General features: G+C 50.9%; 19 protein-coding genes and 9 long non-coding RNA genes across 57 annotated transcripts in view; 17 read left to right on the forward strand and 11 right to left on the reverse strand.

The window, feature by feature from the left end:
- The window catches only part of LOC139999535 (natural killer cell receptor 2B4-like), a 5438-nt gene extending 2787 nt beyond the window's left edge, over positions 1-2651 (forward strand). For all 3 annotated transcript variants that reach the window (XM_072028020.1, XM_072028021.1, XM_072028022.1), the window contains exons 3-9: positions 1-57; positions 352-462; positions 858-931; positions 1073-1138; positions 1250-1315; positions 1489-1548; positions 1777-2651. The exon at positions 1-57 is cut by the window's left edge and continues 207 nt beyond it. In XM_072028020.1, coding sequence (XP_071884121.1) covers positions 1-57; positions 352-462; positions 858-931; positions 1073-1138; positions 1250-1315; positions 1489-1548; positions 1777-1854 — 512 coding nt within the window. In that variant the 3' untranslated portion in view covers positions 1855-2651. The remainder of the gene's footprint in view (positions 58-351; positions 463-857; positions 932-1072; positions 1139-1249; positions 1316-1488; positions 1549-1776) is intronic.
- Positions 2652-3185: 534 nt separating this feature from the next.
- LOC139998560 (CD48 antigen-like) lies at positions 3186-6490 on the forward strand. The gene is made up of 4 exons (XM_038167823.2): positions 3186-3520; positions 4942-5262; positions 5344-5613; positions 5804-6490. Exons 1-4 carry the CDS (start codon positions 3469-3471, stop codon positions 5890-5892), a joined length of 732 nt encoding a protein of 243 aa, XP_038023751.2. The 5' UTR covers positions 3186-3468; the 3' UTR covers positions 5893-6490.
- A 2311-nt stretch (positions 6491-8801) lies between these two features.
- Positions 8802-16071, forward strand: LOC119713786 (CD48 antigen-like). Of its 3 annotated transcripts, none has more exons than XM_072028039.1 (4): positions 8802-8956; positions 10252-10569; positions 10645-10914; positions 11114-11567. In XM_072028039.1, the coding sequence occupies exons 1-4, from the start codon at positions 8905-8907 to the stop codon at positions 11200-11202; spliced, it is 729 nt and encodes a 242-aa protein (XP_071884140.1). In that variant the 5' UTR covers positions 8802-8904; the 3' UTR covers positions 11203-11567. The 3 variants fall into 3 exon arrangements, with proteins under 3 accessions (XP_071884140.1, XP_071884139.1, XP_038023753.2); XM_072028038.1 differs by lacking the exons at positions 10252-10569; positions 10645-10914; positions 11114-11567 and adding exons at positions 14631-14948; positions 15025-15294; positions 15494-16071 and having other exon boundaries at positions 8871-8956; XM_038167825.2 differs by lacking the exons at positions 8802-8956; positions 10252-10569; positions 10645-10914; positions 11114-11567 and adding exons at positions 12546-12793; positions 14631-14948; positions 15025-15294; positions 15494-16071.
- Positions 16072-17427: 1356 nt separating this feature from the next.
- Positions 17428-20255, reverse strand: LOC139999540 (uncharacterized). The gene is made up of 2 exons (XR_011805004.1): positions 19583-20255; positions 17428-18601 (listed from the first exon to the last, which is right to left on the reverse strand). It is a non-coding gene; the product is annotated as an uncharacterized lncRNA (long non-coding RNA).
- On the forward strand, positions 18448-27869 carry LOC119713782 (signaling lymphocytic activation molecule). Of its 2 annotated transcripts, none has more exons than XM_038167815.2 (7): positions 18448-18582; positions 21213-21539; positions 21867-22148; positions 23130-23222; positions 24875-24951; positions 25423-25590; positions 25668-27869. In XM_038167815.2, exons 1-7 carry the CDS (start codon positions 18531-18533, stop codon positions 25722-25724), a joined length of 1056 nt encoding a protein of 351 aa, XP_038023743.2. In that variant the 5' UTR covers positions 18448-18530; the 3' UTR covers positions 25725-27869. The 2 variants fall into 2 exon arrangements, with proteins under 2 accessions (XP_038023743.2, XP_038023744.2); XM_038167816.2 differs by having other exon boundaries at positions 18491-18640; positions 25668-27867.
- A 604-nt stretch (positions 27870-28473) lies between these two features.
- On the forward strand, positions 28474-35291 carry LOC119713733 (T-lymphocyte surface antigen Ly-9-like). Of its 5 annotated transcripts, XR_011805014.1 has the most exons (10): positions 28474-28691; positions 30372-30656; positions 30738-31004; positions 31200-31226; positions 31758-31847; positions 31937-31981; positions 33297-33349; positions 33681-33779; positions 34044-34246; positions 34361-35291. XR_011805014.1 is itself a non-coding variant. In XM_072028100.1 (9 exons), exons 1-9 carry the CDS (start codon positions 28643-28645, stop codon positions 34077-34079), a joined length of 951 nt encoding a protein of 316 aa, XP_071884201.1. In that variant the 5' UTR covers positions 28474-28642; the 3' UTR covers positions 34080-35291. The 5 variants fall into 5 exon arrangements, 4 of the variants coding, with proteins under 4 accessions (XP_071884201.1, XP_071884204.1, XP_071884202.1 ...); XM_072028100.1 differs by having other exon boundaries at positions 34044-35291; XM_072028103.1 differs by having other exon boundaries at positions 30533-30656; positions 34044-35291.
- A 433-nt stretch (positions 35292-35724) lies between these two features.
- Positions 35725-38163, forward strand: LOC119713784 (uncharacterized). 2 transcript variants are annotated; one of them, XM_038167821.2, is made up of 7 exons: positions 35725-35876; positions 36394-36600; positions 36733-36834; positions 37202-37240; positions 37338-37387; positions 37517-37615; positions 37809-38163. In XM_038167821.2, the coding sequence occupies exons 1-7, from the start codon at positions 35816-35818 to the stop codon at positions 37866-37868; spliced, it is 618 nt and encodes a 205-aa protein (XP_038023749.2). In that variant the 5' UTR covers positions 35725-35815; the 3' UTR covers positions 37869-38163. The 2 variants fall into 2 exon arrangements, with proteins under 2 accessions (XP_038023749.2, XP_038023748.2); XM_038167820.2 differs by having other exon boundaries at positions 37806-38162.
- A 1350-nt stretch (positions 38164-39513) lies between these two features.
- Positions 39514-55305, reverse strand: VANGL2 (VANGL planar cell polarity protein 2). 3 transcript variants are annotated; one of them, XM_038167814.2, is made up of 9 exons: positions 55172-55305; positions 48457-48615; positions 46632-46899; positions 46425-46545; positions 43795-44402; positions 43242-43378; positions 42777-42912; positions 42093-42324; positions 39514-41770 (listed from the first exon to the last, which is right to left on the reverse strand). In XM_038167814.2, the coding sequence occupies exons 3-9, from the start codon at positions 46700-46702 to the stop codon at positions 41510-41512; spliced, it is 1566 nt and encodes a 521-aa protein (XP_038023742.1). In that variant the 5' UTR covers positions 46703-46899; positions 48457-48615; positions 55172-55305; the 3' UTR covers positions 39514-41509. The 3 variants fall into 3 exon arrangements, with proteins under 3 accessions (XP_038023742.1, XP_071883918.1, XP_071883917.1); XM_072027817.1 differs by lacking the exons at positions 46425-46545; positions 46632-46899; positions 48457-48615; positions 55172-55305 and adding an exon at positions 44511-44983; XM_072027816.1 differs by lacking the exons at positions 46425-46545; positions 46632-46899; positions 48457-48615; positions 55172-55305 and adding an exon at positions 44490-44983.
- LOC139999446 (uncharacterized) lies at positions 54366-60582 on the forward strand. The gene is made up of 2 exons (XR_011804965.1): positions 54366-54586; positions 59248-60582. It is a non-coding gene; the product is annotated as an uncharacterized lncRNA (long non-coding RNA).
- A 2010-nt stretch (positions 60583-62592) lies between these two features.
- Positions 62593-69129, reverse strand: NHLH1 (nescient helix-loop-helix 1). Of its 2 annotated transcripts, none has more exons than XM_038167827.2 (2): positions 66359-69120; positions 62593-63402 (listed from the first exon to the last, which is right to left on the reverse strand). In XM_038167827.2, the coding sequence occupies exon 2, from the start codon at positions 62996-62998 to the stop codon at positions 62600-62602; it is 399 nt and encodes a 132-aa protein (XP_038023755.1). In that variant the 5' UTR covers positions 62999-63402; positions 66359-69120; the 3' UTR covers positions 62593-62599. The 2 variants fall into 2 exon arrangements, 1 of the variants encoding a protein (XP_038023755.1); XR_011804964.1 differs by having other exon boundaries at positions 63022-63402; positions 66359-69129.
- An 8570-nt stretch (positions 69130-77699) lies between these two features.
- On the reverse strand, positions 77700-91133 carry NCSTN (nicastrin). The gene is made up of 17 exons (XM_038167843.2): positions 90976-91133; positions 90284-90388; positions 88774-88897; positions 88149-88267; positions 86955-87100; positions 86618-86768; positions 86040-86149; positions 85064-85216; positions 83575-83679; positions 83311-83388; positions 82992-83161; positions 81648-81750; positions 81279-81374; positions 80700-80787; positions 80414-80565; positions 79885-80097; positions 77700-78397 (listed from the first exon to the last, which is right to left on the reverse strand). Exons 1-17 carry the CDS (start codon positions 91097-91099, stop codon positions 78275-78277), a joined length of 2160 nt encoding a protein of 719 aa, XP_038023771.2. The 5' UTR covers positions 91100-91133; the 3' UTR covers positions 77700-78274.
- A 33-nt stretch (positions 91134-91166) lies between these two features.
- On the forward strand, positions 91167-111629 carry COPA (COPI coat complex subunit alpha). The gene is made up of 33 exons (XM_038167842.2): positions 91167-91324; positions 91608-91721; positions 92135-92208; positions 92485-92565; positions 92848-92924; positions 93491-93600; positions 97637-97746; positions 98266-98365; positions 98929-99064; positions 99501-99583; positions 99697-99847; positions 100194-100260; positions 100367-100442; positions 102530-102612; positions 103587-103726; positions 104633-104718; positions 105153-105291; positions 105612-105774; positions 105880-106026; positions 106319-106508; positions 106622-106717; positions 107080-107168; positions 107402-107525; positions 107819-107908; positions 107993-108102; positions 108307-108384; positions 108584-108652; positions 108873-109009; positions 109578-109764; positions 109852-109962; positions 110183-110344; positions 110445-110639; positions 110949-111629. The coding sequence occupies exons 1-33, from the start codon at positions 91285-91287 to the stop codon at positions 111006-111008; spliced, it is 3675 nt and encodes a 1224-aa protein (XP_038023770.2). The 5' UTR covers positions 91167-91284; the 3' UTR covers positions 111009-111629.
- Positions 111630-112108: 479 nt separating this feature from the next.
- On the reverse strand, positions 112109-114169 carry S100A11 (S100 calcium binding protein A11). The gene is made up of 3 exons (XM_038167844.2): positions 113997-114169; positions 112717-112866; positions 112109-112464 (listed from the first exon to the last, which is right to left on the reverse strand). Exons 1-3 carry the CDS (start codon positions 113997-113999, stop codon positions 112312-112314), a joined length of 306 nt encoding a protein of 101 aa, XP_038023772.1. The 5' UTR covers positions 114000-114169; the 3' UTR covers positions 112109-112311.
- Positions 114170-116265: 2096 nt separating this feature from the next.
- LOC139999474 (uncharacterized) lies at positions 116266-132059 on the reverse strand. Its single transcript, XM_072027851.1, has 3 exons — positions 131901-132059; positions 130558-130716; positions 116266-130084 (listed from the first exon to the last, which is right to left on the reverse strand). The coding sequence occupies exons 2-3, from the start codon at positions 130693-130695 to the stop codon at positions 116975-116977; spliced, it is 13248 nt and encodes a 4415-aa protein (XP_071883952.1). The 5' UTR covers positions 130696-130716; positions 131901-132059; the 3' UTR covers positions 116266-116974.
- A 3363-nt stretch (positions 132060-135422) lies between these two features.
- Positions 135423-136595, reverse strand: LOC139999475 (uncharacterized; the record flags this gene model as incomplete). The annotated part of the gene is made up of 1 exon (XM_072027852.1): positions 135423-136595. A coding segment is annotated over one exon (825 nt), but the record flags the coding sequence as incomplete, so codon positions are not given.
- Positions 136397-148841, reverse strand: LOC119713878 (uncharacterized). Of its 8 annotated transcripts, XM_072027918.1 has the most exons (4): positions 148302-148841; positions 146873-147781; positions 137259-137418; positions 136397-137126 (listed from the first exon to the last, which is right to left on the reverse strand). In XM_072027918.1, exons 3-4 carry the CDS (start codon positions 137394-137396, stop codon positions 136596-136598), a joined length of 669 nt encoding a protein of 222 aa, XP_071884019.1. In that variant the 5' UTR covers positions 137397-137418; positions 146873-147781; positions 148302-148841; the 3' UTR covers positions 136397-136595. The 8 variants fall into 8 exon arrangements, 2 of the variants coding, with proteins under 2 accessions (XP_071884019.1, XP_038024016.2); XM_038168088.2 differs by lacking the exons at positions 146873-147781; positions 148302-148841 and adding an exon at positions 137901-138404; XR_011804982.1 differs by lacking the exons at positions 136397-137126; positions 137259-137418 and adding an exon at positions 143649-143765 and having other exon boundaries at positions 148302-148830.
- Positions 137338-143772, forward strand: LOC139999502 (uncharacterized). The gene is made up of 2 exons (XR_011804987.1): positions 137338-137472; positions 137828-143772. It is a non-coding gene; the product is annotated as an uncharacterized lncRNA (long non-coding RNA).
- Positions 148842-151054: 2213 nt separating the features above from the next.
- LOC119713841 (uncharacterized) lies at positions 151055-154741 on the forward strand. The gene is made up of 2 exons (XM_038168024.2): positions 151055-151202; positions 152137-154741. The coding sequence occupies exons 1-2, from the start codon at positions 151178-151180 to the stop codon at positions 154314-154316; spliced, it is 2205 nt and encodes a 734-aa protein (XP_038023952.2). The 5' UTR covers positions 151055-151177; the 3' UTR covers positions 154317-154741.
- Positions 154742-159633: 4892 nt separating this feature from the next.
- LOC119713867 (uncharacterized) lies at positions 159634-161786 on the forward strand. 3 transcript variants are annotated; one of them, XM_038168074.2, is made up of 2 exons: positions 159634-159790; positions 160789-161786. In XM_038168074.2, the coding sequence occupies exons 1-2, from the start codon at positions 159698-159700 to the stop codon at positions 161359-161361; spliced, it is 666 nt and encodes a 221-aa protein (XP_038024002.2). In that variant the 5' UTR covers positions 159634-159697; the 3' UTR covers positions 161362-161786. The 3 variants fall into 3 exon arrangements, with proteins under 3 accessions (XP_038024002.2, XP_071884142.1, XP_071884141.1); XM_072028041.1 differs by lacking the exon at positions 159634-159790 and adding an exon at positions 159921-159965; XM_072028040.1 differs by lacking the exon at positions 159634-159790 and adding an exon at positions 160616-160699.
- Positions 161787-167317: 5531 nt separating this feature from the next.
- Positions 167318-171321, reverse strand: LOC119713895 (uncharacterized). The gene is made up of 2 exons (XM_038168145.2): positions 171169-171321; positions 167318-169325 (listed from the first exon to the last, which is right to left on the reverse strand). Exon 2 carries the CDS (start codon positions 169302-169304, stop codon positions 168360-168362), a length of 945 nt encoding a protein of 314 aa, XP_038024073.2. The 5' UTR covers positions 169305-169325; positions 171169-171321; the 3' UTR covers positions 167318-168359.
- Positions 171322-181280: 9959 nt separating this feature from the next.
- Positions 181281-184545, forward strand: LOC119713858 (uncharacterized). 2 transcript variants are annotated; one of them, XM_072028010.1, is made up of 2 exons: positions 181281-181439; positions 182332-184545. In XM_072028010.1, exon 2 carries the CDS (start codon positions 182353-182355, stop codon positions 183625-183627), a length of 1275 nt encoding a protein of 424 aa, XP_071884111.1. In that variant the 5' UTR covers positions 181281-181439; positions 182332-182352; the 3' UTR covers positions 183628-184545. The 2 variants fall into 2 exon arrangements, with proteins under 2 accessions (XP_071884111.1, XP_038023991.2); XM_038168063.2 differs by having other exon boundaries at positions 181290-181439; positions 182216-184545.
- A 2099-nt stretch (positions 184546-186644) lies between these two features.
- LOC119713860 (uncharacterized) lies at positions 186645-198299 on the forward strand. 6 transcript variants are annotated; one of them, XM_072028012.1, is made up of 4 exons: positions 186645-186978; positions 188281-188735; positions 189260-195288; positions 197115-198299. In XM_072028012.1, exon 3 carries the CDS (start codon positions 189281-189283, stop codon positions 190247-190249), a length of 969 nt encoding a protein of 322 aa, XP_071884113.1. In that variant the 5' UTR covers positions 186645-186978; positions 188281-188735; positions 189260-189280; the 3' UTR covers positions 190250-195288; positions 197115-198299. The 6 variants fall into 6 exon arrangements, with proteins under 6 accessions (XP_071884113.1, XP_071884116.1, XP_071884117.1 ...); XM_072028015.1 differs by having other exon boundaries at positions 188281-188416; XM_072028016.1 differs by having other exon boundaries at positions 188281-188412.
- Positions 198300-203945: 5646 nt separating this feature from the next.
- On the forward strand, positions 203946-207819 carry LOC119713823 (uncharacterized). Of its 2 annotated transcripts, none has more exons than XR_005260999.2 (3): positions 203946-204036; positions 205770-205837; positions 206788-207819. It is a non-coding gene; the product is annotated as an uncharacterized lncRNA (long non-coding RNA). The 2 variants fall into 2 exon arrangements; XR_011805029.1 differs by lacking the exon at positions 203946-204036 and adding an exon at positions 204068-204086.
- A 6627-nt stretch (positions 207820-214446) lies between these two features.
- On the reverse strand, positions 214447-216074 carry LOC139999521 (uncharacterized). Its single transcript, XR_011804996.1, has 2 exons — positions 215937-216074; positions 214447-215415 (listed from the first exon to the last, which is right to left on the reverse strand). It is a non-coding gene; the product is annotated as an uncharacterized lncRNA (long non-coding RNA).
- Positions 216075-217732: 1658 nt separating this feature from the next.
- On the forward strand, positions 217733-219430 carry LOC139999518 (uncharacterized). Its single transcript, XR_011804993.1, has 2 exons — positions 217733-217858; positions 218564-219430. It is a non-coding gene; the product is annotated as an uncharacterized lncRNA (long non-coding RNA).
- Positions 219431-229497: 10067 nt separating this feature from the next.
- Positions 229498-235873, forward strand: LOC139999551 (uncharacterized). Its single transcript, XR_011805012.1, has 2 exons — positions 229498-233188; positions 234395-235873. It is a non-coding gene; the product is annotated as an uncharacterized lncRNA (long non-coding RNA).
- Positions 234923-240252, reverse strand: LOC139999552 (uncharacterized). Its single transcript, XR_011805013.1, has 2 exons — positions 237983-240252; positions 234923-237478 (listed from the first exon to the last, which is right to left on the reverse strand). It is a non-coding gene; the product is annotated as an uncharacterized lncRNA (long non-coding RNA).
- Positions 240253-240299: 47 nt separating this feature from the next.
- LOC139999532 (uncharacterized) lies at positions 240300-242816 on the forward strand. The gene is made up of 2 exons (XR_011805000.1): positions 240300-241831; positions 242134-242816. It is a non-coding gene; the product is annotated as an uncharacterized lncRNA (long non-coding RNA).
- Positions 242817-246411: the final 3595 nt, after the last annotated feature.

Raw genomic sequence — 246411 nt, forward strand, 5'->3', positions numbered from 1 at the left:
TCAGCTGGAACACGTCCAGCATCAACACCACGACGCTCTGCTTCCCTTCGGCCACAGGTAATTTGCTCTCGGTTCCATCCAAGCTGGCTTTGGGGGTGCACAACTTGCGCTGCTCCGGTCTCTGGGACCTACATTTCCCCAGTGAAACTCCAGAGGGTGCCATGCTGCTGCTGGGCTAAAATGTGCCCAGCTTCCCCTCTTGGGAACGGAACGGTGACTGCTGGGCGCGGGAGATGTACTTCGGGGCTGAGGTTTCCTGGGCAGGTGCTGAGCTGTGGCACTGATGGGGACCGTGCTTCAGAAACGTCCAGGCTCTGCCCCACGTCAGCCTTCTGCCCTCATTCTTCTCAGGGTCTGCCGTCCCGTGGTGGGCAGTGGCCGTGCTGCTGGTGCTGGCTGTCTCCATCGTCACCTTTGTCGCCTGCTGGTGCTGGAGGAAGCGACGGAAGGACGGCTCGGCAGGTTTGACCCCGGGGCTGCCGCGGGGATTTGGCTCTGCAGCTTCTGCGCTCCTGCTAACAATCTCGGTGCTGGCCCTTGGCCACCTGTCCCTGACGTGGGACCGGCCACCAAGCCCCTGGCTCTGCAGGGAGGTCCCCGGGGACGGGCTGAGTCCTGTCCCAGCACCGTGCCCAAAGCCGGTGGCAGCACCGGAGGCTTCACCCCATGGGGTCTCGGGGACTATTTGGGTTGTGGTCAATGTTAGCTCTATTCAGAGGAGGATCAAAACCCAAAAACTCCAGACTGCCAAGGGATGCCTTTCTCCCTCTGCTTTGCTTGCCTTGAGTGCTTCCCAGGGGCTGAATCCCCCCAGCATGGGGGCTGCAAATGCTCATCCCTTGCTCTGACCCTTCAAGCTCCCCCAGGACACGTCGAGCCATCGATGACTGTCTACGAGGAAGTGGGCAAAGTCCAAGCTGGCCAAGACCTTGTGAGTGTTGGGGGCATCCCTGGGTGCCCCCTCACCATGCTGTGCCCCCGGGCAGCATGTGGCCCCCGGGGTATCGGTTTGGAAGTGTCTGTCACCCTGGGCTGTGTTCTTTAACCATCCTGGGGCTGCTTTCTCCTGCAGAACAGGAACAGGGAGGCCAATGTGGTAGGAAACACTATCTACGCCGTGGTCTCCACCAAAGCACAGGTGGGGCTCCAACCCAGGGGAGGGAATCTGGGTGGCCCTCTGGGCAGAGGGCTGCCCCTTTTGCCCATAACTTGCTTTTCATCGCACGTTTTCACTGTTTCACCCTGGCAGGGGCCCAGACACTTCCAGGAGCCCCAAAGCTGCACCATCTACTCCACTATCCAACCTACCAAGAAGGTGAGCTTTCCCTGCCGTGACTCCAGCCCATTTGCAATGGCAGAGAAACCCAAATCCTCCCCACAAGCTGAAGGCATTGGTGCTCGGTGGGACCCTGAAACGCCCTCAGGGACCTTTGGTGGGGCAGCAGCCACCCACTGCCCCTAACGGCAGGTCCTTTCTCTGCTCCGCAGTCCCCTTCCATCAGGAGGAAGAAGCTGGATCCAGCTCTGGTCTGCACTGCCTACACAGAGGTAAAACGGACCCCAGCCCCGCGGGGAGAGGAGCCCCACGCGTCTCCTCTCCAAGTTCCACTCTGCAGCTTCTGCTGCTGGAATTTGGGTGGCTTTGGGGGTGTTTTTTGGTGACTAATGAAAGCTCCAAATCACCCTCCTCGTGCGGGGCTGTAAATGCCATTGTGGGGGACCCGAAGCAACACCCGCCAGTCCCTGCTGGGCTGAAACTCCCCCCTTTCCTTGCAGCCTACGGTGCCTTTAAAACACCGGAGTCTCCCACCGCGGACCTTGTCCCTGTCTCCTGTGGACAACCACCACTCCTAGCCCCTGGCCGTTTCGGCAAGACCTCCTCTTCTTCTGGAGCCAGCACCCAAGGGGCAGCACCCGTGGGGAGCTGGGGACTTGCTCAAGATGAGAACATCCAGACGTGGGGTTTTACAAGGACTGCAAACCCAAACTGCGCCTTGGAGGCTTTGCTGCGAGGGAAAGGGGGACAGGCTGGGTGGTTGAAGCTTGTCTGTGGAGGAGACGGCTTTGAAATCTGGACTGTGCGTCGGTGGGAGCTGAGGATGCAGGGTGTGTGTTAGTGCCAGTGTATGAGCTTGTTTTTTGTTTGTTTGTTTGTTGTTTTTTTTTTTTTTTTTTTTTTTTAATTTTTTGACAGATCCAATACACCTTGCAAATTCATTTTAAGTGTGAATAGAAGCCGAACTGCAAGAGGCAATTGTGGGGCTGGTTTAATTAGCTTAATTGACTATTTATAGCCTCAAATGTAACTTGGAGGGGGAAGAAGCGGGGGGTGGATCACCTTGCTCTGGGATTGGGAGCCTCTGAAGTCAATGCTGAGGAACTTGGAAAAGTTTCTGCTGTGTGAACTGGGGTGGCCCTGGGGATGGTTTCAGGGCAGGAGCGCAATGCTGGGCATGGCCTCGAGCACCTGGAGCCATCCCGTGTCCAGCAATGCCCCCATGTCCCTTCCCCCTGAAGTTATCCCATGGCATGAGTGGCTCTGGGAGAAGGGAGGGGAGGAGGAAGAGGAGCTCTGGCTTCAAACATCTCACCAAAGGCAAGATCAAGGGATTTTATTCGGGATTAAAATTAAATGTGCCACTTTGATGGAAGCTCTCTCCTGATGGTGCTGCCTGCTCCCCTCTCGTCTGATTCCCTGCATCAAAATATCTTTGTGTCTGCTCCCTGTGAAGGGAGCACTAATGGGGATCGTTAATGGGGAGCTGTGCTGGGAGGGTGCTGGGGGGGAGCTGGCTGTCCTAGCAAGGAAACCTGGGGGGCAGGCGCTGCCCATAGGGGCTCGGGCACTGCTGTGCTGCTGCCGATCGGAGCCAGCCCACACCCTGTCTTCTGCTCTTCAAGGCATGCAAGTGTGAGCAGAATACTTCTCACACTAAATACGGGTGAATGCAAAATGCAAATGAGCATAAAGAGACTTTTCTTATTTCTTTTTGGTGAATAATATCCCTTCCAATAGCATAAGTCCCTACCTCGCTGCTCTCTGCCCCCAAAAGAACCATAGAATATTGCGATTTGGAAGGGACCCACCCATAAGGATCATCGAGTCCAACTCCTAGCACCGCACAGGTCTATCCAAAAGTTTCGACCATGTGACTAAGTGCACAGTCCAAACGCTTCTTAAATTCAGACAGGCTCGGTGCAGGGACTACTTCTCTGGAGATCCTGTTCCTTTGTGCGACCACCCTCAGAGAAGAACCTCTTCCTGATGTGTAGCCGAAACCTCCCCTTCCTCAGCTTGACTGCCGCCCTCCGGCTCTCTCAGGCTGGAGGACACAAAAGAGGAAGAAACGGTGCACTCTTTAGTCTTTGAATGTACTTTTTTGACCGGAGAGCTGGGGGTTTGGTGTGTTTCTGTGCTGGAGCCATGTGAGTTCCAGAGATAATATCGCGTGCCAAACCGCAGTGAAAATGGCGATTGGGCTTGCAGCGGAGCTCCTCTTCATCTTCTTTATTCTGCAAGGTAACATCAGGGTGTGTGTGGGGGGTGTCCTCCAGGGCAAAGGTGCCGGGTGGGCTGTGATGCCGGGCTGGAGGCGGATGGTGCTGGGGAGGGCAGTGGTGGTGGTGGTGGTGGAGGTGGGCACTGGGGAGGTGCCTGTGGGTCGCCCGTCCTACCTGAGCCTTCCCCATCCTCACTCTTTTCCCCAGCAATTCCCACCCCCAAGCTGTGACCTGCAGAGAAACCCCGGTGTCCATCTTGCTCCCCATGGGGCACCCCAGTGTCCCAGCAAGCAGGGGGGCAAGGGGCTGCCGAGTGAGCTGGGGAGGGGGGAGAAAAGGAAGCAATAGTGGAAGCAAAAATGTCAGTGACAGAGCTCGGCATGAAGCTGTGCCTCTCAAGGTGCTCCGAGCATTGAGAAAAGGGAAGGCACGGATGTGTACGGACACAGGGGCAGGCAGCTGGAGCGTGGCCCTGAAGGGGGGGACGGGGCGTTTGGGGCTGAGGCAGACAAAATGGCCGCCCAAAGCCTGGGGTGCGGAAGAAATGGCTTCCTGCTGTCACCAGCATCAGCACGACCTTGCCCCACGTTCCTTGTGCAGTTCTGGGCTCAGAACCATATGAAGGACATGAAAATATCAGATTGGGCCCAAAGGAGGGCAACGGGGGCATGGCAAGGACCAGAGGGCACGATGTGCGAGATTTGCGTAGCCCTGAAAGGAGCAGGCCTCATGGCACCCAGCAGCTTCCTCATGAGGGCAGCACCGACGCAGGCCCTGGTCTCTTCTCCCTAGTGACAGGATGTGAGGAAATGGTGCCGGGGTTGGCCTGACAGGATGTTAGGCAAAACTTTGCTTTGGTCAGGCCCTGGAAGGAGTTTGCGGGGTCATGGCCATGTCCCCAAGACAGTCAATGCTCAAGCAAGTGGACAGCACTCTTGGATATATGCCCTGACTCTAACTTCTGTGGAGGCAGGAGTCGGGACGATGAGCCTCTGCCTGTTCCCACTATGGGGCATTGCATGGAAACATTTATTTTGGAAAAAATGTCACAAAATCATTAACTTTGGACAAGCCCTCCAAGTTCATTGAGGTCCAACCACCCCCTACCACCCAAGTCACCCACTAACCCATGTCCCCAAGCACCATGTCCAACCTTTCCTTGACCACCCCCAGGGGCCGTGACCCCACCACCTCCCTGGGCAAAGAGCACCGTGGCCACCAGGTCCAACCATTACCCTAGCGCTGCCAGCTCTGCCACGAGACCATGTCCCTGAGCACCACAGCAGATCTGTCCAGGAATGGTGGCCCAGCCCCTTCCCTGGGCAGCCTTTTCTGATGCCTCACAGCCCCAGGGGGCTACAAAGGCGGGTGGCTGAGGCCAGGGGCTGCCCCATCCCCCCGAGCCATGCCTGGTAGCACAACTCTCTGCTCTCCCCACAGCACGGGTGCAGGCGGATAACTTGCAGGCAGTAGGGGTGGTGGGAGGCGTAGTATACTTCAGGCCCCCACTGCCGAACCTGACAACCGCCTACCACCAAAGCCACTGGTACTGTGGCAGCTCCCTGAAGATTGCCATCCATGAGTACGGGAAGGGAGTCCGGTACCTCGATGGCCCTTTCAAGGACCGCCTTGAGCTCTTCCCCAACAATACGCTGAAGATCAGCAGCTTGCAGAAAAACGACAGCAACAACTTCTGGATGTACCTGCAGGATGTGGCGGGCAAGGAGTACGATGACTACAGTGTCTACCTGAAGGTGTATGGTGAGCCTGGGCGGGGAGGGTGGTGGTCCCGACACCCCTCTTGGGACAGTGTGGGCTGTGACATCCCAGTGCCTCTTGCAGATGTGGTCCCCAAACCTACCGTGCGTGCCATAGTGAACGGGGACAACCCGGAGCACTGCGATGTCACCCTGGAGTGCTGGGTGCAGCTGGAAGACGTGACCTATGAGTGGATGCCCCCCATCAGGGTCATGCCAGTGGGCTCTAACAGCACCAACAGCACCCTGCCCCTCTCCTTCAACCCCTCCCTGGAAACCTACACGTGCAGGGCCAGCAACCCCGTGTCCTCCAGCAGCGCCCGGCTGATCCGCAGGCACCCCTGCTCGTGGACAGGTACCGGCTGTACCAGGTGGCAGAACCTGGGTGAGATGGGCGGGAGGTGGCTGCCGGGTGTCCCAGGGGTCAGGTCCCTTTTCCCATGGGCACGAGCCCCCCGTGGAGGGGACCATGGGGCTGGGTGTTCCAGCCCTGTGGTGGTCCCACTGGGGCTGCTCTCATGTCTTTGTTTTCCCTCTGCCTCCAGCTGAGTCCTCTGCTGTCTCCACCGCCACCAAGACCAGCATGCTGATGTTGCTGGGACACCTCCTCCTCCTCTTCTTTGCTCTGCATTAATGACATGTTGTGGCTGATGTTGTCTGCTGTGGGGGTAGAACCTGGATGAAGCCCCCAGATGGCAAGTCTCTTGCAACGGCACTTTGAGAATCCCAGCAATGCGAATCACCAAATGGACATTTAGCAGCTCAAAAATGCACCCAGCCCTAGCTCTGAGACCTGAGCCGAGCCTTTCCTGCAGGTTCCCCATGGCAGTGGGCATCCTCAGCTCTCTTGGTGTCTGCCAGCCACTGGGGGGGAATGCCCTTCGGGGACTGCTGTGTGGTGTGGTTATGAGGGCTGGTACACAGCACGTTTAGCCTGGAACCTGTGACACCTTCAGGGGAAGTGCACCCCTGGGTGGTTGAAGCTTGTCTTTGGAGAAGATGACTTTGAAACTTGGACTGTGCGTCGGTGGGAGCTGAGGATGCAGGATGTGTGTGTTGTGGTTTAACCCAGCTGGCAACTAAACACTATACAGCCCTTTCCACCCCTTCCCAGGATGGGGGAAAGAAACAAGAAACTTAAGCTTGTGAGTAGAGATAGACACAGTTTATTAGGACAGAAAATAATAATAACAACAACAATAACAATAATAAAAAAGATGTGTACAAAACAAGTGATGAATGATGTGATTGCTCACCACCCGCTGACCGATGCCCAGTCTAACCCCTAGCAGTCTGGCACCCCCTCCCCGGCTAGTCCCCCCTTATATACCGTCCAGCATGACCCCAGGTGGCACGGAATACCCCTTTGGCCTATTTGGGTTAGCTGTCCTGGGTCTGTCCCTTCCCAGCTCTTGCTGCACCCCCAGCCTGCCCGCTGGCAGGACAGAGCGAGAAGCTGTAAAGTCACCTATACACCGAGAGAAATCTTTTCTCACATCTCATAGCTCACGCTCGTATAGGTTTCGGCTAGGTACTGCTGTTTTTGCGAAGTCTTCCTCTTCATCCTCCTGCTCCTCTGAAGGCCCGGCCTCGTCTTCTCTATACCTAGGCCTAGCAGAAGGCTCTCTGCGTTCTAAACGACCTGACTCTCTATACAATTTTTTCACCTTGGTTACGGGTGGAACCGATGCTGGTTCAGTTTGTTTCCCTGGCTCAGCCCTGGGGCCCATTTTAGGGCTTGGAGCGGCCGCTGGGCCTGTCTCAGAGGTTGAAGTGACCACCGGTCTGTCACTGGGGTTATATTGGCATTGAGTGCAGCTCAGTAAGCACAGGCCAAACCCCAGCACGTTGCAGTGATTTCTGCATGTGTGGTACTGCCAGGGTGATGACACACCTTTTTCTAGCACTCGACCACTTTTTTAGGATTTTTCAGTTATTTGGGGCTAAGTTTGCAAAGCACTGGAGGTGCCCACTGCTCTAGATGCCTGCCCATATTCTCCCACTCTCCCTTCCTCTCATAGCTATCCTGCCTCAGGACAGACCTCTGGATGACACTCTTAAATATTTGTTTAACCTTAGACAAAACCTGAAGTGCATTCAGGAGACATAACAATGAGAACATGCTGGTCTGAACATCCCAAGGATGTTCATCACCGGGACGGGGAAGAGAAACGAGAAACTGAAGCTTGTGGGTTCATAGAGACAGTTTATTAAGACAGAAAATTAATAAAATAAAATAAAATAAAATAAAATAAAATAAAATAAAATAAAATAAAATAAAATAAAATAAAATAAAAACAAAATAGTAAATGTGTACAAAACAAGTGATGCACAATACTGTTGCACACTACCTGATGACTGATGCCCATCCTATCCCCAAGCAGACGACCCCCACCCCAGCCAGCCCCCCCTATATATTGTCCAGTATGATGCCAGATGACATGGAATACCCCTTTGGCCAGTCTGGGTCAGCTGTCCTGAGTCTGTCCCCTCCCAGCACTTGTTACACCCCCAGCCTGCCCTCTGGCAGGACAGAGCAAGAAGCTGAAAAGTCCTTGGCTTGGTGCAAGCACTGCTCTGCAACAATTAAAACATCAGCATGTTATCAGAACTCTTATCCTAAATCCAAAATATAGCACCCTACCAGCTACTAGGAGGAAAACTAACTCTATCCTAGCTAAAACCAGGACAGTGTGTTAGTACCTGTGTATGAGCTTTCTTTTTTTTTTTTTTTTTTTTTTGACAGATCCAATACAGCTTGTGAATTCACTTTTAAGTGTTTTTAAGTGTGAATAGAAGCTGAACTTGTTCTAGTCCAGTTCTAGCATTTCTGGCACTGCAGCACTCAGTGGTGGCGTGACTTCGTTCAGGCCACGATAGTCCACTGTTAGTCTCCACTCACCATTAGACTTTTGCACTGGCCATATGGGACTATTAAATGGTGAATGAGTCTTGCTGATCACTCCTTGTCTCTCCAATTGATGAATTAGCTTATGGATGGGAATCAGGGAGTTTCTGTTGGCGCGATATTGCTGCTGGTGCACAGTTGTGGTAGCGATTGGCACTTGCCGTTCTTTGACCCTCAGCAGCCCCACAACAGAAGGGTCCTGTGAGAGACCAGGCAAGGTAGACAATTGCGTAATGCTCTCTGTCTCTAAGGCAGCTATTGCAAAAGTCCAGTGGAACCCTTTTGGGTCTTTGAAGAATCCTCTCCTGAGATAGTCTGTGCCAAGGATTCACGGGGCATCCCGGCCAGTCACAATACGATGCAGTGACTACTTCTCCGGAGAGCCTGTTTCAGTGTTGGACCAGCGTTGGTAAATGTCTAGCTGAAACCTCCCCTTCCTAAGCTTGACTGCCGTCCTCCAGACCTCTCAGGTAAGTTTGGTGGACACAAAAACCGAAAAAACGAAGTCTTTATTCTTTGTCTGAACGAACTTCATTGACCGGGGTGCTGGGGTCTCGACTGCCGCCCTCCGGCTTTGCCAAGGAAGGCTTTTTGTCTCGAGAGGAAGTGAGTAAGGATGCATTTTTCCTACTTCATCTGAACGAACTGTCTTGACCGGAGATCTGGGAGCTTGGTGGGTTTCTGTGCTGGAGCCACGTGAGTTTCAGTGATAGTTTTGCTAGCCAAAACGCAGTGAAGATGGCGGTAGGACTTGCAGCGGAGCTCCTCTTCATCTTCTCTATTGTGCAAGGTAACAGCAGGGTGTGTGTGGGGGGAGTCCTATGGGACAAGGGTGCCAGGTGGGCTGTGATGCGGGGCTGGGTGTGGATGGTGCTGGGAAGGGCAGTACTGGTGGTGGTGGTGGTGGGCACTGGGGCAGTGCCCATGGATCGCCCGTCCTACATGAGCCTTTCCCATCCTCAGTCTTTTCCCCAGCAATTCCCACCCCCAAGCTGTGACCTGCAGGGACACCCCAGGGTCCCACTGAGCTGGGGGCCAGGGGCTGCCGAGTGAGCTGGGGAGGGGGGAGGAAAGGAAGCAAAAGTGGAAGCAAAAATGTCAGTGATAGAGCTTGGCATGAAGCCGAGCCTCACAAGATGCTCGCAGGGTTGAGAAAAGGGAAGGCATGGATGTGTACGGACACAGGGGCAGGCAGCTGGAGCTTGTCCCTGAAGGGGGGGACGGGGCGTTTCAGGCTGAGGCAGTAAAAATGACCCCCTGAATTCTGGGGCACAGAGGAAATGGCTGTCCTGCTGTCACCAGCATCAGCACAGTCTTGTCCCAAGCTCCCTGTGCAGTTCTGGGCTCAGCACCATATGAAGGACATGAAAATATCAGAATGGGCCCAAAGGCGGGTAACGGGGGCATGGCAAGGACCAGAGGGCGCGATGTGTGAGGTTTGCGTAGCCCTGAGAGGAGCAGGCTAAGGGGAGGTGTCATGGCACCCAGCAGCTTCCTCATGAGGGCAGCACCGACACAGGCCCTGGTCTCTTGTCCCTGGTGACAGGATGTGGGGAAATGGAGCTGGGGTTGGCCTGACTGGCTGTTAGGCAAAACTTCACTGCCTCTGTGGAGGCAGGAGGTGAACTGATGAGACTCAGCTTGTTCCCACTATGGGGCATTGCACAGAAATGTTTATTTTGGTAAAGAATCACAAAATCATTAAGGTTGGAGAAGCCCTCCAAGCTCATGGAGGTCCAACCACCCCCCTACCACCCAAGTCACCCACTAACCCATGTCCCCAAGCACCATGTCCAACCTTTCCTTGAACACCTCCAGGGGCCGTGACCCCACCACCTCCCTGGGCAAAGAGCACCGTGGCCACCAGGTCCAACCGTTACCCTAGCGCTGCCAGGTCTGCCACAAGACCGTGTCCCTGAGCACCACAGCAGATCTGTCCAGGAATGGTGCCCCAGCCCCTTCCCTGGGCAGCCTTTTCTGATGCCTCACAGCCCCAGGGGGCTACAAAGGCGGGTGGCTGAGGCAAGGGGCTGCCCCATCCCCCCGAGCCATGCCTGGTAGCACAACTCTCTGCTCTTTACACAGCACGGGTGCAGGAAGCCTCCTCGCAGGCAGTAGGGGTAGTGGGAGGAGTGGTGTACCTCAGCCCCCCGCTGCAGACCCAGAAGACCACCTACCACCAAAACCACTGGCGCTATGGCAGCTCCCTGAAGGTTGCCATCCATGAGAACGGGAGGGTAGTCCGGTACCCCAATGGCCCTTTTAAGGACCGCCTTAAGCTCTTCCCCAACAATACGCTGAAGATCAGCAGCTTGCAGAAAAATGACAGCAACACCTACACAGTGTACCTGGAGGACGTGGCGGGCAAGGAGGACACCTACAGCGTCTCCCTGAAGGTGTATGGTGAGCCTGGGGGGTGGTGGTCCCAGCACCCCTCTTGGGACAGTGCGGGCTGTGACATCCCAGTGCCTCTTGCAGATGTGGTCCCCAAACCTACCATGAATGTGATAGTGCATGGGAACAAACCGGAGCACTGCGATGTCACCCTGGAGTGCTGGGTGCAGCTGGAAGACGTGACCTATGAGTGGATGCCCCCCAGCAGGGTCATGCCAGTGGGCTCTAACAGCACCAACGGCACCCTGCCCCTCTCCTTCAACCCCTCCCTGGAAACCTACACGTGCAGGGCCAGCAACCCCGTGTCCTCCAGCAGCGCCCGGCTGACCCGCAGGCACCCCTGCTCGTGGACAGGTACCGGTTGTACCAGGTGGCAGAACCTGGGTGAGATGGGCGGGAGGTGGCTGCCGGGTGTCCCAGGGGTCAGGTCCCTTTTCCCATGGGCTGGGTGTGGCAGGAGCCCCCTGGGAAGGGACCGTGGGGCTGCGTGTTCCAGCCCTGTGTTGGTCCCACTGGGGCTGCTCTCACATCTGGGTTTGTCCTCTGCCTCCAGCTGAGTCCTCTGCTGTCCCCACCGCCACCAAGACCAGCATGCTGATGCTGCTGGGACACCTCCTCCTCCTCTTCTTCGCTCTCCATTAATGACATGTTGTGGCTGATGTTGTCCGCTTTGGGGGTAGAACCTGGATGAAGCCCCCAGATGGCAAGTCTCTTGCAACGGTACTTTGAGAACCCCAGCAATGCAAGTCTGCAAATGGACATTTAGCAGCTCAAAAATGCACCCAGCCCTAGCTCTGAGAGCTGAGCCGAGCCTTTCCTGCAGGTTCCCCATGGCAGTGGGCATCCTCAGCTCTCTTGGTGTCTGCCAGCCACTGGGGGGCAATGCCCTTAGGGAACTGGTGTGTGGAGTGTTTATGAGGGCTGGTACACAGCACGTTTAGCCTGGAACCTGTGACACCTTCCGGGCAAGTGCACCCCTGGGTGGTTGAAGCATGTCCTTGGAGGAGATGGCTTTGAAATTTGGACTGTGTATTGCTGGGAGCAAAGGATGCAGCATGCGCGTGTTGTGTTATAAGCTAGCTGGCAACTAAACACTATACAGCACTTTCCCCCTCCCCTCCCCAGGATGGGGGAAAGAAACGAGAAACTGAAGTTTGTGAGTTGAGATACTGACATTTTATTAGGACAGAAACTACTACTACTACTACTACTACTACTACTACTACTACTACGAATAAAAATGTGTACAGAACAAGTGATGCATGATGTGATTGCTCACCTCCCGCTGACTGATGCCCAGTCTGACCCCTAGCAGTCTGGCTCCCTCTCCCAAGCTAGCCCCCCTATATACTGTCCAGCATGACCCCAGATGGCATGGAATACCCCTTTGGCCAGTCTGGGTCAGCTGTCCTGGGTCTAAAAGGTGAATGAGTCTTGCTGATCACTCCTTGGCTCTCCAATTGGTGAATTAGCTTATGGATGGGAATCAGGGAGTCTCGGTTGGCGCGATATTGCTGCCAGTGCACAGTTGTGGTAGCGATTGGCACTTGCTGTTCTTTGACCCTCAGCAGCCCCACAACAGAAGGGTCCTGTGAGAGACCAGGCAAGGTAGACAATTGCGTAATGCCCTAGCTGTCTAGCGTAATGCCCTATTGCGTAATGCCCTATTGCGTAATGCAATAGCTGTCTCTAAGGCAGCTATTGCAAAAGTCCAGCGGAACCCTTTTGGGTCTTTGAAGAATCCTCTCCTGAGATAGTCTGTGCCAATGATTCACGGGACATCCGGGCCAGTCACAATACGATGCAGTGACTACTTCTCTGAAGAGCCTGTTTCAGTGTTGGACCAGCATTGGTAAATGTCTAGCTGAAACCTCCCCTTCCTAAGCTTGACTGCCGCCTTCCAGACCTCTCAGGTAAGTCTGGTGGACACAAACCCGAAAAAACGAAGTCTTTATTCTTTGTCTGTATATACTTCCTTGATCAGGGTGCTGGGGTCTCGACTGCCGCCCTCCGGCTTTGCCAAGGAAGGCTTTTGGTCTTGAAGAGGAAGTAAGTAAGGGTGCAGTCTTCCTACTTCGTCTGAACGAACTGTCTTGACCGGAGATCTGGGGGCTTGGTGGGTTTCTGTGCTGGAGCCACGTGAGTTTCAGTGATAATTTTGCGCGCCAAACCGCAGTGAAGATGGCGGTAGGACTTGCAGCGGAGCTCCTCTTCATCTTCTCAGTTGTGCGAGGTAACATCAGGGTGTGTGTGGGGGGTGTCCTCCGGGAGAAGGGTGCCAGGTGGGCTGTGATGCGGGGCTGGGGGCGGATGCTGCTGGGGATGGCGGTGGTAGTGGTGCTGGTGGTTGTGGGCACTGGGGCAGTGCCCGTGAGTTGCCTGTCCTACAAGAGCCTTCCCCATCCTCAATCTTTTCCCCAGCAATTCCCATCCCCAAGCTGTGACCTGCAGGGACACCCCAGGGTCCCACCGCGCTGGGGGCCAGGGTCTGCCGACTGAGCTGGGGAGGGGGGAGAAAAGGAAGCGAAAGTGGAAGCAAAAATGTCAGTGATAGAGCTTGGCATGAAGCCGAGCCTCAAAAGATGCCCCCAGGGTTGAGAAAAGGGAAGGCACGGATGTGTACGGATACAGGGGCAGGCAGCTGGAGCTTGTCCCTGAAGGGGGGGATGGGGCGCTTGGGGCTGAGGCAGCCAAAACGGCCGCCATGATGCCTGGGGTGTGGAAGAAATGGCTGTCCTGCTGTCACCAGCATCAGCACGGTCTCGCCCTGAGCTCCTTGTGCAGTTCTGGGCTCAGAACCATACAAAGGACATGAAAATATCAGAATGGGCCCAAAGGAGGGCAACAGGGGCATGGCAAGGACCAGAGGGCGCGATGTGTGAGGTTTGCGTAGCCCTGAGAGGAGCAGGCTGAGGGGAGGTGTCATGGCGGCCAGCAGCATCCTCATGAGGGCAGCACCGACGCAGGCCCTGGTCTCTTGTCCCTGGTGACAGGATGTGAGGAAATGGAGCTGGGGTTGGCCTGACTGGCTGTTAGGCAAAACTTCACTGCCTGTGCGGAGGCAGGAGACAGGCTGATGAGCCTCAGGTTGTTCCCACTATGGGGCATTGCATGGAAACGTTTATTTTGGTAAAAATCACAAAATCATTAAGGTTGAGAAGCCCTGCAAGCTCATGGCGGTCCAACCCTCCCCCTACCACCACAGTCACTCACTAACCCATGTCCCCAAGCACCACAGAATCACAGAATTTCTAGGATGGAAGATACCTCAAGATCACGGAGTCCAACCTCTGTCCTAACACTAACCAGTCCTCTACTAAACCATATTGCTAAATTCAACATCTAAACGTCTTTTAAAGACCTCCAGGGATGGTGACTCCACCACTTCCCTGGGAAGCCCGTTCCAATGCCTCACAACCCTCTCGGTAAAGAAGTTCTTCCTAACATCCAACTTAAACCTCCCCTGGCACAACTTTAGCCCGTTCCCCCTTGTCCTGTACCCAGGCACGTGGGAGAATAGACCAACCCCCACCTCACTACAGCCTCCTTTAAGGTACCTGTAGAGAGCAATAAGGTCGCCCCTGAGCCTCCTCTTCTCCAGGCTGAACAAGCCCAGCTCCTTCAGCCGCTTCTCGTAGGACTTGTTCTCCAGGCCCCTCACCAGCTTTGTCGATCTTCTCTGGGCCCGCTCAAGCACCTCGATGTCCTTCCTGTAGCGAGGGCCCCAAAACTGAACACAGTACTCGAGGTGCAGCCCTACCAGAGCCGAGTCCAGGGGGACAATCTCTTCCCTAGCCCTGCTGGCCATACCACGTCCAACCTTTCCTTGAAGGCCCCCAGGGGCAGTGGCCCCACCACCTCCCTGGGCAAAGAGCACCGTGGCCACCAGGTCCAACCGTTACCCTAGCGCTGCCAGGTCTGCCAGGAGACCGTGTCCCTGAATGGTGGCCCAGCCCCTTCCCTGGGCAGCCTTTTCCGATGCCTCACAGCCCCAGGGGGCTACAAAGGCAGCTGGCTGAGGCAAGGGGCTGCCCCATCCCCCCAAGCTCAACTCTCTGCTCTCCCCACAGCACAGGTGCAGGAAGCCTCCTCGCAGGTTGTAGGGGTAGTGGGAGGCGTGGTGTACCTCAGCCCCCCGCCGCAGACCCAGACGACCACCTACCACCAAAGCCACTGGCGCTATGGCAGCTCCCTGAAGATCGCCATCAACGAGAACGGGAAGGGGGTCCAGTACCCCAATGGCCCTTTCAAGGACCGCCTTAAGCTCTTCCCCAACAATACGCTGAAGATCAGCAGCTTGCTGAAAAACGACAGCAACACCTACCGGGTGTACCTGGAGGACGTGGCGGGCAAGGAGGACACCTACAGGATCTCCCTGAAGGTGTATGGTGAGCCTGGGGGATTGGTGGTCCCGGCACCCCTCTTGGGACAGTGTGAGCTGTGACATCCCAGTGCCTCTTGCAGATGTGGTCCCCAAACCTACCGTGAAAGCCATAGTGCATGGGAACAATCCGGAGCACTGCAATGTCACCCTGAAGTGCTGGGTACAGATGGAAGACGTGACCTATGAGTGGATGCCCCCCAGCAGGGTCATGCCAGTGGGCTCTAACAGCACCAACGGCACCCTGCCCCTCTCCTTCAACCCCTCCCTGGAAACCTACACGTGCAGGGCCAGCAACCCCGTGTCCTCCAGCAGCGCCCGGCTGACCCGCAGGCACCCCTGCTCGTGGACAGGTACCGGCTGTACCAGGTGGCAGAACCTGGGTGAGATGGGCGGGAGGTGGCTGCCGGGTGTCCCAGGGGTCAGGTTCCTTTTCCCATGGGCTGGGGTCGGCAGGAGCCCCCTGGGAAGGGACCGTGGGGCTGGGTGTTCCAGCCCTGTGGTGGTCCCACTGGGGCTGCTCTCATGTCTTTGTTTTCCCTCTGCCTCCAGCTGAGTCCTCTGCTGTCTCCACCGCCACCAAGACCAGCATGCTGATGCTGCTGGGACATCTCCTCCTCCTCTTCTTCGCTCTGCATTAATGACACTCTGTGGCTGCTGTCTGTTGGCGTCTCCGTCTCGTCACCCCTCTGCTGTGAGGGTAGAACCTGGATGAAGCCCCCAGATGGCAAGTCTCTTTCAACGGCACTTTGAGAGTCCGAGCAATGCGAATCACCAAATGGTCATTTAGCAGCTCAAAAATGCACCCAGCCCTAGCTCTGAGACCTGAGCCGAGCCTTTCCTGCAGGTTCCCCATGGCAGTGGGCATCCTCAGCTCTCTTGGTGTCTGCCAGCCACTGGGGGGGAATGCTCTTAGGGGACTGCTGTGTGGTGTGGTTATGAGGGCTGGTACACAGCACGTGACACTTTCAGGGAAAGTATGTGATATGGCCAGTGCAACCCCATATCCAGTAGTGGAGCACTGGAGCAGGACCTTGAGACATTTAAGATTGACTTTTCTCAGCCCAGGGTGACTCAATAGTGGAATCATGTTGTATGCATACAGTAAATTTTTTTCTTTCCACACCAGACCTCATGTTTTTGGGTGCATTTGCTTCATTCCTCCTGGCTTGGTGCCCCCTTTCCTCTGGTCTGGGGTTTGGTGTCGGTGGCAGCGGGTGCCTGGGGACCGGGGGTGACTGGGGAGCTGTGTTTGTTCCCACTGCCCTTGCTGGGGAGAGGAGCCCTTCTACAGCTGTCCCCTGTGGGAGCAGTCGGAGGCACGCAGGGCAGGGGGACGTGCCTTGTGAGTGATGGTGACATCCCTGAGACTGCAAGGGGGGATGGGGACATCGCACAGGGCCACAGCTGCCCGGGGTGCTGCTGCTCCTGTCAACTCCAGCAAATCAGATGGAGAAAATGAAGAATCGGGCTCTCTTCTCCCTACAACCCAAGAGCAAACTTCCCAGATCCATCACTAAATAAAGGCTCCCAGGGCCAGATTCACCAAAGGGGTGGCATGGACCTCGGTGGCTCGTTTGAGAATCAGGAACAAGCACGAGTTGTTCCAGCTCCCGGGTTTAATAAGAGGCCCAGGGTAATTCCTCGTGTGTGGCAGTCTGAGATTTCAGTACCAATGTGGGTTTCTACAGAAAGCCCCCTCCAAAGCATTAGCTGGTGCCTCGCTCACCTTTCCAGCCAGGAGACTTCAGCCTGAGCTGCCTGGCTTCTGATGGGGAAACCAGCAGAGTGTAGGATCCTTCTTTCCAGGTAAAGGGAGTTTTTCTGTGAGCTCCCACCACCGTTTTTCCTCTCCTCACCCCTTCATACTTCCTGGATGAGTATTTGTGCTGTCTGAATGATTTCTCTTGGTGGCTGGGGGCATTCAAACCCTGACAGAACCAGGGTCCCCCTTGGGGACCGTCACAACACCCTGCCCACATGACCGAGCCAGTGTGGGAACACTGGAGAGCACATCCATGGGAAAGACCCTTCCTGAGCACCGGCTCTTGGTGGGATTTCTGCTGGGGCAGCCGGGTGCTCTGCTAAATGCCCCCAGGTGATGCCCCAAATCCCTCCATCATGAGACCAAGGAGATACCCAAGCCCCCTCTCATCCGGCTGCTTCAGCATCCTCCAAGCCGGCTGCCAAATTTCGGCCGAGCCCACACTCCTTGCACGCTGTGAGAAAGGAGCAGAGTCCCCTCCGTACTGCTCTTACTCATTCTTTCTATTTTACACCTCTGCTGAGCTCTCCCCTTTCCTGGGAAAGGCCTTGCTTTCTCAGACAGATGCTTTCTGAGTGGGAAGGAACAGCCCGGCAGGACGCCAGGGAGCACCGGCTGGTTTGGTGTGGTTTTAGGCATAACTTTGCTTTTTAGTGTTAGAAATAATTTATTGGTGACAAAAGTCGTGGAGCGCTCAGAGCTCTGCTCCGCTGAAAAATGGTGAAGCGCATAAATTCAGCTTTTATTTCATCCTGACACTTAAATTTGGTCTGTTTTAAGCCAGCGGAGGAATTTGTGCTTTATGCTGTTGCCTCTGCTCTCTTCTGCAAACCAGGAGAGAAAAAGTAAGAAAAACGTGAAAAGAGCAATAGGAAAAAAAAACAAAACAAAGCAAACAACCTTCTCCCATTGTAAAGCAGCAACGCTTTGCAGGCCAAGCAACGGCGGAGATGAATAATTCATTCCACTAAAAATACAAAAACAACCAAGCTCTTCTCACCCCTTCCCAGCAATGGAACGTGCGGGCGGTATTTTCCCCACGCTCCCCATCTCCGATGCTCACTGAGCGTGGTCCCTGCTCCATCCATGTCCCCTCCCTGCTCCTTCAACATGGGGGGCACCCACAGGAGCGGGGACTGTCCCCATCCCCAAGTCCTGGCTGAGCTGGGCCCGTGGGGATGGGGTCAAGTGGTGCAGGAGCAAACTGGGGCCAAAAGATGCTCAGCCTGAGAACAAGGATCGGGCTTCTCCTCAATGGGTGTTAAAGGCCACCTCTGCTCCTGCTTGCAGCGAGGCCATGGAGCTGAAGCTGCAGGCTGGAACCACCAAGGGTCCCGTGTGTCCAGAGTGGGCTAAGCCCAAAATATCCAGTGTTTTTCCTGCAGCGAGGGGCCCTGCTGAGCTTTGTGGCTACTGTGGTGTGGGATCCGCTCGTTTCACCTCCTTTTTCCCCTCCACCGCATTCACAGGCGCCGGGCAGCCCCAGGAAGCTGTTACCGTACATGAAATAATTTTCTTACTGGCCGTTTCCTCTTCTTTTGGGTTTGGGTTAAGGACCTGTGGCTGGATGATGTAGTTCTGGTGAAAACGATAAATCAATGGTCTGGGTCCTTCTTGCAAGTCTCTCTGGTGCTCTCCAGTGAAGCATTCAGCAGTGACTCTACGCTTTGAATAGTTTCCACTCAAGAAAAACAGTCATTCTGCTGAAAAAAACAGGAAACACATGGCCCACAGCAGTGCCTCTGATTTGAGTACACCTGTTCTTATAATGAGCCCGGCAGCAGATATTAGCTTCATTCCGGCAGCAGCTCCGTGAAGCGAGGCATGGGCTGCAGCGTGTGTCTCTGGCTGGTCGTCTCCTTCTGCCGTGTCTGGGGTACATAACGCCTTCCTACCTGCAAAATACGTGGTTCGGATGGTTTGGGGATCGTCAGGTATTGGGGCTTTTAGAAATTGGGAGCCATGCGCTGGGTGGGCAGGCAGATAAATATAAATATTCATCTGGAAGACAAATGACTCACAACTCCAGGCTGGATGTGCCGTGCATCCCTAATACGCTCCTACCAGGCAGACCGAGGGAGGAGTGAATATGAGAGGCTGGAGGGGCAAAGATGGTGATGGGGAAAGTGTATTTGCAGCAATGAAGTACTCTGTGTGTGTTTTAACGAGGTATTAACAGCACCGAGCAAATCATTCGCTACCAGATGTGGGCTTGGGTACGGGAGGTGTGTAGTAGATTTGGCAGATTTTGGCAGATTTTATCTTGGGTTACCTCAGCTTGAGGTGCCGGTGGGCTGGGAGATTGTACCGCAGCAATAAAACATGTAGGATTGGGAGCGGGTGATGTCTGGGGACGTTGTCGCTTTCTGTTTAAAAATGAAGGATTCAAACCCCTCTGGATCGGCTGTGCTGGGCGCTGAGACCCCTCCAGGTCCAGCACCCGCAGTCCCCGTGGTGCAGAGGGTCGGGGGACACCCAGAAAACCCAGGAGGGGTCGGGGCAGTGCCAGGGCGCGGGGTCCTCCTTTCCAGGGGCTGCAGCGTGTAGCGGGAGGGTGCTGAGAAAAGTTCAGTGTTAAACCTGTTTGGGGGGAGCCGGGGCCCCCGAGCCGAGCAGAGGGAGATCAGTGATAAATCCCGACCCCCTTTTTGGTGCCAGCCCAGCGTCCCCATCCCCGGGGGACACTGTGTCCCCCTGCAGCCCTCTGCGTCCTCGCTGGGCACAAACCGAAAGCTTCGTCCAGGAAACTGGCAGCTTCGTGGAGCTGGGGTTTCTGCTCAACTCTGCTGGCTCACTGTTACTAGAACACCTGCCCTTGAAATCTCCCTGGGGTTTTCTGTCCGGCCAGTGTGCCGAAAGTCCCACGAACACAATACCTGATGCAGGGGCTGCTTTGGACCCTTCACGTCGCTTGTGTTCCTCCAGCCCCTCCAGCTGGGTTTGTGCGGATGCTTTTGGCCCTCTTCGCATCCCCCCCACAGCATCCCTGCTCCAGCCGAGCCGCCTTCCCCATGGGGAAACGTCTCCTCTCCCCGGGAGCTGCTTCTTGCCGGGGCAGAGGGTTTTTCTAACGTGATGCAAAAAGGGCTTTTCCATTCGGTAATTAATCAGGAGCTTAACTGCCGCGCTCCAGGCCGCCGAGAAAAGACAACATCCAGCTCCGTGCTGGGCTTTACAGTAAACGTGGCAGCTGCTGGGTCAGCCGGGGCTCGGCATTTCTGCAGGATAACGGCCGTGTCTGCATGGCTGGGTCGGCGCCGTGGAGACGTAATTCACAGGGACAGCTCTGAAGCTGCTGTGTTTTGTGCCACAGAGGGGGAAAAAATAAGTGATGGCATGTACTCGGGATGGTGGGTGAGGAAAACGGTCGCTCTGAGCTCTCTTGTGGTTTTTACTGGAAATGTGTATGCAGCAGGAGAGGCGGATACTGGGCTTATCTGGGCCCCACCAGGCTTGCTCTTGTGCAGCGAGTCCCACACTTTCCTTTTCCCTTCTGGGACAAGCCTCAATGGAAAGAAGTGGATAGGAAACATGGGGGTGACATGGTCGGGTCCCCTCTGTGCTCCAGCAGCAAGCGGCGCTGAGCTGGCATTGCTCTCCGCACTATTTCCTACAAAAACAAGCTCAGGGTTCACGGAGGCTGTGGGCAAATGTGAATCATGGGGTCACAGACTGAAGCAGGAAAGGGTTGGGTAGAAGGGTAGAAGCCCTGAGCTGCGCCTCTGCCAGGACAGATGGGCGGGCGGGATGCTTTTGGGTACGTTGGGGTGCATGCGCCAACCATCATTGGAGCTGCTCTTGGTGAGAGACAAGAGACACCCAAGAGACACCGTGGGACCACCTCGTCTCCTCACTGCCTACTAGCTCCTGGGTGAGAGGAGAAGGGAGAGCCAGCCTGTGGGGCTGCGTTTCCTGCAATTCCTCAAAGAAAACTCCCCAGGGAGGTTTCTGTAGCTGCAGCACTTCAGGGGGGCGCATGCCCTGATGCACACCCAGCCACAGGCTTTGGCCGAGGGCCACCAAGCATCACTTCCATCCAAGTGACCCTGGTGTCACCAAGGCTGCTCCAGGGTGCTCCGGCCACCCCATGGGCATCACCTCCCCATGGGACCAGGGCCACAATCGCCTTCCCCTGCTCGAGGTGGCCCTGCTCCAGTGGGTGCTGAAGGGGTCCCTGTGAGCTGGGAGCACGCAGGGACGTTGGGGCAGGGAGCCACTTGCGTTCCCTCTTACCCTGAGAGCCATGGCAGTCGCTGATGCAGGATGTGGTGCACGAGCAAGGGTTCAGGCGGGCTGAAAATGCAGTTCAGTAAAGCAGCTGAGCAGATTGTTGAGCAGATGCCATCTCCAGATTACCAGGGTGGGTCCAACACCGTTCCCTGCTCGTGCAGCTCGGGTGGCATCTGTTCTCCAGCAGCACCAGGGAGGGCGCAGCTTCTGTGAGCCCTCTGGGGTGTCCTCATGCATCTCTGCCTGCGTCAGCCCTTCTCCTTGCTCTCCTCCCAGGCATGGGCCGCGGGACGAGGGAGACTGTGCTGGGCACGCTGGGGAAGGCGACGGTCCTGTGGATCCCCCAGGAGTTCCAGAACCTCACCCAGAGCTTTGGGGTGGCCACGTGGAAGCGGGACACATCGGACCCGCATAGCAAAGAAGTCCTGCTCAAGTACATGAATGGAAACTACACCAACTACGCTCCGAGCCAGAACCACTTCCACTCCTCCAACTTCTCGCTGGAGATCCTCAGCACCCAGCGGCAGGACCAGAGGCTCTACGAGTACATCATCAGCAAGGACGCGAAGGAGAAGGTCTGGCAGATACAGCTGGAAGTGTATGGTGAGAGGCACTGGTTTTGGAGGGCCGTGATGGCCTCTTGTGGTGCTGGGAGCGGGTCTGGGAGGTGGGCAGCAATGGGGTGGGGTGTGGGGCTGGTGAGAGATGCCCCCCATAATGTCCAGGACCCTCTCTGGTATCCCCAGGAGTATTTGGGTACATGAAGACCTCGTCCCCGTTTGGAGAGGCCGCAGCAGGCCTGGGGCCAGATCGATTTCTCCCCACCTCCCTAGGAGCTAGGGGAGGTCGGTGGGATTTCCCAAGCCAGGGGACGAGGCGGCGTTTCCATCCTTCCCCAGAAACGAGCCTCTGTCCCCTCTCCCCACCCAGAGCCGGTGTCCGATCCCGACATCCAGGTCCTCAGCTGGGCTCTGGCCAACGACAGCTGCACCGTCACCCTCAACTGCACGGCGGCCAGAGGGGACAACGTGTCCTACAGCTGGACCGGCCTGGAGGCCAGCTCCTCGTCGCCCTGCGCCCACAACGGCAGCCTCCTGCACCTCTCCTACCACCTCAACGCCACCAGCCTGGCCTGCGCCTGCACCGCCAGCAACCCCGTCAGCAGCAGCACCGTCACCTTCAACTCCTCCGCCTGCAGCTTCGAGCAGTGGGGTGAGTCCCCAGGGATGCTACAGCCGCCGACCCGGCTCTTTCCCACCTCCAGCCCCGCTCTGGCTCTGCAGGGGATTTTTTTTCACGTTGCTTTCGGCAGCCTCAGAGGAGCCTTTTGCAGGAAAAGCGGCCGCAGCGTTGCCTGCTCAGGGCTGCCCGGTCCTTCCCGTAAACGCCGAGCCGTGGGTCTCGTCCCCGCACTCGCTGCGCCCTGGTGCCCAAGGCTCATTTTCAATGCATGCGATTTGCACGCTGGGAGGGCCGGGGAGGATTGAAAAAAAAACCTCGGTGACAACTTCCCCTTCGGAGGTTCTCGGGGCAAAAGCCGTGTTCTCTCTCGCTGGGGTTTTCTTGCCCTTCCTCGTGATGTTGGGACTTTTGCTGGGGCTGGGGGAAGCAGCGGCTGCCCCTTTCCCTGGGGACACGGTGTGAAGTCACCTCCCTGTGGTGCTGACCCGCTCCGGGGCTCTCACAGCACCCTGTGCCCAGCAAACGTCCCCGTGGCATCTCTGGGCCTTGACTAGGAAAAGAAGATGCCAAAAGGAGATGATGCCAGGGTTTCGGGCGTGTTTGTCCCCCCTCATCCTCCCAGCCCCTTGCACATGGGGACACCCCTGTGCCACATGCGTTAACGGTGGTGGCAGCCCGGTGCCACCCTCAGAGCTCTGTCCCTGGGCCCCCTTCCCATGCACCTGCAGCACCCAGAGGCTGTCTCCCTGCTGATCCCTGCGAAGCCACCAGAGCGGTATTTTGGGCCTTATCTGGCCCCGATCTAGCCCCCAGCAGCTTTTTCGCTGACGGCTGCAGTTTGGAGGTGCTTATTGAAAGCCGAGTTCAAAAGAAAGCATTTCCTGCCCCTCGTTTCCTGTTCTACCGAAAAATCAGCCGCAGATGTAGATGACAAGACCCAGGATGGTTTTAAATGGGGAGGTTTTTCTGCTGGGGGGCTGGTGTTGACCATTTCCCCTCTCTGCACTACAGGGAGTGCCAGTCCGGGGCTGAACCTGGTGCTGGTGGTGGTGCCCATAGTGGTCGCGCTGGTCCTCTTCGGGGTCTTCACTGCCTTACACGTGGGTGAGTGTCAGGGAGTGCAGCTGGGGGCACGGGAGGTTTTTGGGGAGGACAGGAGGGGATCACAGCCCCCACCCAGCTAGGCTGATCCCTGCAGTACCTCGTCTTGGGGTCTGTGGTGCTGGGGAGGGAGCGAAACCTGCTTCTTTCGAAGCACGGGATGAAAGGCAGGAAGGAAACCAGCTTAAAAAAGAAATATGTATTTATATATATGTATATACCTGCTTCACCTAGCACATCTCGAGTGCTTTACCCGGATGCTATGCTTCTGTGATCACATCACGTGGTTTCAAGGGGAAATGCATGATCCCAGCCCAAATTTGTGACAGCATCATCTCCCCAGACACCTCGACGAGGGCGCCGGCTGCCCTGCTCCCCTGTCCCCTGTGCAGGGACAAATTCACAAAGGGAGACAAAATTCACAAAGGGGGACAAAATTCACAAAGGGACAAATTCACCGTGCTGGGAACGTGCAGTGCTGAGCCCACCGCCCTGCAGTGCTGGGGAAACACCGAGGCTGTCCCTTGTGATACTTTTGGGTCAGGACCAGGGTGTGAGGGGGGTCCCCAGCAGCTGTCCTATGGTGCTGTGGTGACTTTGTCTGGCCCAAAGAGTCGTGGTGAATGGAGTCAAATCCAGTTGGAGGCCAGTCACTAGTGGAGTCCCCCAGGGCTCAGTACTGGGGCCAGTTCTCTTTAATATCTTTATCGATGATCTGGATGAGGGGATTGAGTGCACCCTCAGTAAGTTTGCAGATGACACCAAGCTAGGTGCGTGTGTCGATCTGCTCGAGGGTAGGAAGGCTCTGCAGGAGGATCTGGATAGGCTGCACCGATGGGCTGAGGTCAACTGCATGAAGTTTAACAAGGCCAAGTGCCGGGTCCTGCACCTGGGGCACAATAACCCCAAGCAGAACTACAGGCTGGGAGAGGAATGGTTGGAGAGCTGCCAGGCAGAGAAGGACCTGGGAGTATTGGTTGATAGTTGGCTGAATATGAGCCAGCAGTGTGCTCAGGTGGCCAAGAAGGCCAACGGCATCCTGGCTTGTATCAGAAGCAGTGTGGCCAGCAGGGCTAGGGAAGTGATTGTCCCCCTGTACTCGGCTCTGGTGAGGCCGCACCTCGAGTACTGTGTTCAGTTTGGGGCCCCTCGCTACAAGAAGGACATCGAGGTGCTTGAGTGAGTCCAGAGAAGGGCGACGAAGCTGGTGAGGGGTCTGGAGAACAAGTCCTACGAGGAGCGGCTGGGGGAGCTGGGCTTGTTCAGCCTGGAGAAGAGGAGGCTCAGGGGTGACCTTATTGCTCTCTATGGGTACCTTAAAGGAGGCTGTAGTGAGGTGGGGGTTGGTCTGTTCTCCCACGTGCCTGGTGACAGGACGAGGGGGAACGGGCTAAAGTCGTGCCAGGGGAGGTTTAGGTTGGATATTAGGAAGAACTTCTTTACCGAGAGGGTTGTGAGGCATTGGAATGGGCTGCCCAGGGAAGTGGTGGAGTCCCCATCCCTGGAGGTCTTTAAAAGACGTTTAGATGTTGAACTTAGCAATATGGTTTAGTGGAGGACTGGTTAGTGTTAGGTCAGAGGTTGGACTCGGTGATCTTGAGGTCTCTTCCAACCTAGACAATTCTGTGATTCTGTGATTCTGTCTCCCCTGGCAGGCCGGCTGCGGAAGCACACGCCGCTCCCCGAGGACAACGAGGTGCGCACCATCTACTCCCAAGTGCAGCGGGTGGAGGTGAGAGAGCCCAGCTCAGGCACAGGGGGAGATGCTTGGGGGGCTGCAGCCTGGGTGCGGGCAGCAGGGAAGGAAGCAGCACCCCAAAGCTGTGCTGGGTGTGCGCTCGTGGCTCTGCCACGAGTGGGCTTTGGTCACTGGGTGTCGATGCATTTGATGGGGGCTGAGCCAGGGAGGTGGTGAGATCATGCCCATGGTGGGACTGGGGGGGTCGTGGGCCCATGGGTGTCACCTCCCAGCATGGTGAGGTCCCAAGAACCATCCCGGTCACCTTAGTTTGGGATTTTCTGGGAGTAAGGTTGGGTGCTGCAGCTTCCCCAGCCCCTAACATCCCGAGGGTGGCTCTGGGGGAAAGTTTTCCCTTCCCAAATCCTGCTCCGGGATGAGATTTGGGGTCCTGCAGGGCTGAAGGGAGGGAAGAGCCCCCGCAGCGACCTGTCTGGCACCGCTCACCCCTTGCTCCCTGCACAGAAGCAGAAAATCCCCTGCAGCCCCCCCGGCACGGAGCACCCCTCCTGCACCACCATCTACGCCGCAGCCACCGGTTTGCCCCCGGACACAGCCCAGGCCCCCGGCCGGATCCAGCACAGCCCCCGGGCAGAGCCGCCCACCCCACGGGGCTGCTTGCCCCTCTCGCAGGTAAGGGAACGTGGGTTCCCCACTTTGGGCACCCCAATTTGGGCACCTCGCTCACCTCCTTCTTTCCTTGTGAGCAGAGCCCCGACGCGGAGCCCATGACGGTTTACGCCAGCGTGACGCTGCCCAAGATCTGAGCCCCCCTGCGTGGCAGCAGCCTGGCCCCGAGACCCCCGGCATCCACACCCCGCGACCAGCACCCACATCCTGGGCTGGGGGGATCCCGCTCAGCCCTGCCAAATAGGGCAGGACCCTCCAGCACCCAAAAAAGCTGCTCCCGGCCCTGAAAAATCTGGCGTCGAGGAACAGCAGAGCCCAGCGCAGGACTGGAGCGTGGAAAGGAATCGCTGTGGGCTGGGGGTGAGGGACAGCGATGAGATGCTGAGCACCGGGTGAGGAGCTGGATGCGACCCCACAGCCCGCAGCCCCCCGGGGACGAGGCAGGACGTGGCCAGGGGAGGCTGTGGGACCCCACGGCTGCAACCCACGGCCCCGGCTTCGCTAGAGGGAGCCCACGGCCGGCGACACAGGGAAAAAAAAAAAAAAAAGACAAATCACCAAAAGAAAAAAAACAAATTGCAAGCAGGGTTTCAATCTCTGCTCCGTGGCAGCTTGCACAAGGCACGGGGTTGGGTCTGACTGCTGCAGAAATTTGGGTTACACAACGCTGGGCAGGGCACCCGGCGCTGCTCGCCCATGGCCACTTCCAAGAGCTGGACTTCTGGCTGAGCCAGCATCCAGCAGCGGGGTGCTGGGGGTGGCCGGGAGCCCCCCCCCAAGGACCACCAACAGTCCCAGCCCGAGCTGATCTCGAGCCCAGCAGCCCGTTGGATCTCATGTGCAGCTGCAGGGAAAAAAAAAAAAAAGTTCCAGTTCCTTTCAGAAAGGTTTGGGGGAGGCACGTGCCAGGCTGCAGCTGGATCAGGTGCTGGCAGCGAGAAGATGATTTGGTGTTTTGCACGTCCCGAGCTTCCTCCTTGTCTTACATCAGCCGATCAGCTGAGCTGCTTCCTTGGAAAAGACTGCTCGCAAAGCTGTCACTCCCACCGGGAGTCTAGGTCCAGAGAAGGGCAAAGTTAATCTTCACTTTGCGCCCCTAAAATGGTGCCAGATCCCCGATTTCTGTGCCTGGCAGGGTGCAGCCTGCTGCTCTCTCGTTCGTCCTTGCAGAAATACAGCTCTGACCCTGCGACGTGCAACCACTGCCCACCTGTGGAGCGTGAGAGGACTCAAAATGCTCAGAATGGTGAAAAAAAAAAAAAAAAAAAAAAAGGTGATGAAGGTGATGTTGCCCCAGAACCCAGGCAGTGTAACTGCAGGGGGGGCGGTGCTGGTGCTGCAGACCCACGTGGCTGCTGGTGACAGTGGGATGACCCAAGGGGGCTGTGAGTGGCTTTTCCTGTTTGGTTGTTTTTAACAGATTGCTCATGATTTTCTTCCTCTGGTACTGAGCACCAGTGCTGGTCCAAGAGCACTTCTTCAGCTGTACTGCAGTTCAGGGACTAATTACCCTGCAGGACTGATTTATCTCATTACCCTGCTCTTGCCTCCTCTCCCAGCCTCATGCAGCACCGCATCGGGGCAGGATTGTGGCAGCCCCTGCGAGCAGCTGAAACCCCTTCCCTTGCCAAGGTGGAGGAACCAGCACTATTTTAAAGCCAGACATCGCCAGCTCACTTCCTTCGCCCGAATTTCAGTATGACACCAGGGTCATGCTGCACCCTGGAAGTCCTGGTGGTGGACGTGTTCCTTGGAGAGTTTTTGGGGGTGGAGAGTTTGGATCTCGTCGTCCCTTACAAAGGATGATGTGGGTCCATCAGTGCCGACCCGCGATGCCCCCTGCTCCCTCGGGGCTGGTTTCTGGGACACTTGTCACCACCATGCACTTTGTCACGCTGCCACACTGCCTGGAAATTGTGTTTCTCTGTTTTGGTTTCCATTGTGCATATTCCGTGGGATTTTCTTGCACCTTACTCCTCCTCGTGACGGGCTGGACACTGCTGTGTGGTGTCAGGCAGTGGGATCCCCTTGGCTGGCTGCAGGGAGCCCACCCAGCTGCTCTCTCACACCCTTTCCTCAACAGAACGGGGGCAGAAAATACTTGGAAAATTATCCTGGGCTGAGACAAGGACAGGGGGGCACTCACCAGTCACTGTCGTGGGCAAAACAGACTCGACTGGGGGAAAATTAATTTATTACCACTTGGTAACAGAGTAGGATAGTGAGGAACAATTAAATAAAAAAAATTCCCTCACCCTCCTCTTCATCCCAGTTCACTCCCAGCCTTTCCATGTCTCTGCTGCCCCTTGCTCCTCCCTGCCCCAGGGGGTAGGGAAATATCCCGTGGGGTAAAATCCTGCCCCGGCTGCCTGGCTCCTTCCCCTGGGCTGTGCTTCTTCCAGAACTGCCCCAGGGTGGGGTACTTGGCAGGGTGCAGTCCTTCAGGAGGGGGCTGCGGTGGCAGGGGGGCTTCTGGGGGCTGCAGTGGTGGTGTCAGCACCATTGGGGACCCCCCTGGGCCCCCTCTGAGGAACAGCGGGGGTGATGTTACGGATGGGCATCCCAAAACTGACCAAATGGGGCTTAAAGCAGGGCCACCTCCAGCAGGTAAGCCAGGAAGTGCCTGCGAGGTCCCGTTATGGAGAAATCCCCCAAACCCTCCCTCCTCATGTCTTTTCCCATCTTTCCCGGGAGGGCATCTCCCTGGGTGTTTAGGGAACACGAGGAGTCAGAGATAAGCGTGTGGCCACGGGGCTGTCACAGCCTTCAGTGTCATGGGGATGCAGGGGGGGCAGAGGGTGGGGAGAGTTGTCCTCATGTGGGAGAGCATCCGGAGCCCCAGAAGGCAGCTTGGGCACCCTCAAACCGCACAGCCATGACCCTGGGGACGCTGCTTGAGGCTGGAAAAATCTACAAAAGTTCCAGTCCCCACTGAATCAGTCCAGGGGTCTTAAAAGAACTGATTGGAGGAAGTGAGAAAGGCGTAGCGCCTTCTTCCTTTAGTCACCACAAAAAAACACGAGAGCGCTGAGGGCAGCGAGCGCGCCGTGCTCCGATGGAGGTGTTCGTGTGCCTGCTCCTCGCCTGCTTCCTGTGCCCAGCAGGTAAGGGACGGATGCTCCTTCCCCCGGGTGCCACGAAGGGAGGGAAGAAGCCCACGGGTGGAGGCAGTTTGGGGATGCCCACGAGAGCGGAGAGCCCGGGACGAGCTGGTGTGTGGGTGCAAGTGCCCTACGTGGGGACGGGGCTCGTTTTTTGACCCCATTACCAGGGCTCGGCTCCGCTGTCCCACAAGGGGTGGGCGAATCACGCCCAGCACATCCCAGACCTGGTCCTTGTCCCCGTCCTCGTGTGGTCCCCACTAACGGGTGAACGTGCCGGACCTCAGCCCCTGCCTGGCCTCCGTCCAGCTGCTGCCAGATGTGCCCCAGATGTGCACTTTTGCCCTTCTGCTCCGTGGCCGGTGGCGACCGTGGGGTCTGCTGCCCGCGTGCTGTTTCTGAGCCTGCTGCGTGTCCAGGGTTTCGTTACGGGTCTGTTTTTGGACCGAGGAGCTTTCTCTGGTTGTTTACAGGCTGCTGCAGATGTTGGGACGTTGGTCGCCACGAGTCTCATGAACTCATGGGCACAGAAGTAATATCGAGGGGGGCCTGGAAGGGAAAATGGTGTGAATTCCCAGCTGGCTCTTGCAGCCGGCTGTCTCCAAGCCTTGGTGGGGTGGCTCAGGATTTATCCAGGCGCTGGTGCAGGACGGGCTTTGCTCCCACGTCGGCTGGAGATGCTGCTTTTCTCTTCCTCTCTTCCCAACCAAGACTTCTGGGCAGGGTCTGCAGGTGGCTATGGCCAAAAGAGAAACTCTCAGGTGCAGGGGGAAAGCAGCAAGGATACCACAGGAGCCCCTGCGGCCCCCAGGGTGTGCGCGCCCAGCCTGCAGCATTTCCTTCCTGAGCACTATCTCTTCTGCCAACTTTTTCCCCTCCCTGCAGCGGGGGAAGCGAGTCCCCGGAGGGGTCCCCGGGGCAGGGGGGGTTGGGGTGCCTTTGCTTGGCCTCGAAGAAGGGCACCTTTGGGAAGAGAGCAGCGTCTCGGGGCCACGATCCACCCTTTCCAGGCTCTGGTGGGGAAACCTCCCCCCTCCCAGCCCAGCCCAGCTGGGGCAGCACAGAGTTGGACTGGGGAGTATCCAAAACAACAGCAACGTGTCTTCTTCCTCAGAAGAGGGAAGAAGTCACAAAATCAGAGAAGCAGCCACCTGCTTTCTTGCTGATTTAGACGAGCTCGGCTGTCTGTCTTGCGAGAAAAGGGAACCTGCTTGATTTTTTATTTTTTTTTGGAACCGTCACAGATTCCTCCTTGTGGCTTTTGCTTTGCACCTTGGAGCTTTGTCCCTTGCATGCTCCTGGGACTTGCGAAGCAGCGCGGGTCTTGCAGCTGAGAGCAGCCACAACCACGTGCCGCTCGCTTGCGGGACCCGAAATCACCGGTCCTGCTGCGGGACCTCATCCCGGTGTGAAACACGTGGGACCCCCCCGGCTCCCACGACCGCCCCATGATGGGGCTGGTTCTCAGCACCCTGACATCCAGAGCCACGGTGATGCACCGGCCGTCCTCGTGCCACGCATGCTGCGCTGGCTGGAGGGCAAATCAGGGTCTGGACCCCAAAGAACCCCAAAGGCCTAAGGTTGGGGGGGCTCCACACGTGGGACTGAACCTGCTCCTTGAGCACGGCACCCCCAAACCCCCTTCATTTTGTGCTCGGGGCTCAGCCTGGTTTCTCTCCCCAGTGTGTGCATTAGAAGTGGATGGAGCCGAGGGTGGTTCCATCACGTTTCACCTTCAGGACCTGAAAGGAGAAAAATTGGGCTGGAGTTTCAATGGAGACCTCATGCTTACCATCAAACTGGGAGAGCCTCCCGATCCCTCATTTTATGACAACTCCTACAAGTCACGCGTGACCGTCCCCGACGACGGCAGCTCGCTCACCATCTCCCAGCTGGGGAAGAAAGATGCCGGTACCTACACAGCAAAAAATTCCATGTATAGAACCAACTTCACCCTGCGGGTGCACAGTGAGTGTCTTTTCATGTTTCGCCCTCGTGCCAGGAGTGAAGGGTGGGAGATGTGCTGAGAGCCCTCCCCGTTTCCCACAGGCGTGCTGCAGGAGCCGAAGGTGACCTGCGTGTCGCGGAACTGCTCGGCCGACGGCTGCCGCTACGTCCTGCGCTGCGCCGTGCACACCCCCGAGATCACATCCTTCTCTTGGAGCCATGGAGAGCAGCTGGATGCCGAGGAGCCCGAGCTGGTGGTGGAGGAGGAGCAGCGTCCTGGAGAGCTGGATGTGCTGTCCTACACCTGCACGGTGCAAAACCCCGTCAGCAGCCGCAATGTCACCGTCTCGCCCGCCGCCGTCTGCACAGGTGAGAGCCCTCAAAGGATGCAGGGATGGGGGCCGGGGGATGCTGGCGGGGATGGGATGCATCCTGATCCCAGCCGGGTGCCCCTCAGGCTCTCAGAAAGCAGAGGGATTGCGGCCCCCCCTGGGGTGGGGGGCTTTGCCGAAGCGCTCACCTCTCTCCCTTGTCCCTGTTCTCTTCCTCACGCTGCGCTGCCAGAAAACGCAACCCAATCTGCTGCCACCGGTGAGCTGCCGTGCTGCCCCGTCCACGTCCTGTCCCCAAGTGTCACAGGGTGCCCGAGCTGGCACCAGGCTGCCCCGACCCTGCGCTGGAGGCCGGGGAGCCTGAGGCCGGAGCGGTTCATCTCTTCCTGCAGCTTGTTGGGGGGGTGGGGAGAACATCCAGGCTTTCTGGGCATCCTCAGCATCCGTGCACTGTCTCTGCTACCTGAGGAAATTTGGAAGGGGAGGTCAGGGTCAGTGCCCAAATGTCCCAGCTTGGGATCGGAGCAGGGAACTGTTAATGCAATGGGGAGGCAGAGCCGGGGAGGTGCAAGAGCAGAGTCGCTTGTCCCTGTGCAATGCATCACCTCCTGCCAGCCTTGCACCACGTCCTCATGAAATAAGAGCTCCTGCTGAGCAGGGGAGGGCTGAGGGGGGGTCAGAGGAAAGCTGCGCTCCTTTCCCCCGGGTCTGACGCTGGGAAGAGGCCGATGAGCTTCAGGATGTGCCCAAACGACTCCTCCGTGATTGCTGGACCCTCTTCTCTCTCCAGACAGCAGAAGCTTTACCGGCGTCATAGCCGTGATGGTGATCATAGCGCTGATAATCCTGGCTGGCCTCTTGGCCTTCTTGATATTCCGAGGTAAGGCCCTGCCTGCAGGTCGCAGGCTCTGCAGCGCAGCCCCGCGCGTGGGCTGCTGGTGACAGAGCCCGGTGTCATTTCTCCCCCAGGCAGGAAGATCTTCAACCCCCCCACGCCCGAAGCTCCCGCTACAGGTAGGATTTGCAGGCACCCCCCACCACCCCCCGAGGAGTTTCCTTCCCTCCTCAATTTTCTTGGGGAGGTCACCAAGATCAGGAGGGAATCCAGCCACCTCCAGGGCTTGGCACCGCAGCGTAGCCGCTCTCACAGCCCCCCCAAAGCTTTAACCCCCATGAGATGTGCTGGAGGTCATCGTCCATCCTCCCTTGAGCCCAGGTAGTGCTCGAGGCTGGGGCTGGCGAGCCCCCAGCACCTTTCTGTGCCCCCATCCTGCACGCATGGTGACAGGGACAGGCGGCCCCGAACACCCCCCCCCCCAGGTGATGCTGTGGCCGCTGGAGCCGTCCTGTGCCCCAGTCCCTCACTGGAGACCTTTGTGCCCTCCCCAAGGAAAGAAAGCGGAGCCGTGAGGACAGCGCCAAAGCACGAGAGGGACTTTGGGGACAATCTGAAGGCAGCAGCAGAGGGGGTGCAGAGAAGTGAAACAGCCCCGCTGCAGCACCGTGCCCAGCCTGAGCGACTCCTGCCTGCCTGCGCCGCCCCTAAGAGCTGCTGCCTGGATTCCTTGGGGCTGGGGGGCTTTGGGGGCAGAGCTTGAAGGTTTCCCCAAGAGCTTGGCATCGCTTTCGGGTCTGTGCCCAGGACTCAGGACACAATTGCAGCGGAGAGGCCGGGTGCAGCGAGAGGCTGCAGCACCTGCTGGTGTCTCCTCTCCCGGCATCGGCAGTGGGACGTGCCCGTGCCTTCCCAGAAGAGCTTTCCCTCGCCTTTTTTATGTGTTCATCTTGTTGTTTCGCTAAGCTGAGCTAAAGCTGGCGTGAACGGGGCAGTTCCTGCCCTTTGTTTCGTGTTTCTGTGCGCCCGGGCTGGGTGTGCAGGCGCACCCAGCAGCAGGACCGAGGCTTTCTCCAGAAGCAGGACCCAGCTCTCCCACCAGGAACAGCAAAACCTTCCCCTAAAAATTCCTCTCTGTGCAGGCCCAGGTCCCCGTGGCCATTTCAAATGACAGGCACTGAAATGATGACCCCAAACCAGGGTTATGAAGGACTTAAAAAATCCCCCCATCCTCTGTCTGACCTGACAAAGACTGACAACGCTTCTTGCTGCAATGGCTGCGGCTTAACACGGAGCGGCTAAGGCATGAAAACATCTTCTATTTAAATAAAAAAGCTTTTTTTTTCACTAGCTACTTGCTTTGACTGTCTTTGGCTGCCAGCGCACAGCAGGGTTGATGCCGGGATGTCCCCCAGCCCTCGGCGAGGAGCTGGGTGCGCACCGGGGATGCCGCAGCCGGCTCCGGTGCTGACCTGCCCCTTTTTCTCCTTGCAGAGGTGGCAGCAGAATACATGACGGTGTACGCTGAGGTCGGCATTGCCCAGCAGGTGAGTCCCTGTGGGCTCACCCCTGGCAACTCCCTTGGGGTCCCTGCGTGGGACGGGGACAGGGCGGGGGACGCGTGGTGGGGATATGGGGGGAGGACGGCAGCCGGACGGCCCCGCTTCTGTCTGCTGGTTCCTCCTGGGGACAGCGAAGGGGACAGCCCAGGGAAGCTGTCAAAGCCACAGCCACCTGCCTGTGCTTCCCCACGTGTCACCAGCACCTTGGTCCCCAGCCCCACCAAATTCAGGTGGCCTCGGCTCCCCGAGTCATTACTTCTGTGCCCTGGAAACATTAAAAAAAAAAAAGCAAACAAAATTTTTTCTGCAAATGCAGGATTTCCCTCGCTCACAGCAAAATGACCGAAAGAAGACGCCGGCCCCTGAGGTAGAGACCTCCAAAACCATTTATTCCACCGTCCAGAACATGGCCCAGGTGGGTTGGTGCTCGTGGCCATCTCCCTCGGGGAGGGGAGGCGAAACCCTGGGGGCAGAAACGGGACCTGAGCATGGCGGGGAGGCAGCAGGAAGGGGCAGCTCGTCCCTTGAGCGCATCGCAACGCCCTGGTGCTGGGGTCAGGGGTTTGGGGCAAGGGCAGAGGGGTCACCACTGCTTTTTCTCAGGGCCCAGCACTTCTGAGCAAGTCCTCTGATGTTACCAGAGGGAGTTTGGTACATCTGTGCCCGTTTGTGACTGCAGGTGGATGAGCTGGGCGGCAGCACGCTGGGGTGCTAGGAGCGGATCAGCCTCTACTGACCGGTCAGCGAGCTGGGTGCCACGGCGCAGACAGAGTCCAGCACAGCCGTGAGCCTGCCCTGCTCATGGTGCCAGCACGCTGGGCTGTGGCATCCCCTCCCGGCTCAGCACCACCGCCTCGGTGACCCCGGCCTCGGCACGAGGACGTAAGCGCCTGGGGGATGCGGTGCAGGCGGAGACGCTCGTCTGGCACAGGAGCTCTGCCCGTGTTTTGGCATCTCGGTGAGACTCGGGATCCTCTTTCTGCACTTTCTGGCCAGAGAAACGTGGAACAAAACTGTGGCTGCCAACCCAGCCCTGCCACGCAGAGACCTTGCTCCTGGGAGGCTCCTGCAGCGAGCGGCATCGAGGAGGCTGCGCGAGGGGATGGGAAGACCTGAGAAGAGTCCTAAAGCCACGTTTTTTACTACACTCTTTAACTGTGCAAATACTTTGACTTATTCGGTTATGGGACAAAGAGAAAGTAAAAATAACACTTTTAAAAACACAGTAAAGGGATAAGATAAGGGCGCACTGTGGTTTCGGCACTTGTGCTTGCTCTTTTGGTGCTTGTGAGGAGCTGGTGGAGACCTCGCAGCTCCCTCACTGCTCATGGGGTTTTCTTAGTGCCACGAGCGAGCTGTTTGCAGCCCTGCATGAGGTTCTGCGAGGTGGGAAGTGGTCTGAGGTCTTTGGCAGGCAGGAGGTGGTCTTGGGGGAAAATGGAACGAGAAGCGTGGCTGCTGCTGCTGTGCTCACCTCCTTTGGTGTGTTTATACACCAGGTTTTATTCTTGCATGATGCGCTCGCGTGTGAGGTGCTGGAGCTGCAGCATTAGGCAGCTTCCAGGCAGAGCTGTGCCGAGCAGAGCAGCTCTCCGAGATGCTTCACGGGGTGGTGGCGGCTGCACAGCCCGGGCTCGTCCCCACAGGGACCGGGTGAGGTCGGGATGCTCGGGGAGGACGCGGTGCCCAGGTCTGCATCGTCCCCAGCAGAGCTGGTGCTGAGCAGGACGTGCACCTTGCCGTCAGTTTTCCAGACAGACGCCGCACCCGTGGAAGCCTCTTCCTGTGCGTGCTGCTTCCCCCTGCTCTTTGTCTTGTCTGTGCGGATAGTAAATTATTCAGGGATGAAACCGGAGATTTCTTTGAAGTGCCTGGCACAGGAGAGCCCTCTAGGAGCTGCTGGAATAAAAATGCGAGACACATCTGAGCTCAATTTCTGTCTGCATATTTTTTTTCTTTTTTGGAGGGGGGGGGAACAGTCTTATTAGTGACTAACCCGTGGTGTTACTTTGTTCTCCACGTTTTCACGGTGCAGCCAGATAAGACTTGTTTTTGTGTTTTCTTGAATTTCTGCCGATCCATTAAAAGATAAAAAAACCTCAGTGGGCCACACGCTTTGCCAAGGGATTTGCCCCTTTGGCAGCCCACCAGGGCAACATCCAGGGCTCGAAGCAGCACCAGTGACACCGGGAAGGGGCCCAAAGGGAGCCGGGGCAGTGCTGGAGCATTGCCGCCTCCTTCGCCCACGCTGGTGATGGCCGGGGCGCCATCCCTTACCCCATCGCAGCCCCGGCGGTGCCCCCCGGGATGCTTTCTGCCCATTAATCATCGTTTTATGTCGGCAGCACCTTTGTGTTCACAGGAAGCCGTTGGCTGGGCAGAAAGGGGAAGGAAGGCATTGCAAATTCGGCTGCGAGGAGCCGCGGTGGAGGGCTTGGAGGGGCAGAGGGGATGGAGGCGAGCGGAGCCGGCTGGAGGTGGCTCTGTGTGGCCGTGCTCGGTGCTGGGGCTGGTGAGTGGGGCTGGGGGGGCAACACGGGGCCTTGGGGTGTCCCCACCTGCAGGGCTGGGAGGGAAGAAAGAAGAAAAGGAAGAGGAAGAGGGGGCGGCGTGAAGGCAAGGCCGCGATGGCTGCATTAGGGCAGGGTGCTGGCCCTGATATTTTATGGGGAGCACGGCTCTGGCCTCCTGCTTTATGGCTTGGCTTGCGCACAGGGGGAGGCTTTGGGCACCCCGAGCTCGCCCAGCACCCAGGGCCCCTTGCCTGGCCCTGGCACCAGTTGGGTGTCCCCGAGCCGTGGCCCCGTTGTGCCACCATGGCACAGCCATGGCACCGCTGGAGAGCTGCTCAGCCTCCTGCCGTGGTGCAGGATCCCGGTGGGGCTCGTGCAGCCCCGATGCCACGTGCTGCTTGGTGTGAGGTTTCAATGTCTGACCTCGAGTTCCTAATATTTGGATGTGTGAATATTTGGGGTTGGTGTCGCTGGGGCTGCTCAGCCCTAGTGTGAATTAATGAGCCTTGCGCCCAGCACTCACCCTCAAAGGAGAGGAGCTGTGGGACCAGGACGTCATCCAGCACGATGACAACCCAGAGGCTACGGGAGACCCCACAGCGGACACCAGGGACGTGGATGGGATGAAGACGTGGCCTGTGGCCTCTCCGACCCCCACTTCAACCAGGGACCCCCCCAACATCACCGCGCCGACGCAAGCAGGCAGCCTGGGGAACCAAACCCGTGAGTGCCATGGGGCAAGGACGAGATGTGGCTCGGGGATGTGCCACCAAATGCCACCACCCTGGAGGGTCCCCAGTGCCCCTGACCCCCTTTTGCTGGCAGCAAGCCCCCATCTCTGGTCTCTCCCCATAGGAAATGGGTCGGGAGTTCCCGTCAAGTACTGGTCCCCTGTCATCTTTGTGCTCCTTGCTCTGCTCGTGCTCTTCTTCACCTACCGGAGGACCAAGGGCGAAGGTGAGCTCCTCGCCGGGGCACCCGTGGTTGGGGCAGCCCCGCGATGGGTTCAGCAGCAAAGGGTGGTGGCAAACCCTGCCAGCCTCAAAGCACCACGAAAAGCAGCAAAATGCCACCCATGCTGGCATGGCTTGATGAGGGTTCGTGCTGGATGAGGCTTCTGTTTAATTTTGCACCTTTTGGGCTCCCCTGTGCCACAAAGCTTCGGCCTCTCCCCGTTTTGACACAAACCCGAGCTCGTGGCCTCGCCAAGCAAAACCCAAACCTGCCCACTCCTCATCCCAGCGGGAATTCGCTGTTTGTTGTTGTTTTATTAATGGCTTTTCACCCTCTCTAATGTCATGCGTGTGTCTGCCCTGCCCTGCAGGGACGCGGGAGCCAACCACCTCCATCAGCGACTTCTCAGGTGAGCCGCGAGCGGGTTCCTCGTTAGGGCAACGCTCGTTAGCGCAGCCTCTGCCCGCTCCTAGTGCCTTGACTCGGCCCCGTGTGTTGCGTTTCAGATGCGCTTGTCCAAGAGCACGACACCGCCCTCATCATCCCCGCTGCCCAGGTGAGCCGGGCACGTGGGGGCTGCTCCAGCACTTCCCCCCCTCCCCAGCCCGTGCCTCAGTTTCCCCACCTGCCGCAGTCGTGGTGAGGACGCCCGGCACCTCCTTGTGCTGCTGCTCCTCTCTTGCAGGAGGACAGGAAAGGGGCAGAGAACCCCCACGCCCAGGAGCTGACCGAGACCACCTTCTGCCAGCCGGACCCCCCCCCAGGACAGCCGCTGCCTTCCCAGGTATTCCCCCCCCCCTCCTGGCAGCTGCCAGCCCAGGGCACAATTCTGGGCACGGTGTGCACCCAAAACACTGTGTGGGGAGGTTTTTAGGATGCTCCTGATGTGCCCTGGACACCCAGGGAGGGTTTGGGACCCCCAGGGAGGGTTTGTGCCCCCCTCAGCTCCTCCTTTTGCCTCTCCCTGACCTCAGCAGCCCGCTGTCCCTGCGGCCACCGGCGATCCCTGCAGCTCCGGGGAGCCTGGTGCCGACTGAGGGCCGGCCGGGGGAGCCAGCGGCTTTTGGACAAGCTGATGGAGCACGAGGCCATCCCAGGAGGACAAATTCTAACCAGACACCCAGCGGGGGGACACGTGGATGCTGGGGGATGTGAACACCATGCACCACCTTGCTCCGAGGGATGCTCCGGCACATCGCCAAAACCCAGCGGAATGGGGACCCGCTTGGGACAGGGCTGGGCGCATTGTTCACGGCCCCCAAGGACAGGGCTTGTGGGGGGGGCACGGCCGAGCCAATAAAGCCGGGTTTCACCCCAGAAATCCTGGATTTTCTGCACCCCACGCAGCCGAGCTGTCAGTTTTTCCTGGCCCTAGGAAGGAGCGGAGGCGGCCGCGGGCCCACGCAGAGGGAAAAAGCGGGGGCTGCGGGGGCAGGAGGTTTTTTTGGCTGATTAATTAGTCACAGGAAAGGGGAAGGGGGGGGGGGGAAACCACGCAGCTACCGTGCCGGCAGCTCATTTGCTGAGCGTTTGAAGTCATCACGGGGCAAAGGCGGGGTGAGAGAAAAGGGAAGGTGGCGAGGGCTGGAAATAACCATGGGGGCACCCTGGGGGTGGCAGCCCGGGAAGGGCAAAGAAGCCAAAAAATCCATCGCAGGGAAGCGAGCAGCTCCCGATGCGTGCAGCTGGATGGATGCTGTCCCCACGGCTGGTGACACCGAGACATCCCTGGGTTAAGCTGGTCCCTGCCTTGGCGTCTCCTTTTCCTGCTCCCCCCGGTGCCAGCGCACAGCCCCACGTAAGGTGCAGGGAGGGAGGTGGGCAGGTGATGCTCGGGGAGGCTGATAGTGGGGGAAAAAAGGTGCTAAAGCCAAAGGAAACGCTGACGCCCGGTGCTGGTGAATCAGCGGGGGGCCAGGGGGGGTGTTTTGGGGGCGCAGGTGCTGGCACATCCGCTGCCTCTGTGCTCAGGGTGCGCATCCTGTAAGGGGGGCGAGGTGGGGGCTGCGCCCCGAAGGGTTTGGGAGTTTCTCCTGTTGCACCCCAGGGCCTTCGTCGTGCAAACCCCGAATCCCTGTCCCCATTAGCTCCAAATCCTGGGCCCCATAAACCCCAGGCACGTGGCTCTATGAACCCCAAACCTGTGTCCCCCCAAAACCCTAAGCCTGTGACTCCATAAACCCCAAACTGCTGGCCAAGTAAACCCCAAATCCTTTTATCCACAATCCCCAAATCTTTGGTCCCATAAATCCCCTGTCCTTAGCCCCATAAAACCCAAACCCTTGGCTCCAGAAACCCCAAAACGAGGGCTCCATAACCCCCCAAATCTTTCCTCTGTTAACCCCAAACCAAAGGTTCCATAACCCCCCAGATCTTTCCTCAAACCCTTGGCTCCAGAAAACCCCAAACCCTTGGCTCCATAAAACCCCTAAAACCCCAAACCCTTGGCTCCGTTAACCCCAAACCTTGGCCCCCCAAGCCCCAAACCTTCACCCCAAGAGCCCTGAGCACCCTCCTAGGGCAGGGACCAGTTTCCCCGAGCGCTCTCTGGAGGTCGCCTCCTGCTGCTGCAGGGCACGGATCCGGATCCGGCCCTGACCCCACACCGAGCAGGGTTTGGAGTGGGTGCTGCAAAGCGCCGGGGGGGGTCATGGGGGGGAAGATAAAGCCAAAAAAAAAAAAAAATGTCCAACGGGTTTATTTTATTAAAAAAAAAAAAAAAAATTAGATCCTCTATGAAAAAAAAAAAAAAGACAAAAAACCAACTTCCTAACACTGCCATAATGCTTCGATCCACTGCAAACTGTAAAAACAAGCTTTTTATATATTAAAAAACAATTTTACATTTTACAATTTTCTACACGCATGCACAAGGGCTCGGCTCTGCGGAAACAAAAAAAAAAAAAAAAAAAAAAAAAAAAGAACGAAAAAAGGTGAATTCTTCTTAAACTCCAAGTGGAAAATCCCCCTCCCACCCCCCCCCAAGGCCTACAACATCCACTCTCACTCACTGAAGTCTTTTTGCAGTAAAACACCCCCAAACCGGGCTCCCGGCGGCACCAGCCCCCCCCGAGGGGCTCCGGCACCCGGGGGGGCTCCGGCGCGGCGGTGCTGGTGTAAACGGGACTGGAAGCTGGCACGGGACGGACGCTGGCACGGCGGGGACCTGGCGGGGCCATAAAAACACAGAAACTCCAGAAAAATGGAGATTTCCTAGGAATTCGGAAAGGTGGCGCCCCCCACCCCACCGCCGCTGCGTCCCCCCACAAGCTTGTGCTGGGCGAGCCCTTGAAATCCACTGGGGAGCCTCTCTCTGGTACTGGTATTTACTGGGGAAGCCCCCAGCCCCCCTGGGGTGCGTCACAGCGAGGGAATTTGGCAGGTCTCGCCGCCGAGCGACCCCAAATGGCTCGGGGTGCCGCGGTCACCCCCCGTGAGCCTCCCCCAGCACAAAAGCCAGATGAAAAAAATAAAATAAAATAAAAACAACAGGAAAAAAAAAAAAAAAAAAACCATGAGGTATTTGCAACCTTAACAAAACCAAGGGAAGGCAAAAGCTTCTGTGGGCACGGGGGCCCTGCGGGCGCTCGGTGCCCCACGGCGATGGCACCGTGGGTCTGAGCGCTGCGGGGTCCCCTCGCTCAGCCCCCCCCGGGGGCCACCACGTCCCCATCTCCACCGCAGGACGCAGATTTTGGACCTTGGTGACCCAAGACCCCTTTGCAAAGAAGCCACCCAGGGCCAGCAGCGGAGCCCGAGGGGAGCTTAGGGTCGTTCTGCAGCAAACCAAAGGGTGCTGTGCCCCCCCCAAATCCTGCAACCCCTCGCCCTCACCGGCCAGCCCGGTGCCACGGATGAGGCTGGGATGATTTTTGCCCCATTCCAGCACAATTTGGGCTCTTGCCACGCTGCAGGAACGGTGCAAAGCCCCCCCGTGCTCGGAGCTGGCAGGGTGGGTTGCAGGGACGCTGATCTCCTCGGGGGCACACGCACCGCCGCCGAAAAGCCGCTTTTTGCCTTAAAACCCCAACTTTCTCTTGCTTTTGTTAAGAGGCGAGCGTGGAAAACGGTGGGGAGGCGAGGACCTGCCCGCGGCAGCGTCGCCGCTTCGGGTCCTTCCCCGGCGGCCGGGGAGGGGTTCATAGCAGCCACAGATCGCAGAGGTGTTTGCAAAATACTCCAAAAGTCTCGATTTTTTAAAAACCAGCCCCGGACGCCGGGCGGTGCTTTAAGGCCAGAGGCAGGACAGTCGCCAGGTAGAAAACGGGAAAGCGCGGGGAGGGCGGGGGGGGGTCCGCCAGACCCGGCCGCGCTGCAAAGACGCTGGTGAAGGAAATTCAACGGATGAGGGTTAGCCCTTGAGTTATGGCACCGAGGGACGCCGTCGCCTTCCCGGCTGCGCCACCGTCCTGCGCTGGATGCGCCTCCTGGGGGATTGCTACAAGGACCTGGGTTTCGGGGAGCGCGGGGACGAGGAGGAAGGGGCTCGGCTCGCCCGACGGGGACCCGAGCCGGAGGGCGAGCGGTGGCCACAGGTTGGTGGCGGGGCCAGGCGCGGGCACTGCTTCCAGGTGCCTGCCGCAGTCCTGCCCTCCGGCCACGGCCTCGCTGAGCCTCGGCAGAGGTGGGGAGGACGAGGCGGGGTGGCCCCCCCGGCCCCTCTCCACCCCTCGTCAGCTCACACGGAGGTCTCCGACTGCAGCCTCATGACGAACTTGTGCGACTTGGGGTCCACGAACTCCTCCGAGAGCTTGAAGAACGGGATCTTCTTGGTGCTCACCACCAGGCTGAAGTCCTGGCGCTTCAGCACGAAGACCACCCCGTCCTTCAGGCCGTTCGTCACCGGCTCCTCGCTGACCAGCGTCCACTGCTTGGCCAGCCAGCGGTCCTTGTGGTACTGGATGGTGGGCCCGGCGCTCAGGTACCGCTCCAGGAACGCCTGCAGTAAGGAACGGACGTGTGAACGTCTGCTTTTTTTTATTTTTTTTTAATATATATATATTTTTTTTGCAGCTTCAAGCTGCTCGGCAGGTCCTGCAGGAAAAGCATCCCCGCGCGGCAGGTCCAGCAGCTGGGAACCTGCCCCCATCCATCGCCGCCTGGCACGCCCGCCTCTCCGGCTGCGCCGCGCCACAAAAAGCCTCCCCCCCACCCCTCGTCCTGCCGGGGGGTGCTCTCACGCCGTGGGCAAAACCCTCCCCGAGCCAAGGGTGGGGGGACCCCTTGGTGGCTGGGTCCCGTCCCGTTGCGCCCCCGCGCACCTTGGGCGTCATGTCGTGGGTGATGCAGAACTCGAGGTGCTGCAGGATGCTCTCCATGGTGTGGTAGGGCTGCTGCTTGGTGGTGCGCAGGTATTTCTGCATGGCCCGGGCCATGGAGGCGAAAATGGCCTGGGCTGCCTCCCGCGGGTCCATGATCTCCCGCGGGTTCTTCTGGTCCTCCTCCTGCAGCCGCTTGATGTGGGTGAAGGCCTCTTCCACCGCCACCACGAGCCTGCCGGGAGAAAAATCCTTTGGTGCTTCCTCCTCGGAGCTCTTGGAAAGCTTCTGGACGTGGTGCTGAGCCCCCCTGCTCTGGGCGGCCCCGATGGGGCACAGCTTGGACCCGAGGGACCCCACGGTGCCTCCAGCCGCAGCCACTTGGGGTCTCCATGAAGACCACAGCCCACGGGTGCAGCGGGGCAGTCGGTTCTGAGGTCCCCAGGGGCCCTGGGGGTCAAGGGAGCCGCTCGCCACCCCCCTGCCCCACAGCTCCGCCCCGTGCACTGTACCCCAAAAACAATTTTGCGGGGACACCGCCCAGCACCCTGCGATGTGCTGCTCCAAAAGCAGCTCCAGCTCTTGGAGGTGGCCCCGGGGCTGCTCCCTCCCTCCTGGCACCCCAGGGGGGTCCTGGGATGGTTTTTGGGGGTCCCCAGAGCCCTGTCCCCGCTGACGGCCCCGTACCTGGCGCGGCGTTTCCGCACCCTGCGCTCGTGCTCTGCCTCCTCGTAGTAGTACTCGTTATGGCTGTTGTCGCGCCTGCGGGCAGCCGCGGCAATGACGGCCCGGGACTGCCCCGTGGAGTTATTCGTGCTGTTTTCTGCAGGAAAAGGGGCAAGCTCAGAGCTGGGGGAGCGGGCACCCCGGGTGTCCCGTCCCCCCCCCCCTCCTCACACCTCCCAGCGCTGCCGGCACAGCCCCGTCCCGCGGCCGCGCTCGACTTGCTGCTGCTTGCAGCAGGGCGTTACTGGTGTGGGCTGGGAACCGGCACCCGACTCGCCCGCGCCGGCCGGGACAAACGCACGCAAATCCAGAGGGACCGGCTCGGCGCCCGGAGCCCGGCCCGGGAAGCTGCCTTCGGAGGGGAAAACACCGGGATGGGAGGAGGGAGAACGAGAGGAGAAGCCAAGGGAACGGGGGGGAGCTCACCCTCGCCAAGGGAATAGACTTTAAACCCGGACATTTTCTTGGACAGGACGGATTTTGGCAGGTTGAGGAGGGCAGGATTGTAGACTGGGAAATCGTGGTAATAGTTCTCCAGGATCCAGACGGCCGCTCGCTGGATGCTGCAGGGGCACGGGGGCACAAAAAGCAGGTTAGCATCCATCGGGGGCACGCACACGGCCGGGACAGGACGGGGAGGGGGGAGCACGGGGGTCTCGCTGCGGGCACACGCACGGCTCCTCCGGTGCCGGGATGCAGCGGGACGCAGCGTGTGCACACCCGGGTGCAAATGCAGAAGCACGAATACACACGTACGAATGCAGATGCACACATGGAAACACAAAAATGTGTGTGTGCACATAAACACCTGCATGCAGACACACACGTGTGCAAACACACAAAACACACATGGGAACGCACAAGCACCACGACTGCACCGCGGTCCTGCAAGCACCGGAGCCCGCACCAACACTGGAGCTCACCCAGACCCGCAGGAGTCCCCCCCAACCCATCCCTGTCCCTCTCGCCCCTCTTTTACCTGAGGTGCCCGACGTTGTAGAAGCGGCTGGCCCCGTCGGTGGAGCGCACGGCCTTGAGCGTGAACTGGGGCTGGAGCTGGCGCAGCTCCAGCAGCACCACGGCCAGGTAGTGCACGAAGAGCAGCGCGTCCACCAAGGAGACGGCGTACTGCACGATGCCCTGGTAGTTGCGGTCCCGCGAGTCCAGGATGCGCACGCCGTAGAAGAGCCAGTAGGAGACGACGAGGAGGAAGACGAGCACCATGAGCAACGCCCGGAAGACGAAGACGCGCGGGAAGAAAGCCTTGGGGCGGCGGAAAAAGAGCGCCCAGCTGCCCAGCAGGAGGATGAGGAGTTTGAAGGCCACCGAGATGAAGAGCCCCTCGCAGGGCGTCCCGCAGGGCTCCAGCTCCTCCCGCCACAGCAGCTGGGGCAGGAGCATGAAGGCGAGGGGCGTGAGGAAGGCGAGCAGCGCCAGCGCCCCGGCCAGCGCGACGCCCAGGTGCCGGGAGCAGTCCAGGTGGGCGCTGTCCTCCATGTCCTTGGTGATGCGCGTAATGTCATCGTGCGAGATGCTGTGCTCCGACGTCCCCGTCACCACCGTGGTGGTCTCGCCCCAGTTGTCATCCTGGGGAAGGGGAGAGGGTCACGTGGAGGAGGGCCCTGCCACCCCGAGATCCCAACCCAACCCGGTATCCCCCTCCAGCCCCCAAACCTCCAAGCCCGGCGTGCTGACCGGTGCCATCACCCCCATTTAGCAGCCGGGGATTGGTTGGGGGGGGGACGGCGAATCGGCCGGGACCCTCCAGGAAATCCCCGTCGGAGGCTCTGCGCCGCGCTCCACCTCTCCGCCCCGCCGCGCACGACGCGGGCGAGAGCGGCTTTGCAAGTGGAAGGCATCCTGTTTCCAGGCAAATCCCCTCATTAGCGGGGCCAGAGCCAACATGCCCGGCCGCCGTCCCAACACACCCTCGCTGCCGCCTCCTCCGCGCCGGCTGCCGCTGCCTGCTCCAGCGCCGGGGCAGGGCGAGATCGACGGTGATCGGGGCTCGTGGCCGCGTGCTGGCTCGCCAGCAGCCCCTTTTTGGGTACGCATCTCTGCCAGGGGGACGGGGCAGTTTCTTAAAGCTTAGTCTGCTTTTTTTTTTGTTTTTTTTTTTTGGCTTTTTTTTGCTGTTTTTTGTTTGTTTTCTGTTTTCAGACGTATTCCCTGCTTGCAAAACCTCTCCATGCAACCTCCAGCTTCACCAGCACAATCCCAGGCAGGCACCAGACCCCAGCAGCTCCCCAGCAGCCAGCGCAGCCCATCCCATACAAAAACAGGACCGGGAGCAGACACAATCCCAGAGTGTGGCCAACCTGGCCCCGTTTGTTTCTTTTTTTCACCAAAGCCACGCAGGTGTGGAAGTGAGACGTCCCTTTTTGATCCCTTCCCAGTTAAAACATGGTTTCAGCAAAGGGAGGCGGCGGAGCCCCTCCGCACCCAGGGCCTGTCCGTCCGTCCATCCGTCCGTCCTTGTGTCCTGCTCTGCAGCACCTCGGCGTTCCTGAAGCCGGGGGTTTCCTTCTATGTGACGAAGCTGGGATTTTTCCTCCCAGAATTTCTGCAGGCTGGCGACTTCATCCCAAACCGGAGCAGCGAAATAACCCCCAAGCTGGGGGCTTGCTGGAGGCAGGGGGAGCGGAGAGGTGCTGGCCGCCCCCGCAGGACGGGTCCGTATTTCCAGGCTGTCTTTCAAGTGCTTTGCTTGGACACTGCAGGAGCGTGCGGGCGGCCTCGAGCGGCTCAGGCAGCACCGGCGGCACCGGCTCCGTACTGGGGGAAGATGAAAGAGCTGGAGGTGCCCGTGTAGGTGGCTGGGAGATGATTAAAGCCAGGGTCTGTGCTCTGCGGTGGCTGGAGGAGCTGGTGCCCAGCCCGGTCCCCATCGTCGCTGCAGTGCCCTGTCCAGAGCAGCTCTCATCCCAGAGGGGGATTTTGCTGAAATTTGGGCTCCAGGAACCCTCCTGGGGGCTGCAGGTCCCGCACCAGCAGCAGGGAGCTCGACCGGCTGCACAAACCCGCTCATCCGTTTGATCCTCCCAGGGACGGGGCTGGGGTTATTAAACCTTGGCAGGGCCGAGCTGGCGTCGCCCCGCAGGCGCTGAGCAAGGAGCAGGAGCGGATCCGGAGGGAGCAGATCCCGAGGGAGCCGATCCCAAAGGCGGTTTCCACCCTGGGCAGCGGGCAGGGAGCTGCGGGCACCCCGCGCCCACCCCAGCTGCATGCCCACACCACGACAGCCCCGTCCCCTTCCCCGTCCTCTTTCGTCTGGCCCCCCCGCCCTCGCCGCGGGCACACGGAGGCAGCGCCCGGAGGTGCTGTCAGCCTGCCCAGGGCCAGCCCGACCGGCTCCACTGCTCCCCGGGGGCGGGCAAGGCACGCCGGGACCCCCCCGCAGCTCCCACCCTCGGCAGCACCCTCCGGGGCTCTTGGAGTCGTCCCCTTCCCCAATTCCCAGCCCCGATGTGGGCTGGGTCCGCGCCACCGAGGTTGGCTCTGATTTGGGGCTGCTCTACATGCAGGGCCAGCTCCTGCCCCTTTCCGGAGCAGGGATGGAGGCGATGTAAAGCCCAGCAGGCCCCACGGCAGCCCCCTGCCCATCCTCACCCTCTCGTCCCCCCTCGTCGACTCGTTGTCCAGCAAGGGCTCGCCCGGCGCTTGGATGGTCACCGACTTGTCCCCGCGGCTCCCGTCCCGGCTCTTGGAGCGGTGCCGGTCCCGCCGGTCCCTGGAGAGGGGCAGAGAGGGGAGCAGGGTGGGTGCGCGCCCACGCTGGGGACAGGGGACCCCCGGGGACACGCCAGCCCCTCTCACCTGTGCTTGCGGGAGCTGCGGGAGTGCCCGGATTTGTAGGAGTAGCCCGAGTACTGCGACTCATTGTCCATGGTGTCGGCGCGCCGGGGCTTGTGCCGCTCCACGCCGAGGGGCTTGGGTCTCCCCGGCCCCGGGATGGCCGCCAAGGCCTCCTTCAAAGGGGGCTTCTTCAGGCCGAGGGGCACCTTCAGGAAGTCGACCGTCACCTTGAGGGACTCTATTTTGAACACTGGGCTGGGCTCGGCTCAGGAGAAATCGGTGCGCCCACCTGCGGAGGGGACGGGGAAGGGTCGGTGGCACCGCCGCGGCCCCCGGAACCGTGCCCGGGGACCCCAGGATGCCCCCACTGCCACCACCAGGACGTCACCACTGCCCGCCCCGTCCCTGTGGATCCAGGTTTAAAGCGGGGACAGGACTTCAGAGGGGAAAGGATGAAGGAATTTGGGTCATTTTGGGACATTTTCTATTTTAAACCCCAGCTGGGTGCAGGGCCACCACCTCTCCCTTTATTAGCGCTCAGCTTCTAACTGCGCTGTTTCGGGTGATTTACCCTTTTAATGAACATCACCATCGTTATTTTAATTGCCAGGAGAGTGCCTGGGGTGGGGGCCAAACTTAAAACCCAAAAACAACAACAAAACAAAAAAAAAGAATGAATAACTTGGCGCAGGCAACCTTGCAGGCCCGGCTCGCAGTCTGGGGCTCTGCCCGAACAAGTCTCCCGGCACGGATTCGGCATCTCACACCCGGATCAATGCGGGCCCCGCAGCCCCCGTGGGCACAGCAGGGCCGGGGGGGGCTCCAGGCCGGGGGGGCAGCTTCGAGGATGGGGTCAGGAGCCCCAGGATGAGCCCCCAGCCCGGTGCAGCAGCGCCCGACATCTCCCTGCGCGCCGCTGCTGCGTAAATCCGCCCGGACGCGCGCCTTACGCCCACCTCCGCTTGCTTATAGGGCCGTGTCTCTGCTGGATTGGGAGAATGATGTGGGATTTATGGCTGAGTTATACCCTCAGCCCATCGGCAGCGCGGGAGCTGCTCGCAGCCCCCCTGGAGCATTCCCACCAGGAAGGAACCCTGATGGCAGCCACCACGGTGTCCCCCCAACGGGTGACACCTCTGCGGGGCCATCCCAAACCCCACTGAGGGGCTCGCAGCCCCCTGTCAGCACCCAGATGATGTCTGGAGGGTGGGGTTGGGGGGGGTTTAAGGGACCCCCAGCACCCTGAGTGAGCACCCGGCCACCCCGCTGCGTGCCGGGGGGGTGCCGGCGGTGGGGGCCGAGCCGGCTGTGCGCGGGGTGGGCGCGTTCCCAGGGCGATGCCATTTTGCCCAAAGAAAACCCAAATGTCTTCTGGTCTCTTTTCCGAGGCCTCGGGGAGGGGGGGGTCGAGGAGGGGAAAAAGAAGCAAGGCTGGGGGGGGGGGGACACACGGACAGAGGGGGGGGGGACACCCTTTTGTCCCAGATGCTGGATGCTCGCACATTTATCACTATGGAGACAAAAGCCCCCCCACGCCGGTTGTCTAGGAGATGGCAACGGGGCCGGGAGCTCGTCCCGGCGTCCCCAGCGAGCGATGGGGGAAGGGGCAGGGAGAAAGGGACCCCCCCGGCCCCCCTGCCAGCCCCCCCCCCCCTTCCCCTTCTTCTGGGCTTTGTTGGGAGGCCGGCATCGGGTTTCTGGCAGGAACAATGCGAGGGCCGGCGGCTCGGCGCAGGGGGGCCACGGCTGGGCTGTTCCCCCGACCCTATTCATTAGAGCCACGGAGGGGCTCGAGGAGGGGACAGCTCGGTCCCCAAGGATCTCAGGGGACAGCTCGGGGACTCACCGGAGGGGCGCTGGGGCTGGAGCCGGGCGCTGTCCCCCGTGCGTGCGCTCACCGGGGCGCTCGGGGCATCCTCAGCGGGCGGCGGGGACGGCATCCAGCTGGCGGCCGCCGCGGCATGGGGGCCGCTCACGGGTCGGGCGTCCGCGCCGAGGCTCCGAGCTGGGGGGGAAAAAAAAAGGGAAGGGGATGAGCAGAGAAGAATCTCTTGTCCCCAGCAGCGGCCGGGAGGAGCGGTGTCCCCTCCCCTGGGGACGCATCGCCCCCCGGATTGTCACGGCGCAGAGGACCGCGAGCGTCCTGCGCCCCAGCACGTGTCCACCACGAGTTGATGTCCTTGTCCCCATGTCACTGCCCAGCCACCAGCGAGGGATGGGGCTCACTGAGGGTGTCCCCGGTTCCGAGAGCCCCCGCAGAGCCGTGGTGGCATCAGGCAGCTCTGGTGGCATCGCGCTGCAGAACGCCCCAGCAGAGGGAACAGTGCGGCACCCTCGCCCCCTGTGCCCCCGTTGTGCCCCCAGCCCCACTCTCCGGCATCATGCAGCCGGCTGCCACCTCCCTGCTGCCCCTCACCATGACCCTACAGAAGGGACACAGCCCCCTCCAGCATCCCCTCGGGGTCCTGGCCCCATCCAGACTCAGTCTCTCAAAACTCAGCCAAAATCAGGAGGGGATTTCGGCGCATCCCCGCGACCTGAGGGACCGCAGCCCTCCAACGGCCCTGCGGGTTCAGCAATGCCCAAAAACCCCTCACAGGACCACCCCTCAACGAACCAGGACAAAAACCACGCAGGCATTTCTAACGGGAGCGGGCAATTAGCCACGGGAACAGCCCAGGCCCTTCGATCACAAGCAGAGGCTACGGGCTCACTGCGGAGCTCCTCTTCCTCCTGCCCCAAGCAGCGGCTTCCCCAGGGGCGCAGCACCAAGCCCGGCACCCCCAGCACCTCCACGGCCCCCGGGCAGCCCGAGCACCCCGGGGGCTCTTCCAGCTTTCCCTGGTGCCTCGCGATGTCCCTGGAGAAGGCGGAGGCAGCTGCCGTGGTGCCCGGCTCCAAGTACAAAGCAGCGCGGCGTTTCTCACGGCAGCTGGAGGAGCGAGGGGCTTGGCCGCTCCGGCGGGGAAGAAAGGGATTTTTTTTTTTTTTTTTTTTTTATTGTTGGTGGTGTTCAAAAAGAAGAGTTTGCCTGGCAGAGCGAGGAGCCGGTTCGGCAGCACGGGGGCTCAGGTGGAGCTGGAAATGGTTGCCTTGTCTGCGGGAGGAGAAGCGGCTTCGCCTTACCCAGCCTCTGCGAGCCAGCAGAGCAACCGCCGAGGGCTGGGAGCAAAAGCCAGACACAGGCAAATGAGGAGGAAAACTCACATTTTTAATAGTGAGGTGATTAACCATTAGAACAAACTCCCCAGGGGAGGAGAGGATTTGCCATCTCTTGACATCTTCAAGTCCAGACTGGATGGCTTCTCGGGATGCTGCTGAAGCACAGCTCGGGCTTCAAAGCAGAGAGAGCTCGGCTGGGGCTCTGGGGCGCACATCCTGCGGGCGGTCAGAAAGAAGCTGCCGCCATCTCCCCTGCCTTTGAGTCCACAAATCTCCAACCTCAACTATTGCTTGCCTCCAAATTTCCCCCAAAAAGACCCAAGAGCTCCTCCACGAGAAACCTTTCTCGCTTTAAACAGCTCCAGAGAGGCAAACCCACTCCTCTTCCCAGTCAAAACCATGCGCCGGGGCACTGACCTTTGCCTCATCCACTCCATCCCCGAGACCACGAGCTTCCAAGAGCCAAGAGAGGACATTTGCTGGCAGCAGGCAGCTCTTCCCGAGGGACACAGCCTGGCAGCTCCACTCCCCTCATCCCTGCCAAGGAGGATTTGAACCAGCCCGGGGCTGCTTTGCCCTGGGGCAGGTTGGAGGGCACCCACCGAGACCCAGAACCCAAACCCCATGGGGTCACCGGGAGCAGCCCGGCCAGCTCCTGAACTGCTCTGCCTGGTTGCTAAATGCCCGTACGGCCGTGCCTTTACACCACGGGCCGTGCCTTTACACCACTGCACCGTGCTCTTTCCACCACTGGTGCAAAGCATCTGCGAATCCAGATCGATCACCGAGATAGCGGCGCGAGACGATGATGCTCTCATGTGGTTCCAAAAGGGGTGTGGATGCAACCCTCTGCACGCCGACCCGAGCTGGCTTCCCACCGGCGAAGCCGAGCAGGAATAGCGGCAGGGAATACCGGCACGTTGAGGAGAGCATCTTCCTCCCAGAAGAAGGGGAACTGAGTCGGGCGGTGGGTGGCCTTGTGCTGGGCAGCATGGGGAGGACACCGGGGTCCTGGATCCTGGTGCATGGCTCCAACGCTGTTCGTGCTCTCAAGGGGCCCCGAGGGCTGGCAGCACACCTCTGCCTGCCACAGAGATGGGGAAACTGAGGCAAGCCGCAAGCTGGTGTCTGTAAACACTTAAGGACAGGCAGAAAACCTCACGTGAGCCTCAGCTCTGCTGCACACTGTGACTTTTGGGCTGTTGGAGCTGACACCAAGGAGCTTGGTGCAGGGAGCAGCGCAGCGAGCATCCCTCTGTGGAAGAACCAGCAGGGCACAGCCTGTCCAGCCCCGTCACACCTCCAAAACCAGCCCCAGCTCTGCCACAGCCTGGGACCAGAGGCAGCTCCTGGTCCTGGTGCTGGGGTCTGCCAAGCCCAGCGCCCCGCACGTCTGCTCGCTTGGCTGCACAACCACGCCTTGCTGGCTCTGCACAATGGGCACCATCCCCGGCCAGCCACCGCCTCGGTCCCCTGCTGGGCCAGCTGCCACCATCCCGGTGGAGCCCCAAGGCCATCGGGGAAGCCAGAGGTGATGGGGACAGGGAGGGGACGTGGTTGAGTCCTGGAGAAGGCTCCTGGCACCATGGCGCTGGGTGTCCGCGGGTGATGCGCAAGGTGCAGGAAGCTTTGTGGGTGCTGCCTGAAGTCCTCTGCGTGGAAAGGGCAGACGGGCTCCAGCTTTCCCCAGGCAGGAGCTGGGGGACCGGTCGGCGAAGCATCCCCCCTGCTACGGCACAGCCACGTTTAGCCAAGCCTGCCGAGGGGCTGGGGGGAATTCGCCCGGCTCCCTCCATCTGCACGCTCCCTCCAGGAGCTCAAACACAAACCCTCTTCTCCCCGAGCCCTCTGGGCCACATCCAGCCTGGCACCTCCTCGCTGAGTTGCGTCCACGCCGCGTCTCTCCTGCTGCCTCTGGGGAGCCTCGTGCTGGGGAAGAAGCCAGGGGCTGCTCGGCTCCGTCAGATGCTGAAGTCCCCAGAGATGGGCTTGCAGGAGCAGCCCCAACCCTTCTCATGTGCTTTGGAGATGTTTCAGGGAAGCTGGTCCAGTCCCGGCCCCACGAGGCTCTGGAGATGCCACCACCACGCTCCCAAGGAGGAATCTGCAAAACTTCCACGCTGGAAGAGGTCCCCGGTCCGTCGGCACAAGCAGGCGCTTCAGAGGGACGCGCAAAAGGCCCATGGGAAGCCCGAGCAGCTTAATCCCATTCCCCCATGGGGTCCCATTCTGATCTCAAATTGCTCAGCGTCAGCTTGGATGCAGAACGTTTAATATCCCTTCCCAACTGTCAGCTTTAATTACGCTCACGCGGGATTGTTACAATATCCACAGGAACGTCCAGTCCCTCCGAGCGCTCGGGGGATTCCCACTGCGCAGCTCCGGGACAAAGCCCAGCCTCTCCCGGGCACGGGGTCTGCTTTATGGGGCGAAGGCGGTGGTGGCCGTGCCGGGATGCACAGGTAAAAAATAAATGGCTGCGGCAGGTCTGGAACCGGAGGGAGAAAATGTACCAAACCCAGGGGATTTGCATGAGAAGGGCTGGCTGCAAAGAGAAAGCCATTTGCATTGCAAAACGCCGCAGCACCAAGGGAGCCTAACTGCGGCGCCCTGCGCACCCCACGGCCCCTCACCTGCTCCTGCTCTGCCCTCCCGGGCTCAGATCCCCACGCGGGGGGCTCAGCCCTGCACCCACGGCCTCGAAGCATCTCCCTCGGCGGTGCCTCCTGTGGGGTCACAGGCATGGGGTGACAACCCTGTGGCCACCCCAAGGTCCTGGTGCGCAGGAGGACCCGAACGCCGTGGTCCTGGGCTGCTTCGCTGGTGGGCACGGGGGCCGAGCGGGGCTGCAGGGTGCACGGATAGGGTGAGGGCTCTCCCACAGCACGCATGGTTCGGGATGGCACTTTTACCTTAGTGGCCTCTCCGGCAGCCTCACGGGAAGCCCTGTCCCCCAGCGATGTCCTAAAGGACCAGCCCCGACCCGAAGTGACGCTGGCGGGGTAAACAACCCCACTGGTGGATGTTTCCCAGCTCCGCTTAATCCGCTCGAGTGCCTGGCGCTAAATCCTGCAAGGCTGCGGCGGGCAGACGGTGTGATCCGCATCTCGGAGCCCCGAGAAACAGAGCAGAGACCGGGTCTGTCTGGGGCCAGGGACGTTGGCAGCTGGCCCTGTGGGGACTCTGGCACCGTGCCGTCACCCCGTGCCCGCTGGTGAGCCACGACACCGCGGCTCTGACCCCGGGGACAGCCAGGCAAGGACGGCGGTGCCCTCGCCGCACGCTTCTCCCAGGCCCCCTGCCCAGCATCCCGGCCGGACAATAAAGCCATAAAGCATCTGCCAGGCACGCCGGCCCTGGGGAAGCAGCCCTGAAATCTCAAATCAGCTCAGCCCAAAGACCTGGGGCTGCTTCAGCCGTGCCTGAAGCCGGCGAGATGGGCTCCCTGCCTTCCCCCGTGTCCCCTCCGGCCCCATTGTCTGCGATCTGATCCAAACAAGAAACGTTTGATCAGTCAAATGGCTGAAACCAGCCTGGAAGAGCCCACAAACACCAGGCAAACCGTGCCAGAAGCCCCCCTTCTCCGGGTCACCCTTTCCAGCAGGGAATGACCCGGGATGGAGCAGCTTTCCTCCGGCACGGCCAGCACCGGGTCCCTGCTCAGCATCCAAACCTCGGTGCACGCTGCCAGCCATGGGGAAGCGTTCCTGGAGCACACCACATCCCAGGAAAGTTCCTGGGAGCCCCGCTGGGCTGATAACGGGAACCTGCAGCTGCCACCGAGACCCCAAGTCCCTGTAGGAACGATGAGTGCTGTTAAAGGAGCAGTGGGGATGGCAGCCAGCTGCACCCGTCTGTGGGGCTGTGCCGCCCCGTTAGCTCCTTGCACCCTCTGCCCCATGGGATGGGGTTCCTGGGGGCGAGCAGGACGCTCCATCCCCCCACATTATGGTGTGGGGCTCAGCACGGGCAGCCCTGGCTGCTGAATGTCCCCCACTGCCACCAAGAGACCCCCACTTTCCCCCTCTCCTGGCTGCGCCGAGGTGGCCAAATTCCCCAGGAACCCATGGCAGAACCGGGACCAGCAGCACAAAGCACCCCAAGCTGCGGGAAGGGACCCCCTCCGGGCTCTCCAAGGAACCAAATTCACCCCAAATCCTGCGTCTGACGTTCTGGGAAGCACTCAGAGGTCGGGCAGAGCCGTGGTGGGGCCGATGGCTGGATCTGTGCCTCTGCCTCGCTGCGGAGGAGAGCAGAAAGGCCAAAAACCCACCCGTGGCGATGGGCACCCCTGGGTTTACCAACCAAGCTCGGAGCTACCTCTGCCTCCGACGGAGTCATCTGCTAATTAAATCATCCGCTCGGGTCCCGCGCTCGCCCCCAGCACAAAGGCAGCCCCAAATCCCCAGGAGAAGCCCGGAGATCGCATCTGACTCAGGCTGCCTCGGAGCCCAGCTCAGCCCTAGCACGATCCCGAATTGCTGTGATTAAGCAAGAGCCGTCCCCAGAGGCTCCGTGCAGATAATATTTAATTCTCCTCTCTTTTTTTTTTTTTTTTTTTTTTTTAAAACCTCCGCCTCACTTATTACACCGCGGCCCGCGGGCTTTGGTGGCGGGTGGTGGTTGGAGGGGGGGGGGAACAGGCTCTACTCCCTCTCCCAAGGGAAATGAAGCCTCTCGCCCCAGCCGGGGCAGCAGGGCCGGTGTCTGCGCTCGCCGATCGCAGGGAACTCCCAGGCGGCTCAGGGCGCTGCGCCAGGACCAGGACCAAGATAAACCGGCTCAGGATCCGGCCGGGGCTCCGCCGGGAGCAGGTGAGCGTGGCTGGAGGGGGGTGAGCAGCTCAGCACCTTGCTGCCCCCCCCCACCCACCCACCCACCCCCCCAGCCACGCACCCAAGCACCGCAGGGTGGGGAGGGGACAGAGCGAGCTGCAGACCCCTCGCCCACCACCCGGGCACCCTCCTGCACCCCACGCAGGGGTCTCAAGGGAGGGGGGGGGGGGTGCGGGGGTGCCGGCTGCGTTCGCTGCCCACCGAGGGGCTCCGAGCCCCCCCATGCAGCCCCTCGGTGCTGGGGAGCTGGGGGGGGGCATTGGGGGCACGCAGCTGGGTGGGGGGCTCCGGGGCGAAGCCAGCTGGGAGCTGGGGGGCTGCCGCTGCCCACGCCCCCCCCGGGGGCTCCCAGCAGCCGCCCACCCCTTGCCCCCCACTCGCCCCCCGCTCGCCCCCCACTCGCCCAGCGGCGCCTTCCCAAGCCCGGCCGCGGCCCCAGGAAAGTCCCCGGCTTCCCAGGCCCTCGGGCAGGCCCGGCCCTAAGGAAGCTCCCCCCGCCCCGTTTACCCCCCCCCCCCCCCTCCAGCCCGGGACCCCCCCCCCCCAAATCCCCCCCCCACTCACCATTTGTGCACCTTTGTGCGCGCCCCCCCCGCCCGCGCCCAGCGCCACGAAAATCCCGGGGCTGCTGCGGCGGCGGCGGCCGAGGAGGAGGAGGAGGAGGCGGAGGAAGAGGAGGAGGAGGAGGAGGAGGAGGAGGAGGAGGAGGCGGAGGAAGCCCCGGCTCCCAACGGAGCGGCCCCCAAGGCCCCGCCGCTCCCTGGCCCCCCCCCGACCCCCCCCGGCCTCTGTTCCCGGCCCCCCCCCCCCCCCTTCCCATTGTCTCCCATCCGCGCTCCCCGGGCTTGGGGACCCCATTGTCCGCCCCATTGTGTCCCCCCCCCCAGGCACCGCTTGCTGTGGTGATGGGGACAGCGAGGGGGGGGTCCTGGCGTTGCCCCCAAACCCCCCCCCCATCCCCAGCTGGGGGCTCTGTGCCCCTCCGGAGCCCCTCCTGGATTTGGGGTGCAGGAGCTTGGGGAGGGGGTGTGCGTGTCCCCAAGTGTCCCCCCTTTTAGGGTGGGATGAACCCAGGGGAGGTTCAGGTTGGGAATTTGGGGAAATTCCTTCTCAGGACATTGGGACGGGTTGCCCAGGGAGGTGGTGGCATCGCCGTCCCTTGGGGTGGGGGGTTAAGGAGAGGTTGGACGTGGTGCTCATTGGGGACATGGGGCAGTGGGTGATGTTATTTATTGGGGTCTTATTTAGTGGGTAGGGGGACGGCTGGGCCGGATGAGCTTGGAGCTCTTTGCTGACCCTAATAAATTTAGGATTCCCCCGAGGAGAGGTGACCCCGCATGGGCACCGTCCCATTGGGGCCGTGCTCCTGCTCCCACCCCTTAGTGCCAGGCCTGGGCGTTTTGGGGTGAGGACGTGTGGACGAACATCTCCCCCCAACCTCGAACGTGTCCCCCCCCCGTGAAAGCTGGGTCTGTCACCCACCTCCAGCACGGACCCCGAGATGCCTGGGTCTGGCCGTGCCCATCGCAGCCAGGGCATCCCAGCCATGGGTTGTGGTGTTGGGGTGCCAGACCTAAACTGGGGGGGAGCACCTGGGAGCCCCCCAACCCCGCTCCTGGCAGCCCCAGGGATGAGGGGTGCACACGGATGGATGGGGGGGGACACCAAGAGGGAAGAAGGGGGGCAGAGGGAGGGGTAGGGCGGGGTGGCACACACCTGATTTGGGAGAAGGAACCTGGGGGACCCACAGGGATGGAGCCAGGCCCCCTGGGAGCCCCCCCAGTGCTGGGGGGGGGGGGGGGCACAGCAGGGACAAAGCCGAGCCCTACAGGAGCCCCAGTGCCGGGAGCGGGGGTCCCCAGTGGGGTAACTGGGGACAAGCATTCAGGAGCAGCCCCCCCAAATTCTCCCACCGCCTCTTTGCACCCCAGGGTGCTGGGGGGGGGTAAGGGGGGGGGCACCCCCTCCCCATGGACAACAGAGGACCCCCACGCGGTGCCCCCTCCGCTCCCCATCCCGTGGCCGAACTCTACTCCCCAACCCCCCCCCAAAATCCCCTAGGCCTGGGGGGGGTGGGGGGGGGGGGCCACCCCCATAGCGGGTACCGGGGCTGGGCTGGGAGGGGGGGGGGGGCGCAGTGGGCGGAACAGCGCCGGGCGCTTTTCTCATCAATGAGCGGGGGTGGGAAAAAAACAGGCCCCGCCCCCTCCGGGCTGACCAATGGCGTGCCGAGCTCCCCTCCCGCCGCCTCCCCATTGGTGGGATTTAAATGGCTTGTTTGCGGGGGGGGGGGGGCTCGGGGATTTGGGAGGCTGCGGAGCCTCCACCCGGTGCGGCTTCGTACCCCAGGATTTCCCCCCCCAGCATCACCCCCCAGCCCCACAGGGTCCCCCTCAAACATCCTCCCCAAGATCCCCCCGACCCCCCAGCCCCACCCCCCCAGCCCCACAGGGTCCCCCCTCAAACATCCTCCCCAAGATCCCCCCGACCCCCCAGGGACCCCCCAGGATCCCCCCCAGCATCACCCCCCCAGCCCCACAGGGTCCCCCCCCAGCATCCTCCCCAAGGTCCCCCCGACCCCCCCAGCATCACCCCCCAGCATCACCCCCCAGCATCACCCCCCCAGCCCCACAGGGTCCCCCCCAGCATCCTCCCCAAGATCCCCCCGACCCCCCAGCGTCCCCCCCAGCCCCACCCCCCCAGCCCCACAGGGTGCCCCCGAGCATCCTCCCCAAGATCCCCCCGACCCCCCAGGGACCCCCCAGGGTCCCCCCCAGCATCACCCCCCCAGCCCCACAGGGTGCTCCCCAAGATCCCCCCGACCCCCCCCAGGGCCCCCCCCAGCCTCCTCAGGTAGAGGCACAGCCCCACAGCCTCCCCACTGCTTTCGGAGGCTTGAGGCTTCCCCTAGCCGGCCGTGGGGCAAAGGAGACCCACAAGGCTGTGGGGTTGAGCTGGGGGCACCTCGGGGACCCCCCCACCCTCCCTCACCCAGGCCCTCCCGGCTCCTTTCCTCCTTTCTGGCTCTGGTGGAGGCCGAGCAGGGCCTGATCCTGCGGGAGCCCAGCCTCAACCGTGGCCCCTGGGGCTGCTCCGGGTCGCTCTCGGCCTCCACCTGCAAAGAGGTGCTCCCCTGGCTCCAGGCCCGGAGCTAGGGGGGGGATCACTGCCCCCCCCCCCCTATTTTCATGCAGTGAAACAGGCCCCGCGAGCCCCTGAGGCTGGCCTCAAGGTGCAGCCCTGGGGGGGTGCAGGAACCCCGCCTGGGTTTGGGCCCTCGCGGCCCCGCAGGGCTTTGGGGATCGCTGCTGGGTGGGGGCCCCTCTGCTCCCCCCCCCCTTCCCCCTGCAGCCAGCTGCCCCGGGCTGTCCTCTCGCTCCAGCTCCGGCTCCGGGAGTGATTAATGGGCCCTGGGAGCTCATTCCTGGCCAGCTGGGGCTGCCGGAGCCTCCCCGCCATCTGGGAAGGGCCGCATTGTTCCACCTTGTGATTTACAGGGACGGTCCCCTCCCTCCCTCCGCACCCTGCTCAGGGCAGCAGGCAAAAAGCCTCAGCCTGCAAAGCTGCCCAGCACCGGGGCTCAGCATAATGGGGGTGCCAGGCACCGTGCACCCACCTCCTAGGGATAAAAGCGTCCCCAGCACCAGCTCCGTGTTGCCTTGACCCCAAAATCCTCTTGCATGGGACCCTCGCTGCCCCTTCCAGCCCCGGCAGGTCCGACCCCGAGGCATTCCCTGGGAGTCACGGCTGGGTTTGTTGCTCCACCACCGAGTCGGGCGAAGGCTCCAGCCAGATAGCTCAGGAGATTAGGAGTCCTAGAAAGCAGCAGCCCTGCCCCGGGCGGGATCAGCAGCGTCTGCACCCTCCCTGCAGATGTTTGTCTGCGAGCCCTCGGGCGGCAGAGACCCGGCCACCCTCCTGCCCCTGCCCCACATGCTGTGACCCTGCTGGGGGGGGGACAGCAGGTCCCAAACAGCACCAGCCGTGTGCCCTCCTGCCCGCTTATTGCCTTGCTGCTGCTTTTCTCAGCTGGGATATTGTCGAGGCAGCCCGCTGCCGTGTCTGGAAGCAGGGGATCTGCTCCCTGGCTCTTAGGGCATCGGCCCTTTAGGGTCTGGGCTCACCGTTCCCAGCAGCTGGGGTACCCCTGTGCCCTAAACAAGCATCGACAGCAGCATTTTGAACACTGAAGGTGCTTTGGGGAGGTCTCACCTGAGCGCATTGGGGCTGTTTCCCCTTGTCCCTTGCACCTGCTCTGCCTGGGGATGAAGCTGCTGCAGGGCGCTGGGGTCCCCAGCCTGACGTCAGTGTAGAGGACCCCGTTCTGGGGACCCAGCAGATGGCACTGCCGCCTCATCCAGGCGAGCTGGGGACACAGCTGCTGCCCGTGGTGACATCCCTGGGGACACAGCCTCCTGGCCACCCGCTCCAGGGCACGCCTGGCCCTGCTGCTGCTGCTGAGACAAGCGGGGTCCTTCCCCCTCCCCAAAGCGGGGTGTCCCGTCCTGCCCCCTGCTCCTTCTGGGGGAGGAAGAGCAGCAGGAAAGGAGGCGACCTCCTCATCCTCATGCTCGATGCTTCGTGCATGCCCACTCATCGGTGTGTTTGTGACTCTTTTCCATTTTTTTTTTTTTTTCAAGTGCTGTGTGAAGCCTTCCTTGGGCACGCACCCGTGTGCGCACCGGGACCAGCGTCACTGCAGTGGATGGAGAGATGGAGATGTGCACGGGGACAGGGGGGATGGCTGCGGGAGCTGGGAAGCATCTAGGGGAGTGCTCGGGGAGGCAGAGGGGAAGCAGAGCTGCCCGTTACCTTGCGAGCACAAAGAGCAGGCGAGGGACCCAATCTGTTGGAGATGACAGCGAGGCCAGGACCAGCGCCTGAATTAGCATGAAGTGTTGCCATTGTGCGAGGCACAATGAGGACCATATGTCAGGGCCGGGGCTGGCAGCCGGGGACAGCAGAGGTTTGGGAGCCGCGGTGGGGCTCGAGCTTCCCTAACCCGATTCCCACCTCCGGGCTGGATGGGGTGGGATGGAGACATCCCCGGTGAGACCTGGAGGAGCTGGGGGCTCCAGTTCTCCATCAGCTGCTCCTGCACCTCCCCACCTCCTCCTGCTGCCGGTGCGGGGGCTCTGCAGCCTCCCCGCGTCCTTCCCCCGCTCCCTCCCCATCTTTATTATTTCCCCTTTGACGCATCTCCGCTGAGCCGAGCTGCAGCCGAGGCCAATTGATTATATGAAGAAATTTGGAGCAAGTCGGTGAACAGCTGCAACCTGCCCCCGGGGATGCGCGGGATCGGCGCAGACAAAGGAGAGGAGCCGCAAACTTGCTTCCCCGCACGGCGCGGGGTGGGCCGAGGAAGCGGGGAGAGCACCGGGGGCTCACAGGGACAAGGGGGACCAGGGACAAGGGTGGGGAAGGGGGCCGAGGGGGCTCTGCTGGGCAAAGGGGCATGGGCAAGTGATGGGTGACTTTGGAGCCGGGGCTGTGCTGATTTCCCAGGGTGAAGGTGGATTTATTGGGTGGGTGTCTTTGGAGATGCTGATGCCTGGACTGGGTGTCCTCATCCCTCTGCTGTCACCAGAGGGACGGCACCGCTCGGGGGCTACTTTTCCTGGCTAAAACAGTGGCTGCAGTGCCCAGGATGGGCTCGGGTAACTCTAAGGACTAGAAAGAAGCATCCCAGCCTGGCTGAAGCAGCGATCCGGACGAGGACGTTCAGCATAAGCCCTGTGGCTTTGTTCCTTCCCCATTTCCAGGAGGAACATCACCGGGGTGCCCATTCCCTGTCCGGATTCGTTGCTTCACCCCACCCTGCAAGCACCCGTGTGCTCGCTGCCTGCAGAGCTGGGGAAAAGCCCAGGACCAGTTATGAGCCCCAGCCCAGCCAGGAGGATGCTTCCTGGTCCTGTGGTCTCACTGCCACCACCTCCGGCCACAGGCATGGGGAATCCCACGGCTGCCGGGAGGAGATGGTCAAAAGCAAGGTTAAAAGGAAAGAAAAAAGGGAAGCCGGGCACTCCGAGTTCAAGATCTCTCTTTTGCTGTTGGTTTAATTCATTTCCCCCCTCCCCGACTTCCTCGTGAACTCATAAATAATAAATCCTTGCACAGTCTGAACAGCCAAGACAAACACACGCTGGGGCACACCGTGTACAAGGGTGGGTCGCTTTGTTTTCTGCCATGGTCATTGTTTGCTTGCTTGCTTTCTAGGGTTCCTTTCCAAAAAGTGCACAACACAGCAAATAAATAATAACATTTATCAATAAATTAATTCAATAAATATCCTCGTGGCACAGGGACGTGGTCTGTGAGTGGAGGGGAAGGGTGGGCTGCCCTGCTCTGCTTTGCTCTGCCGCTGAGCGCCGTGGTGATGGGGCCCTGCTCCTGCCCTCGGGGATGCCACAGCCCCTGGCACATCCTGGTGGCACGGAGGTACCTGGTGACAGGGAGGTACCTGGTGGCACGGAGGTAGTGGCAGGTCCCCTGCCTCTGCAGGGAGTGGGGAGATGAGGTCCGGAGCGAGGTGATGGTGAGAGCTGGTGGCGGTGACAGGAGAGGGATGGAGCTGGGAGGCTGGCGAGCTCCTGAGCTGGGGCTCGGATGGCCGTGACCATCTCAGGAGGGCAAAAAGCAGTGTGGGACCCCAGGAGGGCAGGGGCTGTGGGGAGCAGGCAGCAGGACAGACAGACAGTGGGGAGGGAGGAGGAGAAATCCCCCATGGTGTTTGCAGGACACCCACCCTCACCAAGAACATTTCCCCTCCAGCCCTCCAACTCCATCTCCCCGGTCCCGTGCTGAGGTCCTGGCCCCTGCCTGTCCTGCAGCCGGCAGAGCGCTGCCTTTGTGTGTGCTGGGGGGGTTCGGCTCGGTCCTGGTCCCTGCAGGGCTCTGCTTGTGCTCTTGCTGCTGCCAGTGCAAAATTAACTCTTAATAAAAAAAATAGGGGAGGCAGAGGGAATGCTGGGGGGGACAGTGAAGATCGCTCTGGGTGGTCGTGGATGTTGGTGCAAAGAGGGTGAGTAAAGGGCCAGGGGGGCTCCACGCGCATTTTGCACTAGAGCCCAGGGCAGCAAAGCCGGGGATGCACGGGTTTGGGGTTTGATGCTCCCAAAGCAGGAGGTTTTGGGGCAGATGTGCAATGGAGGAGCTTGGCCAGGCCCCGGGTGGAGGCAGCTCCACTGCAATGGGATCAGGGACAGCGTGGCTCTGGGCACCTTGTGGCAGAGCAGCGTGCCCTGTGCTTGCTGACAGGCCAGGACAAACCCCGAGGAGCTGCTCTGTGCCCGTGGATGCTGCTGGGCAGAGTGGGCTGGGGTGGCAGCAAGGTCCCCGTGTGGACCCCCAGGTGCCCAGCACAACGCTAGGAGCAGAACTGCAGCAAAAGCCCCAGCGCCCCGAACAGCTGTGCCCGGTGGCCAAAGGTGCAGACGGACAGATGGACAAACCCCCAGAGCTGCTTGGGGCTGCACGGGTCTGGTTTGTGGCTGGTGTAAAAGAGGTGACGCAGAGAAACTTGGGCTTGGAGGCTCCTGCTGTGGGTCGAGCAGTGGATGTGGTGGACAGAAGGACGGATGCAGGCTCAGGATCCCATCAGTGCTCTCAGCGGGACGCGCAGCAGGAGGACGGACAGAAGCTGGGAGCGCACACGGCCAGCACGGCCTTGAGGCAGCAGATCCAGCAGGACAGACGGACGGCCAATGGACCGAACAGCCAGCCTGGCTCAGGACAGACAGACAGACGGACGTGGGCTGGGTGGTGGGGGAATACAGACCGTAGTTCAGGGGAGGGGGAACAGAGCAGGCGGATGGGGACTCGGTCCATTCGGACAGACGGGTGGATGCAGGCACAGCATTTCGGATGCCCAACATGTGGCGCAGGTCGCAGACGGACAGACGGACTTGAGCTCTTGGCTCGGATGCCCAGCACACGTCCAGGTAGGAGATGTGGCAGACAGACGGACGGACGGACGGACGGAGGCTGGGCGGCTCAGACGTCCAGCACGTGGTTCAGGTAGGAGATGTAGCAGATGGCCAGGCGCAGGATCTCGATCTTGGAGAGCTTCTTGTCCGGCGGCAGGGTGGGCAGCAGCTTCCGCAGCTCGGCGAAGGCCATGTTGAAGGCCTCGACGCGGATGCGCTCCCGCGTGGCGTGGGCTGTCCGGTATTTGGCTGTGGCACGCCGCCGGCGCCGGCGCTCCTCGCGGCTCAGGTGCTGCAGGTCTTTCTTCACGGCCTCACCCTGCTCGGCCATGCGGGACGGGGCGCACAACCCCACGCCGCCGGCGTCCTCCACGCTGCCCGCGCGGCCGCAGTCGCTGAAGACGGACTCGGACTCGGAGTGCGTCGGGGGCAGGTCGATCTCCGTCTGGTCCGAGTTGAGCATCATCTTAGCAGAGGAGGGGAGGGCGGGCAAATGGATGGATGCTTTGGGCAGGAGGCACTGCAGGACAGACTGACGCGGGCACCACGTCGGAGCAAAGCCGCTCCGCCTGAACAAGGGCCCCGGCTCACAGCGAACCCCTGCTTATTCTCCTCCTCCTCCTCCTCATCACACACCGTCCCTGCAAGGGAATTTCAAAATTTTTCCCTTTTCCTCGCTGGGTGGGGGACGGCTTCAACAATAAACCACGTGGATAAAAGGGCAGGATGCATAGAAATGCAATAAATAAATAAATATCCTCGGTGCTGGCACCCTGCAGGTGCACAGAGACCGGGGGCTCCCCCGTGCAGCCGCGGCAGGACCCAGGCTTGGAGCCGTCAGGTGTCAGAGCCGAGCTCCTCCGGCGCGCTCTGGAAAAAAAAGAAGCAGAGGGGCTCTCAGAGCCGCTGGGCAGGATGGAAAGGGGATGCTGGATGCGTGACGGTTTGCTCCGGCTGCCCTGTGGTGGTGGCCAGGGGAAAACCTGTCCCCGTCGGGCTGGGATGGGGCTCCGGTGGCGGAGAAGGAGCCCGCGGAGCGGCGCGGGGAGAAGGTGGAAGCCGCCTCTCCTGGCTCTCCGGAGAGATGACAGGTGGTGGATGAGTGAAGGGGAAAAACAGACTGCGGGGGCGAGGGGAAGGGGGGCTTATTGTATACTAAATGAGCCCGTATGTCATGGATCCTGGCACCCCAGACATATGGAACCCAACACAGCTGCTTTGCTTGATGTGTCCAAATAGAAGCTGGCTGCCCGCTCCCTCCGGGACGCCGTGCCGCCGGCCGGGAAGGCTGCCTCCTGTCCTTGCCCCTCTCCCCTGCCTGCTGCCTCCGCTGCTCGGCACTGAAGCTTGGGGACCCTGAGCCCTAGCATGGGGAGAGAGAAGGGATTGCTGCAGGGACATTGTCCCCGGGCAGGGGACAGGCTGGGGAACAAACTTCGGAAGGGGAAACGCTGCTGCGCAAAGAGACGGCAGCGGGGCTGGGAAGGCAGCCAGGCAGAGATGTACAACATATTACATCGCTCAGGCCTGACAAGCTTGTAATGAGCCATATGACTGAGAAATGGAACCTAAACGAATATGGACAGGCGATGACTGGGGAGAAATAGCCCACGTCCCATTTTAAAAGGCGGCTGATGGACAGAGCCTTGATGTGCATTTACAGAAACGCTGCCCAGGAAGCACAAGGAACCCCCTAAGCAAGCACGGGAGGGACTGCACCGTCCCCCTGTCCCCACACTAACATACGTGGCTGTTCCTGTGTGCTTCCACACACACATCCCAGCACATACCCGCGAGTGGTCCCAGTCAAAAACTCCTCTGTGAGAATCCCACATCCATTTACGCACGGTAATTTACACCCAGGCTCATATATTTGCCCCGCCAGGCATCTACACACACTGGAATATCCAGATTTCACTAAAAAAAAAAAAAAACAGCTGGATACTGGACTTTTTTTTTTCCTTTTTTTTTTTTTTCTGGAACACGGGACAGCGCGGCAGCGCAAGTAAAGCACCAAAACCCTGAACAAAAAGTTATCCCCGTGAAGCCCTTAGCCTGGAGAAGACGGAAAGAGCTGCTTTAAGTAAGGGCTGATAGAAAGGTGGCTCTCGGGAGATACCCTCAAGGCTTTCAGCATGACATAAACTACGCTGTCCTTAGGGCGAGCCTGAGTTTGGCTTCGTGTTTGACTTGCTCTGCCTGCGGGCAGCGAAGCCGGACCCACACAGACACACCTGAAGTTCCCACATCAGCCACAGCTGCTGTAGCTGCGTACGACGGCCGTGCCTCCTGCACCCTGTTCAACCTCCTCCGTTCCCATCTTGCTTTCGTTTCCCCAGCCCCTTATTTCTCCTGTTCCCTTCCCGCAGAGCCGGGACCTCCTTCCTCATCCTCTGTCCCTCCCTGCTGGCTGCTTGGGAGCAGCGTGTCAGGGTGCAAGCAGCTCAAAGCAAGCCGTGCCCGAGCCGAGCATCCCTTCTGCCACTGCTCTGCGTGGCCACCTTGTCACCACGGCCGTGCTCCTGCGTGGTCACACCATTCCTGCTCATTATATGGCTCCCTGGAGCATTGCTCCCAGCTGCTGTGGCTCTAGCCACGAGCCCAAGCTCCGGGGAAGCTGCAGCGGGGCTGGGAGAAGGGAGGACATCGACTCTGGGGCCGGACATGTGGCACAGCAGCCCTGCGCCCGGTGCTGGACCTGGGGTGCGGTGAGGAGTCAGCGTGCGGACACCCAGGGTGGTGCTCAGGCGTGCGGCTCCTCTTTAAACACTCCCCCTTGCTCCTGGGGCCACGCTCGTGACCTCTTCTGCCCCCGTTATCCCAGTGCTGCTGCCCTGAATTCAAGGGGCCCCCTCTCCTCTTGCGCTGCTGCATCCAGCCCGTGGCGAGAAGCTGCTGCGCTGCGCCCCGGCCCCATCAACACGGGGCAGGGGAGGAGAGGAACGATAGCCTCCAGCCCCAGCCTCCCCTCAGCCTCCTGTGACACTGTCACTGCCATCCCTGGGGGAGGACAGGCTGCAAAACCTCTCCTCCCTGGGCAGATGGATGGGGAGCAGGCTCAGGACCAGCCCGAGCCCCGCACAGCAGCGTGCCAGTGCAGAGGGCTGTGGGATGTGTTGCTGTCGCCGTCTCAGCATCCTTGTGAGTGAATTTTAGGGGTTATCAGGAGTCCTGCCCGAGGCCTCTCTCTGCTCTTGGTCGCAGGAAGATGTCAGCAGGACAAGTTTCAGTACTCCTTACCCTGCTCCTTCTTTGCAGGGTTAGTCCAGCCTCAAGCAGCTTTCCTCTGAAACGTGCGCTCTGAGGGGCTCTTTCCTTTGGATGAACCATAAACTGCCACCTTCCTAAAGCCATCTGCTGCAAGAACCTCCTGTAAAACCCTGCCTGTCCCAGCCCTGCCTCCAGCAAAGCCCCAGGGATGGCCTCGAGGGGAAGCAAAGCTCCCCAGCCCCTTGCTCTCCCCCCTTTCCCTTTCCTTTGCACTCCAGACCAGCGGTGCGACAATTTCTGAAGACTCCCTGGCCACGCAAAGAGGATGCAGGCTGTGCCTAGGAGCCCACTTTCAGGCCATTCGAGCGGGGGCTCCTTCCCTTGTTTCTGAACAGAATCCCCCAGGTCACCGCCAAGCCCGAAGCGAAGGACACGAGTGCGTGCTCGTGCCTTAAAGGTGGCCCCAAAGCGCAGGCACCCCTTCCGAGAGCACCTGGAGCACGTAACACCGCTGCCCCCGCACCTCCCCGCCTATCCCACTCACATTTCAGCATCACCAAAGCCCCCAGCAGCAGCCGGGCACGTTGCTATCCCACCCCGAGGAGAGGCCCCTTACCCCCAAGCCGCCGACCATTCCCGGGCTCCAGCTTTTCCCTTCCAGAAGCTCAAATAATCCAGGGAGCCAGGAGCCGCTTGGCTCATCCGTCCATCGAGGAGGTGGAAAGTTGGTGTCCTGCTTGGCGGGATGGAGCCGGGGCTCAGGGGGAGCCCCGGTGGCCTCGGGGCCCTGGCATCTCACCCCTTGGGCAGGAACGCCGGCGGGCCACCGCGCGTTGAGATGGACACCCCGAGGAGGCATGTGCCCCGCACGCTATATATACACCCCAGCCTCGCACGCCGGGTCCGACCCCGGCAGCCTCATTGGCCGCTCCGGTGCTCCCCCCCTCATAAATATTAAAGCCAAGAGAGGGGGATGCCATTGGCTGTGCGGGAGGTTGGAGCCCCCGGGAGAGGAGGGAGGTGGAGGTTGGATGTGGTCCTGGAGGGGTGGATGGAGGTGGTGGGCTGGGAGGGAGGGAGGGAGGAGGGTGGGGGTGCTCCGGGAGAAGGCGACATCTGTTCTCCATGCATATTTCATAAAGGAGAAATGGAGAGATGGGGAGAGAGCGTGGAAAGAGAGCGATGGGCAGGCGAGGCTCTGCGCCGGGCTGGGACGAGGAGAGGCGGCTGCAGAAGCAGCGGGACCGACGGCGCAGCTCTCCGTGGTGTGGGTGCGTGTGCAAGGCAGGCTGTGTGCCCGTGCACTGCTGGCACACACGTGTGTCCGCGTGCAAGCAGCCGGCAGCGTGCATCACCCGGCCGTGGGTCTGCACGTGGGGCAGGTGAGCACCCATGGGTGCCTGGGCCGCTGGGAGCCTCTCCCAGACGGGCTCCAGCAGCAGCAGCAGCAGCAGCAGCAGCAACCGTCCCGTAGGTGCTGCCTCTGAGCTGCTGGGAAACTCACCTGGAGTAAAGTTTGGTGAGGAGAAAGAAAGTGAAAGGAAGAGGTGCCCAGAACACACGGGTACTGCTCCAAAGCACTGCCAACCACGAAGCAGTGATCTCTTTTGTGGGTTAGACCATCTCCGCCTCTCACCCTTCCTAGATTTCAGATTCTTGCATTAAACTCTTGAAAAAATCTGCTCGAGTTTGTTACCGGTAACCTCCCGTCTCAGAAACCTGTGCATCCCCTGTCCCACACATACCTATGTGCTTGTGTGCATCCTCCCAGACCTCCCTGCAGTTTGCTTGCCGTCACCCCCTCCATCCCTCCCCCAGGTGCTGGATTCTTGCCCTGCTCCCAGTCCCTGGGGGCTGCCTCCCCTCCCCGCACAGCGGGCGAAGCCCAGGTGATGGGCATCGGCACCTGGGCGGGCTCCAGCCCGTGGCACGGATCAGCAGATGGTCTCGGAGTTTTGCAGGGCGTGCGGCGGACGAGGCAGAGGGATCAGGTGGCAGCGAGGAGCCTGCCTCACCATTGCTATGGCACTGATTATAAAACAATATTCGCCTAATGAGCTCGTGGCAGTCGCCACATCCGCCCCGAGACGAACGCGCGCGCGAGGCGCAGCACGCCTGGAGAAGGCGCTGGATGCAACGCGCACCCCGCACCCAGCGCACGCTTCTCACACGCTCCTCACACAAATCACCCCTCTTGCATGTGGAAACGAGCAGCACACGCACGTCCACAGGGGCACGGGCACCACTCACCAGCCCCACAGCCCCCTGCGTCCCCCTCCTCTCTCCGCACGCGCGGCAGCGCTCCGCCTGGGCCCCCGTCTCCCCCGAGAGCCCGACGGGCTGTTCGCATTTATTTCTTGCTCCCTCCTCTGCTCCGTCTCGCCTGCCCACCCCCAGGGCCAGCTCCTCTCCCCCTGCCAGGACGCCAGCAGGGCCCCACCTCTCGCTGCAGCTGATGCTGGGCTGCTCCGGGCATCCTGCCGGGCTGGGCTCGGGGAGGAGGGGAGGGAAGGAGCGAAGCTGCTGGAGCCTCCCCGCAGGGATGCCAGGCCCAGGCTGTGCCGGCCTCGTGGCCACCGCAGCGTCCAGGCGAGCGGGCAGGTTCCTGCTCCTTTCAGCAGGCTCCCACTCAAGTTTTTCTCTCCAGGTTTGGGCAGATGCATCCTGCCCCTGCAAAGGACACGGGCTCAGCCCCGAGGTGCGGGACATCAGCCAGGACAGCCCTCTGCACGGCCCCAGTGACACAAGCACAGCAGACGATCCCAGCCCCAGCCTGCCATCACCTTAACTCTGCCCTCAGCTGACTCCCAGCCTTCCTCTTTCTGCAGGTAAGAGCTCAGATCGCAAAGGTCCCTTCGCTGCCGGCAGGGAGGACTTCACCTGGGGACGTCCCTCAGCTTGGCTGCTCCTCGTCCGTGAGATGTGTCCGTGGGCAGGACGCAGCCCTTGTGCTCACAGGGGCTCTCGGTGGGTGAGATGAGCACCGGCAGGGCTGCTCCTCCCCGCCGCGCCAAGATGAAGCCATGGCCACGGGTCTCGTGGGAGGGTGACGGCACAGCGAGAACGTCAAGACATTTCTCCTGCAATCCAAGCCAAAGTTCCCCCCTCCGCTGTGACCTTCCCTTGCTCAGAGCCCACGTGAGCAGCTGTGGTCCCCGGGAGTTTGGCTGCTGCCTCCTTCCCTGCCTCCTTAGAAAGAACTCAGGAGCTTCAGGTATCCTAAGGCTGGCCAAAAACTGATGAGATTTGGGGGAGGGAGAACAAGAGACCCTGTGGCTTTGTTCTTCCCTTCTCAATTTCCCAACTTCCTGACCGGCAGAAACTGGTATCCCTCCCCAAAACCAACCGGGTTTCTTAATCGCAGGAGCCCACAAGCCGGAGCCTGCAGACAGCCCTCCTTCCCTCCGAATTCCTGGGCCTCCCTTTCAACACGGCATTCAAGCAGCAAACGAAGCTGGTGAATGGCAGCGGGAGCGCAGCCAACTTTCAAAAACCTCTCGCCAGCTTCGCCTCGACCTGCGAGGGTGAGGTCGAGGTGGGTCCTGGAGGGCTCCCGCCTTAGGGGACGGAGCCCTCCGGGCTTTGCCCACCTCGAGCCAGGGGTTTTGGGGATGAGCCGCGGGAGGAGGCACGGCCGGGGACCCCCGCGGGGGATGCCGCTCCCGGCTGCGTGCAGGGAGGGCACGGCGAGGTATGAAAAGAGGCTCCAAGAGGCAGCATTTGGCAGGAGATGAGGCGACATATTGTACAAAGCCACCGGGGACCACGCTGGCCTCTGCTTGTCAGGGAAAACAGGCAGCTTTAACCCTTGGGCTGCTGGAGCAGACCCAGCCAGAGTTTTGGGGACTTTTATACAGAGAGGGGCTGCGCGATAGGTGGGAGAGCGCGACAGAGATCCCTGCCACGACTCACGGATGCTGGAAAGAGCATTGATGCTGGGACGTGTCCTCTTCTGCTCCTGAGGACTGGCATCTTCATGCACATGGTGGGACCACGTCCTGCCCGTCCAGCAGGGACCCTCTGCAGAACAAAACTCAGACAGCTCTGCTGAGCTCCCCCGTGCTCCTGCCATAACCCAGCTGCTCACTCACAGCAAAGCCTTCTGCGGTGTTTTTGGGCCTGCAGAAGAGGTCCTCCAGCACCTGGAGTGACAGTTTGGTGCCGTTACACTTCTTCCAGGTGTGCACACGCATGGTTCATAGAGGGCTGGGCTGCAGCGCTCTGTTACAACCAACTGCTGCAGGGCTCGGGCTGCTCCATGCAGCCGGTGCACGGCCTCGCCGACCACATCGTGACATGGCCAGGTGATGCTCCAGGCACCTCGCAGGCACTCGGTGGGATGCAGCACCCCAGGAACACCTGAGCAGCACAGGAGCCATCGCTCAGGGTGATGCTGCAGGGCTGCAGGGCACGTGTGAGCATGGGTGGCAGGGAACAGCTCAGCACCTCTCAGCACACGTGTTTGTGCGCACCCCCGTGTTTCCTCGTGTGTGCGCCCAGCTCATAACAGCAGGGCCCTGCTCTGCACAGCACACCCCACGCCCTGGGCACGCTTGCCTGGCTCGTGACAGAAGCTCTCGGCTCCGATAGCCCCTCTCCTCTCCTCGCCTTTGTCTCCCTGGCTTTTATTGAGTGCAGGTTTTGTGAGCGGTCGGTGACAGACGGCCCCGGTGCTCGATAACTAGACAATCTGTCACCACCACCACTGACAGCTTTCACAAGGAGCCCCTTTCCTTTCATCCTTCCCAGTTCCCTTCGCCTCTGCTTGTCCCCCTTCCACACGTGCTCTCTGGCTTTGTTCCCCCCTAAAAGCCAAATAGCGACAGAAGCTCCTGATCATAATATTGCTCTAATCGAGTCTGTCATAATCGGATCCAATCTAATTACGTTCAGATCCCTCTCTTCTCCTGACTCTCTCTATTGCCTGTCCATCTGTCCCTCTCTTCCCTTCCAGTCTTTGTGTCCATCCATCTGTTATCTGCAGGCCTTTCTCCCTTCCCATCATCTCCCTGGGCCCCTGCCCCATTCGCAGCGTGGCCGCCCCGGCCCTTTCCTCCAGCGGCTCCCTCTCCAATCCATCTCTCTTAAAGGCCTCTCCATCAATCCATTTAGCAGCAGCTCCCTGCCTCCTCTAGCCCATCTGCTTCTCCCTTTCTGCTGGCTCCGAGATGCAGAGATGCTGCTCTGTTTGTCTGTCGATCTTGATTAGCCCCCGAAACCTCGCTGCTAGAACTGTGCTGGCGCTGGGGAAAGATCACCTGGGTAGCACAGCGCTGTAGGTCCTAAGCAGCATCCTCCATCCCTGCCTCATCCCCTGCTTCCTCCGAGTAATTGCACCACGCACGGGCTGGACAGGCAGGTGAAAGAGGCTGGACAAAGCACGGAGATAAAAGGACAGGGCCCCAGGAGCACAGGGCAGGCTGTGAAGGAGCAAACTTGAGTCACTAAATGGGAGGTGGTGGCAAAATCTCCTCCTAGAATCATCTCTTCAAACTACCTCCCATTTCCTCCAGCCCCAGCATTTTTCTCCAGGTATGTACACAACCGGCTGGTTGATGGACGGGCAGACGGACAGAGGCCCAGGCTTGCAGTAGGAAAATCTGACTGAGGACGAGGCTGAGCAGAGCTGGGGTGGACAGCTTCAACGGCACTGAGCATGGGGATCAGGTGCCCAGGTCTTGCACGGTTGGGAGCTGGGATGCGAGGTCCCTCCAGGTGCTTTTGTGCCTTTCCCAGGAGCAGCAGTTGCTGGTCTCTGTCAGAGACAAGGACAACAGCAGATATGGACCCTGGGCATGATCCAGCCTGGCAATAATGGCACTGCTATTTGTAGCATTCAGACCCCGATTTTAAACACATGTTAGACTCAGATGCCTGCTGGGCACCAGCCAATGACCTCTGCTTGCTGTGATGGTTGTCCTGAGCTAAGCTGCCTTCACTCCTTCAGCTGGACTCACTGCTGCTCGTGGGTACAACACAGAAAGCAGTTATCAACCACTGTGGCAGCAGGAGCCCTGGAGAGCAACTGCAGGCTGCTGGATAGAACACGAGGCAGCGACACAGGACCCCTGGGTTCTCTTACAGCTTTCATTGACTCAGGAAAAAAGACCATGCAGTCTCTTTGCATCAATTTCCTCGAGCTTTAGAGCCAGACCGGGCTGCACACCTGCCTCCACCATCACATCGGAGTGTCCTGGGCAAGGACAGGCAGCCCCCACCATCACCATACCGCACCCCGTGATCCTTGCACGAAGGGGTGAAGGTTGTGCAGACAGAGGGTTCTGGTTTGCATTCCCCACCTGCTTATTTTTGTCCAAGCAAACACTTTCCCAGGTTGGCTTCTTGTATGAAATGATTCCTTAGCAGTCCCAGACGTGCCCTTTAGACTGCAGCAGCATCACATAAAGGCTCCGTTACATCCACAGCCCCTTTAGTGGTCCATGGACCAGTCTGTGTAGGCAAAGGATGGGCTCAGGCCCACTCCAGAGAGATCTGGAGCAACTTCAGAGGCAGGCAGAGAGGTAGAACTTGTTCACAAAGCACGTGGGTAGCAGATTTTCTCTACCTATTTATCTGGGAGTTAAGGCTAAACGCTCTCCCTTCACTGGTCCCTACCTAAGCCGCTGCCACTTGTGAAAACAGAGTCTGGCTGCCCAAATATACCTCAAAGCAGTGCATAGAACAATGCCTCGGTATCTCTAAATGCTGAGCAAGGTGTCAAAGCTGGCAATAGCTGAACTGGGAGCTGAACCCAACCCCACTGCAATGCTGGCCATCATGGGCAAGCAGAGAGGGGAATGACATCCCCAGCAGGGCCATCTGCGGGGAGCTCGATGCTGGCCAGCAGCAGCCGCTAGTGCCTAAAGCGCAGATGCTGGGCTCCAGCGCTGGGAAGAGGCGAGGCAGCAGAAGCTGGGCAGCCTGGAGAGGAAGGATGCAACGTGGAGAGCAGAAGTTTCAGCTCCAGTAAGAGAAACGGTGACTTCCTGGAGAAGTGATGGAGAGAATGATACTATGAAGGGCTCTCTGCAAAGTCCCAGGTTCAGTCCCCAGCTTGAATAAGGCAGCGGTAGCGATTCCTACAGCTTGCTCATCTCCCATCAGAGCAAACTTTCCTGCCCTTTGTCAGAAAGCCTCTTTCTTTGGTCCCCAAAATCATACCCTTCATCCTCAGATCAGCTTCATCTCTATTTTAGTTGCTGATAAAACGTAGAAAAATTATTTGGGAAGACACCAATTTTTTTTCTTCCTGTCTCCACTACTTCCTTCTCCCAGAAGCCAAACAGCCCTGGCTTTGTTCTGGGTATTAATTAACTTTCCTGCCTCTTAATATTCCAGAGCCATAAAGTTCCCAGGAGCTGGGAGGCCGGGCGCTAAGAAAACACACATTTCCTCTCCTTTCTCCTTGTCTCATTGACTGTCACCCCCATATGTCTCCCCCCTCCGGGCACAAAGGCAGCTGCAAACCCTCCTCTCTGGGCTCAGCCCCAGCCCTCTGCCTCCTGGGAGGCAGCTGAGTTCAGAGGTCAAGAGAGTCAGTGGCATCTTCTTTTTGTGCAGAAATCCCTGGTAGAGTTGCGTGGGGAGGGAGGAGAGGAAATTGATGCTTGCAAATTGTGTGTGTGCGTGGTGGGGGAGTGTCTCAGCAAGATGCCTGGGGGCTCTGCGGCAGAGACAGCATGTGCCAGCTGCCCTCCTCAGCAAGAGGAGCGAGGGGCTGCCCAAAAAAACCCCCGGTCTGGGCTTTGATGTAGCTGGAGGTGGTGTGGGGAGAGCTTCTTCAGATTGCTGCCTGGATTATCGACCAATCTCAGTACCAGAGGCAGCGTTGGAGTTGCATGGGGAGTCTGTGTGGGGATATCAGTACGGACAGGACTTCTGAGCTGAGCAAGACAAAGGGACGAAGCAGATTTTGGAGGACAGTCGAGGACTGGCAGGAGAAAAGTGAGGCAGAGCTGCCTGTGTTTCTGTTCCTGGCTCAGCGTTTTGTAGCAAAACAACGGGCAGCAAATTGCTGCTCTCCAAGCACAACAGGAGAGCTGGTTCCAGTGTCCTCTGTCTTCTCCAGGGCTGTCCTGCCACCACCAGCCCCAGCGGGGCTGGATGTGGGGAGGAGAGATGGGAAGAGGCGCAGAGCTGCAGCCCTCACCTTCAGCAGAAGAGCGCAAGGTGCAGACAGGCGATTGCCCCTGGGAGCAGCTGCCCCAGCCCTCACCGGCGTCAGCCTGTTTATTTTGAAGAGCAGTTCGGCAACGCTTGCTAGAAGTTGCATCACTTCTTCTTCCCCTGGCAGAAGGCTGCAGAACTTGCTTCTCCCAGGCTCCATCCCTTGAGGGTGAGTTTGCTCTTGGGCTGCTCAGCTGCTTTCTCCTTTTTCTCCTGCTCCTTTGGTCAAGCGTTGAGCAAAGGAGAGAGCTTGCAGACTCCCCATCCCACTAAACCAGCAGCATAAGTGACCTGCTGAACTCAGTGCCTAAAAAATGCCAAGGATGCCAAATGCTTGGACAGAACTCAAAGCTACCCAGCACCTACAAGCATCAGGAAGAACAGGTCAGACCAGGAATGATGTAAAACAACCTCAAAATGTAGTACTGGAAGAAAGTCAAGTCCTCGTGCTTTGGAGCAACAAGCCGAAGTCTGAGAGGCAGAAGAAAGCATTTCCCCCAGTACCTGAACTTGATTGGTATGCAGCAGCTGCACTGGAGTGAGTTTTTGTCCCCTCTGCTGGCTCTGCTAGTCAGCTGGGAGAGTATCGTAAGTCATTTGCTAGAAGAAGTCTGTCAAAGCCAGAAAACAGCTATTTCTGGAGCGTTCCTGTGAATTGTTTCCCCACCGGACTACGTCCTCCTGGACCAGCTACATCAGACACACGGTGTTTGCTCCCTTCCCTAGACCAAGAGGCAGCTCAAAGTCTTCGCTTCAAAAGATGACCAGACAAGTTGTTTGCTTCCCATATGCTTTGCATAATTTCCCATGCAAACTTATCTAATTATCACAGAAAGCAGGCTTTGAACAAGGGGAATTATCCTGCTTGCATCAGCCTACCTCAAAGAAGGCCACACTGAAGCACAGCAGCCAGCACGAAAGGGGGAGAGGGAAAGGATGGTTCTTCTGCCATCACTGCCTGCAAAAGGCTGCCACCAGGACTCCACCTGATTCAGCAAAACACACGCAGTTGCACCTCAAAACTCAGTAATTTCATTGCTGTTGCAAAGAAAAATCTACATTTAAGGCAACACTCCAACTACTTTCCACGTCCTGAGAAAACACTTATTCCCCGTTGCTTATTAGCATTAGGGATGCTCTAATTAATGCACATAATCTCTGGAGTGATGGAGAAAAGCGTATCAGGGGAGTTATCAACTTTAAGGCTCGTGCAGCTGAGGACAGCTGCTGTTACATCAGGGCGGGCAGGAGGAACTAGCGATGGGCAACCCAGCCCCAAAGGCTGCTACCGTACCTTATAAAGGAAGATAAAAACAGGGGGGTCGGGGCTGTTTCATTTTTAAAGTGGGAAAATGCATCCACTGCGGATAACTGCGCTCAGACTGAAAGCATGGAAAGGATGGCTTAAGAGTGAGCCTTTTCAGGGCTGAGACACCGTCTCCGGGCTTAAACCAGCAGACAGCAATTCCCTAAGGGGCAGCGGTTTAGTAGCCATACACAAAAGCAGCAAAGGCCTTCCCGGTCCCAGCGGAGGGGAATGAGCACTCCCAAATCCACTGTCAGCTCTTTGTTTGAAGATCAGGAGTGAGAATAAATGACTGAATAGGTCAGAGATCCCAGCTCCTCCCGGCTTGCCCCATTTATGATCTGGAGAGGGATGCAGGTGAACATAAGACCTTTTTGCATGGTGCCGTTTCTGTATAAAATGTGATTTCATTCTCCACGACGCACAAAGCAGCTCCTTTCACCAACATTAGCTCTACTTCAACAAAACATCTTTGTGTTTCAAGCACTGTTCACCTCGAGGTCTCAAGAGCATCCCCTCGCCCCTGTCAAACAGGGCAGGAGCTGACTTTGTGTCCCCAGTGAGAACGGGCACTGTGAGGGGAAGGACAGGGAACAGAAACACGGGGAGAGTGACTCACTCTTGTAGCTCGTTTACTTCCCAGATGAATCCAGCAATCCTATTTCTTCCCCACCCCCTTCCATCCTACACTCAGGCCCAATTCCCCAGAGGAGGCAAGGCTCAGATCCGAGCAGCGCGAGCCTGATCATCAAAAGCCAGCTGAGCAAAATGAATTTACTGACCATGGCAAAACACAATGAGGAGGGCTGGAAACACCGATGGCTACTGCCTCTCCTTCTACCCCTCCGCTCAGCGACACTGCTGGCACCGGGAGTTTGAAGGACACGCAAATCCCCAGCTCAGGGTAAATTTTGGGCTGACAGTCAAGCGAAGACTTTTGGTGTTCTCCAGCATTGGCAGCGGTAGGGAAAATGTGTCTCTGCTGCAGCGCCTGCCAGCCTAGCCCCATTGCTTCTCCCTTCCTCTTGTCAGCCACTGATAGGAGGGTTGCTCATTGCACTGTCCACAGGGGAGACCTGTTGGCCATCCGAGGAGCGGCGTAGGCACAGACAACGGAGGCAGCTGTTTGTTCGCCTCGCCAGAGAGCAGCTCTGAACAAAAAGCTGGGAGTGGAAAATGGGGCTGGGAGTGGTAGAAGGGTTTATTTCTGTTTGTACGGGGAAAATGAGCAAGGAGAGGGAAAGAAATAAATAATAATTCCAACCAGAAGCCTTCAGTAGAAAAAAAAAAAAGCCCCAAGCACAGAATCTAGATTTGAAAGGAGAGAGAGAGGGAAGTGTGTTCAATAAGCATTTATAATTTTAAAATTACCAAGAACCTTGTGTATATAGACCCACGTTGCTGATTAGCCATCTCTGAGCCCACCACCTCTTCACATGGCTCTGCTACACCCACAACTACGCATTTGCATTTTGATTCATAAAGAAAATAAAACAAACTTACCTTATGAAGGGAAAAACGTATTTCAAAAAATTGTCAGATCACGTGTTGTTTTGTGGTCCTCTATCTCACCCAAAGCACTTTCAAGCACAGAAATAGTCTACTTGGATAATTTGAGGGAACTGGTATTTTTCTGCCCAAAGATTAGGAGTTAGAGGCCATGAAAATCCTTATTATAAAGAAAAGATATCTCCGTTTAAACTGAGATATGAGTTTCTTCGGCATTGCTAGAAGAAATGGAAATAAATCAGGCACAGAAGCATTCCACCAAGTATCAGGAACAGTTTCCTGATAGTAAGATGTATTAGCAAGTGGAAAAGTCTCCCCTCAGGGAAGCACCGAAAGTACAAGGTCTGAATTACTTTAAAACTCCAGAGTTTATGTCTAGTTGAGAAAAGACTTAAACACAATAAGGCATCATGGTCCTCTAGGGAAGGGAAAACGATGCCTGCTTTAGCGCTAGTCAGCTCTGATTTCTGTCATTAATCCTCTCTACCTGTTTTTGAGCTCCTTGCTTTGGACAACAGCACTATCACATCTCTGAATCAAGACTGCCAAAGAACTGGTGAATTTTCATATAAAAGGAACAACTGGGAATATCTGAGAGCCTGGTCAGTCGTGACTGCTGGCCCTCAGAGCCCAGTCTTGCTGCGTGCTAAGCAATAGCATCAAAGGGAACAATGTGTGAGCATGCAATTTAGAAAAGGTATTTATTATACCAGCACCTAGAGATCAATCAAGATCAAGGCACCGTATGGAGTGTCCAACCATCCTTGCCTTGGAGAGCTTGTGGTCTGAGCAGTGGTGAGTTAACTCCCTGTCCTGCCAGAGGGCACCGTGGCTTTCATTCATCCAGTTGTAGAAAGAATTTTGAGAGTCAAAAACTAAATCAGACAGATGCTGTTCCTCCCAAGATCAAAACACATTACAACACCCAGCAGTTTTGGTTCTTTTGGCAGCAACTGAAGACAATGCAGGCAATGGGTTAATTTGTAAGCGGAGATTTTTTTAATTAAACGGAACTATTTATATATATACAAAACCCAGAAAATATTGCACCATTAAAAAAAGGACATTTTACATCTAATCATCTGTTAAACACACCTTGCCCTCCCTGCATTGTAGTATATACACAGATTCACAGCAACTGTTGGACATGAACAGGCAACCTGTGCTATCAGACACCACGGAAATCTGCTGGTCCACACACATCCCAGAGAAAACACCTTTACCCTTTTTCTCCCTCCTTTAGGGAACTTATCCATCACGTTGTCATCTCAGTGGCACTCAGGACCAATCACCTCAAGTTGCTCAGATGTAAGGACAAATTAAAAACAAAAGGCTTTGGGAACTTCTCAGTCATGATTTCTTTTGGGCTTGGTCGGCACAGTTTTCTGGGAAAGTCTCTTACGCGTTGGGGCTCAGTCCCCAGAACCCAAGCGTGGAAGCTCTGGAGCGAACCATTTGTGTCCCTGCCCAGGGAGAGGGGCATTCCAGTGTAGTTTCGTCTTCGACAATTGCAATCCAAGGACTAAGACTTCTCAAACCCTGAGAGCATCTTCAGTAAGCCACAGCCCCAGGGTCCCGAGGGATGCTAAAAAGTACATCCGCTTTGGCGTTGATAAAATGTGTGGCGAGGAGGGAGAAGACCAGAATGGCAATGCCCACAACCAAAGTGATTATCTAGGAAGGGATGAGAAATACTTAGCATCGTCATAACAAAGACAGACCTGCAGCATCTCACAGAATTTGTACCCAGTGGGGTCCCTGTCACAGAGACCAGCTCTCACTCCTGGGGCACTATGCAGAGTAAAATAAAACCAAACCCTGAGGACCTTACAGTCTTAGACAAAAGGAACAGTGACTGCCACGCAGGATCAAATCAGCTTTCTCTGCAGTTATCAACAGTGCACACAGATGTTTAGAGAAACGGCAAGAAAGCTATATGACAGATAACAGAGAATATATCACGTGTCAAAGTCACTGGAGTAGTCCACACAGTCTGCAAAGAATTTTAGCAAGCATTTAATGGGACGCTTTGGCTACTCCTGAATGAACTGTCATATCCTCCAGTAAGGAACTGTAAATGCCTTCAATGAGCACGGCTGCTGGCAGAATCAACATTGACAACAGTCAATAACCTTTGCATAACTCCTGCTCATCACGTTTCCCGAAGCTTAAGTGCCTGACCAGTCTAAGGCCTCACTGGGTTCCTTATTGTCAACCCTTATTGCACATAGGACTATTGTTCCCAATTTCCCCTGGTTATCACAGAAGAGCCTCCATCCACTGGCCAGGCACTCCTGTGCTGCTCCAGCTCCCACAACACATTTTCCATCAGCATTCAGGGATGGCTGGGCTCAAAATGTACGTTTCAAGGGTACCATCACCCACCAGGTTGTGACATGGGGCAAGAGACACGGGCAGGACATAGTGCTTGCCTGACAGAGCTAAAAAGGTCCAGTGCCACACAAATAAGTTACTCATAGTGCAAATAACCATCAGAAAGATGCAACAACTGCCTGGGCTTGCATGGCCTTTGGGTGGTTTACTGCTGGAAATGATGACAAGGAGGCTGTGCACTCCGGAGCTGTCCTGGCAGGGCACACAACATCATTAACAGCTAACCAGAGGGCAGCCAGGCCCAAAGGGACCACACACTTAACACGTGTTTTGCTGGCACTTCAGCTGCATCACACCCAGCTAAAGGCTGCTTTGAATCTGAGACACTGAACCAACACAGTTCTCACTTGTGAAGGCTTTTACAAAGGTTGTTTCTGTTCTGGCAAGAGGGGATTCAAACAGCAGCAAGGCTGATTCACTGGTCTGGCCTCCTGTACATGGGGAGAGGATTGAGACTCCCATCACTTGAATCTTTTATTCACAGACCTCAGCCTATTCATGGGATTCTTGATTATTCTGTTCTGTCTCAGCCTCAGTGACTAGGTTATTACCCTCCAACTGGCTGGAGGTGGCAGGGTTATCACTGGTGATACACTCTGGGTTGTCCCATTTGCCTGGCTTCTTAGCTGGGAAGCTCACCTATGATAAGGGCACACGATCTAACAAACTGAACTGTTTCTCCAGCTGTCAGATGTTATTTAAAGACCTTTGGATTTGGCCTAGTCACATTTTTTTCCTTTTTCCTTTTCACACAAGCACAAACTCACCTCTAGCTCCTTGCTGGCCACCAGAAATATCCGGGCGCGGATCTCCTTCCACCGACTCTCTGTCCATGTGGAATATTCTGTAGATCCCCACTGCCTCAGCTCAAAGGCAGGAGAGAGCGCTTTGGTTAGGTGAACAGTTGACCGAACACAGTAGGGGACTCGTGTTGTTGAGTTAGGCTCCAGAGAACCCTGCACCCAGGCATAGTCATACAGCTGCAATGAAAACAGTGCAGTAAGAACCAGAAGAGCACTAGCAAATAACCAGACTATGCCCTTGCTCTGGAATCTTGCCTCTCGTTGGAAAGAGATAGAGGTTTTTACAGAGGATTCTCACTGCAAGGGGATCCTTTCACACAGTCCTCTGCCCTTGGGCTTCAAAATGCTTCCTTATTGAAGGAGTTGAATGAATTCTCCCATGTGTGATTATGGGAAGTGGAAAGCATTCCTCACCACCTTCCCTCAAAGGCAGAAAACCAGCAAACTAGACAACAGATGTGTTCTTGTCCCACCCCACTCTGATGGCACTTACTTCTTTCTCAGTGTTTGGTGCTTTATCAGGGTTCATACACTCTTCCTTGGTAAGGTTAACAACAGTGCCCGTGAGGTTGGCCAGAACATACTGCACAAGGTAAGTGGTGTTCACAGGGCTGGAAACAGCGACGTAGTGCTGGGGAACATCACCTGGAAGAGTCAGAGAAATGGGATTGATGGGGAGATTGCCAGAAGCAGACAGCGTTACTGTGGAGCTTTAGAAAGCTGCCAGGTAACATATGGGGTCAAACCCATCCCCATGTTTTTCCCTGTGTTGCTCTTACCAAGAATCCCTTTAAGGTCAGGCTTAATGATGGACTGAAACCAGGAATTGTTCATTTTAATCAGAAACCCATACAGCATTCGAGTAACCTGGAAAGAGATGGAAATTGGTTTATACAAAGAGGAGAGAACAAAGCATCTTAATAGCTACACCTCTCAAAATTATTTCCACTCCAAGAACCAAGAGCACAGTAAAGGAGTCACAACTTTATATAATACAGGGCTGAGCTGTGAAAGCTGGGTTCGATTCCAGATCTGTTGACTCCTTAACTGATCCCTGTGGCACTGATTGCCATTTCACCTATTTCCTCTTCTGCTTTGTGGAACAAGGATAAAGGAGCTCTGCTTGTAGAAGGCTCACGGAGCTTAATGTCTGACGTGAGACTGAGAGGCAAGGAACTAGAGAAAGGTGAAAAGTTTTTCATTCAGCCGTGGTGGGGAATGGGAGAAGGGGGGAGAGGCAAAGCCCTCATGGAGACAGACAGGACAGCATGCTGTGTAAACACATATAAACAGAGACAGAAGGGAAGTACGTGAGGGCTCATCATAGATGCCAGGGACTCAATTCCATCTGCTCGTACCGTTTTTGGATCTGCCTGAATAGCAGAGGTGTTGTTGGCTCCCCCTGCAAGCCGGTAGAGAGCACGGGCGACCACTGTGGCAACTTCTGCCAGGGACTGCAAAGGAAGAGCGCTCGGTGTTAATCAAGATAGGCAGACACAGCAAAACAAGGAAGAGCACGCCAGAACCTACACGTCCATTGAAATGCTCACATCGTGCTAGCATCTGAGCGCCTTTTGCCGTTGTAACTGTACGAAGTACTCTCATTTCTTTCTGCCTTCTTTGAAAACAGCTTTCCCCCTCTCCCTGTGATCCCCCTTGTGATCTGTCCCTACCCAAAGCCCCACCCATCCCAGATACAGCAGCTAAAGAAAATGCAGAGTAGGAACCTTGGCTGTGTCTGTGACATACTCCAAGGTCTCCTCGGGGCTAAGCCCCTCAGGGTATTGCATCCGGATGTTCTCTGGAGTGTCGTACATGCTCTGGTAGTATCTGAAAAGAAGAAGGCAAACAGAGGTTGGGGAGGGGCAGAAAGAAACCACAGGGCATGGAATTCAATTCAGAGTGTGCCTAAAGCAAACAGTGGGAGCAGTCTCCCGGGAGCAGAGATATAGCCCTGCCAAAGCACTGCCCTGCCACACGCTCCTTAAACCATTTAATGAGGCTTTATAATTAACTTGGCCCTTCCACAGCTTCTCCCATCTGAGGATCTCCAAGCAATTTACAAGCTGTGATTAGCTTTCCAGTGGGCAACTGCCCAATCTATTAAATGGGTAGAGAAACTGAGGCAAGGACAACCCGTGCAGAAGGTCTCATGGGAAGAGAGCTTTTAACGCACATCATGCTAGTGGATTTTATTAATGCCTTATCTTGAAGGCAGTGAAGAATTCCAAGTGAACTCTATGAGAGATTTACACCCAAGTGTCTGTAGCACACACAGCTGCACTGGGAATTGGGCTGAAAGCCCACTGCATGGGCTACGCATCTGATATTCCTAAACAATGTGGGACTGATCCCCCCAGTCTGAAGATGGTCACGCACCCAGGAGGTGTGCTTTCCTTCACCTCAGCTGTTCCTGTACCTTCAAAGCAGCACAGACAGAGCTGAAAGGGAAAAAAGGGAAGCTACTTCCCCTTTATTATACCACAGATTCTCAGTAACTGTAAGAAAAGGTAGAAGATGAAGGCAAGGAGATAATCTGAAGAGTTTGGATGAAGCAGGGAGGCAAGAAGAGAAAGTGAAAAGGGGATGTCTGTCCTCTACCCCACATCCCCATTTCCAAAATTGAAGAGGAACAGGAGATCCCCAAGGAACACGCTGTATTAGGGTCATATGGGGTGAATCAAAGTGCCCTTTTCCAATGCCTGGGGCTTTCTGCCATCACAAATAGAAAGCTATATTAAAAAAAAAAAAAAAAAAAGCAGCTAGCTTCTGGAAGAACAGATGAGGCTTAGGCACGCTCAGTTGCCATTTGCTCACCTCTGGCTCCCAGCCAGCTGTGGGGAACATTTTCTGTACAAAACTGGATTTCTTTCGGTTGTCAGAATAATTATGTTGCGCTTGTTCAATTACATGGCACACGTTTGCTCCTCCGCTCCCCCCGGACTGCCGCTCTACATGTATGTTCGGCAGCACGCTCCTGGCAGAGGCGTTGCAGGAGCTCGGGCTGCCCTCTGCTGGCTTTGCTGCCTTTGGCCAAGGGCCAGCCTGTGCTGTCCACCTCGGAGGAGTACCTGTTCTGGAAGGCAGCCTGGTGGTCAGTTAGAACCACTCCGGGGATGTGCCGGGCCCGAAGGAAGCGCTGGAAGGAAGATGGGGGAAGAGGCTGCGAATATCCGACTTCCCGCAAAGTTACATTTGCTCCCACGCTGCTATCACTCAGAATATCGAGCAGGTTTCTAACCTGAAAACGAGAAGAGAAAACAGCACTGTTCCGCTCTTCTTTTGAATGTGCAATTTCTCTGGGTAGTTTAACATCCTGATCATTTGTAGCACGCCAAAGATCCCACAGCACTTTGGGTAGGTGAGCAACTACAGATTGCTTTCAATCACCTGTGTTTGGACAGATTCATTCATCCAAGAGACGGGGTCTGTATGCATCCATAAAACGGAGCCATTCCTTAGAGCCACCTGCAAGGGAAAAACAAAACAAAACACCATCTTAAGCACATACTAGGACATCACGGAATCTTCTGGAGCAGGGAAGTCCAGATGAGGGAAAAAACAACAGAAGTAGCAGAAGGCTGGCTAGGAAAACTACAGCTAAATTATCACAGAAAAACAAGGAATTAAAAGGTCCCCTAACTTCTCTCTCACCTGATTCAACTCCACAAATGAATGAATGTTGTCCAAACGGAGAGGAAACTTGTCTTTTTCCATATCATACACCATTCGTGAGCTACCAATATAATCAAAAGTCTCCTGCAACAGAAAAAAAAAAAATCAAACATGAACAGCACATGGATAGCTGCCTGGCACAAACAGCAGCACTATTTGAGAAGTTGAGGTGGAAAAAAAAAAAAAGAAAAAAGAATTCAAGGGCCAGCTACTGGACCAAGTATTTCTGAAGGTCTGCATGGCTTTGCACACACCAAAGGAACTATTACATTGTTCCTGGACCCAGGGACAAAAGTATTGGAAGCAGGGATGTGGCAAAGGACAAAAACGAAGGCAAACAGCAAAAACTCAGGGGACAGCTGTTGGATTCCACAAGCAAGAAGGGCACAGAGACAAAGTGAGCTTATGTGAGTACCTACAACTCGCAAGGTACTGCAAGTAACAGCAGAGGGACGTTACTCCACCCTCCACTCTGGCACACGCCTTCCTCTTTGTTTTTGGGAGAGCAGAATAGGAGGTCAGGGAAGAGGGCAATCCTCCATTCCAGGAATTAAATACATGACTCTCTCCCAAAAGGAGGGGTATCAGTTTCTCTGGAAAAAGCGGGATTGAAGGCAAGATGACAGAAATGAGTCTGTCAAGAGAACTGCAAGAGACTGAGCTTTGCTTGGGCATGAATAGATGCCCTGAAGAAGAGAATTTCCGTGACAGAAAAGGACAGTGAAGTCAGCCAGCCACCAGACTTTCCTCTTGACTAATTTACAGCCAAGTCTTATCACTCCTCCTCCATCCTGGGAGCACGACAGAGAATGTCCATTCCATCGTGCTGTATGTTTGCCTCCCCAGGGAAATTCTGACTAGGGATGTATGTGCTGGGGAGGGTGAATGAAGGGAATCACATGGCCACAGCATGGGGCTGTGGGAGCCAGTTTCACAAAGCTGCACAAAAGAAGCCATCAATGTAGATGCCTTCAGGGGAACATCAGCTGTTGGCCATCAGTCCCTCCTCCACAAGCTTGTTCTGCTTTTCCACAGCTGCCAGCTCCAGTGCTGGGCTCTCAGAAATGAACTACATTTCGCTGCTGTCAACACATATATTTTTAATCTAGCTTTTTCTGGGCTTCATTTCAGGATTTAGAGCCTAGCCATTGCAATTCATCCTGAATGGGGGGGAGGCAGAGAACAGATAGAGAGGAACCTTGGGAAGAGACAGGACGGAAAGCAAAGTTTGAGTTATTCGACCGGAATGAACCGTGGGGCAGAACTGCCCCACTGGAAGCCCCATCTGCTGTTGTTATCCCAGTGCAATTAAGATCCTGTTCTCACTGGGGGAGCAGAGAGAACTATGGTGTGGGGATGCAGATAAACGACTGCACAAAGACTAGGAAAAAGTTCATTTGCAGGCAGCCAAGGGCTGATTTGCTATCTAGGAATAAGCCAAACGGTGGAGTGATGCTGCTGCTCTTACCCCTTGGAAGAAGGTGAACATTACATTTCTTTGTAGCAAATGAACATCTGATGCTTTATGAAGAGCTTCAGCAGCAGCCAAGTGGGTCACAAAAGAGGAGACGGCACTCTCTGCCCCTGGTGCAATGTTCCAGAAGAAGGAATGGCTGTCAATCTGTAAGCATGAACAGGAGGCATAAGAATTTTGCAAACAAACAGACAAATACTGTACCGGGAAAGCAAATCTGTCACCCCTCTTATCCCACTCACCCTACTGATAAGGGAAGAACCAAAGCACCGTGCCTAATGGAACTTCAAACACCAAATGACTAATTTTTGTAGTCCTGAGGACTCAGAGCACTGCCAACACCCTTCAGCCCTGACCTGAAAACTAATGCCATCAGGTGTGCTGCAGTTTCACTGTTAGCACCAACATGCAGCGTGTGCCTCCGTGCTGGTGACAAAATGGAGTTTTGAACCTTTATCTCTGAAGGGTGGAAAGTGACTGTAAAACAGACTGCTAGACAGGGAATTGAATTTCTTTCTCAGCTCTGACATTGACTCACTGCTTGACACACACCAAAATTTCCATGTGATTCAGTCTCTCCCATCAATATAGACAAGCGAACCATGCTCTCTCATCCTCTTCAACATGTTTCAAGCATGTGAAGTATTTTAGGAAAGAATGTCAGACACCATAATTATTTCTACTCGTCTGGTTCCGTAAAGACTTCCCATCACCGAGAAAAATGCTGAAAAAAGTCTCACATAGGAATACAGACAGAATCAAAACCCACATGCCCTTTTATTGAAACAATACGCAAACCCACCAACTAAAAGGCTCCTAGAAACACAATAGCCAGTCAGATCTAAAAGGTCTGGAACATGGGAAGAAATTAAAATATGTACAAGTATATTCTCATAAGACCCAAAACTCATATCTTCCCAGAATCCTTCCAGACACCCTTTCTGCAAAGCAATATTAAGGAGATACCTACTCGTGTAGCGACAATGATAACTTCCTTCTCACGATCAACTTTTCCAGAGGAATTGATAGGTTGCAAGGTGCTCCACACATTGTAATCAAGAAGAGGATCACATACAGTCTCTAGGAAGCAGAAACAATGTTGCTTGAGTTGAGACTACAGCAGAGATAAGTGGGAAATGGTCCCTCTGGTCAGCTGAAGCTCACCAGTGGCCCTATCACAAGAGCAAACTTCTGCCCAGCTCGGGGAAAGTCTTGGGTCCAGGGAAGTCACCAACAAAACATTCACCAGGACCAGAATTTCAATTCAGGTACACACAACCTAATGCAGCAGTAATATAAGAGCCAATCTCGATGATCTACGTAGCAGGTAGTAGGTGTCTTTCTCAGCTAGCATCTCTACGTATTTTCCAAACTGATGGCAAACATACCCCAAAATTCCTTACCACTTGAATTGTTTATTTTGAAAAGGCTCAGCCAGGAAGCAAGCCTTTGAGGAAACTTTATAATTTTCTCTCTTTTGCAAAACTGTATTTCTCTAGGATTTTTACCACCAGACTTATCAAGACAAGGAGAGACGAATCTGCTCACCTGGGTTAATGCTGAACGTGTTTTGGATGGAGTTGCGTCTCATGCATGTAACAGTGCTGGTGACAGCATGCATGTGGGAAAAAAGCTGCATGGCACATAGAGGGTACTCAGGGCCAGATCCATCGCGAGGGACATTATGGTCTTGATAACACTGGACAGAAATAAAAATTATCACAAAACTTAGCGTTTTTCTAATAGCGTGGTGAGCTGCCTATAAAATTGGACCATATGTTTTTACTGTAGATTTTGACTTCTAAGCTGAGTTACCTCAACTTCTGCCCCCCTTCCTGAGCTGGGTGGCAGTTCCCCTCTCCCACTCGTTGAGGAAGTTAAGTACCTGCTTAATAACTTGAGTCTCGTTGGCATCTTCAAGTAGAAAAATAGGGAAGTCAAAATCCTCATATGAAATCCCACTCCCCAGAGGATTCCACACAGTCGTATTGCAGTGTGCATATTGAGGGCCATAATCTTTGGAATAAACACCTGGAAACAGAAAGAAATGGGCAAATCTGAGCCTGTGAGAGAATAACAGCCTGCAGGAAAGGTAGGGCCTGCTGAGAAAATAGCAGCAAATACTGAATGAGCACCATTATGGGCTAGGGAACCAGCTGACAAAGCTTAGAGAGATGGAGCTGGTCACTGCATGCGGCAGAGTGGCAGAGACTGAGCACTGTGCCACGCAGGGAGAGTAAGAAACGTGCATGCTCGAAGCCATCACATGCCAGGAGGCTGGCAGGAGCACTCAGCGAGCATTTATCACATGCTGAGAGAGCGGAGGAGGCACACAGAGAAACATTATACTTCAAAAGGAGGAACATACAAACCGGCATTTTCTGAGCTCATCATGTGCTGGAAGTACCCCTAAGGCATCCATAATGTGCCAATTGTTTTAACACCTAGATACTGTGCAAACAACACCAAGGCAGAGAGACAAATGCCAGCACACCAATCGTATCTCAGGAGTTTACACGGCATCCTTCACGGCTGAGAAGGAAGTTTTGTGCAAACCACAGAAGGTAGTTTCTCCCCAGAAATTGAAAGATAGTAAACTCGCTGCATGAAAAAACAGTGAAATGAAAACCTAACTGAAACCTCCTGGGGAATCCAGGGAGGCAGAATGGAATGAAAAAAGTAACTGGCCCAAAAAGAGGTTAACACATGCTCCATGCAATCTACAGAAATGGAATGAGCAGGTGTGGAAAAAGTATAAGTTTCACACCTGAAAGAAAAAGATGTTGCAGCAAACCTTGGCCAGGCTTAACACTTAGTGATTTAACACCGTTTTAGCCAGCTTATCCAACAGTCTTCCCTCAAACATCAGTCCCAGCCCTTGCTCGGAACTGATGAGGTTCCAGATCAGACCAGTTACTTCAAAAGGAATTATCGAGCATGTTATCCCGGGCACAATTTTGACATGAAAGTGAAGCTACAATTTCACGTGGCCTCTACAATCCCTGCTTTGACCTTACAATGTAAAGGAACTCCTCCTCCTCCTCCTCCTCGCAAGAAAAAAGACTTCACATTTCCTTACCAAACCCGTCATTGGGGCACTTCAAACCAGGAGAGAACCCCTGGGGAGGGTTAGGTTTGGCAATGGACACGGCAAGGCCTGACACTCGGGAGGTTCCCTTCAGCTGCATCAGCACCTTCCTGGAACAGAGAAAGGAATGAAATTGTGAATTTGCTAACGAAAGGTTACAATCCATGAAATGCCTCTGCTGACATACTACACGAGCACGTGGTTATGCTTATAATCAGAATAATCAACGCACTGATTCATCTTCTGCTCATCTTCTCTGAAGCACATAAGATGGCAACAAACAGAAAATTTCAACCACTTCTTTCCTGCTCTGCCCAGGAGATGTGACAAACGTTAGCCACCTGGTTTAATAAACTTCAGGAACAGCTACAGCGATTAACGTGGTGTAAGAAAATACACAGTGCAGAGCTCTTCTCACAACCAAACCATCTATTTATGAATAAATAATTCCAGGCAGTAAAACACCATGAAAACATACACGTTCCACCCTCATTGTGCTTCGGAGCAGTGCAGTCAGGGATGATTTTGGCATCTCTCACTTGAAAAATTAGATTGCTTGTCCCAGAATTGGTCTTCTGGGCACACTTGGGGAAGATAAGAAGTGCTGATGACTGACCTGTTGAAAAGGTTCCCGTCCAGCAGTATCATGTAGGGTGGGTGTGGGCCATCAGCAAGCACCCAGTTGAGGTCCTCCTCCTTCTCAACCACGTGGATCACTCCCGTGTCCCCGCTGATGGAGGCTGCAGAAAGAGAAAGAGCCCTTGGTGTCTCACTGTGACCCCTTCACACCCCAACAACCCCAAAACAGGAGGGCTGCATGGCTAAGAGAGCTGTCAGAAGAGGATGGGAGGAAGCAATATGGTAAAGTGGCACCATTTCGCTGGAATAGGACAGAACGGTTTTTAGAAGAAAAAAAAAGTGAACAGCACAGTTCAAGAAGTAACAGAAATAAGCACCCAAGCCTTGAAAGCATCTTTTGTTTAAGCCCACCAAAGCACTGAAGGAACTTCGGCTATCTGAGCATTACAAGTCTTCTGTGACTGGAGGAAATCAGGCATGACCCAGGAGGAAACGGAGGTCCAGAGACAGAAAATCGTGCAGAGAAGACAGGACCTGAGTTGAGGACCACAGTCACGGAAGCAGCTTTGTGCTGACCATCACGAAAGGTTGCAAATTCCGTAATGGAGAGCTCAAAGACAGCTCCACTTGAGGCCCAGAGGAGCATGAGGTGACAGAGAGGGCAGCGCAGGGGACTAGCAGCCTGGCAGGTCCATCTGCCTGTCATTTCACCCCATCCCAAGAAAATGAAGCCTTTTCCTAAGTCCCTACTGATAAAAACAACCCCCACAGCTAGGAAAAGCAGCCGTTGCTACTCACTGCCCGCGGCTGGGACAGCAGGATTGGGTGCTGGCGTCTGCACTACCACCAGGCTCACATCAGAGGGCAGAAGAGCCAGGGAGCCCACACCCCGTGCTATCGGGCGGGCTGAGTGCAGCTGTGCTGCCCTGCAGTGGCAGCTGACAGCCTCTGCTGCAGGGAGTGGCTCGCTAAGGAAACAAAACTCAATCGTAAATTAACAAATCCCTGACTCAGAGGTTGCCCTTTCTGCAGGGAGCGCCGTTTGAATTGGGCTCCCTCATCCTCCTCCTCGTTCTCAGCAGCCAAGCAGCCCTACCTCCTGCATCTTCACGGCACAAAACCCAGACAAAGGTAACAAGCACTGCGCAAGCAGCTAAACCAAACCCTCCAGGCCCTTCGTATGCCACTTTCTTCACTCCCTGCCTGTTTCTCTAGGAGGCTGTAAACTCATCAGGGCTCACAGCTTTGCCTCCTACCTGGGGTGCTGGCTGGGCAAGGAGCAGCCTGTGGGGTGAACTGGCTTTACCCTGCACGTGCTGAAAACGCTGCTCCCTGCCTAGTTTTCCAGGGCTAGGAAACGCAGACTTCCTAAGGTCTCTACCCCTCAATTCAGCAGAAACAGCTCAGCATTACTGGAGTGGGACTGGAAAAGGCAGCAAGTAGTGCTAGGAACACAGATGGTGCTGAACGAGGCAGCCCAGCAGCGTCGTACCCTGTTCCTCAGGGCGCGCCCCCCCCCCCAGGAGCAGCTCCGTGGCTGTACTCACACTGGCAGCCGATCTGGTGGGTGGCGTTCAGGAGGCGAACGCACGGCGCCGTCTTGTTGAGGGGGATGTAGATCTTCCTTTCTACAGAATTCCCCTGGCAGGAGCCTAGGGAAGAAAACAAAGCCCAACCTCAGGGAGGGGCAAACCGGGGGCCCCCCACATCTCCAAGTGCTCCCCCCAGCTAAAGGGGTGGGGGAGATGCAACCCTGCCCAGCTTGGAGGGAACGGCTGGGGGCTGCCAGGGCCCCATCTCCTGGGGGGAGGACCCCAGATCCCGGGGCAGGGGCTAAACCCCAGATTCTAGGCAGGTAGTCAGATCCGTGGGGTGGGGGGGGGGAGAAGGAGAGGAACCCCAGATCCTTGGGGGAGGGGGCAGGAGGGTGACACGACCCGGGGGGGGACACCCCTGATCCTGGGGGGGAGGGGAACACGAAAGGGGGTAGAGGGAACCCCAAATTCCCGGTGGGGGGGGGAAAAACGATAGAGGTGGATGGGACCCAGATCCCAGAGAGGGAACGGGAGGACGGACGGGACCCCAGATCCCGGACAGGGAGACGCGGGGGGGGACCCCGGATCCAGGATGGGGGGAGCGGGGACCCCAAAGCCCTTTGGGGGAGGGGGGACCCCAGATCCGGGGGGGGGGACCCGGCCTGGCTCAGCCCAGCTCGGCCCCATCTCCCCAGCAGCCTCACCCGCCGCCAGCACGGCGAGGAGCAGCCCCCGCAGCGGCCCGCACCAGGCCGGCAGCCGAGGGCTCCCCGCGGTGGCCGCCATCCCCCGCCTGCTCCGAGCCCTCCCCGCCTCCACCGCCGCCATCTTCCCGGCTCTTCCGCTTCCTGCGGCGCGGCCGGAAGCCGCTCTATGGCGCCGGAAGCCGCTCTATGCCGCCTGGGAGGACCGCGTCTCGTTGGTCGGCGAGGCGGAAGCGGAAGCCGGGTCCGCTTCCGGGACGCCGACGTGGAGGGGTCGGGGCGGAGGAGGCGGCCGGTGGAGGGGGCGCGATGCTGACCAAGTTCGAGACCAAATCGGCCCGGGTGAAAGGTGGCGGCCGGGGGGGGCTCGGGGGACTCAGGGGGGATCTGGGAGTCATGGGGCTGGGTTGCGGGGGGAGCTCCGGGGGTCCTCTGGGGGTTCTGGGGGTTAGGTCCTGAGGAGAGGTCCTGAGGGGGGCTCTGGGGCCTCCTGGGCCTGCTTGGGGGGTCCTGAGGGGGGTCCTGAAGGGGGGCTCCTGGGGGTGGGGGCGGTCCCGAGGGGGCTCCTGTGGGTGTGCTGGGTGCCCTGTCACGGTCTGATCCCTTCATCCCTTCTCTCCGTGCCTCGGCAGGGCTCAGCTTCCACCCGAAGCGGCCCTGGATCCTCACCAGCCTGCACAATGGCGTCATCCAGCTGTGGGACTATCGGATGTGCACCCTCATCGACAAGTTCGACGAGCACGACGGTCAGCGGGGGCTGAGGGGGGTGGTGTGAGGGGCAGGAACAGGGCTGAGCGGCTCTGTGGGGCTGCAGGCGGTGGGTGTTACACCCCGCGGCCAGCTCGGTGCTTTCTCAGCGCCACTTTCAAAGAAATAAAGGGGGGCAGTGTTCATTTCTGGTGTAGAAATAAATTTGTAGGTGTAAGTGCAAAGGGTTTGGGTGCTTTGTGGCGTTTTTCTGCAAGAATACTGATGAAAAGGAAGGCATTTAGGAGTGAGATACCATCCTCTAAGGTGGTTTCTTGTTGCTTTGAACCTTTTAACTTCTTTGCAGCAAAAAATGTAATGGGGAGTGTGAAATACCTTCTTTGTGGGATGTAAGGGACTGTTCCAGCTGTCAGTTGTCCTGCCTTGTCCAACATTCTCTTCCTATTCGTAGGACCCGTTCGAGGGATTGATTTCCACAAACAGCAGCCCCTGTTTGTTTCTGGAGGCGATGACTACAAAATAAAGGTAACCTTTTACTCCTTTCACAGTTTTTCTCTAAAAGGCATTATCTGGGGTGGGAATTTTTCAGGAAATATGATTCTGCTGTTTCAGAGGAATGAGTGGTAATTGCAGCAAGTTGAAGACTTCTTATGGCTTGCATTAGAAATATCTTAAACTGGAAGAGGGAGAGGCTTGTAGGTTACCTAGAAGACTAAAATCTTTAGCCTACTGTGAGAAAGCACAAAGAAATCCAGCTGGATGGGACACGTACCCTCATTGTGCTGCTTTTGTGTTGCTCAGGTGTGGAATTACAAACTGCGCCGCTGCCTTTTCACTCTGCTGGGACACCTGGATTACATCCGCACCACCTTCTTCCACCACGTAAGCTCCTCTAATACTCACCCCGATGCGTGCCTGTGTTTGTCCTGTGTGAGTGGAAATCTCTTTTGCTTCCTTGGCTTGGAATCTTTGCTAAGGAAGCTCTGCTAAAGCAAAAAGTACAGACGCGGTCCTTTTTAGAGGTGTAAGAGGCATAAATTCTGCCCCTTAGATCTTAAGTAAAATAAAATAAAAGAGGGTAATTTTGTGGCAATTGAAAAACACATAAGGGAGGGAATGTGGGGATGTGTATCATTTCATATGCAAACTACTTTGTCTTTTTAGGAATATCCGTGGATTTTGAGTGCTTCTGATGATCAGACCATTCGGGTTTGGAACTGGCAGTCCAGAACCTGCGTCTGGTAAAATCAGTGGATGCTTTAAAAATAACTGTAGGGCTTGGGTGCGAGCTATCCTCATTTGTTGTTTTCAAGTGGAAGACGATAGTGATATTTCAAACCGTGCATAGTTGAAAGACCAGAACTGACAAAAAAAAACAACAAAAAAACAAAACAAAACAAAAAAAAAACAACAACAACAAAAAACCACAAACAGATTAGTAATGAAGATTTCTGTCAGTTATGATTTTTGCTCACTTACATTGATTCTACTAAGCACGTTTGTAAATTCCTGTGTTGGTTGGTTGAACATTTTTTGAAGTTAAAAGATGCAGCAGTGTTGATACCTACGAAGTTACTGTTATCAGCAAGCCAGCCCTTGAATATTCTTACTGAGATCAGCTGTGTTCAGCAGCTGTGATAATTCTTGAAGAGAATTTCCCTTCCTTTCTTGAATTTCCCTTCCAAATATTATCAACCATATTCCTCTTTGTCCCTTCTGAGACTGAGCTTATTGCTGTTGGTGCAAATCAGAGCGTGTGCTAATGTACCTTATGTTTAAATGGCGTTTTCTGTCCTTTTTGTTGTAGTGTGCTGACAGGACACAACCACTATGTGATGTGTGCCCAGTTTCACCCCTCTGAGGACCTGGTAGTGTCAGCCAGCTTGGATCAGACTGTGCGCGTTTGGGATATTTCTGGTGAGCTGCCCAGATCAAGGGGGTGTCCGGTGGCAAAGCCCACTTCAAAACTGCAATTGCTGAAAGCCAAATGAGGCAGGAAAAAAGTTGGTTCTGATCTGAGAGCAGAAAGAGTAGCCTGTCAGCTCTAGGAGCCTCAGGAAGAACGTTAGAGGTTTGGCAGGGATCTAGTCCCCTCATTTTTCAAGAAGCTGTAGATTGTTGGCTGAAAGGGACTTCTGGGGCTCATCTAGTCCAACTTCATGCTTGAAGCAGCCTTCTGCAACAGTAGATGTCAGCTTTAGGTTTGCGCAGCCCCAAAAAACTCTTTAAGAGTTGGATTTTATAGCCAACATAGGTAACAAGTATTGCTGTCAAAATGGGCACGGTGCTGTCAGCTGATTAGCTTTGCCAACGTGCAAGACCTGTAGGAAAATTCTAAAAATTTCTGGGTCACCTTTATCCCGTTCAAAATCTGTTGGAGGCAGCAGTAAGTCATTTGTTCTGAGATAAAGATAAAAAGGCCTCAATACTCATTGCACAATAGGCAGGGGATCTTTTTGGTGGTTTAATTGTGGATCGTGACAGGAAGATAACATTAGGAATTTCTTCATTGTCCAGTCTGCTTGTCTTTTATAAAGCAAGGCGTGGCCTGGCGATCAGAGCAGGAGTTGCAAGTCAGAAGTCCAAAGTCCTTTGCTGATATCTTGGCTGTTTCTGAGGTTATGCCTAAGGCCACGAGGTGATTCAATGGAATCACGTAGGATCCATAAATGAAAAGCTAGAAGCCAAGAAAATAGGTGGAGAAGGGACTGGTGGGAGGCAGTACTGGTGGTGTTACAGATTAAACTATTCTAGAGGCAGACCATGGCCCTGCCGCTCTCGCCATTGCAGTTTTGGTTGGGCATGCTGCATTATTTGTAGTACACGCTCAGACACAGCCAGCTGTGTCAACAGTAGGGGCTGGGGACAGGATATCCTGGTTATTTAAAACCTGTCCCCCTCTCCGTACTGCCAGCACGGGGAGTTTAACAGCTATTCTGCTAGGAAGCGTTGCTGCTGCATTCACCCACAAACGCTCTCTCTCAGCAGAGTTCCAGCTGCCAAATTGGTTTGGAGATGGTACAGGGCTTTTTTTTTTTTTTCTCTCAGTTGATATGTGATGAGGGGTTTTAGAGACATGCTGAATTATTGACTCAGCTGTCGCTCCAGTCAGACACGACTGCAGGAATATTAGTGTGTGGAGAAAGACATGGGTAGATGTTAAACAGATTGAAAATAGTACTTTTTTTTTTGTTCCTCCCCCCAAAAAGTTTTTTCCCCAAAATGACTTCTGTCCTCAGCAGGACTCTGTTCTGGCTCTAGCAGCCTGCTGGAAATGGTTATTTCCACATTTTGTCTGATTCCTGTTATCCATATAATCCTAATCAGAGAGAGCATCATGTGATGTTGAGCTTTAACTCCATTTCTGAGTGCTGCTTATAACTTGCAGCTTCTGCTGACATCAGTGGGATTATTTTTCATCAGGCTTTGGGGTTTTTAGTGCTGGCTCTTTGATGCCCCCAGTTAAATGAATTTAAAGGTCGTATTCCACAGTCTTCCTCCCAAAACTCAGCTGTGATGGCAGCTGTGGCAGAGTGAGGGATGAGGAGCATGACCCAGACCAGGGTGAAGACTGCCTTGTAGTTCTGAACTCCCACAAATTTACTGTTCTTTGATTTGAAACCTGCTGATAAAGGACTTTCAATGTAAAACAAATAAGGTGGAGGTGGAAGGGTCCATTTCCTGCTATTCTGCTGAGAGAGAGTGTGAATGCAGTCAGGATAAGCTTGTTTATATATTAAAAAGCATGAACATTTGTACTGAACTGTTCACCTGTGCTGTGGAATGAAGTCATTGCTCATGTGGCTGATACTAACCTACAAAATCTACAAAATAATCTGTTTTTCTCTTGTTTCTTTTTAAGTATTAACCAGTGAGGAGGATGCTAGTGGTCTTACTCTGATCGGAGTGCTTTCTGTCTGCGCTTTAACACCACGCACCAACTCCTGTTTAACCTTCCTCTTGGTTGCCAAATAACTGATGTCTGTCGCTTGGCAAAAAATGCCCTTGTTCTGTCAGGACTCTGTTTAGTCGATCTGGGTGGCGTGCTTAAGTGAGGATCACCTCGGGGTTTGGGCTGGTGCTGCTGAAGCACCCTGGGACTGGAAGGACCTCTGCTGGAAGTCCCCAGATGGCACCTGCAGATCTGGAGTGCCTCTCCTTGAGCACCACCTTACGTGTGTGTGTGTGGTGATGGCTGGCGAAACCTTTGGTACAACTTCAGCCCCCACTTCACTTTTCTGCTCATCCACTGAATGTGTGTGGGTTGGAGGGGCCAGAATGAACCTAAGCCCAGCAAGGGTGTAGTCAGTACCCAAAAGAGTCCTCTTTAGTTTCCACCTTGGGTGGATTACTGACCTCAGGTATAAGGCCTGAATTGTGAGGAAGATGATAGAAGAAAAGAATTTGTAAAGGGCCATCTGTCTGTAGGTCAGTGCTGTCCCTAACACATCAGCCACGTGTTCCAGAAAATGGGTGCCAGGAGTGTCCTGATGCTTCCCTGGTCTCTTTCTCCTTCTCTCCTAACTTACAACGTGTAATTCACCAGTAGTATGTTGCCCCTTTTCCTCTGGTTGTTCTAATACCTGCTCTTCTGAGTGCTCATGTGCATGTCCATCCGAGTCTGCTCTTCAGTTTTTTTTTTTTGTTCTTCTAAACAGCTGTCCTTAGAGTGCCTAATATCTGCCTTTCTGCTGCAAGTCCCCTCTCTGTCCCTGCTCCCTCCCCAGAGCAACACAGGAAGCTGCTGTGTTCTGTGAGTGTTCTGCCTTTCCTTAGATTTGTGCAGTCATGCCAGAAATTTTCCACTTGTGTTCCAGTCCTGTTTCACTGGCTTGTCAAAGGCTCAAGTATTTTCTCTTCTGAAAATCCTACGTTTCTTCGCTCGCCTTCTCTGGGTTATATATGTTTTATTCCTCCTTTCTGGGATGGTTTGTGCCAGCTTTGTAGAAGTTTCCACTCAGCCATTCAAGTTCATCATCGTTACTTGGACCATCTGTGTGTGCACCTCCCTCAGTGTGCTGAGCGTTCATGCTGTGCTGCGAGGCTCTGCTTATCATGGTCATTTCATCAGCCTAACTTCGCAGAAGGGTTTGTTGAGAGGTTGAGCTGCTAATCTGAGTAGTGTGGGAATCAGAATTGCTACTAGAAAATAATTTTTGCCTTCTGTATCATTTATTCTCCTCTTGTACTTCCCTCTCTGTTGGTCTCCGTAGCAGTGCAATTCTGCATTTATCCTAGACAGATTTTTCTTACTCTATAAACTCCATGATAGCTTTTTGAGGCCAAGTGCTTTTGAATCTAAAAGGGTATTTTCTAAGTTTTGTTTTAGCATTTTATGTACAGTCTTTCACTGTGCACTGTCAGATGAGAGGCTCTTTTCATTTCTTTCCATACAGTGTTACGTTGAATTTTAATGAGGAATGGCTTGAAGTAGGTCTGTTTTAATATGGAAAACTTAATGTTCTTCAGAATCAAGAACAGGCTTTTTTTTGCTATAGTTTTAGCTCCCCAAAATATCCTGTGCCCAGGCAGATTGATGACCTCAGGATTATGGATTTGGGCAGAGTGGCATGGTTGAAAAGTCCCCTGAAAGCTGCAAGCTCAATTCAGTGAAGGAGGAATGAGAGGAAGAGAAATCAGAATGCCTCAGTCCTTTGCTGAAGTGCCACTGTCTGTGTCCCAGTGAGCTGAGGTGATCCTTTGAGTGGTGTACTGCATTGCAGACTTTCCTTTTTGGTATGTCTAATCTGAGCTGGTGCTTTTGGAGGAAGTGGAAGGGAGTCCTGGATATTTCTCACCCTCTTTCACTCTTTCAAGTTCTCACTTTCCACTTGAAGATGTATATAAAGAACATGGGATAGCACTCAACTTGTTTCTGGATAAGGAACGTTGCTTTGATCAACATAATTTTTGCTTCCTCCACCCTGTTTCTCCTTCCCCTTTGTCCTTCAAGGCCTAAGGAAGAAGAACCTGTCCCCTGGAGCTGTGGAATCGGATGTCAGGGGAATAACAGGGGTGGATTTGTTTGGGACAACAGATGCAGTTGTGAAGCACGTTCTTGAGGTACGGTGTCAATGTGTGTGCTCTACAACCTTTTCAAATTTGTGTAATGAAATCCTTGTGACCCAAATGACTCTCTTAAAGACCAGAAAAATAGCAGATGAAAAAGAGTTAAAATACCAGCCTCAGCTCAGTGGAGTTATGTGCTCCAAGAATTTTGTAAATTGAAATCTGGAGATGTTTGCACCGAAACCTAACGAGTACCGTTCTTTCTGTATGGCTAAAAGCTCCATTAAATAGCAGACATTATTATTGCTTTGTGTTACTGGAAGCAGCATTCTGTAATGGCTTGTTAAAGCTGGGAAGTGGTGCCTGCTCTGCTGGTGAAGGATGGTATCTGCAAAGCTCATTACCGTGGGCAAAGTCTGTCTAAGCATTTGGTATGAGCAGCATGGCATACAGAAAATAGCGAGAGCTGCATCTTGGCAAGCCTGTCTGCAGTCTTGTCACTTAATTTTTCCTTTGCTCATTACATTCAGTCAGTAACCTGCTTCAAGTGACTGTTTTCTTTTCCCCTTGTAGGGCCACGATCGTGGGGTGAACTGGGCTGCCTTCCATCCCACAATGCCGCTTATTGTGTCAGGAGCTGATGATCGACAAGTGAAGATCTGGCGGATGAATGGTAAGTGGATTCTCCAGGGGGAACACTTGGGAAGAAGGGTGTAAAGAATTGAAATTTGTTTGAACGTTTGTAGGCTGAATTTGAAGGTAATTTACATTTTGCAAGCATGTATGTAGGACACAGTGGTAAATAATCCCAAACAGCATTGACTTGCAATCTGAAGAGGGCTCAGTTCCCTAGCACACACTTCTAGCTTCTTTTGATTTGCATGCACTGCTGAGCAGAGGTTTGTAGGAACAGAAGAGTTTTTTGATTATGTGCCAATGAAATAAGAAAGGGAGATGATTCTAGAATGAGAAGCACTTCACCAGGAATGGATGCCCTTTTGCCAGCTTAGTCCAGCTAAGCTATATAAAATTCTTTGCACCTTTTTGGAAATCTGGTTTATCTGTTTCTCAGGCAAGGTGTGCTAGAAGTTAAACGTCACAAAAATAAATTGCAGGGAATGGTTTAGTAATAGGCTGACAGAGCCCGCTTCATTAAGGTGTTTGCTGCATTTCTTCTATGGAAGAGCTTAACCCATTTAAGCATTATTTTCTTCTTTCTTTTCCACTTCTGGTTAGAATCCAAGGCCTGGGAGGTTGACACTTGCCGAGGACATTACAACAATGTCTCGTGTGCTGTCTTCCACCCCCGACAGGAACTGATCCTCAGCAATTCAGAAGACAAAAGCATCCGTGTCTGGGATATGTCAAAACGGTTAGTGCATGTCAGGCGTCTGCCTCAGCCTTATTGTGGAAGCTCTTACACATGTGAGAGGCCTACAGTTATTCTTAGAGAAACTAAATACCAAAACTTTTTAAAACATTAGTTCTAGCATTTGATAATTACAGAGAAATAAATGTTTTTCGTATTTGCTGTCCCTTTGAGATGCACGTTATGGGCAAGGCTTATAATTGTCTGAAGGCAAGTGGAAGAAGACTGACTTGTCTAGTGAAGTTGCTGCTGCAAATACTTTAAATGAGACTATATTATTTGACAGCAGGTTATGAATACAGTGTTTTGAACTGTGTGATCTCCCCATGCTGAATGCTAGAGATCAGTATGAAGTTTGGGATCTTTATTTGGGGACCTGGAGCATACAGCAGAGTTTCCATTTTCTTTACATTCCTTATTTCTTATGTTGCATGTTTAGCACGGGTGTTCAGACCTTTCGCCGTGATCACGATCGCTTTTGGGTATTGGCAGCTCATCCCAACCTCAACCTCTTTGCTGCAGGTAAAAACAAAACAAAACAAAAAAAGCATCGAAGGGCTTGATCTTAGTATCTCCATAATGAGAAAACCCACAGGAATTCATTCAGGTCTGAATTCTTGTATGCCTTTTCCCAGGCCATGACGGTGGCATGATTGTATTCAAATTGGAGCGTGAGCGGCCTGCTTATGCTGTGCACGGGAACATGCTGTATTATGTGAAGGACCGTTTTCTCCGCCAGCTTGATTTTAACAGTTCCAAAGATGTTGCTGTCATGCAGCTGCGAAGGTAAGAGATGAGTGCTTAGCATATTATGAAAGGCATTGCTAGTATCTTTAATCCCTTGTTAGTTCCTCACTTCTCACTTACAGATAGGTCAGATTGTCACATTCTGCATAGATGTAACTTTTTTTTTGTAACTGGCTTTAAGTTTGCAGTAATTCAGACTGAAATGCCAGCTTTCATTTATAAAATGGTGGTGTTCTTACAGTGTTTCCAGGTGGTTTGGGAAATTCATCAAAACAGCTTTTTTTTGGCACTCTGTTTATTTAAAAAAAAAAAAATAACATGAAGATGACTGTTAGAAATAATCTGGTTTCACTGTAACTTTCTTTTATTTATGACTTCTCTTCAGCGGCTCCAAGTTCCCTGTGTTCAACATGTCGTACAACCCAGCTGAGAACGCTGTCCTTCTCTGCACAGTAAGTCAAGTTTTGCTATGTAACGTGCTAAAGAACGTTTCATGAGGCTGTGAATGGCCGTTCTCTGAAATCCTACCTTGAAAATTTTCCCCCCATCTTTGTGCAGAGAGCCAGCAACTTGGAGAACAGTACTTATGATCTATACACCATTCCCAAGGATGCAGATTCCCAAAATCCGGATGGTAAGCACTTTCTTATTTCACGTTATTCCTCTGAGTGTTTATTGTTGTATAGCTGTCTCCTCCTCCTCCTCCTCTCTCCAACTGTGTGTGTATTATATATAAAAAAGCTTCATTTTTGTAAGCCTCCCATTGGATTTTTTTTCTTCATGTTTCCCAATGTCCCTGCAGCACACATCATTTGGCAGGCTTCCTGCTTACTATATCACACGACACTGACTTGAAAAATTCATGTTCATCCCAAACTTTTACTGCTACAAATATATATTTTATAATTTTGTTATTAGTAACTTTCCATTTTCCCTTTCGACGCAGCAGGCAGCATTCCTGGCTTGTCAACAGAGATGGATTTTAACCAGATATGTTTTGTTCGAAGAGGTTTTATACTCTGAAAAGTGGCTGTAAAAGTGACAGTGCCAGGGTGCCAGTGCTCATTCTTCCTCTCGGCAAATTCCAGATCAGTTTTGTGCAATTTACAAGTCAAAACATGATTTAGGAAAAGAAAAAAATTCTTTCTCCTAACTGTGAATTCCATTTGGGATCTGAAACTCCAGCTGGTTTCTCCTGCCTCTGTCGTCATGGCAGTAAAGATTTCGAAATGAGTGGGAGTGATGAATGTGTTAGACTGGAATCCAGCTCACTTGTTCTCACATCTATTGATTTCTGCAGATCTAATGAAGGGAAGGTTTCTTTGCTGAGTACAGTCAGCAGGTATATTTGGAGAGAGAGAGAAAGGGAGCTTTTTTGGTAACTTTATATAGATGAAATGCTACCGAGGATATTATAAATATTAATTTTGACTGAGTCATTCAAAGCTGACTTGTCTGGGGACACCTGGCTTGTGCCTCCCTTTTAGAGAGGAAAGGGTTTATTCCAGAAGAGGTTTTATCCTCTTCTGAAGAAGGTGTCAAGGCCTCATGAAAACTAAGCACCTTTAATGTGTTTTCAAGAACAGCATGTAATTCTACTAGCTGATAAATATTTTCTTTAACAAACTGCTGTGTATGTAGAGTTCTCATGATTTCCCTGGTCTGTAATGTAGATATTTAACACGTGCATTGGATTTTTCATCCTCATGCCCTTCAGTTTATTTACCTGACCTACAAGAGAAGCTAAACTTCCTCATCACCCTTTAATAATCTTTTAGGTAAAATAAATACATCAGTTGTTTTCTGAGTGAGGCACAGCCACTGTTAAAGATTTAAAGCCAGTAAAAATACTGCTTTGTGGTGATTCAGAAAAACAGGTGAAGTTGCCATCAGAAAACCCTAAACAGAGCTGGAAATTGAATTTAGACCAGTCTTTCTTGTGTAGGGTAGTAACTGAGAGCTGAGGCAGTCAGGTTTAAGTCATTTGTTCGGCTGCAGATCTGCCACAAACAGTGCTGTGCTTTTAAAAGAGTCCCAAGTCTTGTGGGTGGGTCTGCAAAAACATTCGTGTTGAGCACCAGGAGGACCAGAGAGAAAGGGGATTGGGAACTAAAGAAGAAGAAATTTTGTTTTACCAAAACAGTAGCAACTCTCTACTCGTTTGTTTGTTCCCTTCTCCTGTTTCAAAACCTTCTCTGCATCTGAAAAATCCTGCGGCGTGGTTCTTTATGTGTGTCTGACATGCAGAGCGCTGTGTTTGTATTAGCATTTTAAAACTGAGAGAACAGCTGCGTGCTGCTCAGAGTGCAGCCTTTCTCCTCCAGCTCGTTATGTCAGTTTGCAGGGGGGAGAGGGAGGGGGGCTTACATTGAAGCCGGGACCCTCGCTGCTCGGTTTGTTTGGCCAGCAAGGCTCTGCTCGTTAGCTTGACAGACTGTGCTGTCGCCCAGGATGGCCCGCTTCAGCGCCAAGCAGTGGCGTTGGCGGTACAGACAGCCACTTGTCTTGTGCCTTGGCTGGAGAGAAGGGCTGGCGCTGGCCATGCTGCGATCTGAAAGGACATTGGGGGAGGAAATGAGTCTTGCGAATAGCCTCAGGTTAAACATGAATTAGTAGGAAGCAGCTACAACAGCCAAGATGGGATCAAACAAGACTGACTAATGTGTTGCCATAAGAGCCTGCCAGAGGTTTTATTCACTGCCTGCGTCTTTCTCTCCCTAGCCCCTGAAGGGAAACGTTCCTCCGGGCTAACAGCTGTGTGGGTAGCTCGTAACCGCTTTGCAGTCCTGGATCGAATGCATTCGGTAAGGGGACAGGCTTAATAGGGTCATCTTTTTAACGGGGTATATTGTCATTTGGAAACATGCAAATGGAATAGTGGGAGATTGGGTTAACAGAATTACTGGAGATCCACATAGACTGGCAAGGCATTCTCAATAGAAAGTGAGCTGCAGATACACATGAAGAAGTATAATACAATGAAAATGTAGTGAGCTGAAATATTATTTAACTTACGGTAAATGCTGTCTCAGTTGCTGGAAGCTTGCTACTGCAGGTGAGCTCAGAAATGACAGCTGACCAGAACAGGGCTGTGAAGCCACCCGGGTTGCTTTCATAGCATGCAAGTAATGAGAAAATGCTGAAAAAGCAGGTTAGTTTTTATAAAGGTCTTTGATCTCACTTGTGGAGTGAAATAGGAGAAAGAAAGGGGAAAGTAAGTCATGGAAAGTTGTTCCAGCTTCAGTTTACTTGGCAGAAAGGGAAATAAAAGTCTTATCTCTTTGCCCAATGCAGAATATTTATCTATTTATTTTGTATCTGATTCAGTATTTTTTTTTGCCTAGTATATTAAAGCTTCTTGCACCTGTTTTGTTACTCCTCTCTGCCTTCCCTTCCTCTCCTTGAAGTTCTCCCTTTTCAACTTCCTCATCTCCTGTATTTACCCTGTGTTCGCCCACCCTCCTTCCCTTCATATTTACTTTGTTCATATGCTCAATGTAGAGAGCAGTTGAAAATTATATGAGCTAGCTGACAACAACAGCAGTGGGGCTAAAGGGAAAGCTCGCACTCCTATGTCTGTGCCCTGGTAAACTTAAGTTGTTGGATTTTCCAGAAGGATAATGTCTGATCCTGTCTTGTGAAAGGCTTTGTATTTAATTTGGGCTCTTGAGGTTCAGCTATACAAAAATTCTGAGCTAAAACAATCCTAAATTTCTTTGTGTGTTCTATCTGACTGCCCTGTGTTGCTGTGTTTCGTTTTCGTCTCATCAAATGGCAGATCCTAATCAAAAACTTGAAGAATGAGATCACGAAGAAGGTGCAGGTGCCGAACTGTGATGAGATTTTCTATGCTGGCACAGGGAACCTGTTACTGAGAGATGCAGACTCCATCACCCTCTTTGACGTGCAGCAGAAGCGGTAAGATCCAGTCTGCTGGGGGAAGTTTTAATATTGTAATCCTGTTGGCGTGTGCCCTCTAGGGACAAGTAATAGCTATTAATGCACTCCAGAATTCAGCATCAGCTGCAGGCTGCATCAGACTGATCCAAACCACGGCTAACAACTGTTAGGGAGAGCAGAGTGTAAACATAGCCAAGGTGCAGTTTATGCTGCAGGCATTGTGCCATTGATCACAGGGAGATGTGTGCCATATCCTTATAAATTCTGACTACAGAATCGGGTACTATAAAAGTGGAAAGAAATCAAAAACCCTATACTCAGTCGAGCTAAGCTTGCCTGATGCCTTGTCCCTTAGGTTTTATATCTGTTCAAAATGCTCTTAAATTGGAATATTATAGCACGTTGGTACTGGTTATGTGTTGCTAGCCACAAAGAAAGACAAGTAGCTGGTGCTCTTGGCCATCATTGTCAGCTTGAGAAGGTTCTGGATTAGCAGCAGATAAATGCAGTGTGTCTTGATTGCTTATGTCCCAGAATTTGTCTGGAGTTTCATTTCCTTATCTCTATGTCTTTGCCTTTCTAGTATTGTTGGGAAAGTTATGGATAAATTTATTAAAGCAAACGTTACCTGTAAATACCTTATTTCCTTTGTTCTGTTAAAACCATCTTTAATCATCTCCATGTTTTTCAAGTCAGTTGTCACCCCAAATGTGTTTGTTATTGCACAGGCATGGAGAAAGCTTTGTTTTGTTGAACTAGGGAGACACTGAGTTTTGTTGCATGATTTTGTAGCTTCAGAAATGCATAAAGAGAATTCAGAGCATCTGCAAATTGGGCTCGGTGTATTGGAGACTGGTAGCTGATAATAGAGCTTGCTGTGGAGGCAGATTGTTCAACTCTAACGTCAGTGCTGTCCTTTTCCAGGACTCTGGCCTCGGTGAAGATCTCCAAGGTGAAATATGTCATCTGGTCGGCTGACATGTCCCACGTAGCTCTGCTGGCCAAGCATGGTAAGCAGGGGTGGCTGCAGTATTTCACCTGGATCCCAGTGCACACCAGGTTCTTCCTTGGCTGGGAGCATGTTTCTGTGTTCATGATCTGCTAGAGTAACTGCTCAGTGCTGTGTCTAGTGGTGAAGGTGCAGCTGCAGACGGATTCACAGTGCGAGCCCTGCTGCTTTTTCTCTTCAGCAAAACCTTTTTGCAAGTTTATAGAACAGATGATTTGCTATATTCCTCACAAAGGATCAGCTATTCTGTCTTTTTAAAAAAAAAAAAAAAAAGCAAATGGTGACAATTTTGTTGTGGTTACTATCATCTCCTTAATGTCCAAAGCTGAATATAGTCCCTATTTCTGGGACTGTGGAAGAGAGAAGCTTTAAGTCAGAGTCAGATATTTAAGAGCAGAGTTACCTGATCCTCCTCCTTACTGTTTTTGTCTCCAGCCATCATGATCTGCAACAGAAAGCTGGAATCCCTGTGTAACATCCACGAAAACATCCGTGTCAAGAGCGGTGCCTGGGATGAAAGTGGTGTTTTCATCTATACCACCAGCAACCACATCAAATATGCTGTCACCACAGGGTAAGTCTGAGAGTCAAACAGAGTCCTTGAACTGGCTGCCCTTGTGCAGACTACCAGTGTTTTTATTTTGTTGTTTGTTTGGCAGATGCCAAAGTTAGTGCTGGTGCAACTCCACTTTTACAGTACGGATGGTCTCCAGGACAGTTAGAGCTAAATAGATGCTCCTGGCTCCTGTTTGGTTGCTTACCCTATAGAGCTAGAGTGGCTGCTCTATTCATCTGACAGGGGCTTGAGGGCTAAAATAGCATAGTGAGCCTCCTTTGTGGTAGGGGATGTGGCCATACAGACATGGTGTGAACATGTGCTGTGTGTTGGCATAGGGATCATGGAATCATCCGCACCCTGGACCTTCCTATCTATGTTACCCGTGTGAAGGGGAACAACGTGTACTGCCTGGACAGAGAATGCCGCCCCAGGGTCCTCACCATTGATCCCACAGAGTTCAAATTCAAGCTGGCATTGATTAACAGGAAGTATGATGAGGTGAGGCATGAGAAACTCTGCGCTATTTCTTGGCCGTGGTATGAGTGTTCGAGAACGTTCCTTGTGAGTGGTGTCAGCTTCACTGCCTGGGCCTTTTCTTTGCAGGTGCTGCACATGGTGAGGAATGCTAAGCTTGTGGGCCAGTCCATCATTGCCTACCTGCAGAAAAAGGGCTACCCTGAGGTGGCCCTGCACTTTGTCAAAGACGAGAAGACCCGTTTCAGCCTGGCACTGGAGTGTGGCAACATTGAGGTGAGGTGGCAGATGGTGCTGGGAGAAGGGCATGTCTTTTGGGTCGTCACTTTGGGGATGATAGCTGCCCTACTAAAGTGTGTGCGGGCCCTCGTCGAGGCATGATTTAGTGCAGTGAACTTTGTAATCTCCGGCTTTTCATCAGGGGCGTTATCAACAGAAGCCTGTAGAGAAAACTGCTTCTGCAAACCCTCATAGTATTTTTGGTGGGGCAGAGGATCAAGCTCAAGTCTTGTGTGTTGAGCATTTCTTTTCAGATCTGACCTTGTAACTGCATCAATTGTCTTGTTAGATTGCTCTGGAAGCAGCCAAGGCTCTGGATGACAAGAATTGCTGGGAGAAACTGGGAGAAGTGGCATTACTGCAGGGAAATCATCAGATTGTGGAGATGTGCTACCAGCGCACCAAGAACTTTGATAGGCTCTCCTTTCTCTATCTTATCACTGGCAATCTGGAGAAGCTTCGGAAGATGATGAAGATAGGTGAGTGCAGGAGAATGAATTAAGATGTGCTGAGCTCCCAGAGGGAATGAGCAGCATCCCAGAGAAGGACACTTCTCTGACTTCTTCGTGACTTTTTTTCTGTTTCTGTCTAGCTGAGATCCGTAAGGATATGAGTGGCCACTACCAGAATGCCTTGTATCTAGGAGATGTGGCAGAGAGAGTGAGGATCCTGAAGAACTGTGGGCAAAGTGAGTAATGTCAGTCTAACGTGTTTCTCTGGGCTGAGGAGCAGCTGGAGAGGTTTTGGGGGTGAACAGTAATTTCTGAAGAGAAATGAGCATAATCTCTTACTGAGAGATGGACAGAGAAAGTAACGCAAGAGTCACAATACAATCCAGGCGATGTGAAACAACCTTGGAGCATATTCAGGTGGTCAGTCACTTGTTCGCATTAGTCCTAAATCCAGTGATGCCCCTAGAAGTGTAATTTTACAGCTTAGTATGCTGCTAATCTTTCCTTTTGGCAGTGTGGTCATGCTTGTTGGTATGAGAGGTTTTCTTTCTGCATAATACAGAGAATACACACTCATGTTTGTTATACTTAATTTCAGAGTCCCTGGCCTATCTCACGGCTGCAACTCATGGTCTGGATGAGGAAGCTGAAAACCTGAAGGAAACCTTTGATCCTGAAAAGGAAACGGTTAGTGACTAACGCTTCAGAACAAGAACCCTAGAGTTTTGGGAAGAAGATGGCAGTGGGACATGGTGTTAGTGTGACTGGCATGACAGCCCCTTTCTGAGAGGGAGACACCCTGTTCCTTTTCTGTCACTACTTAACAAAACCTTGAGACTGTGCTGCATGGAGGTGGGTAGGTCAAAGAACGGGATTTTCCTTATATGGCCTTTAGCTGTTTTTTGCTCCTTTCTGCTCAGATTCCAGACATTGATCCCAATGCAAAACTGCTGCAGCCTCCTGCTCCTGTCATGCCTCTGGATACCAACTGGCCATTGCTGACTGTTTCCAAGGGGTTCTTTGAAGGAACAATTGCTAGCAAAGGTATTGCTTTATACTTGGAAGGTCACGTTAAGTTGGGATATGCAGAACAGAGATATTTGTTCCCATGGCTCCTCGTCTGTTGCTGTTAAACCCCAGATTTGCTGTGTGTTACTAGCAGGGGCTGGACTGCAGCTTGGTATTTACACCATCCTTGGCAAATCTCAAAATCTTTGTCCTTTTAACACAAGATAGGGTTTGGCAATTGGAGGGGAAAATGCTGGCCTAGCTTAATTCTTTTCTTAACACCTGGCCGACTCAGAGATGAGTAAATGAATAATCCTGTTCTTTTTTAGGCAAAGGAGGTGCCTTAGCTGCTGACATTGATATTGACAATGTTGGCACTGAAGGCTGGGGAGAAGATGCTGAATTGCAGCTGGACGAAGGTGGGTAAATTAAAGAGTGTTTCTTCCAGAAGTGAAAATGTGCCTGTGTAGGAGCTCTAACTGTTTTTCCCCCTCCTCGTGCAGATGGCTTTGTGGATGCTGGAGAAGGCTTTGGAGAGGAAGGTCTAGGTAAAGGGCAGGAAGAAGGAGGTGGATGGGAAGTTGAAGAAGATTTGGATCTTCCCCCTGAACTGGTAAGGGGCTGTTGAGACGATGATGCTTTTGGGAGACTTCTCACTTTTAGCCCAGTTTTAGTTACTTAGGAAAGCAATGACAAGTCATGGTGGGCTGGGGAGGGGGGAAAAGCATTATGGGCTTCATCAGAGGCTTGGCTACCTCTGATATAATCTGGGTGCTGGAAGCTTGCACGCTAATTGCTGCTCTATGTCTTCCCCCAGGATGTTCCTGCTGGTCCAGCAGGAGGGGGAGAGGATGGATTCTTCGTGCCACCCACCAAGGGCACCAGCCCAGCTCAGGTAACAGCACACATCTTTGATTTTTCAGCTTTCTGCTTTCTTTCTGTTTTGGTGCTTTTTTCAGGTTTAGACCTTACTAAAGTTCATCTGTGAACACAACACAGGAACTTGTTAAGGGGCACGGGGGGTGATGAGGGTAAGATCAGAAAAATGTGTGCACATGCACAACTCCTCTTGTATGTTTTTTCCCATCTTGTAGGTGTGGTGTAACAATTCACAGCTTCCTGTTGACCACATTCTGGCAGGCTCCTTTGAGACAGCGATGAGAGTAAGTTACACTTGGAATTCGTGGGGGAAAAAATGCCCCTGTCCCATGTATTTTTATTTCTGATCCAGTCTGAAGCTTTGTTTTGTATTCTACTGTGAATCATTTTATGCATTGATTTCTCTGGATGTAAAGTAAGAGGTTCTGTGAGCCTGAGTGATGATTGCAGTTTCTGTATGGCCCTGGACAGCTTTTACTCAGCACATCAATGTATTCTTTCCAGCTCCTCCATGACCAGGTAGGAGTAACAAACTTTGGACCCTACAAGCAGCTGTTCCTGCAGACCTATGCCCGTGGCCGTACGACCTACCAAGCCCTGCCGTGTCTCCCTACCATGTATGGATACCCACATCGCAACTGGTAAGCAACTGGGTTAGTTCCTCTTCTGTGCTCTTCTCCTGATGTCATGTACCTCCCTGTGTCTTTCACTCTCTGTTCTGAAGGGAGGAGCCTTCCTGTTTGCTGGATGTTAATAGGAAGTGTGTTCCCTCTTTAGTGGGATTTTTCTGCTGATGGTTAGATGTTAAGATGTTGAAGAGCTCTCTTTTTTTTTTTTGGTGAAAACAGGGTGAGGCAGTCAGCATGTTGTGTTTTCTGTCACTAATGCTCTGCCTCTGACAAAGCTAGTCCAAACCTTGGGATGTCTAGAGAAGCACAGATGTGTATTTTTAGTGGTGGCTGGAAACTGCTGTAGAAGAATGAGCCAAATTTTTCTAGTGTGTTAATGAAAAGAGAGCTGGGCATTGAATTTGACAACTAATGGAAGCACAGGTGCCTTTTATGCTAAGCTAATGGCCAAGAAAAACAGCATGGCCCTGGGTCAAAATGTTGCTGATATTTGCAGCTGAGCTTACTGTGTAATGCAGGTGTGTTGTTGCTGGCCCCTGTATTAGTCCTGCTTGTATCCCCATCCCCTCTCTGCCCCCAGGAAAGAAGCTGGCTTGAAGAATGCTCTCCCTGCTGTGGGACTGAAGCTTAATGACCTGATCCAGCGCTTGCAGCTGTGCTACCAGCTCACTACAGCTGGCAAGTTTGAGGAGGCTGTGGAGAAGTTCCGCTCCATCTTGCTCAGTGTGCCCTTGCTGGTGGTGGACAACAAGCAGGAGATTGCTGAGGTGAGGGGCAGATCTCTTCTGTCCATATTGTCTGCGTGCCCCTGGGGCAGGAGGCCAAATGCTTGACTCAATCTTTCTCTCTCAAAGGCCCAGCAGCTGATAGCCATTTGTCGGGAGTATATTGTAGGACTCTCAATGGAGATTGAGCGGAAGAAGTTGCCTAAGGAGACCCTGGAGCACCAGAAGCGAGTCTGTGAGGTACAGTAACTCTGAATTTCCTCGCTGGGTGCCTGGGAGAAGCCTGTGGGTTTAAAAACGCATCAGGAATCCTGAATTCTATGTCCTGCCTTCGAAGCAGATGTGGCAGTGATTACCTGGGAGGGGTCGGTGTGTTTCTTGGAGCATTTTCAGGGCATCCAGTTTCTCACGTCCTTGGTAATGATTGTATCCTCACTTTTCCTCCTTGTCCCCGCTGCAGATGGCTGCCTATTTCACCCACTCCAACCTGCAGCCTGTCCACATGATCTTGGTACTGCGCACTGCACTTAACCTCTTCTTCAAACTCAAAAACTTCAAGACAGCTGCTACTTTTGCACGTCGGCTACTAGAGCTGGGTCCGAAGCCTGAGGTGGCCCAGCAGGTATGTCTGTGAGGTGCATTGCCAGAAATATTTGCTGTGGCAGATCCTATTTGGACTGCTTCCTAGCTGTACCTCTGGTTGATGTGGTTGCTTTTTGCAGACCCGCAAGATCTTGTCAGCGTGTGAGAAGAATCCTACTGACACCTACCAGCTTAACTATGACATGCACAACCCCTTTGACATCTGTGCTGCCTCTTACCGACCCATCTATCGTGGCAAGCCCGTGGAGAAGTGTCCCCTTAGTGGAGCCTGCTACTGCCCTGAGTTCCAGGGGCAGATCTGCCGTGTCACAACAGTAAGGGAGTCTCTGTTGCAACCCAGTCTGTGATGTTTTCTGCTAGAGAGGATTCCAGCAGCTTCCCCCTTGTGTCCCCCTAACTTAAGTCAGCGTGGGTTTTGGGTCAGTGGCAGGGAACTTGGCATTTGGGGTGGAGCAGTTTGGGAATTGTGAAATACAGCGTAGCTTAAAAATCCCCTCCAGGGACTGACATTGCAGCGATTGGCAATGTGTGTTCTTCAGAACCATCTAGGCTCTCAAGGCAACGTACAGGGTCGGGCTGTTTTGTTTCTTTTGAACGTTAATTATCTCCCTTTTATTCCTCAGGTGACAGAGATCGGCAAGGATGTCATTGGGCTGCGGATCAGCCCACTCCAGTTCCGCTAGCACACGTGCCCATCCCAGGGAGGTGTGGGATCAAAGGGAAATGGTCCCGTTTGACAGTACAGCGTGGAAACTTTCACCTCCCACCATTCCAGCTTCTAGTTATCTCTTTACCTTACCATAGTTATGCCTGTGCTGTGTCTTAACTGCTCTTCCCCACCCAGGAATGCTGTAGCGAGCCTCTCTGCTGCTTCTAAGTAGGGATCCTGTTTCTAACTTGGAATCCTATTTTCACATCTGATCCAGCTGATGTGATGTTTTGTGTATCATAGCTTCAAGGCTTTTTTTTTTCCCAGCAGATAGAATGTGGTTCTTGCTGACACCTTGGTATAGTACAGTGCGCTCAATAGAAACTGCTCAAGAGCCAAGGACTGCCTCTCATGTCCTTTAGTGTTGGGCTCCTAAAAGAAGCACTTAAAGATCCTGCTGCAACCTGGGCAGCAGGAGGAGTCAAGCCTGGGTCTCAAAAGAAGGTGGTACTGGCTGGTACAGGCCTGCTGCCCTCAGAAGTGACTGGAGAGCAGCTAGGCAACCAAGTGGTAGTGTTGACTGTTTTGTTGTCCTGGTAGCATTTCTCAACATGATCTGCCTCTTAACACAAATAAAGTAAATTGACTGTCTGGATCTTCCTGTTCTGCAGCTTAGTTGTTCTTACTGATTTACAGTAGATACCACATTACATTTCCTCTTTTCACGTCCCACCTCCCACTCATTTGTGCTGTTAAGCTGCCAGATCTGAAGAGTTCTGAAGTTTCCAGAAAATGGAGGCCATAGTACTGAAATAATGAATCATGCCAGCAGGGGCTGCTTCTGCTAATTATTAGTGTGGAACTGCTGTTGCCTGTGCTCAAAGTGTCCTCACTGGTAAGGCTCCTGTCCTCACCTTCCCATGTGTAGTTGTGCCATTTGGTATTACTGTGGCTTTCCATGTGGTACTTAGCAGCCTGGAGGGTCTTCAGAATCAGGCAGATTGTAGTTTCCAGCAGTGACAAGTTGAACATACATTCTTGCACCAGTGGAGAAACAGAAACCCTAGAGTTCCTGCTCCCTTGTTGCTCCCTAGTTGTCTGGCTCTTTCTCTAAAATAAAACCATGCCATAAGCTAGGATTTTAAACCTTTATTTTATTCATAAAAAGGGGGAGTGGGAATCACAGAATCACAGAACTGTAGGGATTGGAAGGGACCTCGAAAGGGACCCCCCGGCCAAAGCAGGTTCATCCCACTCTTAAAGGCGTTCCTTCCAGTTTTGCATGGGTTTTGTTCAAGGAATGTTGGTAGTTGGGGGGCAGATGAAAGTTGCTGGGACTAATGGTTAGGGGCCTGAACAAGCAGGGCATCGTGGCAGGCCACTGCGATGCCTCCAATGAGGTTCAGGAACTCCTGGAAGTCCAGCTGCCCATCACTGTTCAAATCGAGTTTCTTCATCATCCTGTCCAGGACAGCTGGGTCCCTCTGATTCTGCAAAAAATCAAAGAGATTGGGATCAATGCCTGCCTCGAGGCAAAGGTGTCCTTTGCTGTACACACCCAGGTACAAGCCTGCAGCTGCTGAGTTCATCACTAGCAGCAAGGGTTTGGCAGAGGGAAGCAGAATCCAGCTGGGGCAACTCCAATCAGGCTCTGCTCTGGCTTCTGGTAGAAGTGAGGTCTTTTCCCCTGCCCCCTCCCATGCTCATGTGGCTGGAGGACTCCTGGCCTGGATTTCACTCACCTTTGTGAAGGAAGCCAGCTCAGTGTTCATGAAAGCCAGGAACTCCCTCTTGGAGAGCTTTAAGTTGTCCCCTTCACGCCCTGCGTACCGCTGGAAGACGGCCAGCAGGGACTCGATGCAGCGTTCGGTCTCGGTGGGGGACACCTTGGACTGCAGGAATGGAGCAAAAGCAAAAGTTCAGGCTGGTGCTTGCAGCGAGCTCTGTGCTTGCAGAAGAGCAGCGACAGCTTCCAGAGGGAGGCTGGGCTGAGGGAGCCCTCCTGCCATCCCCTTTAGGGAGCCTGCTGTGCCCAATCTGTCCAGGTGCATTTTTCCTCGGTATTCCTTTTTTTCGTGACCTGCACAGCTCTTTGGTGGGGAGGGACCCAGGGGAGGGGCAGGGAGTGGTTTGGGAAGCACCTGGATGCCTTGGGAGCATGGAAAATTCCCTGGGGAGGCACCAGCAGTCGAGGGAGGAGGGCTGCTCCCTCTGGTTTACTCAGCATTCTCCAGCATGGCTGAACTGGAAGATAAACCTCCCTTTCCCTCCCCCTGCCCTGTCTGGCCAGAGGAGAAACTCTGAGTCACCAGAGAAAAATGTGAGTGGAGCAGCAGCGGAGTTGGCTCCCCAAACTGCTGCCTGGGCTGGGGGAGCTGGGGTGGCTCCTGATGAGCCTTCAGCAGGGCCACCAGGCCCTAAAAGCGAGGGAACACCAGGGATATGGGGCTCTTTCCCCTCCCCAGGGCTCCGATTTTTGGGAAAAGGGACCTCGCAGGCAGGGCTGGGTGGAGTCCGCCCTTCCCTCCCTAACCTCAGCATCCTGGGGACTCCCTGCCACATCCTGCCCCGCCTGAGGTTGAATTCAGCCTTTTTTTGGTTAAAGTGGCACGGAGGTGCTTCCTTCCTGAACCTCGTTTTTTCGTCTCATGGTCCCCCTGAGCCCCCCACCCTGGTGCCGTGAGCTGGGTGGAGGCCAAGCCACAGCCCTGAGCCCAGCGCTGGGCAGCGGGAGCAGCACTGGAAAGAGGAAGGCGAGGGGAGGGAAGGGACTGTGGGGTGGGGAGGGGAGAGAAATAGGGGGCAAATATCCCCTTGCTGTTTCCCTGCAGCCACGGGGACCCTCTGCTCTCCCACTCTGAACCCCCTTCCAACCCCCCTTTCCCGAGGAGGCTGAGCTCAGCCCTTGGCCCCGTTCCCTCTTCCCAGTGCCAAGACACGTCTCGCTTCCAGCTCGGGGCCTCTTCCCTGAGGGAAACGCTCCAACGCCCTCTCCCCCAGGCCCAGGGTCGTGCTCACTCACCATGACTGCGTCTCGGGGCTCAGTGGGACCGCGGTACGGTTCGAGGTAGAATCGAGACGGGTGTGAGCTTCGTCTGCCACCGCCCTGCCAGCGCCCAGCCCCGGCTCAGCCCCCTGGGCCACGTTGGGCAATCGGCGGCGCTAACGGCAGATCCCGACGTGCCTGCGGTCCCCACCTCAGCTTGGGCCCCTCCTTCATCCTCTTCCCTCCTGCATTTTATTTTTTTGTGCTTCTATTTTCTCTTTTGTCCGTTTTTTTTTTTTTTTTTTTTTCCTTAGTTTTGTCTACTCGTCTCTATGCTTTTTTTTTTTTTTTTTTAAACCCAGTCTTCTCAGGGCTGAGCCCTGCATCTGCCTCGCTGCTCCCCACACTACCCTTGGGCCTTCCTCTTCCTCCAGCGACCTTTGGGCACCCCTGAGTGCAGCCCACCCCCCCCCCCCCCGTGTCCCTGCCCCTTCCTGTGCTAACCACCAGGAAAGCTTTGCCAATAACCTGTTATTATTTGCCAATAACGTGTTAACAAGCTCAACCTGTTGTAAAAAGGGTGCAGCTACTCTCTAGGGGTGAAGGCAGCCCCTTTGGGTACTGCTGCAGGTGGGATTTGTCCCAAGCAGCCTCAGTCCCTGTGCCACAGGAGGGCTGAAGATAGGGAGAGGCAGAAGAGGGACAGCAGACACCCAAAGGCAAAGTTTGCGGCCCACCTCACTCCCAGCTGGGGGGCTACGGGGGCAGAAACTGTCCTGCTGGGTGCATCTGCCCCGGGGGTGTCCTCATCCGCCCCCCTAGCCCTACCCTGCCACTCCTCATCCTGCGGCACCAGGGAGGCTGCTGAGACACGTCAGCCTGGCCTTGCCACTGCAACCGCAGTGTGGTGACGTCCTTGGCACTCGGTGTGGATACGGAGCCGCCCGCCCTGGCCCCGATTTCACCCAAAAGCTTTGGGGAGAGAGAGGGGGAGGCGTGGAGTGGAGAGGTTGGGGGGCAACCATCCTCAATCTCATTTCCTTCCTTTCTTTCCCCAGTTCCCTTCCCATATTTTTATCTGTGTATTGGGGAAAAATACCTTCTCCACCGCTACCCTAAATCTCATAAACAGTTCATTGCAAATGAATCAAAAAGATTTTCTGATGCGGGGAGCTGAGGGCAGGAAGGCTTCTGCTCTTTGGTCTGCACTTCCACCTGCGGTTTGCAGCCTCCTCTTTGTGCTTCCTGAGCGCTGCAGCAGTGCTCGCTCCTCCGCCCAGCTTTTATCTCCCCCTAGCTTTTATTTCTCCCTTTGCAAGAGCAAATCCCGGAGGGGCTGTGGCCTGGCCCCAGCCTGGCTGCGGTGTGGGATTTGGGGAGATTTCTATTTCTTGCTGCTGCTCTGTGTGTTTGCGATCAAGGCGCTGGCACCGTTTGCAGACGCACCATCTGTGCTGCCATATGTTTGTCACCGGGACATGCAGCGGCCACGTGCATGACAGAGGGGTGGCAGAGAGCAGTGCCAGCACATCCGTCTGCCCCAGCTGGGACAGACCCCTCTCAGTACCCCTAGCACCACGTCCAAACCATGCCAGGAAATTGGCTGTGGCTGGCTGAGAGTGAAGGCCTGAGTGCTGCATCAGGCTCTGGTGGACCTGAGCTGCCCTTGTTCCTCCTGGCGAGCCCCGGCACCAGCCAGAGAGCACTGGTTACACCTAGGGGCAAGTCCCAGCCACTGCTGGGGTTATCCTCGCTTCTTGCTCTTCTTGCAAAACTGCAGCCCCATCTGCTGCTGAGAGAATTGATTCTCTCTTGCTTGAGAGAAAGGAAAGTGAATTAAATCAGGCTTTCTCCAGTGCGGGGTTAAGGATGTCTCCATCCATGGCTAAGTGCACCGTATGTGGGATCTGGAGCATTTTGCATGCTGTGCCGCTGCCTCTCTACGGCCTGAGGACCCATGAATGGGCCTGCTTGTGGGGAAATCCAGGGGAAAAGGCAAGTGGATACCTGAGGGTGGGAAACTGCACCTGGATGGCTCCTACCTGCCCACCCCTGCATGGATCTGGGATCATAGTGGACACTGGGAGCCCCTGGAATTATGCAGATCTATAGTGAGGACCACAAGGTTAGAAGTATATGGGTGCCAAGACATACAGTAGGGGGGTTTGTTGTAATTTTCAGCAGCCCCTATCTGGATTAAGCGCCTAGAATCAGGAGGCATGGGTGATCCGAACTGGGACACCCTCCCAGTGGGCTGAAGCCCTCGTAGAAATTAGAAGGAAGGATGAAGGATGGCAGCAGTCAGTGCAGTCATCAGCTATTTATTGTGATTTTTCATGCAATACATCGTTCTGAAGTAGAGAATGACCCCCCACACCTACCACCACCATTACCCTTCAGTAACCACAGCAGGACTCAGATGCTTCAAAGCCTCCGTGATGCTGGAACTGGGATTCTGCTCAGTTTCCAGGAGAGCAGAAAGGTGTAACCAAAAGCCAAGGGCCTAAAAAGATGTTTATCCCAGTCTCAATACTTTTCAGACCCCAGAAAGAGTATGGTTAAGCTCCTGGGATTATTTTTTTTTATTATTGCACAGCGGAAGCTAACAAGCAAGAGAGCCAGCCATGGGGCTAGGGAGATGTGAGTGCACTGAGATGCAGAACTGTCATGCCCCAGGGTAAAAGAGATGACAGGGACACAAAGGACTGAGAGACCCAAGGAATCCAATTAGAGCGGAAAAGTGACTAAATACTGCATTGGGGTTGATAGACATGATGCAGGAAGGCAGGAGCTGCAGATCCTGGCATAGCTCTCTGCCTTCCCTGGTTGCTGAGGATGTGTTAGCTGGAAACCCCCCAAAGCCACTTGACACCTCACAGAGCCCCCTGTTAACCCTTTGTATTGAGCACTTCTGTGCCACTGCGTGGTGGCATCCTAAGCTGAAAGCAGAGAGCAGACGTGATCCTCAAAGAGGCTCAGAGAAACCTCATCAATGCCACAGAGAAGATGACCCCTTAAGATGCCTTGGCCTCATCCCTAGCAGGTTGGCTTGTTGCCTTCTGTGAAGCTACAGGGCCGGGGGCGCCCTGGCTCTGCTTGGTGCAAGGATAGGATTCCTCTTCCTGTTGAGGCTGGTCACGGCTAGCTTGCTGTGGGCTCTTCTTGATGCTTTCCTCCTCTTGTGGCTGGCAGCTCCTCTCTGGTGGGGGAAGCTCTTCATCCTCTTGGCAGCAGTCAGCTTCGTCCCTTTGGGGTGGTTCAGGACATTGCTCTTCTACAGCTTGCTGGCCTGGCTCTTGAGCTTTCTGTGGCTCTGAACCCTGTGATAGAGGCAGGCAGCTCTTGGTCTCCCTGTCTTTGCTCACCTGGCAGCTGGATTCAGGCTCCTGTTGGCCCTTCTCCCTGTTGGCTTTTGATCCATCACCCTGGCACTGATACTTCTTTTCTTCCTCATCGGGCATTCTGGGACGCTGGTGGTCTCTCCTGTCCTCCCTGGACTCAACCTGGTGAGTATCACTCTTCACACCATCCGATTCAGGGGCAGAAGCCTGCTGAGATACTACCTTCACCTCTACTGCAGACCTGTCTTTCAACTCAGCTTTCTGAGGCTCATCAAGCTCCCCTGAGTTTTCCTGGGAGCTGGAAGCTGGCAGCTGCTGTTTTTTATGCTCATCCATACCTGATTTAATCCTGCACACATCCTTGCACTGTGGCTCTTCAACCTCGCGTGTTTTGCCATCGTCCTTACAGGATTCTGCATTCTGGGCACTGCTCTCTTTGCATGGCACAGCTGGTGCTTGGGATGAAACGTAGCATTTTCTCACATAGACAGGCTGCTCCAGGTTGTTGGGCTGGTGACAGACAATCTCGTAAGTTGTAGCATTGGGATCATTCAGGTTCTGGATTACATGGATCAGGTACGCAATAGTCTTAGGCTCACAAGGACCAGGGAGCACCTGAACCTCCGGCTGTATGTCAGGGTCAGCAGGGATATAACGGACCCTCATATCAGTAACAGATGAAATTTCCCCTGGGAGACATAGGTCTCCACTATCAACATCAACTGTTTGGTAGAGGCTCGTCCTTTCCTCCTCACTATGGGCCTCCCGTTCTTCTGTGGGGGCACCTCGCTCTTCCCTCTCTCGAGTGAGGCGGCTTCGGCGCTCGTGGACCTCCACCTCCAGGTCCCGTTGGCGATCGAGCCTCCTCTCGCGCACCACGGGCTCTTCCCTGTCTCGTGCGCGGCAAGGCCTCGTCTCGTCCTCTGGTTCGTCGCACTCGCGGGAGCGCTCCCTCCTTTCTCCCTCGTCACGAGGCTGCAGTTCCCGGGACACGCGGTGGACCTTCACGTCCGCTTCTGCGGAGACCTCGGTGGTCTCCCGCGTCCTTTCGTACCTCACGGCTTCACGGCGTCTCCTGGCATCGTCTTCGGGCTCCCGGGTGCGACACTCACGACCATCGCGGGGCTCCCGTTCTTCTGTGGGGGCGCCTCGCTCTTCCCTCTCTCGAGTGAGGCGGCTTCGGCGCTCGTGGACCTCCACCTCCAGGTCCCGTTGGCGATCGAGCCTCCTCTCGCGCACCACGGGCTCTTCCCTGTCTCGTGCGCGGCAAGGCCTCGTCTCGTCCTCTGGTTCGTCGCACTCGCGGGAGCGCTCCCTCCTTTCTCCCTCGTCACGAGGCTGCAGTTCCCGGGACACGCGGTGGACCTTCACGTCCGCTTCTGCGGAGACCTCGGTGGTCTCCCGCGTCCTTTCGTACCTCACGGCTTCACGGCGTCTCCTGGCATCGTCTTCGGGCTCCCGGGTGCGACACTCACGACCATCGCGGGGCTCCCGTTCTTCTGTGGGGGCGCCTCGCTCTTCCCTCTCTCGAGTGAGGCGGCTTCGGCGCTCGTGGACCTCCACCTCCAGGTCCCGTTGGCGATCGAGCCTCCTCTCGCGCACCACGGGCTCTTCCCTGTCTCGTGCGCGGCAAGGCCTCGTCTCGTCCTCTGGTTCGTCGCACTCGCGGGAGCGCTCCCTCCTTTCTCCCTCGTCACGAGGCTGCAGTTCCCGGGACACGCGGTGGACCTTCACGTCCGCTTCTGCGGAGACCTCGGTGGTCTCCCGCGTCCTTTCGTACCTCACGGCTTCACGGCGTCTCCTGGCATCGTCTTCGGGCTCCCGGGTGCGACACTCACGACCATCGCGGGGCTCCCGTTCTTCTGTGGGGGCGCCTCGCTCTTCCCTCTCTCGAGTGAGGCGGCTTCGGCGCTCGTGGACCTCCACCTCCAGGTCCCGTTGGCGATCGAGCCTCCTCTCGCGCACCACGGGCTCTTCCCTGTCTCGTGCGCGGCAAGGCCTCGTCTCGTCCTCTGGTTCGTCGCACTCGCGGGAGCGCTCCCTCCTTTCTCCCTCGTCACGAGGCTGCAGTTCCCGGGACACGCGGTGGACCTTCACGTCCGCTTCTGCGGAGACCTCGGTGGTCTCCCGCGTCCTTTCGTACCTCACGGCTTCACGGCGTCTCCTGGCATCGTCTTCGGGCTCCCGGGTGCGACACTCACGACCATCGCGGGGCTCCCGTTCTTCTGTGGGGGCGCCTCGCTCTTCCCTCTCTCGAGTGAGGCGGCTTCGGCGCTCGTGGACCTCCACCTCCAGGTCCCGTTGGCGATCGAGCCTCCTCTCGCGCACCACGGGCTCTTCCCTGTCTCGTGCGCGGCAAGGCCTCGTCTCGTCCTCTGGTTCGTCGCACTCGCGGGAGCGCTCCCTCCTTTCTCCCTCGTCACGAGGCTGCAGTTCCCGGGACACGCGGTGGACCTTCACGTCCGCTTCTGCGGAGACCTCGGTGGTCTCCCGCGTCCTTTCGTACCTCACGGCTTCACGGCGTCTCCTGGCATCGTCTTCGGGCTCCCGGGTGCGACACTCACGACCATCGCGGGGCTCCCGTTCTTCTGTGGGGGCGCCTCGCTCTTCCCTCTCTCGAGTGAGGCGGCTTCGGCGCTCGTGGACCTCCACCTCCAGGTCCCGTTGGCGATCGAGCCTCCTCTCGCGCACCACGGGCTCTTCCCTGTCTCGTGCGCGGCAGGGCCTCGTCTCGTCCTCTGGTTCGTCGCACTCGCGGGAGCGCTCCCTCCTTTCTCCCTCGTCACGAGGCTGCAGTTCCCGGGACACGCGGTGGACCTTCACGTCCGCTTCTGCGGAGACCTCGGTGGTCTCCCGCGTCCTTTCGTACCTCACGGCTTCACGGCGTCTCCTGGCATCGTCTTCGGGCTCCCGGGTGCGACACTCACGACCATCGCGGGGCTCCCGTTCTTCTGTGGGGGCGCCTCGCTCTTCCCTCTCTCGAGTGAGGCGGCTTCGGCGCTCGTGGACCTCCACCTCCAGGTCCCGTTGGCGATCGAGCCTCCTCTCGCGCACCACGGGCTCTTCCCTGTCTCGTGCGCGGCAAGGCCTCGTCTCGTCCTCTGGTTCGTCGCACTCGCGGGAGCGCTCCCTCCTTTCTCCCTCGTCACGAGGTTGCAGTTCCCGGGACACGCGGTGGACCTTCACGTCCGCTTCTGCGGAGACCTCGGTGGTCTCCCGCGTCCTTTCGTACCTCACGGCTTCACGGCGTCTCCTGGCATCGTCTTCGGGCTCCCGGGTGCGACACTCACGACCATCGCGGGGCTCCCGTTCTTCTGTGGGGGCGCCTCGCTCTTCCCTCTCTCGAGTGAGGCGGCTTCGGCGCTCGTGGACCTCCACCTCCAGGTCCCGTTGGCGATCGAGCCTCCTCTCGCGCACCACGGGCTCTTCCCTGTCTCGTGCGCAGCAAGGCCTCGTCTCGTCCTCTGGTTCGTCGCACTCGCGGGAGCGCTCCCTCCTTTCTCCCTCGTCACGAGGCTGCAGTTCCCGGGACACGCGGTGGACCTTCACGTCCGCTTCTGCGGAGACCTCGGTGGTCTCCCGCGTCCTTTCGTACCTCACGGCTTCACGGCGTCTCCTGGCATCGTCTTCGGGCTCCCGGGTGCGACACTCACGACCATCGCGGGGCTCCCGTTCTTCTGTGGGGGCGCCTCGCTCTTCCCTCTCTCGAGTGAGGCGGCTTCGGCGCTCGTGGACCTCCACCTCCAGGTCCCGTTGGCGATCGAGCCTCCTCTCGCGCACCACGGGCTCTTCCCTGTCTCGTGCGCGGCAAGGCCTCGTCTCGTCCTCTGGTTCGTCGCACTCGCGGGAGCGCTCCCTCCTTTCTCCCTCGTCACGAGGCTGCAGTTCCCGGGACACGCGGTGGACCTTCACGTCCGCTTCTGCGGAGACCTCGGTGGTCTCCCGCGTCCTTTCGTACCTCACGGCTTCACGGCGTCTCCTGGCATCATCTTCGGGCTCCCGGGTGCGACACTCACGACCATCGCGGGGCTCCCGTTCTTCTGTGGGGGCGCCTCGCTCTTCCCTCTCTCGAGTGAGGCGGCTTCGGCGCTCGTGGACCTCCACCTCCAGGTCCCGTTGGCGATCGAGCCTCCTCTCGCGCACCACGGGCTCTTCCCTGTCTCGTGCGCGGCAAGGCCTCGTCTCGTCCTCTGGTTCGTCGCACTCGCGGGAGCGCTCCCTCCTTTCTCCCTCGTCACGAGGCTGCAGTTCCCGGGACACGCGGTGGACCTTCACGTCCGCTTCTGCGGAGACCTCGGTGGTCTCCCGCGTCCTTTCGTACCTCACGGCTTCACGGCGTCTCCTGGCATCGTCTTCGGGCTCCCGGGTGCGACACTCACGACCATCGCGGGGCTCCCGTTCTTCTGTGGGGGCGCCTCGCTCTTCCCTCTCTCGAGTGAGGCGGCTTCGGCGCTCGTGGACCTCCACCTCCAGGTCCCGTTGGCGATCGAGCCTCCTCTCGCGCACCACGGGCTCTTCCCTGTCTCGTGCGCGGCAAGGCCTCGTCTCGTCCTCTGGTTCGTCGCACTCGCGGGAGCGCTCCCTCCTTTCTCCCTCGTCACGAGGCTGCAGTTCCCGGGACACGCGGTGGACCTTCACGTCCGCTTCTGCGGAGACCTCGGTGGTCTCCCGCGTCCTTTCGTACCTCACGGCTTCACGGCGTCTCCTGGCATCGTCTTCGGGCTCCCGGGTGCGACACTCACGACCATCGCGGGGCTCCCGTTCTTCTGTGGGGGCGCCTCGCTCTTCCCTCTCTCGAGTGAGGCGGCTTCGGCGCTCGTGGACCTCCACCTCCAGGTCCCGTTGGCGATCGAGCCTCCTCTCGCGCACCACGGGCTCTTCCCTGTCTCGTGCGCGGCAAGGCCTCGTCTCGTCCTCTGGTTCGTCGCACTCGCGGGAGCGCTCCCTCCTTTCTCCCTCGTCACGAGGCTGCAGTTCCCGGGACACGCGGTGGACCTTCACGTCCGCTTCTGCGGAGACCTCGGTGGTCTCCCGCGTCCTTTCGTACCTCACGGCTTCACGGCGTCTCCTGGCATCATCTTCGGGCTCCCGGGTGCGACACTCACGACCATCGCGGGGCTCCCGTTCTTCTGTGGGGGCGCCTCGCTCTTCCCTCTCTCGAGTGAGGCGGCTTCGGCGCTCGTGGACCTCCACCTCCAGGTCCCGTTGGCGATCGAGCCTCCTCTCGCGCACCACGGGCTCTTCCCTGTCTCGTGCGCGGCAAGGCCTCGTCTCGTCCTCTGGTTCGTCGCACTCGCGGGAGCGCTCCCTCCTTTCTCCCTCGTCACGAGGCTGCAGTTCCCGGGACACGCGGTGGACCTTCACGTCCGCTTCTGCGGAGACCTCGGTGGTCTCCCGCGTCCTTTCGTACCTCACGGCTTCACGGCGTCTCCTGGCATCGTCTTCGGGCTCCCGGGTGCGACACTCACGACCATCGCGGGGCTCCCGTTCTTCTGTGGGGGCGCCTCGCTCTTCCCTCTCTCGAGTGAGGCGGCTTCGGCGCTCGTGGACCTCCACCTCCAGGTCCCGTTGGCGATCGAGCCTCCTCTCGCGCACCACGGGCTCTTCCCTGTCTCGTGCGCGGCAAGGCCTCGTCTCGTCCTCTGGTTCGTCGCACTCGCGGGAGCGCTCCCTCCTTTCTCCCTCGTCACGAGGCTGCAGTTCCCGGGACACGCGGTGGACCTTCACGTCCGCTTCTGCGGAGACCTCGGTGGTCTCCCGCGTCCTTTCGTACCTCACGGCTTCACGGCGTCTCCTGGCATCGTCTTCGGGCTCCCGGGTGCGACACTCACGACCATCGCGGGGCTCCCGTTCTTCTGTGGGGGCGCCTCGCTCTTCCCTCTCTCGAGTGAGGCGGCTTCGGCGCTCGTGGACCTCCACCTCCAGGTCCCGTTGGCGATCGAGCCTCCTCTCGCGCACCACGGGCTCTTCCCTGTCTCGTGCGCGGCAAGGCCTCGTCTCGTCCTCTGGTTCGTCGCACTCGCGGGAGCGCTCCCTCCTTTCTCCCTCGTCACGAGGCTGCAGTTCCCGGGACACGCGGTGGACCTTCACGTCCGCTTCTGCGGAGACCTCGGTGGTCTCCCGCGTCCTTTCGTACCTCACGGCTTCACGGCGTCTCCTGGCATCGTCTTCGGGCTCCCGGGTGCGACACTCACGACCATCGCGGGGCTCCCGTTCTTCTGTGGGGGCGCCTCGCTCTTCCCTCTCTCGAGTGAGGCGGCTTCGGCGCTCGTGGACCTCCACCTCCAGGTCCCGTTGGCGATCGAGCCTCCTCTCGCGCACCACGGGCTCTTCCCTGTCTCGTGCGCGGCAAGGCCTCGTCTCGTCCTCTGGTTCGTCGCACTCGCGGGAGCGCTCCCTCCTTTCTCCCTCGTCACGAGGCTGCAGTTCCCGGGACACGCGGTGGACCTTCACGTCCGCTTCTGCGGAGACCTCGGTGGTCTCCCGCGTCCTTTCGTACCTCACGGCTTCACGGCGTCTCCTGGCATCGTCTTCGGGCTCCCGGGTGCGACACTCACGACCATCGCGGGGCTCCCGTTCTTCTGTGGGGGCGCCTCGCTCTTCCCTCTCTCGAGTGAGGCGGCTTCGGCGCTCGTGGACCTCCACCTCCAGGTCCCGTTGGCGATCGAGCCTCCTCTCGCGCACCACGGGCTCTTCCCTGTCTCGTGCGCGGCAAGGCCTCGTCTCGTCCTCTGGTTCGTCGCACTCGCGGGAGCGCTCCCTCCTTTCTCCCTCGTCACGAGGCTGCAGTTCCCGGGACACGCGGTGGACCTTCACATCCGCTTCTGCGGAGACCTCGGTGGTCTCCCGCGTCCTTTCGTACCTCACGGCTTCACGGCGTCTCCTGGCATCGTCTTCGGGCTCCCGGGTGCGACACTCACGACCATCGCGGGGCTCCCGTTCTTCTGTGGGGGCGCCTCGCTCTTCCCTCTCTCGAGTGAGGCGGCTTCGGCGCTCGTGGACCTCCACCTCCAGGTCCCGTTGGCGATCGAGCCTCCTCTCGCGCACCACGGGCTCTTCCCTGTCTCGTGCGCGGCAAGGCCTCGTCTCGTCCTCTGGTTCGTCGCACTCGCGGGAGCGCTCCCTCCTTTCTCCCTCGTCACGAGGCTGCAGTTCCCGGGACACGCGGTGGACCTTCACGTCCGCTTCTGCGGAGACCTCGGTGGTCTCCCGCGTCCTTTCGTACCTCACGGCTTCACGGCGTCTCCTGGCATCGTCTTCGGGCTCCCGGGTGCGACACTCACGACCATCGCGGGGCTCCCGTTCTTCTGTGGGGGCGCCTCGCTCTTCCCTCTCTCGAGTGAGGCGGCTTCGGCGCTCGTGGACCTCCACCTCCAGGTCCCGTTGGCGATCGAGCCTCCTCTCGCGCACCACGGGCTCTTCCCTGTCTCGTGCGCGGCAAGGCCTCGTCTCGTCCTCTGGTTCGTCGCACTCGCGGGAGCGCTCCCTCCTTTCTCCCTCGTCACGAGGCTGCAGTTCCCGGGACACGCGGTGGACCTTCACGTCCGCTTCTGCGGAGACCTCGGTGGTCTCCCGCGTCCTTTCGTACCTCACGGCTTCACGGCGTCTCCTGGCATCGTCTTCGGGCTCCCGGGTGCGACACTCACGACCATCGCGGGGCTCCCGTTCTTCTGTGGGGGCGCCTCGCTCTTCCCTCTCTCGAGTGAGGCGGCTTCGGCGCTCGTGGACCTCCACCTCCAGGTCCCGTTGGCGATCGAGCCTCCTCTCGCGCACCACGGGCTCTTCCCTGTCTCGTGCGCGGCAAGGCCTCGTCTCGTCCTCTGGTTCGTCGCACTCGCGGGAGCGCTCCCTCCTTTCTCCCTCGTCACGAGGCTGCAGTTCCCAGGACACGCGGTGGACCTTCACGTCCGCTTCTGCGGAGACCTTGGTGGTCTCCCGCGTCCTTTCGTACCTCACGGCTTCACGGCGTCTCCTGGCATCGTCTTCGGGCTCCCGGGTGCGACACTCACGACCATCGCGGGGCTCCCGTTCTTCTGTGGGGGCGCCTCGCTCTTCCCTCTCTCGAGTGAGGTGGCTTCGGCGCTCGTGGACCTCCACCTCCAGGTCCCGTTGGCGATCGAGCCTCCTCTCGCGCACCACGGGCTCTTCCCTGTCTCGTGCGCGGCAAGGCCTCGTCTCGTCCTCTGGTTCGTCGCACTCGCGGGAGCGCTCCCTCCTTTCTCCCTCGTCACGAGGCTGCAGTTCCCGGGACACGCGGTGGACCTTCACGTCCGCTTCTGCGGAGACCTCGGTGGTCTCCCACGTCCTTTCGTACCTCACGGCTTCACGGCGTCTCCTGGCATCGTCTTCGGGCTCCCGGGTGCGACACTCACGACCATCGCGGGGCTCCCGTTCTTCTGTGGGGGCGCCTCGCTCTTCCCTCTCTCGAGTGAGGCGGCTTCGGCGCTCGTGGACCTCCACCTCCAGGTCCCATTGGCGATCGAGCCTCCTCTCGCGCACCACGGGCTCTTCCCTGTCTCGTGCGCGGCAAGGCCTCGTCTCGTCCTCTGGTTCGTCGCACTCGCGGGAGCGCTCCCTCCTTTCTCCCTCGTCACGAGGCTGCAGTTCCCGGGACACGCGGTGGACCTTCACGTCCGCTTCTGCGGAGACCTCGGTGGTCTCCCGCGTCCTTTCGTACCTCATGGCTTCACGGCGTCTCCTGGCATCGTCTTCGGGCTCCCGGGTGCGACACTCACGACCATCGCGGGGCTCCCGTTCTTCTGTGGGGGCGCCTCGCTCTTCCCTCTCTCGAGTGAGGCGGCTTCGGCGCTCGTGGACCTCCACCTCCAGGTCCCGTTGGCGATCGAGCCTCCTCTCGCGCACCACGGGCTCTTCCCTGTCTCGTGCGCGGCAAGGCCTCGTCTCGTCCTCTGGTTCGTCGCACTCGCGGGAGCGCTCCCTCCTTTCTCCCTCGTCACGAGGCTGCAGTTCCCGGGACACGCGGTGGACCTTCACGTCCGCTTCTGCGGAGACCTCGGTGGTCTCCCGCGTCCTTTCGTACCTCACGGCTTCACGGCGTCTCCTGGCATCGTCTTCGGGCTCCCGGGTGCGACACTCACGACCATCGCGGGGCTCCCGTTCTTCTGTGGGGGCGCCTCGCTCTTCCCTCTCTCGAGTGAGGCGGCTTCGGCGCTCGTGGACCTCCACCTCCAGGTCCCGTTGGCGATCGAGCCTCCTCTCGCGCACCACGGGCTCTTCCCTGTCTCGTGCGCGGCAAGGCCTCGTCTCGTCCTCTGGTTCGTCGCACTCGCGGGAGCGCTCCCTCCTTTCTCCCTCGTCACGAGGCTGCAGTTCCCGGGACACGCGGTGGACCTTCACGTCCGCTTCTGCGGAGACCTCGGTGGTCTCCCGCGTCCTTTCGTACCTCACGGCTTCACGGCGTCTCCTGGCATCGTCTTCGGGCTCCCGGGTGCGACACTCACGACCATCGCGGGGCTCCCGTTCTTCTGTGGGGGCGCCTCGCTCTTCCCTCTCTCGAGTGAGGTGGCTTCGGCGCTCGTGGACCTCCACCTCCAGGTCCCGTTGGCGATCGAGCCTCCTCTCGCGCACCACGGGCTCTTCCCTGTCTCGTGCACGGCAAGGCCTCGTCTCGTCCTCTGGTTCGTCGCACTCGCGGGAGCGCTCCCTCCTTTCTCCCTCGTCACGAGGCTGCAGTTCCCGGGACACGCGGTGGACCTTCACGTCCGCTTCTGCGGAGACCTCGGTGGTCTCCCACGTCCTTTCGTACCTCACGGCTTCACGGCGTCTCCTGGCATCGTCTTCGGGCTCCCGGGTGCGACACTCACGACCATCGCGGGGCTCCCGTTCTTCTGTGGGGGCGCCTCGCTCTTCCCTCTCTCGAGTGAGGCGGCTTCGGCGCTCGTGGACCTCCACCTCCAGGTCCCGTTGGCGATCGAGCCTCCTCTCGCGCACCACGGGCTCTTCCCTGTCTCGTGCGCGGCAAGGCCTCGTCTCGTCCTCTGGTTCGTCGCACTCGCGGGAGCGCTCCCTCCTTTCTCCCTCGTCACGAGGCTGCAGTTCCCGGGACACGCGGTGGACCTTCACGTCCGCTTCTGCGGAGACCTCGGTGGTCTCCCGCGTCCTTTCGTACCTCACGGCTTCACGGCGTCTCCTGGCATCGTCTTCGGGCTCCCGGGTGCGACACTCACGACCATCGCGGGGCTCCCGTTCTTCTGTGGGGGTGCCTCGCTCTTCCCTCTCTCGAGTGAGGCGGCTTCGGCGCTCGTGGACCTCCACCTCCAGGTCCCGTTGGCGATCGAGCCTCCTCTCGCGCACCACGGGCTCTTCCCTGTCTCGTGCGCGGCAAGGCCTCGTCTCGTCCTCTGGTTCGTCGCACTCGCGGGAGCGCTCCCTCCTTTCTCCCTCGTCACGAGGCTGCAGTTCCCGGGACACGCGGTGGACCTTCACGTCCGCTTCTGCGGAGACCTCGGTGGTCTCCCGCGTCCTTTCGTACCTCATGGCTTCACGGCGTCTCCTGGCATCGTCTTCGGGCTCCCGGGTGCGACACTCACGACCATCGCGGGGCTCCCGTTCTTCTGTGGGGGCGCCTCGCTCTTCCCTCTCTCGAGTGAGGCGGCTTCGGCGCTCGTGGACCTCCACCTCCAGGTCCCGTTGGCGATCGAGCCTCCTCTCGCGCACCACGGGCTCTTCCCTGTCTCGTGCGCGGCAAGGCCTCGTCTCGTCCTCTGGTTCGTCGCACTCGCGGGAGCGCTCCCTCCTTTCTCCCTCGTCACGAGGCTGCAGTTCCCGGGACACGCGGTGGACCTTCACGTCCGCTTCTGCGGAGACCTCGGTGGTCTCCCGCGTCCTTTCGTACCTCACGGCTTCACGGCGTCTCCTGGCATCGTCTTCGGGCTCCCGGGTGCGACACTCACGACCATCGCGGGGCTCCCGTTCTTCTGTGGGGGCGCCTCGCTCTTCCCTCTCTCGAGTGAGGCGGCTTCGGCGCTCGTGGACCTCCACCTCCAGGTCCCGTTGGCGATCGAGCCTCCTCTCGCGCACCACGGGCTCTTCCCTGTCTCGTGCGCGGCAAGGCCTCGTCTCGTCCTCTGGTTCGTCGCACTCGCGGGAGCGCTCCCTCCTTTCTCCCTCGTCACGAGGCTGCAGTTCCCGGGACACGCGGTGGACCTTCACGTCCGCTTCTGCGGAGACCTCGGTGGTCTCCCGCGTCCTTTCGTACCTCACGGCTTCACGGCGTCTCCTGGCATCGTCTTCGGGCTCCCGGGTGCGACACTCACGACCATCGCGGGGCTCCCGTTCTTCTGTGGGGGCGCCTCGCTCTTCCCTCTCTCGAGTGAGGTGGCTTCGGCGCTCGTGGACCTCCACCTCCAGGTCCCGTTGGCGATCGAGCCTCCTCTCGCGCACCACGGGCTCTTCCCTGTCTCGTGCGCGGCAAGGCCTCGTCTCGTCCTCTGGTTCGTCGCACTCGCGGGAGCGCTCCCTCCTTTCTCCCTCGTCACGAGGCTGCAGTTCCCGGGACACGCGGTGGACCTTCACGTCCGCTTCTGCGGAGACCTCGGTGGTCTCCCGCGTCCTTTCGTACCTCACGGCTTCATGGCGTCTCCTTCCATCTTGTTCATATTCTCGTCGCAGAGTACGTTCTGATTCATAGCCTTCTTGTTGTGTTCTCAGTTGCCGATCGTTTCTGTCTGCATCATGTTGTTCTTCCGACCTTTGGTCTTGATATCTGCGTCTCTGAGTTTCTCTGTATTCAGTCTCATCTTCTTTTTCCTTTTCTTCTTCATAGTCAGGTTCGTTTTGCTCACATTTCTCAAAGTATCTTTTGTCCAGTTCTAGCGGTTCCTCGATGTATGACTGATGTGGTCTTTCTGAATCCAGGCATTCAGGCTCACATGGCTGGCGGCTGCTTTGTTCAAGTTCTTTTTGTTCCAGCTCACGTAGGTGGTAGCGGCTTCTCTCCTCTGTGAGTAATTCGTGCTTACGTGGCCAGTTGTGACTTCTCCTATCTGCTTCTTTTGGTTCATGTGGCCAGCTTCTTCTTCCTCCATTTGCCACTGCTTGTTGGTTTTGTGGCTCATGGTTTCTTTGATCATATGCTGGTATTGCTGGCTCACGTGGCTGGTGGCCACTCCACTGGTCTGGCAGTAGTTTTGGTTCACAGGGATGTCTGTGACTCTTCACGTCTGCCAGTTCTTCTGTCTGTGGCCCCTCTCGGTTTTGTCTCTCATCCACCCATGGTCCAGGCTGACGTGCCTTCGAGCTGCCGCACTTGCGGTGTTGTAAATCTTCTAGCCTGTCCTGCTCAGGTGGCTGACGTCTTCTCTGTCTATTACATTGGTCGCTTGGCTCTTGGCTTCTCTTTTCATGTACCTGAGGGATCAGCTCTCTTGTCCTTGTACTTCGTTTTGCATCATCTCTGCTCTGTGTGGTGCGTTGCTGGTGATGACTCTCCGTCTCTTCTAGCGTTTCAAGCTCCTGGATCCTGGTTTCTCGCTGTGGCTCAGGTTTGCAGGGGGGATGGCGATTGGTCTCACGGGTTTGTGGTTCCTCTTCCTGCAGCTGCCGATGGCTCCCTCTATTCTTAATTTCAGGCTCTTGCAGTATCTTGCCACTGGTTACTAGCTTTGTTTTTTGCAGAAGGCATGGTCCCTTCTGCAGGTACCAGTAGCAGGCCTTAGCCACTCTGAATACTAAAAGCAGGAACTCATTAAAATCTATTTCGCCATCCCCATCCCACTCCAGAAACTGCAGAATCTTGTCAATTGTCTGAGGGTCATGTGGGTTCTGCAGGGAAAGCACACACAGGGAAACAAAAAAGGGATTTTAGCCTTCCTGCTCCTTGTCAGAGAAATTAAAACCTGGGTATAATGGCCATCTTTTCTCCTTGCATCTCTCAGGTTCTCTTTTATAGCTCCGCATCTCCTCTGTGTCTTTTTTCTCCTTTTTCCTGATGGCCACAGCTAACCAGCTCTCTTTTTGGGAGATGCTGTACTCCTCCACTGGATACATTTCCTTCCACCCCTTGAAGGTAACCACACCACCCCAACAGTCCATTCTCAATTTTTTCCCCATTTACTCTTTACAAAATTGATAAAAAAGAACTGTCGCGGACAGTGCAAAAGCACACATTTGCTGCTCACCCTTGGTAAAAGCCTCTCCATCCCTATTTGATCTGATCATACGATTTACCCCCTCTCCAGGACATTTTGTGATCCTGACCTCCAGTCTCAGCCTTGAGCCCTCCCCATAGCACTCACCGCTATGGCATCTGCAAACTCCTTCTGGATGAACTCCTTCATCCTCCTTCGACTCAGTTTGGACTGGTCTCCATCTTCCTTCGCATGTTTGCAAAAAGTGCTAATGATGATGGAAACGCTGTCTAAGAAGTGAGACATCTTCCTGCAGATTCACGAAGCCTGCAAGAAAAGTAGCGGACCTAAGGATGGGAGATTAGCTTGCCTCTGAGAGTGGGAACCGGGGGAAGAATCACTGGGACCAGCTAATGAGATGCTGGGTGCCGTGAGCTCTGTGTCCACTCCTCTGCCACGGTGAGCTTGGCTTCACCAGAGCGCTGGGAAGATATTCAAATGCTTAGGGGTTTTGGTGGGATGGGGAGTGTCCTCCAGCTTGTCTGCTGACGTATTTGAGTGATGTTTGATATGGGATGGCAGGATGCCCGTGTTTGTGGGTCACAGGGAGGGGACTGGGGATGGTGACTCAAGAGACACCCCAAGAACCAGTCTCCGTGGGCTCTACCCAGGCATTCAGTCGCCAGGCTCCATGCTTCTATCTCTGCTTGGCACCAAGACGCAGCAGCTACTCTGGAGCACGTCTGAGGATGTCTAACACAGTGCAGGCATGGCCCGAGACAGGACCATGCTAGGGCAGAAGCAGTTAGAGTGCTACAGAGAGGTAAAACAAACCCTTTTTCCAGTCCTGTGACCAGTAGCAATGCAAATCAATTGATGAATCTTTCGTTACACCATTGCATCCTTGACAACTAGATTTTGGCCAAGAGGGACCTGTCAGATCTCCTAGGTTAGAGAAACTTATTTCATTTTACTGTGATCTGCTGGGCCGAAAGCACTGCTCCTGATCAAGTTTTGTGACTGGAAACCTCAAAAGCCACCTCTGTCCTTCTCACAGGATCCCTGAGCCTGTTATCGGGTACATCAGTGCTGGGATCTCAGCTCACAGCTGGGGAAGCTGTGCCCTGCCTGCCTCGCTGCCGCCATAACGAGCTCAAAGTAGGAGTGAGTGCATGCACCTGTGTGTACGGAACCCTGTTTCTTGGCATTTCCGTAGAAAACTGAAAATTTGGGCAATCTGTCCATCCCAACTGGGAGATGAGTGCAGACCAAAGCAAGGCACCAAATTTGACTCCCACTCTCCTTTCTGTTTGGAGGAAAGCCACCTTGCCACATCAACAAAGGAGAGCATGCAGCTGGCCAAATTGCACAAAATAGCATTTAATTGCAGATAAACCCAAAAGGCTCCCGGAAAATATTGAAGCAGGAATGCCATTGTCACCCAAGATGAATCCTATAGAAATAACTAATTTTCACCCAGCAAAGTATGCATTTCAGAAGGAATGACTTACCCAAATCACCAATGGGATCAAGTGGGATTCCTGTGAAGCCGTGCGGAGTGATCGGAGGACCCAGGTGCTTTTATAGGGTCCCCGACGGAGGAACAGAAAGGAGCCACCCTTTGTGGACGTTGCCCTGATTCATCTTTGGCCAAGCCCAGCTGCACCTTCATGTCCTCAGACGGGTTATTTAACTTATCATCCCCTTACCTATCATTTTAACCCAGAAATAGTAGTTGCCATGTGGCAATTCAGGCATCAGCTGGTTCCACCTAATCCGGACTGTAAAGTTATTTTACAGGTAATTGTATTTCAGATTTTTTTTTTTTTTTTAAATCTAGAATAGCTGTGAAGCATATATATATGTATTAATGGAAGGGTGTATTTTTAACGAATTCCCACTTTTATAGGTATGCATTTATATATGTATTATACACACCCATAAAAACAGTACTGGAGTTGGAGGACATCGATAGAAGTGCTGACGTTTGCAGAGTTGTTGTAAGCACCCTGGAGACAGAGGGGATCTTCATGGCCCTCCAGCTTGGTGCTGCACCACCAGAGGTGATTTTTGCTTCCTTTTTTCATGTGCTTTGCTCATAGAGAAAGGACAGATGAAGACCTAACCATTCGGAACGTGTTGAAATGCAGGTGCACAGCAGAGAGATCTCCAAACCCTCCAGGAGATCTAGGCTTTTGTGGTGTCCTTGTAGCACGTACTGAAAAGTATCCCTTTTTTTTTGGTAACTTCTTATTAAGGAGCCTTTTTATTGTATTATCCAGGTTTTTGGTGAAACAAACAAACAAAAAAATCCAACAAATTGAAACATTTGTAAATGGTAAAGTTTGCAAAATACATAGATATTTATAAGAAAATGCCTATTAAATAAGTAGTGACTTTTCATTGAGAAAAATTGTGATAAAACATTTTTTATGTTAACTGTCTTCTGTGAATGACTTATTTTCACTTTGCTTGATCTTTAATTAAAAATGAAAGCAGAAACCTTTTGGCTGGGAGGTCAATTCATGTCGAAGCTTCATCTGGTTGCTCTAGGCAGCTTTTCCTGTAATTATCTCTACAATCCTTGTTTTTTTTTTTTTTTTTTTTTTTTTTTTTTTTTTTTTTTTTAAATCTTTTAAGTGTAAATTAATTTGAGACCAACAGATTCTTTTATTCATTCTGAGCTCTCCCTGTGCAGGGAGCAAATAGGGGAGACATCAGCCGTGCCACTTGGGCCCCTGCGTTTGGTTTTGGAGCTGGGCTGCTGCCTTGACAAGCATGCTGGAGACATTGCGGAGAGCCTCCGGAGCATGAACCTGTCACGCAGCCTTGGGTGAGTTGCTGATCTGGCCCATCTGTAAGGTAAGATCATACTGGGTGTAGGAGCCTAATTAATTAGTGCTGGTAACAGCTTGGGGATACTCATATAAGTGCGCACAGAGGATTGTTGCTAACCATACTTCATTTTTGAGCTTTTTTTCAAGATTAAATTATACTTGTGTAAATTATACCCCACCTGTGGGATAATGATACCCTTGGGAAACTGTAATTTTATGGTAGATTGGAGTTATTATTAAAATTAGAGCATTACTGTGTGGCTGGAGCTTGTACGCACGGTGTCCTATAACAGTTTGCAATCCCCTGCGGGCGCTGGGGACGTCAGGAGGCATTGGGCAGATTTTGGGAGAGGTACATCAGGGCAGCACCAGCACCCCAGGTTTCTAAGGGCTTGGCTTTGCCCAAGGACACTCTCAAAAGCACGGACTCGAGTTGGTCTTTCAAAACTGTTACCCAACAGGGTGGGCTCTTTTTTTCCTACCCAGTTCTGCACCCATCCCTGTCGACATTTCTATAGGGTGGCCAAACCTCTGTTGCATTTAATCAAGGTGGAACCGGGCTCCCCACGAGACATATAAAAGACCTGTTCTCTTCTGACACCTCCCAGCCTTGCAGGTATCTTAAACAGGTATTTGTGTCAGTGGGATAATTTTCATGGGGCTGTAATGTCCTCCTTAAAATGAACCAAAAAAAAAAAAAAAAAAAAGTCCACCCCAACTTCAAACACTCCTGCAAACACTCCTGATGGCAAAAGTAGTGATATTCACAATAGAGTATATAATTAGCCTGTCACTAACAGGGCTCAGTGCCTGCTGAATTGGGAGGTCAGTTTTTTATTGAAACTGCAAAAAGCAGCAGCTGAGGGATGGGCAGATGAACAGGGGGCTGGCTGGGTCTGGAGGTTTTTGACCTTCACCCAGAGCTAAGAAATAGCAAAGAGCTATTTGAGAATCCTCCAGCTGAGATCTATTTTGGAAGGAAAATATTTTTGTTTTTTCTTGTTTTCTAGAAAATGAAATGTTTCAAGGAATGAATCAGACGGATTGGGAGTTTTGATGGATAGGTGATGAAATTTAAGTCTTGACTGTCTCATTTCGTTTTGACAATGTCCACAGCTGTCATTAAGGTAGGTCAGAACCTGTTTTTGCTAAGGTGTTTTATCAGCGGTAGAGCAGACTGGTGTATTTTGTGTCTAATGCATTTAACTTTGACATCAGCACTTTTAGGCCAAATCATTTTTGCAATGTGTGTTCTAGGGATCATTTTGAAACGCTGATTTTTCAGTTCTGATTCAGCGTGCAGCAAATTGTGAAACTCTGGGGTGTCCCAGAGGAGTGACGTTTTATTTCCTCGTGAGGTCTCTGTGTGCTGCTTGTCACCGGCCACAGAGCAGGAGGTGCGGGTGCATTTATCGTCTGCTGATTTGGCTGATAGGTCACAAGTGAAAGATAGTATGGTGAAAAACAGGCTGAGCATCACCCTCCCTGCGGGATGCGGAGTCCTAGACCTGCCTGGTGGTCCAGCACGTCCGAACCCCCTAATAATCCCCACTGACTTCACCGGACTGCTCGTGCCCGCAGAGTTATCCACATTCCTACATGCACGTCTGGACGAGTGCCCAGGACCCGGTACCCCAGGCCACCTGAGTTTGAGGTTGGCTCCACTCCACGTGTGCTTGGTTTGCGTGTCAGCTTTTTGTCTCTGGCCTCCCAGGTGCTGCTGGGACTGCATGTACCTGAATAATATTTTTTCTGTTGTTTAGTATTTCTCAACTCCTTCTTTTGTAACCTTCTTTAGATAACAAGTGTTTTTTTATTTATTTATTTATTTTATTTTTTTTAATCTTCATCCCATACTCCACATTCCCCTTGCTTCTGAGATTACTAATAAATGAGGTTAAATAGGACAAATCCCTCCCATGGAGTGTTAAGCAGCTGTTTATTCTTTTCACAGCAGACACGAACAACACCCAGAGCAGATGGATGCTGCAAGGGATCTGTTCAGAGGCTGGTCATGCCATTGTATCAATCCCGACACCTACCCTCTCCGAAGACATCTCTCGCCAGGATGTCACATCCCTGCCCGTGGGAAGTGATCAGTTCACCTCAGCTAAATTGCAAAGGTGAACAGTAGCTTCTTCAGGCTGCTTGTCCCCGAGGCACGTTGCCTCCCTGCAGCCACCCTGGGGCAATGTGGATGTGTGGCATGCAAGGGACGGGCACCCAGGTCCTCTGTACCGTGTCAGCCTGCTCAGAGCTGGGCCAAGGGCACGAGGGCACGCTTACAGCAAAACACCGGGACACATGTGCTGTTTTGCCTTCAGTTTTATTGCTTTGCTTACATAGGCAGAGGCAGTCTAATAACAGGATAAGAGAGAAGGTCTCAAGCCACAAATAATTCTATACAAACCAGGGGTGTGAAGCCCAGGGTTAATAAAGAGTGGGACAAGACATAACAAATAGGAATATAAAATCAGGGTGGCATTGGACAAAATGTCCCACCTTGCAGGGGGCGACAGCCTTGGTTGCACAGGGTTTCAGCCTTCACTGCTGTGGTGGCCACTGAGGCTGCAAGTGCTGCTGCTCCCCAGGGTGTTGTCCTTTGCCGTGACTGCCCTGTTGCTGCTGTCCCAGAAAAGGCTGAGCCTCAGCCCCGCTGTTGTCCTGCACCTTGGGTTTGGGGAATGGAGGTTGAGCCTGGTTGTCGGGTGTTCCCCAGGGCTTGGGATCTGGATGGGGGCTCCCACCCCACCCTGGGGGCAGCAGCTTCTGGGTCTCACCTGGGTTGGGATCCTGCCGAGAGGTCTCGCAGACCTGGGTCTTGTTTGTGTCTTTCCCTGGTGTCCCAGAGGAACAGCTCGGGTTCTGCTCTGCTGGCTTTGTCTCCGGGCTGTGATTGGGGTTTGATGCCTTTGTCTCTTGGGCCTGGTGGCTTATTGGGTTCTGTTTTGCAGCTTTATGAGTATTTCCGTCTTGCTCTGGGGTCTCAGTATACAGGATCTCACCACTCTTTGGATCCCTTTCTGGCGCCTTGGTCTTGTCATCCTGATGGGTGCCCTGGCCCTTCTTTGGTGTCTCACCCTTCTTGGTATCCTGGTTGGTGTCCTGGCCCTTCTTTGGTGTCTCACCCTTCTTGGTATCCTGATTGGTGTCCTGTTCCTTCTTCGGTGTCTCACCCTTTTTGGTATCCTGATTGGTGTTATGGTCTTTCTTTGGTGTCTCACCCTTCTTGGTGTCCTGATTGGTGTTATGGTCTTTCTTTGGTGTCTCACCCTTCTTGGTGTCCTGATTGGTGTTATGGTCTTTCTTTGGTGTCTCACCCTTCTTGGTGTCCTGTTCCTTCTTCGGTGTCTCACCCTTCTTGGTATCCTAATTGGTGTCCTGTTCCTTCTTTGGTGTCTCACCCTTCTTGGTATCCTGATTGGTGTCCTGTTCCTTCTTTGGTGTCTCACCCTTCTTGGTGTCCTGTTCCTTCTTCGGTGTCTCACCCTTCTTGGTGTCCTGATTGGTGTCCTGTTCCTTCTTTGGTGTCTCACCCTTCTTGGTATCCTGGTTGGTGTTCTGGTCCTTCTTTGGTGTCTCAGCCTTCTGGGTATGTTGGGTGTCCCGATCCTGCTTGGTTGCTGCACCCTCCTGCACCTGATTGCTCACCCGCTGCTCAGGGTCCTGCTGTTGGGGGGCTGCCGTCCCTGCCACGCGTGGCTCTGGCACCCCACCTGCCTTCTCTTGCACCGTTGTCTCCTGTCCATCTTCTGGTGCCTGGCACTGCTCGAGCTGCCTGTAGCAAGCCTTGGCCACCCGGAAAACCAGGCTGAGAAACTCACTGAACTCAACCTTGCCATTGCTGTCTTCATCCAAGAAGCGCAGCACCTTCTCGATGGTGTTGGGGTCATGGGGGTTCTGCAAGGAGACAAACAGTATCAGCAAAGCCCGTGAGCCCTTTGCACCATCTCTGTGGGACTACTTGAGCAGTCTTGGGGCAGAACCAACCCCCATGCCCCCTCCCCGTGGCTCGCCTTGCTGGATCCTCACCACTATCACGTCTGCAAACTCCTGCTCGATGAGCTGCCTCAGCTCCCCCTTGCTCAGGGCGCTGCAGTCACCGTCCTTTCTGGCATAGTTGTAGAAAACAGCGATGATGCCATTGATGTTTTCCTGGAGCTGGGCCATCTCCCCACAAAGTTGAGGCAGCCTGCAAGAGAAACACAGGCAAAAAGGGGCTTTTGTCGGTTTGCTTGGTTTTCAGGTAAATTACACTTGAACAATGCAGCTGGACAGGCAGAGAGGAGGATGAGCCAGAATGACACAGATAAAATGAAACAGAATAAGGGAGGGAAAGGAGAAAGCAAGAAGGGACTTGCAGGGAAGCAAATCCCTGAAAAAAATGAAGCTTGCCGTGGAGATGGTTGGGTGCGAGGATGGGCGAGCAGTGGCCAGAGAGATGAGGGACAGCAGGAGCCAAGCTGCTGGGGGTGCAGAGAGAGAAGAAAAAAAAATAAATCCCACTTGGCTTTCTCTGGAGCAGAGCCGTGAATGCAGGGTGTCTCTAATGAACTAGAGAACAGCGTAACTCCCAACCCCTTTCCATATTTTTTCTCTAGAAGAGCTCAGCTCCAGGAAGAAGCTCTTGCTTGAGCGTGGTGGCAAAGTCCAGCAGCGTCTGTCCAGGCTTACCTGGGCAGGAGCAGAAGCGCCGGCCTCGGGAGCGCGATCTGGCGCGGCCCCGCTCTCAGCAGCCTTATATACAGCCGAAAGTCACGGCCCGCACCTCGCAGAGGAGACACCCCATCAGCAGGGTGCCGCATCTTGCGCCCAATTACACTGTCATCCCCCTGTCTTCATTTGTCTCTTTCTCATTAACTTCGGCTCTGATGCTGTTCTCTGGAGTTAAGACATGATCCTTCCTAAGCTTGCCCCACCTGCAGACGCATTTTAGAGGAATTAAGTAGAAAAGGCTATTTTTAGTGCTGCAGGATTTAGTTTAAGGTGATGCCCAAGGAACGCCCGGGACTCTTGTCTTTGGCGAATGTGTTTGGTGAGCAAGCGATCCGAGTGACTGACACCGGGGAGGAGGCTGCCCGGGGGCGCTTGAATGGTGGATAAAGAGAAAATCAAACAAAGGTAGAAAAAATAAGGATATAGTGATGCCAAGATTAACGTGATTCCTTCCAGAAACTCCCACTTCTGGAACCCGACAGGGAGGCAGGCACCCAGCAAAGAAACCTTTTCCAACAGTGCCACCAAGTGGCACTTGGGGGGGGACAGAGGGGTGACACGGCGTGGCCAGGGTGTTGCAGTCACTGCGGTACCGGGCAGGGAAACTGAGGCACGGTGCAAGGAAGGGGCTTCTGCTCCTCCTTTGTATGTCCTTGCACTGCCATATCCCCCCTGCTGCTACAGCTGCAGTGTGATATGAAAGTTATTTCCTAGGCAGTTTTGTGCAAGACTCTTAAGTGTTCTCGCTTTAGCTGTCTGCTTTTAAAAGTCCTTTTCTTGGCAGTAAGAGAGTCTGAAAAAAAATAGTGCTGGAAATGCACATGGCTTGTAATGTGCAAAGTGCTTCAGGAACAGACAATAAAATACAGCCAATTTTGTGTAAGGAAAAGGACTTTCAGGAAAATGCTCCAGCTTGCTTCATGCCTGGCATGGGGAGGGTTAATGGGAACCACTGTGTTTGGGTGAAATACTGGCAGGTGTGCAGGGGCACTGGGAGGGGATAAACTGGGGAGCCAAGGAGCCCCCCTACTGTAATAGGGGTGCTGCAGAGCTGGGGGGCTTTGTGGCTGTCCTGTCCCTTGGTTCCTGTTACTCCAGCAAGCTCTATCTGAAGCCCTGCCCTTTCCTTAAACCAGGAATTTTCTGATCCATCTCCACTTCCATCTCTCGTTCAGGGGCACCGGCTGCCCCCGGTTCCTGAGGCGCTGCAGGCTCGGGGCCTTTGGGAGCCTCTTCTGACGGCTTCTATTTTTTCTCCCATGCTCAAGCTTCAGCTCTGAACAGAGTTGACTTGAACCTGAATGAAGGAAGGGAATTTGAATCTTGGAAGCAATTCTAATAATCTATTGACCTGTCTGTTTGTGCGTGGGAGCACACCACTTCTCCTCTGGTGGGGCATGTTGGCTGCTAATCCCATTAAGCTGCAGGGAGGGTGGGGGGCAATTACTGGAGGCACCTTGGAGAGGCAGAATTGCTCAGGGTGTTCTTGCAGAAGTTATTTCTGGCCAAATCACCCAGACCCTGGGCAGGGCGTTTTCTCCCTCATAGACAACCGTAGACAATAAGAGGTTTATGTTGTGCGGGACCTCATACGTGCTTTACAAGGCAGAAAAGGTCAGGGGGTCAGATGGGACGTGAAGAAGTTGAAAGAATGAAGTGAGAACAGCATAACAGGAGGAAAGCACTGCTTGCAGGAGAGCTGGAGCTAAACGAGGAGGAACCCAGAGGGCAGGTCCTTCTGGTTAACAAAATCCCCTGGAACTCAGCGGTGCTGCGGTGAGAGGTGTGGGGAGGCTTTGCACAAGCTTGCACCTGGTTTCTAATAATCCTGGGGGTTTCAAACAGGGCTGGGGTGAGGTTGGTGACTAGAAAGGAGCTGAGCTTCCCAACAGCTCTTCCTGCAGCACAGGAGCAGTGTTTTGGCTGCTCTTTGCCACGAAAATTGCTCTGCCAGTCTGCAGAGCCTAAACTTTTTGTGCAATTTGGCTGAGGTAAAGCACGAGCTGCAGTTTCTGTGTTTTTCCCCCAATATCAAAAGAGGCTGGCAGCCTCCGAGGCTGTGCCCCGTGTGTGAGAGGCCAGTGCTGGGAAGGCATTTGCACCACAGCTCTGATGTCAGGGCAGGATCTTGCTTTTACGTGAATGATTGTTCCTTCCCCTGTGATGCCACCTGTGCTCATGAGAACAGCAAATATTTTGGGAGCTTGCGTTTGAAGCAGCCAAAATGCACGTTAATCTGGGCTGGTTTCCCGAGGCTGGTTTACCAGGGAGGCGCGGAGGGACGGGGCAAGGCGTGGCGGGGGAGTGAGCGAGGCTGCAGCCCTGTTTGCTTGGCAACTGAGCTGCAGTGATAATCACAGATTTTGGAGGAGTGTTTGCCAAAGGAGCTCTGTCTCCTGAGCTCACCGGGAGAAAATGTGCTGGGGCACTGGGCAAACCAGCTCCTCTGGCTAGGCAGTGTGCGTTCAAACTTGGTCTGTTAGTAAAATCCTCCGGTTGCTTGCTTTAGAGTTTGGACACTCAGTTTTTCCTCATCCATCCAGTTCGCCTTTCTTCCTGCTGTGGGTTCTCTGGGCTGGGGATCTGCATGGCCACAGGGGGCTGGGGGTGATGCTGTGACCTTGGCGTGGCCATTTGGAGCGTGATTCTTGTCAGGTGGCCAGGAAAGAAGAAAGGTGTGGAAAATCTAAGTGTGTACGGTTGCACAAGAGGCTTTAAATAATTTAGCAGCTGTTAGTGCTGTTAGCTCCAGGGTTGCAACGAGCAGGCGTCGGGCGGTAACAGCAGGGACCAGTGTTGAGCTGGTGTCTGGAACCGGGGGTGCCTGGGGGTGCGGGTTCGGTCACAGCGGTCAGGTTTCTCAACAAAAAGGGGCAGGAAATTATTGTTTGTTCCTGCATGACTCAGGGGGGTTGTTCCTGCTCAGCAGGGAAGAGCAGAGGTGTAGGTTAGCACTGAGGAAGGAGGGAAAGTGTTACACTGAAGGTTTAACCTGATAAATTGTTTAAATGCACATTTTGGGGGGCTTGAAAGAGTTGGGGTTTGCTTTGGGACGTTAGAAGAAAAAGCAAAAGCCTGCTGTAGTGTCTTCACTGTATGCAGCAACAGGAGCCAGAGGTTTGTCCACAGTTATTGTCCTTTCTGCCTGGTTTTCCCCTCTTTTTTTCTTTAATCTGTTGAGAGCAGTTGATGCTGAGGTTCCCTTTTCTTGCCTCATTGCACACACAAAGCACAATTCCCAAACTTTCCCAGAGCTGGAGCCCATTATGCAGAGAGCTTTATCACTACATCTATGTCATTATCAGGAATTAAGCTAATTGCAATAAAATGCTTTATTTTCCTATGCTGCCTAGGCATTTCAGTAAGTTATTTCTGTTGCTGCCTTCTTTACTGCTAATTCATTGTGACATTAAGGAGTGTAATACATCAGCTTTTCTCTAATACACATTTCTACTTTCTTACATGTTAATGAGCATATTTAACATTTCTTCAGAGATAATTGGATTCCGAGGCTCCCTGTGGTAATGCACTGAAAGCCAGCTAGCAGTGCCTTTAATATCTAAAAGACCTTCTGCATTTGAATAATCCCACAATTAAAATTAGGAATTAATCTCTTGGATGAAACAAAGCTTTCGAGGATACTTTGTTTTGAGGCAGTTTTAATACATATGTTAACCATAGTTACGGCGAAGTTAATTAAAATGTTCTTTTGCATTTCTACCCCAGATCTCAGAAAGGGGCACAGGTATTTCTGATTATTTTATTCCCCTTGATCCTTCTTGTGACAGCAGGATTTTTCTGTGCTTCATTTGCTCATGGCTCATCCAGATGGCTGTTTTAATGCAAAATATAGAAGTCATCTTCAAGTAAATTATTTTCTGAAGGGGCAAAGGGACTCCTGAGTTTCTTTCCTCTTCCGTACCCAGAGCTGTTTAAGTAAATGATGATAGGTGCACTGCTGTGCATGGTGTTATATGGAGAGCACATATGAATTTCTTTATTTCACGTTAAGCAAACCTTTAGTAATTAGAGATCAAGAATAAAGCTAGGAGGGAAGCAGAGGTGAGATGAGATAATTCTTCATAGCAGAAAATGTGGGATAATCTCCCCTCCCTCTGCAGGCACCTGCCTTTCTCTGCCTCCAGAAAGATGCAGGTGCAGCAAACGTGTGCACACACGACCACAGCTGTGTGTGCTTGAGTGGGCAGCCAGGACCCCAGCCCTCCCACCGGGTCTGCTGCCCACCCCCAGACCTTGCTTGGAGACATCCAGCTATGGGGATTTTTGGAAAATCCTCTTCTAAGCATTAACCAGCTTTTTGTGGCAGCGCACAGAAGGCTGGAACTCTCTCCTCTGTGCTCTTCTTCCCCTGCTGCACACGGCTGAGCTCAGAGCTTCTGCTGGGCTAGGGATGGAGGTGGCAGCAGCTTGTCCCCACCTGTCCCCAAGCTGTCCTCACGCTGTCTGCAGGGCAGGTGGGATGGGGCAGCGGCTCCCTTGTGGTCCCTCGTGGCTCTGTCTGCGAAGGCTGAGGGTCAGACCTGAGTCACCTCCTGTGGCCACGGTGGAAGTGAGTCACTGCTGGGCTCCTTCAGGCTGCTCCCCTTGGTGGTGGGGATGATTTTGGTGCCTTTCCCCGTTACCTTCCTCGCTGCCCGGCACTTCAGCGGGAGAGTTTTGCTTCTTTTTGCTAGCTAGTTTTAGATGGAAGGTGCGATTTCAGGGAATGGATTTTCTCTAGCTGGGGTGGAAAGATGCTTTCTGCTGCCCCAAACAGCAGCTCCAAGGAGCGACTGCGGGAGCATCCAGGGCAGGTGGGGAGGAAGCGATGGGGAAGGGCTGGGAGGCGGCCGTGCTGCAGGGATGGGAGCGTGTCTGCAGCAGGGGGTGGGAGGGGGCAGCGAGGACGTGTTGGGAAACTCGACCTGATGGAAACCCCACCAAGGGCAGGCTGGTGGGGTGGAGGAGCTGGCTGGATGAGGTGTGCCAGGGAGGATCAAGGCGTTGCGCTGGGCTGGCAGCCGAGCACCAGAGCACCGGAGCGGGTGCTTTGGGGCACGACAGCGCTCACCAGGCAGGGATCCGTGTGGGGTGGCAGGAGTGGGGCAGGCAGCTGCCTGCACAAATCAGGAGGGATAGGGGGGCACTGGGGGTAAAGCCAGGCTGGTGTCCCTCGTCCTGGCTGCGTTACTGATGCCACTTCCAGCACTGCAATCCCTGACTGCCCTGCCCACTCCACTCTTATTTTCCCAGGAGATGTATAGACAGGGAAATCATCTGCTTTCTTTTAAACATTGGGATTGATCTTCCTTTAGCCTGACTTGCCCAAGAAGGACAGCTTCTATGCTCCCAGTTCTTATACCCTAACCTATTATTTGCAAGCAAATTTGGCACAGTGGTGTGGTTCAAACAAATGCTAAATTTCTACCAGTTTCACAGAAAAAAAAAAAGAAAAAAAAAAAAAGAAAAAAAAAAAGAAAAAAGGCAGTATAGCTTTGGTTAATGCTGCCACAGTAGAAAGGACCAGCCAGTTCTCCCTTTGTTGGGCTGTTGGACACAGGAGAGATGGTGGAAACCAGGCTCTACCAGTTCTGCCTGTGGGCTGCCTTGTTCCAGAGCCGTGTTTCTGTTTGCTTATGCTGCGAAGGTAAACACAGAGGAAGAAACTGGGCACTGGCAGGTGCCCAGCCAGTCTCAGGAACTTCTCCCCGTGGTGTACGTTTCTGCTGAAGTTTAGAGCAGTGCTGTATGGCAATGGAGCTGGTCACAGCCTATGGGCAAAAGCCACCTGGCCCTGAATCCACCGAGATGCTGAACTGAAGCCTGAAAACCAGAGGGGAAAAATGGGATATAAAAAACAAAACAAAACAAACAAACAAACAAAAAAGTGAATCCAGATCCAGTCTGATGGTGGCTGAATGCTATCTGTGTTAAATGTTTTACTTTGTGCAGCTTGGGTGTGCTGTGAAGAGTTTCCCAAGCATGCTAACGGGGTGCTGAGCTCTCTGCTTTCAGCAAAGGGTGGGAGGTGCTCCTTGTAGCAGTGCTTCCTGGTCTCCCCGTGCCTGGAAGCCCCTCTGGAGCTGGTGACTCAGGCCAGGGGAATGAGGACTCCAGGCTGGCACCACTCAGGTGCAGACATGCAGCAGCTGACAGGCTCTGAAGGATCGGCTTCCTCAAATGACTCACCTGGCTCCATGGGATACGCAGTACCAGCCTTGGGGTCAGCAGAGCTGGCATTACAGCGATGCTCCTGCCTCTGGCTTGAGAATCGTGGGCAGGGAAGACTTGTAGCAGCCCGGCTCATGCTTGCTGTTCCCACAGGCTGAAGTTGATTTGGGGAATTAACAACATTTGCCCTCCGAAAGGCCAAGAGAAGGATGTTGGAGCTTGCCACCAAGTGGCTTGTGCTCCCTGACAGCAGTGCGTCCCCCAGAGGTTTCTTAGGGCAGCTTTGGGTGCTGGGTTTGGTGCCAGGCTTCTTTGTTGCCTGTTGGATGCTTTGGGAAATGGGATTTAAGAGATGTCCCGAGAGTGCTGAGCTCCCACCCTGTGAAAATGAGAGCAGCTGAGAGGTCTGTATGCCAGCTCTCAGCAACACTGGCTGTGCCTGAGAAATGAGGCCTTTGCCTGGGGTTTGCAAAAAGTTCGGCCAAAGCCAGGCTGGCTGGCATTTTGTCTTTTCCTTCCTCTCTGCAGGGAAGTGATAAATGACTAGCTGATATGTTCGGAATGCCACAATCACACCTAATGCCTCTTTTCCAGCTGTCCCAATTACACTCCACCCTGATGATGATGAGCTGTCACGAGGCAGAATAATGACAGACGAGTGAGGGGAGGAGATCATGGCGAGGGGAACATGAGAACTGCTAAAGGAACAGAGAGCTGGGAAAGGCAATGAAAGGGCTGTTCATGAGTGCTGAGATGCAAACGCAGCACGTCCCCAGAAAACGTGGACCACTGAAAGGATCTATCTGGATCTGGTCTTCTTGATTTCTTGCTTTGCCATCAGCACTGCAGCCCAGGCTCAAAGCCTCTCTCTGCCACAGATTGTTTGAATTAATAAATAAATATTCACTGAAGTTACAACTGTCATGCACAGCAGAAAAAGAGATTATTTTTTTTTTCAGGCTTAGTTTTCATGAAAAACCATCGATACCTGTGGCCCTGGGTGGTCTCACCCATTGAAGAGCTAAAGAAATCTTTGGTTGTCTTGATGAACACCTCCAGCTTCCTGAAGGCAAAGGCTCTGCCTCCAGGTTTTGTTTTGTTGTCATTGTTTTGTGCTCAGAAGCACCCAGGATGATGCCAGCAAGCTCTGAGCATCAGAGGATGGGTGTTTGCATCTCAAACTTGCCGGCACAACGCAGGCTCTGTTGGCATAGCCATAAATACTGGGGTTGCGACAAGAAGTGCCAACCAGGACGATGAGAGCGTGTAATGAGAAGTTATTTTGGTAATTGAGATCATGTTGGAGAGCACAACAATTTGTAAAGGACAGCTTAGTAATACCGTGTCAAAGGAATATCTATCTTGTAACAATGAGCTGAGCTTATCTGACTTTGCAAGTGCACATTTGGGACTACAGTAAACAGTATTCCTCTGGTTCATCCTAGTTATTTTTACATTACTATAGGCTATCTTCACTAATGTTTGATTTATAATTGCTTCCAAAGTCTGATACTGCAGATCTAATCTAACTCGTAAAAGAATTGTATTACAACATAATGGATAATACATATAGTTCCAGGCACGATAATCTGGCACGGTGTCTTGAGAATGAAATCTGTTGATTTATTTACTGGGAGGGAGATGGGGTGGGTGAGGAAATAGCTGACAAACTTTTCAGATTCATGAAAATTTATTCCCTCAATCCAGTAAGCTGCAATTATTGCTACAATATAAGGAACTCATTTAATCTCTTTGCAAATGCACGCAGCACACTAACACGTAGGGATGTTTTATTTGATGTGCATATGGAGACAGAAAAATCCTTCCTAACAGAAGACATTAAAGACCCAGCCATAATCCAATAAAACCGGCTTTCATCGAGCAGCTGTTTTGGATGCCTGAGCTGGTTCCCATCATTTTTCCAGGCTGCCCTGAGCCGGGAGCGGGCTTGATTGCAGCAAGCAGCCGTGCCAGCAAACAGAAGCCCGCAAGCGAGTGCCCCTGGGAGCATGGAGAGCCCAGGGTGCCAGCGCCAAGCAGAAGGGGGCTGCGAGAGACATCAGGCTGTGGTACCCCATCTGCAGGGCGGACAGCTGCAGAATGACTGGCAGATCCTTCTCCCCCTGGCCTTTCTATTACTCATTTTTTAAGGCTTTATCCATCTACTGCATCAGGCTGCTGCTAGTATTTAGATATATAACTCCATTTCTGGGGAATGTTACGTGCGGGGAACTTTTAATTACGCAGCATTTTACTCAGTCTTAACTGGACATTGTGCAACAAAACTTGCATTTCTCAGCATTATTCTTTGCCTGGTGTTTTCTGCAAGTTCTTCCTATTCAGCATTTGCTCTTTCTTCACCTGAAATACCTTCTGTCATTTTATATCTCCTTAAAAGACCTTTCTCGAGCTATGTTAAAATCATGCCTTTGAGCTACTTTTCTCAATATTCTCATAACAATTTCAATCTAAGAGACCATTAAAAAAGAAGATAGAAAACCCAAAGGCAAAATCCTAACTGAATTTAAGACAGATTGTGAAAGTAGTTATTTATATGTGGGAAGTAAAAAGGTTGAAGATGATGAAACGGGTCTCTGTGAATGCAATTAATATGTGCATTGCACTTTTGCCATTATTATTGCAGTTAATATTAGGCAATAAAAATAAGGGCTGTAATTATCAGATGATTGAAAAGTATTTTTTATTTAACGTGAAGCAATTTTCTCTCCTGTTGATACACAAGAAACTGAGAGACTCACCAGCAGAGGTCTCATTGATGCAGTGGATCCTTTCTTATCTTGTGTGCCTGCTGCTGCCGCTCAGTTCTTGCCTCGCAGCCAGTTCTGACACCGGGACAGACACCGCTCCACGATGGCTGCAGTGCGGGTGTTGAGGCAGAAAGATGCTCGTGGGGACGGGCAGGCACCATCACCTTTGCCTGTGCCCTTGGTGGAGTCGGTGGCTGCAGGCTCCCCGGTGCTCTGGGGTGCGCAGGGTCCCGCAGTGCTCTGGGGCACACATGGCTCTGCACAAACCACACTTAGAGGCGTACAGGTATCCACGTGTGTAACCAGGCACTGATCGGGGCAAGGATCACCGCTGATCACAGCCTGAGCACCGCAGGGCTCCACCGGCAAGGCCGTGCAACTGCTGGGCAAGGTCTCCATGCAGGTCTCAAGCACTTCGATGGTGCAGGGTTCCATCGGTGACACGGGGTGCTGGTGAGGGAAAGTTTCCCCACATGTCCCCACGATCTCAGGACTGCAGGGTTCTATTGGCAAGGTTGTGGGCTTCACTGGGAAGCTGGTCCCTCCCTGGCTTTGTTGGAGGTCACAGGTGACAACCGCTGGACACACGCAGGTGGTGACACACGGAGATGTGCAAGAGTTGCAGGCAGGTGTCAGCTCAGGGCAGCAGGCGTCCCCAGGCACAGGGACAGCTGGAGGTGCACAGGCAGGACTCAGCTGAAGGCACACATCCAGGCATGGGGCTGCACCCTGGCATTGGCAGGGATCCACCTCAGAAGTCTGCTCCGGACAGGGATGCACATCCTGTTTGGGGCAGGTGTCTTTGTCCACTGCGGCACAGCATAGTGGGCATACGGCAGTGAGCACAGCCGCCCCCATGCAGGCAGGAGGGTGAGACATCTTTCACCACTGTGGGCAAGCCTGAAAGAAAACAGATCAATCTGGTGTCCAGTAACACAAAACTTCAGACTGTTTGCTTTCTTGGTTGGTGAATTCTTCAGCAAGGTACTTGCTGCTCATGCCGCAATTGGGCATGACATAAGGAATAGAGAGAAAGCTGGCTGTTTGTTATTTCAAATTCTACAACCATTCCTTACAAAGAGAACTTTGGTCATGCTGTTTTTCTTTATCAACACCCAAACTCAACTTTTCCATTTAAAATTGGCTCTCAGCCAAACAATTCCACCCTAGCATTATGTCCTTGCACAGATAGCGATGGATTTCATTAACATTTTCAGCAGAGCTGTAAACTTCAAGGTATTCTCCTCTCTTTTGCAGGTATTTTCTAATTGCCCTATTTGCCCTTGCAGAACACCCATCTTGCAGCTGCTGCAAGAGGAGCAGCTGTCACCATCCTGTCTTTGCCATTGCTAAAGGCAGCAACAGGCTCAACAGGAAAAAGCCAGGACGTGCTGCCTACTGTGGGGCCAGGTGCTCTTACCTTGGCCGCTGCCGTACCGATGCTGTAGTCACTTCACCACTTAGATGACAGCCACATGCACAGCAGTTTCGTCTCCTCGGTGAGCAGGATGGTGTGTTAGTCCTCTAAATCCAGTGCTGGGACGCCAGAAATCATTTTGCAGAGCATCCATGGGAGTTACAGCAAAGCAAGCATGAAGGGAGAAGATTATTACTCTTTCAAACTCTTATCACCAATGATATGTGAGAGCTAATAAACAATTTTCCTTACATAGTGGGTAGCAGTAATCTATCTCAGCAGAAGTTCCACGCCAGTAGTAGTCTTAGATCCGTAAATCTTGAAGATACTTACCCTGCTCAGTATCAGCAAATAAAGCCAGCAAGCAGACCCAGCAACTTTAACCTGGGATCTGCCTTGTATATGCAAGAGCCTGGCCTCCGGAGATGAGGTGCCTCAGGCACACAGACAAGCAACCCTTTGCTAACATGGACCTGCTCCGCCTCTGCCCTGCCTAATTATTTTTAATGGAAACCATCTATTTCCGTGGCTGCAGCATAACCTCGAGTGAGCCCAGATAGCTTGCAAATTCACGTGTCCTTCCAGCAGGGCTGACGTCAGAGAAGAATTTGGGAAATGAATGGATTCAGGGCTTGCTGCCAAATAGTCAGCCAGTCATGGGCAGTTTTTCTGTGACGGTAAAACATCCTCCAGCCCAACACATCATTGAGGGCCATTAGAGACTGGGTGGGATGTGGGATGTGGGAGATTCCTTTACTTTTAGCCACATCTGACCTGCTTCTGTCACTGCCCCTGTCCTGTTTGGATGTGGCACTACTAGTTGTAGGGTCCTGGTGTGCTTCTGGAAACTCTTATATCATCGCCGGTCTCGTGATGTTTTGCATTTTCTTCTAGAACTCTGACTCAGGTAACAAAGCAATATTCCTTCACCAGGTTTTTGCCTTTATCCCTGCACAGTTGCACCCCTGAAGAGCAGAGGGCTGACAAGAGGATTGACCACCAAGCTTTCCCCTTCAGCCCACTGGTTTACCAAAGGCAGCTGAATTACGCCAAGGATTTACTCAAATTGCTGTGGTCGGAAGAACGTTGGCAACCCAAGTGGTCACGCATCCTGAATTTATTTCTTTCTATTCAAATAACCAAAAGCCACTATGTGGGGCATCACCACACTCAGCAGCATGTATACCACACACTTAGAGGGAGGTCAGAACGCAGACACAAGCATGCACATTTGTCTCTGGATGATGTATGAGCTCGTCTCTGCACGCAGGTAATACTGGTTCAATGTTTGTGTCACCAAGTGACTTAGGGCTAGTTAGGAGCAAGCAGAGAAGGAAGTCTCAGCCTCTTTGATCCCTCAGATGCAATGAACTCATTGGATCTCCCTTCTCTCTTATAGTGAGGGGATTTCAAATGAGAACTTTGTTACTTGACCACAATTGTGGCAGGAAGGACCATGCAGCTCCATGCTGCTGCAGTCACACACTGTTTGCTATCTTGTGAAGGGTGCGTCTTGGTCTCATTTTAGCCCACATTGTGAGCACAACAAATCAAACAGGGGCCCTACCACAGTGATTAAAGGTCTTAGCACAGTGAAGTCTTCCCTGGCTGCCTTGCTGCCAAAATCATAACAAATTTATATATATATATATATATATATGTATGTATGTATGTATGTATGTTGTCTGTAGGTTCATGCCCGGTGTGCAGTGCCCACAGAATCAGAATCCACACAAAGGTTTTTTAATTAAATAATTAATTTAATTCTTTCCTTATTTTCTCGGCTAAAAGACTACACAAGCTACAAAAACACTATACACTACACAAGCTACAGGCCTCCCTGTTTTCTTCAAGGTTTCCTTGTCTTTTCCCCAGCTTTGGGACTACATATATATGTGTATATATATATGCATATATATATATTTGTATTTTTTTTTTTTGCTAGAATACTGAGTTTGATTGAGGAGCACTGATGTTATGGAGCCACCCAGAAGATATGGGTCCTCCCATTGCTCTGCTGCTCTTTTTGGAGCTCATGCTTAGGTGCAGGGTCTGAGTGCTCCCCTCCTGAGACATGTCCGTGATCCAGTTTGGAGCCCGAAGTGCAAGAAAGCCTTCAACAAACTGGAGCAAGTCCAGCAGGGACCCCCAAGGTGTCCAGGGGCTGGAGCAGGTGGTGGGTGGGGAGCAGGCCAAAGGACCTACTGAGACTGGGGAGGAAGAGGCTTAGGGGAGATCCTCGTGCTCCCTGCAGCTATCCATAGGGTATTAATGTTGAAGACAGGCTCTTCTTAGAGAAACCCTGAGACAGGTTGGGAGAGAATGCTTGATTGTGGCAACAAAAGAAATACTGGCCAGGTTACCTGGAATACATAATTTTTGTAAAAAATAAAAAAAATTTTGTTGGGACGGATAGTGTATACAAGGAAGAGCACGGAAACTGACACACTAGAGCAGAACGAAGCTGTTCCAAGTCCTATACCACATACACCACTTCTGCTGTGACCACAGGGTGTCACAGCAGAAGGTGCAAGAAAATGTACTAAATTAATTTTTATTGAAAGATCAATTTAATCCCAAGGGGATTGTTTCCATGCTGTATCATCTGTTCTTTGCTCCCCACCCCCCATACGAAATACGTAGATGAGGAATTCAGGCTTGCAGGCAGATGTCATAGGTTGCATGTACCACCTCAATGGAGAGGTTTCATTAAAAATTATAATGTAAGCAGGTAATTTAAGGATTGGAGGTGGAGCAAGTCTGGATTATTACAAATTTTATTTCCATACCCCTGAGGTGTCTCACTTCCGGGGACACGGACACTGAAATCGTATAAAAGGGTTCATATTGTGGGGTTTCTCAAACCATTTTGGTTTCGTATGCTAGTTCCCGGTGGTGAATTGGGTAAGTCTCTCTTGGCTGACTGGGAAGTAATGTAAAGGCTGGGGTTATTTAATTTTAAATATTATCTGCAGAAGCAAGCTAGAAGACTTACAAGTACTTCTGCTTAGTGAGATTTGTATGTGGTACTTATCAAGCAGCTAAGTTAAGGGTGACTGGTCATTCTGTCTTCCTCCAACCTCTATTTGCTTTATGTTTTGCAATTGCTGTGTGCTTTCCATCGAGGTGCGTCTCAGGGTAGGTGAGAGTGGCCCAGCCTCTCTCCTTCCCCAGTGACACTGTAGCCCGGTTTTAACCAGGAAATTGTTGGGTTTGAGAGAGATCAAAAGGCAAGGCAAGGACTTCAAAGGCAAAAAAGTGGGAGGGAAGATAAGAAGTGGAGCCTGGCAGGCTGCAGGGGTAAGCGGCGCCTGGAAGGGTGTCTGGGTGGGGAGATCTGCGAGGAGCTCTGTGGGAGAGCCGGAGAAGCCGCGGCCCATGAGGGCCAGGCCCTGTCCCGGGGGGAGGCTCCCAGCACGGGGCCTCGCCGTTCGGCTTCCAGCCTGTGTGTGGACAGGTAGCCTTCAGAGGCTGGAAGTATCCCTCTTGGGCGGACACCAAGAGGTAGTGGCAGAGAGGTAATCCCAAACCGAGGGGAGCCCTGGGAAGGTGGAGGCTGTCGCACCATCAGACCCCGTCATGTAATCTACCAAAGTCTGAGTGACACCGCTTCTCGCTCCTCTTTTGAGAAGTTGTTTGCGACTTATGTACAGCTGGTGGCTACAACCTGAAATGCTTTCATGTGGAGTTAGTGCCCTGCTTGGGTTTCAGTTTGTTTCTCCAGTATGGGGCTCAGAGTTCCACCGGAAAAAGTGCGGATTAACTCAGTCTGTGAAATAGCCTTGGGAAAGCTGAATGCCTCTGTTTTCCACACAGTGTATTCCTTTCCCTCTTTCAGACATTCTCCCTCCCTCAAAGATGCTTTGCCAAAATGACTGCCAGCGCAGACAGCCCTGCCTCCCTCCTAACATCGTCTTCTTGAGGAACTTGCCCGTGAATAGAAGCGTTGGTCCTGCCAGCACCGTCTGTAACATCGAGTGCTTGCCCCGCTGCACGGATCCCTGCTACTATGCCAGGGTTCCTCGGGGCACCACCACATACATAAACCTGTCTAATCTTGGCAGGAGACAGATTTCCCTGGATCCGTGCTGGTTCGGAATCCCCACGTGTGTGGATCCCTGCTGCCAGGACCAGAACAGGTGCACTACCAGGTGTGTGGATCCCTGCTGTCAGGACGTGACCAAGTGCACCACCACATGTGTGGATCCCTGCTGTCAGGATGTGACCAAGTGCACCACCACATGTGTAGATCCATGCTGTCAGGATGTGACCAAGTGCACCACCAGATGCGTAGATCCCTGCTGTGAGGAGGTGACCAAGTGCACCACCACATGCGTGGATCCGTGCTGCAAGGAAGTGACCAAGTGCACCACCACGTGTGTAGATCCCTGCTGTGAGGAAGTGACCAAGTGCACCACCAGATGTGTAGATCCCTGCTGTGAGGAAGTGACCAAGTGCACCACCAAATGTGTGGATCCGTGTTGCAAGGAAGTGACCAAATGTACCACTAGATGTGTGGATCCATGCTGTGAGGAAGTAACCAAGTGCACCACCAGATGCGTGGACCCATGCTGCAAAGAAGTGACCAAGTGTACCACCAGATGCGTGGACCCATGCTGCAAGGAAGTAACCAAGTGCACCACCAGATGCGTGGACCCATGCTGCAAGGAAGTAACCAAGTGCACCACCAGATGCGTGGATCCATGCTGCGAGGAAGTGACCAAGTGTACCACCAGGTGTGTGGATCCCTGCTGTGAGGAAGTGACCAAGTGTACCACCAGGTGTGTAGATCCCTGCTGTAGACCTGTGACCAAGTGTACCACCACATGTGTGGACCCATGTTATGGCAGATATACCAAGTGTACCACCAGGTGTGTGGATCCCTGCTGTGGAGGTGTGACCAGATGCACCACCAGATGTGTGGACCCATGCTGCAAGGAAGTGACCAAGTGCACCACCACATGTGTGGATCCATGCTGTGAGGAAGTAACCAAGTGCACCACCAGATGTGTGGATCCGTGCTGCAAGGAAGTGACCAAGTGTACCACCAGGTGTGTGGATCCCTGCTGTGAGGAAGTGACCAAGTGTACCACCAGGTGTGTAGATCCCTGCTGCAGACCTGTGACCAAGTGTACCACCACATGCGTGGACCCATGTTATGGCAGATATACCAAGTGTACCACCAGGTGTGTGGATCCCTGCTGTGGAGGTGTGACCAGATGCACCACCAGATGTGTAGATCCCTGCTGTGAGGAAGTGACCAAGTGTACCACTAGATGTGTGGATCCGTGCTGCAAGGAAGTAACCAAGTGTACCACTAGATGTGTGGATCCGTGCTGTGAGGAAGTGACCAAGTGTACCACCAGATGTGTGGACCCATGCTGCAAGGAAGTGACCAAGTGTACTACCAGGTGTGTGGATCCCTGCTGCAGACCTGTGACCAAGTGTACCACCACATGCGTGGACCCATGTTATGGCAGATATACCAAGTGCACCACCAGGTGTGTGGATCCCTGCTGTGGAGGTGTGACCAGATGTACCACCAGATGTGTAGATCCCTGCTGTGAGGAGGTGACCAAGTGCACCACCACGTGTGTGGATCCGTGCTGCAAGGAAGTGACCAAGTGTACCACCAGGTGTGTGGATCCCTGCTGTGAGGAGGTGACCAAGTGCACCACCAGGTGTGTGGATCCCTGCTGTGGAGGTGTGACCAGATGCACTACCAGATGTGTAGATCCCTGCTGTGAGGAAGTGACCAAGTGCACCACCAGATGTGTGGATCCGTGCTGCAAGGAAGTGACCAAGTGCACCACCACGTGTGTGGATCCCTGCTGTGAGGAAGTGACCAAGTGCACCACCAGATGTGTAGATCCCTGCTGTGGGGATGTGACCAGATGCACCACCACGTGTGTGGATCCCTGCTGTGCACCCTGCTTTATGCAGCCCACCCCTCTGTGTGCCAGTGTCTGCGGCAAGCAGTACTCCATCAGCTGTGCCGATATCTGTTTTCGTAAGTGAGGGCTCCCTGAGCAGCTGTGTGCAGGGGGCTCCTGCAGTGGGAGCCACCAGATGACCCCTCTGAGGTTCCTCTGCTCTGTGGTTTCCCCAACAGCTATGGAATGAAAACGGTTTGCAGACCCCTGAACCCGTCGACGTCTTCCTCACCTTTCGGCTTCCCTTCTGCCCTTCCTCCCCTAGGAAGGGTAGACCCACACATGGTTTTCCTTGCATTCTGCATCGTTTCTAATGTATTTATCTAAAGCGCAATGCCTTTCCTTGTAACACAGAACCACTTGATTTTGTGCCCCCAGGATTATTGCCTGGGAGAGGGATTCTGTAATTCTTTTCTGCACTGATGTGGATGGAGGAATTTCCCTGTTTGTTCTTCCTCACCATCTTTTCCTTTTCTTGTATTAAGCAATAAAAACAATTAATCTTGGCAACAGCTGTCTGCAAGTTTTCCTTCCATTTTGCACACCCCCAGACTCACACTTCCTCCTTTTAATTTCTTCCTAAATGTCTGATCTCTGCAGAGTGGCAGCTAATGTTAGAACACATGGCAAGGTCTAAGGCAATAACAAGGGTTCCCCATATGATGCCTGGGAAAGGGGGTGTTTGTTGTATGTGTCAAGGAAACACAGCTCTGCCATGGTTATGAAAGACATTGAAAATGCAGCTGAAGTGCTCCTGAAGCTGGAGGAGCTTAGGGCCTGCTGTGTTTGCGTCCCACAGGCAGAAAGAAAACATTCCCTTACTAGTAATGGGTAAACGAGCCACTAATGAAGGGAAGACAAGCAGGGTTGGGAGACTGCTTGTGCCTTGTGACATTGCCACCTGTGCGCAGGAGGTCCTATCTCAGCCTTTTGCAATCGACCTGCACTTCCTTGTCTCTGGTGGCAATTGGGCAAGTCTCATCAGCTGGGGAGAGCAACATGGATTTGCTCACCACTGAATTCTGCAGAAAGGATAGCAGTATTAGCAGGGTATCTTGGACAACTTTAGTAGCCCTCCATGAACATTTATTGACAAGGATCTGAGTGCTTCCTCCTTAGCACAGTATTTGCTGGCAGAGCTCTCCTCCAGGAATGAGCAACGTCCCCAAGGACTCAAAGTTGTGTTGTTCTGCATGCCACGGTTGTGCTCTGTGGGTTCCCTGAGTGGAGATGGTGCAGGGTGGGCTCAGAGCCAGCAGCAGCTGCTGAAGGGAGGAGAGTTGGGGAGGCAGGTGTGGGGCAGCCGGCCCAGCTGCTGAAGCAGCAATGTGGGCACATCTCCGTCTGCAAGCACCCACTGCCTTGTTTTTAAAGATGCCCCAGAGGCACGAGGCTGGTGACTAACCTGCAATTATCACCGTCTCGCTTTTTCTAGTAGAGGAGTTGGACCAATAGTGGGATGTGATAACTCATACCTGGCAGACGTGGCATTGCACGCGGCTGGGGAGATCCGGCCTCGCGCAAATCACCCCACCCTCGTGGCTCTCCTGTTTCCATCCTCCCCTCCCGGTGGGTCGTGGCGGAGCCCAGCTCTCCCTGCTGGTTGTGCAGCACTTGTGGGTGCAGGGTCCTTGCCAAGGGCTAAGGCATTGCCTCAGCACAAATGCTACCCAACAGAAACACCAAAGCAATTGAGGCTTCCTAATCACCCCTCTGTGGAGGTCTGGTTTGACTCCAAGGCTCCTCTAAAACTCACTTAAATGTTCTGTGCAAGCAATGATTACTTTTGCTCCTGCTCCCAAATCCAATGGAACACTCTTCTGGGAAATAAGAAACTGTAGATGGAAAAAAATAACACTCAGAAAAGATTATTCCTTAAAATCTTTCTCTAAGGCGTCCTTCTGATGGCCTCAATCTTGCATTATCTTTAATACTACATATGAACTTGGAAACTCAGTGTTTTAAAAGGATGGGGCCTTTGCAGCAGAGAGCAGACATGTCATTGCTAGGCGGGCATCACAGGTTTATGCCACAGGAAGAGGAACAGAGACCCCTTTTCCTGAGCCACTGAAAATTTACGCTACATCTATGAAACTCTCATAAATGTTTGGGAGAAAAGTGAAGTTCAGCATGATCAAGTACAGCAGACCTGCAGTTTTTGCTCTCAGGCAACATGCTTTGAGCTCTATCATGTATTCCTCAGAGATCAGGACACTGCTTTGTTCAGTAAAATACAAGTCCTAAAGAAATCCAGATTCCCATTCCAAAGTGTTGGGAAATCAGAGCAAATACCTGCAATAGTCAGAAGGCAAAAGATAAAATGGATGAGTTATTTTTTTTCAACCACAGCTAGTTCCTCTTTTTCAGATTTAATTGCATTCAGATGTTCACTTGTCATTCTTCATGGAGCACTCACCTTCCTGAGTAAACAGGAAAAGAGGTGGATAGTGCTGTGTTTGGGTTCCTCTCAGCCCCAGAAGTAATGATCTAATTACTTGATCAAATAGTCCGGAGGGCATGGACTAGACAAGCCACTTGTTTTCATGTGAGGCTAATTGCATTCTGCACTCAGACTCCTGGCATCTCAGCTATGCGAGGATTTCCAAAGCTGGAGCAAGGTCGGGCAACCTGGGACCGGCCCGCCCTGGAAGCTGCCCTCAGTGCCGTGAATGTTCCCAGTTGTGGTAGGGAATGATGAGAGGGGAAAGTCAGGTGTAATGACGCCAAGGACTTTAAGATTTAATTGCAGCAAAGTGCAGGAATGTCCTGGGAAGGCATTGCCATGTTGAGAATAGGGGAAGAATCTTTGGTTTCCATGAAAATGCTTTGTTCACTCAAATGTGGGTAGTGTACTATACGGGATGTTGCGCATACACAAAGCTTCTTCCAGTACAGGGTCTCATATGACATCCCCAATGCCAACTGGTGCTGGATGCAACAGAGGAACAAATCTTACTTAGGAGGTTTTTGGGTAAACCAAAGGATTCAAAGAAATCCACAGGTGTCATACTTCTGACATCTTTAGGAGTTTTTGAAATAGTTATTCTATATTAGCAGAAATCCAGCTAACAGCCCAAAGCAGTGCATACTGAAATAGTTGCACAGGGAAGAATTTCAGTTTAGGAGGTTTCCATCAAAAATTATGACATCTACAGATATTGAAGTTGTGTATTTATGTTAATAATCATGTCTCTGTGACCATGGTGTGTTTCACATCTGCAGGCAAAATTTTTATAGGCATAGGAAGAGAGCTCCAGTCTGGTTGTGCCACCATCTTTGTTAGCTCTTGATGGTGAGATATGAGGATTATTGGGAACCAAGTGCATTGACTGTGCCTTTTTTTTTTGTTTTTTCCTGATTTCTTCATAAGCATTTTTCTGAACACCAGAGTACTTTGCCCAAGGGGCTCTTCTTCTGCAACACCAGCCAAACCTCTGGGTAGAAGAAGTGTCACTCTGACTCCTTCTGGGATCCAGGAGCCTCTTGTTCAGGTTGCTCTCTGCATTCCTCTTTTCATCAAATAGCTACTCATTGCACCAGCCTCTGCTTCTGCGAGCTTCTGCGAGTGAGCTTAATGTCTGCCATTTAATTAAGTAGATCCCAGAAGCTGCGGCTTTGGAATATCATTTCTTTCCGGTTCTTTTGGCAAAGGATGATGGCCGTGAACGGATGTCGCTGTGGAGTCCTGACTCACTGAACCTAATGTGACTAGTCAAATAGCCAAATTGCTCATAAATATAATAGAGATCCACAAATAAGTGTCAATTAAAAATAATAATCCATCCCTCTGGTGTTCCCACATATTACAAATGCAGATCAATTTATATCTCCTAAAATATCTATTTCTCCTGGAAGTTGTTACAATTTCTTGCTAATCAAATATAACAATAGGGTTCACAATAACACACTATAGAAAGGGAGACGTAGAACCAGTCATCACCATTGGTTTCAGAAATGAGCCTGGAGCCCCAGGAAAGCATGAACGGTACAAACCAGGCCAAGAGAACCCCCCCCAGCAGAATAAGCAATGGTGGTAGCTGCTGTGAGGGGACCTAGAGGAGCTGGAGGGCGATTGCTGGTATTGCACAGCAAGGTTAGCGTTAGGTGGAGGAGACGGGGAGATGTTTATCCATCAAAATACTAGACACATAAATCTCATCTGGTTGCTCTCAGTATGTTTTATTATCTTTGGGGCCTATCTGTTGCAGTCATGGCTCTTCCTCCTCACCCTGAGGCAGATATGCAACATGAGCAAAACCCACTGTACAAGTCCCTATTCCTGTCATCTACAAAAGCTGCTGGTGCAAGTCTGGGGGGGGAAAAAGGCACATGATGCACTACGTCTATGCTGCAAATGAAGAGAGGAGCGGAAAGAATGAACAAACCATGAGGTGCTCCCAGGAAGATGCCAAGAGCAATGCAAATCTGCTCACATGAGTTTAGGTCAGGAACTCCAGTTCCCCCGTGTAAACACTAGAAAGGAATCGGCGCCGATGCCTGTCATTCTCCAGCAGAACTCCTGATGTCCAGTATAAACAGGATGCACTGCTCATGCTGAATGGATTGTTGCTGTTTTTTTTCTGCTCATTCAGCATTTTTGTAAGTGATCTAGTTGGGGAATTTGGCCACCCAAATGTAGCCCAGTGATCACATTCCACCTCTGTGATTGGAATATCTTGGAGAAATAAAGATTTTCTGTGCTGTGAAGCTGAGTGACATATCACAACTAGGAAAATGATTCAATAGCTAACATGGAGTTCTGGGCCTTAATTCCACTTAAACTGAAGTAAATTTACACTGCTCTAGCAATGGAAAAATAGGCCTTTAAAATGTGTGCCCCTCTGTTTTGCCACGAATGGCTTGAAGAGGTCCTCAGGGTGACTGGAGTTGTGTCCCCATTGGCATTGCCAAGCACGAATGCTGTTAATAGGGCAGCAGTATGGAGAGGAAGGGGCTGGGTGTATTTAATGTTTAAAAAGGTCCTGGAGAAACAGAAACCTCAATATACTGTGGAAGTATTGATGGCACACTGTAGGATTAGCTCCCTCTTAGCATGAGAATTAGGAGAAAATATTTCTCAGAGTAAATCAAATCAATTAATTGCCCGTCTTCACTAATAATAGCCATCTGTTCTTGCTTCATTGAAAATACAACTAAGGTATTATTCAGACATTTATGGAAATAAGGAGTTTAAAATATCCAAGCATACTAAATCTTTTTGGAAAAGCAATTAATGCTGTACCTATCTGATTATTATTTTTTGATTACTGTGTCATTCCCGTTGGGAACTGCATGACTTGGGTATTAGGTGGAAACAGATTTTGCTCAGAATCACATGCCTTGCCTGGAAGAAGGTTTCCATCAAAAATTATGTTGTAAACAAATATGTAAAGCATGTATAGGTGGAGCTTATTCAAGTTGTTAGTGGTCAGGTGTCCATACCCCTGGGCTTCTTCGTTTCCGGAGATGACGCCACGCAAGCCATATAAAAAGGTTTGCATTTTGATGCCCACATCAGTTCATTTGACTTCTCCCTCACTCACTTGTGTTGGTGAACTGGTAAGTCTTTATTGGATTTATCAGGGAATAATATGATAACTGTGTTACTCGGTTGTTCTGGTCAAAAGAATATACTAGCTATCACAGGAGAGCTTTGCTTCAAGTGTTCCTGTTTCAGGATTTTGTCTTGGGATGGGGGGAAGAAATGTTGGACTCTTTTAGAGTTTGTTCCTCTGTAAGTAGCTTGCAAATGTCCTGTCACCTGTTGGGAAACTATCTGTCTCTTATCCTCCTTCATATTCACTCTTCATTAATTTATGTAAACCTCATTAAGTCAGGAAATTATATAAATTACTGGATGCTGCAGAGTAAGACCTGGGACTTCAAAAGAGATGGCTGGGAAGAAGCACTGTCAGTAAGAAGGAAGCTGCAGGACACCTGAGGGCTGCACTGCAGGAGGCATCTGTGAGAAATCAGGATGAGGAATTGAATCAGAAATAGGAGCTGCAGCACCTGGCCCAACCCTTCCCTTATGAAGGGAGAAGCCCATTAATTTTGATGCAGCTCCAATGATGAACCACGATATACAGCAGGGAGAGCGTCTGAACTTGTGGTCTTTGGGATTTATCCTCTGGGATTAGCAGCTCAATGTCTACACAAATGGGGATGTGCTCTGTTGTGTGTCTGAGGAACTGAAAAACTGATGGACAGAGGATGGGCTCTGGAACATCTGACGACTTAAATAAGAAAATAAGGAAATAGACAATTTTAACATTATGGCTTCTTCAAAGTTAAACTGTGTGCAACTGTTAAGGGTTTATGGTTGTAGTTTCTTTAACACTGATGCTTGCAGGTTCCCAAGAAAGGAATAATCTGGTAGTGCTAGTTGTATGTATTTGAATGCAGAAATCATTCACACATGCAACTTTTCCTAATAGGCCTCTTCTGAATCCACCAGCTAACTGCTATGTATGTTTTAAGGGCTTAGGTTGGGAATTGTGGCTTACAGAGAAAAGACAAATGTCCTGATCTTGTCTCTCTCTTGTCTTTGCCTCCAGCTTTGCCAGCACCCCAGAAGAATGTCTTACTACGAGCAGTGCAAGCAGCCCTGCCTGTTCCCTTCCTTCTGCGTGAAGAAATGCAACCAGTGTGTGGAGCCCTGTGAGCCGGTGTGCGTGGAGCCCTGCAGCAACATCTGCGTGAAGCCATGCTCCACGCAGTGTGTGGAGGTCTGTGCCCCTAAGTGTGTGGATGTCTGCCAGGCTCCCTGTGCCTCCGAGTGCACCACATGCTGCACCACCCAGTGCGTGGAGCCCTGCAGCACCCAGTGTACCACCCAGTGCGTGGAGCCCTGCAGCACGCAGTGTACCACCCAGTGCGTGGAGCCCTGCACCACGCAGTGCGTCGAGGTCTGTCCCCCCACATGCATCGATGCCTGCATAAAGCCCTGTGAAACCCAGTGCCCGACCCACTGCACCACCCAGTGCGTGGAGCCCTGCATCAGCCAGTGCTGCACCAAGTGTGTGGAGCCCTGCCCGCCGGCGTGCGTGGAGGTGTGCGCTAAGAAGTGTGATACGTGCGAGACCGTGTGCCTGGAGCCATGTGGCACTGTCTGCTCTCACCCGTGCTAATTGCCTTACTTGAATGGGCCTTGCGAGCACCCCCAACACTTTGGTGCATTGCAATATCCACGGGCTCATGAGCATCCATGGAATGAAACACAGATTACAGACCCACCTGCGACGTACCAAGACCTCTCCCAACATGGTTATCCCACGTTTTCTTTGACTTGGAAAATATTTCTCTGAATTTTTCCAGCCTGGACCTTTTCTTCCTATGCTACTTCTGCTACTTCTAACTCAGCGCCTTTTTCTTGGTAACTGCAGTTGACCATTATTATACCACGGGGCATCTTGGCAGAGGCTGTGCTATGAGAAGTTGGTGTTGGAAGATGTCTCCACTTCCATTCTATAATTCTCATCTTGTCTTTTAATGCATGTCTTCTTGCCTTTCAATGTCTATGTGCAGCAATAAAAATTGACCATCGATGGCATAATGTGTCTTCTGTCTTTCTTTTGTCCCCCAATTCCTGTGTCTTCGGACCCAAGAACATCTTCCTTTAGTTTTCCTTTTAAAAAGCTTGTACGGCTGTAGAGGATTTGTGTCTAAAATGCAGTGCTGTGAACAGAGAGAGCATGCATTATAACGTTGGACAATATTAATACCATAAACAAAACATCAGCTGATGAACACTTTCCTGACAGGTATCACAGTTCTGGTCTACCTCAGAGTAATGATACAAATTTTTTTTTTTTTGATCTTTATGTCTCTGTGTTTTGGGACCAAACCTTAGGAACTGTTAAAACGTAAATTTAAGTGGAAGAAAACCCCAAGCCCAAGAGAGAAATCATTGAAACCTAATGGTGAGTTTTTAATTATTTATTTAAATCAATCTGATGGAGATGAAAATGGTATTTTCAGGGAACCTTTCCCATGATCCTCGCTGACTAAAGATAGAAAGTAGGGGATTCGGCTTCAGGAGATGAATGTTTTTGTGGTTCAGGAACAGGTCCTAGCCCTGCAAGTTTGCAGTTTTGGTCCAAAGTTTGCTGTAGATACTTTGTGTGGCTTTGGGCAAGTCTTACCATTGTTATCTATCCATTCCCCATCTGCAACGAGGAGAAGTTACCTCCCCAGCTGATAAAGTAGTTGGCATTTCAGGTTCATTAACACCTGGCAGGGGACAATAATATTTGAATTCACTTACAGATGCATCCTCTTTATCTAGAGACACAATTCTGAAACTGAAGGAGGCCCATTGTCTGGATGGATGTTGTACCCATTTAGACGTCGAGTTTCGGAGACAACGCTCCCATTGTCTTACATACCGTGCATGTGACTTGCTTACCTCTGTCTCCATGATGGCCATACAATTTCCATGTCTGGGATGAAGAGAATTATTACCCACCTACCGTGTCATTATGTCAAGGGTGGAGGAGGACTAATCTAGAAAAGAAAAGAGTTATATTTAGGTGTGTGTAAACACTGTTACCAAATCAGCATCTAATGAAACCTTGTGTGCAGGTTTGACAGTAGATTATTTTTTGTCTTATTTCTGTCAACGCCAAAAGGTGATATCATCAGAAAGGAATAATGATAGACAAAATACTGTATCTCACTAAGGCAAAGAAATTCTACACTGCAACATGCCTTCAGTTCAAAGTGGTGGACCAGATATTTAACAGCAAGAAAGGGGAAGGGGAGACTAAGAACATGTACCTCCAATTCTACTGTTGAACCCAAACCTTTAGGGATTCAACACAGAACTTTGCCATCCACAACCTCACAAATGACTGCTTGCTGCTGCCACATACTTCACGTCAGTGCCCAGGTTCAGGCATGGAAAATGTCTTAGTCAGGAAGTCATATGCAGCTACTAAGGAGATCTGTCCCACAGGTTAGTCACTCATAATTGATGTCCAGTCTTCTTCATCCAGTTCTATAAGACATGTTAGTCATTTAAAATTTCCTCTCTTTTCTTCTGTCTCCGCTGCAAGCTCTGGACCAGGTGCAGTAATGATAGATGTGAGCACGCTGCTCCAAAAACCCTAGAGGAAGTGGACAAAGAGACCTGTTAGGCTGTGCTCATCATGTTTCCTGTTCCTGTAGGAACATGTGTCGCAAAAGCCCTGACACATTGCTCTTCTATGCACCTGTGGTTAATGTTGAGCATTGCTAAGGTTCTCCTATATATTTACAAAAATTAATGATGTTTGGTCCGTGTTAACCACGCGATCATTAAGACCCCTGGTAAATCAGCAATGAATGGGCAACATTAAGGTGTGGGATATTCCATTAGCACCTGCTGCTCGCCTACACCCAGTGGAAGCCATGTCCGTCATCTCTTTGCATATCACACCACTATAATGGACACTGGGCTGTAATTCATGGGGCTGAATATGACCCCACAGGGCATAGCATTGAGAAATACTCAAGGAAGGTTGAACTACCTTTTCCACTAGAGCTAAGGGCAATGTTTCAGTTGAAACAATTTCTCTATTCCTTCCTGGGGAAAAAAAAAAAAAATCAAGAGGACTCTCATTTTAATCTAACATAGATCCATCCCCAGAAAAAGAAATCCTGCCACAACCCCAGCAAGCCAAACCCAGTGTTTGTAAATAAAATTTAGTTCCATCAGTGAAAAACTAAGGGAAATCCTAAGAAAACGTACGGAGAAACCTTTCCAATTTCTCAGTAGTATGAAACGTTTCAGTCCTCTTTTGGGGAAGGAAAATGGAGAAGGACAGAAGCAAGAGCTGAAAACACGGAGTGTTCCAAATGCAGGCCTGCTGCCCTTCCTGGGAGCTGGGAAGGACAAGTCTCCTGTGCCTTGCTCCAACATATCTCATCCAGCCAGAGATCTATCCTGGTGATCACAGACAAAATTACTGGGGGACACCTAACCTTTATGCAAATATCTTACTAACTCCAGAGTGGATCTGAGCTGGCCCAGAAAACTGAGTTCAGCTGTGGGATCTTTGCCCAGGGTCGGGACAAGATGAATTAATAATAAATTAGCCAGTTATTACCAGACTGGGTGTGCCTTGCATTAAAAACAACAAATCCCCCGCACCCAAAAGAGGAGGCATCTCTGATAGACCTTGACTGAAGTCCAGGAGTACGGAGGTGTTAGTGGAGCAGGTTCTGGTTGTGAAAGATTCTGGTCATCACATTAATCTGTTGTCATCAACTCCCAGGGCTGACTTCTGAAAGCGTATAAAAGCCTCCTGGTTGGGAGGCTCCTTAAACCAGGTGGCTCTTTCTTCCCTTCCTCCAACAGCAGAAGACGCTAGGTGAGTCCCTTCAAGCACAGTTTGCTCTACAGACTGGGGGTTCTGGTGCTCTGTTATTGGGAAACTGGATGATTTTTCTTCATTTTGTTTCTCTAGTAGCAACTCCCACCCATCTCCCTTTCAATTTCGCCTCCATGAAGGTGAAAACCGTATTATGTTATTTTGAGACGGTCTGAGGCTCCACAGTGGCTGGCTGACTCTTTGAATCAGCAAGCCTGTGTTATCCCTCATCATTTTTTCCAGATGATAAGAATCGTTTTGGATAACCATCAGGTATTTTGTATCAGATACCAAAGGATAGCATTCACCAACTCATTGTGCATATGTAGAGTAGCCATGTGCTGATCACCACAGACTCCTGCGTTTCCAGGGCTCTGAGTTTCACTTTTTTGTACAAGATGGTAGCAGCACACAGCAAGAGAACCATTCACCTGTGCCTACAGCCAGAGACATGGCTCCTGCTCTAAGGCTCTCAATGGTATTAGCAGAGACATGGCTGTAGCCAGAAAGGATTGCTATCAAGCTATTGTCTTTTTCAGAGATCACTTGCAACACAGAAATATCACTGTATTTTTTCTCCTCTTGCAGCAGTTTTAAATATTGCTCTGAGGTTCTTTATGATCTAAGCATGCTTTCCTTACAATTTGCATTGCTTCTTAATCTGTCACTTGAAATATTTGGAAAACAATGGGCAGAAGGAAAGAAGGAAAAAGCCTCTCATTATTTCTCTCCCTCTTATTCTGTAACCATTTACCTGTTGGGATCAAAACTTTGTTAGGGCAGTGCTTGCCTCTTATCCTTTTTTATGCGTATATACAGTTATGCCTCAAGGCCTCGGCAGAGTGGCTGAGCACCATAGAAATCATACAAGAAGTGTGGGGAAGCTAAAACAAACTGGAGTCACCAACAAAAATTGCTGTGAACAGCAGCATCCTAAGTGATTTCCAAGTTTCTGTTTGTTTGTTTGTTTCTGTTGTTACTTATTTATTTGTTTGTTTATTTATTTATCTATTGCGTTTTTTACTGGTAGAATTAGATTTTAAAGGCTTTTCATTGTTAGCCTGATATCAAGGCAAAAGAACTGACTGAAACCCTAATATCAAGAAAGGAGAATTGTGTTGGGCTCAATTTAACTGGAATGGCACCTTGTTTTCTTCCAGGTTTAGCCAAAATGTCTTCCCACCAGCAGAAGCAGCAGCAGCAAATGCCTCCAAAATGCCAGGAAAAGTGTCCTCCAAAGTGTGTGGAGCAATGCCAGCCTCCAAAAGGACAAGCCAAGTGTCCTGTGAAGAGCATCCCACAGCAGCAGCAGCAGCAGCAATGCCCAAAGCAGAAGTAGCACTAACAGCAGTGGTTGCAAAGTGCTGTGGAAGAGGCAAATGCATTTTTCCAACCTCTCCCTCTGCCTGCTAGCTCTGCCAGAATAGCTGGGAATTTGCAACACACCTTCTTTGTTTGCAGGCAGAAATCATGTTACAAAGAGATGCAATTCATTATCTTGGATTTATTCATCTTCTACTATAAAAATGTCACGGGGGCATTTCCTTCTGATCTTTAATTCGGGACATGCTGCAATAAAATTGTAATTGACCTCATTATTTGCTGCCTGATATTTTTGTGCTTTACTTGTGTCATTCATTCTCTTTCGATTTCTTTTAGTAGTCAAAGAATCACCTTTAAGCATGCACATACATATAGGTAGGGCTTACATACACTTGGGCCCATGTACATTTGCCTTCCAGATTTCCCACGGAGGAAATTACATTCTCAGGCATTGAATATTTATGTAGGGATTATCAAATCTTGCAAGTGTTTTTCACCCTGAACTGGAGCAAACTAAGGAAACTTGGTGTTCTGCAAGGTATAACATTCCGAAGTACGTTCCTGTGGAATCTATCAAAGCAATTAATTGTGAATCTGAGTCCCAGATATACTATAACTGCTGAGAGAAAAACAGCCTTTGGAAGTTCTTAACACTGAAAGGAAGCTTTCGCTTGCTTAGAAAGAATATTTTTAGTTCTAAAAGAATCAGAAATGGGATTTTGAATGTTGCCTTTTCTCAGCAGGAAATACTGGCTCAGCTAATTGATTTCCAGCCAGCTGTATGGCAAGGCAGAGGAGGAAAATTATCATAAAGGCAGAAGCTGTTGAATGCTATGATAGTGGTGTCTTGCAGACAGACACAAATCTGCTCTGCAAACCAGAAGCTGTGTGTCTCAGAGTGATTCTGTGATCAGACGATGAGGTTGGCTGTATCTAACCCATCTAGCAAGTACAGGGCCAAACTAGCGAGACCACATTGCTCCTGGCTCATCTGAAGTGTGGGAAAAGCTTGTCTGCCTGTGCTTGCAACCCTCCTGATAGGTACACCCATGCCTTCTGCCTGCTGGAGGTCACGGGGTGGCTGTGAATGTGTTTAAGTTGGGCAGACTGAGCACTGGGATAGCTGGGCATAAGCTGATGCCCTGTGTCCTGCTTTGGGATGGGGTGTCTTGCAGAGAGCTGTGTCAGTGCTATTAATTAGTGTTTCTGTACAATAAGCCATCCCCATGCTGGTACAGCCCAGGGGCTCTTGCAGGTGCCTGGAGGAGAGGAACAGAAGATCCAGGGTTCTCTGCAAGCACCCAAGTTTCTGAGTTCCAATTTGCCTGGTTTTCAGCCTAAAAAGTGAGCGATTTGCAAGCTGAGACTCCTTGTCCTCTTCATAAGCAGAAGATATTAAAAGTCTCCACAATTCAGTATTCAAAGTCATTTTTATTGTTGATTTTCACAGTGAAATAAACCTGGATACAATATCAGCCTAAAATAATTAGAGTTAAGCACCAAACACATACGCAACAGCACTGTGTGGTGAAATATGTTCCAGGGTGTAATTCTGACAGCACCGTGTATGCCGCCTCCTTTATCCTGTCTAACAGCTGGAAGCTACGCATGAGGTTAAACTATTTCAAAACATGTCTGGGTTGCATTTAATTATCTATATCTTTTCCATAAATACTCTCAGCTCAAGCTGCTCTTTACACATCCTAGAAAATCAGAGGTGAGCTCTCTCAGGAAAGCGCTGATGACTACCAGCTCAGCTAAGCAGATAATTAAGAGGTGATGGATCCTTTGTAAAAATCTTTCCTTTCCTCTAGCTAAATGGATTTATTATTATTTTTTTTTATTGCATAAAATATTTAGCACTGTGGATTCATGATTCAGAAAACCTTCTTGCCATCAACCAGAACCCCTTAGCGGCAGGTTCTGCAGAAAACTCAAATCCTATTATTAATAGGCAAAAGCCCTAAATGCAAGGTGGGAGATGGCATTCGCATGCAGGGAGCAGAGGATGGGGGTGAGGGGAGGGGGAATGCATGAAAACCAGGAGGCAGTGTGCAGGTCTGCAGGATGAGCTGGCTCATTGGGTTGAGTTCAAACACTTAGCTTAATGAACCCTGGCTCCAGCCTGCCATCATGCTCTTCGATTTCTCTCCAGGTGTTTGAAAGCCATGAATGGTTGGGAGAGGGCAGAGATTCAGGTTGCTGGAAAGTCGAATGCACATGCCTACACCACCACTTGAAGCCTTCCTATCTATTGACAGTCCTGACGTGTCGGTTAGCGTATGGCTGTTAGTACGGGATAACGCTAGCATTAGTGGGGGGAGTTGGGAGCCGTGCTTCTTAACAGAAATTCTGCGGTGAAAAGGGTGTTGGAAAATGACCTTTGCGAGACACGGGGAGAGGAGGTCTTACATCCTGCTTCTCTCTTCAGGGCTTCCCTTGTCAGCTGCAAATTACTTCTGCATCAGTGGCCACTGGTTGGGCTGCTTCACTTGCTGCTGCTCGATGGGAGGGTGCTTCTCGGGAAGGGAGCACTGCTCCGGCTCAGGGTCCGGCACCGGGATCTCCTTGCACTCTTGCTTCTCCTGGGCACACGGTTCAGGGTCAGAGCATTGAATGGGGACAGGCACCTCGATCTCCTTGTATTCCTGCTCCTCCTGGGGACATGGGGTGGGCACCGGGATCTCTTTGCACTCCTGCTTCACCTGAGGACATGGTTCAGGGTCAGAGCTTTGAACAGGGACAGGCTTTGGGATCTCCTTGCACTCCTGCTTCTCCTGGGGACATGGTGCAGGGTCAGGGACAGGCACAGGGATCTCCTTGCATTCCTGCTTCTCTTGGGGACATGGTGCAGGTTCAGGGCATTGAACGGGGATTGGTACAGGGATCTCCTTGCACTCCTGCTTCTCCTGGGGACATGGTGCAGGGTCAGGGCTTGGAACAGGGACTGGCACGGGGATTTCTTTGCATTCCTGTTTCTCCTGGGGACATGGTGCAGGTACAGGACAGATAACGAGGGTGGGCTCTGGCATCTCTTTGCATTCTGATTTCTCCTGGGAGCATGAAATAGGTTCAGGGTGTGATACAGGAGGGAAAGTTGGTGGTAGCTTGGTTTGCTGCTGCTGCTGCTGTTCCTGGGGTGGATACTCAGGTATTACGACCACTGGTTCTTCTCCCTTGCCTGGTTCCACCAAGGGTGCTTGCGATGGCTCTGTTTTCTCTGGGCACTGTACCACAACTACTGGAGTTGGGTCTTGGACTTGGACTTCAGGTTGCTGCTGTGGACATGGGACCTGCTCAGGGCATGGAACCGGCTCTTGGCTTTCCTTTGGAATAGTTTTGCTCAGGCCAGGTGGGAGGGTGATTTCCTGCTTGCACTGCACCTGATTCGAAGACATCTTTGCAGGAAACAAGATTATCTGAAAGAAATGTCAGACTGTTATTGTGTCTGCTAAATGAACTGCAATGGGATAGGGATGAAACAATTATAAGAAACATTAATCATCTGCAAGAGTAAAGTTCTCTTAGCTTGCCCTCAGTTACCCAATGCAGGCTGGCTCAGAAGGAATTACGATTTGCTGTTTCTTTTTCATCCTGTCTTTCAGCTCCTGCTCTGACTCTACCTTATCTTGTTCCTCCTTTCTGTTCTGCAATGTGGGACAGCCCTGTCAGGTCTAACAGAGATGGAGTCACTCCTTTGAACTTGGAGCTGATTTACATTTCAGAGCTCTTCCGCCTGTTGCTTAGCCCTTCCCAATGTGTTAACTCCCTTTCATTGCTTTCCTGGGGGACTGATGAGAGGAGCTGGCAAATAACAGATCTTCTGGTTTGATAGCGGTTTCAGAAAGTTAAAATAATAATAATAATAATTAATAATAATAATAAAAACAATGCTGAAGACAAGCATTTAAAAGCATGTGGTATTTCAAAAAGTAGAAGAATATAAATCTGGGGCCAACAGAATATTCCACACTGAAAAAAATGAAATACTTAATTTGATTTTGCCCATTTTGAAATGGTTTCCAGATTTTTCTTGGAATTCAAAAATTGAGGTGCTAAGGCCTCGGGGTGAACCTCCTCAATAAGCGAATGTATTTCTGTAGTATTGAGGGCCTTTACAGTAATGATGTAATAGGCCAACTCCACCTCTTTTTATGGTATCACTCACTTCACTAATGATGCAATGGACTTGAGGCTACCTGTGTTATGGTCCTGCCAACTGTCATGGAAAAAATTAGCAGTGGTGATGCTGTCCTACATTTCTGGATTATCATGGCCATTAATGATGCATGTAGCTTGCATGAATCAGAATAATCAGGAGGGATTTCTTCTCCCAAGGTCATTAATGTGCAACAGGCCAAATGATTTTTCCTAACAATTTATGAAACTCCCTCTCTTTGGTGTGCTGCTGAAGGTAGGACCAAGTTTGGCTGGACTGGTGCTGTGTCTCTAGCAATTCCTATGCTGCTCTGAAGTCAGTCTAAGGACACAAATAAAAGGTTAGAACCATGGAAGCATGACTTGGAAAGGGTATTTCTAAGTCCTATCAACAAAGGACTGGAGCCAACACAGGTCAAGTGAGTGTGTATGTCTGTTCTCCCTTCCCCACTGCACCTGCCCCTCTTAGCACATCTTTAAAGCAAATTCATTCCTCTCTTTCCCATCCTCCTAGATCATCTAGATCAGTATCTGGTGTCTCTTGCTATTTCCTTTATAAGGCTATGATAGCATCTTAAGCCCAATTAATATATTGGTTAGAAGGAATGACGAAGCTCAAGAGGAATATTTTCACCTTTCTGCTCCGTACAGTCCCTCATAATCACAAATCTATCTTTCCCAAATACAATTATTTGATTAAATTAAAGTTTTTAAAACATTCATGTTATAAATAGAAGAATCATAGAAAATGGGTTTAGATTGAACTTTAGGAGGCCGTTTAGACTTTTTTCTTCCCCTGAAGGCAGGATCAGTTATACTTAAACCAATATAATTTTATCTAATCTCTTCTTTAGAAAGGATCTAATTTAATACTTGACTATCCTCAGATTTACACATAATCTGAACGTGCCTTGCAGAGTCATCCCCAGCCTGCTTGTACTACCCCAATGCCAACAAATTCTCTCCCTTGTAGGAATCCTTTGCATATTCAAAGGTATCAAATAAAACACTTCTTTAAAGACTGCCTACATTAAACCTCAGTAAAATTACAACCAGCAATAAAATTATAGGCATCACAAAAAGGATCAGTATTGTCTGACTTACCCAACCAGTCAGCAGAGAGAAGCGTGAAGTCAAGTGGATGGTGGAGCATGGAGATTTGAGAACTTTTATACGGTTTCAAAGCCCTGCCTTCTGGGAATGAGTCCTCCTAGGTAATGAGCTCATTCTTTCACAACTGCTGTTGTGCATTTCCTCCACAGACTTGTTTTACACGTAGGCAATGTGAAGAGACGGCTTTTGGTGCAGAATGCATTTTAATCCCTATTCTGACTAATCCGATTTACAAAAAAACTTTCTCTGTGAATAAAGGTCATAGCTTCCAGTTAATACAGCCATTGCAGAGCCCACCAAGATCAGGGGTCTTGATATGGTGTCAGCCAGTGTGGTTCCACTTCAGCCCATGCAGCTGACTCATTTCATGCCAGCTAATGGTCTTGCCCCCACTTCTTTGGATGTCTTTGTGGTTTAAGACTGGGGGACTAATCTCGACTTCTCTCACCTCCTTTTCATCAATGAATTCTCTAAAGTGATTTTTTTGTGACTCTATCAGAGAATGACAGATGGGTTTGCTTTTTTTCCCATTAAGATCTTTACAGATCTCATTCTTCTTTCATTTCAGAACAGATCATTTTGAATGCATATTATTGTCTGCGGTGCAGAAGATTTAGCTCCCACCTATCCAAACATGACAGAATAGGGAGTTAAGTTTATCTCCATACTTCATGTGAAAAAGTAAAGGGACTTCTAACGGCATGCAAGATTTATCACACCCCAATTGAACTAGGACATTGGGCTGCTTTTGGTGCTAGGACAGCACTTGAAAAGATGTTTCAATATACCTGTGAAATTAAGGGAGCTGGTAGTGTATGCACTGTATTCTCTTAACATAATTCCATGTAAAAAGTCTTTTGAGTGAAAAGTTCACTGGTTGTTATCTTCAACATCTCAAGAAGCTGTTGGGATATAAGTCACAGACCTCACTGCTGATGCTAGGATTATTTTCATCAGCAGAGATGAAGCGTCCCACACAGAGGTGAATTTCATCATATTTGGTTGCCTTGGGACTATCTTTGTCCGGTCTCCTCGATTTTACCAGAGCTTTTATCAGCTCACACACTACAGATGCAATCGTTGCAACAGGCTGAGCTGGTACCCGATGCTGGTTGGGGTTCCTGGGGTGCAAATATAAAAAACTGCTTCTAGTTGTGGCGTAACTTCCTCTGCTGATAGCTCTTTAGTAACTGAAGGACAGAATACCTGGATTTGAGACCACATCTTCTTCTCCCATGGCGTGACTTCACCCATGCAACTTCCCTTCTTACCTCACTGCAGGTGGGGCCCTGCCTTGCTGGTGTCAGGCTGGCCCTGGAACCTGCTTCGTTTTGGTTGCCTTTGCTAGCAAGGGTAACATCCCAAGCTGGTGCCTACCCTCAGCTAATGCCTCACCTCACTGCTGCAGCTGCTGCTCTGCTGGCACAAATTGTGGTTGTAGGTCTGGTGAAGGCAGGAACTAGGACACTTTCCAGCATTGGAAAACCTGCCCGTCTGCTTTCTAGGTAGCATCAAGCGTCGCGGTTATCAACATCGCCTTTCTGCTGAGGTTGGCTTTAGGACCTCAACCCTATGGAGCAGGGCTAAAGTCAGGGGGAATATAGCAAGGGGGAATAAGCTCAGACTCATAAAAAACATATTTTGTAATGCACCTGTTGGCCTGCAGAGGACAGAGCAGCTGGGTTCAGAAGGAGACAGGGTGCAAGTCATTAGATCAAATGTTGCAGCTGAAAAAAGTGTATGTGCACCTCCAGGCCAGAGCTCCAGTAACCTCTCTCTGCCCATCAGTGAGAGAGAAACTGGGCACGTAGCACCTGCGGACCATTGCTGAGGCAAAGTCTGCTACAGGTGCAACAAACCACAGCCCTGTGTTGTGACACTGCTTTTATTAAAGCAAGCAGTCGGGTTTCTGGAATATGTAGCCAGTTTGGCTGTCAAATTTCCAGCCTCGACTTGCAACATCAAGTGAGCAAGGAAAATCACTTTCCATAGCTGGAGGGGAGACGACCTGAACCATGTCTGGAGACCAGAAGGTGGGGCCATCCTGACCTTAAGCCCTGGTTTGGATCCAGGTCTGCAGAGGCTTGGGGAGGTCACTTCACATCCATGTCAGCAACCTCAGCAGAAAAATGATGGTAATTATCATCGAAGAGGCTCTGAAGTCAGCCCGTGGAAAGGGAGTGAATGTTTTTCCCATAGTAGCGGTGTAATTGCTTTCCCCTTCCATGTGAGTTGCACAAAGACTATTTTTAGAGGCAAATGCCATATGCAGTGAAACCTGCCTTACTCAAACCTCTGGGGAACTACGGGAGAAACGTGCATGAAGGAAGGCGGCTTGGCAGTGAACGTGGAGCTAAGCAGCAACTCAGCTCTCACCTGGCGGAGCCTGGCTCTGCTCCCAGCTGTTGCTGAAGCCGTACCACTAATTCCAGGCAATGCAACACCACAGATGATAAAAATGCTGGCCTGAGCCCGTCCTTCTTCCTAGAGAGAAAATGCCACTCCAGGTTCCACACAGCTTGTGCAGGTGCTGAGTTGCCCTCAACCCCCCAGTGGCTTTCCAAATGCTGATCAGGTAATTAATTAATTAGGTCCCCAAGAGTCTAAGATGCCTGGGGAGGTATGCAGCAGTTATGTTAGCAATTCCAAATGGAGATTTGTAGCTAATTTACTATGAGTGTCTCAGTATCTCTGAGGTCCCTGCAGCTATAGTACTTCAGTCTGAAGGAAGGGATGAGTGTTTTTAGAAGCAAAGAGCACTGCAGAGAACTGCAACTCAGGATGTGAAATGTAATCCTCACCTCACGTCTGAAAGGGTGCTCTTTGTTTTTTGTCCATCCAGTACTTTGAACCTTTATGCACAGAGAAAATGATTTGTGGAAATTATTGCACTCCTGGATTTCATGTCTTGGTGTGATTCAGAAGTTGCTGAACTGGATCTCCTAAGACATAGCTCACCCAGTGGCTTAATTAGACACTGTTTCGTTAACACCCCATCTTGTTCTTTATTATTGTGTCTGTCATCACTTTAGGGTGGACACCTTGATTAGCTCATCTCACGAGACAAAAGACTTAATTACCAGTTACTGAATTTCCTAGTATCGGTCTGTCTGACTGCAAGTCCAGTAGCTGATACTTTTGTAGTCTTGACCTTCTCTCCTAGTGCCCAGGACTCTGAGCATCAAGTCATATTACAGGAGAAGAGAAACTGGTTTTCCACAGGGATGGTCAGATGTGTCAGTTTGCATGCCTTTTTTTTTTTTTCTTTTTCTTTTTTTTGTTTCCCTTGCCTGTTCATGAACAATTATTTTCCATTTTTGCCATAATAGAGCACCCTAGCTTCCTAGGATTATTTTAATAGCTCTCAGGAAACACACACGGCTAAATCAGTTGTCTGTGACTTTATATTCAGAACAATAAAACCTCTTTTGTAAATTCACCAGCCTCCATCTTCAAGCTTTTTACATATTTTGCCTCCAATTCTCTGAGTAACCAGACAGTTCCAGAGCCTCCCTGCACTTCTTCTTGGAAGTCTTCTAATTCCCAGCCTAAATGTATTCATAGCCGCTTGTGCAGGATTACTGTGCTGCTCAACAGATTGCCTCATTGAAAACCCATTGGGCACAACAGAAATACTCTCCAGTCAGTCATCACATCAAAGATCCTAATTCTCAATTGCTTCATTCATGCTCTGGAGCTCAGGAATGAACTTGTTGGAGTTAAGCCTGTTGTCAGCCTTTTCTGGCCCATGCACCAGAACACACAATTTACGGCAGGGCAACCCGGGGGTCACCCTAGATTTGTGCTCAGCTTTGCAGCACTACTGCTGGAGAACAGGGAGCAGCTGGGGTGCAGCATCCCATTTCAGGCTTCCCATGCTCCTGGAAGGGGACGAAGTGTTGGCTTTCTGGAGTATCAGCCTCATGGTTTTCTGGCAGGTGCCTGGTGGAGCAGGGAGGTTCTCGGGGCATTGCTTGTGTTTGGATTAAGGTTGCTTTATCCTTCCCCCAAAAAGTCAGAAAGGACCTTAATTGTCCTCAAGGTTCAGGCCCTGCATTTGCTGCCTGCATTATTTTTGTGATTATCTCTGGAAGGACTGAAAATATGGGGATTTAGATCACAGTGTTTGGAAAATGCCAGAACAAGAACAAGGCTTCAGGTGTGGCCAACACAACAGCCTTCTGCAGCTAAAATACAAAATGCCTAAGAACAGGGAGTTTTCTCCCCTAAACACCAAGAAGAACCATCTGTGCTGTGAACTGGGCAGTTCAAGAGTCACAAAAATGCATATATCATGTACAGCACAGGCCCCTCTCCGGGAGGCTGAACTCCTGGGGTTTATAAGGACCTTTCTGGGTTCCCAAGGCTCTTCCACTGTCTTTGCACTGATTTTTTGCTTCACTGGTGGGTTGGGTAAGTTTGCTTCTGATGAATCCATTAAAAATTGGTAATTAGGTTTGCTATAATATGACTTACTGTGAGGTTATAGTTCAGCGATGGCAATTTCAGACTCTTGCATTTGCAAATTGAAATAATTGAGATTGAATTTCAGGAGCTGCAGGCTCTAGAAATTAAGCTATTTCTTTTCCAACTGTTTCTGCATCCATGTAATGTCACAGAGTAATGGAGATAATCTCGGTTATACCTATGCCGTTCCTGTGACTTTGATGGCATCGCACCATTGCACAAGGGGATTATAGGAAAAGAATCAGGCCCAGAGGACTGAGAGATTATACAAATATGCCTTACATTATAATCCTAAAACTATGCTGTTAGTTGAATTACTATGGAAAAGGGAAATTTTAAAAGCTTAGTATGTTGAGACCATCTGATGTAATAATATGTTCTGGCTGACAGGACAAACTCCCTGGGGAGGGGAAGGAAGGGCTAAATCCCAGAGCAGCAGGGAAGATTTCAAGGATCCGCGCAGCCTTGCACGAATGCTCTGTCTGACAAAACAGATTTTGATCGAACAGTGTTGTCCTCAGAGGCTTTTGGGCTGCAAACCAGTATTAATGTGGTTGAGGGCTGGAAAGGGAATATCTGACAAGGTCTGGGTGGTGAAAGGAACCCAGACTAAATGAATATACAGCGAGAAGATAGCACGGGAGGGGTAATTATTGGTCTTCAGGTTCAAGAGAGAGAATTATCGCGGGTCTTCTCCTTTCCATTGCTCTGAGTTACTCATTAAAATTGTAAGAAACCTGAGCTCTCTAACACCTGTATGCAGATTAGGGTGCAGTTACCAGGGCTTCTAAGAGAAAGTGTTGCTGTTGCTGCTGCTTGCTTCTCTTACTTCTCTTGATTTATTTTACCAAACAAAGAAACAAAGAAACAAACCCAAAACAACAACAAAAGTTTATTTTTTTCTTCTTCAAATACATAAATACATTAGGTTTTTTTTTGTTTGTTCATTTGTTTGTTTGTTTTCCAGTTCCTGGCTTTTGAGAAGAATGTCTTCCCAGCTAACCAGCAGCAGTGAAAGCAAGCAGCCCCTCTGCCACCTGCAGTAAGCAAAAGCCACGCTGGAGCCAGCAGCAGAGCCAGACCCAGCAACAGCCAAAGAGAAAAGAAACCTCAGGAGAAGCCAGAGATGCAGTTTTCTTCATCAAAATCAGAACCCAGGCAAAGCCCACTACTACCTAAGGCACCACAAGCTTCCATTTCTGTGCCACCCCTGGAACAAAAGCAAAACCTGCTTTGGCAGGGGGGTTGGACCCAATGATCTTTCGAGGTCCCTTCCAACCCCTATAATTCTGTGACTATGTGATTCTGCGATTCTGTGAAAAAAAGAAAGTAAGTCAGTGGCTTCCCAAGGAAAAGTGGCTCCTGCACATGGAAGGTGATGGTAGAGGAACAAAATGCAGGGCCTGCCATGGCAACATCATGTTCTCATGTCTGGTGTGATAGAGCCCCCACTAGACATATTTCACAGCTTCATCCTCTGCAGCTGGGTGTTTCGTGGCTGCATGCTGTTGCCCCGTGCAGGGCAGTCAAGTTTTGGGTGCAATCAAGTATTGGGCACGTACATCAGCACCCAGGCTTCTCTGGTGTTGGAAACCCAGCTGGTGCAGCTAATGGATGTGGGTGCCAAGGGGCAAGAAAGTTGCATCAGTGTTGACACCCCACAGCTTGGCTCATGTATTTTAAAACTCACCAGGGCTATTGCAATCATGTAGTCAGATTTTCTGCAGAGGCTAACCTCCACTGAGCCTGGTAGCAACCAGAACAAAGAGGTGTGCTGGGGCTACTAATTGCAGAACAGCAAGAGTTCATTAAGCAATAAAAAGCTTTTAAAATATAGCAAGGAGTCTAAGAGAGGAGCATTTAATTCTATTGCATGATGGAGTTTGTATTTTGCCTTCAGTGCTGTTAAATCATTGAAGTAACGATACTGAAAATTTACTGCTTGCTGGGCTAATAATATGTTAAGTTTTATTATCTGCAGCCTGTATACTGCTTTCTAATTACAAGTCTGATACAATACAGATGTGCAATCTCTTTTTATTCTCTTGTGCTTCCCTGTTCTCCACCTTCCTCTCCCTGTACACACCTCACTGCCTTACAGCATCGAATGAACAGATTCCCTCTCCTGTGAAGCCCAGGGAATGCAGCCCAGCTACCATTTCAGTGCAATGTCAAGAAACACATGTGCATGTAAGCTGGGATGGGGACAGGAGGCTGCAGCTGGGCTGCTAGGTGCATTGGTGACTTAGGTTTAATGCCGCTTCTTCATGCTGCTGCTTTGATAAAATAAGGAGAATTTGAGTATTAAGATGCAAAGGCAGTGGTCTGGGCTGAGTTCACAGGCTGCCAGTTCAAACTTTTCCTGGAGAGAGAGGGCATTTGAAGGTGATTTCTCAGCTTCTGTTGGCCAGTTCTGCAAGCCTGTAGCAGGAGGTGGTTGCATGTGCATATGCTGCACTCTAGTGGCTTGTACAGCTCTGAGGACATGGTCTTGTTGAGGCTGGAGAACAAACAAGGCCATGCCTAGGTGAGGCTGGAGGACAAAGCCATGCCTAGGTGAGGCTGGAGGACATGGCTATCCCAGCCCCATGTACATCCCTAACCAGTGTTTGGTACTTGAAGATTGTTCTCATGGTCACAAGATGTTAAGCTGAGCTTGTTTTTACTTCTCCAAGGCAGACTGATTTCTTCAAGGAAGGACTCTCTTCCTTGCCTCTGCTGTAGCGGCCTCACATGCGCAGTGTCCTTCACTATGTGCTAGTTTTAATCTTTAACAGCTCCCCACTGTAGCTTCCTCCTGCTTTACAGCTATTTGTCTGTATAATCAGCATTTTCTTGTTACAGTTAATGGAACAAAACTGATTTTATGCCACTTGAAGTTTCAGCCCAGTATCTGAGATCACTGAGATCACACCTAGCTAATTTACCTTGTTTCTTCTATCCTTTTTTTTTCTTTTTCTTTTTTTTTTTTTTTTTTAATTGGCTTGCTTTTCTGCCAGATTTCTATAATTGGAGCAGGCGAGGAGCTTTGCATTCCTGGTGCATTAGCTCATGCTCCAGAATTGCTGCTGTGTGACGGTGTTCCTTTGCATTCCTGACTTATTAAAGGGAAGGCAGTGGATTCCCAAGTGTCTCACCTGGCATCTTTTCCAGGATGTTTTTCAGCTTCCCTCTTCGTACTTCTCAGTGCCATGGCCCTATTTTAACTTCGTTTCCACCTTCATCTTGTGCTGTTGTCCGGGTTGCAAGATGAGTCAGGCATGTTAAAAAAGCACAGGAGATTTTCTTAGCTGCCAACCATTGCAGGGCAGGGCTGCCTTGTGGGAAGGAGGTGGATACTGCCAAGATATGCACAGGTGATGACAACAGAAGCACACATTTTTGACAGGCATTGCTATGTGAAAGTGAAACATTCATTAAACTGCTGCATAGTGAAAGTCTCCAAAATTGCCCTGTTGCCAAAATTAAAATAGGCTGTAATTCTTTCTTTCTTTCTTTCTTTCTTTCTTTCTTTCTTTCTTTCTTTCTTTCTTTCTTTCTTTCTTTCTTTCTTTCTTTCTTTCTTTCTTTCTTTCTTTCTTTCTTTCTTTCTTTCTTCCTTCCTTCCTTCCTTCCTTCCTTCCTTCCTTCCTTCCTTCCTTCCTTCCTTCCTTCCTTCCTTCCTTCCTTCCTTCCTTCCTTCCTTCCTTCCTTCCTTCCTTCCTTCCTTCCTTCCTTCCTTCCTTCCTTCCTTCCTTCCTTCCTTCCTTCCTTCCTTCCTTCCTTCCTTCCTTCCTTCCTTCCTTCCTTCCTTCCTTCCTTCCTTCCTTCCTTCCTTCCTTCCTTCCTTCCTTCCTTCCTTCCTTCCTTCCTTCCTTCCTTCCTTTCTTTCTTTCTTTCTCTCTCTCTCTCTCCTTCTTTCTCTCTCCCTCTTTCTCTCTTTCTCTCTTTCTCTCCTTCTCTCTCTCTCTCTCTTTCTTTCTTTCTTTCTTTCTTTCTATATACTGAATAAGTGGCTTTAGATACATAATCATATAGATATCACATAAAAGACAAGTCATTTCTGTGATCAAGTAATTAAATTTCTCCTGGTCTGTCAATAAACTAGGTGGGTACTCATGGGTTTCAGTCAAGTATCCAATGAAATAAGGATTTGTTTGAGGGCTTGGGCAGTGCCTGCATCCAGACTAGAATTAAACCAATATAAATGTGAATTGCTCACCTTGGTTAACAGGGAGGATCAGACCTGCAATGTTTGGAGCTAAAAAGCAATGAAGAGTTATGACTTTGGATCAAAGAACCAATTTCTGTGGGAGGGAGGCCACAACAAAGCTGCATTTCTTGTGGTTCAACCAATGATGAACGCCCTCAGTGCTGACCAGCAAGGGTAGGGCTTAGTTCTTGCTGGACATGCCTATGGTAAAGGGAGCATTTAATTCTCTGTGATTCTTGCCTAATGAACCCTAAATTTTCACCCATGAATAAACCTTGAGAACCACTTTCATAGTTGTACAAAAGATTGCTAGGCTTTATTATTCACTTGTACTACAAAATTATTTATATACAGACCTTTCTCTTGGCCTCAGAAACCACCCGGGGAGTGCCATTTCTCTAGTTCATAAGAAACCACAGCTTTAATAAACATATGCAGGAGCTGCTCCCCCTGGGGTGGGTTTCATCTAACCCAGTGCACTCCTCTGAGCTGGTCCCCCTGAGCTCTCCTTGGAGCCAGTGGGAAGAAATGGTCATTTTAGGGGAAGATTCATGGGCTAAAGTACACGTGAAAGCGTTGACTAGATCTTCAGTGACTTCAACAAATTAATCTCCCAGCTTTCTAACTGGTTTCTTTATTCTGGGCATGGTGTGCGATAAGAAGTGGACTCACTGAGAAGGTACCCACAGGACTGGAGGCAGTTCATCTGCTGGTGCTGATTGTGGCTTGTCGTGCTGCTGGTGACAGCTTTGACAGCTGAGCTCATTACGCAGTGGCTGCAATCAAACGTGACTGTAGCTCATCTTTCCTGCTCATCTGTCACTGGATAGTGTATTCCCATCACTCTGATGACAGGTAATTGCACTGGGGTCATGGGATTATCAGGGTGCTGGCAGCCAGATGCTCTCCAGACCTATGTGAGCTAAAGATGAGGGTCGCTGTGGATGATACCCACCCAAGGGTGATGTGAATCTTCTGAGGAGCTCCTGGTTTTCCCCAGAGGAGACAGTGTCCTGTGTCCCACTGCACACATAGCCAACTCCAGCTGCTGGGCATTGCAAGGTGGATGAGAAGGGCTGCTCCAAAGAGTGCTTATGGTTAGAGATGGACATGGAGCACCCAGCACAGCTCCCGCAGCACTAAGCCATCCCCATGTGTGTGCAGAAAGAGGCCAAGCAATGGGATGGCCTGTCTCTGGGGACCACCAGAAGGAGTCCAGGAATAGGGAAGCCTGGCTTCAGGGAGTCCCCTGGAAAACCACTATTGCACACTGTCGTGTGTGCTCTGGTCTCGCAAAACCCCCGAGGCTGGGTATGCCTCTGCCTCTCCAAATACCATTCAGTCTTACCATGCCAGGGAGGATTATACAACAGGTAATTACTCCTACTATGGGGAGCTGACACTCAACTACTCATCCCTGAGGATGAGTACACTGATGCTAGTCACTGCAAGTGTTTCACACAGGACAGCTTGTGCATAGGAGCTAATAGGCTATGTCGTGAGTTCCTCATACCTTCAAGGCACGGTTAGTAGCTATATAAAAGGTCTCCTTCTGTTAGGGCTCACTGGTCACATCACAACGCTGTTCTCACCAAGGAGCTGGGTAAGTCTGGTTTGTGCTGAGCCTTTGTAGCTGTTGAAATGCAGATTTCTTTCTGTCTTTTTACATATGGAAATGCTTTGTGGGAAAGGTTTTTAAAATTAGTGAGTTTGAATTGCTATGTTGGTGTGGGAATGTGCTCTTACAGTGTCTCCAGTGAGGTATCTGACTCCAAGGGCCACTTGTGAACAGTCTAAAGAATAGCTGTGAGCAGTAATTGTGGTGTTGCTATTGTCGTTTGTTTTTGGGGGTGCCTGATAACACTCAGAGCTGCTTTGTGTGTATCAGGGAACACAGTGCCAGAAGAGCTGTGAGCAGGTTTGTGTTCCATTGTCGTATCTCTGACCTTTAATTGGCTTTGGTTCCCTAATGAACACAGACTTGGTGATGCTGGGACTGGGCTGTGAACCTCTGCATGCCCGCGGTGTTATGGGATCAGCATGCAGCAGAGCCTTGGGTGATGTTTGCCTCTCTTGCTACCACAGAAGTGGCCAGAGGTTCAGAGCAGGTTTCGGCATCGGGGATTTTTCTCTACACAAGATGTCAAATGTGGCCCCCAATGAAAAGCAAAGGAGAAAAACTGGATTTTGTTGTTAAAAGGCAGCTCTGAGATGAGGAATTCCTCTGCTGACCTCAAAGATCAGTTCTTCCCCTTGAAGGTCCAGGTGATGGGGAGGGGAGAGGGGGGGTGAAGTCCAGGGAGATATTTCATGCTGCGTGTGTCTCTGAATGTCCCTACTCCTTGACTTATTGACATGTTTCTGAGTTAAAAATTACAGGTTAAGTGCTCGGCTGCTGCTGGCGTGGTCCTGAGACAGCGGTGCAGGCAGGACACAGCTCCAGCACCCTGCCAGGTGCCTGTCTAAGGGCTCTGCTTTCCCACCTCTCGTTCCAGCCCTGCCAAAGCCTCACCAAGATGTTGTGCTACCAACAGCAGTGCTTCCCTCCTCTCTGCCAGGAACCCATCCCTGTTAAGTGCCCCCCCATGTACCCTGCCAGGCACCCGTTGGTGACCAGCTGGCAGTCAGCGCAGTGCATCCCACAGTATGTGACCCCCTGCGTCCCCCGGCAGCGGTTTCTGTCCTCCAGCTTCTCCCAGCAGCAGTGTGTGACCCAGTGTGTGCCACGGCAACAGTATACAACCAAGTGTGTGCCACAGCAACAGCGTGTGACCCAGCTCATCCCACCACAGCCGTGTGCACCTAGGTGTGTGACAACCTGTGTGCCGCAGCAGCAGTGTATCACCCCGTGCGCGTCACAGGAGCCTTGCATGACCAAGTGTGTGCCACAGCAGCAATGTGCAACCAAGTACACGCCTCAACAGTGTGCAACCAAGTGTGTGACCACCTATGCCACCCAGCAGCAGTGTGCGACCAAGTGCATCCCACAGCAGAAGTGTGCCACCAGGTGTGTGACCACGTGTGTGCCACAGCAGCCATTCCTGACCAAGGGCATCCCCCAGCAGCAGTGTACGACCAAGTGCGTCCCTCAGCAGTGTGTGACCACCTACTCCCCATATCAGCAGTGCGCCACCAGGTGTGTGACCACGTGCGTGCCACAGCAGCGTGCAACCAAGTGTGTCTCGCAGCGCTACGTGACCACTTGTGCCCCGCAGCAGTGTGCCACCAAGTGTGTCCCGCAGCAGTGTGACACCAGGTGCGTGACCACATGTGTGCCACAGCCATGTGAGACCAAGTGTGCAACCATCTGTGTTCCACAGCAGCAGTGTGTGACCAAGTGTGTCCCGCAGCAGTGTGTGACCAAGTGTGTCCCACAGCAGTGTGCCACCAAGTGTGTCCCGCAGCAGTGTGCCACCAAATGTGTCCCACAGCAGTGTACGACGAAGTGTGTTCCACAGCAGCAGTGTGCGACCAAATGTGTCCCGCAGCAGTGTGCCACCAAGTGTGTTCCACAGCAGAAGTGTGCGACCAAGTGTGTCCCACAGCAGTGTGCCACCAAGTGTGTTCCACAGCAGAAGTGTGCGACCAAGTGTGTCCCACAGCAATGTGCCACCAAGTGTGTCCCACAGCAGCAGTGTGCAACCAAGTGTGTCCCACAGCAGTGTGCCACCAAATGTGTCCCGCAGCAGTGTGCGACCGATTGTGTCCCACAGCAGCAGTGTCAGTCAGGTGGAGTAAAAATTTCAAGTCACTCTAAAAAGTACTGCTCTGCATCAAAATGGCCCTGGTAAAAAGGAGCGGGGGAAAGGAAGGTCCTTGGAAAAACAGCGAGGTATGGCTTTGGGGCAGGGTTATTTATCTCCTTGTGTCACCTGCCGACTACTTGCTATTGCTTAATTCTGCTTTATCTCTGTTTTCCAGTACTTCCCCTGTAACTTAGCTCTATTTTGGGCCAGGGTATGATATTATTTCTATGGTTGCGCTCCAGGAGTCTGTGGCTTATTCCTTAGCCTGCTGCAAGAAATAGTTTAGTGGGATGTTATTAAATTCTCACCTAATTGAAATGAATAGAAGATTCATAAGAAAAAAAAGAAAAGAAAAAAAAAGAAATAGAAATGTCTAAGGAGTCCAGCTGACAACAGCATCAAGAGGACTGGCGGTGCAGCCGGTGGAGGGCTGGCACCAGGTTTAGTCCTGGTCTTGAGACAATGCCTGGGTTGACCTGTAATCCCTATGGCTGCAATTTCTCCAAAAGAGCTGTTTTCACTCACAGATTTGGAAGCCAAATGTAAATTTGCTAAGCAAACAGTATACAAGTCTTGTTCCAACAGCCTTCGTTTCGGAAGGTGGCCAGAAATCTCTGCTGACTCTGCGCTGACTTCAGTGGAGTCCCTAAACCAGGCAGGGTTTCTGGCTCGGTGAAGTTGGTCCTGCTGAAATTTTATCCATGAAAGTTTTTATTCACTTGGTTGCTTTGATTAATATGGAAAACACAGCCTGAAACAAAAGAAAGTCTTTGAAATGACACTGAAAGTTGTAGTGCTACTCTTTTATAAATGTTGAGATGTTGAAGTGATTAACTATATTCTTTATGCTGCCTGAAGATGTGTACTCTACACTGTATTGAAAACAAACCATATATATATATGTATACTTACGCTATACATATATATACTTAAATAAATATAGTTCTCTGACCTCACATTAAATACCTTGTCTTTTTGCCCTCTGGTGGTTCGTTAAAAATACAGTGAACTCCTGTCTGAAAAAAATACAAAAATCTTGCAATATGCCCTATCATTAGGAAAATGAATAGGAGCCTGCTCACGCTAAGTAGATCATACCTATTTGGAGGGCAAAAACAAGTGGTGCAAGAGGATGAGGAGGGTGTGACTGGGGCCGGGACGCTGTCCCGCATCCTGCCCTGCTCCACCCTTGCTCAGTGACCTTGGGGTGCCACTGCAGGCTGCCCACGAAAGCCAAGGAGATGCCTGAGATGGGAGTGGGTGCAACGGGGGCAGCCCCTTCTCGCATCTCCTTGGCGAGCCCATGGACGTTGCTCTGGAGAACAGCAGGTAAGAGTTACAGCAACTGTGGCCCTCCTTCCTCGTTTAAGAACCAGGGAGGCTCTCACAACCCAAACTTTTGTGTCCCCTTTATAAGAAGAGAGCATCACTGTGGGCTTCTGAGGAGGTTTCACACCGTTGCGGCTTTCCCACAGCAGGCTGAGCCAAGAGCAGTGTTACCAAAATCCTCCTGAGTGGTGTAGAGCCTCATCTCACAGGGGCTGGGTGGCCAAAAGGAGCATGGAGTTCCTTTTGGAGGCAGCTGGGACTGAGCCTGGTGCTGGCCCTGGCTCTGACTCACACCAAGTGACTGTGGTGCAATGTGCTTCAGTTTCCCCTGTGTTTAATTGGGAATAATAATAGCCCCTGCAACAATGTCCCATGCAGCACTGTGCGTCTCTCCAAGATGAAAGGATTTCAGGGGACTTTGCAGATGTTAATTAAGAACATTTGTATGACAGGGCATGATGTTATCATTGGGTTAGTATTTTGTTACCTGCACTGGAAACACTAAAATGAATATTAGGATTACTTGAAGGCTACCGGATCTGGGTCTTGCCCATGAACTGGATTTATGGAGCTTGTAAAAATGGTGGTAATCTGCTTACCTCTTCTCTGACGCCAACTTGATTCCTAAAATCTTGGGTCAGGCCATTTAACATTAAAAAGGGTGTTGTAGTTTAGGGGAATGAAACACAGCTAAGAGAAACACAGGTAGGATTTAGTGCTTTTGTCTTCAGATGTGGAAAATAAGATAAGCCTAGAGAAAGCACTCTTCCCTTTAGCTATTGTTGCTCTCAAAATATTGGCATCAACTGGGAAAACGTGCACTCTGTTTACATTTTTGTCTGTGACATTGGGGTGAATTTTTGGTAGAAGATCAAAAAGGAAAAAAAACAAAATAGCCTGCTGGGATTTTATTTTCTGGAAAAAACAGAAATAGAAAATTAAGTCCATGGGTCATAAGCTGGAGATCAGTATTCTGCTTCTTATCAGTGAGAAATTTTCCACTTACTCCACTCAGAGTATTTATTTCACCCCTTTTTGTTTCAACATGTAGGACCTCACCTAAATTCCCAGCATGCTGTAACCCAACTGATTGATTTCAAATTTGCATTAAAGGGGAAAAAACACCATGGCCTTTACTTATGCAGATATAACTACACAAAACCCCCTTCCCTATCGGCACATATACTCATGCCACTGTTCATCTCCCCTCAGGTTTACACCTGGCATCAGCAGGGAACAAAAAGACTGTGCAGCAGAGCAGGAAATGGGAGCTGTGTTTTCAGGGCCGGAGCTCCCTGTGATTCAGCCGCCTTTCCCTGGGCTGCCCCTGTGCTCAAGCGCTTCTCCCCTTTGTTGTGCCGGAAAAGCGTCACCTCTTTGGGCAGGTTGTTCGCTTCATGGCAGGTCATTTTAGCAGCCGACTTGCCCTTAGCCCAAGGCTTTCTCAGTCCCAGTCACCCACCTCTTCCCTCGGTTCCCTGTGTAAGTGAAGGAAGTCTGCGTGCCACAGTAATTATGGTCTGCAAGAAGTCGCCAAGAGTCCTTCCTGGACGGTGTTTTCAAAGGCACCGAAGGGCCTATGCGTACAGCTCCCATGGAAATGAGGAGTCCCTTGGGCGGCCCAAACCCAGTCCTTTGTCTCAGCCGGCATATTTTTTGGTGCAGAAAGGAGCATTATTGCTGCCCTGAATCTGCAAGGGGGAAGCAGAGATGCTGTGGCACTGTGCATGGGATGCTCAGTGTGAGAGCCACAAGCAGCCCTTGCAGGGGATGTGCTTGGCCAGCAAGGCTTTGCTTACGGAGAGGAGCAGGAGGTTCCTGTGTGGAGCTTGGGGCTACACCAGACATCCTGGAGGTGCTGGCCGGCGACGGCAGCCCCGCAGAGCGAGGACGGCCATCCCCGCCGGCGCGAAGCTGCACGTGGCTCAGCCGGGACTGGCAGGCAATTAGAGCATCGCCCAGCCAAACCGCCTCACTCCCCTAGGGCACTTATTCACTGTATAAAAGCTCTGCCATCGCGGGGCTCTCCTAGGCACTTCTCTCCGGTTGTTCTCACTGATGAAGTGGGTAAGTCTGGCTTTTAATGGAGCTCCTGAAATGCTGTTTTGTACCTGGGTGGCTGGAGCAGGCAGAGGTCCTGCTCGTCTACTTGTGGAGATGCAGTCTCTGGGGGATGCTGCCCTCAGCCCTGGCGTGCGCGGCTCTGACAGCTGGAGCAGCTCCTCCGTGCTGAATGGAAGAATATCAGGAAAGCACTTCCAGATGGACCGTGAAGCTGGGAGTGGGATTTTGGGCTTTTCTACGCTTTCTGTTAGATCTAGTCTGAAGGAAGACATTGACTACATAAAGGGCTCGACGCTGCCAGGAGTCAGATTCGAGCCTGTACGCAGAAAAGTGACTCCTCTAAAGAAACTGGCAGATTTTTTCTGCCATTTTATGATATTTGAATAAAGCAGCTTCTCAAGTAATAGGAAGAAGCCAATCAACTTCAGTGCCAATGTAAAAGCTAGCAGAGAGACTCTCCAGCTAAACCTGAACATGTTTAACTTTCTATGTAGGTTAATGGATAAAATAAGTCAGAGATGCAAACAACTCCCTGGAAGCAAATAATCCCCCTATTTTAGAAGATTTTTATCTTGATGAGCATCACCAGATACTTTAGCATTGTACGTGTAGTAGTAGCATTGCTATTGTTGTTTTTCAAATGGTTGTTTTTATTAGTCAGTGATTATTATAATTGTAGTGATAATGATAGTAACACACAGCATTGTTATTGTTAATAGACACCCAGTGATAGGCTTTTTGGAAGATAAAGCAGATTACTGTAATTATATACAGAACTAGGGGCGTTCAGAAAATGCAGTTTCTTTACAATCATTTAATTCCCAAACAATGTCAGGAAAAAAAAAAATCAATCAGAGCACCTTCTGTATGTCCAGTGGTTCAGCCAAAAAACTGAAGGCAGTGATTTCTGATGGAAAGCACGAAGAGGGTGATTTCCCTCATGGCTCTCAGGACCAGGGCAAAGCACAACATCCACAGCAGGTTCAGGAGGGAAGTGTGGATGTGCCAACAGTGCTGCCCCATCCTGTCCCTGGGACACGATCTCAGCTGGCCTCTCCTTCATGCTGCTCATGAGGAGCTGCTGGGATGAGGTTTCATCATCTGAGCTGCTGTGGCAGGCATTTTGATGTGTTTCAAGCTACCTTAGCAAAAACAAGACATTATGGCTTGGGATGAATGCAGTGCAGGACTGGAATGAAACTTGCTTGAGATTTTGCCTTAATGCCTTCTCCTTCCTTTCCGCTGGGGTTTCAGCAAACACTAAGAAAAAACCCTGCTGTGTTTCTCTTCTTTCTTTTCTTAAAGCTTGCCCACGGGACAGTATAAAGCGGGGACTGCAGAGGCAGTGATGCTGATGCTACAGTAGGGAGCTCAGAGTCCCGTAACCGCATGCTGCCCACCCAGCGGACCCCTGTAGGACCATGCTTCAGCAGACAGGCAGGTCGTACGTGCTGCCACGAACCTGTTCTTACCGTCAGCTAGCTCATTTAACCTCAGCTTGGGTTTGCCCCCGTGAACTGCAGCCACGCCTGAGTATTACAGCGTGGACACACCTTTAATTTTGGCTTGCCTTTCATCTCCAGTGCTTGGGAGTTGCAGAATGTAAACTTGAAAGGACGTCCTGGTGGGGATGGAGGAGGCTTCCAGCCAAACGGAGGGTCATAACGTCAGTTCTCCTTGGTGAGGTGCTCTGAGGGATACTTAGCTGACCTTTGAAGGGCAGCATGAAAACTCTCCGGTTTGCTTGACTGTGATCCCAGGTTGTTTCTGGTCTCATATGAGAAGAGTATGGGGGCAGAAGTGGAAAACTGTCTCTCCTCTCCTCTCCTCTCCTCTCCTCTCCTCTCCTCTCCTCTCCTCTCCTCTCCTCTCCTCTCCTCTCCTCTCCTCTCCTCTCCTCTCCTCTCCTCTCCTCTCCTCTCCTCTCCTCTCCTCTCCTCTCCTCTCCTCTCCTCTCCTCTCCTCTCCTCTCCTCTCCTCTCCTCTCCTCTCCTCTCCTCTCCTCTCCTCTCCTCTCCTCTCCTCTCCTCTCCTCTCCTCTCCTCTCCTCTCCTCTCCTCTCCTCTCCTCTCCTCTCCTCTCCTCTCCGCTCCTCTCCTCTCCTCTCCTCTCCGCTCCTCTCCTCTCCTCTCCTCTCCTCTCCTCTCCTCTAATCCCAACCTTGTCCCAAGTCACCCCAAGCCTCTCACTGCATGGGGACACCTGTGGGAAACTCAGAGCCCTGCATCACAAAGAACCAGACAGTGCCTGTGTGAACTGTCCCTCTTTTTCCTGCTTCTTTCAGGCATAAGCACCTCGCAAGACCATGCACTATTATGGGGAGCGGTATAAACACCTATACCTGCCGGGATCGAGCTACATCACTGAAAGCCTCCAGCAGTGCATGCCCCAGCCTGATGCGTGCAGCACCACGTGCCACCCCCTGAGTGTGATCAAGAGCCCAATGCCCAGATGGCAAAGCTATGTGCAACCTTTCACTTACGTCTGCTCACAGCCGACCGTCACCCAGAGCCAGCTGCTGTCTTGCCAGCCCTATGTCCAGCCATGCGTCCTGCTGTGCCCTGAGCCCTGTGAGACCACTCGCCTGCTACCCTGCAGGAAGCCCAGCGTGAAGCTGAGCACAACGCAGAGTTTCCAGACCTGTGAGAATGGCCACTATGAGAAGAAGCGGGTGGCCAAGAGCCTCCCACCCTGTGCACCCAGGTGCCCAGAGCCAGGCAAGCTGAGGTTCCCACCATGTGGGATCAAATACTCGTCCTCCTGCAAGGATGAGCGTGCATCGCAGAAGATATCCAGATGCTCATCTCAGCGGTATGGCACGGAGCTCCGGTCCCTGCAGGGGATGACCGGTGGCTATTCCCCACCACTGCGGGGGGTCACCGAGTGTCCCCCACAGCAGTACGTGACCCAGTGCTTCCAGCAGGAGTATGTGAGCACATTCCCTCACCAGAAGTGCATGAAGGGGTACCCGACGCAGGAGTGCATCACCACCTACACCTCGCAGCAGAATGGAACCAAGAGCTTGCAGCAGCCACAGGTGCCTAAGTGCCCCCCCGGCACCGGAATAAAGGAGAGCTCGTCGCAGCAACGTGTGACCAAGTGCTCACTGCTGCAGGAGGGGGTCAAGCACAAGAGCTCGTCCATGCAGCACATCAGCAAGTCCAAGTGCCTCCACTCGTGTGCCAACCAGCACTCGCCACGGCACCACTCAGGGGGGGTTAAGCGTTCGAGCCACACCAAGAAGAGCCGCTGCGCTTCAAAGTGGCTCTGGTGAAGGAGCTGAAAATGTATCCATGAAAACTGCAAGATATATAGCTGGGGCCTGAGGTTTATTTTCCCCCGTTCCTAACTCCTGGAGATGCTTTGCCCGCATGTTCCCCTTATTTTAATCAATGCTAAACTTGTAGGGTGCATTGCCTTCCTTTCATGGTTATTCTTTAGTTATTAAATAACTCTAGTTACACACTTTAGTTACTCCTGCAACAGAAAAGATGTTAGTGAGAAGTTAAGTAAATCTGAGCAGGTGCTCAGGCTTTGAACTTTAAGCTGATACATCTCTGTGGTAATGTTTGCACCCCCAAGAGGTTTTTACTGTTACTGGATCAATTATACTCACCGGTTGTGCCCGTTGTATTAAATCTCAGGTTGCAGCTGGATTCCTGCTGTCTGGTGTCTGATTCATTTTCCATCTTTTAAAAATTATTTCTAATACTAGCAGTCAAATTATTCCCTGCTGTTGTGCCACTCCTTTGTGTAAAATAATGCCAGTAATCTCACTTTTAGGACTTGAAAGATTTACCAGCTGTGGGAACAGATCTTGGTGTCAAAAGCTTAGCCAGAGACACATAAAAAGAGCAGCATGGGCTGGTATTTAGAAGAAGGCTTGATTAATGCAGTGAGACTCATTAGCAGTTGTCTTCTGCTCTGACAGGCAAGTTCATCCCTAGACAAAACACTGCTGGGCAGATTATGAAATGGGTTATGTGGGATAGCCCCTGGGATAGCAGGAGAAGGGAGGACAGTGCATAAAGTCCCTTGTGATGGTGGGACCCCGAGCTGTCCCAGCTCACATCAAGGATGACCAGCATCAATAGTCTGTGGTTATAAAAGTGCAAGCAGAGGGAAAGCAACTTCCAGCTCCAGTTGTTCCCAGATGAGAACGTTTTCCTAGAGAACAGCAAATATTTATCTTGTTTGGTCAATATTTTCATTTCCTAATATATATAAATAAACTCCCAGAGCACATTTCTCTGCACAACTGCCCTACACCACGTGTCCCTCACAGGAGGTGCAGCGCCGGGCTGTGGCAGCTTTCTGTCAGCACACAAAGGTGCAGTGCAAGACCTGGTGGCTCCTCCTGGCGTTGCTTTGTTGCCTTGCACTGCTGAGCTGGCTCCCTGGGCAATTCCCAGCAGGAAAACTCCCTCCTAGCTCCCCAGCTTCCTCTGCAGCACCCCAAACAGAGAGAGCAGGATTTTCTTAGACCCTTTTTTCTAATAAAGTGATAGATTTGGCTGTAAAAATAGAGACCGATGCTACCTAGTCCTCCAGGACTAGGAGGAGTCCTGTGGGGAGAGAGAATTCATTTTACCTTTAACCCTGGGGAATTAAATGAAAAGAGGAGGCTGAGCAAATAGCTCCCTCCTGATAACCTCACCTGGGATCAGCCCCTTTCTTATCCCAGTTCTGTGCAAAACCTGGCTCCTTTCCACCCTGGCATGATGCAGGGGCCCCGAGGTCTGTAGCTGTTAGAGGGAGATGGAGCTTCACAACTGCACATGAGGGTGGCACAGCCCATGCCGTGGGGCAGCTCTCCCACCTGCATTTATGCCATTTGCATGGTTAAAAGGGCTCTGCTGGTGTCAGCTGCTCTTGTTCCCAAAGGATCTAGCTTCCCCTTCAGTTAGCATGAGAAAGATGGCATTGAGCAGCAATCAATTCCATTCTAAGAATCCGAGGTTCTGTTTCTGTAGTTTTGCTCTTGACAAAGGGTGGGGCTGATATGATAAATAAACAGCTGAGATCGCCAGATAGCCACTGAATGATGCAAGGCTTTTACCAGCTCTCTTCACAAAGATGTTTTTTTTTTTTATGTTTTGTTGGCCATGGTCAGTAATGCAACTTTGTCTCAGAGCTACCATCTGAAGAGTCCAAAGACCCTCACACGCCTTTGCCCACTTTGCTCACATTCAGACTACCACTGCTGTGCCCCAAGCTGGTAAGGCAGCACCGTCCCCTCTTTTCCCCAAGCCGCCCTGGCAGCAGATCCATGCTCCATCACCATGAGTGGGCTGGATCTGCTTACAGAGAGGTCAGGAGCTCTGCAAAGTAATGAGCAGGCAGCCCCAAATGTGGCATGGATCTTGTAATCCCAAAGATGACGTGAGGCAGTGCTGCATCCTTGTGGTGGTGAAAGCTAACCACAGGCTGTGCGAGCCAGAGCACAGGCAGCAGCAGGAGGAAAGTGATTATTCCCCTGCAGCTGGCACTCAAGAGGCAGCATCCAGACCTCCGTGTCTGGTATTGGTGCTCAGCCATGGACAGCTGCGAGCAAGCCTGGAGGCAGCTGCCTGGGCTGCTGGGACACTGGTTGCAAGAGAAAAGGCTGGGAGAGCTGGGCAGATTTGCCCTGGAGAAGAAAGCAATGAAGAAACAGCTTATTACTGCTTCTACCCACTGAATGAGTGTTTAGAGTTAGGACAGGCTCTTCTCTGATGTGCATTGCAACAGGGTGGGCTACAAAGGACCTTTGTCTGTCTTCATGTTTTCTTGGCACAGTTTTCCCCATGCAACAGTTCTACATCCCATCAGGGACATCCCATCGGGGCAAGCTCCACAGTGCCGCATTAGTAAGAGGTGTGAGACATTTAAAGCTGTGTTGCTAACCCCATCCCCAAGGTGTTTTTGTGCAGGCAGCATTATAACTTCTAGAAATTACACAGCAACCCTGCTCTCCTTTCTCCCTGCAAGGAAGACTGGGAGGTGTAAGTGAGTTTCCAGTTTGGGCAAGTGGGTGCTCTGCAGGCAAAGTAGCCTAGAAACAAGAATTTCCATTTTTCTGGATACTTTCTCCTTTTTAAAGAAGGGTATGATCAGAAATTGATTCAGATGTCACCAAGAAATCCATAAGAAGCTGAAATTGGCAAAGAATGTGAAGCACATTTTTTTTTAACATAAAACATCATCAGTCTCTAATAACAGAGCTTAGCAGGGCAATTCTCCATCACGAACTACAAATTCTGGGTCTGGTTTTTCAGATAACTTTGTGTGTACTTTTCATTGTCTCTTATGAAAGAATGGGGAAGATAATCCTGACAATTAAGATTGGTGATGTGAAGTTTCCACACAGCAAGGAATGTCAGAACATTTCAAAAATATTCATTATCAGTTTATACATGCAAAGAGTTTTATCATTATAATATTAATAGTATGTTAGCTGAGAAACACCTCAGGGCTGAGTAATAGCACCTTTCGAATATGCATTTTTTGATTGAAGTGCCTAAGTTGTTCTCACAAACAGGATGTTGTTTCAAGCCTTGATAACTCATAGCATTTTGCATTTTCATTAAATGTTGCATTTCTGTTTGCATTCAAAAGCAATAATTTCATCATAGGTTAGGAAGGCAGCTTCTGCTAAGCCTGTACAAGTTGAGCACATGACTCTTAAATCTGAGAATCCAACTGAATTCCTGGGAAATAAGTGAGGCCCCACAAAATTCAGAAATACCAAACAGGAACATGGCTCTCCTATTCCAGAAAGTTTCTGAGGGCCTATTACGTATTTCAGCCTGTTGATGTAGAGGTTTTCCTTGACCCCATTACAGACAGATGTTCCCTCTTTAGGTAAATTTCTGAACACATTAAGCCTCCAGAACGAATCTCTCTTGACTTTCAGTCATCTCTTAAATCTTTATGGACATAGCGATGCCTGTCGATGCACTGATCTGCCAGAGTGAGCATCTCTGTGTTGTCTCCTGTTCTCCAATGGATTCAGCCCCAGAAGAGGAAGAAAAATGGAGAGAAACCTGACAATTTATACACCAAATAGGTAGATCAAAGTTTTTAGAAGTGACTTTCAGTGATTTTTGGAACCCAGCCTGAGGCCATTTTAAGCAACCTCTTTCAAGACATCTTAAATGAGCAAGGCATGAGATGGTCCTTCGTGTAGACACCAAGTTTATCTGCAAAGGTTTGAGAACCTTTGTGTAAATTGATGGCCAGAATCCATGGATGCCAACTATTGCATCTCCCTGCCCTAAGTCCTGGCTGTTCATCTGAACCATTCCTGACAAATGTTTGTCTCATCCACTGCTAAAAGTCTCCAATGATAGAGATTCCACAACCTCTCTTACCCATTCCTGCATGTCAGTAACCACATGATAAAATTATTTCCCCGTGTTTAAGTCTCCTTTGATGCACTTTTAGCTCATGACTATTATTCTCGTCCTCAGCATGTGTAAACCACAGCTAAATGCTTTCACTTTGGTATCTACCTTTTATCTGCAGAAATTCTTACCTTATCTCCCCTCAGTCATCTCTTTTGTAAGTGGACATAATTAGGAGATTATGCTTTTTAACATTCTGATCTCACTTGGTGACTAGTGCCAGATGCTAACCAACTGGTCAGTACCTAAAGCAGCAGAGGGGATCCCCAAACAGAATGTCATCCTCTGTCTACAAAGCTGTGACAACTCTTTGACAAATGACAGGAACCAAATAACCAGATTTGTTCCATTGATGACAAAAAGGGGGGATGTGTAGTGTGCAAAATTCTGTTCTCCACTCCACTGAGGCACTTACAGGGTGAACACCATGTACCTCCATCTAAATGCTAGGATGGATTTAGGGGGACTGAATTACAAATCCCATACCTAGAAGCATCTGGGCATATCTTCATATCATATTGCATATTTGCAATACATCAGTTACCATCTGCAAACCACTGCTTGCATGGTTACTGCTTAAGTCGAAGCTGGACAAACTGGAGCGAGATGTATTCCCACACTAACACAGTGGTAGACGGAAGTGGTAGAATCACATCAGCAACGAATTTAGACCATAAAGATATAATACAAGGGAACCCCACAGCATGTAACAGTATGTACTGTCAAGAATTGAATAATGTTGGTAAACAATCTTAAAATAATTATAGTAATTATAAGTGTTACACATGCGGGAAAAATTGCTTGGGAAGTAATTAGGACCTCATGCACAAAGGTTGTCTCATCTTCCTGGAAGTTGGAGAAACTATATAAAACTCACAGGATTCAGGGCTCCTCTGGCCATTTCTCTTGACTACCTCCTGGACAACTGGTAAGTCCCATTCACCTCAATCTAATTATATCGAGCAAGATGTTGCTTTAATGTGAGCTGGGATTTAATAGCAAAGCACTCTGCAATTTCTAAAATTACAACTGGGATTCTTTATAGAAGAGTCTGCTAGAAATTATTTAGTTGTATTCTTGGACTGTGTTCAGCTGTAAAAATGCATATATGGGGATTGTAATCCTTATTAAAAATGAAATGTAATTTTCTTATTATCAGATAACTGTATATATCTATACGTTATCCAATATGAATGGCATTTTAACCTAAATTCAGTTAGAATTTTGGTAATATTGTCCTGGTTTTGGCTAGGGAAATTTTCCTCCTTTTTCATTAAAAAATGTAAAAGATCTGAACTGTTCCAGCCAGTGTTGAATAACAATTACGTTTGCACCCAAAACACGGGTAGAACCAAGAATTCATTTCACTAAAAATTGATGCCTACTGGTTTTCTCTGTCAGTTATCCTCGCAACTCTGTTCATAACCAGAGCCTCTCTCTTTGGGCTAAGACACCTTCATTGTAGTACTAGGAAGGAGAAGGATCTCTGCAAGGACAATTGTTTTCATGCTGAATGATTTTAGGATTTTTCTGATGAGAGTATCTGACGCTGAGCATTGAAAGACAAGAAGTACTAGACAAGAAAAGCAAGGGGATTCCCCAAACTTTTCGTCCTAATCAGTGACAGAAACAGACATTTCACATGATCTATTTAAACACCTACCTCTGAATGAGCTTGATAACACTCTGGAAGTGCCTGTTTCTCTCCAGGATAGAAATGAAGTGACTACTTTATAGATAATTCTCTATATCATGCAGTTTTCAACTTTGACAGATAAATCCCACAATGTGTTTATATAGTTTCCTGTGAATGGCTTAAAAGATGGATTCAGGGTCTAGGCAATAAAGTAGGCACCAACAATCTCCAAGAAGTTCTTGGCTGTACCGCCAATGCTCTCTGCAAACCGCCTGGAAGTACCTGGAGGTGAGATATTCCTAAGAGCTTGGGGCACCGAAGCTCAGTCCTTCCACCTCCCGCACAGCAGTACCAGCTCACAGGACTAGGATGATGGCCTTTCCTCCCAGCCCTGTCCTGTGCAGGCTCCTCAGTGTGTGTGAGCCTCTCAGAACAGAGCCTCTCTGTAGCTTTGTGCTGATAACAGCGCCCGGCGCAATCTCAGCAGAGGCGCAGGAATCCTATTACAAGTGATTATCCAAACGAGGGCTGGGCGTGCTCTATCTATCACAGACACCAAAATTATCCCAGACAAGGACATTTATCCATTCTCCATCACAGGGATATCAAGTACCCATTCCCATATGACCAGTGGCTTCACGGCACCAGCAGTGGTTGTGCTGAAGCCCCCAGCCATGGCTGTGGTGCCTCTCCACTTGTCCTTCTTAGCTTCCCAGTCAGCATGTGTGCCTGGAAGAGAGAAAAGAGGCGCTGAGCCTGTGGGAATGGCCTGTAGGCAAGGGTTGGAGGGAACTAACTTGGGTGGAGAAGGGTTAGATCCAGGCTTAGGTGTCCTTTTGGCAAGATGAGAAGGAGTCAGGGTGATGGGGATATGATTAGCAAAGAAAGGGGTCAGGAATAGGACGGGGGGTCTGGACTGACATGGGAGCATCATCTCCTGAAATTAGAATCTCATATCTCCTCTGTGACAGCATCTACATTACCTACACAACCCCTATAACTAAAATACCTGTGCTAGGCCCTTACCTGCTTGCATTGTTTGTGTGTGTGTGGGGAGGAGCAGGGTGTGGGGTGCCAACATTTCCCAAAACACTGCTGTGGTCTCATTTGTGCTGCAGGTTTGCCACCATTTCTCCCAGATGTCCTCCGGTGGGGGGTGGCACACAGGATGCTGCTCCTACCCATGCGACGTGCAGTGCCCACAGCCACTTGCTACCTCCTGCAATGACCCTTGTGTTGTATCCTGCACTGCCTCCAGAGTCATTATATTCCCCCCTCCCGTCGTCGTGACATTCCCGGGGCCGATCCTCAGCACCTGCCCACAGGAGACAGTGGTGGGAAGTTCTGCCATCTCGCAGGGATGTGCTCCAGCCTCACTGACGTCTCTGGGGGCTGAAATCCTGCACTCCGAGCCATCTGCAGGGAGGTTCATCCCCAGCTACCTGCCTCAGTGTGCCTCAAGGTGCTCCTATGTGTTTTCTTCCCACTGGATTCATCCTTGCAATAGGCCCAGCTACAGACGATACCGACCACCTGATAGAGAGAGGGAAGAACACATTCCAGAGAAGGAGAAACCAGAAACAGAAACTACAAATGCAGCAAATGAAGAAAAAGAGACCTCAGAAGCATAGCACAGCAGCACCAACCCCAACAAGCATGTCCAAGGGCCTTGTGGATTCCTACTTCCTCTCTCAAGCAGATTTACCTATGTTTTCCTTAAATTATGCTGTACACTAAGTTAATGTTTTTTTTCCTCAAGTACATTCTCAGGCCAACAGGCAATTTGGCCAAAAAATGTCCCCAATTCTAATTTGCATTGAAACATGAAACATACATTATTTCATCCTCAGAAACATTTTGCTCTTTTTGCATTGCTTTGCCAGAAAAATGCAGGCAGCAGTTGTTTCAAGATCAACACAAATGTAGTCAGTTAAGACATTATAAACCCTTTCCCTGCTAAAGCTAGTTAGACTGGTCTTTGCACTTAAGAGAATTAGTCACTTCACTTTTTCCTTTGATAAATATATACACACATATATAATATAAACATATGCCATTTGTTTCTGCCTTTCAACTTCACTGCAGGAAAGAGTCTAGTGGGGAACAACTCCTGTATTTATATTTTACTTTTATTTAACAACAACAACAAAAATTTGGTGATATGTGTCACTGTCATCTAGGAGAAGCCTGAGTGCAGCATAAGAGTGACAGAATCTGCATCTCAAACTGTGTTACTCCATCTGTTACTTATTCCAGAAGCCTTGTTCTGTCCTTTCCCTTCACATTAAAGTTATTCTGCATTATTATTGTCATTTTCTCATTTTCTCTCTCTTCGTGTCCTGATTTTCACACACCTACTGGTGAAATTTAGATGGCAAACATCAAAACCAAGTCTGCCAGTCCTGCTCACCCATGAAGTGAGAAAATAATCAACTCCCTCTGCAGTCCCCAGCTCTGTGCACAAAACACTTTCACTCGACCCTCATCCTGTTGCTTGTGGTTTTCAGCATTCATAGCTTAACCTGCCAGCTGAAAGCAGTAAGATGAAGGGGGTGATACTGAAATTTTTATTTATTTATTAGGTCCAGGAAAAAAATAATCAACTCCCCCCAGTTCAATGCTTATTTTCCACTGATGATTTCTACACAATTTAAGCACACGCATTGCCCATTGGGTCCCAGGAACATGCTACCAGCCCTCACAAGCTACCAGCCCTTTTTAACCCAAGGGAGAGAAAACTCTCAGGCAAACTCATTTCTAACCCAGCATAAAGTTGTTTAACCCCAGTGAAATGTGAAAGCTGGCTAAATGCTAATTCCCCATTGCTGGGCCAGTGAGCCGTGAGCAGATTCTGTGAACATCAGGGTGTGCACCTTGCTCTGCAAGCAGCCTGTGCAGTCCCGTCCAAACACAGTTGTTTTTCCAGAGACTTCAAAGGCAAACGGAATTGCAGGAAACTTTATGGCAAGGTGAAAACATGCGAAGCAGCCTGGATCCCTGCCAGTCTCCTAGCTTACCCTGCCCTGTCTCCCTGGGAAGCTGCCAAGCTCAGGAAAGACAGCGTCTGTCCGTCTGTCTGATGCTGCCTTTGGAATTTCATCCTCACTGTGGTCTGCTCACATGGATGTCCACCAAGATGAGCAGCCCATGCATGCCCCCTACCCCTCTGTAAATCTGCATTTCCTGAAACGAGCCCCCCCCCCCCCCAAATGTAAAGTAGTTCCTTGCCTAGAAGACCAGACCTGCTCACAGCAGGCATGCCTAGCTGCATCCTTCTAATCAAGAAGAGCTTAAAAATTCACCTTATCACTTTTATTCATCACTCCTCTGATTTTCTGCATGCCAAGGGGAATCCTAAAAGGGCAGAAATTGGAGCGATTTGAAGTTTTCCTTTTATAAGACGGGAACTCTTGCAAATTTACTTGTCTTGCAGATGTTACCATGTGCCCTACTTTATTGATCCGATATGGATCAATTACTGTATCTCGGAAGATGAGCTTGTGAACTGTGTCTCGGTGTCACACCCTAGATAAGAAAGGAGGCAGTACAGAGATATTAAGCTTATGTTGTTTGCATGGCTCATGCAAAAAGTGTTGTGAAAAACTTGGTAATGAGGTCATCAGTGGGGTGGAGCTCTCAGGAACCTCCAGTCCCAAAGACCCTGTCCTGACTCATTACCTCCACCCTATCCAGTCCAGTGGTTCAAGGAGTTTAAGGATAATCCAGTTGCACAACAGGGCTCGGGAACCCATCTTCACCTGCTGAGGATGACTCAAATTATTATTATTATTATTATTTTTAGAGTACAAAACCTGAAAACGGATAACTTTGTTTTTTCTTGAGAATGAAGCAGCTTGCACAAGATATTCTGTACTCCAGGATCCTTGCTGAGGATTCTTAGAGAAGAGCCACAGGCCGTTCGTCCTAGGGAATTTGAGCTTGCTCCCTTTTGGAGAAATTTGTGTATAGCATCCACTCCCATGCACCATAATGTACTGCTGCCTGGAATACGGATGTGTCATTTGGGTCCATTCTGTGTGAATTGATGCATGTCATGTTCACAGAACCCTCAATGTTCTGTACTTATCTGCTTAAGCCATGCCTTGAGACATTTAGATAAACAGTCTAACAAAAAAAAAAAAAAAAAAAAAAAGGCATTTCTGATAACACTGCATCTTTCTGGCAATTTGAGCTTCACTCTTGGTCTTTCCTCCTTTAACTGCCTCTAACCACCTCCTGCAAACACATTTCACTTCTTTCTTTGGCAATGCCAGTTTTAGTGCCTTCCATTAATTTTGCCTTGCATGTAGGAACCCAGCTGCTCCTCTGCCTTCCCCTGCTCTTTCCATCATTAAGAAGGACACCGCCTTTCATTTTCACTTTAACTTCCCACATTGTCTTCTCCCTGTTTCTTGCAAGCCTTAATTCTCTTTACACCTGCATGGCAGAGACAATTATCATCTTATGAGATAACTGATGCCTGAAAGCCACCTAACCTGTCTAAGGGCACTGTATATATAAGGGTGGATCTAGTATTTAGACACACCTAATTATTATTAGCCTTATTACTTATAACCTGTCATTATAATTTTAATATTGCACATTAGCCAAACTTATGACAGAGCCAGGCAGGCCAAGGCATGGGACAGACAAGAGAAGGGGCAGAATGCATCTTGCACACAGAGTAGGTGCTGGTGGGAAGGCGTTTTTACTGTTTAAATCCCTTTTCAAGTTGTGACTTGAACTACAAGGAGAGCATTGAATCACAGCCTGGCTGAGGCAGGAAGGGACCTCTGGGTCCATCTGGTGAAACCGCTGCTCAAGCAGGGCCACCCAGAGCAGAGTGCTCAGGACCATGTGCAGAAGCTTTTGAAGATCCCCAAGGAAGAAACTCCACAGCTTCTCTGGGCACTGGCCTTTATAGCAGCTTTTTATTCATGCTTTAGCCTTATTAACTTGAGTTGAAAGAACCAATGCAATGCAGATTCTTACTGCAGAAGAGAACTTGGCACTGTCATTCAGATGTTTCCTCTGGAAGGCATAGCTCTAATGTGTATTTTATTTATTTGGTGACAAGAGCCTCCTCTGTCTCTAAATTTACTGTTTAACAACACTCTGTGACATCAAAAGTGCTCTTTCAGAGCAATAGGCTTGAAGGAACCAAAAGTCAGCTGCCAGATTTTCTTTCTGAGATTAGAATGTTTAATGCTAATGAACAGCTAATGAACTAGAATGAAGATTTAATTAATAGCTTTAGAATTAATAGATTTTTAAATTGGATGCTAGCACCACACCTCTGTGAGCCATAGGAAAGTACAGGGATAAGGATTCCCTTTGACAGTATCAGTGCATAACATGAACACCAAGAAAAATATTTAAAAGGAAATACTAAAAATGGATTAATGGCAAGGGCTGAAGTCCTGAGGCTCTACACTCCAAAACCTGGACCCCCTATTGTCAGAATGGGTCTACCATACTTGTATTCTACCATACTTGTATTCTAAGAAGGCTTAGCTAATCTCTGGCACTTTTCATGGTCTTCACCAAGAGACAAAATTGTTGTTCTGGGCTGTATTTGTCTGAACAGGCAGTGACACTACATCCTTCCCACCTCCACAAACCTCTGGGTTCTCACTGAGGTCCCTCACCCCTCTCGCTGAGGTCCCTCACCCCTTTTGTACCCTGGTACAGAGAAGACATGAATCTCTTCTTCCTCAGAGCCCAGGTCTTATGGGGTGGGACGAGGTGGGGCTACTTTGTGGAGAAGCCTCATCCATGCCACTCTGCCAACTCTTCCCATGTGTGGGGATTCAGATGGCCTGACATCCTCCCAGAAAGCACAGCCCCATCACTGCCCAAATGAGGTGGCTCTGACCTCAGGAACATGTCTGGGTGATGGGTATGCTGTGTGTGGCTCAAGAGGTGCACATTGGCTAGCTTTGATATGAAGCTAAATTATACGTGGACATGCAAGCTGCAGTTACAACTTGGGCTGCAATTTAGCATGCCCTCAGGTTTTATCAAGGAGAGCAGTACTCACCTATTAAAGAAATTCAGTTCTGTTTTGTTTTTAAGATGAAAGATGCTCAGCGAGATTACAGTAGTGTAATTATTCCAGAGCACCAAGCATCTCATTTAGTGGTGGGAAAGAATTCTTCGGCTTCAGAATTATTTGTGTGTATAACTATTTAATCACTGCTTTTTGTTGTACCATAGCTAGAAAACCTTTCTGTAAGGGAGGAAATCCACATAATAAGAAAGCTGTATTTTGTCATTAAATACTTAAAGATGAGACTCAGTATCTAGGGTGTAAGTGGGACATGAGCAGGCTGGAATTGCTGACAATGAATTCCCCTTGGAAGCAGGGTCAATTATGCTGAAAGAGATTAAGTGACAAATGTAAAAAAGGCAAGAAATAGAAGAAAGACATCTTAATGTCAACAAAAATGGAAAACAGTGGTGACTGAATAAAGGATCTCCATGTAGGTGGAGTTTCTGAACTTCCAATGGTCTCAAAGACTGACACTGCAAATACACAGCAGAAATTCTATGTTCATTTAGAAACATAGAATTATTTAGGTTGGAAAAGACCTTTAAGAGCATCAAGTCCAACTATCTACCTGACTTAACAACTCCCATCACTGAAGCAAGTCCTTTAGTGCCACTTAAGTGTTTATGGAAAAGTCTCCACTGAGTGTGTCTGTGCCTACAAAAGAACCTTAAATACATATTTTTGGATACCTAATTGTAGAGATTTCCATCTGCAACCCAATGTCCTCCTTTCTCCTATGGCAACCACATTGTTTCACAACCCAGTCCAGCTTTCAGACACAATGATTTGTGTTGCTTTACTGAAAGACTGACAGGACAAGCAACCAGGGCTTTTAGATTACTAGAAATTGTTTCTAGAGAAGACTGTTATAAACATAATATAAAACCTGAAAAAAGGAAGGCAGATATGGATCTGATTTTAAGAAGTAATAAAGTTCCTTTGATTTGGGGTACTGGTGGAAAAATCAGCTTGTTTTCTGGAAAAATATGAATTCTATCATTAATACAGACTTTTTTTTTTCATTTTTCTGTTGTCTTCTGCTCTCCTTGGTCCAGAGTCACAAAGTTTCCCATACTTTCAGCACAGTTTGGTTAAATCACCTCAAACAGCTCCAAACACAGGAAGAGGAACTGGCTCCCAGCACAAAAAAGTCTTTTCATTTTGTTTTCTATGTCCAATAGAGGTGAACAAATGAAATCAAATAAGTGCAAAGCACAATTTACAATGAACATAAAAGTACAAAACTGATATACTGCTATGGTCTAAGCAATATAATAGCACTGAGTATATAGATAATGAAAGAGCAGGCAGTGGTGATCCAGTTCTTTAGTTCCCAACTCCATCTTCAGCCTTGCAATTAGGCAGTGAAAAAGCACTCAGTAATATTAACCCTCCAGTTTGAGTTTGTTCTGAAAATAGGTTTCCAGGTGACAGCTCTTAAACCACACTGGAAATCTGTACCAAAATGTGGATGTCCAGGGTCCAATGCAGGGCTGTAGACTAAAATCTGTACTCTTCCACCATGATTCTCATCCTTTGGCTTTTTGTTTTCCTGCATAATGGTGTTTTCTGTTTTCTTGCAACCACTATATTACAGAATCACAGAATTTCTAGGTTGGAAGAGACCTCAAGATCATCGAGTCCAACCTCTGACCTAATGCTAACAGTCCCCACTAAACCATATTCCACATCTGCTTGGAATTGCTATGATATGATAAAATCTGCAGAAAAAATAAAGGCTAAGGATAATGTTTTGTTACAATCTGCAATAATAACATAGGCAATTTCCTTTCAGACAAATGAACCTTCAGACCAATTTAGAAAATTATAGCATGGCACAGGTGAGGGCAATAGCAATTATGCCGGCTTTGTCTTTAAGATTTAATCTTAGTATGTAAAGCAGCTGTGTAAGCATCAGAGAGCAGTATGGGGATTTCTAAAACCAGAAAGTAATGCGCAACAACATCATCTTCATCTTCCCAGAAAAAGTAAGAGGAGAAATCTTTTAGATAGTTTTTCAGCATTACCTTACGTTGAGGTAACTTTAAATCTAAATCTGTGAACCCTATGTCTGGGAGTCCTCAGCTATACCCCAGATTTACGTTTTTTACCTAGGTTGCTGCTTCTGTATGTGAAGCAAGAAATTCTTTAGAGTAAAATACAAGATCCTTGATGTTTTTTCTTTATATTTTAAGAAGTATTTAGCTTTCACCTGTTGAGGGAGGAAGGTGATTCCTTTACTTTTAATAATTCTTTGGTGGAAGATAACTAACTTCCAGATGATGTGAAAAAGCATACTGGAATATTGCCAGTTACCCTTGCATTCAATTTATTTATTGTTTAATTTATTTATCTTAAATTGTATCAATAAAATGTGAAGGTTGAACGCAGTTTGGGCTTGAAAGATCTTACTTACTCTTATGGTTTTCTACTTTATATAAACCATCAATTCACTTTGCTTAAAGCTGCCAGGGAAAAGCCTCAGATACCACCACATGGATTGTCAAGCCAGTGTGGTGTTCTGCAGGTATTATTGTTGGTAGCTAAGAACCTGTAAGATCAACAAGTTGTACTTGCATTAGAAAACACTCAAAATGTTTGAGTCCTTATATACTTTTATAAAATATTTAGTTTAGTAACTCCTTTAATTGCTTCAGCTGTCAGTCACTGTAATTATTAGTTATTTCTCATTCCCACAGATTATATGACTCATTATTCTAAGCAGCTTGCTGTCATATCTCTATTGGCTGCTTACATTCCTCTAGTTATTACGCTGCTTTGATGGCCATGAAACACAAATAAAGTCATCTGTTATGTTTTTTTTTTTTTTTTTTTTTTTTTTTGGTCAGTTTCAGTTTTAATAATTTGCCACAAGAAGATCAAGAAGATAGCTAGGAAGTTTATGATGTAAATGTGAATCACAGCATCAGCATTTGACAGGCCTTGTGAATTTATTCTGCTTGAGGTTATGGACCTGTACTTCACATAATGTTTTCTCTGAGACCTCTAATCCCACAAGTAACATGTATTCTCTCTCCATGCTGGCATTCAACATGAAAGTTGGAGAAGGAAAAATCAATTTCTTCATAGCTATTTGTATTTTTTTTACATTTATTTTGAAAGCATCTTAGAAAAGGATGAATTCTTGAGAATGTGAACTGATGATAGATTGTAAAAAGCTTGGCCTAGTGCATCTCTTTATTTAAATTTCTAATTGAATTTTGTGCTCACGTGCAGGAGAGTATCTTTTCAAAGGATGGTACCGAGTTATAAACTCTAGTTCCAAAGACCCTGGACTAGTGTACACAATGGCTGTGGACATTAATGGCTAATTAATAATAATAAAAATATTAATGTGAAAATATTTCCTTTCTTTAAAAAGAAAATTCCAGTAGGTCGTTTGTTTTTAATAGACGAGATGTCATATGATAGATTGGAATCCTCCTTTCTTTATTCTTCTGAGCTATCTTCACAATCACAAGTGTTTAAAGGAAATCCACTAATTTTACCATGAGATTTTTCTGCAAAAAGACAAGAGGGGAGGGGGAAGGAGGGGAATGCATGTACCATGCTGTGTGGGACTGGAAATTATCTACTAATCACAGGCTGTTATCAAAGTAGTTGCAACAAAGCATGGTATCACTGGGGAAAACATTCCGTTTCACAAGATGTAGAGCATGATTGCATAAAGGTGTCTCCCAATTTCTATTCTCTATGACAGTGTATAAAAGTGCTCGTAACTCGGGTGTCTCTAGCTGCCTCTGCTGACTTATTCCTCTTGGTGACTGGGTAAGTCCAATATAACTGTATCCGTTTGTAATTATAGACATGGTTTTATAGGTAGTATTATTATGAGGTTATTTGTCCTATCCCATTTTAGGGTAGGAACTTATTATCTAAGAACATCTTACTTTGAAATTGTAATGTGCAAATAGGGTGGATATAGCCATCACCGTGAGCATGTGGAAAAATGAGTGGCAGTTTCAAAAATGTGGATGATAGCAGCTCCTAGGAATTGAGCAGTTATACCCATTTAGAAGAAATGAAAGATGCTGTACCTTCCTCCGTTGCTCTTTCTGAGTTCACATACAAAAATGAAACCAAAAATGTTGTAAAACAATGATATAAAATGTTTAGTGAGAGGCAAGGTTTTCATATGCCATATGAGAACAGGATACTGGGCCAGGTGTTAAGGAGAATATTGTTGTTTCCGAGAACTTAGCAATAGAACTAAATAGAGGATTCCCAACTCTAATGGGACCTGACTGATATTGCTACTTAGAAATTGAACAAACTCATCCCACATAAGCAACTAGTTTTTTCTTCATTAACATTTTCTTTGCTACTTTATATCGCAATAATTTTCTAAAAATATTTCTGCATCTAGACTACCAGGGTCTGTAGTTTTGACCCTTCACATGCTTTGGCTGTTAAGAAATTCTTTGTTATGTTTTTCAAGCAATGAATGGAATGGGGAAAAAAGAGCTATATATAGATTTTGGGTTAAGAACAAGTAGACAAAAGGGTAAGATTCAAAGTGGAATGGAGTGTGCCTTAGAAATGGTGAGGTGGTTTTTTTAATTAGTTTTTAATCACTAAATCTTAAGTTTAATGTAGACTACTTGGAGGTATATATTTGCACCTGTTCAGATGACTGCCATTCAATACATCTACATAAACCAAAGTACTCTAATACTGTTTGTTCATTCACTCCTCTGGCCTTAACTCTACTGGGCCAGTTCTCTCTACCTTTCAGGTTTACTTGCCTTGTGGAATGATGTCTACCTATGGACAGATGCTTAGCTCCCGCTGTGCTTCACCTTGTGAAGTGACGTGCCCACAACCATACATCAACTGTTATAATGAACCATGCATCAGCTCATGTGGCGATTCAAGAGCAATTGTGTACGCACCACCTGTTGTTGTGACTTTCCCTGGACCCATTATCAGCTCGTGTCCTCAGGAAAGCTTTGTGGGAACTGCCATGCCTGAAATTGAGGGTCAGATGGGCTCCGGAGGAATGGGAATGGGCTCTGGAGGCGGAGGAATGGGAATGGGCTCCGGAGGTGGAGGAATGGGCTCCGGAGGTGGAGGAATGGGAATGGGCTCCGGAGGTGGAGGAATGGGCTCTGGCGGCTCCTGTGGTGGAGGCAGCTCCTATGGGATGGGTTCCCATGGCTCCTATGGCTCTGGGGGCTCTTATGGTGGGGAGGGCTCTTGTGGTGGCGGAATCTCTCGTTTGGGAAGCTTTTACCGAAACTCGTTTTTTTCAGGATATGGTAGAAATTATTTCCCCTTTTCTAGAGGATACTATAGGTATCGCTATGGAAACTGTGGGCCATTTTAAGTCTTTAAGAAAAAGTCATGACAAGAAATGATAAGATACAAACTAATGATTGATATATAGGCCTGGAAATTAGACATGCCAAGCAGCCTCTGCTCCAGCTGATGTCACTAGGAGTTGGGGTTACCTGGGATCTCTTTGTGCTATGTTTTATCTAAGGCTTACAATCCCAATGTTGCATCACTTTGTCATTTGCTCATGTTATGTTTTGGTCTTTTGATCTTTCTGAAACTGAAGAAAGTAAAACAATAATGGGACTTAACTGTGAAAGGGTCCAACTGAAAGAAGAATATCTTGTGAGCCCTGTGCTACTCTGACTGATGGTAGTCTTTGTTGAAATGGAAATTACATTCTTTGTCTCTGTGTTGCCTCATTCTACAAGAATGTATTCCACTTCTTGTTTGTATTAAAACCCTGTTGCATCATAGCTCAGTCTTCTGGCGTTCATTTTGCTGCAGTTCCTTCATTACAAACCAGTGTGAAAGAAGTTAACCTTGTGCATCAATTCTGATGCCTCAAAGAGCATCATCAGGGAAGAATTAATTACTTTCTATGGACAATATCACTTGTCAGGAATTCATTAGAGTAACTTTCCCCTTTATGATATATACATCAAAATATACATAGTAATAAATAGAACAGAATCATAATTTAGATTGAAGGTCCTCTGGAGATGGTGTAGTATAATTATTACTCAAAGCCAAGATAACTTTGAAGCTAGGTCAGTTACTCAGGATCATTACCAGCAGTACCTTGAATATCCCTGATGAAATTGTTTCAGACCCTTGTGGGAAGTCTAATGACTGCATGTGTCCTGACTCCATCAGAATGTAAGGTTGTGCTCTGATTTATCTAGTCTAAATGGCGAAATAGCTTATCCAATTATGTGTTAGTTAAGTCCTGGGTATTGCAGGCAGGGCCAAAATGAATGGTAAGAAGTTAGTCATATGCAACAGAGAATCAGACTGAAGCTCTTGCATCCTGTATCATGCCTTGAAGTAAGCTGAGAAACTCACCTTGATGGCTATATCAATCTTTTGGAGCTGTTTCGATTGTACTGTTGTTCACAAGAAAGAGCTCATGTGTAGGCTGAGCAAGGGCTGCTGTGCCAAGCACAACATTCACTTCCTTCTTCTGATTGTCTTAATCATTGTGGTTTGTTAATTTAATTGGAGCACTTATCCAGGAAATGATCTGATCTTGTTAGGAACATCACTGTGAGATCCCTCAGGCAACTGCTACACGGATGCACTCACACTCCCTCAGAATTAAGGATCATGAAGCATCTCATGTACACTTGCTGACAGAACTGGCTAGGAAAAAGATTCTCCCACCACAACTTTACACCAGAATTTTAAATAAATAAATAATTTATAATCTCTTATATAGAATAGATCTCCTAGAAGCCTTCTGATGAAACTGTAATTTCAATCTGAAGATTTAGGAGAAACATCCAGATAGCCATACTCATATTGTGGTACTTATGCATGCAGTGCTATGTGGTGTTAACAGAATATTGCCAGAATTATCTCTCCCAGTGTTAGCGTATGGAAAGTCTATCACACAAAATAATGATGTTCTGCTAGTTAGACCATAACCCATAGACTTAAGTAATAATATGTAATGTGGTAGTTAAGGAACTTTTGTTTGTATATAAATCCTTTGTCTTAGTGCAGAAGTGGTGTTCTCAGCTGCAAACTGAGGGCACACACAGAGGTGTACCAGTGAATGTGTGGGGGTCCCAAAGTAGCAAAGGAGTTACTGAACTGCTGTGTCTGCAGTTTTAGTTCAGGAGCATCCAACTTTGCTCTAATGTAATGCAGATAAGACAGAGGCAGCAATGCCCCAGCAGTTTTCACTGTTATTATTCGGTGTTTCGTTCCTCAACCTATTGAGTAAAAACAGTATGAGGGGTTTAGCACTCCTTTGTAAATTGTGAGGCATAACCTTCTCTCAAGTCATGTGTATGACAATTTATATAGATGTTCACAGCTCAGCCTCAAGATCACGAGCTCTGATCCTCTTAGTAATATGCAGGTAAGAGTGCATGAAGCTCAGTGTAGGTACAGTCCCATTCATCCTCTGCAAACTACATTATCCAAAAATCTCAAATTCAACTGAGTACGCATAAGCGACTCCTTCCAGGCTGTCACTAAAAAGTGTAGAAATACTTTTCTACACAAAAATAACAGTGGGATTGGTGCTTTCATGCAGCCACACATCAGGCTATTGAATTCCACTCCCCCTTGTGTATGTGAAGCTCCACCTACTAGTTTGACTCCTGCTGAGTTCACTTCCACTAAGCCTACTTTATTAAGCATAGTAGAGGAAAAGAAAACCCAGAAAGCCAGTGATATAATTCAACAAGACTTTTAATATGACATGAAATAAGTGCTACAGAACAGAAGAGTGCAGTTCATTAATGGTCTATTCCACAGTCCAAAGGCAGCCAGAAGGTCGGCATTGATAGTAACAGGCACTGCACTTTACAGGGTAAAGTTGAAATCTTGGCAGCCAAGTCCCACTTTCAAATACCAAAACATTGCTACTCCACCAGAAAGGACACAGTACAAGGCTAATAACAATTAAAGGAGAGAAGGTATTATATGAAACTACTATTGATAGAAGGTGAGGCATGACATGGAAAAAAAAGAGGTGTGGGCCCAGTTTTCAGAGGTATCGAGCAAGGGTGGCTCCTGCTGACGCAAAGGGTTTTCGCCATCTCAAAGCCAGGCCCAGCTGCAGACTCAGATCTCGTGTTCTCATCTCTGAAGTTGATGCGTGGTCTGCAGGTGTTCAGGCTGCCTTAGAAGGAGCTGCAGTTTCCAAGTCGGGATCCACGACGGCTTCTGTAGGTCTGCCTGCTGTAACAGCTCCCTACGCCTGAGGCGCCTCCGAACCCAAAGGAGCCCTCATTTCCAAAGGAGCCTCCTCCCATCCCTGACAAGCCCCCACACCCAACAGAGCCTCCCATCCCTGAAAAGCCCCCAAACCCCGCAGAGCCTCCCATCCCTGACATGCCTCCAAACCCGACAGAACCCCGAGCTCCAATGGAGCTTCCCATCCCTGACATGCCTCCAGTTCCAAAGGAGGCCCCCCTCCCGGACATGCCTCCAGAGCCAATGGCACCCCCCATCCCATTAGATTCATCAGAGCCATATTGGGTCAAAGCAGCATAAGGCTGGGGAATCGAAGTTCCCACAATGCTCTCCTGGGAGCAGCTGGTGAGAGTTGGTCCTGGGAAGGTGAGGACAACCGGTGGGGCATACACCACAGCTCTTGAGTCACCACAGGATGCAACACAGGGCTCAAGGCTTCTGCTGCAGGCATAGGGCTGTGTGCATGCCACCTCACAGGCAGGCACGCACTCGGAATTGATGCTGTTCATCATTTTTCTTGGGGAGTGGAGGTGAAGCTAGAAAAGATAATATGCAGTCAGGAAGCCATCACACTTGGGTGAAAACAGGTTTCCAGTGTAAGTCAAGTGCACCTTATCCTTCTGCTGCAGCTGCTCATCAAATCCTAGTTCAAGCTTTCCTTCCAATCTCCATTTCTCTGCAAAATTTTCTACCCGATTGACCCCTTTTTAAGGCTTCTCATTTCTTCTTTTATGTACCATTCACATCTTTCATTCTTCAGAATCTCAGAAAATACTGGTTTTGAGACTAAGTTATCTGATCCTTATATAATTACTTGCTTAGAAAAATCCCATTCATTCTCTTTTCAAAGTAAACCTACAGAAAGGTTTCAGTATAACTAAGAAAATCTATAGAAGAAAGGAACAGACTCTTCCCTACTCTGTGTTTTTTTTTTCCTTTACCCTATATTTTCTAAAGATTTTTGCCTATTCTACTCTTCTCTTTACTTCATCTTTTCTAAAACTACTAGCGTTTTGCAAGATAAAATATATATATATATATATAATTTCAAGCAATTTACAGCTACAAAGACATGCATCGAAGTTAGACTTACCCTGTTGTCTGGGAGGAATAAGTCAGTGGAGCTGGAAGGATGGAAGACTTCTTAGCTCCATACCCTTTTATACACATTCTTAGACAATAGGAAGGACATGCAGTCATTCATTGTTCATCACATTCTTGTCACTCACAAAGAAAAAGTTATTCTTCTAATCCTTGTAATTGTTTTCCTTTCAATTCATAATTAGTGATCCATTTCCAGCCCTACTTTGAGTGACAGCTATCCAACACCCAACAGTTTCCTTTTGTCCAAACTTCATGAAAAAAAATCCCTTTGGCATGATTCTGGTTCCAGCTGAAGCAGGAGTTGATCTCTCCATGTACTTACTAGTAGCTTACTAATGTGTCAGTCCCACAATTTATTTGCAAGCCTTAGGTTTAGGTATAATACCTTCCATATTGAATCATCTCCCTTTGATGGGGAAGTCAGCAATCTTTGCATCCCCACCTCTATCTATTGACTGAGAAACATGGCAGAATTGGGCCTCTTGAGTTATTCTTGAGCACTGGCCAGGACAAGGCCCTGAAAAAGTCTTTCAAAAAGCAGATAAACAGGATTGAAGTGGCACATGATGGTTCTGATGACTCCTTTAAACTCTGAGCCCTCTGAGTAATTTCACTCAAGTACAAATCAAAATTTGCTTTGGGATGTAATGCACAGTGCATTGTGATGGGTATGGCTGTAAGGCCACTGCAAGAGCATACCCGGATCAATAAATCTTTTTGCTCCAACGTGGACCTCAAGCTTTGAAATGAGGTAACTTTTAAATTATCTCATTTTGCTTAGCACTGGGATCAGGCTGTTCTTGAAAGTCGACTTGCAGGGTTGATCTTTCTGGGGACTCATTCTTGGTGAATAGTCAACAAAAACTAGTAAGCAGGATTCAGTAAGTTTCCACTGTAAATCTAGTGTTGGCAGCAGTACAATATTGTGTAGGAATTTGGCTGTACAATTACAGCACAACAGAAAGCCCAACTTCATTATATGAGAGTCATGTTGTGTAGGTTTCTGGATGAATTACTAAATAGAAGCTATGTAAATAATTGCAGACATTAGAAGAGTCACCTAGCAAAGGGAACTCATCATTTTATAATTGTTAAAGATTGTACGTGGTGCTTCACATTGTTATTGTCACCTGCAGAAAGGTACAAAAGCAGGAACAGTTTAAGAGTCTCCTACGAAGTTTCAGGGATGGCAAAAACCCTTTGTGTCAGTGGAAACCACCCTTGCTCCATACCTCTGAAAATGGGGCCCACACCTCTTTTTGGCTTGACTTAATTAATGACAGCTTTTGTTAATCACCTTATGATTATAGATCCCTATTTTCATTGTGCCAATGTTAAAAAAAAAAAAAAAAAAAAAAAGTTGAAAGGCCTGACACAGCTATTACAGCTATTGTCAATAAAACTGTGACAGCAGAAGAATAACTGGTGGAAAATGAGCTCTTCATAGGCAGTGAATGCTGTGCCCTCCCTGGAAGCGAGGATGTATCTGCTTTGTGTTGTGTTGCCATCTCATTCTGTAGTGTGTCCTATTTTTCCTTTGTACTACAATTCTCTCACTTCATCAAATTGTGTTCAGCTTTTCTTTCTCTCCAAGACTGTTTTGGTCCTATCTTTTCCACTAGTTCATTCTACTTCCTAGAGCTTTTTACATAGCCTGTGAGTGACAATTATGTGGTTTTATGGTAATATGATAGTAATTGCCTAAGTAATAAAGGTGTTGTAAAAATGGATAATTGAATGATGCATTCAAAATTAAATATGCAGAGCAGTTTGGTATTGCATCTCCATAGGGCACAGAGGTTTCTGAAGCTGACAACTCAGTACTTTGTGCTGGTATACAAACAATAGATGGTTCTCACAGACAACCATCAGGTAAATCTTTATCCATCAGTGCAACTATTTAATTTCATGTCAAGTAAGGGATGAGATCTAAACATGCCACATCTACAAACACTTTTCAGAACTGGTCGGACTGTTTAATTTTATTTCTCCCTTACTGACAGGAACAAGTGCAGAAAAAGAAAGTGTAAGGGATGAGGCAGTCATCTAAGTCTGGAGATTCATGTTTCTTTACTTCTATACTCTGTGGGGTAGCACAGCTTTTCTCTTCTAAAGAAGTCTGTTTGATCACTCATTTCACCACTGTATTTCATTTAAAATCAGTTTATAGGGATTACCACAATACCTTGGGGATGTGTGAGGTCCAGTTGATTTAAATACATTACTGAGTGCCTGAAGAATACTAACCAATACAAAAAGACTTTTTTTTTTTTTTTTTTTTTTTTTTCCTTCCCAGAATTTTCTGGGGATTTTGCATGATAACTAAAGAAAATCAACCACATAAGCTTTATTTCATTTCTGAGATTTGCCACCTAGAATTTGCAGTATAAATTCCAGAAGGAATTTAGGAATTTCCTTTCACTGTTGCTTTATCAGAGGGCTGAGTTTATATGCCAACGTAATTGCTTTCAGATCTCAGGGGTGTGCAAGGGAGACTTTCATAAGCCATGAGTGACAGGAGAATAAAAAATAATGCCTTGTGTTGCTCTTTCCTGTAGTTATTGCTGGGAGTAGAAATGCAAAGAGATTGATGGATGAATCTCCCAGACAAGTCTATTGAATGCTAAAGATATGTCTAAACCTGACTCTGCTGCTTTTGACTGACACTGCATAGAAAAAATAAGGCTGCGATCAGGAAACAAGACAAGATATATATATTATAATTCACGTTGAATTACAAAATCATTCATGTTTGGACAATCATGAAGTATGAACAGAAACACCAGGTCTGTTAGAAGAAGAATGCTGGTCATACGTTCCTGGTCCCCCTTTGAAAATCTAACTTTTATATCTTTGAAAAAGGTAAGGTGAAACTGGCAATAAGAAAAAAAAAAAAAAAAAAAAGTAATTGTAGTAACTGAAAGATGTTCTGGTGAGAGACCAAAAAAAGTTTTTTTTCTTAAAGATTTGAGGTGAATAAAATTCAGCTGTCAGCGAGCTGTGTGGCAATGTGTTTCATAATCAAAGAGGCTTCTAGGTGAAAAGGTGAAAAAGAAAACTTCAGGCGAACATAGTGATGCAACATAGTTTTAATGACAGGGAAATACAGCATGCATTTCGTGAAAGCAGTCACATAGAGCACAAAGGACATTTCCCAGGGCTTTGGGCAGGGCTGCAGCTCCACATGTGCCAGCAAAGACAAGTGCTTGGTATCACCGGGCTGCAGTTTCCCTTGTGAGGTCAGCACAGGACAGGGCTGCCAGAGTGGGAGATGTCGCTTCTTCACAAGTTACCAGAGCTACAGCTTCCTCTGGTAGACCTCCGGTAACCAGAGGAGCTGCTGGCACCCTGACAGCTTGCCGTGCCAAAGGAGCGTCCTCCTCCATAGGAGCCCCCACCGCAGGAGCTGCCTCCTCCATAGGAGCCTCCCATGCCTCCTCCATAGGAGCCTCCCATGCCTCCTCCATAGGAGCCTCCCATGCTTCCTCCATAGGAGCCTCCCATGCCTCCTCCATAGCAGGTCCTGGAGCTGAAGGATCTTCTGCCTCCGAATGAACCTCCAGAGCCAAATGACCTACCACCTCCATATGAGCCCCCCATTCCTAGGGAACTGCCTCCTCCGTATGAGCCCCCCATCCCCAGGGAACTGCCTCCTCCATACAAGCCACCCATGCCCAGGGAACTGCCTCCTCCATATGAGCCTCCCATTCCAAATGAGCTGCTTCCGCCATAGGAACCCCCAAAATCAAATGAGCCCCCTGATTCAGCAGAGCCCAGTGACCCCGAATACCCTCTCCCAATAGGTATTGGGAACGAGGTGCCCACGATGCTCTCCTGTGGGCAGGAGCTGAGGATGGGGCCTGGGAAGTGGACGACAACGGGTGGAGGGTACACTACAGCACGGGAGTCCCCACAGGACGTGATGCAGGGCTGGCTGTAGACATCAGCATAGGGCTGTGGGCAGGTCACCTCACAGGGGGAGGAACATCCACTGCTCATCAGCTGTGATCCTGAATACATCTTTTGTGGTGCAGATAAACCTGTAGCAGGACATAAAGCATAAGAACAATGCTCAGAGGCTGGAGGGAAAAAACTTGCAGACCTGAGATCTTATATAAGCACAGAAAAAGAGTGAAAGATGTTTAGAAAGATGCAGGCTCATCTCCATTATACATTTTTTTCTGAGCATGTATAAATGAACACCTGTTTCTTCCAAACTTACTTTCTGCTGCTCTAGAAATACTGATAATCATGGAGAGCAGAACCACACTCTGTATGCCTTTGGATGCAGCTCATGCAGTAGATTTTATTGGATCATAACACACAGCTCTGGAGCTAACTGACAATATCGAATTGATCCTTATGCCTAGGAGAATCCAGTCTTACAAATAATTGTCCTTGTCTATAAAGACATATATCAAAATGACTATAAAAATTCTGGTATGACAAAAGGCAAATGACATTACTTAGCACCCCACTATCTGCAGAAGACTGTCCTCAGTTAAATGGAGAAAATATTTTCCTAACACTTCATATAGAGAACGAAGCAGATCCGACTTACCAGGTCTGGAGAAGTGTAGAGGATGAGAGGCTGTTGATGAGACTGAAGTGTTCAGAGAGCCTTTATATACCTTTTCAGACCACCAGTAGGATGTGAGCCACGCTTTGTGCAAGAGCTTCATATGTATTGCCAAACTATGTTTTGCTGTATGGATTATTTCATTAATTGTTCTAATTGTTCACTTAATTGATGTGATCACAACTTTATTCTCAACTCCAAGTCACGTTACAAGCATTATACAAGCATATATATGTTTCATGTTATCCTCTGACCACAACAAATTCAGCTTATATTGTCCCTGGCCCCAGCTATAGTTGAAATGGGAACAAGTCTAGGTGCATGTAAGGATCATATGGAGCTAATAAACTGCTTTTACACATGATATTACATTTTTCTCTTTCAAAGTCTGGATTGGAAATAGTTGGGTGGTTAACAGCATGCTACCACTAACCAGAGGTTCTGAAACACAGGTAGAAGCAAAAGGCAGCACCCAGGGTCCTTCATGTAAATTGTTATTTCTCAACTGTAGAAAGATTGACACTAACTGAGGAGTTAACGAAGAACTGCTGACTAGCAAAAACGTCAAATCAAGAGCTGCCCACTTATGCCTGACAGAACTCGTTTGCATTCTGATGCAAGGTTTTAACCGTATAAGCTCCTTGTGCTCTATTTTCTAATGGTGTTTGAAAACTCCAGAAACCTGTGACGGAAGCATTAAACATAGTGTGACAAGTGGAACAGGCTGGAAACACAACCAGTTAGTTTCAGAAAGACTGTAGTCTGTGACTGAGAATCAAAATCTACAATTACTTTGGATTACTTTGGCTTAGAAACAAAACACTTAAGTTGGACATTTGATATTGCCGGCATGTATCCACGTGACACTTGCTTTAACCCCACAAGAAGGTTGATCACAACTAATGTTCTCCCTGTGTTTCTGATTACTGGTAAACGAAAATTTTATTGGAGAGATCTCCTCCCATTTATGGTGTTGTATCTCTGTCTACTAACACATGTGATTTTCAAGCACTATTCCAGGAATACCACACCAGTATTCAGGGAAAAATAAATAAATAAATAAATAAATAAATAAAAAGAGCCTTTGCCATTAATTTTCATTTTAGTTTGCATTGTCTTCAGACATGCTCTGCATGCGTCCATTCTGTGTCCAAAAAGTCTTTTATTTTGTCTCAAATGATGCCTCCTGGATAACATGAATGCATTTTTCTAGGCTACTACAGCTATCCTGAAGGGTGACAAATGGAGAAGGATGACAATAAAATTATTCTATGTGTTCTCACACAATGTCTCCTTGTACTTAATTGGATAATACTGCCCATTTGATTAAGCATGTCAATAAGCAATTATTTGGGTGGATGTTAAACACACAGGAGAAATAACGTGCCCCATCTTATGAGCTGGAAAAATTAAATTTGCAACTCTCCCAAGTCTGTGAAATTCTGAATTTAAACAGAATCTTCTGCAGAACAGAAAATGTTTCTCCAGACAAAGCCAAATTGGTATATTTCTCTTGCTTAAGAGAAAGACCGAAGTCTTATCTTGGTAAGCAAACAGAGCTCAATTCACTGCAATTCAAATTCATTGCAATTCAAATGAGGTCAGAAGATGGCACTAGTCATAAAATGAATATAAAAACTATTTAAGGATTAAAGTAAGACAAAGGGTGTGTTGCACATATAGTATGATGTGGGGCTGATTTACTAACCATTATCAATTATCAAAACAATTATTACAATTAGAAGTAGCTTATACAGCAAAAAAGTTTTGCTGGCTAACTATTATGCCCCATGTGCAGAAGCGTGTTGCATATCCTGGCAGCAGTTTGAAGGGGTATATAAAGCACTGCATTTCTTCCAGGTTCACCAACGACTTCACTTCATCTGATTTTCTCTGTGAACCTGGTAAGTACTCTTTCTGAAGTTCCTTTATAGTTATTGAGATGTTGCTATCAGTGTTTAAATGGGGGAATGACTTGTATGTCAGTACTCTGTGATGCTTAGCAATGTCAGATTTGTAAAATATAGTCTTTTGTAGCAATTTAGCTGTAGCAACTGGTAGGTAAAGGTCTTAAAATGTGTTCTTCCAAGCCACAAAGGGAAGGGGTCAATTAAATCCTTTTAATTTGATAACGAGGTTACAACTTACAGTTTGCCAGCTATTAGAATATATATATATATAAACAGCAGCAAGAAATGCAGTTGACTTCTGCTTATAAATACATGGTCTGTCAAACCTGTTTCCAGAAGAACCCATTAGTCGACATCAAGCAGAAATTTGTCCTTCACAGAACTAGTGGTGGAATACTTACCAGAGCAAACACTAGTTCAGAACAAAGGCAGGAGGAAGGTACTTTAGAAAGATATATTCTTTTGTGTAAGCTACAATAGACTGCAAGAAAAGTTTTTTTTGGCTCTGTATTATTTAGATTTACCTATACTGAACAATAATTTCAGACTAGATAAAAGCCAGATAACAAGAGTAATTCTCATACTATAAGAGAAAATTTTATTCTATGAGGAAACACATATTTTGGGTCATCGTGGAAGTTGTATAAAGGCACAGAGCTGTGTGTACATGTTATTTTAACTCCTTAACCTGTGCTGCAGGTTTATCCGCACCACAAAAGATGTATTCAGGATCACAGCTCGTGAGCAGTGGATGTTCTTCCCCCTGTGAGGTGACCTGCCCACAGCCCTATGCCGACGCCTGCAGCCAGCCCTGCATCACCTCCTGTGGAGACTCCCGTGCTGTAGTGTACCCTCCACCCGTTGTTATCCACTTCCCAGGCCCCATCCTCAGCTCCTGCCCACAGGAGAGCATCGTGGGCACCTCGTTCCCAATACCTATTGGGAGAGGGTATTCGGGGTCACTGGGCTCTGCTGAATCAGGGGGCTCATTTGATTTTGGGGGTTCCTATGGCGGAAGCAGCTCATTTGGAATGGGAGGCTCATATGGAGGAGGCAGTTCCCTGGGCATGGGTGGCTTGTATGGAGGAGGCAGTTCCCTGGGGATGGGGGGCTCATACGGAGGAGGCAGTTCCCTAGGAATGGGGGGCTCATATGGAGGTGGTAGGTCATTTGGCTCTGGAGGTTCATTCGGAGGCAGAAGATCCTTCAGCTCCAGGACCTGCTATGGAGGAGGCATGGGAGGCTCCTATGGAGGAAGCATGGGAGGCTCCTATGGAGGAGGCATGGGAGGCTCCTATGGAGGAGGCAGCTCCTACGGTGGGGGCTCCTATGGAGGAGGACGCTCCTTTGGCACGGGAAGCTGTCAGGGTGCCAGCAGCTCCTCTGGTTACCGGAGGTCTACCAGAGGAAGCTGTAGCTCTGGTAACTTGTGAAGAAGCAACATCTCCCGCTCCAGCACCCCTGGCCCATGCTGACCTCACATGGAAATGTTCTCTGTACTCCGTATGACTGTCTTCACCCAACATGTCTGTACTTCCCTGTCATTAAAATTATATTGCATTCAAACTCAGGCCTTTTTTTCTTTTTTTCTTTCAATCCATATTTTCAAGTCATTTTGGAGGTAATTCAGCAGTATCCTTGAGAAATTTGAATGTCCTGAAGGAGAATCAGCCCCCTTTATTATGCCATAATGCTGTGATTGATGGGGGGAAGTTATATCATACCACATCCTTTAACATTTGTGGTAACGTCACCTGTCATAGAATCAAAAAGTTTAATTAGCTGATGCCTTCCTAGAAATATGGTCTAGTGGCAGATACATTCCTCTTGCAAACAGGAACCTCCAATATCAGTTTAAATTAATTGTTATATAATAATTCTTCCATGTGAAGGGCTCTGTTTTTTAGATTAAACACTGAATATTTGGATTTGTGTGCACATATGCCCTTGAGCTCTATCTTGACTAAGCGTTCCCTGCTCCACTGAATTCCCAGGAAGGTACTATCCTGTAATATTGAAATCATCCTTATGAATTTGGTCATACTTCTCTGCTGACTAACATGAAGCACATGTATGTGTCTTTATAAGACCTGTATGTGAATAAGGGAAAAGACAAAAACTGGAATGCAAGAATAATAAATGAGATTTGCTGTGATCTCTTCCATACCTCTGAATGTTTGGAAAAGGCAACGGAGAGAAAAGCAAGACAGAAGCAGTGATTACACACAGACATCACCTGTCCAGTGAAGCAACAGGAAAGGGAATCATAGATTTCTACCAAAGTGTTAAGGCAATGGGAAGAAGCTCTTTCCATTCCATACCATACTGCCCCAAAATGGGTACACTAACTAGCTTAAAGCTAGTAGACATATAGACTTAAAGACTGTAGACACATTTGTAATGTCAATATAGACATAACCATAAAGTTTATTAAATAAATATATAGATTTTGATTTAAAAATAATAACAATAAATCAGAAATCTTGTAATGTCTTCTTTCCTCCTGGAGTCTGTGCACAAAAGTGTTTTTTTTTTTTTTTTTTTTTTTTTTTTTCCTCAGATATCTGTGCTAGTCTGTGAATTGGAATGAAAACACGGAAGTCACAGGTTTTAAGACAGGATGTTGGTGACACCTTGTACCTTAATTCACAACAAAAACAAGAACAAAAAAAAAATGTGATTTTAGGTCTATTGCTGAGTAATTTTTTTTTGGCCAGAAGGAATCTTCTGGACTATATGAATCAGAAAATATTACCCATTACTTTGTCTTTATTCCATAATTTCTCTTTAAACGATCACATGCATATACACAACACCCACTTCCGATTTAAAGTCAATTGGTAATCATTCATATCTACCAAGTTATTTCAATAGTTAATCATAATTATAATGAAATGTTTGCGTATTCTTCCTTCTCTAATTACAGTGTTACCTTATTGGAGAAATCTCCCCCTTGCAGTTACGTGCATTTATTCAAAACTCTTCTTGGTCTTATTTCACAGAAACTAGCCAGCACATTTGATTTGTTTATTTTAGAGAAGTTCACATGAAAGGATATAAAATTGTAATACATTACTTCAAGAAGAAAAACAATAAAGACCCCTTTATATCCGATGGGATAATAGGAGATGAATTCACCACCTTACTTTCCAACAAGGAAGACTGAGGAGGTGGAAAAAAAATCCCCTTCCAGTTGCTGGAGAAGCTAGGTGCTGACAGATTAAGAAATGAGACAGTAGCATCCCTGTGCTGGAACACTTCTAAGAACAGCTTAGAGAACCTTTTCCAGGAATAATTCAGGGAAAAGTATGAGATGAGCAACCTCACTAATCTTCTTCTACAGCTGTTTCCTATAATTCCAGTTTTTCCTGAATAATTTTTCTTCTTTGAACTCAGTGCTCAGCACTGTTTCTGAAGAATGTTCTCCTCAAACAATTCTCATTCATTTAATTTTCCTGTTCACAACAGCATTTGTTACTTCACTAGCTTTCCATTTACCCCCAAATCCTTTGCCAACAGTGACTGTGCAACTACTTCCTCATCACTGACTTCATATATGTAAATAAATAAATGTACCTAAGGGAATACATGCATGCATGAATTCAAGAGTTGGGCTCAAAGGCTCCCTCTGGAGCCGCTCCCACATCATGAACTGATGCTGGGTGAGCTGAGAGCAGCTCCTCCCACAGCCCTACTCCTGCCACTGGCTTTGCAGGAAATGTGCCAGAGTTCGAAACATGGCAAAGGATGAGTGGCTGAAGCTGGAGCTGCCTATGAGGCCACTAGATGCAGGTAAAAGCTGTGGGAGAAGGCTGTCATGAGAGCTGAGCATTAGCAAGGGTGCAGGAGGATTGCTGGCAGGGTCGGTGCTGCTGGAAGGAGCTGGAGCTGAATGCCAGGCACTCCACGCCTCCAAAGCTCCCAGGGGCTGTGCCCATAACAACAGCACCTGGCAGACACTATTAAAATCCTTTCTCATCTTCCTCACACAGCTCCAGGACAGAGGGTAAAATTTACATCTGCAGCTCTGGCTTGGCAATAACAATTCTAGTTGTCACCATGATCTTGGGATCTGCCAGCCCAAACAAAGGGTACATGCACACACTGAAGAGTTTCTGGGTTCCTTTCCCCTCCCTCCTTCTCATACATATGCATTTTTGTTTGCTATTGATGTAACTTCTGTGCTATCAATTATCTCTTGGAAGCAAAGGGATTTCAGAGGCTCCTCTAGGCAAGAACACTTACTGGAAATGTTCTGAGGAAATGCTTTCAGATCGTTTTGCAAACACCCACTGGTGTTTTATACATGCAAAGTATTCAGGTGTTATGATGTTAATAACAGGCTGCCAGTATTAAACTCCACAGTATTGAATCATAGCGTCACTTTAAAATATATATGTCAGGGCCACCCACGTGATTCTCTGAATCAGGCAATGATAAACACCTTGGGAATTTGGATCTCTCTCTTTTTTGATTAAAAGCCAGCTCTGCATTTGTTAGCCTAATCATACTATTTAAAACAAGTTGGACAAATATTCACCTTTCCAAATCAGGGCATATTTAGTGATTTAAATGGTACTATGTCATCCAAGGGGGCTGAGTCTCTGCTTCAAACGTGGCATGAGATGCTGTTCATCACAGCAGGTCAAGCTGGCACAGAGTGGCAAGTCTTTGACCTCCACATTGCCAAAGCCTTCCTGAGCAATCTTAACTAAATCAGCTGCTCCTCTTTGCCCTGGCCCACCTACATGTCAGCTGGGGAATTACCAGCTTTGCCAGAGCATTGCTCACTTGCCTTGGTCTTCCCACAGCTCAACTCTCCATGCTCATTCATTTTTCTGATGCAACTGTGACCGTAACCACAGTGGAAGGGACTGCAGGGACGGTGACTTAATCCAAACCAGACCGAGCAATTCCTAGATCCCTCTCACCAGCCCGCTTTAACCAAAAGGAGCTTTCTCTCTTCATGTTCCTTCCTGGGCTTGGTCAGAGATCTTGTTGCAGAGGAAGACACCTGTCATGCTGAAATGGGTCTGAGGCTGCCATGCCAAGCCTTTGCACAGTAAGCCATTCTTGCTTGGAAGAGACTCAGACATCAAGTGAGGAGCTAGGGCACCACGGGCAATGCTTGGCCCTGCTAGGAGTGTCTCTCCAAGGCAATCCTGACACTACAGTCATGCAGTGACTACAGTTTCTGTAAACATGTCCTAACAAGCTTTAAACTAGCGAGCACACTTACTACTAATATTAGGTTAGGCTCTTATGCATTCTTGGAGGTCAGGATGTTAAGGAAGGAAAACAAACCCCTGTTTTCTAAGGAACAGCAAGGATGAGTTCCACAGAGCCTCTGAGTCTGGCAGCATGGCCAAGGCTCCCACAAAAGCCTGACTTTAGTCCCGCGGGCTGTCTTCACACTCTCAGGGCTGCAAGAATGGGTTTGATGCTTAAAACCCTGAAATGAAAGGAATCTGGGGATGGGACTGTTCAAGTCACATGCTGGTGAGAATAGGATAATCAACACAAACAGTAAGCAAAACAATTACTGTAATTACACGTCAAATTTTGTTTGGGGAGTAATGGAACCTAATGCACAAATATGACGTTATTTTCTTGCATCAGCCTGGTGGTCCGGGAAGGTATATAAAACCATTCATGATTCAGAAACCTTCCAGCAGGTTCTCTTCGCTTCTCCACGGTGAACTGAGTAAGTTGGATTCTTATATAATTTCTTCTTCCTAAAGAGAAACAAAAGAAAAAAAAAAAGAGAAAAAAAAAAAAAAAAGAGAGGATTAACATTTTTAAAATTGTCTGGGTTTATTTCAGGGCTGAATTTTTGATTTTGTGATTCTGTACTACTGTCAGGAATTAATTTTCATGAAAGAGTCATTTGTTTATTAATTTGAAGGCACTGATGGACTGGAGTTTAAAATTATATTTGAAATCTGGGTAATACTAAAGGCACCTTCTTCTTTTGTTATATGGAGATTTAATGCTTTAGGGAGCCTTAGAATGTCTTAGCAAGCGGTATACATCCGGCAGCATTGTTCAGACCTTGTGGCTTTTGATTACTATCTAATTTTGTTTGGAGATATGTAGAGTATATATTGAGATAGGCAATACAAATATTGAGACGATGAGAAAACTGCAGTCACCCATCGGACTGGAGCCAGCCATTGGGACACCAAATGTCTGTGGATGTGGCCCTGCAGGGTGCCCAGTCGGACTTTGGAAATGCTCCATCTGAGACCCTCTTGGGCACTTGCTGCCAGTCTGAGTGGCCCAGAACAATGTCTTGGCATTGACAAATTGTCTGTCAGTGCAGCTATGCAGAAGAAATGGAGAATATCTGCTTAAGGTGCATATTCTTTGGGAAGTTGCTTTGGGTGGTTTTGTTCTATTTATGCAAAGCAGTGCTCTTATGCAAAACACTCAACAGGCTGTGAAAGAATATATTATCCAGTATAAATGTTTTGTACTGTATGTTTGTGTTTGGGTTGATTTCTTAGCCATTCATTTTCTCTGGCTTTCATTCTGCTGAGAGTGTTGCAGGTCAACTGAAGAGGATGGAACTAATAGATGAATTAGCATGAAAGGGTGGGAACCTGAAGATAATGTCTGGATTAGGGTTTAAGGGTCAGGAAAAGTTTAGGTGAATAATGTGTATTTTGGCATTGTGTCTAAAACAACAATGACAAAATAAACTAATCCTAGAAAAAGAGCTTGAGTCAAACTGAGCTCCACCCAGGCTTTTCAACCAGACAAAAAAATAAGTAATCTCCTTGGCTAAAACTGAAATATTCCATTCAATCTCAGGCAACAGATAGCCTAGCTCCTTCATTTGGCTGGTTGATTTGGAATTTGGATAAGTTTGAAATGACATCTCAAAATGTAGTTTTATTATATTTTCCAAACTACCTCCCCACCCTTCAATTTGTTTCACACACACAAACACACAGGAAAAAAAAAAAAAAAAAGAAAAAGCCAGCTCAGGGTTTTGAATAGTTTAATTCCCTCAGATATTTAAATTCAGGAGACCTACATTCAAGTTTTTGCTAGGCTTCAGCTATCCCTTGTGCTCTTGCAGAAGTCTTGTATTTTTTAATTTTCCAAGTGAGCTTGATATTAAATATACTGGATAGAAGCCACCTGTTACAAACTAACTCCCCTGAAAACATCTTCATTCTTTATGGGATTGACTCCTTTACACATAAGATTGGGATCTTACACCTCTCTGCCTTTTGTCTTTGTAGTCCAGAGAATATGTCAATTTGGCACAGTAAAACCTGTCACGTGTTTTCCATTTTTTCAATGCCTGGTGTGGTGTTATCCTAATTTTACTGTGAATTCAACCTCTGGAGTCCAATTTACATAGAAGAACAGATGTTACATATCTATGTTATTTAAGTAGCAGCCTTGAAGAGGTTTTTGGCATCTGTGGGAAGGAATCCAGCTTTGAAAGGGCACATAGGGAAGAGTAAAGCAAAGCAGAACAGGATGCGTATTAACCCATCTACTACCTGGTGTCTCTTCAAGGCTCACATTAGCTTAGCTCCAGCATTGATCCTGTCCTACCGGCTCCAGGGGTTTATATTCATTCCTTTTTTGCAGGCCTACAGCAGGGATAAACGATGTCCTGTGAGAAAACTCTGTGCACTGAGCCATGCGCTGCTCCATGCAACGTGAAATGCCCCGAGCCCCGTGCTGCCGCTTGCAATGAGCCCTGTGTTGTCGCCTGCCCTGACTCCCGAGTCATCATCTACCCTCCTCCTGTGGTTGTCACCTTCCCAGGACCCATCCTCACCACCTACCCACAGGAGACCGTCGTGGGCTCCACGGAATCAGCTGAGCTGGCCACGGTCATCGAGTCGGGGGTACCCATCGGTTCAACACAGAAGGGTGTTGAGTGCGTGCTGCCCTGTGCTGAACCATGTGCCCCGAAGCTTGTCACGAAGTGTGAGCCCCAGTGCGTGCCCCAGTGTGCACCCCCGTGCCCACCCCCGTGCCCACCCCCGTGCCCACCCCCATGCCCACCCCCATGTGAGCCCCCATGTGTGCCCCAATGTGCACCAGAGTGCTCCTACACCTATTCCACCCGCTGGAAGCATCCTTGCCAGAGGGGCTTCTGCAAGAAGATCTGATCAGCCAAAAGCAGAGTATAATCACAGGAAAAGAACAAGCAAAGAAGTGAAAGGATATGGCGCATGATTTACAGGCATGGCTTTCAGGGTTCTTCCTACTGTAGAGAGAAGAACTCTGAAAATCAGGACCCTACTTCTAATTCCTATATAGTGCTTTAGCTTAGATTAGTGCTCTCTTTATCCTTGTGGCTTTGCATCTTACATCTGCGCTTTTAACTTTCTCTACCCAGTTTGACTTTGACCGTGATTTAAAAAATAAAAATAAAAAATTAAAGCACACAAAGGGATTTAAATGTCAGACTCAACAAGAATCTCAGGAAAGTGAACATCTCAAAGAAATGTATCACACTGGAATGGGTGACTGGTTTTAGCTTTTCTTGTCTCTAGAAATATACTCTTTTAGCCTGCATTATTCTTTCTGCAAATGTTTACTCCACTTTACATTTACATTAAAAGGCTGCTGCATCAAACCACTGGCCTTCTGAATCTCCTTTTTCCTCTGCTACTTATTTGCAATGCTCTCTTGGCGACACTCAGCCTTATATAGGGGAACAGAAGCTGGCCTCAAGACTCTTCCTAAGCCACTCAAAACTTGATGCCCATGGAAAATTAAGGATTTCATTTTGCAGTGCAGGCACCAGTGCAAAAATGGGATGTGTGCTGTATAATCCAGGCTGCAGCCTGGAAAACGGTAAGCACAAGTTCTAGGGAAATGTGGATCTGTGTTTTCTAAGCTATATACCTCAAGATTATAACAAAATGTGCATTTTTAAAGAATGTCATGTTCTCACATGTGTCCAGTCCGATTTGGAAGTCTTCTATGAACAAACAATACTGAGGTTGCAGTTATTCTTCCTATTTCTGCATTAAAACTTTTTCAGCCTGCTTATGCACAGGACTCCTCTTCATGCATAAATATTAGCAGCCATGTGGGGACCTGGAGCACCAGTTTCTTACTTGCTCCTGGGCGTCCTGGTCAAAGACCCACGTACTTTTGTCTGCCCAGCTGGTGCCAGCAGCAGGTCCCTCTGGGCAGACGCCATTTGGGATGTCAGGTGGGTCCTGCTCACACCAAGCAACTTCACATGCTGCTTTTCTTCTAAAGATTATGTTAATTTCCTTCTTCTCTAATGGCTACATATGTGTGTTGGCTTATTTAAGTCATGGTCTTTCTGTGTCTAGGAAATACCATGTCATTCTGGCAATTATAACCACCCAGAAACATCCCAAGACTTCCGCAGAACAAAGGGCCGTCAGGGTGCTTCACAAGCACCTACTGATGTATTACACATGTAAAGTGGTATGTTAATATAACGTTAATAGTATATTACTTGGGTTACATTCCCCAAGACTCTGTAATAACTCTGATTTGGAAAAAAAAGGTTATGATTTCACAGGCATTTATCTCCATATTTACTCAGGATATTTTTTTTTCCTAGTAAACTGATGTTTTTCAATATAAAGTTGCTTTTCTTTTGTTTTATGATGGTAACTTTCATGTCACTGATCAAGACGCATGGCTGTTTCCGGCTATCTCAAGTTTAACAGAGGGTTCATGAAATACGTTTGGGTCCCTTACCTGAATACTTCCATGAATACAAGCACACTGTCTAGGTGATCAAATTTTTTTAAATGATCCTTTTTTTTTTTTTTTTTTTTTTTTTAACACTTAAAACAAACAAAACCACAAAGCTGTTTTTATCCCTCTAAATACACTTTGCTACTTCAAGGGCTAATACCTCAGCAGCCTAAGTGTTTTTGTTAAAGAAGCCTCTAAGACTGCAATCCTGTCAAGCCCCAAGCTCGCAGGCTACAACAACTTAATGCTATGCATTCACAATTAGCAACATTCTCCCCCCAACTCCCGAACACAAGCTTATTTCCAGAGGTTAAACAAATAGGATGTTAGGGAAGCTAGGGAAGCACAGGAAAACAGGAAAATAAGAGCAATAAACCTTCTCCTAAGACAAAACACAGAAGCTACTAATGCAGACACTTGGCACAAGCCAGGAACACATCTTCTTCCTATAGCTGAAATAGTCTGATGGGGCAATTAGCAAACTTCTCCATCACTAGATTCGAAAGTTCCTCCTCATCTCCATCTCCCTTGGCAGCTTTTGGGGACGTGCTCTGGGGCAGGCTGGTGTCTCCTGTGGGGCCAGAAGCTGGTGGGGCAGCAGCACCGGAGTGAAATGCAGGTCTGGGTGCCCAGCTCCGTGCTGGAGCTGCTGCCCTCTTGTGGCATCTGCTTGCTCTGACTCGGGCCCTGGGGTGAAGTTGAGCTGCATGCTCCAAGCACGTCCAGGAGCACAAACCCACCTGCAAGTCAAGGTGCACACCCCAGATCAAGGTAATGGTGAACCAGCCATGAACATAGTCTAGGTTCACATCCAGAGTCCTTGCTGCCAACTGCATGCCTAGGAGAGCTGCTGCAAATCCACAGCCTCTGCAAAACCTTCACTGCTGCCTTTTGTAAAAAATAGCCTGGTGAAAAGCCTGTGCCAGTTCCTTCCCTTGACCTCTTTTTCTGTTTACATCGTGAAACAGCTCACTTTCTCTGCTGTTTTACTTTTCACCACTTTATGCCATCGCTAATGTTTTTATGGAAAGAGAGTAGTTATTACATCACTTTTTACAGAAAAGATAATTGCTTCCTTAAAGCTAAATGAATTGCTTCTATGGAGAAGCTTGGATCACACTCAGCTGTTGCTATCTTTTGACATGTCTAACATAAACTGTAGTATTTCCTCAACACCACAGCTGATTTCTGGTGTGTAGTTGCTCTGATATAAATGAAATGAGACAGATTTCACCATGGTAGCAAGGAAAGACAGCTAGACAAGGAAGAGAAGAAAGATGGTTCAGGGCTGTATTGGTTCATATTTGCAGGTGAGGAAGGGACACTGGTAAGTGGCAAATTTTTAGAACAGCATATTAAATATAATATCTCTGGAAAGTCTGGCCCCCATAGAGCAATGAAGGACAAAAAATCCCCTTTGGGGTGAGTTCAGAAGCCTTCACCTTCATGTCGCTCCCCTTCAGAGCTACCTGGCCCTGAGCCATGCACTTGGCTACTTATGGTTATTCTTTAGAATAGCTATGTTAGAATGCAATACAAAGGCCAATACTGTATGAAAAAGATTGACAAGTATCAGCAATTATTGCATTATGAGCAAACAGCATTTTCAGAGCAGTTAGGAATATTTCATCACACATTTGGGCAAGCACAATGCTTACAGTGCCATATCCCTCATCAAGATTTAATCAATGCACATGAATCACCCCTGAAAATCTTCAAGGTAATAGTTTCCAAAACTTGAGTCAGTAAAACATGCTAATGAACCAAAAGATATTCTTTCGCAAAGGTAATGTGTAAGAGGTAGATCCTCCCATGCAAATTTCTATTCCCTCCCTGCAGTACTGCTATGCCAGCCTCCAAAAATCAATCACCAGACTCTAGGTGGCATGAGATAATAAAAAATAAGAGAGCTAGAGAGACCTATCTTCAAAATATTCTTTCACATCTGGAGCTAAGCACCATCCAAAAATCAAATCTGACCACAGCATGGCACATACATGCAGACCAAAGCCTATTTGTGGACAGAGAAAAAGACACAGTGCAATTACTATAGCAAAACCAGGCTGGCAACAAAGTTCTCGGTAATGGTGGCTGTGCTTCATTGGAAAAAGTCAGGACACTGCTCTGTGCCCCACAATGACTCATCACTACTCACCATATTTGTGTTTCTGTACTTAATCTGCTCATGTTTTTTCTTTGTTGACCTGCTCACTGCCAGTGTTTCAAAATGATCTCTAGATTATGTTGAGTCACTGTGGAGATCCCTGGAGCAACAGCCTGGGAAAGTCTTGGGCTTACTCAGAACAGGACTTTCAGGAGATGTTAAAGGTGGCTTTCTGACCACAGTGATGCACAGGCTTATTAGCATCCTGGTAACTGCTGGAGCGAGACACCCCACTATTGAGTAATTATTCCTCTCTGAAACATAACACTGGTGTTATTTCCCCAAGCAAGTTTTGACTGACAGCCTTAGAGCTGATGGTCCCAGTATGTTGGTTAAACTAAAACTTAAAAAAAAATTTTTGGAAGCCCCATAGGCTAAGCTGAAAGCATGGCTATGACAGGGAGCCCCCATTGTCATGGAGATGGCTGCATTGCACATAGCTGCTGACTGGAGGATGCTCCACTGCACATCATCTGTGTTTAGCATTTAGAGAAGGGTTGCACAAGCACGTTCACTACTTTGATGGTGCGGCATTCCTGAAGCCTGAAGCTGGGCTGGGAAGCCTATTTAGCTTCCTGAGAATAGGGTAATGAATGGGAAGGACCTGTGAGATGGTTAGAGGTGAAGGATTTCCATAATGACAGCTTGGGATCCATCCCAGTGGTGATTTTAATCGGGCCTAATTGATGGGTGTTTGGAGGCAATAGCTCGAAAATATGTGGTATTATACAGTTCATCACTTCTGGATTGTAGGCTTTCTTTAGATGTTTTTGTTGCTGGGCAGTCTTGCAGCATCTAACCTGAGCTATGGGTGTGTGCCAGGGCACTCCTGGGGTCCTGAGACAGGTACTGTGCAGTGCTGCATCCATCCTGCCCTTTCCAAGGCTTGCAGGGGAATATCTGGTCTGATCTGACAGGACAATGCATACATTCCCCATTAAAATAAATAAATAAATAGATAAATAAAATAAGTCCAGTTTTCCCTGGTCAGCAAATCTTCATCAAAGCTACAGTAGCTCTGAACTCACCCAGAAAACTCATCCCTAAAGTCATATTTTGATGTTATAAATTATTCATTTGTTATTGCTGCTGACTCACAGGTGCTAGAGACCAAAGTGCTGACCAGAGGAAGCGGGACTGCTGAGGATAAATGTTAGTAAATGTGCAGGTAAAGCTGTTAAAGTCAGCTTTAAAACAATTAGCATGAGCATTGTTCCTTAACAGTCACTACTGTTCTTGCACCTATTAATTGTTAAATAGAAGTACCACTACTAGAACTATAAAGCTGTCCCCTGCAATTTTGAATGCTATTATTTTATATTTATATGGTAAACTCATAATGTCTCATGACCTGAGTTTGTGCAGTATCTGTCCCTTGAGGGTGTCCAATATAACCTAAGCTTCTAACAAGTACTGGACTTTACAGACTACATACATGTAAATTCACGAGTCCAAAAGTTCCAATCTGAATTTTTCTACTGATCCCCCAGAAATGTGTCAGCTATGTCAAAGACAGGTCTGGAATCTTCATCTCGGAATTCAGTCACATTTATGTGTTATTTTTACTGATTTATCATTATGTCTTCTTGCCGTGTGTTTTAGGCTTAGAGAAAATTGACATTCTATCCCCCAAAACTTTTGTCCTATGCATAGAGACAAAACGTAGGAGGAACACACTTCAGACACCTCACTTAGGGCTTAGCCAGACAGCTGAAGTCCCTCTGTTGTCTACACAAAAGAAAATATTGGCATCAGCACTCCCCTGCTGCTCTTCTGTGTTTCTGGAGGAATCTCCCTCTTTTCACTGGCTGCAGTTTTTAAACAGCCTGGCAGGTTTTAGATCAATGTGTCATGGCCCCTCTGAGCTTCTACCCTTGCAGAGATCTCTCTGTCTATGGTGGATGATTTGGTTACTTCTTTTTTAATTTCTTAGGTGGTTCCTAAGGAATTCCATAGGAATGAGCCCAGTGCAGTATCTGGTTAATGTAGGTGCCTGTAGCTGTTGATGGTAACACCCCTGGTATGGGGCATAGTGCCTCCACATCCTCACCTGCTTTGGGTTTGGCTGAAGGTAGTGTCCCCTTGAGATACCATGGGACAAGGATAAAATGTAATGGCAAACCCACAGTTTGCCAAAATGACAGACGCTGACAGAGGCTTTGGTTGCAATAGCCACGGTTATCTTGGCAGACATTCCTTTCTCTGGACACAAACCCTGCATTTATAAAAATATAAAGTGGGCCTTCAGTCAAGGTCCATTGCCATGGCAGCTGCAAGCTGCCACTGCCAACCCTGATGGGTGGTGTGAAGCAGCTTTCTGAGCAGGCGTTTTGCCTTTTGGCTCAGCGGGATAAAAGAGAGGGTGCCTCATGGGTAGGCTGAGCAGCATAAACATACATGCCTTTCTGCAATTCATTCTTCTTTCTTTCATGCTTGTTTACACCCTTGACAATTTAAGCCCTGTCCATTATGGCATAAATTATGTTTAAAGTATGTGGGATGGTTATGAGGAAGCTCTCAGCAATGCTTATCTAGGTTGTTCTAATTTTTCCACAGAATAAAGGACTTCAAAGTACCTCTGTGTGATTAACGTGGTGTAGATACAGTGCCATAATAAAATTAATGACATGTTGCTACAGTTTTAAGTCTTGGTAATGAGTAATAGTTTCACTTTAAAACATGATCTTATCTCCCTGAACAGACCCTTCATATCTCTGCAGGTCAAGGTTATCAGCTTTGCCATGAAAGACAAATTTTGGTCACGCTATACTGAAACTGAGTTCTGAAGTATAGGAGCCTTCCGGTCACGGTACAAATTTGTTCTATCAATTGAAAAGATAGCAAAGGGGATTACCCTACATAAAGTGTGGACTTTCATTTTTCAAAAGAGATAGAAAACTGTCCTTGCAGTGTGCTAAATTAAGTTCTCCTGATTAAACTTATCTAGCAGAAATGATACAAGCTCTACTTCTCCAGTGATAGCTTTGTTATTTCCTTGTGTAAAGAAGTTATGATTCTCCATGGAAATGGAGAGGCCACAGATATATCTAGTTTCCAGCTCTGCTTCCAGCCAGAGGATTTGGTTTTCTTCAACACATTGAACAAGGAATTCAAGCCAAGCTTTTCAAAAATCTAATAGGGGATTTTGCACACTTCCTTTGAAAAGAAACTTTTCAGCTATAACTAGTGATCATAAAGAAACCTCAGTCACTTCTGAGATGGGTGTCACACTGTGTGGGGCTCAGAACTGTCTAACAATTAACCCTAAGCAGAATAATTACAGCAGTTGAATGATCCACAGGTATCATATGATTTACAAGTAAATGAGATAATCGCCAACAAATAGGTCTTCTAGCCTGCAGGCAGTTGGAGGAAGCATAAAAGCACTTCCAGCTCAAGGCTGTTTACCTACTTCTCCGAACTTTCTCTCTTCAGCAGTTCAAGTAAGTCTGGGCTTATTATTTTGACTATCACATCTTTACTTTGAGTTTTGGTGCAAAGCTTTGTGACTTTCAGAATTGCCAGAGCTGTCGGCTATAGCCATCTCTTGACTGCAGGCAGTCTACTGTGGGCTCTGTGACAGATCTGGGGAGGTAATGGGGGACTTTGAGTCCCATGTGGATTTTAGGCATTTGCTACTGAGCATATGGGGTCTAAATTCTCTCCCTTGTTTTGTACAGTCTCTTTATAGAAGTACACGGATACTGGAGATTATTTTAGGGTGGTTATTTAGCCATATTTTCATCTAATCAAATGTTTATTATGTAATATACATCTACTGAAGTTTAAAATGTTAACCCTTTTTCTCCTTTCAAGCATTCACAGATTCATATCTCCTGTGTGTATGTAAGGTCTAGGTGTGTGGAAACATATAGAAGTCCTCAGTTTTCAGAATAGGGCATGGTTTTGTCCTGAAAAATAAGTCCAACAATGTTTTTCTTGTTACTGGGTGGTGGTTGTTGCTGTCTTTCTAACAGAATGTTAGAAGAAAGTAGGATAAGTGTCTGTAAGTGAGAAAGCAGTAGGCTAGCCTGATTCCAGATTTGATCTCAAGCAGCAGCTCTCCCCTTCATTACAGAACAAGCTGTTTTAGCTGCAGGCCCTGCCTGGTGTCATTTACTACTGTACTTGTGCTATTATTTGCTGTAACAGGCTCCTTGACTGCAAGCATTTGTGGGAAAATCATTCTATATTTAATCTATGCCTTAAGCCAAGAAGATGCACTGCAGTTAGTGCCCCAAGGGATGCTAAAACTCACCTAATAAATACAGGGCACCATTGGGAGAGCTGCTGAGGGCAGGATCCTGCTGCTGCACTGGTTCCATGTGCAGCCACAGAAGTCTTGGACAGTTGAGCTCAGAGCTGGAGCTTTTGCTGAGCCCTGAAATGACTTTTCTGATTCCAAAGATTGTTATAAATCCAGGCTAAGCTTGAAAATGGGATGAAACTTTCTTGATACTGTTGTTCCCCTCTGGCTAGCTATTTACAGAAAGCAATGTATTCACATGCCTCAGCAAAGCATCCAGCTTCTAAAACCTCTCTGCCACTTGTTCTGCCCATGCACCCTCCATCCTGGGTGCATGAAGGGGCTGGTGTGTGCTAGCCATCACTCTAGGGGACGTTATTCTGATCTTCCCTTTGCATTTCAGACCTACCTGTCTTGCAGAACAATGTCTTACTGTGGAGATGCCTGTGTACCATACAGCAACCCATGCGAGTTGAGCTGCCCTCCACCCCTGGCCAATGCCTGCAATGAGCTGTGTGTGACGTCCTGTGATGACTCCAGAGCAGTTGTGTACCCACCACCTGTCGTCCTGACCTTCCCAGGGCCAATCCTCAGCTCCTGCCCACAGGAAAGCGTGGTGGGCAGCGCTGGACCACTTGGCATCAGTGCCCCCTTTGGTGCTGGGGGCTGTCTTGGTTACAGGGGCTATGGAAATCCCATTGGTTTAAGGGGCTCCCTTCTTTTTGGGGGTGCGTATGGCCCTGGGGGTGCATGCAACTACAACAGGCCTTACAGTTCTGCATTCCCACCACTGGGCAGGGGGTATTGTGGCCCATACTCCTACCGCCGGTACAGCACTTACAGCCGAGGAAGTTCGGGGCCATGCTAAATACAGTGAAGTTCACTGCACGGAGTGACCAGGGTGGCAGAAAATTATGGATGGGAAACTGGGTCTGAATCTGAGCAGAGCTGAGACCTCCCAGCTCTGAATGAAGCCAGCAGGAGCTGGGTGCTTTCTGAAGTGTTCAGAAAAACAAGCTTAGAGGTAGAGCTGGGCAAACACACACACACACAGTAAGAAAGATTTAGTTCAGCGAAGAAAACTAATTATTCAAAGAGGAAGAAGATAAAAAATCCCCTTTGAAAACAACATAAAAATGATTCTTTTAAAATCTGAGCCCTTTCAAAACAGCACTTTAGATTTTAAAGCAGTGAGAAAAATTGATTAGTCCTAGGGAGAGCTCAAAGTTAAATGGTTTAAAACATTTTTTAACCACTTTTCCTTTGCGAAACTGTTATGTCATTTTCACCCCATGTAGATGGATTTATCTTACAATTTTAATTGACCTGGAGCTCCACGTTCAATAAAATTTACTTTTTAATTAGAAAATATAACCAGCTCAACCTATAAGCATGTTTTCCACTTAACTCTTCAAGCTTTTGGCATTTTTTTGTTTCTACCTTTCCACCTCCGCATTTATTGCACTGTCCTTGGCGATGTGCTGGATGTTCAGCTACACACACACAAAAACAATGTATATCTGTGTATTGCAAGTATTGTTTGAGGTGTCCTCAATGTCCTTGAGGTTAATTTAATTTGTCCAAGACTGTGTATATTATTTGTGGTCTTCCACAAAACTAGAGTAGAAGAATAATGGAAACCTCATTTGTCTTACTATTATCTGCTTTAAAATAAGTATATTGTAAAAGGGTTAAAATGGGACATATAACTCAAGTCTGTAGCTGTAATAAGGAAAGCAGAACTTCTTGTACCAAATGCATGACTCTGTATCAAACTTTGGTTTTAATACTTGAAACTCCTGAAATGTCTGTCTTTACTCCCTGCATCATTGCAACTGCTAGCTCTGCTTCTCTCACACATTAAAAGCCGTATTGCACAGCACCAACCTTGTGTTTGTTCTACCTCAGTCTCAAAGAAAAGACTTCACTTTGTCCTGATCTACTTGTTTTCTTTTGCAGATGATGCTCTAAGTCTCTAGTAGTCACCAAAAAGCAGTTTTCCTCTGGCCAAAAGTATTCAGCACCTTGGAAAGAAGAGTCACAACCCCTCACTTTTAGCTCCTAGAGCAAGAGAACCGCCCCCCCCATAGATACCTACATAGTACTGCAAACTGCAGATTCCAAGCTGTTTGGTCCCAGCTCCTGGCAGGAGCACTCACTAGGGCCTTCCCAGGACAGAAACCTCTATCTGTCACCTACATCTGACTGCCACTGGCAAATGGCTCTGAGCAGCAAATGCACTTAAAATGTAGTGTGGATACCAAGTGCAACTCTTTTAAGGCAGGGGAGGGTGAAGATAACATCTACCAATAGACTTTTGCACTGCAATTAGGTTGTACCCCTTCCACCAGGAATCCTTACAAAAGATCCTGAGGATGTTCACAGTTTGTGGGTGCCCCCACACCCAGTACACCTTGTCAATCAACAGCAAAGAACACCCAAATAAGCCTGTGTCTCAGATGAGGAATCATCTTACCATCTCTGTCCAATAGTTATAGTCTGATGGGAAAAGGAAATCAGAAGACAAAAGATGCAGTGCAATATAAGCTTTAATTAAAGTAGGACAAGGACTTCACAGCGGCAGAACATTACAATCCAAAGAGTACAGAACGTATTTGCAGGGTTTGCAGCAAAAGGACATGGTTGTCTTCTTCAGGGGCTGCAGTTCATAACATGACCTTCTGGTTTTGTTACATTTAAGTCAGATTTGTTTTTCCACTGCTTGTATTTTTAAAAAATCCCAGACTGCCTGAAGCAGAGCAGGGACTAGGAGCAAACAAGCACTTTGTGACTTTTTCCATTATACTTCACAAGTCAGGAAACATGAGTTCAGATATCTAGAATGGCTTGTACATATGTGAGCTAGTATGTGGTGCTCTTTAGTCTTCTGGAAGCCACTTTAATTCAAAGTGAGGCCTTTTCTCTATTTTTCAAATGTCCTCTTGAATGCAGAGTTGGGATTTTAGCAGGTAGCTGGTCTAAGAGGAAAAGGAACAGAGCGTCTGGGCTTGCTTCTCAGAGAGGTGATCATGCCAGACAGCCCCAAAGGATGCCTGCAGCAGGGCTCAGAGGTTTTGCCTTCCCCCCTACAAGGTCTTGGTGCTGGGGAGATCACAGCGGGGCTTTGAGGGGCAGTACGTCGTCTTGCGGGTGTAGGAGCTGTAGGAATACCGGCCACCTGAGGCAACCCCAGACCCTGAAGGGCTCTGGACATCCTGGGAGCTTCCAAGGCTGAAGGAGCTGCCCAGCGCCAGTGGGGATGAGCTGCCCACAATGCTCTCCTGAGAGCAGGAGCTGAGGATGGGGCCCGGGAAGGTGATGACCACGGGTGGGGGGTAGATTATGGCTCGGGAGTCCCCACAGGAGGCGACGCAGGGCTGGCTGCAGGCATTGGTGAAGGGCTGTGGGCAGGTCGCCTCACAGGGTGAGGGACGGCTGTAGTTGCAGGTCTGCTGGTAGGAAGACATCCTTCTGCCTGGAGACAAGCCTGAAAGACACGGGGTGGGAAGAGCACAGGTCAAGGGTGAGAATGTGGCAGTATGGCAAAGGGGAGCCCTCACTGATCCACATCACACAGTATTCAGAAAGTTAATATTCTATAGCTAAGTAAAAAATTTGATTGCAATTTATATGCAGAAATACTGAAGATGATCTGTTAGAAGTTATCGAAGCTTCATGAAGGACAGACAACATTTTAGTCTCGCAACATATTTTGAAAATATTCCTGAAAGTATTGTTTTCTTTGCAAAGCAGTTTGAGACCTAGAGAAAAATATTAGGTGTTCTTTCACCAAAATTTACAACTAGGTCTTGAAGCCCATTGCTCTCAGAATCTAAATCTGCCAAGCAAAACAAAATTACAGAACCTTTTATGAAAATAACTTTTTCCAATAATATTCAAAGACATTAAATGCTCAGACATAAGTACATTAAAATTGTTATTAAAGTGGCCTTTAAATTCATAGAACAGATTTAACTGTAGTGTAACTTACTCAGTTCACGATGGAGGAGAAGGCAGAAGTGGAATGAACTGCTCCGTGCTCCAACTGCTTTTATACTTTTCCTCAGAGCAACTCCAGGGTCTGAGCCACACATCGGGCATGCGGTCCTTCCTTGTTACAAAACAAACTTTCCTGCATTTGTCACGTTTATGGGTGGAGGAATCTCTTTGCGTATTTGCTGTCAAGCAATTTTTAGTTGAATGGTCTCATATTCACGTGGCAGCATGAGGATATCTTACACCTCAAAATAGGGACAGTATTCATCCTTCATTTCTTACTATTCATTGCAGAGATTAACTTCCTTCCTTCACTTGTCCAAGCTTCAAAGCACACGTAAATCAGATCAGCAGGAGAGAGAACTGCTGATTTGAAAAAAACATATATGTAATTTTGGGGGGGGGATATAATGTGTTGGTTTTATTCAAACCTTTTAGCTAGAAGGTGAGATGAAACTAATACCTGAATACAAAACCTAAACAAGAAACATTTTGTGTGTGTGTGTGTGTGTGTGTGTATGTATATTTTGATGTTGTTTGTTTTTAAATTCCATTCATTTTCCTCAACAGGTGGAAAAATCCACAGATGGCAGCACTACAATGCTTAAGTTATGGTGATCATCCTGTTCACAGTTACAGAGAAACACAGGAGCCTTTCTGATGTTAATAGCTGATTTCTACAGCTTATTTTGAAAGGGTTGTGGAGGGACTGGAAACAGGATTTCAAACAAGGTGAAAAATAATGTCTTTGCTTAAAGACACTAGGGCAGAATTAATATCATGCACAAGGTATTCCAAAATATATCAATTTTAACCACTCCTTTATTCTGAAACATCATGGAGGACCCTTTCAGATGGTGGATCCTGGTCCAGCTACATATGGGACTTTGGAATAAATACATTTACAACGGGAAATTGTATCCAGCTCCTCACCTGATGTCAGAGACCATAGACAACAGTGAGTAGTGAAATGATGGGTGCCCTCCTGTACCTAGGTTTAAATTTAATGATTTTTAAAGGATTTACATGTCAAAGATATTGCTTACAGTATTTATTAATTGAAGTGCTGAATTAGATTACACATGATGACTACCTCTTGACAGCAAATTCATGTCCCTGCCCTGCTGTGAGCTGTAATCTGTGCCTCTGTGGATGTATCAGGTGGGATGGAAATGCACTCTTGTCTTTGCTATTTATTTAAGAAAGATACATTACTCTGGTTTTGGTCCTGATTCTACTAGGGAAACTACAATACAGAAAACAGGAAACAACATATCAAGTCTAAACCCAGGACAGGGAAAATACATTCCAGTTAATGCACAGCAGTCAAAACAGATTTCCAGTAGGTCCTTTGTCAAGAATTTGGGGAGAGGTTTTTAAGACACCCTGGTCATCCTCTATATGCACTGGGGTGAGGACAGCCCGCCCTCTGCGTAAGCCTCTCCAGTGCAATGAGGGGACAGTAATCCTTCCTCTCATACCTAGACTTAGCTGGCTCTGATACAGTGACAGCAATGACTGTCCCAGCTCTCCATTTTCATGGTATCTGGGTGCCAACCTCATTTACATAATCTGTCAGGTAATAGAGTTACAATTATAAATAATACTAACAAGTACAAGACATGCCTGAGATCTCCTCCCAAAGTCTCACTTAATTGCCAAGAGATGTTTGGTAAATTATTTGGCCTCCATCTTAATCATCCCTTCTAGAAATCATCAGTAGTAATTTCCCATTTTATGTGGGTGTTAGACAGGCTTGCACAGAACAGTATTTCACCTGCTGGGCAAAATACTTAATATAGCATAAAACTGCAAAAGGGAAAGGTTGACTTGGAGGCAGAATAAATCAAACCAAAAAAAAAAAAAACAAAACACAACAAAACAAGAAACACTGTACTGTGTACATAAAGTATGCAACTATTTGTGAAGGCAGTTAAGATGAAATGAGTTTTATGGGCCAACCCCCAGGATCTGTCAGACCTAGAAGACCATACTGGGGAGTCCTCGCATGGGGTTCTCCAAGCCTTGCAACACCTTCTCCTTGGTCCTGTGAAATCCCTCTGGAATTAAAACCTTAGTAAGCCGGATGGATCGTGGTCAAGTTTGGCAATACAACACTAATGATCATCTGCATTAGGGTGGATTCTCAAATGAATGATAGAATGAAGGATGGTGATCCAGGTGGACCTGGATAGCTACAATTTCTTTCCGTATTTACAAGGTGGCTACTACTCCATGGAAATGACTGTAAAAGCAGTCAACTGCTCGTCAAGATGCACGCTGCATAATACACACCCATTCTGCCAAAACACTTGAAGGTCTGAGGAGCTCACAAGGCAGAATCAGTTCCTGCTGCCAGAATGAGCACAGTCGAGTGGCAGGGCAGTGGGGTATGGGAAATACCAAATCTGTATTTTCATGCAAAAAAGTTGCTTTTTCACTGTGTTATACAAAACCACTCAAGTGAATTAGACTATTTTTATTGGCTTTTAATAATTCTATCATGAAATCAGACTAAGTAATGCACTCAGCCATCTGTTGATTCAGTGGGAGAGCTGGGAGGGGCACCTGAGCAACCAACTCCTCTTTCTTTTATTTCCCGTATTTTGACACTGAGTCAAGTACCATTGTTTGGAGAACTGCAAGAAACAAAACAGAAGATTGTCCATCTCCAAGCTCCTGACAACCTAAATACGCATCTCCAAGACAAAGGGAAGAAAAAATACTGTACACAACCAGAAGAAAAACTCATTTACGGGAACTTAAGTCTGTACAATAGATACTGTCAAACATAACACACAGAGCTTCTGGCTTGTCTCAGTCTAGAAAATAACAGGGCAGGGATGTGGTGGCTAACACAGGTTGCCAACATGTAACTGTATTATTTCTGTACTGTACTGTTTCCAAATATGGTAAGAAATGTGTGATGATATATGAAAGCTTTAAGACTAAAGGATATTCCCCAAGTTAAGGCTGACCAATTTGATAATACTTCTATGTTGGTTCTAAGGCCAGGTACATCAGCTGAGAGCTGGACATGAGTTTCCATGTTGTATGTGTAAAATTTAAGACCTGTCACATTAAACAGGGCACAATCTAGTAAATCTGATTATCTAAATAAACACAAAATCCTGTTTTGCCATGCTCTGATCTGGGTATTGAGAAACTATTTCCCATAACAGCACATTGTAGCTAACAGTCCAATGCTAAGGATGGGCTTTAAATTTAAAAAGAATGATTTGCAAATATTTCTTCTAAAACACAGATTTCTTTCTTTGTAAATGAATTGCTAGAAAAGCTGAAAAGTTAAACTGAAACAGTAATTAAAGAATCATACTGCTATGGCTTTGGACAGAAGTCTGGGACCTTTAATGCTAGTTTTGACTTAGTATTTATAATATCAAGAAATATAAGCAAGCACCGGTATGTGACCAAATCATATACAGATTTTAAACTTAAATGCAGCAACATATTGTGAAAACTTATTTTGCAGCTTCATAGCAAAGTAAATATAATGTCCCTTTATTTACAACAAAGTCAAAAGAGCTATAGCAAAGACAGAAATGCCCCCCACCATTTTGACATGACATCTGTGGACAGCAACGTAGATGTAATGCCATCTTGGGTGGAGTAGTTCAGTTACAAGAAACTATATGCAAAGCAATTACCTTGATTGACACATGCAAACAAAGCGTATTTGGTGGTTGGAGGAACAAGGAGGACTAATGAGGACAAGAATGCTTTGCTTCCCCCAGGCAAACTGGGGAATGGTATAAAAGCACCTGCAGCCGAGCACCTCCAAACCACTTCAGTTCTCATTTTTTTCCATCTGCTGTTGAACCAAGTAAGTAATTGTCTTTGGGGGACATGGGAGGGTTAAGCTAAAAAAGTTAATTCTGTTCACTTTAAAGAAATTCAGGTAGAGAGTGCTGTAAGCATCATTTCAAGATGTGGAACAGAGTAACAGGGAATAGAGTAAAATATATTTTAGCTTTCTGACTTTCGGTTATAAAGGATTTACTTGGGGCACTTGTTCTCTGAATGTGTTCCTTCGTTGTCACTGTTTTGGATAAGTGAAGGCTCCCCTTTGCCGTACTGCCACACTCCCACCCTTGACCTGTGCTCTCCCCACCCTGTGTCTTTCAGGCTCGTCTCCAGGCAGAAGGATGTCTTCCTACCAGCAGACCTGCAACTACAGCCGTCCCTCACCCTGTGAGGCGACCTGCCCACAGCCTTTCGCCAATGCCTGCAGCCAGCCCTGCGTCGCCTCCTGTGGGGACTCCCGAGCCATAATCTACCCCCCACCTGTGGTCATCACCTTCCCAGGCCCCATCCTCAGCTCCTGCCCTCAGGAGAGCATTGTGGGCAGCTCATCCCCACTGGGGCTGGGCAGCTCCTTCAGCCTTGGAAGCTCCCAGGATGTCCAGAGCCCTTCGGGGTCTGGGGTTGCCCCAGGCGGCCGGTATTCCTACAGCTCCTACACCCGCAAGACGACGTACTGCCCCTCAAAGCCCCGCTGTGATCTCCCCAGCACCAAGACCTTGTAGGGGGGGAAAGCAAAACCACGGCCTCTGAGTGAGCAGCAGGGCTGCAGCAGGAGTCCTCTGGGGCTGTCTGGCACCACCAACTCCCTGAGAAGCAAGCCCAGACACTCTGTTCCCCTTTGTATTAGATCTCTGCTCATGATCCTGTTCTGCACGTAATCCCTTTTTACTTTGCTGTTGTGTAAATTTAACTTAATTCCTCTGCATTGTTCCTTGAAGTGTTGTCACGCTTTGATAAATCCTATTTGTTAGTCCCAATAAAATCCTTTCTATTGCAAATTATAATGCTTTCTGCATTTATTAATTTGTTTTCTAAATTTGTATCCCACTGATGCTGAAATAAACCTGGATGACTAGTCTCTTGCATTAATTAAGGTCTGAAAAGGCCTTGATATGGATCCTGAATGCTTCACACAGATGTTATATGAGTACTACATTTTTGCTGCATTTGATAGCCTGAGGATCCAAAAGAAAATCTGACAAACAGTGAACACTCCTTCATCCCCCTATTTCTTTAGTATCTTGTGATATAAATGCAACCATTCCAAGAGCATGGTGAGCCTCCATACCTTGCAAAGCAGTCAGAGGTATCTCTGAAGCCCTTCCTTAGACCTCCTGGCTGGACTTACCTCCCAACCACCATAACCATACCATTTACCCCAGTACTTCACAGAAGGACGTGGGGAAGGAAAAGCAATGAGGGTCAGGCACAGCAGCTAAAAAATCAGGGGCAAGAGAAGCCTGGAATCCAGGTGCACATTTCAGGGTTTGGTCTACAGGGAAAGGCTCTATTCAGTCCTTGTCACAACAAGCTTGTTGGGGCTTATCTTCCTCCCTGAACAGAGAAACAAATGCATCCTGAGACAGAAAGCCTGATGAGGATTACTGACTTCCTCTCCCATCAACATTTCTGAGGGCCTGACTTGTGCAGTCTTGAAAATGCTTAGCTTTCTACAAGCTAGAGTATGTGAACTTGCAGCAGAGTTGGGCTTAGCTAGCCACATCACAGCTGTGCTTACTGACTATGACAAAATCAAAATTGCATGCTGCAGCTTTATTTTTTTTTTATATATAATTTTTTTTTTTTAAGGAATCAGCCTGCAATATGACGTTGGAGACCCAAGGCACCAATGTGCAACCACAGTGCAGCATGCAGATCATGGACACAGTGGTAGAAACATCTCCCCATTGCTGCTGATGAAAGAAACAAAAGTTCTTCAGACCTGCTGTTCCCTATACCTGCTGCCCCAGGGATGATGTTCATCCATCTCCTGAAAGTCCTGGAACATGTACCCAAACTCAACCAGGACATGCAATACCATGATGGGTGCCAGACCATAGCCAAGTGGGACATATGTCTGTCTGTCTTTTGGACGCCAGCCATGGAGTGCATCCCTCTGGAAATACCTGGGGCCTGGTCTCACTGGGACATCACCCTGCACAAAGCCAGCTGTAGGGCAGGTGAAGGTGTGGTGAAGCCCGGCTAGAGACTACGTGATCAGGAATGCAACTCTTACGTTAAAAGACAGCATTTTCACTACACACCTGTGGACTAGGTGGTTGTTACAGGAAGGGCAATTGAGACATCAGGGTAAAGTGTCTTAGCATCACTTGCTGATTCAGAGGAAGAGGTGGTAGGAAAATACAGGTGTGCCTATTCCCAACAGTGTTACAGTTAACATTTGGGTGGTTTTTACCTTCAGCAGCAGGGTCCTCCCCTGCTAAGCTAGAGGAAAAGACAGAGAGCCTGTCTCCATACAATAGAAAATAAACACGGAAGGAAAAATGGTGAGTGATGTAATTTTGCAGAAGGGTCATAAAGGTCAAGGAGAAGCTACAGATGCAGCTGAGCATTGCCTGCACTGGGCCTCACTCATGGGTTATGAGCTGTCACCATTAAGCCCACAAAGATCACAGGAGAGAAAAAAAAATATTCACGATGAAGCCAGGGAAGAAGAAGAAAAAAAAAAAGCAAACCAGACCAAAAATCCCAACAATCTGCACCACCATTGACAGTTTCCTGCCTCGTGTTGTCTGATTCATAGTGTTTGGGGTTTTATGTTTGTTTCTTCTTTGCTGTTTAGTTTTCTATGGTACCCTTCAAAAATGTTGATGAAATTCAGTGAAAGAGATGAAGTCAGTGGGATTAAGAAAAATTATTAAGAAAAATAAGAACAGAACTTTGGGTATTTGTGCAGGGCTTGTGTTTTGTTTTGTTTTGTGTTTTGTTTTTCCATCAGTCCCCAAAAACACAACTGAGGAGAGGGCAAGGGGCAGGACCACAGCCACTGCCTCCTTGCTTGAATTCAGAGCGGCTGACTGGCTCTGGTACTTTGAAGTTGTAAATAGTATTTCCTGCTATGCAATGCTTAGTCATCTTTCTATGAAACCTCTGAAGAAATAGTGCTTAGCTGCATATTTTGATACAGTTTTCCTTGTTTCCATCTGTGTCAACTAAAGATCTGTAAGTGGAGCTGTTACAAGTCTATGGTATGGATCAGATATCTCATCTCTGGTGTCTCTGAAATTTGCATTTTCCCTTGAGACCCTAATTGGTTATAAACCACCTATGGCCACCTGAGATCCCTGAACTGTCTTTGATTCTTGTAAACAGAGTATAGACATGTTTTTATTTTACTTAAAAGTCTGATGATATTACACTTTAAGATGGCCACCTAGAAATTCCTGAAATTGGTGTGAGTTGTCAGTTAGCTGGTGAAGTCTTCCAAGGACAACCTTACACCAAAGCAGAACATGCAAAAACTAAGGAGCAGTGGGGTACCCTAAGCAATCCTCTGCCATCAAAGAAGTCCCCACCTAATAATTTATAAATGAGTTTTCACACTGTTTCATGGAAAAGCTTCCCTGGAGATAGACTCATATCAAACTCTTAGAAGAATCAGGATGTTAGCAGAATAATTGTCAACTGCATAAAGCTGCTCTTCTGACTGCATTTCAATACCTGGGAAACTGTTGAATAAATTCAGTCTTAACCAAATTAGCAGAGACTGTATAACAAAAGGAGTGCCCAGAAAAGTGTTGACAAGTAAGCACCGTTTTCCACTTTCTCAAAGTCCTCATGAGTATGAAAAAGCAGTGTTCAGGATAACATGCTGCTTTACCAACTGATATTTGTTGCATATGCAGCTCATCTAGATGATGCAAATTTTTTTTTCTGACTTATCATAATTACTATGGTGTTCCCTGCTTCATCATGTTATTACACAATGCTACACCTTGTGTTTCGGTTCCTTTCAAAACTTCAATGACCAGATCCTTCCTAGTATCAATCCACTCCCTTAGTTGTTTGTGGGTGGGAATGAATCAAGATTCTTTTTTATGATTTTCTAGTTTTTACTTACTTCTCCATCCCAAGTAGTATTAGGCACCTGGTTGCATGATCCGTGATGTCATGACAGTGTCTAGTGGAATTTATTGCTGTAATTCATTATTTGCTTATAGTCTGGTTGCAGGCACTTTAAGTCTTGCCCTGGAGAGTCATGTTAGAGGGTAGTGCAAGTAAAAATAGATGGAATTTTCCTTCTCCAAATGTGTCCCCTGTACCGGATAGATTACAGGGAAATTCAAGGGCTAAAGCAGTTAATGGTTTCTCAAAATCACTGAAATCCTTTTTAAAGACATCTAGAATTACCATTAATTTTCTTACTCCATTTGAGACATCATGAACAAATTTTGATCATCCCCACATTCCCTAAATGGGCTCTGCGCTGTTGGCTTCCAAAATCAAGGCTGCCTGTGGCCAAGAATACAGATATTGCCCTGTTCTAAAAGTATCGAGTCTTGGAGTGAAAACCTCAGATTGATACTGAGTGGCTCAAATGGGGACATGAAGGCAAAATAAACAGAGTTACACCTTGGA

The sequence above is a fragment of the Anas platyrhynchos genome, chromosome 26 (genome assembly GCF_047663525.1).
Source record: "Anas platyrhynchos isolate ZD024472 breed Pekin duck chromosome 26, IASCAAS_PekinDuck_T2T, whole genome shotgun sequence".
NCBI lineage: Eukaryota > Metazoa > Chordata > Aves > Anseriformes > Anatidae > Anas > Anas platyrhynchos.

What these genes read in the sequence shown, in the direction of transcription:
- NHLH1 (XM_038167827.2), bottom strand. Translation starts at nt 62,998, where the DNA reads ATGATGCTCAACTCGGACCAGACGGAGATCGACCTGCCCCCGACGCAC.
- LOC119713782 (XM_038167815.2), top strand. Translation starts at nt 18,531, where the DNA reads ATGGGCTGCAGCGTGTGTCTCTGGCTGGTCGTCTCCTTCTGCCGTGTC. An exon ending in CTCCTTCTGCCGTGTCTGGG is followed by an intron (nt 18,583 to 21,212) that starts GTACATAACGCC and finishes CTCTCCTCCCAG; the next exon opens with GCATGGGCCGCGGGACGAGG. An exon ending in GATACAGCTGGAAGTGTATG is followed by an intron (nt 21,540 to 21,866) that starts GTGAGAGGCACT and finishes CTCCCCACCCAG; the next exon opens with AGCCGGTGTCCGATCCCGAC.
- S100A11 (XM_038167844.2), bottom strand. An exon ending in AGCTGGCTTCCTTCACAAAG is followed by an intron (nt 112,465 to 112,716) that starts GTGAGTGAAATC and finishes GATTTTTTGCAG; the next exon opens with AATCAGAGGGACCCAGCTGT.
- LOC119713878 (XM_038168088.2), bottom strand. Translation starts at nt 138,031, where the DNA reads ATGCGGCACCCTGCTGATGGGGTGTCTCCTCTGCGAGGTGCGGGCCGT. An exon ending in GCGCTTCTGCTCCTGCCCAG is followed by an intron (nt 137,419 to 137,900) that starts GTAAGCCTGGAC and finishes TTTCTCTTGCAG; the next exon opens with GCTGCCTCAACTTTGTGGGG. An exon ending in AGTTTGCAGACGTGATAGTG is followed by an intron (nt 137,127 to 137,258) that starts GTGAGGATCCAG and finishes GTCTCCTTGCAG; the next exon opens with AACCCCCATGACCCCAACAC.
- LOC139999474 (XM_072027851.1), bottom strand. Translation starts at nt 130,695, where the DNA reads ATGTCTCACTTCTTAGACAGCGTTTCCATCATCATTAGCACTTTTTGC. An exon ending in AGTTTGCAGATGCCATAGCG is followed by an intron (nt 130,085 to 130,557) that starts GTGAGTGCTATG and finishes CTTTCCCTGCAG; the next exon opens with AACCCACATGACCCTCAGAC.
- LOC119713860 (XM_072028012.1), top strand. Translation starts at nt 189,281, where the DNA reads ATGCACTATTATGGGGAGCGGTATAAACACCTATACCTGCCGGGATCG.
- LOC119713784 (XM_038167820.2), top strand. Translation starts at nt 35,816, where the DNA reads ATGGAGGCGAGCGGAGCCGGCTGGAGGTGGCTCTGTGTGGCCGTGCTC. An exon ending in CGTGCTCGGTGCTGGGGCTG is followed by an intron (nt 35,877 to 36,393) that starts GTGAGTGGGGCT and finishes CCTTGCGCCCAG; the next exon opens with CACTCACCCTCAAAGGAGAG. An exon ending in CCGGAGGACCAAGGGCGAAG is followed by an intron (nt 36,835 to 37,201) that starts GTGAGCTCCTCG and finishes CCTGCCCTGCAG; the next exon opens with GGACGCGGGAGCCAACCACC.
- LOC119713858 (XM_072028010.1), top strand. Translation starts at nt 182,353, where the DNA reads ATGTTGTGCTACCAACAGCAGTGCTTCCCTCCTCTCTGCCAGGAACCC.
- LOC119713841 (XM_038168024.2), top strand. Translation starts at nt 151,178, where the DNA reads ATGCTAGTTCCCGGTGGTGAATTGG. An exon ending in AGTTCCCGGTGGTGAATTGG is followed by an intron (nt 151,203 to 152,136) that starts GTAAGTCTCTCT and finishes TCCCTCTTTCAG; the next exon opens with ACATTCTCCCTCCCTCAAAG.
- LOC119713895 (XM_038168145.2), bottom strand. Translation starts at nt 169,304, where the DNA reads ATGTCTTCGAATCAGGTGCAGTGCAAGCAGGAAATCACCCTCCCACCT.
- LOC119713786 (XM_072028039.1), top strand. Translation starts at nt 8,905, where the DNA reads ATGGCGGTAGGACTTGCAGCGGAGCTCCTCTTCATCTTCTCTATTGTG. An exon ending in CATCTTCTCTATTGTGCAAG is followed by an intron (nt 8,957 to 10,251) that starts GTAACAGCAGGG and finishes CTCTTTACACAG; the next exon opens with CACGGGTGCAGGAAGCCTCC. An exon ending in CGTCTCCCTGAAGGTGTATG is followed by an intron (nt 10,570 to 10,644) that starts GTGAGCCTGGGG and finishes TGCCTCTTGCAG; the next exon opens with ATGTGGTCCCCAAACCTACC.
- VANGL2 (XM_038167814.2), bottom strand. Translation starts at nt 46,702, where the DNA reads ATGGACAATGAGTCGCAGTACTCGGGCTACTCCTACAAATCCGGGCAC. An exon ending in CGCAGCTCCCGCAAGCACAG is followed by an intron (nt 46,546 to 46,631) that starts GTGAGAGGGGCT and finishes GCCCCTCTCCAG; the next exon opens with GGACCGGCGGGACCGGCACC. An exon ending in AGTCTATTCCCTTGGCGAGG is followed by an intron (nt 42,913 to 43,241) that starts GTGAGCTCCCCC and finishes CTTTTCCTGCAG; the next exon opens with AAAACAGCACGAATAACTCC.
- LOC119713867 (XM_038168074.2), top strand. Translation starts at nt 159,698, where the DNA reads ATGACGCCACGCAAGCCATATAAAAAGGTTTGCATTTTGATGCCCACA. An exon ending in TCACTTGTGTTGGTGAACTG is followed by an intron (nt 159,791 to 160,788) that starts GTAAGTCTTTAT and finishes CTTTGCCTCCAG; the next exon opens with CTTTGCCAGCACCCCAGAAG.
- NCSTN (XM_038167843.2), bottom strand. Translation starts at nt 91,099, where the DNA reads ATGGCGGCGGTGGAGGCGGGGAGGGCTCGGAGCAGGCGGGGGATGGCG. An exon ending in GTGCCCCAATGACGGGTTTG is followed by an intron (nt 87,101 to 88,148) that starts GTAAGGAAATGT and finishes TTCTGTTTCCAG; the next exon opens with GTGTTTATTCCAAAGATTAT. An exon ending in TGACCTTAAAGGGATTCTTG is followed by an intron (nt 80,566 to 80,699) that starts GTAAGAGCAACA and finishes TGACTCTTCCAG; the next exon opens with GTGATGTTCCCCAGCACTAC.
- LOC119713733 (XM_072028100.1), top strand. Translation starts at nt 28,643, where the DNA reads ATGGAGGTGTTCGTGTGCCTGCTCCTCGCCTGCTTCCTGTGCCCAGCA. An exon ending in CTTCACCCTGCGGGTGCACA is followed by an intron (nt 30,657 to 30,737) that starts GTGAGTGTCTTT and finishes CGTTTCCCACAG; the next exon opens with GCGTGCTGCAGGAGCCGAAG. An exon ending in AGGTCGGCATTGCCCAGCAG is followed by an intron (nt 33,350 to 33,680) that starts GTGAGTCCCTGT and finishes CTGCAAATGCAG; the next exon opens with GATTTCCCTCGCTCACAGCA.
- LOC139998560 (XM_038167823.2), top strand. Translation starts at nt 3,469, where the DNA reads ATGGCGATTGGGCTTGCAGCGGAGCTCCTCTTCATCTTCTTTATTCTG. An exon ending in CATCTTCTTTATTCTGCAAG is followed by an intron (nt 3,521 to 4,941) that starts GTAACATCAGGG and finishes CTCTCCCCACAG; the next exon opens with CACGGGTGCAGGCGGATAAC. An exon ending in GCACCCCTGCTCGTGGACAG is followed by an intron (nt 5,614 to 5,803) that starts GTACCGGCTGTA and finishes CTCTGCCTCCAG; the next exon opens with CTGAGTCCTCTGCTGTCTCC.
- COPA (XM_038167842.2), top strand. Translation starts at nt 91,285, where the DNA reads ATGCTGACCAAGTTCGAGACCAAATCGGCCCGGGTGAAAG. An exon ending in AGCTCTGCTGGCCAAGCATG is followed by an intron (nt 104,719 to 105,152) that starts GTAAGCAGGGGT and finishes TTTTGTCTCCAG; the next exon opens with CCATCATGATCTGCAACAGA. An exon ending in AGGGCACCAGCCCAGCTCAG is followed by an intron (nt 108,385 to 108,583) that starts GTAACAGCACAC and finishes CCCATCTTGTAG; the next exon opens with GTGTGGTGTAACAATTCACA.